The following is a 288,358-nucleotide window of genomic DNA, read 5'->3' on the forward strand; positions in this document are numbered from 1 at the left end:
TCGAGTTTGCAAGTAACAGTGGGCTGAAAAGTATGTTTGACATAACATCTCTGCTGGCATTCTGGATCAAAGTCAAGGCTAAATATCCTGAGATAGCCACGAAATCACTGAAAACGTTGCTTCCATTTCCAACATATCTCTGCAATGAATGCAACGGAAACTAAATTGCAGAATAGACTGGACGTAAGGAACCCCCTTCGAGTATCGCTGTCTCCCATCACCCCTCGATGGCACCGTGTTGTTGCAGGAAAACAAGCCCAGGGCTCCCACTGATTCAGCAATATTGGTGTGTTGCAATGATTTTATATGTTCATACGGGAAAATATGTGCTGTGTGTTTAATATCCAAACGTTACTTAAAATGTTATGATGCTACTGACTTATATAACCAAATAACGATTACAGCACAGAAACAGGCCATCTCTGCCCTCCTAGTCCGTGCCGAACGCTACTCTCACCTAGTCCCACCGACCTGCACTCAGCCCATAACCCTCCAGTCCTTTCCTGTCTATATACCTATCCAATTTTTCTTATCGAACCTGCCTATACCACTTCTACTGGAAGTTCGTTCAACACTTACTTCAAGCTCCCCTGTCCTCCCCTGATAATTGACCTATCACTATATTCATGCGAGGAAAATATGTGCTGTGTTTTTAATATTAAATTCGTTAGGTAAACCCTTTTAGAAACGAAATTGAGTGTATTAACCACTTATCACCTATATTCCGGTCGAGATTAACCCCACCTCAAACAGAATCGCCAAAAACGATTTGTGGAAAAGAATCGGCAGGTGCACGCATGCGCTCTGGTGCCCACGCAAGGATTCATGGTCATTGTAGTCTATTGGGGTAAACCCAACGTATTTGACTGCTACTCTTGTCCATTGTCAACCCTACCAGCCCTCCCCCACCCCCGGCTCGGCCGGTCCGCAAGACTATTGTCAATATTAAACCGGTCCACAGTACAAAAAAGGTTGGTGACCCCTGCTTTATACAACCTTGCAACTTGTCTCCTTACAGGCAGCCACGAAACAAAGAACCCCGATCAAACCCATTAAAAACAAAAAAAAAAGATTGTCAAACACCCAGTATGCAGAGAGAAAAAAACAAATCATACAAACAATACAGCAAGCAAACAGCATTCAGAACTGAAGCTGACAATGCCCGGCACCACTGCAACAATCCAAAAGCCCACTCGTTGCAGGCCACAGCCTCAGTCCAGCACAGAGACAAGCAAACCCCACAGAGCAGCAAGCTGAACTGGCCCATCTCTCGCTTCCAGCCCCAACACCCTGACCACTTCAATCTGGTCTGGTGCTTAAATCGTCCAAACCTCAGGACGTTCCTTGACCTCAGACACGGGCTCTGCCATCTCGAATTGGCCAGGACCCAACCTTTACAATTCAGCTCAGCTTTTAAATCAATTAATCCTCTGATATTTTATCGATTCTACTGCATTGAAGTTCTTGGCAAAGCAAAGAAATGGCAGTAAAACACAGTGCTTTAGCCAAAAGCAGGAATACTTTATACTTTATACCTTATTGTCACCAAATAATTGATATTAGAGCATATGATCATCACAGCATTATTTGGTTCTGCGCTTTGTGCTCCCTGGAGTACAAATCAATAGTAAATATTAAAAATTTAGATTATAAATCATAAATAGAAATTAGAAAGTGGAAAGTAAGGTAGTGCACAAAACCGAGAGGTAGATCCGGATATTTGGAGGGTGCGGCCCAGATCCGGGTCAGGATCCGTTCAGCAGTCTTATCACAGTTGGAAAGAAGTTGTTCCCAAATCTGGCCGTACGAGTCTTCAAGCTCCTGACCCTTCTCCCGGAGGGAAGAGGGACGAAAAGTATGTTGGCTGGGAGGGTCGTGTCCTTGATTATCCTGGTCGTGTCCTTGAATATCTGTGTCCTTACAAAGAGTGCAGCCTTTTACCAGGGTGTTTAGCACAGCTTAACCTGCAGTGCTGTTATGGTGCTTTCCAATTCAATATTATAAACATTAATATCCTAAACAATAGCTCATACCTTGGGAATACCTTGAAGTCAGCAAATTACTCTTTCACGTATACATGGGTGGGACAAAACCTCTGGTCTGTTTCCTTTCACATGTTTTGCTTTTCCTTGGGACGTGTCAGACAGCCATAAGACTCTCCATTATTTTCAAGCAACACACATCAAAGTTGCTGGTGAACGCAGCAGGCCAGGCAGCATCTCTAGGAAGAGGTACAGTCGACGTTTCAGGCCGAGACCCTTCGTCAGGACATCTTCAATACATCTTTAGGTTGAATGTTCAAAGCTGTTTAAAACCTACTTCTACCTTTCTGCACGATGGTATTAACAGGACATTGCAGGCCTTTACTTTGCAATGTGCACCTACACAACACAAATTTCATGTGAATGAGATGAACTAGCACTGGGTAAATAATGTCTAACTTCTTGAGGACATCTTAAACTTCCAATGAATCCTGATTTTGATCCAGTCGTCATCTTCCATCTTCCAGGTGTGAAGCCACTTGATAATCTGTATCTGTACTTCAAGAGCAGAATATTGTGACGCTGGAAATCAGAAACATAAAATAAATTATTGGAAGTTTTCAGCTTCCCTGGCAGCACCTATTGAGGGAGAGAAACAACCAAGTTCTGATTACTTTGTCCTGACATAGTGTGCACTTCCAGCATTTTTCAAGTTCAAATTTCTAAGTAAACTTATTATCAAAGTACACATATGTCAGCATATACAACTCTGAGGTTCATTTTCTTTACCCGCAATTTGGTGCCTTAAACACTATGACAGCTCAATTTTAAGAGTTAATCGACATAAAGGAGTTTATTCTGCATACTTACCGAATGGAGAAACAAAATTGTTAAGCCTTTGATTCACTTGCGGTTAATTTCATAATCATAGTCTGCGATTAGAGTTTTAGGAGGTAAAACAAGGAAAAAATAATCTTGCATGCATAGCATATTTTCCTTTTTAACACATAAAAGCCTGCTTCATGTTCTGTCTGAATCCTATTTAATCCTCAAAGGAAAATCTAATTATATTAGTTTATCCTAATGAAACGTTGATTGGATTCGGGAATCATATTTTCCTTCTGCAATTTGAAATTTTTACAGTGCAGTAATGATCATTTGAACATAATAGCTTCAAATTTTGAAGAGATAGCGTTTATAGCCCAGGTGAAAAGGAGGATCCAATTTGGTATCTGAGAAAAGACTCAATACATACCAGCCATGTATTATCCACATTTCAGATTGCACATGCAGGCTACATGGGAAACTCACTTGACCATAAATAAGATTCTATGTTTGTAATAAGACACTGCAAGATTAGGTAGTTCCATGTGGTAGACTTTCAAACCTGGGCTGATCTACCAAACAGTTGTCCCTTGTAATCTGATGAAGAATTAGAATAATTTTGGATTTCACATGCATTTCTGGAGAACCAAGGCAGCACAGTAACTTTGTGGTTAGCACAGCACTTTACAGTTCAGGTGACCTGGGTTCAATTCCCTCTACCGCCTGTAAGGGGTTTGTATGTTCTCCCTGTGACCACATGGGTTTCCTCCAGGTGTTCTGGTTTCCTCCCACAGTTTGAAGACCTGTATTGCAATGAACTGGTGCAGCAAAGTTAACAAATCTCAGGATACTTAACTATCTTCTGATTCTTAGTGACTGATGATGTCCTTGTAATTTAAACATGTACAGAGAGTGCAGTTGAAGTCCAGAGTTAGGCTAATTGATCATTGCAAATTGTCCTGTGATTAGGCTAGGATTAAGATCAGAGTATTGTTGGGCAGTGTGGCTCAGAGGGCTGATAGGGTCTGTTCCATGCTGTATTTCAATAAAATGTCAGCAGGCAAGAAGAACTTTCAATAATACAAAAGATCCCAGGCCGATTATGGTAACCACTTAAGGTGATGTGGGACCAGTGAGTAACATCTTAACACTTGGACAGAGTGCTCTCTTACGTTGTTTTATTTTGTCACTGGAGAAAGAAACAATGAAGTACTGGAGAGTCGACAGTGCTTGCTGCTGGACAGAATATCAGCATATACTGTACCACCGGATTCTTTTTGTTTGATCAGGGCCCACAGACCCCTTGCTTAATGGTATTGGTCCTTGGCATAAAAAAGTTTGGGAAAATTTAGATGGTTCAATAAACAAGGATGCAAAACAATTCTGTGAAAGTGAAAAGTTATTTTCTTGCTTATAAACTAGCACCAGCAAATGTGGTAGAGTGCTGTCAACTCTTGATTACCCAGGCTAATGGAGGAGAGCAACTCCACACATAGTGCAAAACCTAGACAATACTGAACAGATTAAAAGGCATCAAACATGTTGCATAGAACTTATGTTGTAGTTTATTGTTTTTTTTCTTAACAGCAGCTTCTTTTGGAGTCTCTAAAACACTATCAAATTTCTGTTCAATAGTGAAAGCCACTCATTTCCATTTACAGACGTAATTGTACAAGTTTCCTGCATAGAATACAGTACTGCTGTGTAAGTAATGTTCCATAAACTTGAAAGATTTTATCAATGTTAATGTAATCTTACTGTAAAACTTGTATTTTTAATGTTCTAGTTGTAGTTAATTCACTGTAACAGTAATTAATGTACTAACTATACTCATTGTAATTATCATACAGTTACAATATTCTGAGTGTAGCTAATTTTCTCTTTCTCTAACTGATAAACTACTATCATATGAGACAGGCATGTCCTGTTGAGGCTGTTTAGTCAAACAGAACAACTCAACCTTGTTTTAATTTTTAATTGGAACATTGAGGTAATACTTTATGCCAAATGGCATGCTGTAAAGACTTGCTTTGAATAAGTAATTCCACTCAGCAAACATGACATGGTCCAGTAGGCGGTGCACCAGACCTCTCCCTACGAAGTTAGGCTTGAGAAACTGAATGTTTTTCTTCTTGGAGCAGAGAACATTGGAAGGAGCTTTGATGAAGCTGCACAAGATCATAACTCATTTAGAAATACATTCAGATTAGCACAACGATTTACATTACAAGCAACCTGGCTTCAATTCCTACCACAGCCTGTTAGAGGTTTGTACGTTCTCTCTGTGAGTGTGTGGGTTTCCTCTGGGTGCTCTGGTCTCTTCCCACAGTCCAAAGGCATACCGGTTGGTCATTGTAAATTGTCCTGTGATTAGGCTAGGATTAAATCAGGGGATTGCTGGGTAGTGTGGCTTGAAGGGCCAGAAGGGCCTATTCTGCATTGTATCACAATAAATAAATAAATTAATTAATAAACAAGTTTATCACATGTACATTGAAACATACAGTGAAATGTGTCATTTGTGTTCACAATCAGCACAACCTAAGGAGGTGCTGGGGACAGCTCGCGAGTGGTGTCACACATTCTGGCACCAATATAGCATACCCACAATGCTTGGCAGAACGACACAGAGCACATCAAGCAACAAAACAACAGGAAAAGGATGAGGGCTGTAGCCCACTGGGTCAGCAAGTCCCACCATTCGTTGGTTTCCGGGATTTGATGTCTGTGCCGGGGACCTGAGAGCTGGTGGCTCCCTAGGTACACAAGTTGGCAAGCCCTGGTACTTAGGGTCACGTCATTGGCGAGTTGAGTGTTCAAGGCCTGGAGTTTGGGGTCTCATCATTGGCTAATCCAGGGGTCAGTACCACAGACTGAAGCTCAAAGGTGGATCGGAAGTCTGGAAGTCAATGCCCAATTGGTGAAACCCTCAGTGTACGAATCTGAAATCCACTGGAAAAGGCCCATTGTTCCTATGTCTGCTGGAGACCCAGTGTAAATAAAAAGAGTCCATTCCTATTTGTGAGTAGTTTAAGAACTGGGACATAGGTTTACATATTTGAGGAGAAAATATAAGTGGGAAGTGAGGAAAATGTTTTTTACACAGAGGTGAGATATGAGCTGGAGTTCACTGTTTTTAGGGATAGTGGAAACAAAATCATTCAGGGCTTTTACAAAGGGATGGGTAGGTACTTAGTAGAAAATCAATTGTAGGGCTATGGAGAAAAGATTGAGACTCTTGGAACTACCCTTCAGGAACTGGGATAGATTTAATAAGCCATATGTTTCATGGAATCTCTAAAGGGCCCTTTAGGGATCAGCAATTTGGTTCCCAGATTCCTGAAGAAATTATCTGCAGCACATGTTGTGATAAATTTTATTGAAGGATGTTCAACAACTATTGTGACATAACGTTATTTGCATGTCCAAAAGGAAAGCATGAAAGGAAAATCATGTAGGACCTCTCACTGAAATGGCAGGCAGCCCACTTCTGGCGTAAAATGAGCAACAACACATCACTCTTCATTTCATTTCCTTAAAAACTGATGGATTAATTCAGAGGCTTGCAGGGCTTGACTTGGCCTAGCCTCCCTACCAATTGGGTGTCCAACAGGAAATTGGCAGAACCGCTGGGGGTGTGGCCTCCTCCCAGGTACATTAAATTAAATTAAAGGCATCCGTTAGTCTTGCGAGACCATGGATCTGCGCCTGGAAAGTCTTCATTCTCCAGGGCACAGGCCTGGGCAAAGTTGTATGGAAGACCAGCAGATGCCCTCTCCACGATACCAATGTTGTCCAAGGGAAGGGCATTAGGACCCATACAGCTTGGCACCAGCGTCGTCGCAGAGCAATGTGTGATTAAGTGCCTTGCTCAAGGACACAACACATGTTGCCTTGGCAGGGGCTCGAACTCACAAACCTTCAGGTCGCTAGTCCAATGCCTTAACCACTTGGCCATGTGCCCACACAGGTACAACCAATAGGAAAGCAATATTGCTTGTTCTGTATCTCTTTGATCCAGGTCCAATTTTCCCATATCATAACGACTGGGGAAGGAGGAGAGGGCTCGGAACCTCAAGATAATCTGATCTCCAGACAAGGAGTTGTAAAATTAGTCAGCTCCATCATGGGCCTTAGCCTCCATAGTATCCAAGACATCTTCGAGGAGCGGTGCCTCAAAGAGGCGGCATCCATCATTGAGGACCACCACCACCTGGAACATAGTTTTGTCTCACTCCCATCAGGACGGAGGTACAGGAACCTGAAGGCACACGCTCAGCGATTCAGGAACAGGTCCTTCCTCTCTGACATCCGATTTTTGATGGACATTGAAATCATGAACACCACCTCGTTACTTTTTTATTTCTGGTTTTCCACTACTCATTTAATTTAACTATTTGATATACATTTAAAGTTAAATTGGATAGCTATATGGACAGGAAAGGAATGGAGGGTTATGGGCTGAGTGCAGGTCAGTGGGACTAGGTGAGAGTAAGAGTTCAGCACGGACTAGAAGGGCTGAGATGGCCTGTTTCCGTGCTGTAATTGTTATATGGTTATGTATATACTTACTGTAATCCACAATTTTTTTCCCCTTATTTTAGCATGTATTGCTGCAGCAAAGTTTCACGACTTATGCTGGTGATATTAAAGCAGATTCTGATTCTTAGTGACTGATGATGTCTTTGTAATTTAAACATGTACAGAGAGCGCAGCTGAAGTCCAGAGGTAGACATGATTTCTGTGTTGCCACCCCTCCCACTCTCTCTGGCTGAACCCCAGGGACCACCCAATGGAAGGGTTCATTCCTGGGATTCACTGAACATTGGCTTAGGCCAGGACACTGGGGAACAGAGATACAATATACATGGTACAGTGCTGGTGGGATACAAGTTTGTCACAGTAAGGGGGATACAGTACTGGTTGGCACACATCTGTTAATGGAAAGCAGGCTGCGGTCCCAGTGTGCACACGTCTCGAACTGGCACTCACTGCACTTCGGAAAGATCCTATAATCATTCAATGGAGAATGGGCTGAATGATGCTCCCTGCTTCTGCCCCCCTCCCAGATTGTTAGGGACAGGCACGTGTATGAGAACAATAGTTATTGACGGGGGTGGGGTGGTACAGGGAGGAAGCGTGTCTGACATTGTAATTTGGGGTAAGGTAATAGGAAGGTGCAAACGCTAACTAAAAAAAATCCCTTCGCTGTAATCCATTGGTTTCTGAATGCCCAGGAGAGTTACCTTCAGATTGGTTATCACATATATCTTTTCACTTTGAGACCTATAGGGCTTTCACCGAGTGGTAAGTTTTCAGAAACAGGCAACTGGCGTATTCTGTGTTATATATTCTTTTCCCTCTTTCAGGTGGTATCATTTCCTTCAATATCCACTATTGCAGGAGCTGGATTTCACCATGGAGCCTCAGATGCTCCGGTATAGGGTGTCAATGGCTGTTGCCTCAGCCACAAGTCCTACCCAGGATTAACTTCACGTATAAATTCCTTCTTGTACAAGCACCAGTGGTGTGCAAAGGAAGGCCAATTTTTTATCTTGTCCTGGAAGCCAGGAGTTCCTAAAACACCCCTGTCCTTAGCCATCTGCTGTTTGCCTATGAAACAACTCATGTTCTCAATATTATTTATTATTGTTTGAAGAGTTTGTCTTTTGCACATTGGTGTTTATCAATCTTTAACTGTATATGTATAGTTCTTTTTTGTAAATTCTATTGTATTTTTCCTGTAAATGCCTGCAAGAAAATTCATCTTAAGACAGGATATAGTAACATATACATACTTTGATAATAAATTTATTTTGGACTTTCAAACAACACCAAAATGCTGGAGGAACTCAGCAGATCAAGCAGTGTCTATGCAAAAGAATAAGCCATCAACATTTTGGTCCGGGACCCTTCTTCCGGACTGAGAAGGAAGGGGGAAAGATGCCAGAATAAAAAGGCGGGGGGAAAGAAGCTAGCTGGGAGGTGATAAGTGAAACCAGGTGGGTGGAAAAGGGCAAGAGCTGGAGAAGGAGGAATGTGATAGGAGAGGAGTGGACCACAGGAGAAAGGGAAGGAGGAGGGGACTCAGGAGGATGTAATAGGCAGGTGAGAAGAAGTAAAGGAACAGTGGTGTGGTGGGGTGGAGGAAATTTGTTTACAGGAAGGAGAAATCAATGTTTCTGCCATCGGGTTGGAGGGGACCCAGATGGAATCCAAGGTGTTGCTCCTCCACCATGAGGGTGGCCTCATCTTGGCACAAGAGGATCGAGATGTCAGAATGGGAATGGAAATTAAAGTGTGATATTTAATTGCAAGACACAAATTTGTTGAAGCATCTAAATTGCATTTATTTTAAAACTCATCTTCTTCCCTCATGACTTGTCCACTGTGCAGCAGATGTTCTCAGTACCATCCTGAATACTGATTCCCCACTTCAACTGGTCAAAGGCTAATCATTCTCTGTTGCCAGTGGGAATGCTGCTTTTCTTCAGAGAGCCTTTGAGCACATCCTTGAATTTTTTTCCTGTTTATTTTTCCTGGTAATTTCTTCCCACTACACAATTTGGAAAAAAAACTAAACAAGCACACACAAAATGCTGGAGGAACTTCAGCAGGTCAGGCAACATCGATGGAAAAGAGCAAACAGTCAATGTTTTGGGCTGAGACCCTTCATCTGTTTTGGGAATCTGTTATTGGGTTTGTAAATGATGTGACCTGCCCAATAAGGCTGACTGTTATCGAGGCTTGAATGCCAGGAACGTGGCCTGAGAAAGGACACTTATCTATCCATCTAATGACCTCAGAGGAGTTTATGAAGGCAGAGTTGATATTTCTCCCCCAGTAAACACCAGGAATTCCGCAGATGCTGGAAATTCAATCAACACACATCAAAGTTGCTGGTGAACGCAGCAGGCCAGGCAGCATCTCTAGGAAGAGGTACAGTCCACGTTTCGGGTCCTGAGGAAGGGTCTCGGCCTGAAACGTCGACTGTACCTCTTCCTAGAGATGCTGCCTGGCCTGCTGCGTTCACCAGCAACTTTGATGTGTGTTGCTTATTTTTCCCCCAGTGCCTTGAAATGCCTGCTGCAGGTAGTTCAGGTCTATAGTGACAACACAAGCACTTAGGAAATTCTATAAATAAGTAGTTAGATCAAAAACAGACTGCAGATTTACATCATTACACTTTAATAGTATGAAGCAAAACAGTGCAGTCCTGGTATAAGTAAAGTATCAAGAAATCACTTGTTTGTGTAGAATCTGATTTATTTCCTCTGCTGTGTACAACAGGTAACTCACTCATGTTAATTTGTTGCAGTTAATTTTCCAGCTCAAATACGTCACCCACCCAGACAATATATTGAAAACCTGGGAGAATAACCATGGGATTTGAATGTGAATGAGAATCAGGTTTAACATCACTGACATAATGTTGTGAAATTTGTGTGTGTGTATATATATATATATATATATATATATACACACATACACACACATACATATATATATATACACACACACACACACACACACACACACACACACACACACACACATACACACGCATAAAAGGTTGGGAACATTATAATATAGGCATCCTTTAGTCTCGTGAGACCACGGATTTGTGCCTTGGAAGGTTTCCAGGGCACAGGCCTGGGCAAGGTTGTATGCTGCAAGTCTCTCCTCTCCACGCCACCAATGTTGTCCAAGGGAAGGACACTAGGGCCGATACAGCTTGGCACCAGTGTCATTGCAGGGCAGTGTGTGGTTAAGTGCCTTGCTCAAGGACACAACATGCTGCCTCAGCCAAGGCTCGAACTAGCGACCTTCAGATCAGTAGACGAACGGCACTTTTTAAAATATATAACTAATTTATATAGATAGTTCAAAAAAAAAGTGAGGTGGTGTTCAATGTCTATTCAGATATCTGATGGTGGATCAGTATTTTAAATAGGAACCCTGATGTATGCTCTGGCAACTGAGACTACTTACCAAGGGAAAAAACAGTAACCAATTTGTTGAAATGCTACTGGTATACCTGTTGTTCAAGGCCATTATAAGCGAGATGAAAATTGTTTTCCTCTGATATGATTGCACAGTAGGACTCTGGTCATTGCAAGCCAAACGAGCTAAGAAGCTTTGGGATCAGTTTTCTCTCAATTACCCAGGAAATACAAAGAATTATTTTGTCCCATTTCCTGCCCTGACTGAGGTCATCCATCTGAGTATAATCAAAGATTACAGTGGAAATTTCCTGAGCAAGAATTAGTGCTAAAATCAGTACAGGATAGAAATATCCTATTTCTAGCCGACGTATAATGGTTAGCACAGTTCAGGAATACAACTATTATCTAAACAGATCTTCCAGCAAACTCCCAAGCAGTGGCCAGCTCCTGCACTGACACAAGCTTGCTCCTGAATCACCAATGATAATTTTGGATAACTTTTGCAATCTGTTAAAAGGGCAGCAGTTGCCAATTTTCGAGTAGCTCCTGTACCCAAAGTCAGCACTGAATCCATTCACGAAACCATGGATTTGGACATACAAAAAGATTTCCGATTTCATTTTAGCAATTTATGCACCATCAAGGAAAATGAGTGGATGCCAAAAAGTAATAGATCTCGAGGGCCCAAACCATTTTGTATTGCAAGAATGCTGTGATTAACACTTCTCAGTTAATGTATGCCCCTATTGTTCCAGTATGTCACTAACCATAAAGGCATTAATTTCTTCTGTTGGCTAAGTTTTAATCAATGTTTCTATTAAAAAGATAAATTGCATGCAATAATAAAATACATTCATCAACTTTGAACCAGTCGAACACAATTTACATGGTCATAGATTTGAATACCTTGTTTATACATTCTCTTTATAAAAGCAAGAAAAAGCAAACAAAATTCTCAATGTTTCTCATGAGTTCAGAATTGATCAAGGAAATGATATGAACATTACTTGTCGGGGCAATTTCCTTCCCGTGCTAATATTTACATCATCGCGGGTTGTTGTTCCTTTTCCCACATTGGGTGGCATTTTTGCCATTTACGTAGCATTTGGCTGTTTTTCTTATGAGGCTGAGTAGCTGGCTCAACCCTCAACCCAGCACAGATGGAAAGCGTGCAAGGAGCCGCCTGGATTCGAACTCGCGACCATTCACCTTGAAGTCCAGTGCCAATGCCACTACAGCACTGGCTGGCATATTACCTCTGTTGGAGCAGGAGAAATCTTCAAAGTTCAAAGTACATTTTATTATCAATTTATGTATACTTCATACAACCGTGATATTCGCCTCCTTACAGGCAGCCGTGAAACGAAGAACAGTTTCCTTTGTTTCATTGACCACTGGCTGGTTGCCGCTCAAGCCAGTAAGCAGCAGAAAGAGCCATTTTACACCATCTTGTTTAATAGGCTGAACCTTGTGATTATTTTTATGTATTCATTGTGTTGATGGTCTACAGCCCTGATCTGCAACACATTATTTTTTCCATTTAATTTAATTACCACACCATTAAGTGTTTTTCTTAACTGCTTGTGTTAAAAATATGGTTCACATATCTATCTTCATGTAAGGAAAATTTCTACTATGCAGATTTTCTGAAGGTTTGCCAGTGCACTTCCGTTCCTCCAGCACACTTCAAAAACATTGTGACTGCAAGCCAGATGAGAGCTAGAATACGCAATAGCTCTGTTACACAACAGGCAGCTGGAAACAAAGCAACAAAGAGGATAAGAATGTCCAGATGCTGATTTTTTTTCCCATACTAATTGTTTGGGTTTGGACAGAGAATGTGATTGGGGCCCACGTCCCTGGTTCACACACAGATGGAACTCATGGTGCATTTCGCATTTTAGCCAAGAACATCTCCTCCATACTGACCCTCAGTACAGGTGCATCTCGAGAAAGCACGCTGAGCCCACTGCTCTAGTCTCTACGCATGTGGCTGGGCACAGCTGAAATGCCATCTACAAGTTCACCATTATTGCTTGTAGAATCTCAGACGGCGATGAGGGTGTTTACAGAAGCAAGGTAGATTAGCTGGTTGAGTGGTGTTGCAACATCAACAACCTCGTACTCACTGTCTTCAAGACTAAGGAACTGATGGTGGATTTCAGGAAGGGGGAGTAGAGAGAACGCATGCCATTTGTCACTGAGGGGTCAGCAGTGGAAAGGGTGAGCAGCTTCAGGTTTACAGGCACCAACATCTCAGATGACCTATCCTGGCTGCAACACTAATCAAGGCACGCCAGTGGCTCTATTTCATTAAGAGATGACAGATTTGATACATCAGCAAAGACTTTCCAAATATCTCTAAATGCACAGTGGAGAACATTTTGACTTGTAGGATCACTGCCTGGTGTGGAGGCTCCAATGTAGAGGATTGCAAGAGGCTGCAGAGGATTATAGGCGAAACCCTTCCCACCATCATCTTCAAGAAATGGTGTCTCAAGAAGGCATCCAACATTAAGGGCCTTTACCATCAAGACATTCAGTTATCTTGTTACTACCATCAGGGAGGGGGCACAGGAGCCTGAAGAACTACCGTCAATGATTTAGGAATGGCTTCTTCCCCTCTGTCTTTGAGCTTAGAAAAGTAGACGGCTATGCACTAGGAAAACTGTAGACAGTTTCTAGAATAGGTTACCTGGTTGGCACAACATTGTGGGCTGAAGAGCTGTAATGTGCTGTAGATTCCTATGTTCTATGTTCTGTCATCAAATTTCTGAATGGGCATTGAGCATTACTTTGTTATTCCATTTCCTTTTGCCCCATTTATTTTTGTATGTTACAGTAATGTTATGTCTCTGCAAAGTTCCTCTGCCACTAAGCAACAAGTTTCATGTCACATGGCAAGTGATAATAAATCTCAGATCTGAAGTACAAGATGTTGCCCTGTTATTTCTGGAGATTATTGTGTTTTATTTACAACATGCTTAGAATACAAAATATCAGATGAATTGATAATGAAAGAGTTTTAAAAAAAGGCTTAATGTGATTCTTTCTTGTAATAGAGAGTGGAAAATTTTCTTTGTAATGGAAGTTATTCACAGAATATCACTAAATATCAATCGCCAAATTTTAAACATATTTCATCCAGCAGAGCTCTTTTGAGCGTATCTTAACACTACACACACAAGATGCTGGAGGATCTCAGCAGCTCAGGCAGCATCTACGGAAATAAACAAACAGTCAACGTTTCGTGCCGAGACTCTCTGTCAGGACTGGAAAGGAAAGGGGAAGACGCCAGAATGAAAAATGGTGGAGAGAGGGGGAAGGAGGATAGCTAGGTGATAGGTGAAACCGAGTGAGTGGGAAAGATACAAGGTTGGAGATGAAAGAATCTGACAGGAGAGAGGAGAAATCCGACAGGAGAGCAGAGAGGACCATAGGAAAAAGGAAGGAGGAGGGGCACCTGCTAAAAGTGATAGGCAGGTGAGAAGAGACAAGAGGCCAGAGTGCAGGATAGAAGAGGAGCGGGGGGAGGGAAATTATTTCTTACTGGAAGGAGAAATTGATATTCATGCCATCAGGTTGGAGGCTACTCAAATGGAGTACAAGGTGTTGCTCCTCCACCTTAATGGTGGCGTCATGAGGACTGACATGCCAGAACAGGAATAGGAAAAGGAATCTAAGTGTTTGGTCACCAGGAAGTTCCGCTTTTGCCAGATGGAGTGGAGGTCCTCAATGAAGTAACCGCACCCCCCCCCTTCCCCCCTCCCCAATTTATGATGCGTCTCACTAATGTAAAGGAGGCTGCATCGGGAGCACTGGACACAATAGACAACCCCAGCAGATTCGCAGGTGAAGTGTTGCCTTGCCTGAAAGGACTATCCGAGGCCCTAAATGGGGGTGAGGGAGGTGGTGTTTGTAGAGATAAATACTGGGAGGTACAAATGGACAAGGAAATCATGGAAGGAGCCATCTCTGTGGAAACCAGAGAGTGGGGTGGTGGGGGAAGGTACCCACTTGGGTTTCCTCCCACAGTCTAAAGGCTTACTGGTTGGTAAGTTAATTGGTGATTGTAAATTGTCTTGAGATTAGGACAGGGTTAAATAGATGGATTGCTGGGCAGCATGGCTCGAAGGGCTGGAAGGCACTATTCATGCTGTATCGCAATAAATAAAAATAAAACAGAAATAAATAAAGATATCTTTAGAGGTAGGATCTCTGTGGAGATGGCGAAAGATGCAGAGAATAATGTTAGTTTAATGATGTTCTTTATGTTAATATGAATATTAATACACTTTAATGGAATTGAATCAGGGTGTTGGGGTCCGGGCTGATATTTGGCCATTCCTGGAACAAATGTGGAGGCAATTCAAGTCGGCTGAGCTGCGTCAAGACAGCAGGGCCTGGGAGTGAGGAAAGACCCAAGGTTTGATAGATTTAAGCGCCGAGCCGAATTGGAAAGGTTGGGTACAGGCCGAATTGAGGTGGTTGGACACCGACCCAGGAGCATATTGAAGCGGCGGGGTTCGGGTCTGAGAGCAGGGTCAGGCCAGATTAAAAAAGACAGGGTTTCGTGGTTGGAGGCGAGGCATGGGCCAGTTCAAATCGCTATTCCACGAAGCTTACTGGTCTCGGCACTGAATTTCAACCGGTTACTCTACGAGGTTCACTCACCTCTGCACCGAACAGCGGCTGTGGCCTGCAACTACCAGTGTGAACTCAAACCAGCGAAAATCTGCAGACGCTGGAAATCCGAGCAACACACCAAATGCTGGAGGAACTCGGCAGGCCAGGCAGCATCTATGGAAAAGAGTACAGTCGACGTTTTGGGCCAAAACCCTTCATCAAGTGTGAACTCACTTTTGTAAGCTTCAGTTCTGAATGCTTTTTACTGACTTTTAATGTTTGCAAATTGGGTGTTTGATGGCCTTCTTCTGTTTTATTGGGTTTCTTTGTTTTGTGGCTGCCTGTAAGGAGACCATTTTCAAGGTTGTATTAAGTATACATACTTCGATAATAAATGCACTTTGACTTTTTTTAAATTGAAGGTCAGAAATGCTTCCACAATAGATGCTCTTTCATAATAGGACACAATCCCATTTAGAGTTGGGGTTTTGCTTAATTCCATCAACTTAATTAAAGAAAACCAGAGAATGAGAAATGAGAGTAATAGTTAGTGTTTGGGGACTGAAGAGACTGCGGGTACTGGAAATCTGGAACAACATGCAATACACTGAAGGTCTGTGAAGGGAAAGAGACAGCTGATGTTTAAAGTTGAGACCCTTCATCTGAGTTGGGATAAGTAATTGTTGTTTACCACATTATCCAGGCCATTGAATAAACATCTGAGGACATTGAACCCAGCAGATCTGAGGAAGAGCCTTCTAAAGCACAGCTTAGAAAACGACCCTTCAGCTCATCTGGTCCATGCCAAACTGTTTTCTGCCTAGATACATGGACCAGAGCCTTTATACTTTTCCAATCCATGTACTTATCCAATGATGCAATCAAACCCATATCCACTACTTCCGCTAGCAGCTCGTTCAACACTCCCAGCAAGGAAGCTCCCCCTCAGATTCCACTGAAATATTTCACCTTTCACCTTTAACCCATGCAGACATTGATCTTTTCACGCAGTGTTGTATCTGCCCATGGTTCTCTTTGTGGTGTGCTGGTGACTGATCTGCCTACTGCATCAGGGAATCTCAGGCTATTGCTACATGCTGCCATTGTTCAGCCCTCTCCTGACTGACACCCTGCCCTGTGTCACTGTATGTGACCAGAAACAGGGAAGAAATGAAAAGGAATACTCTTTGATGTGAAGCACGCCTGATTAGTAGAGAAGTTCGGGAGGCAGGAGATTGCACTATTTACTTATGACTCCGCAGATTCTTGGAACGGGTGGAAGAGGGTGATTTGATAAAGTAGCTTTTTTTTAAATTTTCTGTCATCACTCTTCCATTTTTCTTCATCCAAATTCTTATTGTCTCAACTCTTTAGGTTTCTCCTGTAACAGATGGCAAAAAGAAAGGGGAACATGGAAGTGTGAATGACGTACACCAGAACGACTCTGCAATTCCTAAAGCAGAATGAAAAAATGTCACAGATCTAGGTTAAATAATAATCTCAAAATCCATTGCCTTCCCTTTCACAGATTTCCTATATTTTTCTATATGTTTGTGTCAAGTGCTAAACCAGAGAGGCTTTGAGAGAAACTGCTCACAATTCTAGTGTATGTTTGTACACTAGAACAATTATTGTTCATTAGGGACATTTAAGGGATTCTTAAATGGATGACAGAAAAATGAAGGGTCACGTGGGAGGAAAGGGTTAGATTGAGCATAATCATTAGCACAACGCTTTACAATACCAGCAACATTGGTTCAGTTCCGGCTGCTGCCTGTAAGGAATATGTTCTCCCTTTGATCGCGTGGGTTTCCTCCGGGTGCTCCGGTTTCCTTCCACAGTCCCAGATGTGCCATTTGGTAGGTTAATTGGTCATTATCATCAACGTGGTTCTTTTCAGAGCTTCTTTAGTCTGTACGTGTTTGTTTTTCTCCCTCTATGTCATTTCTACTTCCAACTCCTCTTTCTCCTTTTGAAATACTTTTGCTCTCTGATGTTGTTTGTTTCCCTCGTGCTTTCTTTCTTCCTCTTGGTGTCGACAAAATCGCTTGGTTTTATTCCCTCCCCCCCCCACCCAATTTCTATATGCAATGTTCTCCTTTTGATGGTTCTTGTGTCTTTGCCAGTGCCTGGGTCTTCCTGATGCATGAAGCTCTCAGTTCACATGGAAGAATTTTGTTTAATGCATTCCACCCCTTTGGCTGTCCGGTCACTAGTCTGTAAGCAAAATGAATGCTGCTGCCACTTGTTTTTGATGTTTTCCTCATTACTCCCTGCACACCCTGCAACATGCTCTGCAGAGCATACATTTGAAGGGTCATTGTGGTGGGAAACTCAGGAAATGTGGGAATGCACATTATAGATGGGAGCTCAGCACTCAGCACCTCCCCTGCTGTGACCATTTCCCTCCTGCTGTGCATGAAGCGGAAGTATTTACTTGTTCAAATTGCCATGTGTTTGTCTTAATAAACTGCTGGGTTTCAGTTACAAAGGGCCCCTGCAATGTAACTGCAGTATGGGGAACGAAAGCTGTGGTAGGCAGTAGCACTGAGGTTGTGAGAAAGGCATTTCATTTCAGTTATATCACTTTCTTCTCCTATAGTTTCCTGCTTTCTTTCTTATGATTCCCTTCTTGAATTGGTTTATTATCAAAACTTGATGGAGAAAGAGTTCCGAGGGAAATTTGGGATCTTTTCTCCTTTGTCTGGGGAGGAGTGTATGCCAGGGGATCTCGGAGACAGCGTAATTATGACCATCTTCGTGAAAGGAGACGGCTCCAATTACAGTATTTACAGAGTGGTTTCTTTGCAGTTGGCCGCAGGGAAGTCAATGCAAGAATCTTCTGCAATTATCCCCTTTCCAGTGTACAGAGATCCTCCCAGCAACACAATGCATCTACTGTCTGTTAAGATGTAAAAATGCCCATAGTGTTCACTACGTAACAAATCCAAGAAAATTGAAGAGAGCAGAATCAACTACTTTTTGATTGTGAAACTCTAAGTTATAATGAATACCTCTCATCTCTCAAGCAGAGAGAGGCCCAAGGACAAGGATGACTTTCTTCTGCTCCAGTTGCTGCCAGTTTCAACGTCACAAAAGCCTTCAACTCCTTCAAGTAAGCATTGCAGAAAACCTTCAAGTTTTTGTCTCCTCAGAATACACTACCATTCTACATTCCCTCCATAATTACTTTGTCCATTCTTCCCTTCCCACTAATCTCCCTCCTGGCACTTATCCCTGCAAATGATCTAAGTGCTACACCTGCCCATTCACCTCCTCCCTCACCTACATTCAGTGCCCCAAACATTCCTTCCAGGTGTGGCAACACTTTGCCTTTGAACCTACTGGGTCATCTATTGTGTCCAATGCAGCCTCCTCTGCATTGGAGAGATGCCTCGTAAATTGGGGAACCGCTTTGTCAATGCCTCCACTCCATCCACCAAAAATGAAACTTCTAGTGGCCAAACATTTTAATTCTGATTCCCATTCCGACAGGTCATACATGGTCTCCTCTGGTGCCAAGTTGAGACCATGCTTAAGGTGGAGGACTAGTGCCTTATATTCTGTATGGGTAGCTTCCAACCTGATGGAATGAATCTTGATTCCACCTTCAGGTGAAACATTATCTCCATTCCCTTCCTCTCTTCTATTCCCCACTCTGGCCTTTTACCTCTTCTCACCTGCCTACCACTTCCCCCTGGGACCCCTCCTCCTTCCCTTTCTCCTGTGGCCCACTCTCCTCTCTTATCAGATTTCTTCTCCAGCCTTTTACCTTTCCCATCCACTTGGCTTCACCTATCACCTTCTAGGTAGCCTCCTCCCCCCACACCCACTCTTTTTTATTTTGTCGTCTTCTCCCTTCCATTCCAGTCCCGATGAAGGGCCTCATCCGGAAACGTCGACTGTTTATTCATTTCCATAGATGCTGCCTGACTTGCTGAGTCCCTCCAGCATTTTTGTGTGTGTTACAATTCAACTCTGCTACTCAAAGACATGCATAGCCATGATCATAACCAAGGGTAAACCATTGAGGCAATCCCAATGCAAACTGGTATAAAGTAAGGTTGTGTCATTGTATCAGTTTTTGGCATCTCCAGTCCAGTAACAAGATTGCCCCAACCTCCGTAGATGATTTACAATATGCAGACAATATTGATACATACAGTATGTACATCTGAGAAGTACGAGATGACCCTAACACCAAAAGCAAAAGTCCTCTATCTCCCTGCCCCCTGGCGCACAACTGCACTCTCTACCAATCAAGATCCACCAAATCACCCTGGAAACTGTGGGTCACTTACCACCATTTGTGGAGTTGTCTCTCGACAAACAACAGTCACAACATTCACCATGATCCCCAATACCCCAGTACAGCTTGGACCAATTGAGGAAAAGGATTTTCAAAATTCAGGCTTAAACTGACAACAAGGTTATTGTCTACCAAGCAGCAGAAAGCTTATCCCACTCTATGCATTAGAGATGTGGAACTAGCAACAACACTAAAGATTGACCCCCAGTGCTGTCTTCACAATATCCCACAAGTTATAAGCATAGAATATAGAATAGTACAGCACAGTACAGGCCATTTGGCCCACAATGTTGTGCCAACCCTCAAACCCTGCCTCCCATGTAAGCCCCCACCTTAAATTCCTCCATATACCTGTCTAGTAGTCTCTTAAACTTCACAAGTGTAGCTGCCTCCACCACTGACTCAGGCAGTGCATTCCATGCACCAACCACTCTCTGAGTAAAAAACCTTCCTCTAATATCCCCCTTGAACTTCCCACCCCTTACCTTAAAGCCAGGTCCTCTTGTATTGAGCAGTGGTGCCCTGGGGAAGAGGCGCTGGCTATCCACTCTATCTATTCCTCTTATTATCTTGTACACCTCTATCATGTCTCCTCTCATCCTACTTCTCTCCAAAGAGTAAAGCCCTAGCTCCCTTAATCTCTGATCCTAATGCACACTCTCTAAACCAGGCAGCATCCTGGTAAATCTCCTCTGTACCCTTTCCAATGCTTCCACATCCTTCCTATAGTGAGGTGACCAGAACTGGACACAGTATTCCAAGTGTGGCCTAACCAGAGTTTTATAGAGCTGCATCATTATATCAGGAATCTTAAACTCTATCCCTCGACTTATGAAAGCTAACACCCTATAAGCTTTCTTAACTACTCTATCCACCTGTGAGGCAACTTTCAGGGATCTGTGGACATGTACCCCGAGATCCCTCTGCTCCTCCGCACTACCAAGTATCCTGCCATTTACTTTGTACTCTGCCTTGGGGTTTGTCCTTCCAAAAGGTACCACCTCACACTTCTCCAGGTAGAACTCCATCTGCCACTTCTCAGCCCACTTCTGCATCCTATCAATGTCTCTCTGCAATCTTTGACAATCCTCTACACTATCCACAACATCACCAACCTTTGTGTCGTCTGCAAACTTGCCAACCCACCCTTCTACCCCCACATCCAGGTCGTTAGTAAAAATCACGAAAAGTAGAGGTCCCAGAACAGATCCTTGTGGGACACCACTAGCCACAATTCTCCAATCTGAATATACTCCCTCCACCACGACCCTCTGCCTTCTGCGGGCAAGCCAAATCTGAATCCACCTGGCCAAACTTCCCTGGATCCCATGCCTTCTGACTTTCTGAATAAGCCTAACCTGTCCTTACGTACTGTCCTTACACATCTGGAACATGAAGCATTGTCCATGCATTGTCTGTAACTTTTTAAGTAGCGATTGCCTTTGTGTTTAGCATATAAATATCGAGCCCACATTGAGCTAGCGGACCTTTCTGCGGAAAGCGTCTCCATCCGTATGATGCCTGCTGTACATTGTTGTGTTGAATAAAGAAGCTGCTTTGTATCTACCAGTGACTCTGTCTCTCTGGTGATTTCATCCATGCTACAACATTTGGTATCAGGAGTGGGATAACTCACTCTAACAGTGTAACAACTCGGCAAATGCTGTAAGGGTTATAGTTCAATGTGGTTGTTAAATTTGAGAGGCAAGGCAACAGGGCTGTACGGTAGCGTAGTGGTTAGCACAGCACTTTACAGTACAGGCAACCCAGGTTCAATTCTTGCCAAAGCCTGCAAGGAGTTTGTACATTCTCCCCCTGAGCGCATGGGTTTCCTTCTGGTGCATTAGTTTCCTCCCACAGTCCAAAGCCGTACCAGTTGATAGGTTAATTGGTCATTGTAAATTGTCCCATGATTAAGCCAAGATTAAATCGGGGGAGTGCTGGGTGGCATGGTTCAGAGGGCCAGAAGAACCTATTCCATGCTGTATCTCAATAAATAAAATATATATAATTCTAGTGAGGGAAGTATATTAAGGTATAACGACTAAAGTAATGAATTGTGTTTCATTATTTTCCAGACGCCCGCCACACAGAAGGAAAAGTAATCAACTGAGTTCTCTCTTCAGTGTCTGGCCCTGCATTAGTGTTTGAAGTTCTCCTCCTGAACGATAAGCTCACACTCAATAAAAGTCCCAACCATGAGTAAAATGCTCTACTAGAACCTATCTCAGCTGGGAGAGAAGAGACCCAAAATTCCTTTTAAAATTCCAGCAGAGTTTTAGAAATCTTTGCCAGCTTTGAGAAATTCCAGATGGATTATCCCAAGCTTTGATCTTTGTGAAATTCTCCCCTCTGATCTTCTTACTTGTTTATACAGTAGATGGAGACAAGGGGCAGGTGGCTTTAGTCACCTGCTATATGGCAACCCTTGATAGCAGATATCCCTCTTAACAAACATATTGTAAAAAAAATTGTCACTGACTGGATACGTTGTACATCGTCTTGTGCTTTTTTTTCAAAAAAGAAATTACGTTTTTTTGAAAACTGTTGCTTTGACTGGTTTCGGGCCAGTTTAAATTCTATGGTCTCCACAGGAAATGACCTTCACCTGCTGATTGAAACCTCTCCAAAGTCACTGGAGCTTTTCCAAGAGTGCTTGTAAACACATTCCTTCAATCAAATGAATGGATGAACGTTTTTGTCTTCTTGACACTAAAAGCAACAGATAGAAATGTTGACACAGGAAAGTGCATCAGATAGCTGCCTTAAACAATGTTGGGGGGGGGGGAATCTCCATTCAGCCTTTCAATAAGCTTAGTTGTTTTAAAAGCTTTACATTCATGAATTGAACAAAGCATTAAACGTTTATTGCTTTGTATGAAGTATACAATTTTGAAACAAATATTTCAAGATGGAGAAAGGCAGGCAGCTGTGTTATTCAAAATAAATTAACAAATACCTTGCTTAAAGGCATTCAATTTTCATCAGTGAAATTCTTTTAATCTAAAATCTGTCTCTGAAATGCTTACACAATTACAAGTAAATTTGATAATCAAAACCAGAGATGTTGCAATTTCTGTTTTAAATACTAAAAGGTATGATACAGATGCTTGTCAAAACATATTCATATCTTTTCATTTTCATATATTTTTGAAGTATATTTAAACAAGATGGACAGGTGATGGCCTGACTTAAGGCAATGGCTTCTGTGATCATATTTCATATTTTCCTTCCACTCTCCAACTTTCTCCACTCCTGTCCTGCAAATACGCTGGGGGACAGTCCCAAATATCTTTGTTGCTAATGATACCTCACCCAAGTGAATGCTCTACCCAAACGAATCACGTTCAGCAGGTTATTCCAGTGTAACCACAAGCTGACTCCAGCTCTCCCTCACAAAGGAAGTGAGAATGTGGGTTGATTTTTTTTCCTTTGCCCCAGTAAACTGTGGCCAATTGCAGGGCCCCTGCTGTTAGCCCATCTGAAACCAGTTAACTCTTACAGAACAAAATTGGACCAAAAATGCTGGGAACCTGCCACAACCAAACCAGACAGCATATTCATCAGAGAGAAATCCTTAATCACTTTAAAACACAACATGAAAATATAATTAGGTTCTTCTGTTTTGTTTCTGTGTAGAGTTTATATGACAACATATCAAGCTTCAAGAGTGAGTAAATTACAAAGTTCTTGGTGTTGTAATGTTGCAGGAACTGTTATATTTATTACATTCCAACAGGCGTTGAACATGGGCTCAGTTAAATCAGGTTTTCAATCCTCCCTAGTATAACTGTCCTGCTGAAATTATTCCATACAATCGCAGTCAAACCCCTGTTGAAATTAGGCGTTTGCCATTAAATTTGCATGAGATTGGCAACTATTGTGGACTCACTGCAAGGTGGAGCAAAAAAGAAGCGATCTTATTTTGTCACAGCTATGGTGCCCTGAACCAGTGATACCTGATGTTCTACTCCATGCCTGAAAGAAAAGCATATTTTTCCACAGTACCATCATCTATATTTTTGATTAGCACAAAGATTAAATAACAAACTGAATACAAGTCCATAAGACTACAAGATATAGGAACAGAAATAGGCCATTTGGCCCATCGAATGTGCTCCATCATTCCATCATGGCTGATTTATTTTCCCTCTCAACCCCATTCTCCTGCCTTCTCCCCATAACCTTTGACACCTTCAATTTAATAATACTTGAGATAGATTGGATGGAAATTTTATTGGGGGATTGCTTAATCCTAAAACAATTGCTCAGTAATAAATCATCCCTGAAAATACAGTGCACAAATAAATTTAGAAACTCTTGAGTTTCTGGTATAGAAAAAGTGTTCTATTATATTCAGCAGTACCTTAGGTTTGTTACAGTCGGGGCTAGTAACGGGAATAAGTTCCTTCTACCAATGGCGTGCACCTCAAATAGCCTCTGACAACCAAGTTCAGCTCCTGGTTTTCACGTGTGGCTTAGCTACTAAGCCCAGAGGAACCACTTCTACTGACAGGAGAAGCGGCAAAGATGGGTTACTGGCATCTTAAAATCAGCCACCTTGATTAGACAGGGCTCGTCAGCCATGGCTGGCAGCTCATCTGGAAGGAAAGCTCTGACCCCAGACCTCTGCCACCTTGTGGCTGTACCCACTCACAGGGGAGGCTTTGGGGATAAATCCTAAGAGAAAAAATCTGCACCCGGAGTCCCTAAGGCAGTCCTACATTGAGTTCAATGCTACCTGGTGATTTCCGTAATGCTGCTGGTGCCAAACTGTATTGGTCTCTGCCGTTCCTGTGGGTTCATCAGGTGTGTGGAGAGGGGAGCCTGCTACGTGGGAACAGCTTGCTCTCCATATAGCCCTGGCTTGCGTATCTAGGCAACTAGAATGCAACATCCATGGTCGACTCGAACCAGCGGAGGCCCATGATTTAATTATATTCAGTGTATCTTAGCAAAAGCAACAGTATTCACGTAACAATCTTTTTGACTCTCACCATATGTTTCCACAGAGGGTAACTATACTTAAGAAAAGAATGCACCATTCTCGCCTTTTTTCACTCGCTTGATTCGATGTCGCCAACGCTGAGCCCCCTCAGGAGAGCCCCCAAAGAGACCTGCAGCTTGGTCATCTCTGAGGCCGAAGTACACAGGTGTTTCCAATGAGTGGACAGTCACAAGGCCACGGGACCGGACGGCATCCCAGGGCGGGTACTCAGCATGTGCACGGCACAACTGGCAGGTGTGTTTACAGACATTTTTAATCTCACCCTCTCCCAATGCTTTAGGAGTCTGGTCAGGGACTACACCTGCAGCGTGCTGCCATCCACACTGGACCCCCTACAATTCGCCTACCGACACGACCGATCAACAGATGACACAATGGCCACAGCTCTACATGTCATCCTTGCACATCTGGAGAAGAAGGACACTTATCTGAGAATACTGCTCTTGGACTACAGTTCGGCATTCAACACCATAACACCATCCAGGCTTGACAAGAAGTTCAGAGACCTCGGCCTTCACCCTGCCTTGTGTAGCTGGATTCTGGACTTCCTGTCAAATCGCCGGCAGGTGGTAAGAGTGGGCTCCCTCACCTCTGCCCCTCTGACCCTCAGGGCTGTGTCCTAAGCCCCCTCCTTTACTCTCTGTATAACCATCACTGTGTCGTCACCCACAGCTCCAATCTGCTAATCAAATTTGCTGAAAATACTACACTGATTGGCCTAATCTCAAATAATAACGAGGCAGCCTACAGAGAAGAAGTCATCACCCTGACACAGTGGTGTCAAGAAATCAACCTCTCCCTCAATGTTGCAAAAACAAAGGAGCTGGTTGTGGACTACAGGAGGAATGGAGACAGGCTAATCCCTATTGACATCAATGGATCTGGTGTGGAGAGGGTGAACAGCTTTAAGTTCCTCGGCATAAACATCACCAAGGATCTCACTTGGTCTGTACGTACCAGCTGTGTTGTGTAAAAGGCACAACAACGCCTCTTTCACTTCAGATGGTTGAAGTAGTTTGGTATGGGCCCCCAAATCCTAAGAACTTTTCACAGGGGCATGATTGAGAGCATCCTGACTGGCTGCATCACTGCCTGGTATGGGAACTGTATTTCCCTCAATCGTAGGACTCTGCAGAGAGTGGTGCGGACAGCCCAGCGCATCTGTAGATATGAACTTCCCACTATTCAGGACATTTACAAGGACAGGTGTGTAAAAAGGGCCCGTAGGATCACTGGGGACCCGAATCACCCCAACTACAAACTATTCCAGCTGTTACCATCTGGGAAATGGCACCACAGTATAAAAGCCAGGACCAACAGGCTCCGGGACAGCTTCTTCCACCAGGCCATCAGACTGATTAATTCATGCTGATACAATTGTATTTCTATGTTATATTGACTATCCTGTTGTACATACTATTTATTATAAATGACTATAAATTGCACATTTAGACAGAGACGTAACGTAAAGATTTTTACTCGTGTTATGAAGGATGTAAGTAATAAAGATAGTTCAATATCTGAGTGATATCATAGCACCTATGCATTTCCTGTGTATTTTTCCAGGTGTAAGAGCAGATTTGGGATTAGCAGAGTGACGTCTCTGCAGTAGGAGACGTATATGAAACAGTCCAACAAAGAAAGAGATAATAAATATCTGGAATTATTAATGCACAAATCAAAAAATACTTGAGGTCTTAAGGAATTTTGTTTTGCCTGAAATTAGGTTGCTAGGTTAATGACAAATAATGAACAAAAGTAATATGGTGACTTGTTCAACAGAAAAGTGCCTCCTCAATAATTTGCTCAATACATGTTACTCAGGAAGAAAAAAAAAATGGGGAAGGATGAGGAAAAGAGAAAGAAAATCTGGAATTCATTGTCACAGACAGCTGAGGAAACCAAGTCATTGGATATATTGAAAGTGGGGTTTGATAGGTTTTTGATTAGTCGGGGCATCAAAGGTTACATGGAGAACAAGACTGAGAGGGATAATAAATCAGCCATGATGGAATGGCAGGGCAGACTCGATGGGCTGAGTAGTCTAATGCAGCTTCTATATCTTAAGGCATTATATTCATTTTTGTATAATAGAAATAGTCACGTCATTTTTGCAGCAACTGCCAACACCCATTTTCCAAGGTTGAATGTTCGGGCTGAACAACCTTGTTGTCTGAACTAACCACAGTGTGATTTTCAGCTTTAGTGCAAGTGAGTGCTTGATAGTCGGTGCAGACTTCATGGATTTGAAGGATCTGTATGACTCCAGGATTTAGCTGATTCCAGAAACTGAGGTGCTTTTGGCCATTTCAATCTCAAGATGTAGATTACAGCCTTGAAGTAACTTGCAATTAATACTGGAGGATACTTTTATTCCGCCTGACGGGCAGAAGCAGCGCAGGAAAACAAAAGCTAAACTTGGTAAGTCACATTTAATCATTATCACATTTTTGCTCGTGGCACTTGGGTTGTTTAGTTCATCTGCCACTCCTCTCAGATTGTTACAATGACTGGACTTGAAGATGAAAAAAAAGCACTTATTTGTCTGCAAAACATTTTGGCACCTTGTGGCGTGAAATGCATGCCTGCCAGTTACGCCACTGGTGTTTAGGACAGCAATGAAAATCCTCCATTTCTATCAGTGTTCATGGCTTCCTTCATCGTGTCAGTAACTTCCCCTCGGTTTTCACTGCTGTTAGTCTTGCAAGTCCCAGGTGGAGATTCAGGAATACCGTCACACTCAGATGTAGAAGGATTCATTATTTCTGTTTACATAACAATTTTGTTTTTAATCAGTCAGGGTTGTTAAACCTGAACTGAACCCCCAATCGGTGGACCACTCTTAGTCTGGCCTCTACCCTTTGACCTGTTTGGCATGGGTGACCGTTCCAAGAGCTAAAGCCCAAAGCCCTGACTCCAGCCAGCATAGCTCTCTGGGTCGCTGAAGCACGCAAGCCTCCAAACCACGACAAAGTTGTGGTCCTCCTGGAGGTGAGGTGTGAAAGGCGTTACATAAATACAAGCCTTCAGCCTCTTACAGCATGTTTATTCTGCTCTATTTGCATTCAAGTTGGCAACTACCTCTGATGTGGAGGCCAGCTGTCAGTAGATTCCACGTCCTTGATGTCTATATGCATTCAAGCTCATTGGGAAATAATCTAAAGTTTATTATTAGCATTGATGTCCATCATGCATGCTTTGAAACTGACAATTTTGGTCATGCATTTATGATTTAGCTTCAAAGGGATCATTTTAAATGGATACAGATTTTTTATTCCTCCATACAAGAATAATTCCATTTATTTTTAAGTACACATTCCAAAGTTACAAGTATTTTGTCTTGTTAATTTAAAAGTACTGTTCCTTTAATTAAAATTGCAGATGCTGCTAAGTATTTAAAACACTTTAATTAGCATCTGACCCATCCTTGACTGTATTATTTATTTCTGAATTAAAAGTTATACAGTAAATACACTTCATTGCAATAATTCTAAATGTTGCATGTCATAGTTTAGCCATGTCATAAGAAATAACACATGTTACTGGTAGCTAAAGAATTCTGGAATAATATTAGCAGTTATACTGTGGATCAGAGAAACTTCTGGAATAGAAGGAAGCCATTTGACCTATTGTGTCAAACTGCACATCTCTCTTCCTGCTGTATTATAGTGTAAGCCGGGGGTGCCCAGTCTTTTTCATGCCATGGACCAACGTCATTAAGCAAGACGTCTGTGGACCCCAGTTAGCAAACTCCTGGTCTAAGGGAAACCTTCCAAATAACATTGTAGGGGTGAATTCTGGTAGTAGTATACCTGTTGGCTGCTTGAATGCATAGGTGCTGATTTTTTGTTGTTGATTTATTGATATATGGTGATACAACAGGGAATAGACCCTTTCGGCCCTCAACTGTTGTGGGAAATCTGATTTGGATGGTCTGGGATCCAAACTCTAGAATCTAAATAGTCAAGAACTAAAGCAACACACACAAAATGCGGGAGGAACTCAGCAGGTCAGTCAGTATTCATGGAAGTGAATAAACAGGCAATGTTTCGGGCCGAGACCCTTCTTCAGGACTGGAAAAGAGGGGGGAAGCAGCCAGAATAAAAAGGTGGCAGAAGGGGAAAGGAGGATAGCTAGAAGGTGATAGGCGAAGCCAGGTACATGGGTAAGGTAAAGGGCTGGAGTGGAAGGAATCTGAGAGAAGAGGAGAGAGGACCATAGGAGAAAGGGAAGGAAGAGGGGACCCAGGGGGAGGCAATAGGCTAGTGGGAAGAGGCAGAGATCAAATTGAGAAATAGAAGAAGAGCGGAAGTGGAGGGGACCCAGAGGGGAAGTAATAGGCAGGTGAGAAGTAATAAGAGACCAGAGTGGGGAATAGAAGAGGTGGAGGGATTTTTTTTTTTAAACTGGAAGGTGAAGTCTATATTCATACCATTAAGTTGGAGGCTACTCAAATGGAATACAAGGACTAGTCAAAAACTAGCCTCTACACTGATAGAAAACTTGAAAGAAAAAAAGAATATGGTTAAAATGAGAAACTTTTATTAAAATATAGTAAACTAAATGGAGGCTTACGTGTATAGTCAACTGAAATTAAAACAGAATGATATCAATGGCAGACAATTGGTTTCTCTTTCTCAAACAAGCAGTGATGCCTCCACATCTTTCCTTTCACCAGGAGTACCATTGTTTCCTCCAACTTCCCAAAGGTGTGCAAACAGGTAAAAGTTAGATTTTTCTCAACCTTTCATCTCATCTCTCATTCTCACTTTTTATTTTTATTATTACACAGTCAACATTTCAGCCTCCCTTTAAGCTTGGCGGAAGACTGATGTATTATTACAATCTGAACTCTCCAGCCGACAAGAAAAGCATTGCAAATACTTTTGCAGTCTTTTGATCATCGAACCACGTTGTTATCTGTTGGAAGATAAATCATGGCTTCAAAATCAGAACTGGCTGTTCTATCCAAAGGAACTTCAGCTGTGGAAAGCAATCACAACATCTTATTTTACTCTGTAAATTGTCAGATATTTGATTTACTTTACCTTGCTTTAGCAAGCAAAGAGAAACTGCTAGAAACTAATGGAAAGTTAGCTTTGTAAACATCACCACGGTGGGTCCTACTGTTGTCAATTAGCATAGGTCACCCATTATTACATTTCCATAAATACAGATAAATCACGTCTTAAACCCAAGAAAGTCTGCAGACGCTGGAAATCCAAAGCAACTCGCACAAAATGCTGGAGGTCAGACGGCATCTATGGAAATAAATAAACAGTCGAAGTTTCGGGCAGAGGCCCATCTTCAGGACTGAGAAGGAAGAGGGAAGATTCCAGAATAAAAAGGTGGGAAGAGGGGAAGGGGGCTAGCTAAAAGGTGATAGGTGAAGCCAGGAGGGTGGGAAAGGTCAAAGGCTTGAGAAGAAGGCATCTGATGGGAGAGTAGAGTGGACCATAGGAGAAAGGGAAGGTGGGGGGGGGCGGGGTTTGTCCAGGGGGAAGTGATAGGCAGCTCAGAAGAGGTAAAAACTCAGAGTGGGAAATAGTGGAAGTGGGCGGGGGTAGTTGGTGGCATTCACATGTCATGCTGCCTAGTACAAATATCAGAGTTTATCACAGTTAAACAACCAGCATCAGTTTATGGTCAATCACTCCCATAAGCATATCCCACGTCTCTTCCAATCAGCAGAGGTCTCTGGGTCCTAGTGTCTTCCTGTATGTGAATGGAATCAAAGTAACAGAACTGTGCATCATTCAGGTGCAACAAAATGGAACAAGAAAACTACTGGGAGAAGCAGGCCTCACAGCTCTGGGATGTGTCTCATGGTTTCATGGTCACAAGTTCCATCCTGACCTTGGCAGTGCTGTCCATGTGGAATTGAGTTTACCAGGAGTACCATTGTTTCCTCCAACTTCCCAAGGTGTGCAAACAGATTTATTAACTGTAAATGACTTTACAGTATGTGGTTGTCAGGAGAATTGGATGGGTGGTGGGGAGACTTGATGGGAACAGGCTGCAGTGATTCAATTGAATGCCTACTTCGTGTGTTTTCAACATTTCCTTTCTCTGGACCAGAGTCCTGGACCTAGTAAACTTATTTTGTTAATTATCTGACAATTGTAATACATGGACCCCACAAAGCACTGACTTCTGAAAGGAAATATTCCAGGTTTCTTCTAAAAAGAGGTATTCAACAAAACTTACTGCAGCACAAGGAAAAGCAGTTTGAAATCTTTTCCATATTAATATGCAATTTAGCTGGTTAATTTAAAATTTTCTGATCCACCTTATTCCAGAGAAAATTAAAAACAATCAGAAAGCAAAAACCTCTCAAAAAGCTCAGAAATTATGATATGGAAGGGAACTTGTATGGAGTGACGTTGAGTGAAATGAGGTATACTCCCCAATTTGCGTTAGAAAGTGAACATCGCACTATACAGATCTATCCAACAAAAAGCTGTGGGCGTAATGTCCCCCGTGGATGCATTATTGACTTGTGTTTATTTCCATCTTTCTTAATGTCCAACATTTCGTTTTGGAGCCGTTCTTGAAGCCAAATAGAGCCTCTATTTCATTAGGAGTTTGAGAAGATTTAGTATGTCACCAGAAACACTCACAAATTTCTACAGATGTACCATGAAGAGCATTCTAACTGGCTGCATCACCGTCTGGTATGGGGGGAGATGGGGGGGGGGGGGAGCTACTGCACAGGATCAAAGCAAACCACAGAGAGTTTTAAACTCAGTCAGCTCCATCATAGGTACTAGCCTTCATAGTATCCAGGACAACGTCAAGGAGCAATGCCACAAAAAGGCTGCGTTCATCATTAAGGAGCCACATTATATATATTTAATGATAATTATATATTACTCAATGTAATTCACAGTTTTTTCTCTATTATTACGTATTGCATTGTGCTGCTGCAGCATAGTTAGCAAATTTCTCAACATATGCCAGTGATTTTAAACCCAATTCTTATTTTACTTTGACTTTAAAATCCCTTTGCAAATAGTTTGGATTCCATGTAAGCACTTCTGCAATGAGGGAAAGGGCTCTCTTTTGAAAAGAACATATCTTCCAGCCCTATGCTAAAATGATGAGGGGTATATATAGGGGTAATGCAAGCAGGCTTTTCCCACCGAGGTTGGGTGGGACTACAACCAGAGGTCATGGGTCAAGGGTGAAAAGTGAAAAGTTTAAGGGGAACACGAAGGGAAATTTCCTTACTCAGAGGGTCATAAGAGTGTGGAGTGAGCTGTCAGCACAAGTACTGAATGAAAGCTCGATTTCAACATTTCAGAGAAGTTTGGATAGGCACTTCAATGGCAGGGGTATGGAGGGCTATGGTCCCAGTGCAGGCAGTTTAAGTGGTTTCGACATGGACTAGATGGGCCGCAGAGCCTGTTTCTGTGCTGTACTTCTCTATGACTCTATGCAGTACAGCCCTGACCACCTTCACCCTCTCCAAAAGAATGGATTACGGTGAACAACAGCTTACTCCAGCTAATCAGATCTCTTCAATAAACAATTTACAAGCTAGCCAGGGAAAAATGAACAATTTCAGAGATGCTGTACATTTCCCTTCAACTATTTTCCACATCTACCATCCTGATTGCTCAAATGTTGTATTCGGTGTGAGTGTTTGAATTCCTTTCCAATTTGGGCTCCTCCTATTAGCAGCCAACATGTTAGCTCAGGAAACACACATAAAAGTTGCCGGTGAATGCAGCAGGCCAGGCAGCATCTATTGGAAGAGGTACAGTCAACGTTTCAGGCCGAGACCCTCCTGACGAAGGGTCTCGGCCCAAAATGTTGACTGTACCTCTTCCAATAGATGCTGCCTGGCCTGCTGCGTTCACCAGCAACTTTTAAGTGTGTTGCTTGAAATTCCAGCATCTGCAGATTTCCTCGTGTTTATGTTAGCTCAGGAAATGATCTCATTGCAGGAAACCTTATCCTCATTGGATTTCCTTGGATACAAAGAACTTGGGGACAACTTATTGTTGTGGAAAGTGTTTTAAAGATTTAAAAGTGTCCTTTTGTGTCATCTTTATAACTGGACGTAGAATAAAGTTCTTACTAACCCTCTTCAATAAACACAGTCAAACTCAAGTATGAGATAAGTACAACAGCTACTGCTTAGAGTAAAATCTCTGTCAATTTACCAACAAGTTTCACAGGAGGAGGCTTCACCATTTTACAGACTGAAAATAACTATAATTCTGTGCAACATTTTGACATCTCATAGTCCATAAATGTTGAAAACCCTATCAGCACAGTGTGCCCCGCCAGTGTTGTACATATGAGGGTTTTTTTAAAAAAAACGCTAATCAAGTCACCTGACCCTGCTAAGAAGTAGCCTAAAGTTTTTTTTTATGCACAATAACCTGGAATTTGAAATAAAACCAATATACATTTTAGATCCCTACTAGAAATAATTTCTTAAGGTCACCTCCGAGGAGACGAAACTTATCAACCATTCCAAACAATTAACCAGTCAATAGACTATGCCATTAGCATGGTTTCCAAGTATGGTAGTCTTAATCATTTTTGTTAATTCAGAAGGGTGCTTACATGTTAAAGTTAATGGCTGGTAGTTTCTTGCTGTTTAGTGTACATTCCTAGACTTAGACCACAAGATATAGGAGGAGAATAAGGCCTTTTGGCCCATCGAGTCTGCTCTGCCATTTCATCATGGCCGATCCAGTTCCCTCTCAGTCCCCATCTCCCATCTTCCCCCAGTAAAACTTTATGCCCTGACTGATCAGAGATACATCAACGTCTGCCTTAAATATACCCAATGACTTGCCTCCTCTGAAACAAATTCCACAGATTCACCACTCTCCGGCTAACGAAATTCCTCTTCACCTCCGTCCTATATGGATGTCCCCCTATTCTGAGGCTCTGCCCTCTGGTCTTAGGCTCCAGCACCGTATGAGACTTCTGCCAATGCATAATCAATGCTTAAATCAAGTCAAGTTTATTGTTATGTGCACAAGTATGATGAGGTCTAGTACAATGAAAACAGCTTGCTTGCAACAGTACAGACCTGAGGGTACAGACAACACACAGAATATACAATGCCAATAGAAAGTATTCATCGCCCTTGGAAGTTTTTATGTTTACTACATTGATTCACAATGTCTTTTTATTGACACTGATCAACAGAAAATACTCTTGTGTCAAAGTGAAAACAGATCTCTACAAATTGCTCTAAATTTGTTGCGATTATTAAACACAATATAATTGATTGCATAATTACTCACCCCCTTCAAGTCAGTATTCAGTAGGTACACCTTTGGTAGCAATTACAGCCTTGAGTCCGTGTGGATGGGTCTGTCAGATTGCATAGTGATCATGAGTGAACAGACTTTTTCAAGTCCAGCCACAAATTCTCAATTGGATTAAGGTCTGGATTCTGATTTGCTCACTCCAGAATATTAACTGTGTTGTTTTTAAGCCATTTCTGTGTGACTTTGGCTTTCTTCACTGTCTTGCTGGAAAACAACTTTTCTCCCAAGTCACAGTTCTCTTGCAGACTGCATCAGGTTTACCTCCAGCATTTCCCTGCATTTTGCTGCATTCATTTTACCCTCTACCTTCACAAGCCTTCCAGGGTCTGCTAGAGCGAAGCATCCCCAACACATGATGCAGCCACCACCGTGCTTCACAGTAGGGGTGGGGTGCTTTTGATGATGTGCAGTGTTTGGCTTATGCCATACGTAGCGTTTGTCTGATAGCCAAAAAGCTCAATTTTTGTTTCATCAGACCGTAGAACCTTCTTCCAGATGACTTCAGAGACTTCCACATGCCTCTAGCAAACTCTAGCCAGTATTTCATGTGTTTTTATTTCCAACAGTGGCTTTCTCTTTACCACTTTCCCATAAAGCCACAACTAGTGAAGTACCCAGGTAACAGTTGTTGTATGCGCAATCTCTCCCATCTCAGCCACTGAAGCTTGTAACTCCTCCATAGTTGTCATAGTTCTCTTGCTGGCCTCCCTCACTAGTCCCCTTCTTGCACAGTCTCTCAGTCTTTGAAGATGGCCTGCTCTAGGCAGACTTACAGCTGTGCCATATTCTTTCCATTTCTTGATGATTGACTTAACTTTACTCCCAGGGTTATTCAGTGAATTGGAAATTTTCTTGTATCCAACTCCTGGCTTGCGCTTTTCAATAACCTTTTCACAGAGTTGCTTGGAGTATTCTTTTGTCTTCATGGTGTAGTTCTTGCCAGGATACTGACTCTCCAGCAGTTGGACCTTCCAGCTACAAGTGTACGTTTACCACAATCAGTTGAAACACCTTGACTGCACACAGGTGATCTCCATTTAGCTAATTATGTGACTTCTAAAACCAATTGGCTGCACTGTGATACTACAATGTCTATAAACTACAGTGCCTATATACTTTTTATAGGCACTGTAAATTATAGGTAAAATTGTTCTATCTGGTGATAAAAAAAGACTGTGCAAAAAACAAGACATTAGTTCAAAACTGACAAAGACTCAATCAAAGGCAAGACTAGTTAAGAGCAGGAGGTAGCCTGTGGTGTTCCATTGCCAAGGGAAGAACAGGGATGCGGCAGATGGTTCACAAATCTGCTGACCGTCAGAAAGAAGCTGTTCCTAAATGTGATGGTTCGGGTACCTCCTGGATGAAAGTAGCAGCAAGAAGAGAGCGTGATCTGGATGATGGGGATCCTTAATAGTCGATGCCACCCTCTTAAGGCAGCAACACCTATAGATGGTGTCAGCGGTAGGGAGGGATACGCCCATTACTCTCTGCAGCCCCTTGCATTCCTGCGTGTTGCAATTGTCCTCCCAGGTAACTCCAGAACCTACCTGGCAGCAACAGGCAACACATAAGCCAAGGTATTTTTGTTGAACTGGACTCACGATGGTGATTCCCAAGCACTTACACCTGGGAATCAGCTCTAGAATCCACACAGCCATAGATTTCCCCGGGAATTGTAGGACAAAGGAAATAAAGAGGCTTATCTTGCTTAATATTACATGATTTAGGTAGTGGGGTGGAGATACGTCGCTACCATAGGAGGTGTAAGGTACTCGTTCCCTCCGCTAGCCTGCAGACAGGTCACCCTTGGGCAAGGTGTAGCACCTGCTTAGTGACGCACCCCCCACCCCCCGATCAGCATCACGTGAAACCATGGGAGCAGGTGGTGGATGGTCGTATGAGCATCTGGTGCATATTGCAAGTCCTGGATATGTGACCACTGATGTCAGGTAGACAGTCTCTGAAGAGTATTGAGAATGACTGGGGTCTCCCATTTTGTAAAGACACTGCCCAGAAGAAGGCCACTTCTGCAGAAATATTTGCCAAAGCCAATCACGGTCATGGAAAGATCATGATTGCCTATGAAATATGACATAGAACATGAGACTGATGCTTATGTAATGATTTATGGCCATTTAAAATTCCTTTTGTTTTTTTAAATCTTTTAATAATTGCTTAATTTCTCATGGTTTTTAATACTTCAAAGACTCCCAGTACCTTTGTAACCAGCATACGATTACGTGGCTGGACCTTCCTCAGGCACTGCAATCACTCAGATCCAGGCCCAGTTTGAGCCCTCTCAGTATGAATCAAGTACAGGGCATTGGGAAGCTGTGGGAAATTATGTTGGCTCCTGTCAACATAACATGGCCCCATATCCTGGCGGTAATATCACCAAAGTATGTTACAGTGTATAGAGAGGACTTGAAGAGGAATTAGCATCTGTCTTCAGTTAGAAATGGAAAATAAGAAGCCTGAAGAGAATGAGAGATCCAACTGCCCTGAATTATGTGGACCCTAGACAACTAAATGTTTTGTCAGAAGAAGCAAGCATTGGATTGCTTCCTGAGATACCCTGCGTTACTGCAATGATCAATGCCAGAAGCAGTAGTCATGTAGAATGTTGTGAGCAGGCCACACTGAAAGGTTAGACTAGAGACATAACACAGAAGAAGAATTAAAATCCAAATACTACAAATGATTGAAAACAAAATGCTTCTGGGAATTGTAGCATTCAGAAACTCCCAAGTGACAATACCTAATTACCTTCACTCTTACCATCTTATGACTAGAGTAAGTGGTTCCCAAAAAAAAAAGCACTGCAGGATGAGAGGTTACCCAAAGGTTCTACATCTGTATCTGTGTTGTTTAAAGGAGCCAGTCCTTACCTGAAAGCCATTCATAGGATGGCCCTGAGGTTGTCCATCTTCAAGATATACTTTCCATCTTTTCTTTACTAGATGATCTCAACCATCACCATCCCACCCCAGATGCTAACTCACATGGCCCAAATACTTACTCAATTACTCATCCCCCTGACAGTTAAGAGCTAATCTGCTATAACAGATGTACCAGTCTAATAGGAACTATCTGTGTAAGAGCTCCTATCATACTGGGCCTTGTGTATGATCTGATCTCAGACAATGACCTGGCAATGACATACTTCTGAAGCTCAGAAAAGCTCGTACACCCCACACCTTTACAAGATGGTAGAGCTCGCTTGCTAAAGAAAAACATAGAAATTTGTCCATGATTTTACATGCAGCAGAAATGATACCAGATAAATCAGGAAAATCTGAGGTAATATCTCTGTTCTATATCAAGACAGCTTTTAGCAGTTACAGGATTAAAAGCTCATACTTCCCTCAAGATGGGGATGGTAAACAATCGAAATGTTTCCTTATCCTGATTTCTTTTTAAAAAATCTCATCTGATTGAAAGAGTCGATATATACAGACCAAATTATGTCTGTATATGGTCTTATTGAATGCCATTAATTTCAACAAAAATTCAAAATCACACTATTTTTAATTTAAAATATATTCATCCAACAAAGAAATATTTAATTAAGTAATTTCTTGATATACCATATAAACTCCTTTTTTCTTTGAAGCCATTCCTTTTCTAAAAATAGATTTATGAAGATCAATCACTTGCAGATTAGACCTTTCACAATTGTTTGATCAGCTAAATAGTGAAAAATATTTGTGCAAAATAGTAAGCCTAATGCAAACTATTATAATGATAAGAAGCTAATTTTTTCTCAGTTTTTACTCATCACAACAATATTTGTTAATGTTGAGTAAATTGAGAACTTGTTAGTTTAAACTTTGTTTGTCGTTTTAACAACATGGTCCTAAAGTGTCACTCACAGCTAAGAGCTTTCAGCAAAGTTCTTTAATCTCTCATTGTTTGAAGTAGTTCCAGCAGCTTCAAACATTTAGGCAGTTCAATCTCCCTAATTCTTAAAAGGGAATAGTCAGAGTCAGATAAGTTATTATCTTGTAATCTATTATCACAACAAAAAGAAAGTTTGTGGGTAAATAGGTTAGTGGATTCATATTGGGAATACCAGTTGGGGACCAGTATATTTTTTACAGTTAAATATCAGTGAGGCATCATTTTCAATTACTAGGTACTTGTAAAAAGACTGAAGAATTAAAGTAATACAAAGTGATTAAATTTGGTTAAATTATCTTTAGTAGAAATCATAATTTGTTTGCTTCTTCAGTTTAACATTGGCTCCTGATGTGGAATGTTTTAATACTTAGTGGCAAAACCAGTTTACACTCATGACATGTACCAATCACACCCCTAGAACACACAGCAAAACAACTGATCAGTTCGCTGTTCACAGAGAAGCTGCAGGTTAACGTTGGGCTTGATACTATTTGGGCATTACGAACTGATATGGCAATTTAGCAATTTAAGATGGTAAATTCTGATACAGTAAAAAAGATTCAAAGACCCAAAGTGTGTATGCAGAATGAAACCCTGAGATTCACCTTCCCATAGACAGTCTCGAAACAAAGAAAACTGAGGAACCTGTTCAAAGAAGAACATCGAACCCCCAACGGGCAAAGAAAAAAAAATCGTGCAAATGGCGCAAAGAAAGAGTGAAAAACACCAAACATAAAACATCAAACCGCAAGTCATTGAAAAATCTCGGAATATTCAGTTCAGCTCAGTTTAGTTCAATCCAGTGTTGCACTGTTCATTGACTGCAGGCTACAGAGGCAGTCTGCCCCGATCAAACCCGCACAGAAAAGCAACAAAAAGGGGGCAACCAGAAACCAGAATCACGCCAGAACATGAGTGCAATTTACATACCGTGCCGATTAAACCTTGTCCAAGACCCAAGGCTCTTGGGAGGGAGAGGGAGAGAGAGAGAGACTGCACAAAAACAAACTCCTTCCTCCAGGAGCTGCAAGTAAGAGAGAGAGAGAGAGATCGGTCACCCGCAGGCAGACGCTGCTGAACACCTGCTCGCCTTGCGCTCTAGTCCTCGTTGATTTCAATCTTCCTCGGCAGAGCCTCACTTAATCTAACCTAAGAACATAAACGCAGCTAATGGTGTGTAAGGTTTTAGGTTTTCTTTTTGCCCATTAATTTCTGATCCTATATCATCAGAATCACGTTTAATATCACTGATATATATCACGAAATTTGTTATTTGGCAGCAGCTGTACAGTGCAATACATAAAAACTATAAATTACAATCAAAATATATTTAAAACATTAAATTAAGCAATAATAGTGAGATACTGTTCATGGGTTCAGAAGTTTGATGATGGAGGGGGAGAAACTGTTCCAAAAATGTTGAGTGTGTGTCTTCAGGCTTTTTCACTTCTTTTCTGATGGTAGTATTAAGAACCCACCACAGCCCGTAAGGAGCTTGTATGTTCTCTCTGTGACTGTGTGGGTTTCCTCCGGGTGCTCTGGTTTCCTCCCACAGTCCAAAGCCGTACCGATTGGTAGGGTGATTGATCATTGTAAATTGCCCTGCGATTAGGCTAGGATTAAAACCGGGGATTGCCGGACGGCACGTCTCGAAGGGCTGCGAGGGCCTTTTCTGCGTCGTGTCTCAACAACAAACATATTTTGAAAAGAGAGTAATTCCTGCATGATGGGGACCCCTAATGTCGGATGCCATCTTTTTGAGGCATAGTCTTTTGAAGATGTCCTCGATACTGGGGAGGCTAGTGCCCATGGTGGAGCTGGCTGTGTTTACAGTCCTCTGCAGCTTTTTCCTCAGGCTACACTATAGTAGACTTCCAGTAAACATCCCTTTGTGGTCATAGCTTGAGGCTAGTTCTTTAAGTACTATCTATGGAAACGTCACAGTAAGTTTGTTCTGTTCTCACCTGAGCACCTTTCCGCAAAAGTCACTGCCTAGAGATCAGAGGCAGGAAATATGGCTGATTTTTATCCTCCATTTAATTCTGGTTCATCAAAGAGATTTCTAGTGCTGGCCTGACTCAAGTTGCATAATTGATTACACTCGCTCTTTCCTGGACACAGGTGGTCCATTCATCAGAGTCACTGTTTGTAATGCTTTACGCAAATATACAGAGTCCTGCAATATGACTAATTTCATAATCATTGCACCGTGTAGTCTCAAGTATCCAGAAAGAGAAGTTTTAAATTAACAAGTACGGTACATGTGGGTCATAATACTTAGAAGATATTTATCTAATGCAAGTGTTTTACGGTAAACATTAGTTTCATAGTTTAAAATTTTGCACAATGCTGGATCAGCAGATAAGGACCACAACTTTCTGAAACTATTTTTGTGTCTCTTCCGTAAAACTGGCTGGGAAGTATGATGGAAACCACTCACCCTCTCAAATTCTCTGTAATCTTGCCAACATGTTTCAAACACTGGCTATCCTCACTTCAATCTCTTTCAGATGGTTTGGACTGTACAGTGAAAGGTTTACAAACTCTGACAGGCACACGATTGTGCATTAACGTTTGGGTATGCTAAACCACAGTATTGACTTTACTCACTTCTAAGGCAATTTGGTAATAATATGCTTTTCATCTCGAGTACTTTCATAATAAACAGCGTACGTCTGATGATTTCACCAAATGAAGAGAACACTTGTGTGGGGGAGTTTAATTAAATGCCCAGCCTTTTCAGTGAATTGCAGGATTGCTGTCCACTTCCTGATTGTGATTATTTGTCTTCACATTCTTTAATTAACAGACAGGCAGGTCAAGCTTGCAATAGCATTAAGTTCACTGGCAGTGATGTTTAAGTAAACATTGTATTGACGATTGTTGTTATTGGCTCTCTTTTTCAAAAGCCTCATTTTTCATCTTGCTGTAGCTGTCATTTCAGTTAATATACAATAGATTCAGAGAAAACATTTCTTTAACATTATCAAAAGAATCTTCCTTTAACATAACGGTCAAATTGTGTGATTCACATTGTTTGGAATGTTTTATTTTGAAAGGCATTATGTCATCTTCCAAATTGATGAACTGGATAATGAGGCTATTGGAAATATATATTAAATTTGAAAACATTGACAGGTTTTAGACCCTGTTGGTTGTGTTTTATTTACATTTTAAGTTATTTTCTTCCTTTTTAAAAAATACCTTTGGACTACATATCCTTGGCGAAGGACAAGCTAGCTTTGCCAAATCTATTTTGATCATATTTGAAGCAACCAACATTAGACAAAATGCCATGTCCTCTCATTATCTCTTAGTCTTCACTTGATACTATTACATTTTGTAACTTCAAAACATTAAACGAATCCAAAGAAAGACATTCGAGTCTGGGAATGCAGGTGTAATTTTGCCTTTACTTTAAGCAAGGAGCACACATATCACAGGATAGAGTGATGATGTATGCAATTAGCATACTTTTACATATAACCCATAATTAATTATTTAAATGAACAAGAATGTTTTAATTAAGCAATATATATGCAACATTACTCAAATACACAACAGATACCCTCCTTGGTACTAGTGTCAGCATTTAACTATTAGAAAGAATTCCTTTGTTGTTTTGTGTGGTGACAGTGTAAACATTCTAAGAAAGACATGAATATAATTTTGTCTTCACTCTCTGTCTGCCTGAGTTTCCTCTGGGTGCTCTGGTTTCTTCCCCCAGTCCAAAAACATACCAGCTGGTAGGTTAACTGGTCATTGTAAATTGTCCCATGATTAGACTAAGGATGAATTGGGGGTTTGCTGGGAGTTATGGCTCAAAGGGCTGGAAGGTTTATTCTGTGCTGTATCTCAATTAATTAATTAATTAAGTACTGGGTCACTAAGCAACAGAGCAGCCACTTCAGGAATCTTGTGTGCATGGTGGTGCAGATCACTTATCCAGCTAAACAATAACTCGGCCTCCCTGTGACAGATCTTCAGGGTACTGCTAACATTTTCCAAGCAACCCTCAGATATTCCTTCTCTCCATAGTTCAAGTACTTAACATTACGATTGATCTATGCACTCAAAGTAAATTAAAAAGGAACATAAAATTTCACCTCTGTGAGGAATTTTAAGTACAGTACCATGTAAAAGTCTTAGGCACTGTAGATTTTTTATATAGTTTCAGATAGTATGGCCTCCACAGAGCCCTGATCTCAACTTCATTGAGGCTCTCTGCGATTACCTGGAAAGACAGAAGTTGAGACAGCCAGCGTCTGTAGAAGAACTGTGGCAAGTTCTCCAAGATGCTTGGAACAACCTACCAGCCAATTTTCTTGTAAAACTACACGACGGTATACCTAAGAGAATTAATGCAGTTTGAAAGGCAAAGGGTGCTCATGCCAGATATCGATTTGGCAGAGAAATGTATACAATGTACATCCTGAAATTCTTTTTCTTCGCAGACATCCACAAAAACAGAGGAGTGCCCCAAAGAATGAGTGACAGTTAAATGTTAGAACCCCAAAGCCCCCCCCCAGCTTCCCCACCCCCCCAGGCATAAGCAGCAGCAATCAATGACCCCTTCCCTCACCAGCCAAAAAGCATCGGCACCCCCCCTACGAGCACTCAAGCATGGAGCAAAGCACTAATAAAGACACAGACTTGCAGTGCCCCAAAGACTACTCATTCACCCGGTATTTGACATACCACAGGCTCTCTCTCTCCCTAATAAGAGTAAAAGAGGTGTCCCCACTTAGTATTTTTTTAGTTTTCTGCTCCTTGCACTAATTCTTTTGATATTTAGAAACTTTTTGTTTCATTATTTAGAAAGGATGTAGCTAAGACATTTGCGCAACACTGTAAGTCAATCAAAAAGTGCAAAATCTAAAGAGCAACCATGCACAGGGCTAACCCTTGGAGTTTTCTATAAATATTGTTCCAATTGTGACTCTTGTGCTTCTTCAGATTACACCAAAACAAGATCAAATGACGATGTTTCTAACTTTCTTTTTGTTTATTGCAGAAGGTGGTTCCTTTCCATTTATGGAGATCTTCAAAGATAATCATCAATATAACAATAACACTCTCACACCGATTCTAGCAGTAGACATCTTGGCCAGTGTATGGCCGATCGCTAGGACAAAGACTTCATTTTCTGCTCAAGCAAATTCTTAACCCCAGCCATAAACGCAAGGACTTGTCAGACAGGGGTGAGGTAGCACCCTATAAATGGTGAGGTGGAAATAGAAGATGGTAATATTTGCTAGACTGCGTTTGCAGGTTTCCTGGAGCCTAAGTAAGGATTGGAAGGGAGCTGCCTGTGAGCAGAACACATGACCGGGCTATAAAACAGCAGGGAATGTGTTGCCTGAGGAAGAAACACTGAATGAAATAAATAAGGCAATAAAATGATAAAAGGTATTCAATAAATTATCAATATTTAAGGCGAGCAACACAAACAAGTTAGATTGAAAGTCTAGATGAATAATTTTTGGCTTCAGATTTAACTCTTTGTGGTACATGGATGTTCTTCATTAAAAACTTGTAACGAACCAGATGTTTTTTTAAAGAATCTCCATGTTTATTGCAAGGTGAGATTCATACATTTTCCTTTGATGCTGTAGAATTATTTGGACCGTAGAAGCTGCCTCATTATAAAATAAAAAGGAACCATGCAATATTGATCCAATACTCAACCCATAAAAGCAAACGAGTTACACACATGCACGCATGCACACACACACACACAAAATGATGGGCACATAAGTTTGTCCCTACACACGCACACACACAGACTTGTACACAGACACACCCATAAGTAAACACACACACACACACACACACACACACACTCACATAGAGTGGCCACATTATTAGGTACCTCCTGTACCTAATAAAGGAGAAGAGATTGAACCATGGGAGAAAGGGAAGTGATGAGGAAGATGGGAGGAGCGAATGGGAGATGGTATTGAGTGATAGGAGTTGCATGGAGGAAGGCAAATGGCAGGTTTCTGGGAAACGGAAAAATAGGCGGATAATTGAGGATTGTAGTAGCTTATAAGATCGTAAGAAACAGGAGCAGAATTAGGCCACTCAGTTCATTCAGCTTCACCATTTGAGCAAGGCCGATCCAGTTTCCTCTCAACCACATTCTCCTGCCTTCTCCCAGTCATTCTCTGACCAATCAAGAACTTATCAACCTTCACCTGAAATACACTCAATAACTTGGCCTCTGCACCGCCTGTAGCAAAGAATTCCACAGATTCACCTCCCTCTGGGTAAAGAAATTCCTTCTCATCACTGTTCTAAATGGATATCCCTCTATTCTGTGCCTCTGGTCCTAGACTCTCCCATTATCGGAAACATCCTCTCCATACCCACTCAATCTGGGCCTTCCAACATATGATATGTTTCGATGAGATCCCTCCTCATTCTTCTAAATTCCAGTGAATACAGTCCCAGAGCCATAAAACGCTTCTCATATGATTGGCCTGTCATTCCCGGAATCATTTTCGTGAACCTCCTTTGAACCCTCTCCACTGTCAGCACACATTTCCTTATATAAAGGGCCCAGAACTACTCACAACATTCCAAGTGATGCCTCACCTGCGCCTTACAAAGCCTCAGCATTACATCCTTGTTTTTATATTCTAGTCCTCTCGAAATGAATGCTAATATTGCATTTGACTTCCTTACCACCAACTCAACCTGCAAGTTAACCTTGCGAGAATCCTGCACAAGGACTCCAAAGTCTCTTTGCGCCTCTGATTTTTGAATTTTCTCCCATTTAGAAATAGACCACGCTTTTATTCCTTCTACCAAATTGCATGACCATACATTATATACCATTTGCCACTTTTTTGCCCATTTTCCTAATCTGCCTAAGTCTTTCTGCAGACTCCCTGCTTCCTCAACACTACCTGCCCCTCCACCTATCTTTGTATCATCCGCAAACCTGGCCACAAAGACATTGATACATTCATCCAAATCATTGACATAATAACGTAAAGAGAATCGGTCCCAACACTGACCCCTGCGGAACACCTCGAGTCACCAGCAGCTGATCAGAGAAGGCTTCCTTTATTCCCACCACTTGCCTCCTGTCAATCAGCCAACACTCTATCCATGCTAGTATCTTTCCTGTAATACCATAGCCTCTTATCTTACTAAACAGAGTCATGTGCGGCACCTTGTCAAAGGCCTTCTTCAAATCCAAGTACAACAACTTCCACCAATTCCTCTTTGTCTATTCTGCTTCTTACTTCTTCAAAGAATTCCAACAGATTAGTCAGGCAAGTTTTTCCCTTAAGGAAACCATGCTGACTTCAGCATATTTTATCATGTGCCTCCAAGTACCCTGAAACCTTATCCTTAATAATCGACTCCAACATCTTCCCAACTACTGAAGTCAGTCTATCTGGCCTTTAATTTCCATTTTTCTGCCTCCCTTCCTTCTTGAAGAATGGAGTGACTTTTGCAATTAGCATTCCAGAAACATGCCAGAATCTATTGATTCTTGAAAGATCATTACTAATGCTTCCACAGTCTCTTCAGCTACCTCTTTCAGAACCCTAGGGTGTACACCATCAGCACCAAGTGCTTTATCTACCATCAGAACTTTTAGTTTCCCAAGCACCTTCTCCCTAGTAATGGCAACTCCACTCACTTCTGCCCCCTGCCACTCTCGAACTTCCGGCATATTGCTATTTGTTTTTGAAAGCTTCCCAATCCTCTAACTTCCCATTGATTTTTGCTCCATTATATGCCCTCTCTTTTGCTTTTATGTTGGCTTTGACTTCCCTTGTCAGACATGGTTGCTCCATTCTGCCTTTAGAATACTTCTTCTTTGAGATATGTCTATACTCTGACTCACGAATTGCTCCAAGAAACTCCAGCCATTCTTGTTCTGCCATCATCCCTGCTTGTGTCCCGTTCCAATCTTCTTGGGTCAGCTGCTCTCTCATGCCTCTGTAATTCCTTTCACTCCACTATAACTTTGATAGATTTGACTTAGATTCTCCCTCTCAAGATGCAGAGTGAATTCTATCATATTATGATCACTGTCTCCTCAGGATTCCTGTACCTTAAGCTCCCTAATCAAATCCAGTTCATTACATTACACCCAATCTAGAATAGCTCATCCCCTTGTGGGCTCAACCACAAGCTGCTCTAAGAACCTACAAAATCTCTTTCTTGGGATCCAAACTCAGCACAAACCTGATTTTCCCCAATTTACCTGCATAGTGAAATCCCCCATGATTCTCGCAACATTGCCCTTTTGACATGCATTTTCTACCTCCCATTGTAATTTGTAGTCCACAACTTGGCTAATGTACTGAGGTCTGCATATAACTTCCATCAAGATCTTTTTAGCCTTGCAGTTTCTTAACTCTACCCACAATGATTCTACACTTTCTGATCTATATCATCTCCTTCTAAGGATTTGATTTCATTTTTTACCGACAGACCCACGTCAACACCGTTGCCAACCTGCCTGTCCTTTTGATACAATGTGTATCCTGGATGTTAAGCTCCCAACTATAATCTTCTTTCAGCCACAGCTCAGTGATGCCCATAACACAATACCTGCCAACCTCTACTTGTGCTACAAGATCACCTACCTTATTCCGTATACTGCGTGCTTTCAAATAAAACACTTTTAGTCCTGTATTTGTCACCCCTGTTGTATTGTAACTCATCCCACTGACTACAATTTTGCTCTATAATCTGCCTGTCCTTCCTGACAGTCTCACTACACGCTGCCTCTGCTTGTGTACCAACTACAGTATTCTCAGCCCTATCACCCAGTTTCCCGACCCCCTGTCAAATTAGTTTAAATCCTCACCAACAGTTCTAGCAAGGATGTTGGTCCCCCTCAAGTTCAGGTGTAACCTGCCCCTTTTGTGCAGATCATACTCCCCAAAAGAGACTCCAATGATCCAGAAATCTGAAACCCTGCGCCTGGCACCAGTTCCTCAGCCACATATTCATCTGCCATATATACTATTCTTACCTTCACAGGAACTGGGTACAGGCAGCAATCCAGAGATTACTAGCCTAGAGGCCCTGCTTTTCAGCTTTCTACCTAGCTCCTGAAATTCTCTCTTCAGGAATCCTCCTTTTTCCTACTATGTACTTTTCATCTAGTGAAGAATACAGCAGGCAGGACTTAAATAAAAGAAGGAAGAAAGTGTCTGATGTATTGCTGAGTTTTGAATGTGTCCCTGGTTCAGATATTTATCCAATTAAATTAACTAAGGATCTGAAAAAAGCATTAGGAGATATTGTGGGCACAAGACCTTGAAGGAATGGGGCATTCTTGGTGTTTTGTCAGGATAGTAACCGACATGAGAAAGCTTTAGGGTTAAAGCTGTGGAAGGACGCAAAGTAACACCAAGGAATTATATTGAAGGACAGTGACTTTGGGGAATAATCACAGGAGCACCTGTAGACGTATCCACAGGCCAAGTTAAAAATAACTTGGTCAGGTGAAAAGCTGAAGATGCTAAATATCTAAAAAGGTTATCTGGTGGAGTAAGAATGGATAGTTTATCAGTGTTGATTAAATTTGATGGGGAAAGGTTGCCAGATAGAAATTATTTAGGCTATATGAGTGATACGTGTCACCCCCTCTGAGATGTTCACAGTGCCAGAGATTAGTCATGTGTGTAGGGGTAAAAAGTGGTGTGGTAGGTTTGGTGAAGAACATGATCATGGTAATTGTGGAGAACACATGGACATTTGAAATAAACATTTCATATGCAGAAGCTCTTCGGAGAGTACAGAAGACAGTATCATTGGGACCTATTAATATCAGAATACAGATAGATTTAAGTATGTGTGTAAAGTGCATGATTGCATAACAAAAGATTCATTGATTGTTAAAAAACTAAAATTTGTTACTTTCATGGCAGGTGCAGTCGATTTTGCAATACAAACTAAAAATAGGACAAACTAAAAAAATAAAATTATATTAAAAGCTGCAGAAAAACATCTAGTGATAAAAGGCATTTCCAGAAGTTATTAATGGTGCTTTACAAGAGGGACTAAATAATATTCAGACTTGAAAGAAGAGTTTTTTCTTTTTTATTTCCTTTTTTTCTTTTTTTTACAAAATGCCAGACATTTGTTAGCTAATTGTCAGACAAGGGTTGTTAATGTGTCTTTTTCCCACTTCACAATGGAATGCTAGAAGTCTGTTAGCTGATGCTCATAGCACTATATGGAGTTGTAGTGGCAAAAATATGAAAGGGATGGTGGTAGAAGACTATCTGGAAGAGAAGTATTTGGTGTGCTTGAATAATGCTCAGTAGGTGGCAGTAATGCACCTTAAAATTGGTCTGCCCATCGCCATTAAACCTTATGAGAAGAAGAAGATGGGAGAAAGGGAAGGACAAGGAGCAGCTGGGGGAAGTGCTGGGCAGGTGAGGAGAAGGGGTAAGAGGCCATAGTGGGAAATGGAAGAAGAAGGAAGGGAGAAGGGAACAAAATTACCGAAAGGAAAAATCGATGTTTATACCATCACATTGGAGGCTAACTAGATGAAATATTAGGTAGTGTTCCTCCACCCTGAGGATGGTCTCAACATGGCAGAAGAGGACTGTCATGTCGGAATGGGAATGGGGATAGCAATTAAAACGTTTAACCACTGTGAAATTCCACTTTTTGCAGACGGAGCAGAGGTGCTCAGCAAAGCGGTCCCCCAATTATATCGGGCCTCACCAATGTAGAGAAGGCTGCATCGGGAGAACTGGATGCAATAGACAATCCCAAAATATTCACAGGTGAAGTGTTGCCTCACCTGTTTAGGGCCCTGAATTGACAAGTGTAACATCTCTGCAACTTGCAGGAATATGTGCAGGAGGAAGATTATTGGGGAGAGAACAAATGGACAAGGGAATCACAGAGGGAACAGTCCCTGCAGAAAGAAGAGAGAAAGTGGGGGAGGGAGAGGTAAAGATATGTTTGGTGATAGGATCCCATTGAAGATGGCGAAAGTTGTGGAGAATGGTGTGCTGGGTGCAGAGTTTCATGGGTAGGTTAGGACACGGTAAGGGCGTGGAAAGATGGGGGGAGCGCAGATGTCTGGGGAATGGAAGAGGCAGAAGTGAGAGCAGCACCAATGGTGGAGGAAGGGAAACCCTGTTCTTTGAAGAAAGAATACATCTCTGATGTCCCGGAAAGGAAAACCCCATCCTGGGAACAGTTGCTGTGGAGATGAAGGAACTGAGAACTGGGAATAGCAGTTTTACAGGAGATAGGGTGGGAAAAAGTACAGTCAAGATAGCTGTGGGAATCGGTATTATCAAAGACATCAGTAGAGAATTTGTCTCCAGAGAGATCAGGAAAGGTCTCAATTGAAACGAGAAATAAAAAATTATTGGGAAATAAATTTTCCTTAGTAAGTTCAATTAACGGCCCTTCTCTTAGACTGGCAATTTATTTCATTCTCTTTTGCTTTGCATTCTCATCTCTTTTTGCCACTTAATCTTTCTATCCTTTCATCCTATTATAGGCCTTGTTCACTGCTCCCCTTCCCCATTTCTGTCCCTCATAAAGCATGTTATGATGAAAGAACTTTGAACCTTTATTTCTCTACAGATGTTATCCAGCCACTTAAGTATTTCTAGTATCAAAACTACATGGTCCAGATTTCGTTTTTCTTCTTTGCTGCATTTAGTGCTGTGGCAGATGATTTACACCTGCCCTCTCAGATATCTAAGATCATAAACTTCAACAAACTTGAAATTCCAATAGTGTTCTAGATTTCCATCCCAGTTCCAACCCCTGCTTTATTTTCAGTGTCTCTTCTCATCTAGCATGCTCTTATCCCAGATGATTAATCCCCAGCAGAGGTCTCAGATTTATCTCCCCATATCTACATCTTAATCCAAAGACATTTGAACAGGTAAACAGATAGGAATGTTTTAGTGGGAAATACAGACATGTGAGACCATCCTAGATGGGCATTCTGGTTGACATGGAGGAGTTGGATTGAAGAACCTGTTTTGGTGCTGTGATCTCTATGATTCTAATGATTTCCAAGCTTGATCTATTGTCGGATTTTACTTCTGCTGCCTCTGCCTTCCCTGTTCCAAACTCTTTCTCCTGATCCATCATTACCCCTCCTCAGCCCTCATGCCATCACAAAATTGTGATCTTTCCATTGCCCTGATTCTCCCCAGCCTACCCCCTTTTTGAATGCACTGTACTCCATTCACTCAGAATCATACCTGGTTCCTTATCAAACTGACATACATGATCTTGCAAACTGACCTTTATCAGCTCTCAAACACTTCCTCATTCCTCCCTCCAAATCATGACTTCCACATTGAACATCAAACTACTGTCTTCCATGCAGTTGTGGACCTCATTTCTTTGGGATTTCTTCTCGCCACACCTTCCAGTCTTTTAGTCTTCAAGTCCACAAAATCCACTTCCACCTCCTTCCTAAGACTGACTTGGGCCAGTTGTCTCTTGCCCCATTAAAATTAATTCTTATGATCTTGATTCCATCCTTTCTTTCCGTTCAGATCTGTGATGGATAGTTTCCATTTCGCTGACCTCAGCCAGCTCCTCTTCACCATGTATGCACAATCCCTCTACACCTCCTGCCAGGTTGGTCTGACAGACCTCCATCTCTTCCCTGAACAGAGAGGCTCATCCAATTCCCATCGACCAACCCACTCACTCACCTGAGTGAACTTGTCCTCACACCGAAAAGCTCCTTCACTTCTACTCACTTCCTCCAAACCAAAGTTGCATGTATCAGTTGGACCCAAGCACGGTTTCACTTTGTAGGATACAGGAAACTCCCTTTGTTTCAGCTCAAATCTAGTCGACTCCCTCGGCTCTGTTCTTGACATATTATTGCTTGTATTGGAACTGCTACTTCCTGCACTCATACAGAGCTCAAATATTTAATTAGATTATTAAATTAGATTAGATTATGAGGACACACAGTCCTCTTTTATTGTCATTTAGTAATGCATGCATTAAGAAATGATGCAATGTTCCTCCAGAATGATACCACAGAAACACAAGACAAACCAAGGCTAAAAAAACTGACAAAAACCACATAATTATAGCATATAGTTACAACAGGTCAAAGCAATACCGTAATTTGATAAAGAACAGACCATGGGCACAGTAAAAAAAAGTCTCAAAGTCTCTCGAAAGTCCCATCATCTCACGCAGACGGTAGAAGGAAGAGAAACTCTCTTCCTGCCATGAGCTTCCAGCGCCGCAAACTTGCCGATGCAGCACCCTGGAAGCACCAGACCGCAGCCCACTCTTGAGTCCGTCCAAAAACTTCAAGCCTCCGACCAGCCCTCCGATACCGAGCACCATCTCTGCCGAGTGCTTCGACCCCGGCCCCAGCAACGAGCAATAGGCAAAGCCGAGGATTTGGGGCTTTCCCCTCCGGAGATTCTCGATTGCACAGTAGCAGCAGGAGCGAAGCGGGCATTTCAGAAGTTTCTCCAGATGTTCCTCTGTGCTTCTCACATCTGTGTCCATCAAATCAGGATTGTGCACGGCATCCTACTTACAAATACGATATCATTTCGGAGCGGCCATGCACGCTGCATCACACTGCCATCTTCTCCTCCCCTCCGTGGAGGGGAGGAGAAATTTCCTTTGCTCCCAATTTCTACCCCGCTCTCTTGTCTTCACATGGTATATCTCTGTCACTTTCATTCCCTTTCCTTCTAGTGCAGGGGTTCCCAACATTTTTACGCCATCAATTGAGGGGTCTGTGGACTTCAGGGTGGGAATCCCTGATCTGGAGTGTATACTCCTTTAGTATTATTGAGGAGAGAATTTCAAGGACAAGCCCCAGAGTTTATGAAGGAACGGCATACATTTCTAAACCAATGGTATAGAAGGGAACCTTCAGGTGGTGCGATCTCCATCAACTTGCTGACCTGTTTATAAAGGTTGTTGTCTGAGTTGTCTAGGCGAGTAAAAGGAGTTTATTTTGTAAATGGTCCAACATTGCTGTCATGGTGTTCAGGTGGAGAGAATGAATGCTTAGGGTAGTGAATGCATGACAAATCACATGAGGTTCTTTGTCATGGATAGTGTCATTTAGTTTGAGAATTAGAGTTCCATCTATCCAGTCAATGGGAGAGTATTCTATTACACTTGACTTGACCTTTGTCAGTGGTAGAAGGTCTGTAGGGTGGTAGAAGTGAGTGACTCATAAAGGATACATCCTTTGTTCTGCTTTCATGGTATTTATCTGGATGGTGAAGGTAAGCCTTTTTTTGTAAGTAAAGATTACATTTCTGGAAGCGTAAAGTACAAAGTACATTTATTTTCAAAGTATGTATGCAGTATACAACCCTGGGATTCATCTTTCCACAGACAGCAACAAACAAAGAAACAGCATGGGATCCATTCAAAGAAAACATCAAACACCCAACGTGCAAAAAAGCAGAACAATTCATGCAGACGGCAAAACTTGAGCAAAAAGCACAGAACAGAAATCATCAAAGTGCAGAGTTATCGAAGCAAACTTTTACGAAGTACTACTCTCAACCATTATAAGCACACAACTCCGATGTCTATGGATCCTCTCTCCCTGCATGTGTAGTCTCCATTCTATTCTCCACTCTCTCTGGTTTTATTATATCAGTTCTAATGATGTTAAAATGAAGCTCAGTGGAAACTTCATCTTCCACCTGACCATATTACAGCCTTTTGGACTAGGAGAGAAAGTATAGAATCAAAGTGAAACAAATAATTTCGGTGGAACAATAATAAGTTGAAAAATTCAGTGATTTCTTAGAAAGGATGTATTGAAACTGGAGAGGATTCAAAGGAGGTTGACAAAAATGATTCCAGGATTGAATGACTTGTCATATGAAGAGCATTTGACAGCTCTGGGTCTGTATTCAATAGAATTCAGAAGAATGAGGGGTGACCTCATTGAAACCTATTGAATGGTGGAAGGCCTTGAAAGTGTGGATGTGGAGAGGACGTTCCATCTGGTGGGAGACTCTAAGACCAGAGGACATAGCCTCAGAATGGAGGAACTTCCTTTTAGAACAGAGATGAGGAAGAATTTCTTTAGTCAGGGGGTGGTGAATCTGTGGAATCCTTTGCCACAGGCAGCTGTGTATTTATGTATATTTAAGGCAGATTTTGATAGATTCTTGATTGGTCAGGGCATGAAGGGATACGGGAAGTAGGCAGGTATTGGAGCTGAGAGGAAAACTGAATTAGCCATGATGAAATGGCAGAGCAGACTCAATGGGCCAAATGGCCTAATTCTGCTCCTGTATCTTATAGTCTTATTTCAAATAACTCACTTCCTTTGCTTGCATCAGAATGAACCAGTTCTGTGATAGTTTTTCATCTGCTATATCAGCTCACTGCTTCCTCTCTCCATTGGCAAGATTCAACCTGCTTGATGATATATGCTTTTACATTTAATTGTTTGCAGTCTATCTCTTTAATGCCCTAGTTTCATGGGTTCTACATACTATCATTCATGTCTTCCATCCCTAACTCCCTACACTAACCTAACAACCAGATGACTTTATTTATAGTTTACATCCATAGCAACCTCAGCCTCCCCTTATCAGACATTTCCTTTGTTCTACCCATTCATCTCTTGTCATTTGCTGCAACTAATTTACTTTGCTCTTTTCCAGATCTGATGAAAGGTTTTCAGTCTAAAACATTAACTCTGTTTCTCTTTCCTAAGTTACTACCTGACCTACTGAGTGTTTCCAGCATTTCCTGTTTTTAATTCCATTTTCCAGCATCTGCAGTTACTTTTGGTTTTTGAATATAGCATTCACTGATTTTATTTCAATATTCTACAAGCTACTGTAAAGGTCTTAATATGGCATCAGCGAACAACACGACCAAGAGCGACATCTTCCAAGCGGTTCACTTCTTTAGCATTTTCTTTTTCTTTTAAATGTAGTTCTGCTCCTGTTTGAGCCTGTGACCTTCATTTTGGTGGTGCATTTTCAGGCCAATTGAGCGACCTGGTGCTTTGCTGTCTCCAAGACAATTCTGTGATGCTTTGAGTGAAATGAGCAGACTCAAGGCCAAGAAGCTTGGAGATGGGGTGCGACCCCATAATCGTCTCCATTTCTCACTGATCGATTCGCCAAGGAAGATTGAAATCATGGGACGTTCAGCACCGTCTACCAGCCCCTGGCTAGCTGTTGCCAGAGGAAAATGTCTGTGTATGACAATCTCTCTCCTTCTTCCTCTTGCCCAACGCTCCTGAAGGAAGGTCCCTGCATTTGAATGGTCTCTCTCCCTCAATGTGGTCGGAGATGGTGCCGGATTTCCGGGTCTTGGGCAAGATTTAACCCATGCCGTTTGTGGACTGGACTCTGTAGTTCATGTTACGATGTGTTTCTTGTTTCTTTTCACTTCTCTTTTTGTTGTTATTTTGTGTGATTTTGATCAGGGTGGACTGCAGATAACGAATTGAGTAGAACTGAATATGTCTGGACCTTTTTGATTTTGTGTTTTATATTATGTGTTTTATGCTCTTTTTTTGTTGCCATTTGTATGATTTGTACGTTTTTTTGCACATGGGAGTGGGTTTGACGTTTTTCTTTGAACAGGTTCCATGCTTTTTTTTGTTTCATGGCTGCCTGTGGAGAAGACAAATCTTAGGGTTGTATACTGCATACATACGCTGATTATAAATGTACTTTGAATCTTTGAATTATTCTTTAATTCCACTCTATTTCAGTTTCCCTTAATAACATAGTTTAATACATTTTACCAATGGAGGCCAGTAACAATACACAAATCTTTCTGTACTTTGCATAATGGTAACATGAATTCGATTATCCCTATAAAGACTAATGTTCCATTAACATTTTGATTAATTTTGCACCTGTTCACGGCATTTAATGACTTCAGTCTTTTTGAGTATCAGTTGTGTCTTGCTTTTCACTTTACAAAAAGATCTCTGCGACTGCCGGCAAGAAATCTCAGGGCTATATACGGTAGCATATATGTATTTTGATAATAAATTTACTTTGAACTTTGGGATCTCTGCTCCATCTTTTCCCAACCCAAAATGTATGTCTTCCTACTTTCTTGTATTCAGTAGTCTGTGGCCTCCCTACTCACTGTACTTGTAACCTACTGCTTTCATCCATATAGCTTATACTATCGGTAAGCTTGAGTACATGGCTTTCTGCTTGGCCATCTAAGTTACTGATAAATACCAACAATATAACTAGTCAACTCTTACCAATCTGAGTCCCTGCCCATTCTCCCAACTCTCTTATTTCATGTTGTTTCCTTGCACCTGCTGATTTTGCTCTGCGACGAATTTGCAGGATTAGGAGATGCTGACAGGGAAGTTTTGACGAGTTAATGTAGTGCATCCTGCAGCTGGAACACACTGGACCTACTTATACAGCTGGAGTGGAAAGGGTAGGTTTTTAAACTGGTGACTGAAGAGATTATCAAACAGCTTTGACCTACCTAGATCAGGACTTTCAAATGTTGTTGCAGCTGCTTTGTGCTAATGAATATTTCCTCAGATTCTTGACTCAGAATTACATCTGCAAGAACATAGGAATGAATAGACATCTGGAACCATTCTGCCTTTCAATCAGATAATGGTTGATCAGTATCACTATTCCATTTACCTAACTTTGCTCCTTATCCCTAAGTAACATTAATCTATCAATCTTATGCTTACAGATTTCAATTAAGCAGGCATCCCAAAGCTTTGAGGATTTGAAATGCATTTTTCCAACACTTTATGGAAAAATTGCTTCCTGACTTCAGTTGCAAATGGCCAAGATTTAATCTTAACTTTGAACTCCATATTCTGGATGATCTAAACAGAGCAAATAGCTTCCCTGTACTTTTTTTTTGAGCTCCTTTCTCATCTTACATAACTCAGTTCAATCACTTCACAATCTTCTATGCCCAAGCAAATGAAAGCCAGATTTATACAACTCCATATAATTCAGGCGAATCTACTCTTTCATGTCTAAGGTCTCTTGCTTTTTATAGATGGCAGCAAAGTTCTGGGAAGTTATATATACATTGCAAAATAGTCAGTCTTACTATTCAAGACGTGGAAAAAATTCATAGCTTTTCAACATTGCTCAGAGGCGTAATAAGGAAGTAAAACAATTTAGGACAAATGAAAACCTCACTTTATATAGGAATCAATAAAATTAAGACCTATCTACAGAAAGTTGTTACTAAGATCTACTGTATTTTGAAAATAGTTATCAAATCCACTCTGTTTGTTATGGTCTTAGACATCAAACCAAGCCAAAAATTTCATCATAGTGGCATCTATCTGCTGTTGTAAAGGTGCCAAGAGTATGGAGAAAATCACAGATTTATTGCAATGGGAGCAGACTGAGGAAATTCTGAATCCTTTTGGTACACAGGAATACTGGACCAAGTAATGACCATTTTCTTGCAAGGAAGCAATAGTGATGAGCTGTTATATTAGCATTTCAGTGATATTGAAAGGTAATGAGACAATTAACATGTCTGCAAAGCAAAAATAATATTAGCATTATTTCAGGCATATTTTAACTTTGAACTCCATATTCTGGTCAGATAATAATGTACAATCATTATAATGGTAGATGCATATAGATGCAAAATTAAGGTGCTTTTCTAAAAGGCCAGTCTTGTTGCTTATTCCTGATTGTCTTATTTGTCAGCTTTTCTTATTCTTTCTATGCATTTTCTCTCTTCCTTTATTTCATTATTTTCTCTCCAGGTGCACATACCTCCAAGTGATCTTTGGTTAACCTTCTTCCTGATCTCATCCATCTTTTTTTGTTAAGACCTTTTTACTTACCTTTAATCACTTACTTTTCTCTGGTAAGCTCTGTAGCCTTAATCCAGGTCACTAGCTTTCTGTTCTATTTGTATTTCACCCTTAAATTGACCTTTGTCAAGCTGTTTGCTTGTTTTAACTGTTTCTTGATTCTATGCCTCCTGTGAGATTGCTCCACCCTTCCCCCGGTTATTTCATCCTGTGTCATGTTAGCACCATCAATTCATCAGTGCCTCTCTGGTATCTCATTTGTCAATTCTCCTTTAAGACAACCTAACATTTGTCTTGGTGGTAAGGTGCACACTTACAAATTGGCAGCTTCCTCAGTAGGAAGAACTTCAAATGGGCCGATCAAAGAAAAGGAAGCTAATTCAGTGCAGAGAAAAGTATGTCGACTGGAGGCTGACATCAGAGCCACTTTCGCTGGCGTTGTGTTGATTCATAACTACTTCCTCACTTCAGGAGCTATTTTAATTCTACTTCCCATTTCCACACTGACAAGTCTGTCCATGGCCTCCTCTACTGTCAAATTGATTAGAGGAGCAACACCTCATATTCCGTTTTGGTAATCTCCAACCTGATGACATCAATATCAATCTAGCTTCCAGTAAACATTCCCATCTGTTTCCCTCTCCCCACCACCACCTGTTTGTTATTCATTATTCCTCTTGTTCTTTCACCTTCCCCTCCCCCAATCTCATCACCTGCTCATCACTCACACCTTCCTCCCTCTTATTCTCCTCTTCTTCCTCTTTAATCCATGGACTACTGTCCTTTCCATCTTGCTCAGCTCATTGCCTATTCTATTCTACCTCACGGCTTTTCACATCATTCTCACTTCTCTCTGCTCTGCCCCACTACCTCCTCCCCTCACCTGGATTTACGTATCACCCACCAGCTCTTGCTTCTCTCCCTTCCCTCACCCACAGCCATTCAGTTTGACTCCTGCCCTCTTTCTTTCCAGCCCTGATGAAGAGTCTCAGCCTGAAACATCAATTGTTCAGTTCCATCCATAGATGTTGCCTGACCTGCTGAGTTCCTCTGGTATTTTGGGTGTGTTGAACAACAAGTGCCAGTTTTATCAGTGCTGTCAAAGTCTTATGAAAAAATAAGGAACGACACCTCAGGAGGCCTGTATTTCTAAGGAAAGTGAATTTGCATATTGAGTACAGTCCCTTCAGATTACTCAGTTACAAAATCTGTAGAAGCTAAATTGTTTCAGAAGATAAATGTGACAATCACTACATATGGATATTAATCTGAAAACATATTTATTATACCTATGTTTAGTAGATAACCATCTTCCATCATCAAATGTCTAACCTTAGCAAGAATTTTCAGTATTAAAATATCTTCACTGATCTCCAGTGCCAAGCACTAGATGGCACTGTAACAAAGATTCAGACAGTAAGCTACAACATCAAATAATGATTATTGACTTGTTAGGTAGAAGTAAGCCCTTTCCTCCACTAGTCGTTATGAATTCTGTAAATAATTCTTTTATTTTCCTCTTAGAAATTGTCAATGTCAATAAAAGATGGCTTTGAAGAAGAATGCTTGAAATTAAGTAGGATTTGCTTCATAATTATTGAGCAAAACACTTGAAAGCCTTTATTTAAGGACAAGCACGAGAAAGTCTGCAGATGCTAGAAATCCAAAGCAACACACACAAAATGCTGGAGGAACTCCGCAGGTCAGGCAGCTTCTGTGGAAAAGAGGAAATAGTTGACGTTTCGAGCTGAGATCCTTCTTCAGGTCTGAAAAAGGAAGGGGGAAGATGCCAGAGTAAAAAAGGTGGGGGGGAGGGGAAAGAGAATAGCTGATAGATGATAGGTGAAGCCAGGTGGTTGGGAAAGGTCAGGTGCTGGAGAAGAAAGAATCTGATAGGTAAGGATAGTGGACCTTAGGAGAAAGGGAAGGAGGAGGAGGACACAGGGAGGTGTGACAGACAGGTGAGAAGTAGTACAAGATCAGAGTGGGGAATTGAGGAAGGGTGGCAGAGAAATATGTTACCAAGAAGGAGGAATTGATATTCAGGCCATCAAGTTGGAGGTTACCCAAACAGGATATAAGGTGTTGCTCCATCACCCTGAGGGTGGCCTCATTATGGCACATGAACCGACCTGTTGGAATGGAAATGGAAATGAAGATCAGAATTAAAGTGTCCGACCACTGGGAAGTCCCGCTTGTGGCAGATGGTGTTGAAGTGCTCAACGAAGTGATCCCCTAATTTACAACGAGTCTCAACAGTGTAGAGGAGGCTGTATCAGCAACACCGGACTTCTAGCACATTCCAGTGGAAGCGATCGCAACGTATTCTTTGCCTAGGTCCTTAGATGTACACCTCTTAACTTGCAAGCATCACTGCAATTATCCCTTTAATATGACTCAAAGTTAGAATGCTTCTGAGACGTGAGGCACCTTCATCGTTGCTTTCCTCAATGTATCCCTGCGCATTCTCCAAATTGACAGGCACTCCAAACATAAGGTACACAAACAAGGTAAGAAGCACTGAAATGGAACAAAAAAAAACAAGAACACAGCAAGCCAAGCAGCATCTGCAGAGGCAGAAGGTGAAAGCCAATGTTTGGAATCGAGATGCTGCAACTGGATCCGCTTACAATTTCGCTGCTAAGTACAAACATTGAAGAACCTCTGATTGAATGTAACTCACTGTCACAAGATTGTAGGCTAATGTTCTTGCATGTTGCAAAGACATTTCATATGAAAAATATAATTTCATATGTCATTTAAGACATGCTGAATCTCTATTTTAAAGACACAACTCTATGAATTATGGTCTTTATTTTTATGCAATTGCAGATAGCATTTTCTGAAATTGCCTTGAAAATTGAACTAAGATCATTTTACAACTGAAAATCATTAAGCATCTAATAAAAGGTGAAGAAATATGGTCTGTTAACAACATTGCTCTGGTGAAAATTGTATGTGTACCAACATACACATTCTAACATCAATAAAGAATATTTTGTGGTTATATTCTGTTGGTATTCAAACCAAAATTTGCATTATACTTTCATGTAACGGCTTTATTTATGAGACTTCAGTTACACATTTTGTCTACATTTGCTACAAAGAATTCCACTGAAATATATTTGCATGAATTATAACAGAAAGTGAAAAGCATGACAGAAGAATTTATTTGTTTTGAATCCTATTAAATTGCAGAAGGAAGTATAAAATGGGTCCATTTATTGGAAGATTTACAGCAACAAACTGATTAAAATTGCCCTACAGCTGGAGTTAAGTGACCACTTACTTGATCTCTAGGCAACTTTAATGCTGATGCAAATCAAAGATATTCTGAATATTTAAATCATTCAATATGTATTTCGTGTACATGAGTATATACATACTTAAATATATAAACTGACCCCTTGTTGGGTGGTATGCCAACAAGTGGTAGATGACATGTATAAATAATTTTTCTTTGATATTTATTGTTGCATGAAATATAACTATTGAGTAAAAGTTTATTAATTTAAATTCATGATGCATTACATATTAAAATAATTGGGCTAAAATTATTTAGTAATTCTGTTAAAATGCAGAAGATAAAAGGGATATTCTCAAGTAATTAGAGAGCTACTCCAACATTAGCATTCTGAAGATAACATGGCAAAACAGACGAGTGGTTTTTCCATTACAGACTTTGCTTTTTTGAACTTAGTACTCATTTGGGTTGGTGGAGTTGTAAACTGTATATACAGTAAAAGGTTTCAGATGTTTTTCTTTTACCAAATGTAATTAGATTCGGGTGGTATGTGACTCTCAACATTCTCTTTAGGTAAAGGCGTACGCTGTCTGTGCTTGAAGCCTGCTGACCTCAGGGTGTTCATTAGACTGGCTCCATATCCTTAAAAAAAATCAACAAAAAGATTCTGAAAACAATGGATTGATAGATCTCCAGCATCCGTACACTTCGTACGATTTTGGAACAGTTGCAAAGCAGACCTGCTGGAAGAATTTTCTTACAGTAAACAGCAGGAATATGTCAACAAAGCTACACTAAACTGACAGGATTTCAAAAGATCTGTTCTGCATTCAATTTACAGCAATTAGCTGCACTCTCCATATAATGAATAATTGATGTTGCACTGAAATTTGGTTTGCAAGGGAAATCAAATACAGCATTAAAGTGTTAACTTTATTCTGGTGTAGGTATATTGATTGGATGCATCTCTATAAAACACAGACAAATAAACTACAGTAGTAGTGTAGAGAGATGTCTCAGTGCGCTGCAATTCTCCACCTCAGAGAGTTGTGGACGTCCCTGAATTGAGTACATTTAAGACAGAGACTGATAATTTTAAGGATGCTAACAAGATATGGGAATCTGGTGGGAAAATGAACAAGGAGCATGATTAGTCAAGATTTTATGGAATGGCAAAGCCAACACAGAGGGCTGTATTGTGTTCTCCTGTTTCCATTCCTTTTCTTAAAATTAGTTAAAAGGTATCAAATTGCCTTGGATTTTATACACTCTTAAGATCAAATACATTGTCTGGATTATTTGGCACAAAAAGGGCTGTGAAATAGATCAGAAGTGCTGCATACCCTTCTGTTCCCACTTACTCTTGTTACAATGTCTTCCGTGCCAGCCTTCCCTGCATTCACACTTGTTGGGCTCGATACAGGATCCATGTGGTCCACAGTGAGGTTCACAAACAGCTGCAAAGGAGCAAAGCATGAAATTAGAATTTCTCTCCTTTTTCTTGCACGACTTAAGATACACTCAGTTTCTCCAAGTATATTAAAGCCTGTTAAAATTGCAGTTGATATGGCAATAAAAGTTTCGTCTGGCAAATAATTATTTTTACTGTTAAAAATCCTCTCATCTTCACCCAGACAGTTAATGTTAAATTTGCTCTTTAGGCTGATGTTAAGATAGGAATATTTTACATGTTTTATAACTGGTAATTTTTTTAAGTAAACTGTGACAATTGTTCTGAATGATCGTTTGGACTTGGGTGCTTAATGTAGATCATTATTATATCTTATCCATTTAGCTAGATTAGATTAGATTCATTTTTCCTTCTCTCCCCACCTCCCTTCATGACAGATAAGACTCCTTTGCTAAAGCCAAATTAATTCAAAATTCAAAGTACATTTATTATTGAAGTATGTATACATTATACAACACACAGAAAATGCTGGAGGAACTCAGCAGGCCAGACAGCATATAGGAAAAGAGTACAGATGATGCTTTGGGCTGAAATATTGACTGTACTCTTTTCCTAGATGCTGCTTGGCCTGCTGAGTTCCTCCAGCATTTTGCATGCGCTGCTTGGATTTCCGGCATCGGCAGGTTTTCTCTTGTTTGTGATTGGAATACATTATACAACCTTGAGAGTCATCTCCTTACACAAAACAAAGAAACCTCAAAAGGACCCATTAATAAAAAGACCATCAAACACCCAATGCACAGAGAGAGGGACAAAAAAAAAACAAATCATGCAAACAGTAAAAGTAAGCAAATAGCTTCAGAACTGAAGCTTTATGAAAGACGTCAAGTCAGGCATCACTACAGCTGGAGCAGGCCAGAGCTTCAGTTCATCACAAAGCCCAGTAAATGTTGCAAGACCAAAGTAGTTATGGTGCATGTGTGAGTTTGAATAGTAAGGTGCGTTATTTACCCCCTTCATTTAATTTTTCTTTGCTAATGATACTGAAATTTTGCTGAAGTAATTCAGACAGTATTTGCATCAGTACCATAACAATGTTGAATTAAATCAACTTCTCATCTTTCACAAAACTAACTCCAGATTTTCTCTTCTTCCCCAGTGTCACAGAAATCAAAAGCACAACAGATGTTGGAAATTGTAAGTACAAACAGGAAAAGACTCAGCAATTCCAGGAATTCTCAGCAAAACAGGAAAAGACTCAATGATTCTGGGAATGAAGGGGTTAACATATGAGGAGCATTTGGCAGCTTTAGGCCTGTACTCACTGGAACTTAGAAGAATGCTGGGGGATCTCATTGAAACCTACCAAATGTTGAAAGGACTAGGCAGGGTGGATGTGGAGAGGATGTTTCCTGTGGTGGGGGTATCCAGAACTAGAGGGCACAGCCTCAAAATTGAGGGGTGACCTTTTAGAACGGAGGTGAGGAAGAATTGTTTGAGCCAGTGAGTAGTGAATCTGTGGAATGCTCCGCCACAGATTGCAGTGGAGGCCAAGTCTGTGCATATATTTAAGGTGGAAGTTGATCACTTCCTGATAGGTGTATGGGTTTGAGTGGGATCCAGAATCAGCCATGATGAAATGGTGGAGCAGACTCGATGGACAGAATGGCCTAATTCTGCTTCTATGTCTTATGGTCTTAAGTCAGGCAGCATCTGCAGAAAGAGAAACAGAGTTGAAAGTTCAGATCTGATAAAGGGCAACACACAGTTTCTGCAGAATCTGTTGTATTTAAGATCTGATAACAGGTCTGCTGAGTGTTTCCAGCATTTTCTGCTTTAATTGCTCATCATGCGATATTGTTTCAGAATTCCAGCAAACCCTTCAGAATCCCTGGTGACCTTCCTATGCAAACAATAGCTGGTGGCACGCTATCCTGTAAATATTATTGCCAAGCATAATTCCCCAGCAACTCCGAAGCCAGGAGTAACTGGAATTCAACCTGAACATAGAACAGTACAGAACAGGAACTGGCCATTTGGTCTACAAAGCTGTGCCAAACCAGCTAAAAAGCAAATCAAAAACACCCAAGCACTATGTACCACCCCACCACCGCATACATTATGTTCTTATCACTCCATCTTCCTTAATCCATGTGCCCATCCAAACGTCACTTAAAATCCTCTACCACCATTCCAGGCATCCACCACTCTCTGAGTAAAAAACCTACCCCTCGCATCCCCTTTGAACCTATCCCTTTTCAATGCATGCCGTTTGGTATTAGACACTTCAGCTCTGGGAAACAGATACTCTCTGTCCACTCCATCTATGCCTCTCTTGTAAACTTCGATCAGATCTTCCCTCACCCTCGGACACTCCAGAGAAAACAACCCAGGTTTATCCAGCCTCTCATGATAGCACATGCCCTCGAAATCTGCTTTGAGAAAAGAACGGGGAATGGCTTGATCAACTTTCCACCCAAGTGATGAAGCTGAAAATAGAAAACATGATACAAAGCGACTTTATCCAGATCACATTTATTCACTTTAAGTATCACAGTGGCCAAAAAGGGTGAAAGTGGCTTTAATCAGAAAAAAATGTATTGTACGATATCAAATAAGCATTCCTTTTCTGCTGCACTCCGTTTTCTTTTCCATTGCATTCAATTCTGCTGATTCATTCCCCCCAGCTGTAGCCCCAGAGTGTGTTAGAAGCAGAACACGTTTTAAAATACAGTACTGAATGAAGCCAATGTTAGGTTCACCTCTGATGTCCAAAGATCACTGATCATAATCTCTATGACCATTTTGCAACTTCTGGATACCAATGTACTCCAGAAGCTACTATGGTTTAACATTGCCGAAACAATTGGAGAGTTAGAACACTCAGAATGTTAAAGGGAGCTTTGAGATTAAAAGTAGCTAAATGCTGGGAAAGTCATCACAATTACACATTTTATTAATTTCCTTTAGAGAATTCTTTCAATAAAACACAATAATAATTGGCCTTTAAAGCCCACCCGGCTTCACCAATCACCTTCTAGCTTGTCCTCCATCTCCTCCCCACACCTTTTGCTGAGTTCTTCCAGCATTTTGTGTGTGTTGTTATAGTTTGCACGTGGCCGTCGTTTCATTTTTATTCAGTGCATTCATATCTGGGCATTGGAGAGTAACATTTAATCGTTACTTTGGAGCTGATAAGCAATCCTTGCAGAATCCTAAAACAAATCAAACCCCTCCCCCCCACCACCACCACCACCTTTTATTCTGGCTTCCTCCCCCTTCCTTGCCAGTCCTGATGAAGGGTCTCGGCCCGAAATGTCAACGATTTATTCCTCTCCATGGATGCTGCCTAACTTGCTGAGTTCCTCCAACATTTCCGCCAGTGAAAGCGGGATCTCCCAGTGGCCACCCATTTCAATTCCACTTCCTATTCCCATTCCGATATGTCTATCCACCGCCTCCTCCACTGTCGTGAGCACACTCAGGTTGGAGGAATGTGGTAAGCAATATATATATATATATATATGTTGTAACTGGGTTACCTGTCTGGACACGCCCCTCTGCTGACTGCCCCTGTGGCTCCTCCCACAGATCCCTGAATAAAGGCGTTTTCGCCCTGCTCCTCCCCCTCAGACCAGGGGCAGACACTCAGCATGGAGGTAACGTCTTACTGCGAATAAAAGCCTTTCAGTATTTACCCTACTTCAGTCTTTTGGAATTACTGAAGGAGCTTCAAGGAACAACACCTTATATTCCGCATGAATAGCCTCCAACCTGATGGCATGAATATAGATCTCGCGAACTTCTGGTAAAGCCGGCCACCCCTTCACCATTCCCCATCCCCTTTTCCCTCTCTCATGGTATCTCCTTGCCTGCCCATCACTCCCGCTGGTGCTCGTCCCCCCTTTTCTTTCTTCCATGGCCTTCGGTTCTATCAGACTCCCCTTCTCCTGCTCTGTATCTCTTTCACCAATCAACTTCCCAGCTCTTTACTTCATCCCTCCCCCTTCAGGTTTCACTTATCACCTTGTGTTTCTCTCTCCCCTCCCTCCACCTTTTAATCCTACTCCTCAGCTTTTTTTCTCCAGTTCTGCCGAAAGGCCTCGGCCCAGAACGTTGACTGTACTTTTTCCATAAACGCTGCCTGGCCTGCTGAGTTCCTCCAGCATTTTGTGTGTGCTCCTGGGATTTCCAGCATCTGCAGATTTTCTCGTTTCCTTCAACGTTTTGTGTGTTGCTTTGGATTTTGAGCATCTGCAGAATTCTGTGTGTTTATAACAATAATGGGCCTTTATTTAAAAAAAAGAGCAAGGTACTCACGTTTAGAACACAGGTCACCGTGGTAACCTTTAACACATTTGCATTTGTTTCTCCCAGTGCATTTCCCTCCATTTCTGCAAGGCTGTCGACATTTACCTGCATCAAAGAAAGATCTACATGTGAGTTTCAACTCTTATCAACCTCATACCCCGCAGTGAATCCAAAAAATAAACTTACATTTGATATAACCAAAATCCTATTGAAACCTATTGAAATAAGTTTATGAAAAGTATTTTATATACAGATGCAATATGGGAGCAGACACTGAACTATATTTCACACAAACAGTTCAGGACGAAACAGCTGATAGTTATGTACAAGTAATGGATTCGTTCATAAATACATCAAATGCCTGAACTAGAGGGCACGTCTTATGAAAATAAGTTGAGCTAAGCTTTGCCAAAAAGAAAGGCTTACAGTGAAATGAATTAGAATGCAGTGCGAGTTTAATTGAGGGTCAGAGTAAAGGGTTGAACTATTAGTTGAAAAATTAAAGTGCATATTCGTTTTTTTCGCTTTAAAAAAAGATTTGGCTCAAAAGTTTGAAGTGGAAGCAAGAAACTACTGAGAGGCAGTGAGAAAGAAATTGGCAGGAGTGGGAGAGGTGAAGGGGCTAAGTTTACAACATAGCAGCAGATACACAATACTGTTAGGAAGTCCCCTGGTGCTGAGCAAGCTGGTGGGTGGAAGGAACAGACCACGGGACTTGGAAGGGAGAACCACAATACTGCAACACGGTGAGTGTTCAGAAGTGTGAGTTTAATTGAGGGTCAGAGGAATAGAGGAATTACCATGCGGAAGAGCATGCACCAAGGTTCAGTCATGTCAAGATGCTCATGGATTCATTCAAAATAAACTCCTGGATGAGGCATAGACACTTTGCAAATAAAGAAATTCACACAGAGCAGAAAAATGGAGAAGCAGCAACATACAGCTAAACATAATCAGGATTGGGAAAGAAGCTGAGTGCCATATCCACTCAATGATGGCATAGAGGATCCCTGTGCTGGAAAACCCCCAGTGAAGTTCAGATCCAGGGAGATTCCAGGGCAAGTCAGCAAAGTAAAAGCTACCAACATGGAGATGCAGCTGAACAGAGTTTTAATGTTTAAATATCAAAGGTTTGGGAAGCATATAGCATAAATACGAGAAAGTCTACAGATGCTGGAAATCCCAAGCAACACACGCACAAAATGCTGCAGGAACCGAGCAGGTCAGGCAGCATCTATGGAAGTGTATAAACAGTCAATGTTTTAGGCCAAGACCCTTCTTCAGGACTGGAAAGGAAGGGGGAAGATGCCAGAATGAATAGGTGGATGGAGGGGAAGGAGGATATAGAAGGTCATGGGTGAAGCCAGGTGGATAGAGAAGATAAAGTGTGGGAAAGGAAGGAATTTGGTAGTAGAGGAGAGTGACCACAGGAGAAAGAGAAGGAGGAGGGGAAGATGAAGGTTATTTATGCTTCAGAGGAATTGCCAGACTAAGGGCCATCAGTAGACAGTTGTCATCTAGGAACTGATAAGAGGGAATCAAAAGGATTTTTATTTATTGGCTGAGGAAAATGGGGTGGCATAGTAGTGTAGTGGTTAGCACAACACTTTACAGTACCAGCGACCCAGGTTCAATTCTCAGCTCTGTCTGTATGGGGTTTGTCTGCTCTCCCCGTGACTGCATGGGCTTCCTCCCACAGTCCAAAGATGTACCAGCGGGAGGTTAATTGGTCATTGTCAATTATTCTGTGATTAGCCTAGGGTTGAATCGGGGGTTGCTGGGCAGCATGGCTCGAAGGGCTGGGAGAACCTATTCTGCACTGTATCTCAGTAAATAAATATGAACTCTTTTGCCATAGGAAGTGACTGAGACAACTGCCGTGGATGCATTTAAGCGGACAATAGAGGCATGTGAGAGAGAAGGGAATAGATGAGTAAAGGTTGATACTGACTGTTCTCACACAGATCCCCTTCATATCCCGGAGGACAAATGCATTTGTTAGGATGGAAGCAGGTTCCACCATTGTAACAGATTGAGGTACAGTTTGCTGAAATAAAACAAAAAAAAATTAAGAATAAGATGAATGAATTAATTCCTAATGTAAAATATTAGACCATTTAAAAAGATCACATTTCAGAACATTGTCCATGAGATAACTTACAAAATTGTGAAGGTCCACTCAGGCACAAAATTCAAACACCGTCCAACACAACAAATCTAAATCTGGCTCAGGACAGATCAACTCCCTCCTCCTCTGCCACACCCCCCCCCCCCACCCCGGCCTTACCTAATTTAACCATTGCTGGAACTAGAAGAATCTCAAACTGGCTACTCATCTGCTGTAATACTAATTAAATCATCCTGACTTGTGTAAAGTATTGAGCTAGACCAACAGCCCCAACTGTTTTATGAGGTTATATACCCAATTCAACCAGAATCTAACGAATGTAAATATGTAAATGCATATGATTAGGTTGGTTTGGGCACCTCGGATCTAAAATGTTGTCCTTTTTGTAAAAAGAAAGGTTCAGTCAATTACTGCTTGAAAATTATTCCCCTTTGCTTTGGTATTAATATTAGCCCAAGGGACAGGAATATGCAAGGCCGACAATTCCAAAAATGGCTGTCCCCTGCTCAAGTACAAGCATGTTCTAAAATCAGTAACTGTTTGGGCTTCCATTTATGAACTACTTAATTCTATCCTTCTTAGACCTAAATTGGATAGCCAATATTGAAATTCATTTGGTACAATTTTGCCCACTTCTATAATGTTTCCAACTTCCTTATTCACAATGACATCTCTCTTTGGAGACGTGGTTTTCTGTTTTATCACCTATGTAATTTGTAAGCATGGTCAAGCAAAGTCCCTGTGGAATGCCATTTGGCATGGTCTGCCAGTGTAAGTAGTTCTCAATTATCCCTGAAAGCCTGCCCCCTTCCTGCTGCTCAGTTTTCTTGTCAGCTCAACAAAAATTTGTAATTTGAAAAAAAAAATCAAGCTCAGCTATGATTTAATCCAATACCTCCTGAAGATAAATAATAAATATACACGTTCCTCTGTGCAGTACTTTCACAACTCCTCGAAAAATTGGGCTCATTGGATATGCTCCCGAACCAGTGTGGATAACTTCACTCACTACAACACTGGATTGATCACTGAACACAAGCTAAGACATCCTGGTACGAGAGGAAAAACAACCAGAAGTCATGATACGTGTTGGCACCAACGACATAGGTGGGAAGAGGGATGAGGTCCTGAAGTGTGAGTTTCGGGAACTAGGCAGAAGGCTGAAGAACAGGACCTCAAGGGTGGCGTTCTCAGGATTGCTGCCAGTGCTACGTGACAGTGATGGTAAGAATTGGAGGAGATGGCAGTTGAATGCGTGGCTGAGGAGTTGGTGCAGGGAGCAGGGTTTTAGATTTTTAGATCATTGGGATCTCTTCTGGGGAATGTGGGACCTGTACAGATTGCATGGGTTGCACCTGAACTCGAGGGGGAGCAATATTCTTGCAGGTAGGTTTGCTAGCATGGCTCGGGAGGGTTTAAACTAATTTGCAAGGGGGATGGGATCCAGAGCGATAGAGCAGTGAAAGAAGTGCATGGAGTAAAGTCAGATCTAACATATAGAGAGGCCTTGAGGAAAGAGAAGCAGGATAAAGGGTGTAAAGGTAGGAAGGTAGGGGAGCTAAAGTGCGTGTACTTCAATGCAAGAAAAATCAGGTACAAAGGTGATGAACTGAGAGCTTGGATACATACGTGGAATTATGATGTACTGGCCATTACAGAGACTTGGCTGGCACCAGGGCAGGAATGGATTTTCAATATCCTGGATTTCAGTGCTTTAAAAGGGATAGAGCGGAGGGAAAAAGGGGAGGAGGGGTGGCATTACTGGTCAGGGATACTATTACAACTACAGAAAGGGTGGGTAATGTAGTAGGATCTTCTTTTGAGTCAGTATGGGTGGAAGTCAGGAACAGGAAAGGAGCAGTTACTCTATTGGGAGTATTCTATAGGCATCCCCGTAGCAGCAGAGATACCGAGGAGCAGATTGGGAGGCAGATTTTGGAAAGGTACAAAAATAACAAGATTGTTATCATGGGTGACTTTAACTTCCCTAATATTAATTTGCATCTGATTAGTTCCAAGGGTTTGGACTGGGCAGAGTTTGTTAAGTGTGTCCAGGACAGATACCTGTCACAGTATGTTGACAGGCCGACTAGGGGGAATGCCATAATAGATCTAGTATTAGGTAACAAACCGGGTCAGGTCACAGATCTCTCAGTGGGTGAGCATCTGGGGGACAGCAACTACTGCTCCCTGGCCTTTAGCATTATTACGGAAAAGGATAGAATCAGAGAGGCCAAGAAAATTTTTAATTGGGGAAGGGAAATTATGTGGCTATAAGGCTAGAACTTGCGGGTGTGAATTGGGATGATGTTTTTGCAGGGAAATGTACAATGGACATGTGGTCGATATTTAGGGATCTCTTGCAGGATGTTAGGGATAAATTTGTCCCGGTAAGGAAGGTAAAGAATGGTAGGGTGAAGGAACCATGGGTGACAAGTGAAGTGGAAAGTCTAGTCAGGTGCAAGAAGGCAGCATACATGAGGTTTAGGAAGCAAGGATCAGATGCGTCTATTGAGGAATATAGGGTAGCAAGAAAGGAGCTTAAGAAGGGGCTGAGGAGAGCAAGAAGGGGGCATGAGAAGGCCTTGGCGAGTAGGGTAAAGGAAATCCCAAGGCATTCTTCAATTATGTGAAGAACAAAAGGATGACAGGAGTGAAGGTAGGACCGATTAGAGATAAAGGTGGGAAGATGTGCCTCGATGCTGTGGAAGTGAGCGAGGTCCTCAATGAATACTTCTCTTTGGTATTCACCAATGAGAGGGAACGATGACAGTGAAGACAATATGAGTGAGGTTGATGTTCTGGAACATGTTGATATTAAGGGAGAGGAGGTGTTGGAGTTGTTAAAATACATTAGGACAGATAAGTCCCCGGGGCCTGACAGAATATTCCCCAGAATATGCTCCTCCTCTGGCTAGGATCCTTACGTCCTCGTTGTCCACAGGAATGGTACCGGAGGATTGGATGAAGGCAAATGTTGTCCCCTTGTTCAAAAAAGGTAGTAGGGATAGTCTGGGTAATTATAGACCAGTGAGTCTTATGTCTGTGATGGGAAAACTGTTGGAAAAGATTCTTAGAGATAGGATCTATGGACATTTAGAGAATCATGGTCTGATCAGGGACAGTCAGCATGGCTTTGTGAAGGGCAGATCGTGTTTAACAAGCCTGATAGAGTTCTTTGAGGAGGTGACCAGGCATATAGAGGAGGGTAGTGCAGTGGATGTGATCTATATGGATTTTAGTAAGGCATTTGACAAGTTTCCACACGGTAGGCTTATTCAGAAAGTCAGAAAGCATGGGATCCAGGGAAGTTTGGCCAGGTGGATTCAGAATTGGCTTGCCTGCAGAAGGCAGAGAGTCATGGTGGAGGGAGTACATTCAGATTGGAGGATTGTGACTAGTGGTGTCCCACAAGGATCTGTTGTGGGACCTCTACTTTTCGTGATTTTTATTAACGACCTGGATATTGGGGCAGAAGGGTGGGTTGGCAAGTTTGCAGACGACACAAAGGTTGGTGGTGTTGTAGATAGTGTAGAGGATTGTCAAAGATTGCAGAGAGACATTGATAGGATGTAGAAGTGAGCTGAGAAGTGGCAGATGGAGTTCAACCCAGAGAAGTGTGAGGTGGTACACTTTGGAAGGACAAACTCCAAGGCAGAGTACAAAGTAAATGGCAGGATACTTGGTAGTGTGGAGGAGCAGAAGGATCTGGGGGTACATGTCCACAGATCCCTGAAAGTTGCCTCACAGGTGGATAGGGTAGTTAAGAAAGCTTATGAGGTGTTAGCTTTCATAAGTCGAGGGCTAGAGTTTAAGAGTTGCGATGAAATGATGCAGCTCTATAAAACTCTGGTTAGGCCACACTTGGAGTACTGTGTCCAGTTCTGGTCACCTCACTATAGGAAGGATGTGGAAGCATTGGAAAGGGTACAGAGGAGATTTACCAGGATGCTGCCTGGTTTAGAGAGTATGGATTATGATCAGAGATTAAGAGAGCTGAGGCTTTACTCTTTGGTGAGAAGAAGGATGAGAGGAGACATGATAGAGTTGTACAAGATAATAAGAGACATGATAGAGGTGTACAAGATAATAAGAGGAATAGATAGAGTAGATAGCCAGCGCCTCTTCCCCAGGGCACCACTGCTCAATACAAGAGGACATGGCTTTAAGGTAAGGGGTGGGAAGTTCAAGGGGGATTTTAGAGGAAGGTTTTTTACTCAGAGAGTGGTTGGTGCGTGGAATGCACTGCCTGAGTCAGTGGTGGAAGCAGATACACTCGTGAAGTTTAAGAGACTACTAGACCGGTACTGTATATGGAGGAATTTAAGGTGGGGGGTTATATGGGGGGCAGGATTTGAGGGTCAGCACAACATTGTGGGCTGAAGGGCCTGTACTGTGCTGTACTATTCTATGTTCTATGTTTGTTAAGGACTCTACAACTCATGTTCACAATATTATTTATTTTTATTATTTATTTCTTTGTATTTGCACAGTTTGTCTTCTTTTGCACATTGCTTGCTGGTCAGTCTGTGTGTAGCTTTTCATTGATCCTGTTGTATTTTTTGCCCTACTGTGAATGCCTGTAAGAAAATAAATCTTGGGGTAATATTTGGTGACATATACAAATTTTAATCATAAATTTACTTTGAACTTTGACCTATCCTGTACATATCCATGCTAGCTCTTTTTGATCAACTGGAAATGTTCAAGATGTTCAGTCACTGCCCTTGATCAGACGTAAGTAATATCTGAACATTTGATGCTTGTTTCTTTCAATGTCCCAGTTTTATAGTTTGTATGGTTTGCTTTTCTTATAATACTTCCCAGTGGTATTTAAATCTTTATAAGTTTATTTTTTCTTCTTGTTTCTTATTGCTCCTTCCTCTTTTCTGGCTGCTCTTTAGCATCTGGAGCCTTTGCTTCTCTGAGTTACAAACTGTTCTGTATATATTTTAAAACATGCACCACGAGCATAATCTACAAACACATACGTCCATATTGCTGCACTCAGTGTTTGCTCCATTGCCTTGCCCATGTGTAGAATCTTTGTGGCCATTTTGTGCTGTTCTTCTTTAGTACACAATGCTGAATTTGTTCACATTTTCATTGCTATTAGTTTCACTTGCATTCATAGTTATTCATCAACCAGAACTGCCTCAATTTAAATCTCATAATCTCCTGCCCCCACAGAAGTTCTAGGAAATATTGCTACAATAAATTGGATATCACAATACAAAAATATGCTACCTTCCAGTGATGAACTAATTCCTTTATGTCAATATGGAAGTTAAAATTCCCATATTAAAACTGCCCTACCTTCATAAAATTATGAAGCATGATAAGCCTCTCAGTTTACTTTTAACAAGCTCCAAAAAGGAATAGAAAAACATCTTATTGGAACTTGCTTGGCTTCTCCAGCACGCTTAGACTTTATGCCAAACTTTTCTATCTGACTCCAATCCAGGCCCGCGCTACTGACTTTAAATCTCCTCTCCCTATATCAATCCTGTTGAAGCAGCTGCCAACTTTAAATCATAAGTCTGGACTGAAACTAAGGGCGGGAGGGAAAGTTGTTACTTAAGTGTCAGGCTGCTGGAAGAGACGAGTAACAACTGGAAGGAGAGCACTGATTTTCAACAGATGTAAGTGTCACTTTTTCGACTGCAACTGTTCACCAGATTTTGTGCGTGTGAGTCCTTGGTGTTAAATTTGACCTGGTGGTGTTCAGTGATTACATGTCAATAGCATTCTGTAGCAGAGATATCTATGATTGTGCACAAAGGAAATCACCAACTAAGTGTGAGTGTTCATCTCCTACCTTTATCACAGTTAATACCGAAGTATCCAGGAGGACAGATGCACAATCCTGGACTGACACACAGTCCTCCATTCAGACATCTGGGGATGCACAGAGCTAAAAGAAAGAGGGAGGTTAAATGTACTTGGAGAATATATGGAGTTGGAGTTTAGCATGTCGTAAAATTCAGTGGTTGAAAGGTTCATTCTATTGTCAATTTATGCATGTACAATGCAACTCCGATATTTGACTTCTCCAGATAGCCATGAAATACAGAAAAACAGCTAAAACAGCTAGAACATCAAAAACCCCAAACACCCAACCCCCTCCCTCGCAAAAAAAGCAACAATAACATCAGATCTCCAGCCCCTCCTCACAAAAAAACAGCAACAATTGCATCTAAACCCCAACCCCTCTCTCACACACAAAAAAAACTAACAGATCGCTCAGACAGGAAAAAAAAACAAGAACATCACACTCCAAATTCCCAACCCTCCCTCGCACATTTCATTACTTAAATGTATTTTTCCCTCAAGAAGTTCTTTTTTAGAACTACACACTCACGTATCCCTTTGCTGGTTCCAAATACTTATGCTCCCTGTCCTAACTTTTAGGTCATTCAGATGAGATGTTAAACTGGGGCCCCATCACTTCTTTCGGCTGAGAACTAAAGATCCCATGGCGCTATTTTGAGAGAAGTCAGAGCAGCATCACCAGCATTCTGGACAATACTTAGCCTCTCTGAACATTACTGAAACTGGTTGTCACATTGCTGTTCCTGGCTGTTTACTCTGTGTGAACTGGCTGCTACCTCCTTCCATTGCAGCTGTGTCTACATTTCAAAAAAGAATCTCATTGATTATAAAGGTATTTAGGAGATCCCAAAAGATGAAAGCCTCCAAGAGGACCACAACCTTGCCGTAGGGTATGGAGGCTTGCGTGCCTCAATGACCCAGAGACCTATTTTGGCTGGTCAGGATCGTGTGCTTTGGCTTTTGATAGAGGTCACCTATGCCAAGCAGGTCAGAGGGTAGAGGTCACGCTAAGAGTGGTCCACTGGTCCTCCAGGTTCGGGGTTTCAGCTCAGAGCCAACAACGCTGACTGGGCAAAAAAATTGTTACTGAAACAGCGATGAAGAATCCTCCTACATCTCTGTGCAACTGTATGGACAGATAGAGATAGAAGACTTTCATTGCAGCCCTAAACACCAGCGGCATAACAGGCAGTAAGTAAAAGATGAAAGTTTCTATTTAAATGCAGGTCTTTTTACTAAACGAGGCAGCAGGTAAGTTGCTCTCAGGATACTGCCAATAATGATGAGTGAGCTGCCAAACTAATCACATATTCAATGTTCCAAATAAAGGACCAAAAGCAGCTTTAAACTGGCCAATCTTTAGCCTGTCTGTGCACACTCTGAGTGAAAAAAATGGGAAGCCAACACCAGATGGAATTGTTCAAATTAAGAAACATAGAAAATAGGTGCAGGAGTAGGCTATTCGGTCCTTCGAGCCTGCACCGCCATTCACTATGATCATGGCTGATCATCCAACTCAGAACCCTGTACCTGCTTTCTCTCCATACCCCCTGATCCCTTTAGCCACAAGGGCCATATCTAACTCCCTCTTAAGTATAGCCAATGAACTGGCCTCAACTGTTTCCTGTGGCAGAGAATTCCACAGATTCACCACTCTCTGTGTAAAGAAGTTTTCCTCATCTCGGTCCTAAAAGGCTTCCCCTTTATCCTCAAACTGTGACCCCTCGTTCTGGACTTCCCCAACATCGGGAACAATCTTCCTACATCTAGCCTGTCCAATTCTTTTAGAATTTCATACATTTCAATAAGATCCCCCCTCAATCTTCTAAATTCCAGAGGGTATAAGCCAGTCGATCCAGTCTTTCATCATATGAAAGTCCTGCCATCCCAGGAATCAATCTGGTGAACCTTCCTTGTACCCCCTCTATGGTAAGAGTCTTTCCTCAGATTAGGGGACCAAAACTGCACACAATACTCCAAGTGTGGTCTCACCAAGGCCTCGTACAACTGCAGTAGTGCCTCCCTGCTCCTGTACTCGAATCCTCTTGCTATGAATGCCAGCATACCATTCGCCTTTTTCACCACCTGCTGTACCTGCATGCCCACTTTCAATGACTGGTGTACAATCACACCCAGGTCTCATTGCACCTCCCCTTTTCCTAATCGGCCACCATTCAGATAATAATCTGTTTTCCTGTTCTTGCCACCAAAGTGGATAACCTCACATTCATCCACATTAAATTGCATCTGCCATGAATTTGCCCACTCACCTAACCTATCCAAGTCACCCTGCATCCTCTTAGCATCCTCCTCACAGCTAACACTGCCGCCCACCTTCGTGTCATCTGCAAACTTGGAGATGCTGCATTTAATTCCCTCATCTAAGTCATTAATATATATTGTAAACAACTGGGGTCCCAGCACTGAGCCTTGTGGTACCCCACTAGTCACTGCCTGCCATTCTGAAAAGGTCTCGTTTATTCCCACTCTTTGCTTCCTGTCTGCCAACCAATTCTGTCTCCACATCAATACCATACCCCCAATACCGTGTGCTTTAAGTTTGCACACTAATCTCCTGTGTGGGACCTTGTCAAAAACCTTTTGAAAATCCAAATTTACCACATCCACTGGTTCTCTCCTATCCACTCTACTAGTTACATCCTCAAAAAATTCTATGAGATTCGTCAGACATGATTTTCCTTTCACAAATCCATGCTGACTTTGTCCGATGATTTCACCGCTTTCCAAATGTGCTGTTATCACATCTTTGGTAACTGACTCTAGCATTTTCCCCACCAACGATATCAGGCTTAGCAGTCTATAATTCCCCCGTTTCTCTCTTCCTCCTTTTTTAAAAAGCAGGGTTACATTAGCCACCCTCCAATCCTCAGGAACTAATCCAGAATCTAAAGAGTTTTGAAAATTTATCACTAATGCATCCACTGTTTCTTGGGCTACTTCCTTAAGCACTCTGGGATGCAGACCATCTGGCCCTGGGGATTTATCTGCCTTTAATCCCTTCAATTTACTTAACACTACTTCCCTACTAACATGTATTTCCCTCAGTTCCTCCATCTCACTGGACCCTCTGTCCCCTACTATTTCTGGAAGATTATTTATGTCCTCCTTAGTGAAGAAAGAACCAAGGTAGTTATTCAATTGGTCTGCCATGTCCTTGTTCCCCAAGGTCAATTCACCTGTTTCTGACTGTAAGGGACCTACATTTGCCTTAACCAATCTTTTTCTTTTCACATATCTATAAAAGCTTTTACAGTCAGCTTTTATGTTCCCTGCCAGCTTTCTCTCATAATCTTTATTCCCTTTCCTAATTAAGCCCTTTGTCCTCCTCTGCTGGACTCTAAATTTCTCCGAAATATGTTACTTCTGTTCGTGTGATTCATCATATTCATTCTTTTTTCTATCTTTACCAAGTGCACAAACCCTCCCTGACAAGTCCCTGGCAGCCCACATTCCTCCTAGTCTCCAGCCAAAGATGACAGTGATGCTCCTGATGTATAGTGTTGCTGTCCGAGTCTAGGATACCATAAAACCATAAAACATAGGAGCAGAACTGGGCAATTCAGGCCATTGGGTCCAGTGGTGCAGTGGTAGCTGGAGCACTTTGAAATGCCTTCGGCACCTCTTTAAGAAAAAAGCCAAAATAAACAAGCTAATTAATTTGCCAATCACCTGTCCAGCTCTTGGCTCCATCCCTCCCCCTCCTGTCTTCTCCTATCATTTTGTATCTCCCCCTCCCCCTCCCACTTTCAAATCTCTTACTAACCCTTCCTTCAGTTAGTCCTGACGAAGGGTCTCGGCCCGAAACGTCGACTGTACCCCTTCCTAGAGATGCTGCATGGCCTGCTGCGTTCACCAGCAACTTTGATGTGTGTTGCGTTAATTGATTAGGTGCCGCCCAGGGTGATTTGAGTCTCTCGGAAACTGCTGATCTCCTGGGATTTTTATGCACAACATACTCTGGAGTTTACAAAGGATGGTGCCAAAAACAAAACAAAATCCAGCGAGTGGATTTAACACGATGTTTTTGCTCATGGAACAGCCACTCACTGGATTTCTTTTTTTGTTTTTGGCACCATCCTTTGTAAACTCCAGAGTATGTTGTGCGTAAAAATACTAGGAGATCAGCAGTTTCTGAGAGACTCAAATCACCCTGGGCGGCACCTAATTAATTAGCTTGTTTATTTTGGCTTTTTTCTTGAAGAGGTGCCGATCGCGTTTCAGAGCGCTGCAGCTACCCCTGCACCCCTGACTGGGTCTGCTCTGCCACACCATCATGGCTGATTTATTATCCCCTTCAACCCCTTTCTTAGCCGGCCGGTGGTGTAATGGCACCCACACCGGACTTCGAGGCGAGTGGTCCTGGATTCGAATCCAGCCGACTGCTTACACACTTTCCATCCAGGCTGGGTTGAGTGTCGAGCTAGCAAGTTGGCCTCATTAAAAAAAAACAGATAAAAATGCTAAAGAAATGGCAAGGTTTGCCACCTGATACACCAGAAGGCATGGAAAGGAACTACAACAACAACCCCATTCTCCTGCCTTCCCATCGTAACCTTTGACACCCTGACTAATAAAGAACCCATCAACCTCTGCTTTAAATATACCAAATGGCTTGGCCTCCACAGCCACCTGCGGCAATAATTTCCACAGATTCACCACCCTCCGGCTAAAGAAATTCCTCATCTCTATTCTAGAGGGACACCTTCTATTATAAAGGGACACCCTTCGATTTCGAGGCTGCCTTCTAGTCCTAGACCCCCCAACATAAGGAAACTACAGGATATGTAACATTTCAGGGCCTGCTCAAGCCCTGAGCATGGTCCATTTTTATGCTGTACATTTAAAAGGAATACTTTATAATGTACTGATAATTCAGAAACCTGAACAATTACCATCTTGTTAGGAGGTGGTGTCCAAGATGATTAGAGGCACAGAATTCTCAGCATCAAATTCCCTGTACGTGTCCACATACTTGGCGATAATAAAGGATTCTGATTCTGACAGAATGGACAACCGAGACCGAGGGCAGAAATGACTAATACAAAGGGGTACAATTTTAAGGATATTGGAGTAAAGCATAGCAGGGGATGACAGAGGTAAGTTCTTCACACAGAGAGTAGTGGCTGAATGGAATGCCCTGCCAGGGTGGTGACAGAGGCCAATACATCAGGGGCATTTAAGAAACTCTTAGATAGACACATGGGTGACAGAGAAACAGAGGGTGATTTAGAAGGGAAGAGTTAGATTGATCTTAGAGTAAGTTAAAAGGTTGGGACAAAGAGCTTATACTGGGCTGCAATGCTCAATGATCTAATTTTTCCTGTTGTAAACGTCAGAAAACTGAGGCAGGACATAAACAGCAGGAGGAAGTGCCTTTGTGGGCTGAAGAACCTGTTCCTGGACTGTCCTGTTGTATAGGAAATGTGTGGGAGGCAAGATGGGAGGCAGGGGAAGGAACAACCTTAAAATACAATATGAAATATCTACATTGCCACACATAAAGTAAATTAATACAACATATTTCACTCTTTGAGCTCTGTGCACTTATACCAGAAAAGAATAGAAAGACCAAATATAATGATCAAGGTGAGCATAATTGCCAAAATAAATTTCATGCTTTAATTTAAATTATCGGATTTCAAAACTTAAACTTGCATGACATTTAAACTTTACATATCCGAGAAGTTTTATTTTTTGAGTCAATGAACGTCTTTCTCCCAGAAATGTGGATGAGGGCAAAACGTGCCCAAATGATCATTGTTTCCTTGCAGAAATCTACTCGTGCTCCCAATGTGAAACATTGGTTAAGTACCCAAGGCCACCAGGATAGGCATCGCTGAGTTAGCTGCTGTTCATTCAGAGTAAGAGGACTGCTTATTTTTCCTTACAGGATATTGCTGAAATTGAAATATTTTCTTAACATAATACTTCATTTTAATTCCCTCTTTTTGGCTTACGAAATAGCTCAAATAGTTTTAGTTTAATTTGTTTATTTTTTTCCATAAATTTATTCTCCTGTTCCTTTAATCTTCTCACTTCTTGAGGCTCTCTACATCACATCCCTGCCAAGAGGCCAAACAAAGCAGCTCTTTGACCGGCTGCTAGAAAGTGTGCAAGAGCTGCCAGGTGAATTGCCTGCCAACTTTCCCTGCCTTCCCTGGATAGCTTGAAGCAACAACTCGAGGGAAAAAAAAACACTGTCTCCATGTAGAGGAGGCAATGTATTAGTTACAGAACTGATCAATCTTTGACATTTACAAAAAAAAATCATTCATCTTATTACAGCGTTTTTTCAAAATCACAATTAAATGATAGCCTGTGGTCTTATTTCTGTTAAATGTTACCTTTTTCACAATGAGGTCCATAGAAGCCATCAGGGCACTCACAAACCTGTCTCTCTGTACAATAACCTCCATTGCGACATCCCCCCGGACATTTGGCTTGGCACATAAAGAGATTTGTAAATATTTAATATATTATGCAGATATAATTATTGTTATAATATATAATGTTAAGAAGGTAGTAGATATGTAGCAATAACAGTAAACTCTCTACAATTTATATAAACATAGATTTAAGTAAAACAGCATTTTTCCAAAAATTGCCACCGGGCAAGATGGTTCTCTGTACTTAAAGCATGTTTTCATAAGTTGTAGTGTTTTCTTTTTCACCATATGTCTTCTTGTGCTGAATTACCAGAAATTTAATTTTAAATTTGTAGTACCAACATACCATTAACTTTTGTCATCTGTCTGTAACAATTCTCTGTTCAAAACATCCACAACTTAATACAAATTCCAATTCAGTAGAAAAAAATACAAGCCATCCCATTACAGGAAAGTTTATACATTTCCCGGGGTATTTTGGGACGGAGTAGTGGGGAAGGATAGTGAGAGAAGCCCGGATCCAAACGTATCCACTGTTACCTAAAACTGTAAAGGTAGAATTGAAGCGGAATCCAGTGATGGCAAACTGGGCCCAGTTTTTGTGTATTTAACAGGGGGCCTCACTCTGTTCCTGTGGGCTTCTTACAGGAGTGCTCAAAGGAATGGGTTAAGTTCAGGAAAATAGTGAAAAGCAGTAGGATCAAATGGGTAGAGTAACATGCCTTAATTATTCACCTCAACCCTAAGTGGCTGGGCAGTAGAGTTTGGCTTAGGCCCAAGTTTCAGTAAGAATCCTCCATTTACAGTGAATATAAATTAAAATTGTCATTCAAAACTAAAATTTTAGCAAAGTTAGATCATGAATTGTTTAACGAGGCACTGGTGTTATGATGCTCAAATTACATTTCCCTTTGAAGTATTTGGTTTCTATGGTGAATGTATTTTTTTTAAGTTTTATCAAATGTTGCACTTGCTTTACTAATTTTATGCAGCCAAATTTCTAGCAAGATTATGTTACCACTAATATAAATTTGAATGTCACCTCCAATCCATATTTGAAAAGATCAAAATTTAAGCCCACTGGTTTCTGATACATCAAAATGACGGGGACAAGCAGTATAATATTCAGGAAAAGATCAGCTTACCTCTTTGGCAAGTTTTGAAGAATATTGCATTGTGAGGGGTTCTAAGTATAACATTCCCTTCAGCATCCATAATGACCACAGTGACCTCAAAAGCTGCTACTCCATCCTGGCCACCAAGACAAGGGAATCCAATCTGCACAACTAAATTGGCACAATGGCAGGACAACAAAAAAAACAAAGAAAAAATCTGCACTTAACATTTGAAAAATATCAAAAATTTACTTTATTGTTGCCAAACAATTGATACTAGAACGTACGATCATCACAGCGATATTTGATTCTGCGCTTCCTGCTCCCTGGATTACAAATATTAAATATTAAAAATAGTAAAAAATTAGTAAATATTAAAAATTTAAATTAAAAATCATAAATAGAAAATAGAAAAATGGAAAGTAAGGTACTGCAAAAAGACCAAGAGGCAGGTCCGGATATTTGGAGGGTACGGCTCAGATCCGGGTCAGGATCTGTTCAGCAGTCTTATCACAGTTGGAAAGAAGCTGTTCCCAAATCTGGCCATACGAGTCTTCAAGCTCCTGAACCTTCTCCCGGAGGGAAGAGGGACAAAAAGTCTGTTGGCTGGGTGGGTCGTGTCCTTGATTATCCTGGCAGCACTGCTCTGACAGCGTGCGATGTAAAGTGAGTCCACGGACAGAAGATTGGTTTGTGTGATGTGCTGCGCCGTGTTCATGATCTTCTGCAGCTTCTTTCGGTCTTGAACAGGACAACTTCCATACCAGGTTGTGATGCACCCTAGAAGAATGCTTTCTACGGTGCATCTATAAAAATTAGTGAGGGTTTTAGGGGACAGGCCAAATTTCTTTAGTTTTCTCAGGAAGTAATGGCGCTGGTTAAAATTAAATCATTTAATTGTAATTAAATCATGAGTTGCAGACTGATGAGACCTCATACTTTCTTTAATACACATTACAGAGGACGTACATTCCTAGAAAACCCTCAATATCATGATTTTCTTTAACATGAGCCCTTGACAAAAATCAACAAACTTTGTTGTCTCTTTCTCTTTGTGTTCAGTTATCATTTCCTCACAACTCTAACTACTCATTCGTAAGGCCAGTGATGTTGTGGGGATGGAACTGGACTCTCTGACGGTGGTGTCTGAAAAGAGGATGCTGTCCAAGTTGCATGCCATCTTGGACAATGTCTCCCATCCACTACATAATGTACTGGTTGGGCACAGGAGTACATTCAGCCAGAGACTCATTCCACCGAGATGCAACACAGAGCGTCATAGGAAGTCATTCCTGCCTGTGGCCATCAAACTTTACAACTCCTCCCTTGGAGGGTCAGACACCCTGAGCCAATAGGCTGGTCCTGGACTTATTTCCTGGCATATTTTACATATTACTATTTACCTATTTATGGTTTTATTACTATTTAATCATTTATGGTGCAACTGTAACAAAAACCAATTTCCTCCGGGATCAATAAAGTATGACTATGACTATCAAGAGTTAATTTTTATTCTATATCTCAAAATTTTTGGTAGTGATTCCTCAGTTTTGTAAGGATAAATTTCCATGACCCAAACAACCACTTTACCAGAAACTAATTTGATTTTTAGACTGGATGTAAGTCAATCCATGAACATGAATCCATGAAACCTTCCGTGAATCCGTCAAGCTCAGCGAGGCCAGAGATGGCCTTATGATTGGGGTCTACCACGTGTATTGTCATTCTCACTGTAGAGAAGAGACTAGTTACTAGATAGTAGAGTTGAAGGCTGGGGAAGTGCTCCCTCCCTACCTAAATTGACAAAGCACCTTCAAAAGTGAACGAGATGCCATTTTTAAGTGTTTAATCATCGGAGCCTGTGAGACAACATGAGCCACTCCTCAGGAAGAAGGCTTTCAATAGGCTTTAGAGGCTACTGATTTATTTCAGGATTGAATACTTGCCTTTGATACTTGCTCGTTACACTTAAGAAATAGTCTCCAGAAAACTACCGATGAGTTAAGACTACAACACCGTACACACAAAAGCAGAATTAGGTCATTTGGCCCATAAAGACTCCTCTATTTCATCACAGCTGATCCATTAGACCATAAGACATAGGAGCAGAATTAGGCCATTTGGCCCATCAGTCTGCTCTGCCATTCAATCACACCTGATCCTTTTTTAACCCCTCCTCAGCCCCACTCCCAGCCTTCTCCCCATTGCCTTTGATGCCGTTGCCAATCAAGAAACTGTCAATTTCTGCCTTAAATACACCAAACGACCTGACCTCCACAGCTGCCTGAGGTAACAAATTCCACCAATTCACCATCCTCAGGCTAAAGCAATTTCTTTCCAACCCCATTTTAAATAGACACCCCTCTCTCCTGAGGCTGTGCCCTCTTGTCCTAGACTCCCCCACCATGGAAAACATCCTTTCCTATCTACTCTGTCTAGTTCTTTCAACATTCGAAAGGTTTTGATGAGATACCCACTTCATCCTTCTAAATTCCAGCGAGTACAGGCCCAGAGCCATCAAATATTCCTCATATGATAACCCTTTCATTTCCGGAATCATCCTTGTTAACCTCCTCTGAACCCCCTCCAATGCCAGCACATCTTTTCTGAGACGAGGAGCCCATAACTATTCAGAATACTCAAGGTGAGGCCTCACCAGTGCCTTACAAAGCCTTTACATCACATCCCTGCTCTTGTATTCAAGACCTCTTGAAATGAATGCTAACAATGCACTTGCCTTCCTCACCAACAACTCAACCCTCAAGTTAACCTTTAGGACGTTCTGCATAAGGACCCCCCAAGTCCCTTTGCATCTCAGATTGTTGATATTTTTCTCCTCATTTAGAAAATAGACTGCACATTTATTTCTTCTACCAAGGTGCATGACCATGCATTTTCCAACATTATGTTTCATTTACCTCTTTCTTGCCCATTCTCCTAATCTGTTTAAGTCCTTCTGCAGCCTTCCTGTTTCCTCAACACTACCTGCCCTTTCACCAGAAAACTTGCCAACAAAGCCATCTATTCCATCATCTAAATCATTGATATACAGCATAAAAAGAAGCGGTCCCAACACTGACCCCTGCAGAACACCACTAGTCACTGGCAGCCAACCAGAAAAGGATCCTCTTATTCCCACTCATTGCCTCCTACCAATCAACTAATGTTCTAACCATATTAGTAACTATCCTGTAATACCATGGGCTCTTAACTTGGTAAGGAGCCTCATGTGTGACACCCTGTCAAAGGCCTTCTTAAAGTCCAAATAAACAACATCCTCTTTATCTATCCTACTTGTAATCTCCTCAAAGAATTCCAACAGGTTCATCAGGCAAGATTTTTCTCTAAGGAAACCATGCTGATTTTGTCCTATCTTGTCCTGTGTTACCAAGGAGTCCATAACCTCATCCTTAACAATTGACTATTACATCTTCCCAACCACTGAGGTTGGGCTAACTGGTCTATAATTTCCTTTCTGCTGCCTTCCTCCTTTGCAATTTTCCAGTCCTCCGGAACCATGCCAGAGTCGAATGATTCTTGAAAGATCATTACTAACACCTCCACAATCTCTACCGCTACCTCTTTCAGAACCATAGGATGCAGTTCATTTGGTCCAGGTGACTTATGTACCTTTAGGTCTTTCAGCTTTTTGAGCACCTTCTCCCATGTAAGAGTAACTACACTCACTTCTCTTCCCTCACACCCTTCAACACCTGGCACACTGCTAGTGCCTTCCACAGTGAAGACTGATACAAAATACTCATTTAGTTCATCTGCTATCTCCTTGTCCCCTGTTATTATTTCTCTGGCCTCATTTCCTAGTGGTCCTATATCCACTCTCATTTCTCTTTTACTTTTTATATACTTGAAAAAGCTTTTTCTATGCACCTTGATATTGTTTACTAGCTTGCTTTCACATTTCACCTTTTCCCTCCTAATGATTATTTTAGTTGCTTTCTGTAGGTTTTTAAAGGCTTCCCAATCTTCCATCTTCCTGCTAATTTTTGCTTTGTTGTATGCCCTCTCTTTTGGTTTTACATTAGATTTGACTTCCCTTGTCAGCCACCATGGTACTATTTTGCCTTTTGAGTATTTCTTTGTTTTTGAAATACATCTATCCTGCAACTTCCTCATTTTTCCCAGAAACTCAAGCCATTGCTGCTCTGCTGTCATCCCTGTCAGCATTTCCTTCCAATTTACTTTGGCCAACTCCTCTCTCATACCTCTGTAGTCTCATTACTCCACTGAAATACTGCTATATCAGACTTTACTTTCTCCCTCTCAAATTTCAAGTTGAACTCAACCATATTGTGATTACTGCCTCTGAAGAGTTCCTTTACCTTAAGCTCCCTAATCATCTCCACTTCCTTACATAACACCCAATCCAGTATAGTTGATCACCTCATAAGCTCAGCAACAAACTGTTCTAAAAAGCCATCTCAGCAGTCAATAAATTCACTCTCTTGAGAATCCATTACCAACCTAATTTTCCCAATCTACCTGCATGTTAAAATCTCCTATGTCTATCATAACATTGCCATTTTAACATGCCTTTTCTATTTCCTAATCCATTTCCCTTGCAACTCCATTCTCCTGCCTTCTCCCTGTAACCTTTCATGCCCTAATTAAGAACCCATCAACTTCCATCTTTAATACACCTAATGACCTGGCCTCCACAGCAGTCTGAGACAACAAATTCCACAGATTTACCACCCTCTGGCTAAAGAAATCCCTCCTCATCTCCATTCTAAATAGATTCCCCTCTATTCTGAGATTATGCCCTCTGGTCCTATAGCCCCCACTGGAGAAAACATCCTCTCCACATCCACCCTGTCTGTGCCTTTCAACATTCAATAGGCTTCAAAGTGTATGGGGTGAAGGCAGGGGAGTGGGGATGACTGGAAGAATTGGATCGGCCCATGATTGAATATTGGAGCAGACTCAATGGGTTGAATGGCCTACTTCTAATTGGGGATATTGCATTGTCTTCACTAACTCATTTTCATGAACCTCCTTTGAACCCTCTCCAATGCCAGAGGGTTCAAAAGAGGTTCATGAAAATGAGTTAGTGAAGACAATGCAATATCCCCAATTACTATTGGGAATTCCTGTCTCATGACCACTCAAGGTGGAGAAGGAGTATTTGAGATGGCATTCAGAAGTTCAGGTCCATGAATCAGGAGCATTCGGACCCATCCACATGTGAGAGCAGTGGAAGGAGCGCACCACCTTCCAAACTATCCAGCCAAGGCGTGGTAATGTCTGTGGTTACCACTTTTAACCTCAATTACCTGCTACAGAACCCACAAAATCAGAATGGAAGTATGCCTTATGAAGGGGAGGACAGGATATTCTACATAATCTGATGTGCTTTAAACTTTGAAATCAGGCACAAAGTAAACTATTTCAAATCCTCCCACCAGTGGGCCAGTCAAGCTGTTCTAAAGTCATGATCTCATAAAGTTTAGGCAGTTGATTACATTACCATTATCACTTCAGCAACCTTGCTAAAGGGCCTCCATGCCATTAACTAAATGAATTCTAAAAGAGGTTTCAGGTACTTATTCAGACCTGATGCAAGATTTTCACCTGACTCTTTTTCTCCCACAGATGCTGCTCAGCCTGCTGAGTTCCTCCAGCAGATTTCAGGAGGAGTTAGATGCTGTTCATAGGGCTAGATGGATCAGGGATGGAAAGAAAGCTGGAATAGGGTATTGAATTTGAATGGTTAACTACATGAGACTGAATGTTGGAACAGGCTCAAAGGTTTGAAGGGTAGGCTCTGGAAATCTAGAGCAATGCACAAGAGTTGGTGGAACTCAGAGGGTCAGGTAGAGCCTGTGGAGGGAAATAGATAGTCAAAGTTTTGGGCTGAGAACCTGTCAGGACTGAAAAGACTATAGGCCAGTATAAAAAGCTGGGTGGAAGGGGTAGAGCAAGAGATGGCAGACATGTTGGGGGAGGGTTTGGTGAGAGACGCATGGGAAGGAGGAGAGTAGGAATAATTCAAGAAGCTTTGAAGTGATAAGTGGAAGTGAAAGGGGGCAGAAAAAGAAGGAATCTGATTGGAGGGAACAGTGGACCGTGGAATAAGGGGAAGGAGGTGAGGGAGGAATAGGTGAGTGACGGGGAGAGTGAGATGGTAGGGGAGGGAAAATAGAAATAGAATGGATGATTGGGGGGCTGGTGTGATAATGAAAAAAAATGGGGGAAAGAAGGAGAGGCTACCTTAGTTAATAGATATCAATGTTCATGCTGTAGAGCTGAAGACCACCAAGGTGGAATACGAGGTCCTGTTCCTCTAATCTGGGTCTAGCCTCAACTTTGCTGTAGAGGAGGCCACGGAGAGACAGGTCAGTGTGAGAATAGGGAGTGAAATTAAAATGGCTGGCCTTTGGGAGATCCTGGCTGTCACAGAGGATGGAGCAAAAGTGCTCGACAAAGCGGCCCACCAGTCTGCACCAGGTTTCACCGATGTAGAGCAGGGCCGCAATGGGAATACCAGATGTTATAAATGACACTGATATATATTCATGCGTGAAGGACTGCCTCACTGGGAAGGACTATTTAGAGCACTTAACACAGTGAACGGGGTGGTGGTCTGGGGGCAAATGTGACACTAGCATGGTTGCGCCTGGAGGGGGATTGATGGGGAAGGGCGAGTGGATAGGTGATTCATGGGGAGAGTGACCTCTACGGAAAGCAGAGTTGGGAGGGGCAGATGTTCCTGGTGATTGGTTCCTGCAGGAGACGAGGGAAGTTGTGGAAATGATACTTGGGATGCATAAGTTCATGGGCTAGCATTGAGGAGTGGGGGACTTCTCTTTCTACCATGCCTGGGTAGGAGGGAGGTGGGGATGAAGAGGGGGCAGGTGTGTGGGAAATAGAAGAGCTGCAGGCGAGCCTCCTCACAAGAGCAATGGTTGAGGAACTGAGAAAAGAGAATTGTATCCTTGGAAGTGAAATGGTAGGAAAAGGTGTAATTGAGGTAATGTGGGAGTCAGTGGGTTTGTGTATTGCTGTTAACTAAACTGTTGTTACCCTGCCCCAACCCACATACTTACATGGATTCATGTCACCCCAATAAACTGAGCTAATTATAAAAGTGATTTTGCCAGAAATAATACATATCCACCAATATTACTGAAGTAACTTCATTACTGGGTGCTTTAAAAAGGTCTGTCTAAATTGATTGGGATTTAATTTCATCAATAAGCAAAGAAAATGCATTAGAATAAATTGTCCTACTAATGCTGAATCTCACTGGTATTTCTTTAAAAAGTGTATTTTAAAAACTTGTACCAAAAAAAAAAATGCAGCCATCTTTTAAGGAAGTGCTAAGCCTCAATGCTTTGCTTGATGGCAAAACGCTGAAACAAAACTTCTTTCCCCATAGCAGTCCTTCGTGGCTTTGTCCATCTCCTTGTAAATGAATGTGACAGGGTGCTGCCACAGTGGGGCATCAGAGACCAGGCCTGTCCTGACCTGACTTATACCGTGATCAATATTTGAGCATCAAGAGCTACTCTATTTATTCCTTTCCTCAGCTGGGGCCAGTGATGTTCAGCTGTTATGGGAATCATATTCATTGTAAATTACGGACCAGGAAGTGTTTAGTAAGCCCCACTCAGATACTTGGCAGGACAAGAACCATGTTTGTTATTCACTTATTTAGAAGTGTTCAGCTTTTTGTGTCACTGTCAGTGGTATTAACAGCTGATCTTTGTATTCTCCCTGTGACCACGTGGGTTTCCTCCGGGTGATCAGGTTTTCTCCCACAGACCACTGACCAAAGTAGGTCAACTGGTCATTGTAAATTGTCCCCTGATTAGGCCAGGGTTAAATAGGTGGGCTGCTAGGTGGTGTGGCTCAAAGAGCCAGATGGAAGAGAGAGGCAGAGAGGCAGAGAGTGATAAAAGCTGTCTCAAAATTTTACTTTTCTTTATGGTAGGCAGGTGGTAGCTCAAAAGCGCAGGCATTTAAAAACAAAATAGCTAACATGGAAAGGAAGTTAGGGACATTAGATTTACTAACCTGTGGCCTTGTGTGAGATGGTTGCTCGCAATGGAATGTTCACTGTAGGATCTCCCATCACATCTTTATCCAGTGACCGAAGAGATTGGAATTCATAAAAATACACAGCCTGTAAGGGGCAGTTGCAAAGATTACATTAGTTTCCCAGTTTTTAATTTCCTTTTGTGCACTTCCACAAGATAACTTTTTCCAAAGCATTGCTGGAAAGCTTGGCAATAATTTTCAAATCTGAAAAAGAACTAGAACTGAGAACGTTGAAATAACTAAAAATGTTTGTCATATTTCAGGTTATGAATGCCACGTGTTTCTTCAAATAGATGCAGTTTTGTGATTATGCACATGCTTGGACCTTACAGAACAGAGGATCCATTGAGAGACCGATACTGCTTGACTGAGTACTGTATGAGCTTGAAACACCAAACTGTGCTAAACTTATTCATCTCAGCGCGTGTAATATTACTGCTAAAAAGGAGGGAAAATTAGCTGTGTCTCACCCCTAATTGCTGTTGTGTAACTCTTACCAGAACTCTTATGTGTGTAGACTATATCAACCTCTACAAATAATCAGCTTATCAAAATCCATTCTCTATGCTGCATTTTGAGAAGACACATGAGGGTAGGACTTCCCAATGAATTTCCCAACCAATTTCCCCCAGGATCAATAAAGTATGACTATGACTATGAATGGTAGGGCCCTGGGCAGAGTCATAGAACAGAGGGACCTAGGGATACTGTACAAGTACATGCTCTGCTGAAAATGGCATCTCAGCTGGACAGGGTGGTAAAGGTGGCTTTTGGCATGCTGATCTTCATCAGTCAGGGCACTGAGCAGGGAGTTGAGATGTTATGTTGCAATTGTACAAGACATTGGTGAGACAATATTGGAACGTCGACTGTACCTCTTTCTAGAGATGCTGCCTGGCCTGCTGCGTTCACCAGCAACTTTGATGTGTGTTGCTTGAATTTCCAGCATCTGCAGAATTCCTCGTGTTTGCGTTTTTAAATTCACTACTGCGATGCCTCTTCCGGTGACGCCTACACTGAAGAAGTTTAAAGCTTCTCTTCGACGGGAGTTTAATGAAACCATCTCTCACTGTTCCCCATCTGTAATTTCATTTTGGATCTCCCCCTCCCCCTTTTAAATCTCTTACTAGCTCTTTCTTCAGTTAGTCCTGACGAAGGGTCTCGGCCTGAAACGTCGACTGTACCTCTTTCTAGAGATGCTGCCTGGCCTGCTGTGTTCACCAGCAACTTTGATGTGTGTTGATTGGAACATTGTGTTCAGTTTTGCCTTGGTGAGCTGTTGCTGAGTTGGGAAACGTGTGGAGGAGATATACAAAGATGTGGCCAGGGCTCCAGTGAATGGGTCATGGAGAGAGGACTTTATTGACTGGAGTGTAGGAGAAGAGGGTGATGTTATTGAGTTGTATTAAGTCATGAGAGGCATAGATGAGGTCAATGCACAGAGGCTTTTCACCAGGGCTGGGGCATAACTTAGGGTGAGAGGGGAAGATTTAACAGGAACCTAAGGGGCAAATTTTTCACCTGGGGGTATTCCATATAAGGAATGAGCTATCAGAGGACGTATTTGAGGCAGATACATTAACAATGAAAATACACAAGGACAGATGCATGGGGAGGAAAGGTTTAGAGCAGGGGTCCCCAATCTGGAGTCCACAGACCCCTCAGTTAATGGTAAGGGTCCATGGCATAAAAAAGGTTGGGAAACCCTGGTTTAGAGTGATCTGGACAGACTCAAGTAAATGGGACCAGTTTAGTGGGTGTCTTGGTTGCCATGATCCAATTACCTCAAAGGACCTGCTTCCATGTTCTATGATCCCTTATACTGTAGATATAGTATTAGGCATACCATACTTGTGATACTGTACCCAAAGCAAGCAGCTCAACGCACTGGATAGGCATCAACACTGTCTCTGCAAAATCCGCCGAATCTACGTACATGTATGATAAACACATCAACATCAGTGGCCCCTCACAGGTAAGCAAGACTCTGGTCACACGCTCTCATGGACGGGACATGTGATGCACACGTCCTACACCCCACTCCATAAAACACATGCTCCATTCAGAGTTCCACTCTGGCAAGAGATCACCAGAAGGAAAAAGAGAACACTTCAAGGGATTTTTTTCAAAGTCTCTTTGGGAAAAAGTTGTAACGACTCCAGCGGCTCACGAGCACATCCTATCCGAATGATGGAACAGCACCCAGGAAGAGAATGGGAACTTGTCTCTTCATTGAAAGCACAGAGAAGCCCAGCGTTAGCAATGAAAACTGGATATGAGACATTTGCTGACCAGAGGCAGAGTGTGCAGACCTCACAGATCAGATCATTTGTGTTTGGAAATTGAAATATTAAATTCTTAATCAAAGGAATATGTTGTGAAATACTAAAGCAAGTGTTGGGTTGAATAATATTTTAAAATTAACAATACCATATTAAAGGTTTATTACAATCTACGATGTTTGTGTCAATGTTAACAAAAACTGCAACATTTAATTTCAATATGCATTTCAAACTTGTTAAATTAGATTGACTTTTTTAAAAAGAAACATGAAAGGATGTTAGCACACACCTGCATTACCAGCTATGGAAGAGGTGTGACTTTTGATCTAATCACTTAATATTAATTAAAGCTATTGCTTGATATGAAAAAAAACTGAATTGTTCTGTGCTGCCACATACTGGCCAACTGGAAGACTGCACTTTCATTCACAGAGAAAAATAAAAATATTTTGCAAAGCGTTTACTTACTTTGTACGCCCCACGATGAGAATGATTAATTCTGGACGTGAGCAGGTCATACAGTCATAGAGTGATAGAAAACTACAGCACAGAAACAGGCCTTTAAACCCATTTAATCCATGCCAAACCATTTAAACTGACTACTCCCATCAGCCTGCACCCAAGCCATAGCCTTCCATACCTCTGCCACCCATGTACTAATCCAACACTCTCTTAAGCAACAAAATTGAGCTTGTGTGCACAGTTGTGCTGGCAGCTTGTTCCACACTCTCACGACCCTCTGAATGAAGACATTTCCCCTCATGTTCCCCTTAAACTTTTCACCTTTCACCCTTAACCCATGACCTCTAGTTGTGTTCCCACCCAATCTCAGTGGAAAAAGCCTGCTTGCATTTACTCTATCTATACCCCTCATAATTTTGTTTACCTCTAGCAAATCTCCCCTCAATCTTCTACATTCCAAAGAATAAACTCCTAACCTATTAAATCTTTCCCTATAACTCAAGTCCTCTAGTCCTGGCAACATCCTTGTATATTTTCTATCTAATCTTTCAATCTTATTGACATCTTTCCTGTAGGTAGGTAACCAAAATCACAAACAATACTCCAGATTAGACTCCACTAATGTCTTATACAGCTTCAACATAACATCCTATCTCCTGTACTCAATACATTGATATATGAAGGCCGATGTGCCAAAAGCTTTCTTTATGACATCTACCTGTGATGCCACTTTCAATGAATTATGGACCTGAATTCCCAGAATACTTTTCACTCCTCAGTGCTCTACAGCTCACTGTGTAAGGCCTACCCTAGTTGGTCCTACCAAAGTGCAGCACCTAGCACTTGTCTGCATTAAATTCCATCTACCATTTTACAGCCCACTTTTCCAGATGGTCTAGATCCCGCTGCAAGCTTCCTCACTATCCACCACACCCCAAATCTTGGTGACATCCACAAGTTTGCAGATCTGGTTAACCACATTACCCTCCGATCCTCCAGTACCTTACCTGATGCTAAGGATGATTTAAATATCTCTGCTCGGGCACCAGCAATTTCTGCACTTGCTTCCCACAGGGTCTGTGGGAACACTTTGTCAAGCCCTGCGGATTTATCCACTCAAATTTGCCTCAAGACAGCAGACACAATAGCTGATCCTCCTCTGCGATCTGTATAGGGTCCATGTCCTCACTAATGCTTTGCCTCCCTTCTGTGAGACTTTGTGCCAATCTCCTGGGTAAACACTATTGCAAAAAATCCATTTAAGATGTCCCCATCTCTTTTGGCTTCATGCATAGATTACAATTCTGATCATCCAGAGGTCCAGTTTTGTCCCTTGCAGTCCTTCAGCTCTTAACATATTTGTAAAATCCTTTAGGGTTCTCCTTCATCTTGTCTGCTGGGGAAACTACATAGCTTCTTTTAGCCCTCCTTACTTCTTGGAAGCACTTCTCTGTTTCCCTAAAAACAAACACAGAAATTGTGTTGGGCGCAGCCCCTTAACACCCACCCAAAATCGTTACTGAAGTACCATCATATTCCTTCAATTCCCACACTTTTTGCCAACAGAAAACTTGAACTCCATCTTTACTCTCAATACTTCCACCAGGTGGTCACTGAGGGAAGATAATTTTAATTCAATGGAATTGTGGCTTGTCTCTCACTCCATCAGTAGTGTGACTATCAACATTCCCTCAAATTCTTCTTTAAACAGCTGCGTGGACCAATCATTGCCGTCAGCAGGATATTTTTACACGACCTGAAAACCGTGTGGCACTTCATATTACCATTATATAAAAGGAAATTCCATCTGCGTGACAAGAAGGGCTATGTGCATGGAGCGTTTCAGTTACTGCGCAGCCGTGCATCCACATAACTTGGGGAGAACACTGCCTACTGCTCTAGATGATTCACAGGCCAGGGAAAGCAGCCATTGGAAGCATCAAGGAAGCAAAGACAGACACAAGAATATTATCATACAGAAGGAAAGAATGTGTGAAGGAAGAAAGCAATATTGGCGAGGTTGTGGGAGCAGGTGCAGAAAAGGAAACCCTATCCTGTCAGCATAATGGCACAATCTTTTCTGTTTAATGTGTTTGGGAAGAAGAGGGCAGTGGGCAGTCAGCAGCTACTGGCCATTTCCCCAATCTATGCTTGACTACTGACCTTCACTCCAGTATCAGACTGAAGTCAAGGGCTGACTAAACATTTTTCAGTTTGCCATGATAGGGTCTGAACTCAGGATCTTTGGGCAGTTGAGAAAGCAAGAATAGAATAGGAGAGTGAGAGAGTGGTATGGATGGACTGAGAAGGAGGCTGGTGTGAAATCAGTGAGCCAGTGGGGGGTGGGGTGCAGGCATTTTATAGAAACAGATACCATGGTCCAACAGGGACAGTGTAGCAGATTGCAGTAAAAATCAAACAAACTGACAGATTATCATATGACTCACAGGGTGCAAGAAAAATATGGATGTGACCTAAGACATCATTACATGAGACAGAGATTATAGACACCAGCTCTCTTGAAATCACATGAATTTAGGATCAGTTTCCCACACATGGAGGCAAGTATGATGGAAGAAACATCAGGGATAAATTTTTATAATTACATATTTATTCACCTTTGGCACACCTTTTTTGACTACTTTCCATCAGTAATTAAAATACTATGTTTGAAAAAGAATGCTTTCCTGTGATGTGAAGACCCGTACAATCAGGTTCTGAGAGCCTGTCTGTTTCAGCACAGGGTGGGAAGCCAGTGGGTCTCAAGGAAAGATTGCGGGTGGAAGCTTCGGGGCTGGGCTATATGGTCACGTGGATCCAACTTGGAAAACAACATCAGAATGGTAACTCCGACAAGGGCAACATGAGGGTGATTCCCATTTCATGATAAAACACTTTAAGAATCAGCTCATCTTCAAGAACTGCAAAGGGAGCAAACACAATGAGCTCACAGCAAAGAAGGTAAGCAGAGGACTTGGTATGAAAACATCACAACATATAATAAATTCATGGGATATCTCACTGTGTTCTTGATCCTGCCAGTGATTGGTCTCTGATATCTCCTTATGTTCATATGCTCTACAGAGAAGTAAGCCATATGACTCCTTAGCTCTCTTTCCCCAATTAGAATCATAACAGATCCTGTACCTCAGCATGAGCTTTATTTGTGATCACTGATCCTGCACCTCATCAACCTCACTGCCTATCCCATACACCCCATGAATCCCTCCTTCTCTCCAAATGTCTCTCGACCTCAGGTATGACTATATCAAAACATGAATGGAGAAAGTGATCAGGAAAAGCAGCGTAAAAGTAATTGCAGCACTTCGAGCATTTGAGCAAGATACTAAAGAATAACATAATTTCTATAGCGTTGAAACTCAGAGTGTTGCAGTGCTATGTCCATTCCACACTAGCATACGAATGTGAATGCTGGACAATATCAAAGCAAAATGAGGAAAGTCTGAAAGCTGCAGAAAGGTGGTTTTTGAGAACCACATTTCCAAGTTTGAGAAGAATCATGAACATATTGTGGAGGAACAGAGTAACAAATGAAGAAGTGTTGCAAAAAGTCGGAATAAGAAGAGAGCTGGTATCATCAATTGGAGAACGACAACTGGAGTTTCTGGGACATGCTGAGGAATGAGAAGCTTGAACATCTTGCAGTGATGGGAAAAAGTGATGAAGAAGAAGCACAGTCAACAGTGCATGACATTCATGAGTTATATCAAGGGACGGGCAAGCAAAAGTTTGCTTTAGAACTTCTCAAATTAAAGACAGATGGAAGACCATGATTGTCCACATCATACGACACGACACATAAAGGCTAAGGAGCTGATGGTAGACCTGAGGAAAGCAAAGGTACCGGTGACCCCTGTTTCCATCCAGGGGGTCAGTGTGGACATGGTGGAGGATTACGAATACCTGGGGATACAAATTGACAATAAACTGGACTGGTCAAAGAACACTGAGGCTGTCTTTAAGAAGGGACAGATCTGTCTTTATTTCCTGAGGAGACTGAGGTCCTTTAACATCTGCTGGACGATGCTGAGGATGTTCTATGAATCTGTGGTGGCCAGTGCTATCATGTTTGCCGTTGTGTGCTGGGGCAGCAGGCTGAGGGTAGCAGACACCAACAAAATCAACAAGCTCATTTGTAAGGCCAGTGATGTTGTGGGGATGGAACTGGACTCTCTCACGGTGGTATCTGAAAAGAGGATGTTGTCCAAGTTGCATGCTATCTTGGTCAATGTTTCCCATCCACTACATAATGTACTGGGTGGGCACAGGAGCACATTCAGCCAGAGACTCATTCCACCGAGATGCAACACAGAGCGTCATAGGAAGCCATTCCTGCCTGTGGCCATCAAACTTTACAACTCCTCCCTTGGAGGGTCAGACACCCTGAGCCAATAGGCTGGTCCTGGACTTATTTCATAATTTACTGGCACAATTTAAATATTACTATTTAACTATTTATGGTTCTATTCCTATTTATTATTTATGGTGCAACTGTAACGAAAACCAATTTCCCCCAGGATCAATAAAGTATGACTTTGACTATGACTATGATGATGACTGTCATTGCTGGTTTATCAATTAACAATCACTATTAACTTTCACAGCTACTTTATATCATAAGATTTATAAAATAGTGGGGGTGAACTTCTGAGATCCATGACACGTATCAAACCGTCCAACCAAACATAGAGCATCTGCTACATCAACAGATGCAGAAGGGCTGGAGAGTGCAACCGCCTTATAGATGCAGCAACCAGTTCAATGCTAACCTCTGATGCCCACACTGGACTTCTGCACATTCACTTTATGATCACCTGGCTTTCCTCCACATCCCATAGACATGTCAGTTAGTAAGTTAATTGCTACTACTAATAAGACATGGTGGGAGAATCAGGAATAGTTCTCCTTGTGACATGTGATTCTCCCCATGATTGCATGCTTCTTCCTTTGACCAAGTGGGTTTCCTCCAGGTGCTCTAGCTTCCTCCCACACCTTCCAAAGATGTACGGTTAGTAAGGGTTAGTCAGCTGTGGGCTTGCTCATGTTGGTGCCAGAATCGTGGTAACACTTGCAGGTCATCGCAGCACCCCCTCGGATTGTGCTGGGCGTTGACGCAAACAATATATTTCACTGTATGGTTCGATGTATATGTGACAAATAAAGCTGATCTTTAAAGTTGATGGAAAGGAGATACTTGGTTACAAGGAAATAAGTGAAGATGTGGAATTGATGGCATTGCTCTGAGAGACAGAATGAGCCAAATGAGAAAAATTAAATTCTAAAATTTTCTCCATGCAGAGAACATCAGGGCACAATCATCAGTCATTTAGATAATAATATAGCCCTTATTACTGAAAATATTCCTTGGAAAATAATTTCATACACTCTTTTAAAAAATATGCACTTATGAAGCTGAAATGGGCCATTTTTCAAATCGAAAAGTCTCTGTTCTTATGCCCTTGAAGATAGCTTTGAAGTTCAGGATGAATTTCTGTTAATATGCCAAGCAGCGTTTTTTTTCTGATTATGATCATATGAAGAAATAATCCATCATTATGTATTTAGCTGGGAGATAAACAAAATTTTCACAATAAATCTTCAGCCATTTGATGCTTACAAATGCTACAGAATTAAACACACATTATTGAATACTTATTAATTTAACTGCATTCTATTACAATAAAAAAGACATCAATATTATTTTGTTTCCAGGAAGTAGGTGGACATGAAGTTCCAGAAAATAATTGCCCACCTCTTAACCAGGATCATTTCTTCCTTCTGTGATGTGCACATCCAATTAATAGGTAAAGGTACAGATCACTGCCTTTTTCTGTTGAAATCGATGATTCCAAACATTTGCAACTTAATCATCAACACAAGAAAGTCTGCAGATGCTGGAAATCCAAAGCAACACATACAAAATGCTGGAGAAACTCAGGTCAGGCAACATCCTGCATCTTGCAGCTTAATGCATTGCTTGAGCAAAGATAGGAAGGATTAAAAACCCAGACCAGAAAATAAGAAAAATAGTGATAGGGTGTAACTACTAACGGTTTATAACACTGCACACCCTGAAGGAGTATAAAGGTTAGAAAAACAACAATTTTTGAGTTTTATGTTGGAAACCCAAAGTAGCATTTTCTGTAACTTCTGCTAAAGTAAACATTAGACGGAATACAGTATTTATTTCGAGACTGGCAGCAAAACACTTTCATGCTCAGTAGCTGTAGTAAAATAGAATTTAAAAGAAAAAAATTACCAATGATTTCTGTGCAGTTTCCATGCTGTAATTGTTATATGGTTATATGGTTAATGTTTAATGAATTTTACCTTTGAGGTTATTGGACTGTTTCATTAATTTTCTAAAACATTCTTCCATATTACAATTACACTAAGATTTTGCAAACATCCTTACTCCATTGACGAGGCAGGTGGCAGAGAAAACCATTGATTTTTCAAACAAATGGCACTGAATACTTGTGAGTAGTGCCAAAAACCAACCCCACCAAGAAATTTACAACCACGTATTCCAAAAATACATTATGCCCTTTAAATATGCATATGGGTGTGTTTGCAGCGATTTTACTTGGCCGTCAGTCGTCTTATTTCCAGCAGAGCTATTTTGACGAAGGTCGCCCGTCTTCCTGACTTTAAGTCAAGGTTCTCTCCACATTGAAGAAATAATGATTCCTTTGCAGTTACAGAAATTTTACCAAGTGTTAAATTAGGTGATAAATTATTATATGTTATTTCTAAAATCCAACACTGTATCTCATTCCATTAAACTGAAGTGTTATAAAGGTTTGACTGCTACATAAACAGTAGCAGGCTTAAGTGGAATTTTAATTCTTTGCCACTTAATTTTCTCTTTAGAGATGCTCGTTTTTTTTTTCCTTTTTTGATACCCCATACTGCAACGACAGTATTTGCCACATAAACACCAAGTTTGTGTCCAAATGATGTACAATCTCAGTTAAACCAGATGTAGACCACAAGATAACTATCAAACCTTCTTCTGTAGGCAATAAACTCTTAAGTTTGGCAGAAGTCTGAGAAGTTTATCACTGTTATTTTCTGCTAATAGGTGGAACAGCTGGCTGCCACATGCATATTGTACGGTATAAAGTGGTATCTCCTGGCCCCTTTGCTTTAATCTTGGTTCGCATGCACAGCACTAGGATGCAAAATACCACATTGGAACATAATAAAAATATTAAGACTTCAAAGCAGATCATTTTAAACAAGAGCCACTTTCTGTAATACAAAGCTTACAAGCTACAGACAAAATTCACATCCACCTTCAAGCTCCACTGGATATAAGCCACAAACAAGGCATTTTTTATGTATGGTGAAACTTTAGCTAGGTCTAGGTAATATTGGGATGAGGAGATAGAAATGATTAAAATTACATGACAGGGTTGGGTTAAATTGCATCCCAGAATAAAACACTAGCCATATAAGACCAGAGGACACAGCCTCAGAATAGAGGACCATCCTTGTAGAATGGAGATGAGGAGGAATTTCTTTGGCCAGAGAGTGGTGAATCCGTGGAATTATTTGCCACAGGCAGCTATGGAGGCCAAGTTTTTAATGTACATTTAAGGCAGAGGTTGGTAGATTCTTGATTGGTCGGGGCAAGATGGGATATGGGGAGAAGGCAGGAGATTGGTGTTGAGAGGAAATTGGATCAGCCATGATGAAATGACAGAACAGACTCAATGGGCCAAATGGCCTAATTCTGTGCTTATGGTCTTATATGAATAGAGTTGGGCACAGGAAACAAAAACAAAATTTATATTTTAACCTGCTTAGGCATAAGTAACAAAGTATGTTAAGCATCATTGCATTTTTAACTACACATATACAGTAAGTAATTTCACCTGTAGCACACATACTTCAAAATAAACTGTCAGAAGCACCAAATTCCTGGGAATTTTACTGCACTTTCTTTGTAGCTGTGTTGTTTTATCTTATACCACCTCACTACATTGTATAATGACTGATCTGTATGCATAGTAAGATTTCCGCAGTACCTCAGTAAATGTGACACTAATAAACCAATTCTAACTTATCAATAACAATACAAGGAAATCTGTAAGTACCTGTACTTCCGAAAATGCTATATAAAAGTCAGTGTCAGAACACAATCTCCCAAAATGTAGAATACAATTGATGTACAAATGTTACTGGTTTAAAGACTCTGCAAGCTTTTAACAGTGCATTCAGTCTGTCTCAAGGAATGTGTTGCCACTTCGAGCATAGTCGAATATAATTATTTTCAAAAGACGATTTGAATGAAACCATAAATTTCCTCCCACTTGCAGACAAAACTTTCAGACAAAATGGAGCATTTAATTGAAGGTCTGTTGGCTCCTATCCTTACCTGTCCTGTAGCCTGCCAGGTGAAGTTGACGGATTGGATATTGACTGGAATCGCGGGCATTCTCTGCTGTGCCTTCCTGAAATCGTGAGTGAACGGAGCCATTTTACCGTCGGAAACGATTAGAATATCCTCTTCAAAACCTGAAAGGTGATCATTTCAGAACCATTAAGACCAGTTCGACAAGTTCTTACTCCCAAAAATGTCGTTTGAACACATCATGAAATTTATATGTCAATTCAATAAATCTCTCAATTTTCAACATTGCTGTTTTCATAACCGAATAATAGGTCTAGATTCTTCACAGAAAATATGTTTGATTTTATTTTACTAGGTCATTACTCCGTTCTCATTAGACTGTGAGGGTGCACAAATCTCTCATTGTAAATGTCATTCAGTTTGTTTAGTAATCTTCCCAGATATCAGATGCATTAATTTTAGCCTTGTAGTCGATAGCTATATACTCCAAGAATCTCAAATGGTTGGTAGGTTTTATTAACAGGGTGGATGTTGTAAACACCATGAAGCGAACAAATCGGGGAAGAGAAGAAAACTGTCAGCGAAAGGGAGCGCCAGGAGACGGGCTGGAGAGGGTTCGGGGAGTAAACCGCAGTTCCCATTCATTTAGCATTAATGGTCCCCAACAGTTTAGTGGAGTTATCAGGTCACATCCTTGGACGCTGGCTAACCTGTTTGCCCGAACCAACAACAAACGCTACCAAACACAGCGCTGCCACTTCTAGTGGATTTTGGCTGGGGCGGGGGAGATGCAATGAAAATATATCATATTCTTCCAGTAAACTTTAAAATGCGCCCTCTTCCAATGGAGGGGATATAGCTGAAGCCCTACACAGGAGGAACTGGTCAGGGTGGTGCTCACCTATGAGAACTCTGGCTTGATGAGCATCTATCCACATGTTGAGGCTGCCTTCAGCCGGGCTGGCTTCACTCAGCAGAATGAGCAGTTTCACAGAAACGCACAGGTTCACCAGCCGCGCCAGTGCCCGGGAGCTCCCCATTCTCAAGCCTTCCACTTGCAATCCCGCTCCTCTTTCTCTTAACTTTGCCGCTCCGAGCTCGCGAATGTGATGCACTTCTGTCCCACTTCCCCGATTGAGTTATTCCGCGGCCACCCGAGTGAACGTGTGCGTGGGCACGAGGGCCGAGCGCGCCCCCGCCTGGCGAGGAACGCATCGCGCCTCGCGTTCCCACAGGCTCGTGCGTGCCCGCCAAGTCCAGAAACCGACTTACAACATAGGTGGTTTATTCAAAGGGGGATAAATGTGAGTTAATCAGTTCAAAAGCTCCTGTAAAATGTTGTAGTTTTCGAAAGTATAAATTCAATATGGACCTGCCACATCAAGGGAAGGAATGAGGGCGGGAAAGAGAGAGAGATAAAATGCTGGAAATACTCACGAGGTTAGACAGCATCAGCAGAGAGTGAATCAGATTTATAACCTAGAACTTATTAAGAGGGTATTGCCCAATTAAAAAATTTTAAAACTGTACATGCTTTCCTCACTGCTTGACAATACATATTTACAATGTCATGAAGTCATTAAATGAGTACTTACTGTGGAACAAAACTAGCAAACCTACAATTGTCATGGTCCGGTCTGTGAAGTCTGCATTCCAGTCCATGGTCTGGTCTATGGATACAGGACTCCGGGTCTTCCAGTTGTCCCTTGTTTGGTTGAGTTAATCATAGACACCTGATTCCCATCTTGGGGCTTGGAACATAAGTGGCCTTGGGGTCGAGTGTGGGCTGCTGGTTTGTCTTGTCAAGATTCCCTGGGAGCAACTTGCAGGTGGAAGGCTAGAGTGGCCACTTGTCATCTTTAGGCCGTGTTTAGAGAACCATCACTTCATGGAGCCTTGCTGTTGGTAGTTGGAGCAGTCTTTGTGGTATGGATTTGGCTGTTTCCTGGGCCAGTTGAATGACTGTCAGCCACTCCAAGCTAGGTAGGGATCTGGCTGTTTCCATAGCCAGCCTAGGTTACTGGCCGAACTGTGATTCGGAGCAACCCTGATGCAGAAATGGAACTGTCTGTTGTTCTTTGGTGTTTGTCTCTTCTTGCCCTTGCCTCTGTGGAGTAAGTCAGGCTGTTCTACTGTTGCCCTGCGGGGGGATCTGTCTTGTCTTGTCTTGTCTTGTCTTTGCCTCTGTTGGGTAAGTCTGGCTGTTCTGCCTTTACCTGATGGATGGACCTGTCCCACCTTGGTGTGGAGATAAAGTTGAATCCTGGCTTGTCTTAGGATAAGTCCTGGCTCCATCTCTATGTTCTGTCCAGTCTCATGTTGGTGTCGTGTTAAAGATGAGTCCTGGCTCTATGTTGATGTACAGTTCCTAGTCTGTCTCTGAATTCCAGCCTCTGAGTTATCAGCCTCTGCATCTCAAGAGCCAAGACCCCAGCCTCAAGAGCCAAGACTCTAGATCCCAGCCATGTCCTGTCCTGTAGTCATGTCCTTGCCTGGTTCTATGGCCTGAGCCCAAGGCAAGACCCAGGTTCTGGGTCCTTGTCCAGTCTCTGGCTCAGAGCCCAAGTCCAGACTCCTAGTGCATAGTTCCTTGCCCGGGTTCCCTTTCTTGTCCATGTCCTTGCCTAAGTCTGTGTTCTTGTCCCTGCTCCTTCTCTGTATCCTGTCACGTCCCTACTCTAGTCATGTCCTGTTCCTAGTACTTCAGTGTCTGTGTCTTGCATTTGGGTCTGCCACCAATGCCCCCCATGTGACAACAATATTTCGAAAAGACTACGACTTTTCCTGATTCCCAGATTTAAAAATAGTTTCTCCTTTTTAATATTTTTGTGAAAAAAGGGGATCTTTTTCAAAGCATATTGCAAATTAGGTAAGTTGCTTCAGGTGGGACATGGGAAACAGAATGTCATAAAAGATATAACCCGTAAAGTTGGCCTGATAAATCTTATCTTTTTTTGTCTTTATTGTGTCCATGGAATCTTGTGTCATAAGTGAGGAGGTAATGTGGCCTCTCAGCAGTTTGAACCCGCAGCAGTTTGCATTGCCTATGTGGATACAATATAAATCAGAAATGAATCAAACAGACAGCTTCTTGGCTTACTGCTTCAGCCCAAGGCAAAGGGTCTATAGAGTTATACTGTGCCCAACATTGTTTCTATAGTACTGTTATGTACATTGGTAGAGTTGCCAATAGAATAATCATAATCTTTTCATCTTGTGAGGGGAATATGCTGCCTGTCCATTATTTTTATTTTATCACTGTTTCTTCCTGACCCTTCCCTTAACCAAAATTGCTTCCTTCCTCATCCCTACTCCTTAAATTCAGCCCTTTCCTGCTCTCAAGGGCTTTTTAAAAAATGTAAGCCATCCTTGAAGTTCTATCAATCCAAGTTAAATATGCCATTTCATTTGTTCCAAACTCTTTTAATCTTCCAAAAATCCTTGGGGCAATGTTCATCTAACATCTAGTAAGCAATAGATTTCAGAATCAGAATTTTCCTGCAGTACCAACCAGCATTGCCTATTACAAGGACACAAATAAATAGTCAGGTTTAAGGAGGCTACGTGGCTTATTATCATTGTTCATAACTGACTCAACTCTTCTATGCCAATCCCGCAAAATTCCCTCAACCCTCAATCTTTTTAAAAAAAAAGGCCAAATGCTATCGTAAATATTTTGAATAATCTGCATGAGTTGTGTGTATATATGATCATGAACCCATGAACAGTACCTCTGTATTCTCCCCTCTCTTTTTGCACTAGTTATTTCATTTAATTTTCATTTTTATATATACTTGATAAGACAATAAGATATAGGAGCTGAATTAGGCCATTTGGCCCCATCAAGTCTGCTCCGCCATTTCATCATGGCTGATCAATTTTTCCTTTCAGCCCCAATCTCCTGCCATCTCCCCATAACCCTTCATGCAATGACCAATCAAGAATCTATCAACCTCTGCCTTAATTATACATTTAGTTTTGGCCTCCACAGCTGCCTATGGTGACAGATTCACCACTCTCTGGCTAAAGAAAGTCCTCTGCATCTCCATTATAAAAGGACGTCCCTCTATTCAGAGGCTATGTCCTCTGGTCTTAGACTCTCCCACCATAGGAAACATCCTCTCCACATCCACTCCATGAAGGCCTTTCACCATTTGATATGTTTCAATTAAGCCACACCTCATCCTTCTGCATTCTGGTGAATACAGGCCCAGTGCCATCAAATGGTCTTCGTATGACAAGATGTTCAATCCTGGAATCATTTTCATGAACCTCCTTTGAATACTTACTGTAATTTATTATATAAATTATGTATTGCACTGAACTGCTGCTGCAAAACAACAATTTTCATGACATATGCCAGTGATATTAAACCAGATTTTGATTCTGTTCAAATGTTATAATGGATCAGTTAACTGTTGTGATCAGTTTGCTTAACCAAAAGTAACTTGCTGCTCTCGTCACTTCCTATAACAGCCTAAAATTTGAATAAAATAAATTTAAGTAACTTGATTGCAAATGTGAAATTCTATGTGACACCTTGACTTAATGGCACTGTAACAGAAAAGGCTTGTGTTTTTGGAAGGGCCTTCCACAACCCAGGATATCCCAAAGTACTTCAGTCAATCAATGCCTCTGAAGTGCATTCACATTGATAGTACTGATGTCCTATAGATAGCAATGAAATAAGTCAGTTAGAAAATCTTTCATTTATGATCTTGGTAAATAGATGAAATTTGTCCATGAGACCTATTCTTTAAAAGATTATTTTCTCCTTATGGTATAAATGAGGCCATTCAGCCCATCAAATCTAAGCCAGTTCCCAGACAATCCCACTTATGTGGAGTGTTGCCCTGTAATGTACTTTCACTCTGGATCCAGATGGGAATTGGGAAGAGAGAGTGAGGCTGATGCTGCGTAACTCTCCCTCACTTAAATCCAAATCAAGCGTTAGTCTCAACACCATCATCGATGTTAACGATGGACGAACAACTTTCACTCACATACCAATCAACTTCATCCTGATTCTCCATCCACAGTCAGAGTAATTCATAGAAGCCAATTAATCGATCAGCCAGCACATCTTTCTGACATGGGAGGAAAATGGAGTAGCCAAGAAAAAATCCAAGAGGTCACAGTGAGTGTGTACAGACGCAGACAGCACTGGGAGCTAATAGTAAACCTGGGCTGCTGAAGCAGGGAGGCAACAGCACTACTTCATGCATTTGCAAAGAACTAGATGATTGATGGGTATTCAATCATATCGCTGAATTGGCCCCGGAAAACAATGGAGTGCTCGAATATCAGGCAGAAAGTTGTCTATCAAAGATTACCCACCTTTCTCTCTTATAATGTGGATATAGCATGCTTAGTTACATTGCTGGATAAGAGTTTAGTGATTAAAGTTCAAAGTAAATATATTATCAACGTCTGTATATGTGACCATATACTACCCTGAGATTCATTTTCTTGCAGACATTCACAGTAGAATAAAGAAATACAATTGAATCAGAGGAAAAACTACACACAAAGACTGTCAAGCAACTGTAAAAGAAGACAAACTTGTGAATACAATAATAATAATGATGATAATAAATAAGTAATGCTGAGAACAGGAGTTGCAGAGTTCTTGAAAGTGAGTCCATAGGTTGCATTCAATCACAAAGAAGGGAAAATCTGCAGAAGCTGGAAATCCAAGCAATGCACACAAAATGCTGGAGGAACTCAACAGGCCAGGCAGCAACTATTGAAAAGAGTGAACAGTCAACGTTTCAGGCCAAAACCCTTCATCAGGACAGGAGAAAAAAGATGAGAAGTCAGAATAAGAAGGTGGGGGGAGGGGGATGTCTCCTTAGTTCAGGAATGAAAAGCCTCATCAGAGAGCAGATGCAGTGGAGCTGGAGGAATTGAGTAAAGGGGATGATGTTTTTACAAGTCTGGAATGAGAAAGTTGATTTTCACAGCTACCTGGACTATACTTCTTCCCATCCTCTTACTTGTAAAAATGCTGTCCTCTTCTCTCAAATCCTCTGTCTCTATCACATCTGTTCTCAGGATGAGGCTTTTCATTCCAGAACTAAGGAGATGATCTCCTTCTTCAAAGAAAGCAGCTTCCCTTCCTCCATTAATGCTGCCTTCACCCGCATCTCTTCCATTTCACGCACGTCGGCTCTTACCCCATCCTCCCACCACTTCACTAAGGATCAGGTTCCTCTTGTCCTCACCTACCACCCTACCCGCCTCTGCGTCCAGCACATAATTCACTGTAACTTACACACTCTCCAACGGGATCCCACCCCCAAGCACATCTTTCCCTCCAGCCCCCCTCCCCACCACTTTCTGCTTTCCGCAGGGATCATTCCCTACAAGACTCCCTTGTCCAGTCGTCCTTCCCCACTGATCTCCCTTCTGGCACATCCTTGCAAGCAGAACAAGTGCTACACCTGCCCCTACACCTTCTCTGTCACTACGATTCGAGCCCCCAAACAGTCCTTCCAGGTGAGGTGACACTTCACCTGTGAGTAGGTTGGGGTCATCTACTGTATTTGGTGTTCCCGCTGTGGCCTCCTGTAGATCAGTCAGACCCAATGTCGACTAGGAGACCTCTTCATCGAGCACCTACACTCCGTCCACCAGAAAAAGCGGGATCTCCACTGGTTTTCCATTTTAATTCTACTTCCCATGCCCATTTCAACATGGCAGTCCATGACCTCCTCTACTGCCATGATGAGGCCACAATCAGGTTTGAGGAAGAACACCTTGTATTCCGTCTGGGTGCCACCACCTCCCTCTGGGTGTTCCTCTATCTTCCCTTTCTTCCATGCCCTTCTGTCTTCTGCCAGATTAACCCTTCTCCAGCCCTATATCTCTTTCACCAACTTCCCAGTCTTTACTTCACCTCTCCCCCCCTCCCAGTTTCGCCTATTACTTACTACCCTGTATTTCTTCTTCCCCTCCCCCTCCTTACTATGACTTCTCATCTTTTTTCTCCAGTTCTGATGAAGGGTCTTGGTCTGAAACTTCAACTGTTTACTCTTTTCCATAGATGCTGCCTGGCCTGCTGAGTTCCTCTAGGTTGTGTTCAATGATCATTTCAGTGTTCATAAGTGAAGTTACCCACACAGGTTTAGGAAGGAGCCTGATGGTTGTAGGGTAAAAGACCATTTCTGAACCTGGTTGTGTGGGACCTAAGGCTCCTGAACTTCCTTTCCAATGGCAGCAGTGAGAAGAGAGCATGGCCTGGATGGTGAGTTAGGGGAGGCACTGTTCTGAAGTAGATTCAAAGAATTATCAACATTGATAAGGTCAGTGTCTATCATATCACCATCACCGCACATTATTTGGTAATTGACACATTGTGGTTCATAAAAGCTTATTCTGCACAACTTTACTGCTGTATTCTCTACTCTACAACAGCAGTGGCACTTCAGGAACAAATGCAAAGGAACATATTATCCAGATTGCTTCCTTTAAAGAAAACTGTGTGTAGTAATGAGACAGTGTGGCAAGAGTGGGGTATTCCATTGTCAACCAAAGCTACAGCAGAATAGATTGAAGCATCTAATTCTTGTGCAATTATCTTGTACCCCTTGCACTACTGGTCAAAATATCCTGCACAGGCTGAAGAAAGTGTCACGTAGTTTCTTTCATAAGACCAGGCTCCACTCTTTAGATCTGGGCTCCCCAACGTTTTTTATGCCATGGACCCCTACCATTAACCGAAGGGTCCACGGACCGCAGATTGGAAACCCCTGCTTTAGATAGACTGCTTTCTGAGGAGATTAACATAGTGAGCAGTATATCGGTCATCATTAGAGACTGTTTAAAGAAATTTGAGTCCATTATTTTTCGCACAAGTGCAATGCGAGAAGATTAAATTCCGTCAAGTAATTCAATATCAAACAGACACTGCATTTGTCAGCATCCAATAACTGAATGTTTTATGTGGACTTTATTCAAACCACATGGGAGTACTTAGCTTACCACACAACTTTAGTTTAATATTGACAATGTTCCTGAAAAATTACATCAACACATCAAAATCTTTACATTTATAATAAAATCAATTGAGATGTTACCGATAGAATTAACAGCCTTGCATAATGTTTAATTTAAAATGCATAGATCAAAGTATGAAATAAAAATAGCTTGGAATCGCATTGATAGGGAGCAGAGATGGAACATGAATATGCTTCTGGTCTGAGGGAGCCCTCTGCAGGACATCAGTGTTTTCAGAGTTACAGCTAACTGTTGTGGTATTTAAAAATTGCTTTAAAGTTCAAAATAAATTTATTATCAAAGTATGTGTATATTACCATATACTATGCTGAGATCCATTTTCTTGCAGGCATTTACCGGGAAAGATAAATACAAAAGAATTTTACAAAATGATTCTTAAACAGGCAAAACAGACAAAAAGTTGTGCAGAAGAAGACAATCTGTGGAAATAAAAATAATACTGAGAACTTGAGTGGTAAAGAGTCCTTGAAAATGAGTCTGAAAGTGGTAGAATCAGTTCAGGGTAGTGGTGAATGAAGGTAACCATGCCATTTCAGGAGCCTGATGGTCGTAGTGTAATAACTCTCTTGAACCTGGTGATGTGGGACCCAAGGCTTCTGTACGTTGTGCTTGATGGTTGTAGTGAGCAGGCGACATGGCCTGGATGGTAGGGGTCTTTGATGATGGACGCTGATTTCTTGTGACAGTGCTCCCTGTAAGTGTACTCAATGATGGAGTCTGCTTTGCCTGTGATGTACTGCACTGTCTCCGCCACTGTCATGTAGCCATTTCTGTTCCTGGGCATTGGTGTTTCCATACCAGGCAGGGATGCAACCCTTCAGTTTAAGTTAATCAAATTTCTGTCAAATAATAATTTTTGGTATGAACATAGAATTCTCCAACTTCCGGTAATTCCCTCCCCCTCCCTTCCTCTATCCCTATTTAACTCTGCCCCCTCCCCCAGCTTCCTATCACCTTCCTCGTGGTTCTGCCTCCTTCTACTACCCATTGTGTTTTCCCCTATTCCTTCTTCACCTTTCCTGCCTATCACCTCCCTGCTTCCCCTCTCCCACCCCTTTATCTTTCCCTTTACTGGTTTTTCACCTGGAACCTACCAGCCTTCTTCTTCCCACCCTCCCCCACCTTCTTTATAGGGCCTCTGCCCCTTCCCTCCACAGTCCTGATGAAGGGTTCTGGCCCGAAACATCGACTCATCGTTCCCACGGATGCTGCCCGACCTGCTGAGCTCCTCCAGTGTGTTGTGAGTGTTGCTTTGACCCCAGCATCTGCAGAGTATTTTGTATTAATAATTTTTGGCAGCTTATCAAGTAAATCACATGTCAGCATTTTGAATCCAAACAAAGGAGAAACTCACAGAAAATGTTGGAGAAACTCAGAAGGTCAGGCAGCATCTGCGGAAAGTTTGACCTTTCATCGGGACTGGAAAGGAAGGAGGAAGAAGCCAGAACAAGAAGGTGGGGGTAGGGGAAGAGTACATGCTGGAAGCTACAAGCTCTGAAGTTTGGCAGTCTGACTCAGAGGTTCAGGTAAACATTTTTACCAATATTTGTTTGGAGGGTGGTGTTACTGAACAGAACATCATACAGAAATGTGTGACATGAAATAACTAATATGCTCACATTCATTGGATCAAATGATCCCACTTATCAAGCAATCACCTGCATGTTACCAGTAGTTGGGGATGAGGGGATGAGTTACTGGTTGAGACAATCTTCCCAGGGTCTAGGAATTGAAGGTGACTGTGCTACTGCAAGTGGTTTTGCAATCAATGAGAGGGGCATGAAAGAAGAGAAATATGTATATGTGTATGCACTAACCTTGCCTAATATTAAATTTAATCGAAAGGAATCATTCATTTTATTACAGAAGTAGAATTATTTCATGTTACTAATGCACGCTGTTTCAATTTGCCTGTTCTAATTATTACCCAATTAAATTGAAAACAGGGCTTGAAATGGAATTAATACTTCTGTTATCTTTTCCCTTGGTTTGTCTGATTCCCTAATTAATCTATTCAAAGTCCTCAATATTGTGACAAGATTCCTGAAGAAAAATGTGGCTTTAAATATCTGTAGATTTTATCTTGTTCTGTTTGTTGAATAGCTGTCATTGCTCCAAATTCATCACTGAGATCGGAGGTTTCCTTTTAATTAGTCATATATCCATACATTGCTATGTAATCGAAAATCTAGCTGAATATGAGGACAACGGCAGCTATATTTTTGAAAATACTTCTGCACACATTTAGCATTCTGATTGAAGGGCTTTATACCAATCTACCATTTGAACTCCACTCCCTCTCAATACTCTTGCAGAGTGCAGCAAATCAAAACCACAAGAGATTCTGTAGATGCCAGAAATCCTGAGTGCACACAGAATATGCTGGAGGAACTCAACAAGTCAGGCAGCATCTATGGTGAAGAGTAAACAGTTATGTTTCAGACCAAGACCCTTCATTGGGAGCTGTGTGAAAGGTAAACAGTCTTGGCTCGAAAAATCAACTGTTTCTTCCCCTCCTTTGATGCTGCCTGACCTGCTTATTTCTTCCAGCAATATGTGTGTGTGTTGTTCAAACAGATGGCCTCAAGGGGACAACGTTTCTACCAGTACTCTCTTCTAATTTTGGCCTCTTGCTGAGCTGCAGCAAATAAATTTCCTGACTAGGAAATCATTACTTCCACCTTCCTAGTCACACGTTCCCCTACATGCAAATTAAGAATTAGCCCTTAGTCAACTAAGGTCATAGCTGATCGGATTGTAATGTTAATTCCACATTCCGTGTCCACCTGTGGTAACCTTTCATTTCTTTTCTTATCAGATATATATCAACCTTTCCCTTAAAAATATTCAAAGATTCTGTTTCAACTGCCTTTGAGAAGGAAAGTTTCAAAGACTCAGAACTGTTGAGGGATAAAAAGTCAGCTCATATCTGTTTAAATGGCCAACCCTATATTTCTAGTTAGGGACACCAATTTCTCAATTTTGAGGAGCTGGCCAAAGTTGATTGGAAGGGGACACCTGCAGGGATGACGGCAGAATGGCGAATGCTGGTGTTTCTGGGAGCAATTCGGAAGATGCAGGATAAATATATCCCAATGAAGAAGAAATATTCTAAAAGGAGGATAAGGCGACCGTGGCTGACAAGGAAAGTCAAAGACAACATAAAAACAAAAAGAGAGCGATACAATATCGCAAAAATTTGTGGGAAGCTAGCTGAATGTGAAGATTTTAAAAACTAACAGAAGGCAACAAAAAACACTAAGGAGAGGAAAGACGAAATATAAAGGTAAGCTAGCCAATAATATAAAAGAGGATATCAAAAGCTTTTTCAGATATATAAATAGTAATACAGAGATACGAATAGCTATCAGACTACTGGAAAATAGTACTGGCGAGGTGGTAATGTGGGACAAAGAAATGATGGACAATTTTAATATGTATTTTCAATCTATCTGTCTTCACTGTGGAAGACACCAGCAGCATGCCAGAAATTCAAGAGTGTCAGGGGATAGAAGTGACTGTAGTTGCTATTACTAAGGAGAGGGCGCTTTGGAAGCCGAAAGGTCTTAAGGTAGATAAGTCACCTGGACCAGATAAACTACACCCCAGAGTCCCGAAAGAGGTAGCTGAAGAGATTGTGGAGGCATTAGTAGTGATCTTTCAAGAACCACATGATTCTGAAATGGTTCCAGGGGACTGAAAAAAATGCAAATTTCATGCCACTCTTTAAGAAGAATGGAGGCAAAGACAGGAGATTACAGTATACTCCAATTACCCTGTCTTCAGTGGTTGGTAAGATGTTGGGGTCCATTATTAAGGATGACATTTAGGAGTACTTGGAGCAACATGATAAAATAAGCCAAAGTCAGCATGGTTTCCTTAAGGGGAAATCTTGCCTGACAAATCTGTTGGAATTCTTTGAGGAAATATCAGGCAGAATGGACAAAGGAGAGTCAGTGAATGTTGTTTATTTGGATTTTCAGAAGTCCTTTGATAAGATGCCACATATGCGACTGCTAAACAAGATAGGACTCCATGGCATTACAAGAAAGATACTAACATGGATGGAAGATTGTTTAACTGTAATGAGTGGGAACAAAAGGGATCTTTTCTGATTGGCTACTGGTGACTAGTGGTGTTCCACAGTGGTCAATGTTTCAACCACTTCTTTCATGTTGTGTCAATGATTTGGATGATGGAATTGATTATTTTGTAACCAAGTTTGTGGACAACACAAAGAAAGGTGAAGGGACAAGAAGTGTTGGTGAAGCAGTGAGTTTACAGAAGGACAGATAAGGAGAATGGGTAAATATGTGGCTGATGGAATATAGTGTAGAGAAGTGTATTGTCATGCTTTTAGTAGAAGGAATAAAGACTCGATGGATTGAATATCCTAATTCTGCTCCTATGTCTTCTAGTCTTATGCTCCATGTGACGTAATGGTTTTGTATGAAATTATGATGATTAAATCAGATAAGGTAACAAAAAAATACCTGCACCATTAGTTCTTGGGTCATTTAAATGCTGCTTGGCAAAACAAAATGCTCATCGCTGCCTCCTCCCAAAATTCATTTGGTTCACTTCATCTTTTTCCCAGACAGGGCCCTACCTTGGACTGACAAGAAACATCAAGTATCTGCAAATTCATCTGTGGAATAAGACATAATGGGACTTGTAAAGTTTCTTACGGTCATCTGTAACTTGCACAAAACCATTCATAATGACATTTCACTTGCAGATTATATACGCGTTAGACTATTGTAGGTGTTTAACCTTTGCAGTGGCACTAAACCACTCAACAATAAACTCTCAATAACAAATGTTATTCGGGTCTAGAACTTACTGAGGATATTATAACTGTCTTCATAAGTAGTGGTGGAATTCCCTACCCATAGCTAAGAGCTGCCCAATTCTGGTTTATGTCTGAACAAGAAATATATTTATTTCTTTAGCAATATAGCATGGAGTCACACTGTCCCAGCAACCCCCGACAAACCCAATTAACCTTAACCAAATCATGGGACAATTTACAAAGGCCAATTAACCCACCTGGTACGTCTTCAGACTGTGGGAGGAAACCAGAGCACCCGGGGGAAACCCTTGTTCTCCATGGGGAGGACATACAGAGTCCTTGGAGAACAGGGCCAGAATTGAACTTGAACTGCAGACTGTGGAATGCCCCAAACTGGAATAGCATTATGCCAACTGCTACACAATCATGATGCCCTATCGCATTGAATATTGTTCCGCTCTAAATTGATGTGACAGATTATAATTTGGAAGGTTTTGTGCTGCTACGTTTCCAAGCACCTAATTTTTATTTCAACCAAATCAATTACCCAAAAATGAATTAATGATTTGCAGGTTTTTATAAATATAATTTATTAAATTAGATATGATTTTACACAGACTGTGAATTGTAAGAAACAATGAGAATTAATAATCCCAAATCCTATCCTATATTAGCGCTGAGGACACAGAAAGATGAAGAAAATTTTTTAACTCTTCTGAAAAATGAAATAATTATTTTCCAGATACTGTGCTAACATAATGTTGTTTTCATGTTATTAAGGACATAGAAACAAAGTTATGTTGGCACATTCTACACACATAAAAATTGCTGGTGAATGCAGCAGGCCAGGCAGCATCTATTGGAAGAGGTACAGTCGACTTTTTGGGCCGAGACCCTTCATCAGGACCTCTTCCTATAGATGCTGCCTGGCCTGCTGCGTTCACCAGCAATTTTTATGTGTGTTGCTTGAAATTCCAGCATCTGCAGGTTTCCTCGTGTTTATGTTGGCACATTGATTGAAATATTAGCCTTTAGTTTTTCAAAAGTGTCTAAAGCATTTCTTCACCTTTTATTAATGAACACCTGAAATTTGATGATGTATTTTGTTCAGTTTAGATTATCAGGTTTGATTTTACATTCTCTCAGAAGATAGTTTTTTATAGTTTAATAAATTGTATGAATATCTTGCGAGGTTTTCAAAAAAGTTTGTAAGACAGTTCAGTAATGGTGAAGTGAGTGCTGACTGATTCAACACAAGAAGAGTGGGCTCTATTTGTTCACTTCTTCCAGCACAATCGGAATGTATCTCTGACACCTTCCAAAGGAATCAAAACCACGAAAGCCAGGAAATAGTCAGGCTTGGAAAAGGATTAAACTACTTTGCTTACTTCATTATTACCTAAAATATTTGCAGAAGAAACTGTCTCCAAAACTCCCATTATAATTTTTTGGTATTTTTTCCAAAAGAAAAACAATCCATTTAATGCTACCAACTCTCTTCTCCCCGCTCCCAACCCCCTGATCCCAGCTCTCATCCATGCTGGATCTTCACAATTTCTTCTGACGTTCCCTTCTCAGAGGCAGAACATTCTGTCCTCAGCTCCTGCACGCACACCTCAGTGAGTTCCACGCCTGCCATGACGCTGAGCTCTTCTTCTGCCGCCTCTGTCTCCTTTCCTACTTTGGCAGGGACTTTCCTGCCCACACTGATGACCTCCTCTCCCGTCTGCAATCCTCCTCCTCTTCCTGGACACCTCATTCTGGTCTTCTACCTGCTCTGGATCTTTTCATTGCGAACTGCCAAGGAGACTGCCAACTGTCTCGATTTTTCTATCCCTCGCTCCAATTCAAACCTCACTCCTTCCGCACTGCTCGCCCCTCTCTGCATTAATCCTAACCCACCATCAAACCCACAGATAAGGGGGGGGTGCTATAGTAGTCTGGTGGACTGACCTCTACCTTGCTGAGGCCAAGCAACAACTCTCAGACACTTCCTCTTACTTACCCCTTGAACAAGACCCCACTAAGCAGCACCATGCCATTGTCTCCCACACCATCACTGACTTTATTAACTCTGGGGATCTCCCATCCACTGCCACCAACCTGATACTTCCCTTACTCCACACCTCCTGATTCTACCTCCTTCCTAAGATCCATAAACCTGCCTATCCAGGTAGACCCATTGTTTCAGCTTGTTCCTGTCCCACTGAACTTATATCCGCATACCATGACTCCGTTTTATCCTCCCTGGTTCAGTCCCTTCCCACATACATCCATGACACTTAACACATTCTTGATCTTTTCAATGACTACAAGTTCCCTGGACCTGGTTGAATGATTTTCCCTATGGATGTCCAGTCCCCGTACACCTCCATCCCCCAGCAGGAAGGCCTCAAAGCCTTTTGCTTCTTTCTGGACACCAAACCCAACCAGTTCCCCTGCACAACCACTCTCCTCTGTTTGGCAGAACTGGTCCTCGCTCTCAATAACTTCTCCCTTGGCTCCTCCTACTTCCTTCAAACAAAAGGTGTAGCCATGGGCACTCGCATGGGTCCCAGGTACGCCTGCTTTTTGTCGGTTATGTGAAACAATATACGTTCCAAGCCATCACTGGTATCGCTCCCCAGCTATTCCTAAGCTACATCGATGACTGCATTGGTGCTGCTTCCTACACCTATGCCGAGCTCGTCAACTTCATCAAGTTTACCTCCAACTTCCACTCTGCTCAAAATTTACCTGGTCCATTTTGAACACATCCCTCCCCTGTCTTAATCTCTCTCTCTATCGTTGGAGTTAGTTTATTCACTGATATCTTATAAGCCCACTGATTTTCACAGCTACTTGGACTATACCTCTTCCCACTCTGTTACTTGTAAAATGCCATCCCCTTCTCCTCTGTCTCTGCCACATCTGCTCTCAGGATGACGCTTTTCATTCCAGAACTAAGGAGGTGTCCTCCTTCTTCAAAGAAAGTGGCTTACCTTCCTCCACCATTAACACTGCCCTTTCATGCACATCTGCCCTCACCCCATTCATATGTCACCCCACTAGGGATAGGATCCCTATTGTCCTCACTTACCACCCCATCAGCCTCCACATCCAGCACATAAGTGTACATAACTTCCACCACCTCCAACGGAATCCTACCACCAAGCACATCGTCCCTCCGCCTCCACTTTCCACAGGGATCACTCCCTATGTGACTCCCTTGTCCATTCATTCCTAATGTGTGACACAGGATGTAGATTGAAAGTCTACTTCACCAAACACCTATGTTCCATCCACCAGAATTAGCCATCCATCTCAATTCCACGTCCCATTCCCATTCTGATATGTCAGTCCATGGCCTCCTCTACTGTCCGATGAGGCCACACTCAGGTTGGAGGAGCAACACCTTGTAGTCTGTGCGGGTAGCTTCCAACCTTTTGGCATGAACATTGATTTCTTGAACTTATGATAATTGATTCCCCCCCCTTCACCCTTCCCATTTCCTTCTGTCACCTTATCTCCTTAACTGCCCATCCCCTCCCTCAGGGGCTCTTCCCCCTCCCAGTTTCACCCATCACCTACTACCTTGTACACAAACAAAATAAGATAAAGAACTCAATAGTTAAAAGAAAAACATAATAAATATAAATACATAAGATAGCTTATATAGACAGATTCATTGTATGTCCATAAAGCGATGCTAGGTACAGGAGTATCTGTACATAAGGTGACTCTGACAGAAAACGATAAGTACTGGTGGTGACGGGTGCACTGGGGTTGAGGTATTGATCAGCTTTACTGGGTGAGGAAAGTAACTTCGTTTAGGTCTGGAAGTCCTGGCATGGAATCTACATAGCCTCCTCCCTAATGGGAGTGGGACACATAGTCCATGAGCAGGGTGGTTGGGACCCTTCATATTATTGTTGGCCTTTTTCCGTCACCTTTCTGTTTATATGTCCTTGTTGGCAGGTAGTCTGGTGTCGGTGATGCATTGGGCAGTTTTGATGACCCATTGTAGAGCCTTCCTGTCCGCCACAGTGCAGTTTCTGTACAATGCAATGATGCAGCTTGTTAGGATGCTCTCTACTGTGCATGATGTGTATTTATAAATGTGGTTATGCCACACTTGGTACAATGTATGCAATTCTAGTTGCCCCATTATAGGAAGGATGAATAGGCTTTGGAAAGGGAACAGAACAGGTTTATCAGGATACTGACTGGATTAGAAGGTATCAGCTAGAAAGGGAGTTTGGACAAACTTTGGTCAATTTCTCTAGAGTGTCGGAACCTGAGGGGTTTAATGGAAGTTTATAAAATTAGGGAAGGTATTGATAGGGTAGACCATCGGAAGATTTCCCAGGGTAGAAATGTCAAATACTCGAGGATATGTATTTCAGATGAAAGGTGGATAGTTTAAAGAAGGTGTGCGGGGCAAACTGTTTTTTACAGAGAATGGTAGGTACCTGGAACATACTGCCATGGTTAGTGGTAGAAGTAGATACAATAGTGGTACTTAAGAGGTTTTGGTGATAGCCACTTATTTGGGACAACTTTTAAAGAACAAAAGCTAATCGAGAAAATAGTCTGGATTCCCTTTGTTCCTTCGTTTATTTGGGACAATATGCCACTTAATTGGGCCAGGAGACTGTTGCCAAACAGTTTCTAACTAGCGTCAGTTGCGTGCACTTGTGTGGCCATTAGACATTTACAGTGTTTAGAGTAAACATTTCAAATAAAGTCAGTTGCGTGTGTTTGTGTTCAATAAGCAGTGATTTTTGTCACTGATATTCAGCAATAAGTAAGCAGTAAAACCATTCCAAACTGCTTTGCTTACTGCAATTTCAGGCATTCAGGTTTGGAGATGCTAGAAATGGTCAGGAGTAAAGATGAAACGATTTCACTACTTCAACAAGTTAGGAACTACGAAGAATTTGAAGGTATCAACAATCATGTTGAATGTTACAATGAAAATGAAGGTTTGGAGGGTGCAATAGTTGAAAGAATTGTATGAAGGCTGCCCATTATCTGCACTAGGTGATACACTGATTTTGTTCATTACAGTCAATCAAAAGAACACAGCAGCATACACTGGATGACTTCATCCATTGATAACTATTAGGAACTACTGGAGAATTTTATGGTACTGTAGTAGTACTGGTAGTGTTCTAATTTGTTCTGTTTTTCATTTAAGTGTAAAATTTGTTACTCAGTTAAATGATAATTTGTCTTTTTTATGCATTTAACAATTTCCATGAAACTTCAACTAATTAGGGCAGCCACTTAATTGGGCCAAGATGTAGCGGTCCTAATGTGTCCCAATTAACTGGAATGTCCTCTGTCAGAAGTCTGTACATCCTCCCCATGGAATGTGTGAGATTTCCCTGGGTGCTGTAGTTTCCTCCCACAGTCCATAGATTTACAATGATCAATTAACCTAATAATAGGTACATTGTCCTGTGATTAGGCTAGGGTTAAATCAGGGGTTGAAGGGCGGCATGGCTCGCAGTGCCAGAAGAGCCTATTCCATGCTGTATCACTAAATAAACAAACAAACAAATAAATAAATATGAAGTTTGTAAGTGTGGATTAGAAACCTGGCTAGTGTGGTAGTTTAGTCCTGGAGCATTGTTCTGGGAACATAAGTTCGAAGTTTACCAAAACAATTGAGGAATTAAATTCCAGTAATGCAGTAACAGCCAGGTAATTCTCAGTAAATGGAACAACTTGATCTCTGTCTGGTCTGACCTACAGTCTGTATGACTCAGGCTCCGGTGATTTAGTTGTTTCTCAATTGCCTCACTTCAGGACATTTAAGGTTGGACAATGAGTTCCAACATTACCAGCAATGGCTATGTTCCTTGAATAAATATGAAGCAAAAAAAAGAGATCCAGTAAAATCAATATAGGAAGGATAAACATAGAGATAAATAAATGTTGTATTATCATCATTCAACAGTTAAGATATTAGACTTGATCTGTTTGCTCATTAGTTCAGAAGTGTAGCATGTAACCCCCACATCTGGCATAAGACGTAGGTTCACAATACATCCAAGCTATTGAATTCATAATACTGTAAATGTTACTTACTTGGGCTCTTATCTCCCAGTGGAGCATAGTCCATCGATGACCTCCCATCTCCATTATCCTCTAAAATCAGTGGTGGAGGCAGATACACTGGTGAAGTTTAAGAGACTACTAGACAGGTATATGGAGGAATTTAAGGTGGGGGCTTATATGGGAGGCAGGGTTTGAGGGTCGGCACAACATTGTGGGCCGAAGGGCCTGTAATGTGCTGTACTATTCTATGTTCTAAAGTTGATGGTCTGGTTGGAGTTCATCAATGCCTCTGGAATCCACTGTATCCACTGTACAGGGGATTGGCCTCTACAGCTTCACCAGAGCCCTGTGGGCCGGCCTTACCCGTTTCCACCTCTCACGACGGGGACATAGGGTTGCACGGTTGGGAAATATGTAGTAAAATTTAGGAACAAGTAGCCCACTGCTGGTGGTAATTAGGCAATTAGCCAATTTAAATCAACAAAACTGTGTGGGTTTCCTCCAGACACCCCAGCTTCCTCCCTCCCTCCAAAGACGTACAAGTTAGGGTGAGGGCTAGTAAGCTGTGTGCATGCTACATTGGCGCCAGAAGCATGGCAACACTAGAGGGTAACCCCAGCATGTCCTTGAGCTGTGGTGGTTATTGATGCAAACTGCATGCTTCAAAGAACATATTACAAATAAAGCAAATCTTAAATCTTTAATCTTTCAAAGTCACTCATCTGAAGTAACTGGATTCTCCCTTCTGGTTTAAGAGGTCGCTGCTGAAGGCAAGTGACTGTTTACTGGCGGTTAATAAAACAAGGAATACTACTAAATACTTTATTAATAATGCTTTTTCTGTAAATGATCACCGCAAACAATGAAGAGGTGAGCAAAGGTGAGGCTGAGTCGAGGGTTGAAGCATGGGGGTGTGAGGCGAAGTCAGGGCTAAGTCGAGGTAAAGTCAAGGCATAGTTGAGGCAAAGTCGAGGTGAGTGGAGGGGAGCAAAGTCAGAGCGGAGGAGAGGCAGATTTGAGCCCGTTTGCCTGAACTGAGGGTGAGGTTTGATTGATCTAAGTGCCAGGCCACTTTAGAAAGGTTGACTAGAGGCCCAAAGTGTGGTGGCGGGTCCCAGGCCCAGAGTGTGTCGATGCGACGGGGCCCGGATCTTACAGCGAGGAGCAACCTGACGTTTGGACCATTTAAACGCCAGGCCAGATGGACTGAAAAGGCAGGTGCCAGGGCAAAAGGCGAGGGTTGGGCAGTTATGCCTGCTGCTCCACAACACGTTGCACTGAGGCTGAAGCTGTGGCCTGCTCTGGGTGTTCCAGATTTCGTGTCATTTTCTCCGCTATTCACTGAACTGAGGCTCCGGCTTCATGTCTGAGCACTCACTTTCAGTTTCAATGATACTTACTTACTTTTATTGCTTGTACGATTTGTTTTGATTCTTCTCTGTAATCGAGTGTTTGTTGGTCTTCTTTATAATGGTTTCTTTTGGGTTTCTTTGTTTTTTGGCAGCCTGTAAGGAGACAAATCTCAAGGTTGTATAACGTAGACATACTTTGATAATAAATATACTTCTAACTTTTAAACTTTCATTTTATTTTCTATACAAGCAGAAAAGGCAATCCCCTTAGACTGGTAGATATGTGGATGAGGAATGCTCTTTTCACTATTTTTAGCGCGCCATGATTCTGGAAGTTTTTGTGACTTTCCCACCATATACACAAAAGGTGGAAGTGGTCGGGGGTAAAAAAGGATAGGCTTTAGAAGTGAGTGTTTCACTTACCTTTTGAAGTCAATGAAAAGGAGAAGCATTGTCAGCATGTGGCTTTGGAAAGTTGAAAGCACATAAGGGGCTCTTCAATTCACTCTTGTAAAATTCCACAATAAATCTTGCAAGTGGGTCATGCAATTAAAGGTTAACCATTTGAACGGAATGGGGACCGAAACTGAAAATGCTGAAAGTACTCTGCAGATCAGACAGTATCTGTAGTTTTTTGTAGTTTTACTTGATATGAATAGAAATAGGCTCTGTGCTGTGAAAGAGTTGAGGGATCAGAGGATGTGGCTTCATAGAACATTAAAGCCAGTCTCTTAGGCTGGCAAAAAAAAACACTTTTGGAATTGTGGGTTTTATTGCAGAAACTGTGAAAACAAATAGTAATAATGATCCTATTTATAATTATATAAAGACTTCTATTAAAGTGCTTGTGTGGTGGAAGGCTTTACATTATTGGAAGTACACTAAGAATTTAGAGAGAGTACAACACAAATTCACTAACATTCTGCCTAAGGAAATGCAACCACAAATACTGGGAGAGAGTTTTCTTTTGGTTAATTTGAATTCATCTGAAGAGGAACCAATCACTTTTGCTAAGTGGCCTACTTACTCCATTTTGGGAAGGTTAGAAGATGTCACAGCCTCTGGTAACAGAACAGCATCGTGCTACTCCAACTTGCTGCAGAGACTTCAAGAGAAACACCACAGAAGTCTTGTCTGCAGGTGTGAATAGAAACTGTGCTCTTGCAGATAATCCATCTCCAGGAGCTGGAGGGGGGAGGGTGGTGTCCTATTTGGATCCATATTGAATGGCATTTCCCCTGTAGAACAACAGTGACAGTGGATTAAATATCTAAGAATTTAAGTCTGCTTATGATTCATGACTAAAAGAACCTCCACAGAATTAAAATAACATTGGTTAATTGTTGTCACTAACGCCATACACAGTCATCTTGGTTGGCAAATTCTCAGTGAGTGTACATTGAAATACATCTCCAATTCAAAGTGTGTCTTTAATATCTGCTTCCATGATGAAAGGCTGTGGGACACGGTATTCATTTTGCCATGGGAGCTACCCGTTGGTTCAGCCAGGATTCCCCCATCCATAAAGTGAATTCTTCCAGAGTTAATGAAACTTGTGGTTTATCAATGAAGAGTGCATTTCTGGTTGCTGGTCCAAGTGACATCACATTTCATTGGTAACACTTGGGCTAACCCCCAGCAAAAAAAAATCAGTCCCTCAAAACTAGGGTTGCTGCAAATTCTATTGCTTAACACATTGTCTTGTGGATAGTAATATAGAATTTTACTGAAATCTAATTAGCAGCTGCATTTGGCAATTTCATGCATCCTTTAGTACACTTCATGAAATCACTTCATTTCTAGCTGGCAGTGATGAAACACTGAACCATGAATATCTACCTATCCAAAGGGGTGAAGGTTTTCTCCTGCGTTACTTAAAAGTCCCACCTAACAGGGCTGCTGTTGGACAGGCCGGAATGAAACAGTAACTTGATTTACATTGGTGCACTCTATGCAGAAGCACGTAAGCCAACAGCAACGTTGAGGAGAGTACTGTGTAGACCAAAAGAATGAACCAAGTTATTGGTCAAGACCAATGTGGTCTACAAAGTCAAATGCGGGGACTGCAGGAAATATTACGTCAGCCAAACTGGGAGAAAAATATCCACAAGGATCCAGGAACATCAACTGGCTGTCAAGTGGCATGACCAACTCTCCCTAGTCTCTACCTGTGAAGATCTAGAGTAGCGCAAAATCAACTGGGCATCAGTGAAAGTCATGGCGTACGCAAACACACAGCATGCAAGAGAATTCCTGGAAGCATGGTTTTCCAAGAACAATTTTGTAAACATGACACATAGACCTCGATCCTTTTTATGACCTAATGCGGGCAAAATTCCAGACCACAGCGCACAGAGTTCACCATGCAACCAGTCAGCAATGAGATCTCCTCCCCACATCACAGATGAGTTTCCATCATGGCAACCAATCAGCTGATTGATAAACATATAAAGGCCAAGCGTACGGAGGACACACCACATATTAACAGTGCACTGATGATATCTCCTCATATGGTGATGAAACATTTGCAAATGAATTGCCAAGATCGGAGAATAACTCAACCCAGCTACAAACAGTATGATCTCTGTAGAGTCTTACATCTAACAGAGTCCGTTTGCAAAATGTGCAGACAAGTACACAAGGCAGAAAGACCTCAGAATAAGGTGTGTCCACTTTATTCCATGATACCGACAGAACTATTTTCTGAAACTATTGTCCCAGCCTGAGGACAATTTGTCACAAGGCATGGTACTTGAAGAAGTTACTGCACTAAAGCAACAACTACTGTCAAGGCCAGCATTGCATATTAACTACAGTTGGATGATCCTGAAATTACTAGGGCGGGGCCTCCAACTATCCCCAAACATTGTGAATTTGCTGATTAAGTGGACTTTGTTTAAACAGGCACAGTAGACTTAGGTTTGTGGTTCTAACACATGTGATGCACTACATATAATGCATTTTAATATGTCACTTCCCAGTGGACTCACACAAAATTGTTGCAGGTTCGCCGCTTAAAGTCCTTTTATACGCAGAAATATTTGGGCCTTTGCATTTTTTTGAGGTGTTTATGTTATCACAGCCAGTGTGTGTCTGTACACATGTAAACTGTTCGAAAAAAAAACTTTGGAATAAATTCAGTTATGATGAGATATTCAGCCCAAGGAGCCATAGCAAATTACGCATAGTGCAAAGCCATTTGACTCATCATGCCCATACTGGCCTAATTTTCATACTGGTCTGTTCTTATTAAATGATGGTATTGCTTTGCACTGTTGTAACTATATGTTATAATTATGTGTTTTTTGTCAGTTTTTAAGTCGGTTTGTCATGTGTTTCTGTGATATTCTGGAAAACCATTGTATCATTTCTTAATGCATACATTACTAAATGATAATAAAAGAGGACTGCGTGTCCTCATAATCTTAAAAAAAAATTGAATAACCTAGCACTAATTGCACACTTTTGCACACCACGGAAAGTATTGCCATGCACTATGTCCCAAAGGCGATTTTCCCAAGATTGTATTAACAGCTATCATAAGCACTCTGAGGCAATTCCCTCCCTTTGGTGCAACTGATAGCTTTAGTATAAGCTCATATTGAGAACTTAGGATCTCACTGACTTAAAATCTTTGGCAAGAGATTTTCCTGAGTAGCCCGAGGATTTTGTGCATACATAAATGAACTTTAACCAGAATCAGAATCAGAATCAGGTTTAATATCACCAGCATATGTTGTGAAATTTGTTGTTATGTGGCAGTAGTACATTGCAATACATATTAATAAGAACTTAAGTACAGTAAGTGTGTGTATATGTTTGTATGTATAAAAGTTAAGTTGCATAAAAGTAGTGAGGTAGTGTTCGTGAGTTCAATGTCCATTCAGAAATCTGAAGGCAGATTGGAAGAAGCTGTTCCTGATTTGTTGAGTGGGGACCTTCAGGCTCCTGTACCTCCTTCCTGATGGTAGCAATGAGAACTGGGCATGTCCTGGGTGACAGGGGTCCTTAATGATGGATGCAGCCTTTTTGAGGCATCGCTCCTTAAAGATGTCCAGAATGCTGGGGAGGCTGGTGTCCATGATGAAGCTGACTAAATTTACAACTTTCAGCAGCACATTTTAATCCTGTGCAGAGACCACCCCTCCCACCATACCAGATGGTGATGCACCATCCAGCATCTGCAGATTTTCTCTTGTTTGTGATGATGTGCCCAGTGAAAATGCTCTCCACAATGTACTTACACAGATTTGCGAGTGTTTCTGGTGACATCCCAAATCTCCTCAAACTCCTAATGAAATATTGCTGCTGTCATGCCTTCTCTGTAATTGCAAGCACACTTATATTCAAAAAAAACCAAATAAACTGAGAGTGGAAATGAAATGAATAAATGTGTTCCAATAGCTGTTACGGAGGAATGGCAACAGGGTGATGTAGAATAGGATCAGAATAATGAAGGACAGAAAGAGGGGAGAATAGCTTTGTTAATGATGGTCTTAGCATAGTAGAAAGGACACAGGGAAGAGGGTGTAGAACCAGGTTGGGTGGAGATGAGAAACAAGAAAGGAAAGAAGGCAATTGAACGAGTGGTATATTTGCCTCCAAAAGTGATCATATGGTAGGAAAGAGAACAAAAGAAGAAATGTTGAGAGCTTATTAGAAAAGACTGGAAAAATCATATGGGCAAAGGGAATGGGAAAAGATGAGGAATTCATGGAGAGTGTTTTCAGGCCAGTTTCAGTACATTCTGGAGACAGAGATCAGACAATATGAACCCCAGTATTCTGCAATGAAATGAGAGTAATCAATGGGTTCATTTATGAAAGCGTCGCTAGGAAGTAGCAATCATATGCAATATACAGTAGATATATTTGAATGCTATACTAATTTAGAAAGCAAAATGGCTCCTAGATTAGTATTTTAAACTTACATAAGGGCACTATCTCATCAATTATATTCTCCTTCTTATTTCCCATCAACCAATTATGTCTCAATGCACATCACCTTACTTTGATTTTCCTATCCACCTACCTACAAAGTTCAAAGTTAAAAGTAAGTTTATTATGGTGACATATATGTACTTTGATAGACAACACTGAGATTCATTGTCTTGGGAGCATACATAACCATAACAGAATCAATGAAAGACGGCTCCAACTTGAGTGTTCAACCTCTGTGCAAAAGGCAACATGCTTTGCAAATACAATAGTACTTGAAAGTGAGTCCTATGGTTGTGGGAACATTTCAATGATGGGGCAAGTGAAGTTATCCTCTTTGGTTCAAGAGCCTAATGGTTGAGGGGTAACAACTGTTCCTAAACCTGGTGGTGTGAGTCCTGAGACTCCTGTAACTTTATCCTGATGGCAACAGCAATAAAAGAGTATGTCCTGGGTGGTCAAGTTCCCTGGTGATGGATGCTGCTTTCCTGCGACAGCGTTTCATGTTGATATGTTCAATTGTGGAGAGGGCTTTACCCGTGATGGACTGGGCCATATCCAGTACTTTTTGTAAGATTTTCCATCCAAAGGTATTGGAGTTTCCCTACTAGTCTGTGATGCAGCTGGTCAATATACTCTCCACTAGACATCTATAAAAGTATCTATAGGGGTAATTTACAGTAAACAACTTTGGGGTGGATGAGAAATCTTGACTCAAAGAAGATGTGCAAATTACACATGGATGGTGCTGCAGGTCAGGACTGAACCAGTGTCATTGGAGAAATGAGGCAACAGCAATACCTCAGTGGCACCATGCCACAGGTGGACATTCAATGAGATCTTTCAGAATACATTCAGGCAAAATTCTAAGGGGAGGACACATACCATGTGTGGTTTTCTAATAAAGTTAAATATAGTTTTAAACTTGAGGGAAAAGCATATAATCATGCAAGACGGGTGACAGATGGGACAATTTGATAGAATATAAAGAAAACAGCAACAATTAATTAAAAGATCAATAAAAAAGGAAAAATTTGATAAAGGTAAATCCAAAGAATCATGCAACACACAAAAAATGCTGGAAAATGCAGCAGGCCAGGCAGCACCTATAGGAAGAGGTACAGTCGACCTTTCGGGCTGAGACCCTTTGTCAGGACTAACTGAAAGAAGAGATAGTAAGAGATTTGAAATTGTGATGGGAAGGGGGAGATCCAAAATGATAGGAGAGGTCAGGAGAAGGAGGGATGAAGCTAAGAGCCGGAAAGGTGATAGGCAAAAGGGATACAAGGCTGGAGAAGGGAGAGCATCATGGGACAGGAAGAAAATATTTCACCTCATATCTGTTTTAAGTAGTCATCAATTTATTTTAGACAGTGAACGCCCTGGCTCTAGATTCTCTCACAAAAAAAAATACACTCTCACCATTATGACCCCCAAGGAACTTGCGTGTTTCAATGAAGTTCCTATTAACTTTCAAAACAACAGTGGTTAAAGGTCTAGCCCATCCACTTTTCCCTCACATGGCAACATGCACATTTCAAGTTCCAGTTCAAGGTCTAGTAAACCTTATTGGAATTGCTTTTAACACATTTACATCATTTCTTAAATAAGGAAACCAATATTGTACGCAGGACTTGAGATGTGATCTCAGTAGCGCCACAAATAACTGAAGCATAACATGAAAGGGCCTTATCATGGCCCAATTATAGAACATACTGTAAGTTAAAGTGAACCAACTTTATCTGCATCCATCATCAGAGATCCCCACCACCAGGCTATACTCTTTTCTTCCCATTGCCATCAGGTAGAAGGTACAAGAGCCCTGGGACTTGCACCATCAGGTTCAGGAACAGTTGCTGCCCAACAACGATCAGGCGCTTGAACAAAAGGAGATAACTACGTTCACTTGCACATCCATTGAGATGTTCCCACAACCAATTATCTCACTTTAAGGACTCTTTATCTTCTTAGCTCATGTTTTTGTTATTTATTGCTATTTATTTATATTTGCATTTGCACAGTTTGTTGTCTTCTGCACTGGTTGATCTTTCATTGATATCTATTCTATAATCTATTACTATTCTATAGATTTGCTGATTATGCCTGCAGAAAAATGAACCTCGGGGTTGTATATGGTGATATATATGTGCTTTGATAATGAAATGGCTTACAAGACTCCTTGGGCATTCCGGATGAAGAAAAGTCATTGCCAGAAGGTTTTACATAAACTGATGAGTTCCTAGAGAATTCTCCCCTTATCCTGCCTTCCCCGCGACAGGAAAAAAATTCTCATTCATAACTTCAAGAAATGCATAATCATTTCATCATAGAAGAGTTGGTATTTTAATCAAGGAATATCTGCTATAAGTAATGAGAAAAAGTCTCAATTATTTGACATTTCATACAACAATAGCTCTCAACATATTAACTTCCCAGGATTATCACCTTTGAGAATTGAACTTTTATTTTTATCCAGCTTTAACAGCAGAGATATGTAACCTAAAAGTAATGTTACATAGAAACTTAGAAAATAGTTGCAGGAGCAGGCCATTCGGCCCTTTGAGCCTGCACCGCCATTCAGTATGATCATGGCTAATCATTCAGCTCAGAACCCTGTACCTGCCTTCTCTCCATACCCCCTGATCCCTTTAGCCACAAGGGCCAGAAATATCTAACTCCCTCTTAAATATAGCCAATGAACCGACCTCAACTGTTTCCTGTGGCAGAGAATCCCACAGATTCACCACTCTCTGTGTGAAGAAGTTTTTCCTCATCTCATGTTGATGGGGCAGCAAGGTAGGATAGTGATTCACACAACTCTACAGTACAGGCGACCCAGGTTCAATTCCAGCCACTCCCTGTGAGGAGTTCGTACATTCTCCCTGTGACCACCTGGGTTTCCTCCAGGTACACTGGTTTCTACCCAAAGTCCAAAGAGGTATCAGTTGGTAGGTTAATTGGATATTGTAAATTGCCCCATGAGTAGGCTCAAGTTAAATCAGGGGATTGCTGGGTGGCGTGGGTCAGAGCCGCGATAGTCTATTCTGTGCTGTATCTCAATAAATAAATAAATATCCCTTATAAAATTCAACCCAATGAAAAAAGACATTTATACTTTGTTTTGTTCTTATAAGTGTATATCATCTACCACAAATCAAGACAATATTAGACAAAACAGGTGTCATACCTGTGCAGCGACATGCATTCCGAACTAAAAATCTCTGCAGTTTAAGATTGAAGGATTACCAGACATTATGTTTAGACTGGTCCCCATAAGAAGAATTCTACATGTAACAGATTAAAGGTGATTTGACAAGGATTCATTAGACATAAGTATATTTGCAAAGTACGGTGATGAAATGTGGCGGAATGGGGATCATTTGATGCTCCTTAAGACAAATCAAGAATTAAGGATTAAGTTCCTTTCTAAATCAGCATGAAATTTAGTTAATTTTAAATAAACTTTAATTGTCTTTTATCAAGTAAGGCATTACATTATATTATTGCAGTATCTCGGTACAAAGTAAATAAAACCATTCACTGCAGAATTACATGTGGCAGCTGCAACTGCATGATAATTTTCTGAAACACCTGATTGCATACAAGGACACTTCTAAAAGAATCGTGGAATTGTAGAATCATGGGAGAATCTTATAGAGGAGGAGGCCCTTTGGCCAAATGAATCTGCTCTGGCTGTTTCAAAAAAAGAACTGGTTCTTTTTTAATATTCACATTAATAACTTTTTTTTCATTCATGTTCCCAATCACCTTTTAGAAGCTAATACTGAAAGCATATCCACCAAACCCAAATCATAATCAACTCTTGCATTTAAAGAAACATACTTTCATGTTAACTCAGGTTCTTTTGCAAAGCACTTTTGATTAATGACAACATCTTTTTTATTTTGTAAATACTCTTTATTCATTAAAAATACATGTACAGTAAGCACAAATTTTCTTTTCATTCATAGTATCAGCAAACCAATGCACACAATTTTCAAAGCACCAATGCCAATTATGTAGCCTTTTTGAACAATACATCCATGTTACACAGAACCCTGTCCATTTGTGTTCAGTAAAGGCAGGTCATCAGATTGCAGTCCTCCCCAACAAAACTTTTGTGTTGGCTGCATCACTACCGCAGCCTGAAGCATACCTGTTGGCAGCATCCTGTTGCCCTGGAAAACTAACATATGCATTTTTCACCTTATTTATGATCTTGCAGCAGAAATTGATGTTTGTCTCAAAATGTGCCTTCTTGTTACTAACCTTCACAATTTAACTCCTTCAAGATGTTGAAAAGCCCTTGCATTATCCATCTACATAGCACTGCTTTCTCACCTGGCATTCATTCTCCAAAGCCTTTATATCTGTTTACCCAGAATTGGACACAAAACTTTAGCTGACTTGAACTAGTGTTTCATACAGACTTTATTTATTCTATTTTTTATTTGTAAAAGGAAAGTCTGAAACAAAAACATAACCTTCGCACCATATTTGTTCAGTTAATTTGTTTGTTATGTGCCATGTCATTTTATGTGGTGGAGTGGAAATATGTCTCTACCAAAGGAGGGGTAAGGTGCACCTTCCATCTGCTACCCAGCAGGTCACCCTTGGGCAAGGTGTAGCCACACCCCCCCCCACCCACCCCAAATCAGGGTCATGTGAAGCCATGGGAGCAGGTGGTGGATGGTCATATGAGCAGCTGGTGCATATCACAAGTCCTGGTTATGTGATGCCAGTCAGACAATCTCTGAAGAGTATTGTTAATGGCTGGGGTCACCCATCTTCTAAAGACACTGCCTAGAAGAAGGCAACAGCAAACCACTACTGTAGACAAATTTGCCAAGAACAATCAATGTCATGGATTGACTATGATCGCCTATGTCATTCAGTGTCACACATTAAAAAACAGTCCCAGAATGCAACATAACTCTGATGATTTGTGGGTGGAATTGGGCCATCCTGGAAACTTGATCATGGACTTCAGATTGCAAATTACATTCATGCCGCTAATGTGAAGTCTTTGTCATGGAATTCCGCATTTAGCACAGGAAACGGCAACCATTGTTCTGAGATGCATTCTTAGGATAATCATGTTTTTTATTGTATGGTTCTCTGAAATGATCCCTAAAGGAGATTGGAGTTTGGATTTTTTTAGTCACCTCTTAGTCTTACCACTTAAACATTGCTCCTCCCTGTTATGTCAATCATCTCCTGATTCCACCAGCCGTCCATCCTCACCTCCACTCCTTGACTATGGCCCTGACTCCAGATTCTGGATTGCATCCATCACAACTATCCTACCTCTGCCTCGAGGATCCTGAGCCAACTGATCAAACCCTTTTTTCTCCATGATCCTCAGAACCTGATTTAAGTCCAGGGCTTTTCTAAGATTTTCCATCAGGCCCATGAATGTATGTAAAGGACATGTTTTGCCACAGAAAGTTATGGTGCTCACACAATACTAATTTTGATACATAGGCCCATACTGCTATTATCACACATCACAATAGCCATTTAATGCACCTCCTCTTGAGTTACTGAACTTCTAGGCTTTGATCCATTTTGCTTTACTAACTGCCTTGTTAACTTGTGATATCAGGTTCTCTGGACTCACTTCAAATATTTGCTGTTGTCTAGATTCATTCTTCATTCTGAGATGTACCACCTCACATTTTCACCTCGAATTGAAATTATTGTATGTTCCCCTGTTCTAGGAGCTGTTCTGTGTCATTTGTCTCACTGCTAATCTCATGGTCTACACAAATTTCAAAGAGTGTCTTGTATGTCTAAGGCAATGCCATCAATGTACCTAAAGACAGCTTCTTGTTTGTACCATGAGACACATAATTGCATTCATTTTTAAAACACTAACACAGTAATTAGAAGCTGGAGAGGGTCATCGGGTCCTTCGAGAATGTTCCAGTATATATCAAGTGTAGGGCTTGTGTGGTATTGGGTTTGCTGACTGTGAAGTTCTAAACTCAAAGATCTTAAGCCCTGTCCAACATAGACAACTATGGGTACACCCACTAACGAGAGATTATATTATACTGTAGCTACCTACACTTCAAAGATGAGTTCACTTCCCTGCTTATCCTCCACGGTAAGTTTATCTGCCAATACCCACTATTTGAGCAGTGGGTGACCCCTCTCTATCAAGGAGATACTTCGAGCTAACACAGATAAAACAGAGTTAATTTATTTTTAGTGAAATGAAATAACATTCTAAAAACACGTTTAAAACTCATAGACATTTTCAATCATATAAAAGATTACCAAATTACAAACAATTACTGAAACACAAAGGATTTCCAAAACATAGGTTCATTTCCTATAAGTTAAAAAGACATACTAACAAGTTGCAGACAAATGAGTCAACTGTTACAGAAATCAAGGGCAGAGAAATGGATTCTAGTTAACCCGACTGTCATTCTTGTTGTTGTTCTTTGACCATTCCTTAAAAACCTGATTGCCTTCTTACATTTATACTTTTGTTTTGCCACTTCAGTGACTTCACATGCAAGTCCAGATACCTTTTCACACAGATGGTCTAAGAGCTGCTGGGGACAGAGTTCCCAATTGCAACAATTAATGCTTGAATTTTTGATTACACAAATCTTCCAACTTTTGATAGATCAGCTATTTGATGTGCTAAGTGATAGTGTCAATCTGGTCTGCAAGCTTCTTTGACTGAAATAACTTAGCCAGCATTGTCTGGTTTGATGCGAGCCAAATTAACACAAATCCATTGTCTTACACTGCATCTCCTGAGTAGCCAGCCTTGTGTTGTGGAACATCAGTCTGTACTCTAAAGACAGTGATCTTGTTTGCAAAGCTACCCTTTTAACTTCAGACTGATTATTACTTGTAATTAACATTAAAAACCAAAGACATGCTCCTGTTTACAACAAGAAGCTGAACAAAGAATACTGGTTAGAAATTTAATTTACTCAAGAGGAACTCTTTGATCTCTGGAAGAGCCACCTGCTGTGTTAGAAAGTTGAGCCTGGTGAAAAGCTCCCCCCACCCTCCATTGCCATGGACAGTGAATATCGATCATAAGCTGATCTTCTACCCTGGTCTATTTTCATACATTATAATCCTTTCCCTTGATCTTCATCTCCAGAAATCTCTCAAGCTCTGTTTTAAATGAAGTCAACAACCAAGTCTCTGCAGCTTAAGGGAAAAGAAATTCCAAAGATTTGCCATCCTCTGAATAAGAAAACTTCTCTTCAGCTTAGTCCTAAACCTTTATTCTGAGTGACTCCTGATTGAAGAATTCTCAAAGCAAGGGCAACATCTTCCCTGAATCCATCTCGTCAAGTCTTGTAAGAACTGTCTTTCAGTTCCAGCACTATCTCTAAGGAGTTTGTATGTTCTCCCAATGACCAGAAGATTTTCCTCCAGGTGCTCTGGTTCCTCCCACATTCCAAGGATGCACAAGTTAGCAGGATTCCCAGATGGCCAACCATTTTAATTCCAACGCTCAATCCCATTCTGACATGTCAGTCCATGACCTCTTCTACTGCCATGAGGCCACTCTTGGGTTAGAAAAGCAGTATCTCATATTATATCTGGGCAGCCTCCAGCCTGATGGCATGAACATTGATTTCTCTAACCTGCAGTAATTTCTCCCTCCTCCCTTTTTCCATTCCTCATTCTGGGTTCCCTCTTACCCCTTCTCTTCTCTTCACTTGTCTTCCATCAAGTTGGAAGCCTAGGCTAACCAAAGGGATGCCAGTAGACTATGGCAGGGTCTAAATGAGATGACTGGGCGCAAAGAAAAGGCTGGGAATATCAATAACTGTGGCGCTTCTCTTCCTGACGAACTTAACGTATTCTACGCAAGATTCAAACAGAAGAGGAGCATCCCGCTCCCTCCGGATGAACCGGACCTGGTGGCATCGAGAGTCATCATCACCAAGGAGGATGTCAGAAGGGCCTTCCTGAAGATAAATCCAAGGAAGGCGACGGGCCCATATGGTGTCCCAGGATGGGTTCTCCGGGCCTGTGCAAGCGAGCTAGCTGGAATGTTTGCTGACAGCTTCAACTGCTTCTTTCTTCAGTCTAAGATCCCCTCGTGTTTTAAGAAGGCAACGATAATCCCAGTGCCGAAGAAGAGCAAGGTGGCATGCCTGAATGACTATCGACCTGTGGCTCTGACATCAATTGCTATGATGTGCTTCGAGAGATTGGTTATGGCACACATCAACCACAGCCTACCAGTCTGATGCCATCTCCCTGGCCCTACATTCCTCCTTAGAACACCTGGAGAATAAAGACGCATACGTAAGGCTCCTTTTCATTGACTACAGCTCTGCCTTTAATACCATTATTCCAAATAAACTGATTCCTAAGCTCTGGAACCAGGGCCTTAGCACTCAGATCTGCAGCTGGATCTTCAACTTCCTCACAGACAGGACCAAGGCTGTAAAAATAGGGGACAAGTTCTCATCTACAATCACTCTGAGCACCGGTGCCCCACAAGGCTGTGTACTCAGCCCCCTGCTGTACTCACTGTACACCCATGATTCTGTAGCAAAGTTTCCATCAAACTCAATATATAAGTTTGCTGATGACACAACAATTGTAGGCCGTATCTCAGGTAATGATGAGTTTGAGTACAGAGAGGAAATTAAGAACCTGGTGGGATGGTGCGAAGACAATAACCTATCCCTCAACGTCAGCAAGACGAAGAAATTGGTTGTTGACCTCAGAAGGAGTAGCAGATCGCATGATCCAATTTACATCGGTGCTGCGCAAGTGGAACAGGCCAAAAGCTTTAAGTTCCTCAGGGTCAATATCACAAATGACCTGACTCGGTCCAACCAAGCAGCGTTCACTGCCAAGGAGGCCCACCAGCGCCTTTACTTCCTGAGAAAACTAAAGAAATTTGGCCTGTCCCCTAAAACCCTCACTAATTTTTATACATGCACCGTAGAAAGCATTCTTCTAGGGTGCATCACAACCTGGTATGGAAGTTGTCCTGTCCAAGACCGAAAGAAGCTGCAGAAGATCGTGAACACGGCGCAGCACATCACACAAACCAATCTTCCGTCCGTGGACTCACTTTACACCGCACGCTGTCAGAGCAGTGCTGCCGGGATAATCAAGGACACGACCCACCCAGCCAACAGACTTTTCCTCCCTCTTCGCTCTGGGAGAAGGCTCAGGAACTTGAAGACTTGTATGGCCAGATTTGGGAACAGCTTCTTTCCAACTGTGATAAGACTGCTGAACAGATCCTGACCCGGATCTGGGCAGTACCCTCCAAATATCCGGACCTGCCTCTCCGTTTTTTTGCACTACCTTACTTTCCATTTTTCTATTTTATAGTTATGATTTATAATTTAAATTTTTAATATTTACTATTTTTTACTATTTTTAATATTTAATATTTGTAATCCAGGGAGTGGGAAGTACAGAAACAAATATTGCTGTGATGATTGTACGTTCTAGTACTAATTGTTTGGTGACAATAAGTATAAAGTATCTCCCTCTGGTGCCCCTCCTTGTTCCTTTTCCCATGCTCTATTCTCCTCTAGTATCAGATTCCTTCTTCTTCTGTTCTTTATCTTTCCCACCTATCACCTCACAGTTTCACTTCTCACCCCTCCCCTACCCCACCTACCAACCCCCTCACCTTATTCTGATTTCTTCCCCCTTCCTTTGCAATCCTGATGAAGTGCCATGGCCTGAAACATCAGCTCTTTATTCCTCTGCATAGTTGGTGCCTGATCTGCTGAGCTCCTCCAGCATTTTGTGTGTGTTATTCCAGTTACTAGGTTAATTGGTCTCATGGGTATAACTGGGCAGTGCAGGCTCTTTGGGATTAAGGGCCTGCTACATACTGTGTCTCTAAATAAAAATCTGCTACACTATAGATTAGTTGCCTGGCCTACACAATCACCCCTTGTATAGCAAACTTGCCATCTCATGAATTAGTCTGGTGATTTTTCTTTGCTCTCCTTCTAGAGCAGGTATATCCATTTTAGGCAAGGCGACTAAAACTATATACATTCTCCAGATGTGATCTCACCAAGGCCTAATATAATTGCTCTGTTCATTCCTGAACTCAAATTCTCTTGTATTAAACGTATAATTTGCCTCTCTAATTGATTGCTGTACCTGAATGTTGGCTTTCAGAAGCTTGCATACAAGTACCGCGAGGTCCCTTCGAACTCAAACACTGCTCAGTCTGACATTATCTTTTAAATATTCGGTGTTTTTCTGTTTTGTGCACAAACTGGGTGACCTCACATTTTGTCATGTTATATTCCATTTCAAAGTCTCTTTCCCACGCATTCAAATTTATCAACATACCCTTCAAGCCTCTTCCATGGAGTGTTGAAGGCCTCAATGGAGTGGATGTGGAGAGGAGGTTTCCTGTGGTGTGGGAGTCGAGGACCAGTGGACGCAGCCTCAGAATAGAGGAACGTACTTTTAGAATAGATATGAGGAAGAATTTCTTTAGCCAAAGAGTAGTGAATTTGTAGAATTCATGGCCATGGAGGCCAAGTCAGTACGTGCATTTAAGGCAGAGGTTGATAGAATCTTGATTAATCAGGGCATGAAGGGAAATGGGAAGAAGGCAGGAGATTGGGGCTGAGAGGGAAATGGATCAGCCATGATGAAATGGTGGAGCAAACTTGATGGATCAAATGGCCGAATTCTATTCCTATATCTTATGGTCCTAAATTCCCTCCCTACTCACAATCCACTCTAGCTGTCTTGTCTCCCTTTCTCTTCACCATTTACACCTTGGACTTCAACTACTGCACAGAGTCTTGTCATCTTCAGAAGTTTTCTGATGACTCTGCCATAGTTGGATGCATCAGCAAGGGAGATGAGGCTGAGTACAGGGCTACGGTATGAAACTTCGTCACATGGTGTGAGCAGAATTATCTGCAGCTTAATGTGAAAAAGACTAAGGAGCTGGTGGTAGACCTGAGGAGAGCTAAGGTATTGGTGACCCCTATTTCCATCCAGGGGGTCAGTGTGGACATGGTGGAGGATTACAAATACCTGGGGATACGAATTGACGATAAACTGGACTGGTCAAAGAACACTGAGGCTGTCTACAAGAAGGGTCAGAACCGTCTCTATTTCCTGAGGAGACTGAGGTCCTTTAACATCTGCCGGATGATGCTGAGGATGTTCTACCAGTCTGTGGTGGCCAGTGCTATCATGTTTGCCGTTGTGTGCTGGGGCAGCAGGCTGAGGGTAGCAGACACTAACAGAATCAACAGACTCATTCGTAAGGCCAGTGATGTTGTGGGGATGGAACTGGACTCTCTCACGGTGGTGACTGAAAAGGGGATGCTGTCTAAGTTGCATGCCATCTTAGTCAATGTCTCCCATCCACTACATAATGTACTGGGTGGGCACAGGAGTACATTCAGCCAGAGACTCATTCCACCGAGATGCAGCACAGAGCATCATAGGAAGTCACTCCTGCCTGTGGCCATCAAACTTTACAACTCCTCCCTTGGAGGGTCAGACACCCTGAGCCAATAGGCTGGTCCTGGACTTATTTCATAATTTACTGGCATAATTTACATATTACTATTTAACTATTTATGGTTCTATTACTATTTATTATTTATGGTGCAACTGTAACGAAAACCAATTTCCCCCGGGATCAATAAAGTATGACTATGACTATGAATTTTTATCATCTGAAACTTGGAAATATTATACTTTGTCCCCTCAGCCAAATCATTGATCAAGATTGTGAAAGCTGAGGCTCAATCCCTGCACTGCTCCACTGATCACAGTCTGCAACTTGAGAAAGGCCTGTTTATGTCCACGGCAAACCAATTCTTAATACATGCCAATATATTACCCCAAATTCTATGTGCTCTAACCTTGTTGACTGACCTATTGTGCACACTGAACTAAAGAGATATTAAATAAGAACAGAAAATACTGGCGATACTCAGAAGGTCAGACATTCTCAGTGGACAGAGCAATAGAGCAAACATTTCACTTTGTCACCTTTCCAATAAAAATGAAGCTGACCCCAACATTACAGCCATACAGTTCATGGAAACTACTACACTAAGAGTTGCGATATGGAGTCACATTCACTCTTATGGAATTTGTGTGTAGGGAAAAATAAACTCAAAATACTAAAGCAACAAAATTTGTCAAATTTCTCAAGATCAAAAAATGCTGGCAATACTCAATAGTCAGACATGCTCAGTGTCAGCAGACAGAGCAAACATTTCATTTTGTCACCTTTCCAATAAAAATGAAGGTGACCCCCCCCAACATTATAGTGATCAACTCATGGAAATTTACCCTTACAAAAGTGACAAACTGCTACAGAAAAATCTGAGATATGGAGTCAAATTCACTCTTATGGAACTTGCGTCGGGAAAAAATAAGCTCAAAATGTTAAAACAACAAAATTTGTCATGTATTAGTTTTACTCACTCAATACTGTGTAGCAATAAGATTTGGACATGATGTCACCATGTCTGTTGGATTGGCAATCACAGCCTAGTCTCCCCTTTGCCATTTGAAGACACATGAAAAGACATCTCAGGGTGCTACTACACTCGTCATCTGTGAGGCATTTTGTCTGATACACTGTATAGTGGGGAGCTGCAAAAGTGCTGGCATTTGAAAGTGTTCCTTCTGCCTTTACTCCACATCCAATAAGTCATAGCACTTTAATCCATTACCACTCTTCAATATCATCTTTTTCCCATGAAGCCCAATCCTTGAATTTCATCCCTTTTCCTCATCACTTCCTAAATCCTATTCTAATACACAAGCTTTGCATATCAGAGAAAATGCCTCGCAGATGAATTGCACTCACTTGAACTTACTGTTGGCCTCAGCTGTTAAATAATTGTAGTGGGTTATTGTGTCACTGTCAATAAAATATATTAATATGGGAGAAAAACATCCTGTAGGATAAATCTCCCCTTATAAAATATGGTTCAATAGGAAAAGGAGGTTTGGGTATCAAAAAAATCACAATACACACACAAGTGGAACTTCCTGGTGGCCAAACATTTTAAATTCTGATTCCATTCCCATTCTGACATGTTGGTTCATGGCCTCCTCTCATGCTAAGATGAGGCCACCCTCAGGGTGGAGAAGCAACACCTTATATTCCATCTGGGTAGCCTCCAACCTGATGGCATGAATATCAATTTCTTCTTCCAGCTAAAAAAAATTCCTCCTCCTCCCCACCCCCCCATTCTGGCCTTTTACCTCTTCTGAACTGCCTATCACTTCTCATGGGGTCCCCTCCTTCCTTTTCTTCCACTGTCCACTCTCCTCTCCTACCGGATTCCTTCTTCTCCAGCCCTTTAATTTTTCCATCACCTATCATCTTCCAGCTAGCCTTCTTCCCCTCCCACCATGTTTTTATTCTGGCATCATCCCCCTTCATCTTCAGTCCTGAAGAAGTGTCCTGGCCTGAAGCGTTGACTGTTTATTCATTTGCATAGATGCTGCCTGACTTGTTGAGCTCCTTCAGCATTGTGTGTGTGTGTGTGTGTTGCTTTGGATTTCCAGCATCTGCAGACTTGTACAATACAGACAGTTGTTTTTAGGAACACAATCACTCTTTTATGCAGGGTTGCCTCTACAGGTCTTCCTTGGGTTACAAATGCTCCTCTTATAGGCAGCCTGTGCATTCAAAATGAGCAATTGGGAAACTGGCAGGATAGATGTACTGACTGCTGCTTGCACCATCTGCTGGGTGGGAACAGGACATTTCCATGTGTCTCCTCTCCCCAAGTTACAACAATTGAGGAGCTGGGTCAAGGCAAGCAAAGCTGGGAGCACTGAGCAGACTCACTCATTCACTCTATTCATTCATTCATTAAGGCTGACTGGCAGATGAATGCCTGTTCTCCTCCAGTCTCATAATAAATTCTCTTAAGACCACTAACATGCTCGAGCCCGTTCTGACTATCCCTATTTCACTGCCACATTTCATTAGCCATGGAAACCCTCGCTAAGTTTAGCGAAGTTAAATTTAGGTTCCCCACATCACTGCAAAATACTGACAAGAGATTCTGCAGATGCTGGAAGTCCAGAGTAACAGACGCAAAATGCTGCAGGAACACAGAAGGTTAGGCAGCATCTTTGAAGAAGAACAGGGAGTCATTATTTTGGGCCGAGACCATTCTCAGTTTGAAATGTCAACTCTTTATTCCTCTCCACAGATGCTGCCTGACCTATTGAGTTCCTGCAGCATTTTATGTGTGTTATTGCTAAGTACTGTCAATTTATAAGCAAAAACTAGACTGAAATGTTTCTTCCCTCTAAGAAGTGATGCAAATATGTGTCACTATTGCCAGCTGGTACTGTAAAAATAACAGCAGGTGTGTATGCATAGAGATAGATCCTAAAATTAATCATTTTTAAATCCACTCTTTCCTATTGTTGGAGGAATGGGGCATAGGGCACCACTTATGTCGAGACAGGAGATTTAATTTGTCACTAGTCTTGGCATTGACGACGTATATTACGTTAGATTAGCCCATTTGTGGAATGCTGTGGTTCATTGTCTGCTTCAGATTGAGGCAACGCGAGCCGATTGACTCATTCTTGATTTAGTAAGCCATGACAGAGCTTATTCATTTTAAGAATATCAAGAGTAGGTTTAGTGAGACCCAAACCTCCAGGGGAAGGAAAGGTAGACACATCTATTGAAATCACATACTGCTGAATCACTAAACAAGGAGAAAAATCACAGGCACAGCCCTGTAACTCATAGTCTAGGCAGACAGAACAGGAGAAAATAGACATATGGGCAGTCAGCCAGCTCTTAAAACAGGAGACAGTTTGGTGCATGCATGGTTCTGGAGCTTCAAGATAAAATGAAAGAGGTAATATTTTGAATCTAACATTAAGAAACAAACAAAAGTACTGTAATGTCAAAATTAAGCTAGCTGAACAATGAATGAGGCTAATGTGCTTCATTATCTTTTCCCATTTTCCAAAGACAGAAGTGGATATAAACATAATTTAATCCTTACTGTTGATCTATATACTTATCCTTAATTTGTCATATCGTTACAAGCAATATTTCCCCAATGGCTACTTTTATTGCTTGTGTGGAATAAGCTGTTTGTTTTTTTTTCTCTTTTCTTGACCCTTCCTGAGTCTTTCCCTCCTCCTCCTTCATGCTGCCTTATATTTCTCTCCATTGATGTAGTTTTTACAATAGTACGGCTCTCCCACTACTGTCATTATCCGTACTGTCACCCTTTATAGTACTGCCCCAGCTTCTGCCTCATGCTTCCATGTTAATCACGAAACCCATTTTCACTAAGCCCATGGAAATCTTCAATCAGCTAAAGGACCCATCAGGATATTGATAGTTTATGAGCAGAAACTCTAATTGCCCTTTTCTCCTCTACCACACAGTTTACCACCAGAAGGACCAAATGGAGATATTACCACCAATATGCTTTTCACCAACTGCCTACATCTGGTCAGCAACCACCGCTCCTTCATCTATGAACAAGACCTTGTCCTCTTTTGTTCTACCGCCTTTTTTTTTTGTCTTTTTAAACCTACCATTATCTCTTAGGCATAAAGCAGTATTAGCACTGATATTGGATTACTTCTGAAATCTCTAGGGCTGTCTCTCGCTCCTGCTACCACCCAATTGGCAATTTTCATCAACCAATGGCATCAACGCATTCAACCAAAGGAAAGTTGTAGATAGAGAGAGGTTGGATGCTATGGTATGTACCTCACCCCTACTAGTTTTTTCTTTGGCTTGCTATTAATTCTGAATACATTTAAATAAAGTGCCTTTGGAAACCTCTCTATTAACTCTCTGTTACAGTAATATAAATGCATTTAAAATAGTGTTCAGTTATTAGCTATAAAATTGAAGCTTGACTATTTAAATACTAGGCCCCAACTCTGAATGGTTGCTGTGAGTTTGTATAAAAATGTATTCACACAATAGCTTAGACATTCATCTCTATTTGGTAGCACTGAATGTGCTGTGCAGAAACAACAGTGTATTTTACCCTGCCCCCAAAATTCTTTCTGTTGAGGTCAATACGATAAAGTTACAGGTGATTATTAAGAAGTACTGATACTACTATGCTGTGTTCCAACAGAAAAATTAACCCCTAGAGAACAATATCCAATTCAGATCATAATAAAATTTCAGTTACACTGAGTTATATTCCATAATATTAGAATGGATGAATCAGAAGCAGAATCAGATTTATTATCACTGGCATGTGACGTGAAATTTGTTAACTTAGCAGCAGCAGTTCGATGCAATACATAACCTAGCAGAGAGAAAAATAAATAAATAAAATAAAACATAATAATAAATAAATAAATAAATCAATTACGTATATTGAATCGATTTTTAAAAATGTGCAAAAACAGCAATACTGTATATTAAAAGAAGTGTGAGGTAGTGTCCAAAGCTTCAATGTCCATTAAGGAATCGGATGGCAGAGGGGAAGAAGCTGTTCCTGAATCGCTGAGTGTGTGCCTTCAGACTTCTGTATCTCCTACCTGATGGTAACTGTGAGAAAAGGGCATGCCCTGGGTGCTGAAGGTCCTTAATGATGGACGCTGCCTTTCTGAGACACCGCTCCCTAAAGATGTCCTGGGTACTTTGTAGGCTAGCGCCCAAGATGGAGCTGACTGGATTTATAACCTTCTGCAGCTTCTTTCAGTCCTGTGCAGTAGCCCCTCCATAGCAGACAGTGATGCAGCCTGTCAGAATGCTCTCCATGGTACAAATATAGAAGTTCTTGAGTGTATTTGTTGACATGCCAAATCGCTTCAAACTCCTAATGAAGTATAGCCACTGTCTTGCCTTCTTTATGACTACATCCATATGTTGGGACCAGGTTAGATCCTCAGAGATCTTGACACCCAGAAACTTGAAGCTGCTCACTCTCTCCACGTCTGATCCCTCTATGAGGATTGGCATGTGCTTCTTCGTCTTACCCTTCTTGAAGCAAGAACACCCCTTTTTTGAGAATTTCCTTTACCAATTTGTCAAGGGAGTTTCTAAAGTGGACTGAGATTTTGACTTTAACTCCTGCTTCAAATGCTCCTTACTTCAGCAAAATGCTACACGGAGCATTATCATCTTTTCACTAGGATCTCCCAAGTGGCTACAGTCGTGTTAACAAATCTAGCTGAGAGTTAGGATGGAAAATCTTTGAAATCTGTTGACCTCCACTGGGCTCGAATTCCTGATACGTGTTTCCGGTGAGCAAAGCTATTTTCCAAGAATATGCATTTGTATATTATCCACAGGAGCCGCAGTGCCAGGATTATGGTCATTGTTGATGTAGATCAGGACTTCCTGTTGCTGCTACAGTTTTCCTTTTGTGAAATTCTGGACTAAGACAGATGAATTGGATGTGCCTTTGTCAGTATCTGTTCCACAAACTATCCCCTTGTAACTAATGTTACCATTTCAAAATTCCATCGAACTAAAATTTGTAAAGTGATCCTGAATCATTTTTCTAGTATGTAATAACAATCACTCTAGATGGTATTACAACCTTTCTGTGCTCTTGTCTGGAATACTTCCTTATGGTTCTCAAAAGTCCAAACACTGAATGCCCAAGCGCCATTATTTCTTTGTGTACAATCTTGGATTGAAGATAAGTTATCTAAAGCTATTGTTAGTTAATAACAATGTTATACTGCAAAGCTATTCATTGTTTTTACATGCTGTGTTTCAATCCATTTTTTTTGAATTATGCAAGAAATGTATTTAAACTAGTTAAACAAAAATTATGGTTTTGTTTGCTTGTCCCTTCCTTATCTCTTCCCACCACAACAAAAGACTAAAGAAAATCAGTGTAATTGTAGCAGAATGCAGAAGATTCTGGAAGCAATCATATAAAACCACAACAATGCAAACATCTATGGCACAGTGAAAGTATAACCTAGAATGTGATTAATTGCTTTGTGCATATGTGCATACGCTTTGTGGAAATATGTTCCCAGTCTTTCAAGCATATGACATAGATGGAACAGAGAAAATAGTGCAAACACATAACAGTGTTCAACTTATGCTTTGATGCCCCTTACACAAGTACATCACATGAGGTAGTACTGTATTAACCAGACCTGTGGCTTGTCTAAGCATTCATTAAAGGGATCTACACTGCAGAGGAGTCTGAGGTGTCAGAACAGAAAATATCGAACCTGAAAGCCCTCAGACCAGTTTTTTTTTAAAAGGGGTCTGGTGTAGTAAGTTTGGTTTTAAAATACAGCTATAAGACAGAACACTGACAGAGCAAAAGATAGTATTTTAAATCTAATCATTTTCTATGGAAGAGTAAAAGCAGAAAATTCAAAACTACAACATCATGGATGATAAAAATAGATAAAAGTTGCCATAAAAGCAGAAAGAGGAAGCTTGTGACAAATGTTAGAAGGCAGATTTAGTTAATAACCAGAAAGTACACGAGGGAATTGAAAAAAAAAGTTAATATGGAAAGCAAAGCAGTTATGGAAAAGATTAGAAGGTAACATTTTAACTGAACCATGAAGCTTTTTGTCAAACATATACTGTATAGTGCGAGTGGCCAGTGAAGAAAAAGACAAAGAGGAAAATGTTCTATGCTCTCTTTTCACACTACTTATTTAAATAAATATATATATTATTGTATCATACAGTATATTTTATGCAATGCCCTGTACTGTTATCATAAGACAATAAATTTCATTATATATATCAGCGATAATAAACTTGATTCACATTTGGAAGGTATTGACTATAGTAGTAACTAAGTTACATATATAGATAGATATTTATCACTTACAGCAGTTTTACCTGTATTCATCTATTTTTTTTCTCTTGTCCTCTGCTTCTTTGCACTTTCTTTATTTACCTCTAAACATTTCCCATTCTTTTGAAAGGTCACTGATCTGAATGTCTAACACTATGTCTTACTTCAGGATAGCTGTCAATCATGTATTTTCTGATTCTTTGATGTATTATTTGAATATTATGGGTCTAATTTTATTTTTTTTTAACTTAACAGATCTCGTTAATATTTTAATTGTAATGTTGTTGTATGTCAATGTTTCACAAACATGCTATAATAAATATTCATATTACTTGGCTATCAGATAACATCCGATGGGAGTGTTGGCTCAATGCCTTGCTGGGCTGTTTGCAACAATCTTTATACTGTATTTCATCAGCATGAACTGTTCAGAATTAACCAAACTGAAACTGCTGCTACATCAAAGAGAAACCCTGGATGTAAACATTTCAGAGCTGTCTCATTCCTTGCTTCGTTCTATACTTCAATGTGAAATCTGGTGGATCAATTTAAAATTCTGGGCACTTATGCTCACATAATGCCTTCATTGACTAAGTACCAAAGAGTACAGCTTTTATTTCCTTGATTAAGTATTTCATTAGCTGGTTCCAGTCAGGAGGATACTGTCTAACTAACTTGTCTGCTTAGTTTTTTTGTGAAATTATTCCAGATTTGATGCATTTTAACTGGTTCTATATTGTGCCTTTGTTACTACTTCTGAAACTACCTCTGTTTACAAATCAAGGTGAAAATGCTGAAAATACACATCAGACCACCATATCTATGGGAAGATGGGGTGTATGGGGTGTCAGGGAGGGGTAGCACCTCTGGTGGGGGAACATGTCGCGTCCTTTTCAGGGCGGTTAGTCCACCTTTGGTCCCCACCTGGCACTCAGCACTCAATAATGGCTCCCCGTAGCTGTTTGTATGCGACAGCGGCCACACCCCGGGCAACCGCTTCGACAAGCCAGCTAAACCAGGTGAGGGTAGCCGACGGGTCTCAAACCCTCGGTGAGCTAGGGAGTTGTCTATCCCAGCATGTGAAGACAGATTCCGGCAGAATGAGCGGACGAGACCTATGGAAGGTCCAACGGTCAAGAAGGCGGTCTCTGCAAGCGTCGTGGAACGTGTAGAGCAGGACAAGACACAGAAGACGTCCCAGTCATCCACTGCACCTAGTCCCATCTCCAGCCGTCTAGACTCTGTCTTGCCACTGGATCCAGATGGGAATTGGGAAGAGAGAGTGAGGCTGACGCTGCGCAACTCTCCCTCACTCAAGTCCAAATCACGCGCTAGTCTTGACACCATCATAATGGTGTCAAGGTCCTCATCGACGTCAACGATGGACGAACAACCATGGGAAGATAAACAATTAACACTTCTGATCAAAGATCCCTCGTCAGAACTGTGTAGGATAAAAAGGAAAGTGTGATAGGGAAAGGCAAAACCCAGGTGAAATGGAAATACTGAAAACAAGGTCAATGGGTGAATGAGCGCAGCTATAGTGAGAACACTGAAAAAAGAGAACGTACACGTTGCAAAATTCGAGCACAAAGACATGCCTGACAGATCAATCTGGGTATCTCCTCCATTTCCATAGGAAGAAAAAGAACAAAACTGGAGGAGAAAAATAAGATGAGGGAATATCACAGATTGATGACTGATACAGATCAAGAAATCAAGTTAGCTGAAGTTATAGAATTCACTATCCGCTAATCAGATACCACTTTTTAAGATTTCCAGTATCTGCAGTTTTTTTTCCACAAATAGACAGATTTAGCCTGTGGTAAATAACCTTTGGATGACTAACAAATTTATATTGGAAATAACAAGGTATATCCACCAAAAAGACAAGAGCTTGTTGACATTTTTGACAAATTTTGTTGATTGCAATGTTATCTCCTAAACAATTAAAATGCTTTTTTTCTGAAAAAGACATTAACTTTTGAAATGATGTGGCAAAGTAAATCTACAGAGAGCATGATTCTTTGATTTACATGCATTGTTTTAGTAACTAGGTGTTTGAGTTAATTTCTAATGTCACCCTTACAAGAGCTATGATGTAATACATGCAGACACAACAGGATGAAATAGTTACCCAGTGCATTTTCCTACCTAATTACACATTGCAGGCACCCTCCTAAGTGTATACTGGCAATGTATCAAGAATTCTTTCCAACAACATGTAAATACTCCTTAGATCAGATAAGTCCAGGTAACCCACTTTTAAATGAAACATGTGCTGACATGATTTAGATCGATGAGATAGTGCAGCCCATAATATATGAGCAAGCAGCAATTGGCTGTGCTGGAAGTGCAAATTTCTAGGATATTTTTGTTTCCATTCAAGATTTATGAGTTATAATTTCAGGATTTGTTTTAGCTTAGCAAGTTTTTGAGAGCTATATGAAAGCAAAATAATGCTATGAAAAGCTAATCTATCCCAGATAAAATCTCACAGACTATGTCTGCCTCTGAACTGTTCATCAAGTCATAAGGAAGAAAATAACATGCAAAATGTAGTATTGTAACAATTTAACTGCTGCACATGTGGTACAGCAGCAGTAAAAGCAGTGAAGTCCACAATACCATTTTTATATTGCTACATTCCTTGGCTGTACTTTGCTAGTCTGTGTCCACAATAGTTAAAAAAAGAGAGAATATGCTTAAATGGAATTCAAAATTGTACATTTGGGCTAATCCATGAAAAAGTGTTCATTAAAGCATTAAAACGCATAACCAAGTTGGGTTATATTTAATCTCAACAACATAATCATTAAAATTAATTAAAAAGAAACAAACATTAGACTGAAAGAATGCAGCAGGCCAGGCAGCATCTCTAGGAAGATGTGCAGTCGACGTTTCAGGCTGAGGCCCTTCGTCAGGACTAACTGAAGGAAGAGTGAGTAAGGGATTTGAAAGTGGGAGGGGGAGGGGGAGATCCAAAATGATAAGAGAAGACAGGAGGGGGAGGGATGGAGCCAAGAGCTGTACAGGTGATTGGCAAAAGGGATATGAGAGGATCATGGGACAGGACGTCCGGGAAGAAAGACAGTGGGGGGGGGAGGGGACCCAGAGGATGGGCAAGGGGTATATTCAGTGGGACAGAGGGAGAAAAAGGACAGTGAGAGAAAGAATGTGTGTATAAAAGTAAGTAACAGATGGGGTACGAGGGGGAGGTGGGGCATTAGCGGAAGTTAGAGAAGTCGATGTTCATGCCATCAGGTTGGAGGCTACCCAGATGGAATATAAGGTGTTGTTCCTCCAACCTGAGTGTGGCTTCATCTTTACAGTAGAGGAGGCCGTGGATAGACATGTCAGAATGGGAATGGGATGTGGAATTAAAATGTGTGGCCACTGGGAGATCCTGCTTTCTCTGGCGGACAGAGCGTAGGTGTTCAGCAAAGCGGTCTCCCAGTCTGCGTCGGGTCTCGCCAATATATAAAAGGCCACATCGGGAGCACCGGACACAGTATATCACCCCAGCCGACTCACAGGTGAAGTGTCGCCTCACCTGGAAGGACTGTTTGGGTCCCTGAATGGTGATAAGGGAGGAAGTGTAAGGGCATGTGTAGCACTTGTTCCACTTACACGGATAAGTGCCAGGAGGGAGATCAGTGGGGAGGGATGGGAGGGACGAATGGACAAGGGAGTCGCGTAGGGAGCGATCCCTGCGGAATGCAGAGAGAGGTGGGGAGGGAAAGATGTGCTTCGTGGTGGGATCCAGTTGAAGGTGGCGGAAGTTACAGAGAATAATATGTTGGACCCGGAGGCTGGTGGGGTGGTAGGTGAGGACCAGGGGAACCCTATTAACACTTCACCTGTGAGTCCGCTGGGGTGATATACTGCGTCCGGTGCTCCCGATGTGGCCTTCTATATATTGGCGAGACCTGACGCAGACTGGGAGACCGCTTTGCTGAACACCTACGCTCTGTCCGCCAGAGAAAGCAGGATCTCCCAGTGGCCACACATTTTAATTCCACATCCCATTCTCATTCTGACATGTCTATCCACGGCCTCCTCTACTGTAAAGATGAAGCCACACTCAGGTTGGAGGAACAACACCTTATATTCCATCTGGGTAGCCTCCAACCTGATGGCATGAACATGGACTTCTCTAACTTCCGCTAATGCCCCACCTCCCCCTCGTACCCCATCTGTTACTTATTTTTATACACACATTCTTTCTCTCACTCTCCTTTTTCTCCTTCTGTCCCTCTGAATGTCCCTTGCCCATCCTCTGGGTCCCCTCCCCCCCCCTTGTCTTTCTTCCCGGACCTCCTGTCCCATGATCCTCTCGTATCCCTTTTGCCAATCACCTGTCCAGCTCTTGGCTCCATCCCTCCCACTCCTGTCTTCTCCTATCATTTTGGATCTCCCCCTCCCCCTCCCACTTTCAAATCCCTTACTCACTCTTCCTTCAGTTAGTCCTGACGAAGGGTCTCGGCCTGAAACGTCGACTGTACCTCTTCCTAGAGATGCTGCCTGGCCTACTGCGTTCACCAGCAACTTTTTTGTGTGTTGCTTGAATTTCCAGCATCTGCAGAATTCCTGTTATTAGACTGAAAGATTTTGGATTGAAATAGATGTGACAATATATCAACCACTTCCTTTGGTAGCTCACTTAACTTACCCGTCATACTCAGTGGAAAATGTTAACATAGAAACAGAAAGCCTACAGCACAATACAGGCTCTTCGGCCCACAATGGGAGCATATACTTACTTTAGAAATTACCTAGGGTTACCCATAGCCCTCTATGTTGCCCCTCATGGCCCCCTTAAATCTTTCCCCTCCCACCCTAAATCTATGTTGTTTAGTTTTAGACTCCACTATTGTGAGAAAAATACTGACAATGCCCTTCGTGGTTTTATATATCATTATATGATCACTGCTCAGCTTCTTATGCTCCAGGCAAAACTCTCGCAACATATCCAGTCTATCCTTATAACTCAACCTTTCAGTCATAGTAGCACCCTTAGCAATCTTTCCTTCACCCTTTCCAACTTAATGACATCCTTCTTAGTGCTAGGCAGCCAAAATTTCACAGAATATTACAAATGTGGTCTCACCTCCGCTGCGTTGCAGCTATACCCACTCCTGGGGAAGGCTTCAGGAGCAAACTCCAAGGGAAAAATCCAGAGCAGGAGTCCCTAAGGTAGTTCTACGTTGAGTTCAACGTTGACTGACAACTCCTGCGACACCGCAGATGCTTCATCAGATGCGTGGAGAGGAAGAGCTTGCTACTTGGGTAACAGCTTGCTCCATATTGTACTGTTCAAGCTTGCATATCTAGACAGCTAGCTTGCAACATATATGGTCAACCTGACCAACAGAGGCCTCATTAGTTCTCACCAACATCTTGTACAGTTGTAACACAGAATCTTAACTCTTGTACTCATTGCTTTGAAGGATGGATGCAAATATGCCAAATGCCTTCTTTGCCACCCTATCTGCCTACGTCACCATTTCAAGGAATCCCTAGGTGTTTCTGTTTTAGCAAACCCCCTAGAGCCTTGCCATTTACTGTCATAGTCATAGGACACTACTGCAGAGAAAAATGCCCCTCAGCCCACCTAGTCCATGTCAAATTAAAAATCCCATCAACCTCCACCCGCACCAAAACCCTCCATTCTCCTCCCACCCATGTACCCACCACATTTATCTTAAATGTTGAAATCATACCCACTTTGTTTTGGTTCCTCACCCCTCTTCTGCTCTGAGCAGTCTTCTGCCTCCTCCTCTATCCCAATGAAGTTCAGATTGTTTCTGAAACAACATCTCAACTTTCAATGAGGAAACTTCTGCCCTTTTAGAATCATTATCAAATTTATCAATTTTAATGGGCCGCTTTTGCCTTGTATCTCACATTTCCAGCATTTGCAACCCTTTTTCCCTCAATCTTTTCCTGGCATTTAAAATCTGACAAATCTTGTGTATTTCTGTCAACTCCAGGCACAAACTTTGTTAACCACTAGGCTTTATAGTCCTTTTCCAACAGATTCCATTACTATTTTTACAATCTTTCCATCCTTGGGAATCGTATTTGCATTCTTTCTAGCTCCATGACTCCCATAGCTAATCACCCCGGTCCTACACCCCAACTTTTCTCTAAAATTTACTGCGTTTACTGCTCTTGAATGGAAAATCCTATAAATAGCAGTGGATACAGCCTAGTCCATGACAGGTAAAGCCCTCCAAACCACTGAGCCCATCTAGATGGAATGCTGTCACAGGAAAGCAGAGTCCATCGTCAGGGACTTCCACCACCTTTGACATGTTCTCCTCTCACTGCCGCCATCAGGAAGAAGGTACAAGAGCCTCAAGACTCACACGATCAGGTTCAGAAACAGTTAGTACCACTCAACCATCAGGCTCTTAAACAAAAGGGGATAACTTCACTCAACTTCACTTGCCCTATCATCGAAGTGCTCCCACAACCAATGGATTCACTTTCAAGGACTCCTCATCTCATGCTCTTGATATTTAATGCTTATTTGTTCATATATTTGTTTCCTCTTTTTGTATTTGCACAATTTTTTGTCGTCTGGTTGAACGTCCCAGTTGGGTGTTCTTTCCTTGATTCTCTTACTGTTATTATCAATAGATCTGTTGAGTATGCCCACAATAAAATGAATCTCAGGGTTGTATATGGTGACATAAATGTACTTTGATAATAAAATTTCCTTCAAATTTTGAAATTCTACCTTGCATTGGCTCTAAATGTTCCCACTTCTACTGAAATCCACAACTTGAAATGTTATCTCTGTTTTTCTTTTTTAGATCGGCTCACTGACTACTGTGCACTATTCAAACTGAAGAAAACATATTGGAGCATTATACAATGCTAGAGGAACTCATCAGATCTGACAGCACCTATAGAGAGGAATAAATGTTATCAGGAGTGTTATATAAATTGTGCTTAATTTTCATTCAATTATAAGGAATTTGGATTTAAATGTAGGTGGATAAAAGATGAATAAATTATCTGATGAAGCTTCTGGAATACATCACCTAGTTTTGATATTCTGACTTGCATTTATCTCTGTCATTCTTGCTTGCTGCATCTGAAAAATATTTCAATGTAGATTTGATAACTGGAGAAAACATTAAAATAGCATACCTTTAGTAAGGCAAAACATAATGAGAGAATACAAAGTTAACATTTTGTTTTGTCTGTCATTATGCTTCCAAACATCATTGAGTCACTTCTAAAAGTAACAAAGAGACTTGCATTCCATGTGTGTTCCAAGTCGGCAAGAAACCCCTTCTTAAGTAAAACCCATAAAATAACAGAATCAATTCATGCTGAATAACTTTCCACAAACTGCAGTGTGATAATTACTTTGTTTTAGTCATGTTGACTAAGGGCTAACTATTAGCCAGCAAGCCTTGAAATACTCTCTTGTTCGTTAACTAATGCATTTTTTTCCACATTCACCTAAGAGGATAAACAAGGCATCCGTTAATCATCTCCTCTGAAAGACCACACTTCTGTCGGTGTGTCAGACAAGATGTTAGTGCTCAGATTTCCAGACTGGGACCTGAACCCACAACTTTCTGGCTCTGAAGCAAGAGTGTGACCAACTGAACCACAACCGGCAATTTAGTCATGAATACCCTCCAGGATGTCTCATTTTGAATGGATGCAAGCCAAATTCAGCCTCGATGTTGCAGCTAAATTATCTTTAGGTTTTAACTTAAAGTTCTGCTCTTATGTGCTGATACAGATGCAAAGAGGTATTAGTATGACCATCCTTTCCCATTTTCTTGAGCCTATTTTGAATGATACATTTCTCAGGCAGAAATTGACCCAGGGATATACCAGGTTAACCAAATTTGGCTTTTTATTGACCAGTATGAGACTCTCATCAGGGCAACTTTTCATTCATTCAAGTTGCTAAAAAATCTATTTTGGTTGGTATTAAATTTCCACCAAGTCCTTTATCTGGGGACTGTTTCTGGAAAACAGGGCATGTGGTCAGCCTAGTAAAATGAATTGGAGTCCCGTTGTTTCAAGTTCAAGTGTCAAGTTTGTTTACTGCCATTTTCACTACACAACTGTAAAGAAGAATGAAATGATTGTTATTCCTGATCTGATACAACACAAAAGATAAAGAGCACAACAATAAATGTAAATACATAAGATAGCTTATATGCATAGTTTGATTGTATGTCCATAAAGTGACGCTGAGCACAGGAGTGTTTGTACATCAGGTGACTCTGACAGGAAATGATAAAGTAGTGGTGGGGTGGGTTAGTGGGTGGAGGTGTTGGTCAGCCTTACAGGTTGCGCAAAGCAACTGGTTTTTAATCTGGTGGTCCTGGTGTGGATGCTATGTAGCCTCCTCCCTGATGGGATTGGGGCAAACACTCCTTGAGCAGGGTAGGTGGAATCCTTCCTGGTGTTGCTGGCCTTTTTCCAACACTGTTGGTATATATATCCTTGATAGTGTGTGGGCTGGTGTCGATGATGTGTCAGGCAGTTTTGACTACCTGTTAAAGAGACTTCTAGTCCGATACAGTGCAGTTTCTGGACCACGCAGTGATGCAGCATGTTAGGATGCTCTCTACTGTGCATCTGTAGAAGGGAGTGAGTATTGATATAAATAGTCCAGCTCTCTTCAGCCTCCTCAGAAAGAAGAGGCATTCGTGAGCTTTCTTGATTGTGTAGGATGTATTCTGGGATCACATGCACTTGCAGCAGTTTGAAACCGCTCACAGTTTCCACTGCTGTGCCGCCAATTTAAACTGTGAGCAGTTTCAAACTTTGGGAAATGATTTGTGTTAGGGCGTATTCTGGAGATAAGTTATGTAGCAAAATATTAACCTGCATCTAAATTCAGCAACCAATCTTTAGACCTGTACGTGTATTGTATATTAAGTTTAAAATGCAGGCCTGGACAAGTTTCCTGGAGCAATGGATGCCAGTTAATTGAATGCTGATTAACATTATTTTTGGGTGTCTGGAGCGTGGGTGTAAAGGAGTGGTGAAAATTATATGTAAATCAAAGGAAGCATTGTAGATACATTGTAACTATAGAATTGTTCCTTGATCTTTAGCATATGAAACGTCATGATATTGGGTCGAAGAGGCCTCTTCCTCCGAAAGGGTCTCAATATGATGCCTGTTGCTTGTTTTTGTTGAATAAACCACTTCTGTATCCACCAGCCTCAGTCTCTCTCCAACGACTTTGTTCATGTTACAACAGTTTATAGCTGTGGATGACTTAACTTACTACAATTTCCGAAGTGTTCTTTGACCGATTTAATTAATTTTAATTATATTTCTTATAGCTTAAGTTAATCTGCGTCCACTAGTCTGAGCTGTCTCCAACATGCTGGTATACAAAATGCCACTTAAAGTATAAAGCATAAAAAAGATACATAAATTCACCATAAACAACAGGAATTCTGCAGATGCTGGAAATTCAAGCAACACACATCAAAGTTGCTGGTGAACGCAGCAGGCCAGGCAGCATCTCTAGGAAGAGGTACAGTCGACGTTTCAGGCCGAGACCCTTCGTCAGGACTCCTGATGAAGGGTCTCGGCCTGAAACGTCGACTGTACCTCTTCCTAGAGATGCTGCCTGGCCTGCTGCGTTCACCAGCAACTTTGATGTATGTTGCATAAATTCACCATGTTCATCTATGACAGTTGAGCGGTTAGCGTGCAAGCCATTTACTGAAATATAAACCACTACTGTAAAGCCCCAAAAATTATAATATGTTGAAATGAAGAACAGATGGAAAGACAATTGAAATGAATCAAAGAAATATACAGACATCTGGTAGGACTTCTCAGAAAATGTATCCGGGGAAGCAGGCATCCCATAATACTCATGGAGAATGGGGCAAATATTATACTGGGACAAGCAGTGATGCTTACAATTCTGGACATTGTCAGTGCTCAGATAAATGGTGTCTGAATCCCTTTCAATTTTTTAACATCACATTGATGGCAATGGTATCTATGTCACATATGTGTTTAATAATACAAAACAGGTAATGCATAAAATAACAGGGCAGGCAGCATCTGTGAAGTGAAAATGCTTCAGGTAAATAACATTTAAGTCTTACATACAGTAAATGAAATATTTTATTTTTAATATTTTTTCATTTGCTGCATTAGAGACTTTAAGAGATGTTTAGATGAACACATGGATGTATGCCATCTCTCTGTCCCTACATTCCTCCTTCGAACACCTGGAGAATAAAGACGCATACGTAAGACTCCTTTTCATTGACTACAGCTCTGCCTTTAATACCATCATTCCAAATAAACTGATTCCTAAGCTCCGGAACCTGGGCCTTAGCACTCAGATCTGCGGCTGGATCTTCAACTTCCTCACAGACAGGGCCCAGGCTGTAAAAATAGGGGACAAGCTCTCCTCTACAATCACTCTGAGCACCGGTGCCCCACAAGGCTGTGTACTCAGCCCCCTGCTGTACTCACTGTACACTCATGATTGTGTAGCCAAGTTTCCATCAAACTCAATAGATAAGTTTGCTGATGACACAATTGTAGGCTGTATCGCGGGTAATGATGAGTTTGAGTACAGAGAGGAAATTAAGAACCTGGTGGGATGGTGCGAAGACAATAACCTATCCCTCAATGTCAGCAAGACGAAGGAATTGGTTGTTGACTTCAGAAGGAGTAGCAGACTGCACGACCCAACTTTACATCGGTGGTGTGCAAGTGGAACAGGTCAAAAGCTTTAAGCTCCTCGAGGTCAATATCACAAATGACCTGACTTGGTGCAATCAAGAATTAAATGCAGCATCTCCAAGTTTGCGGATGACATGAAGCTGGGCGGCAGTGTTAGCTGTGAGGAGGTTGCTAAGAGGATGCAGGGTGACTTGGATAGGTTAGGTGAGTGGGCAAATTCATGGCAGATGCAATTTACTGTGGATAAATGTGAGGTTATCCACTTTGGTGGCAAGAACAGGAAAACAGATTATTGTCTGAATGGTGGCCAGTTAGGAAAAGGGGAGGTGCAACGAGACCTGGGTGTCATTGAAAGTTGGCATGCAGGTACAGCAGGCGGTGAAAAAGGCAAATGGTATGCTGGCATTCTTAGCAAGAGGATTCGAGTACAGGAGCAGGGAGGTTCTACTGCAGTTGTACAAGGCCTTGGTGAGACCACACCTGGAGTATTGTGTGCAGTTTTGGTCCCCTAATCTGAGGAAAGACATTCTTGCCATAGAGGGAGTACAAAGAAGGTTCACCAGATTGATTCCTGGGATGGCAGGACTTTCATATGATGAAAGACTGGATCGACTAGGTTTATACTCTCTGGAATTTAGAAGATTGAGTGGGGATCTGATTGAAATGTATAAAATTCTAAAGGGATTGGACAGGCTAGATGTAGGATGATTGTTCCCGATGTTGGGGAAGTACAGAACGAGGGGTCACAGTTTGAGGATAAAAGGGAAGCCTTTTAGGACCGAGATGAGGAAAAACTTCTTCACAGAGAGAGTGGTGAATCTGTGGAATTCTCTGCCACAGGAAACAGTTGAGGCCAGTTCATTGGCTATATTTAAGAGGGAGTTAGATAAGGCCCTTGTGGCTAAAGGGATCAGGGGGTATGGAGAGAAGGCTGGTATAGGGTTCTGAGTTGGATGATCAGCCATGATCGTAATGAATGGCGGTGCAGGCTCGAAGGGCCAAAAGGCCTACTCCTGCACCTATTTTCTATGTTTCTAACCAAGCAGAGTCCACTGCCAAGAAGGCCCACCAGCTCCTTTACTTCCTGAGAAAATTAAAGAAATTTGGCCTGTCCCCTAAAACCCTCACTAATTTTTATAGATGCACCATAGAAAGCATTCTTCTAGGGTGCATCACAACCTGGTATGGAAGTTGTCCTGTCCAAGACCGAAAGCTGCTGCAGAAGATCGTGAACATGGCGCAGCACATCACAGAAACCAATCTTCCGTCCGTGGACTCACTTTATACCGCACGCTGTCGGAGCAGTGCTGCCAGGAAAATCAAGGCCACGACCCACCCAGCCAACACACTTTTCCTCCCTCTTCCCTCCGGGAGAAGGCTCAGGAGCTTGAAGACTCGTACAGCCAGATTTGGGAACAGCTTCTTTCCAACAGTGTTAAGACTGCTGAAAGGATCCTGACCCGGATCTGGGCCGTACCCTCCAAATATCCAGACCTGCCTCTCCATTTTTTTTGCAACACCTTACTTTCCATTTTTCTATTTATGATTTATAATTTATTTTTTTAATATTTACTATCAATTTGTAATCCAGGGAGCAGGAAGCGCAGAATCAAATATCGCTGTGATGATTGTACGTTCTAGTATCAATTGTTTGGCGACAATGAAGTATGAAGTGTGGAAGATGGAGGGATACGGAAATGGTGCAGATAGGAGGGATTAGTGTTTGGGTGTTCTGATTTTCTTTTTAGCTTGTTTGGTGCAACATTATGGGCCGAGTGGTCTGTTCTTGTGCTGTTCTGTTCTACGTACAACATAGAACCTTAATTTCCCTTTCTAATTGTTTTGCACCCTCAGTACCCCTGGGTTCAGTACGGTCACTGAAGCCACAATTGGAGGATACATGATACAAGGTTTAAAAATAATAATGATCATGACCAAATCCTCTACAATACTGAAAATGTGGCTTCAAGAGCAGGTCAGAGGCTAGGAATCCTGTGATGAGTAACCTCCCAACTCCCCAAAGCGAGCACTCTTCAACAAGCTTAAGTCAGGAACATGATAAGATCAGGAACTGCTCGCCTGGATGAGTTCAGCTTCAACACATTCAAGAAGCTGAGATTCAGATTTATTTATCACAAGTACATCAAAGCACTCTGGATAATAAGAGCCTGCTTGATAAGTACCCCGTTTACAACCATTCCCTCACCTCACCACTTATATACAGTAGCAAGAGTTTGTACCATCCAGGTCCTCACCAAGGCTCTTTCCAAACCTACAATCTCTAGCAGTTTAAAGGACAAAGGCAGAAAAAGCATGGGAATGCCACCATGTGGAAGTTGCTTCCATGCCACACACTGTCCTGAGTTTGAAATAATACACCATTCTGGGGCAAATTCCCAGAACAATCTACCTGTAAGAATAACCCATACCTCAAAGACGGCAACAGTTCAAGAAGGCACCTTCACAAGGATAATTAAGTGCTGCCTCAGCCTGCAAAACCAACATAACTTAAATAAATGTTGAAAAAAAAACAAGTTATAATAAGAAGTGGACCGGGGAGAATATCTGAAGGGCAATAACTATAATAGTGTCGAATATTTGCGTGATATACAAGACACATGTGCTTTGCGCTGCTGTGACAGTTGGTACTGTGTTTTGCACCTTCCCCCCCAGAGGACCACTGTTTCGTTTGGCTGTATGCATGTGTATGGCTGAATGACAATTAAACCTGAACATAACTGGACTACGGCGGAGTGGTCTATGTTTCCAAACGAGAGAGAAAGAAGCCATTTGACTCATCGAATCGATGGCCTGCGCCCACCCCTGTACTCTCACATACCATTCAGCTGGGCCAGAGGCCGGTGACTCTTCCCCTTTAAGGACTCCTTCGACCAGAGGGTTGTGTGTGTGTGTGAGATTGTGCGAGTGTGTGTGATTGTGTGTATGTAATTGCGTGAGAGAGAGAGAGAGATTGTCTGCGATAGTGTGTGCGTGTGTAGGGGGGCGCGCCAGACTGGGTGACGTCAGTTCCGGTAGTCTCACGCCTTGCGCGGTAAAATGGCGGCGCAGTTAACGGACGCGGAATTGTGTTCGGAACTGAGAAGACTCGGTGTGGTGCCGGGCCCGGTCACCGAGAACACCCGGCCCGTCTACATAAAGAAGCTCAAGAAGCTGCGCGAGGAGCGTGGCGCGCGGCCCAAGACCAGGAACGGCGGCGGGGCAGGCCAGGGCTCGGGCCTCAGCGGATCTAGCGCCAGCGTCACTGCTCCCCCCGTATCCCCGAGCAAGCTGCTGGGCTTCAGCTCGGACGAGTCGGACGCCGAAGCCAACGGGCGGAGCGAGGCGAGCCGGCGAGCGGGCAGAATGGAGAGAGCTTCTGGTGACTACCCCCGTCCGCGGCCTAGCAACAGCCGAGCGAGGAGCACACCGCAGAGAATGGTGAGCAGCAACAATAACGGCGACGCGGGGGCCTCGGCCGGCAGAAACAACTCCACCCCCTGGTGGAGGCCGAGTCCGAGCCGAGGCTCCCAGCAGCAGCCAGAGGAAGAGGAACAGCCACCGGGAACCGAGCTGCATGCTAACAACAACAGCGGTGGCAGCACCGGCAGAGTCTCCTACTTTAGGGACGGCAATTACTCCGACTCCGAGGATGAACGAGCGGAGCGGGGCCGGAGGACGAACTCCAGACGGAGCCAGTCTAAGAAGTTGCTGGCCATGTCAGGCACGGTTAATAGCAGTGATTCGGCGGAGGAAAGCGGCGCTGGGAGGAGAGGCGGCGCCAGGCGGATCTACGACGTCGCCGACGGTTCTGGCTGTCTAGACACAAGAAGCCAGCTGGAGGTGGAGGATCAGAGGCAGGAAGACGCCAAAGAAGAGCCCACCATGTTATTGCGGTTCCGTGGTTCCACTTCCAACAAGACTAGCCCTGGAATATTGGCAGCAGAGAGGGAGAGTCTTTATAACAGCACCCGAAACGACAATCACATCGGTCCGACTGGTCCATCCATCCACAACAGTAATGTTCTCACCAGTAAAAGCGGTCCCTCGCCATCTCTTCTCCTCGATGCCAATCACTCAAACCACACAGGCATTAACCAAACCTACAGTACTTATAACCGTAAAAGCCCTAGAGAACCTGAGGAGGAACTGTTGCAGCAGTTTAAACGGGAGGGCGGTTCGGCGAACGGTGGATTCAGTGCACACTACCTATCCATGTTTCTTTTGACTGCTGCTTGTCTGTTTTTCCTTGTTTTGGGACTTACATATATAAGAATGAGGGGTTCAGGAGGACCAGAGGAAGGAATTCTTGATGGTAAGTTTTGCGGCAAGACGATTAATCATTCCATTGTTAATTGTGACAGACATCACCTGACCATGCTGAACTAGTTATTTCATGGTGATGAAACCATAATTTGTAGCAATATCTTGCTCAGTGTACCCAAGAAGGAATATGTTGTAATGTTAGATTAAAATGTGGTATAATATACAAATTCCTCTGTTTTGCATAATTCTTTTTACTACCAGGCTGAAGAATAGTCATTTCCCCAAGCGGTAAGGCTGATTAACAACTTCACCCGTTAACCCACCCCCCACCGTCATTACTTTATCGTTTCCTGTCAGTCAACATGTATACTGACACTCCTGTACCTAGTACATAGAATTAATCTATGTATGTAAACTATCTTGCATATTTTTACTGTATCCTATATCTTGTGTTGTATCAGATACACAGTAAATTATTTTTTCTCCTTTACACTTGTGGGAATGACATTAAACAGTCTTGCATCTTGAATTCAAGAATTGCAACCTATGTCTTATGGGCTGAAATTGCCATAAAATAGCAATTTGTTTTAGTGTGTTTGTATCATCATGGTAAGTTCCAGTGACCATTTCTCGTTTGCTTCTAAAATTAATTTATGGTTTTTCATGCAACAAGGACAAATCATCTCCATGGTAAACATTGTGTACCATAATTGTCCAGTTCATATTAAAGGTATAGGGAGAAACTGCTAAGGCATAATGTGACAAGATTAGGAAATTTGTGGGGAAAATACGAGTATAAATCCTTTAATAATACATTTATCTATTTTAGCCATTCAGGTTATTGCAACTTGTGGTTAATTTGGCTTCCATATTAAAGCCATGACAACTGTGATGTTTACGTTATATACAAAATGTCTTTTTTAAGACAGTTGCTGTGAAATTTGTAATGACTAGATACAGAGGAAATTTCAGACTTTGCTCCTGAAGCATTTTGTCAAATTAGAGCTAAGAATGTAGTCTGTGTGCTGAATGTTAGCAGACTGCTGCTTGACATTTCTTCGGTGGTTTTCCATCAGCATATCATAAATTGGATCTACTTCATTTACTGCTGGCTGTGATGTATTTGATGGCTGTGCTAGCAGACAGTTCTGAAATTTGTCAGCTTCTCAGAATGTCTACAACAATTTGCACCTTTATACGTGTTTCATAAATACATGGCCAATAATGCCTTCATTATTGTTCAGTATTTGATGGAAGATGATGTTTTCTGGTGAGTGCCAGTTGACGCTAGCACGATTCTTGATTTTAAAAAATAGTTTCCAAAACAATTGAACATTTAACTAGACACTAGTACATCAGAGATCTAAGTGGACAAGACAAACTGTCTCCTCAGCCAATGAAACTGAAGGAGGGGCTGAGGATAGGTGAATTTATTGGCAATTTGGGAAAGGGATCGAATTGATGAAGTATTAAAAAAAAATCTACAAAAGTAGGTTAATAAGTGTGATATACATTTTTAATCAATTTTTAGAACAAGTACAGAACTTGGATTAGCGAGAATGCGCATTTGCAGTAGTTAACCTTAGTCATAGAGTATGACGTACAGCCAAACTTAATAAATGTAGTGAAAGTTTTTCTGTGGTAGCATTGATGGGCAAATATAACCAGATTATTTATTACAGTGGGGAGGCTAAAGATAAGTTTCAAAATTTGCAAGAAATAACACTTTGGGTATTGATATTTAACCGTGCATCTACTCCTTGATTGCAGTTTCTGCGCCACAGGTTTGCATTTCAAGTTTACATGTGTTTAAAAATGCTGTCACCTCCTCCTCTTCCTATTCCTAATTGTGGTTTTACATAGAAAATAGGTGCAGGAGTAGGCCATTCGGCCCTTCAAGCCTGCACCACCATTCAGTATGATCATGGCTGATCATCCAACTCAGAACCCTGTACCTGCCTTCCCTCCATACCCCCGATCCCTTTAGCCACAAGGGCCATATCTAACTCCCTCTTAAATATAGCCAATGAACTGGCCTCAACTGTTTCCTGTGGCAGAGAATTCCACAGATTCACCACTCTCTGTGTGAAGAAATTTTTCCTAATCTCAGTCCTAAAAGGCTTCCCCTTTATCCTCAAACTGTGACCCCTCATTCTGGACTTCCCCAACATCGGAAACAATCTTCCTGCATCTAGCCTGTCCAATCCCTTTAGGATTTTGTACTTTTCAATAAGATCCCCCCTCAATCTTCTAAATTCCAACAAGTATAAACCTAGCCGATCCAGTCTTTTATCATATGAAAGTCCTGCCATCCCAGGAATCAAATCTGGTGAGTCATCTTTGTTCTCCCTCTATGGCAAGAATGTCTTTCCTCAGATTAGGGGACCAAAACTGAACACAATACTCCAGGTGTGGTCTCACCAAGGCCTTGTACAACTGCAGTAGTACCTCCCTGCTCCTTTACTCGAATCATCTCGCTATGAATGCCTTTATGACGGATAAGTCCCCGGGGCCTGACGGAATATTCCCCAGGCTGCTCCTTGAGGCGAGGGGGTGGCTAGGATCTTTATGTTCTCGTTGTCCATGGGAATGGTACTGAAGGATTGGAGGGAGGAGAGTGTTGTCCCCTTGTTCAAAAAAGGTAGTAGGGATAGTCCGCGTAATTATAAACCAGTGAGCCTTACGTCTGTGGTGGGAAAGCTGTTGGGAAAGATTCTTAGAGATAGGATCTGTGGGCATTTAGAGAATCATGGTCTAATCAGGGACAGTCAGCATGGCTTAGTGAAGGGCAGATTGTGTCTAACAAGCCTGATAGAGTTCTTTGAGGAGGTGACCAGGCATATAGATGAGTGTAGTGTAGTGGATGTGATCTGCATGGATTTTAGTAAGGCATTTGACAAGGTTCCACACGGTAGGCTTATTCAGAAAGTCAGAAGGCATGGGATCCAGGGAAGTTTGGCCAGGTGGATTCAGAATTGGCTTGCCTGCAGAAGGCAGAGGGTTGTGGTGGAGGGGGTACATACAGATTGGAAGGTTGTGACTAGTGGTGTCCCACAAGGATCTGTTGTGGGACCTCTACTTTTCGTGATTTTTATTAACGACCTGGATGTTGGGGTAGAAAGGTGAATTGGCAAGTTTGCAGACAACACAAAGGTTGGTGGTGTTGTAGGTAGTGTAGAGGATTGTTGAAGCTTGCAGAGAGACATTGATAGGATGCAGAAGTGGCAGATGGAGTTCAACCCAGAGAAGTGTGAGGTGGTACACTTTGGAAGGACAAACTCCAAGGCAGAGTACAAAGTAAATGGCAGGATACTTGGTAGTGTGGAGGAGCAGAAGGATCTGGGGGTACATGTCCACAGATCCCTGAAAGTTGCTTTACAGGTAGATAGGGTAGTTAAGAAAGCTTATGGGGTGTTAGCTTTCATCAGTCGAGGGATAGAGTTTAAGAGTTGCAATGTAATGATGCAGCTCTATAAAACTCTGGTTAGGCCACACTTGGAGTACTGTGTCCAGTTCTGGTTGCCTCACTATAGGAAGGATGTGGAAGCATTGGAAAGGGTACAGAGGAGATTTACCAGGATGCTGCCTGGTTTAGAGAGTACGGATTATGATCAGAGATTAAGGGAGCTAGGGCTTTACTCTTTGGAGAGAAGGAGGATGAGAGGAGACACGATAGAGGTGTACAAGATAGTGAGAGGAATAGATAGAGTGGATAGCCAGCGCCTCTTCGCCAGGGCACCACTGCTCAATACAAGAGGACATGGCTTTAAGGTAAGGGGTGGGAAGTTCAAGGGGGATATTAGAGGGGGATATTTTACTCAGAGAGTGGTTGGTGCATGGAATGCACTGCCTGAGTCAGTGGTGGAAGCAGATACACTCTTGAAGTTTGAGACTACTAGACAGGTATATGGAGGAATTTAAGGTGGAGGGTTATATGGGAGGCAGGGTTTGAGGGTTGGCACAACATTGTGGGCCGAAGGGCTTGTACTGTGCTATACTGTTCTATGTTCTTCTAAAGTGTCTCCTTGGGGGAAACCTTTCCCAATATAATCTTTGGCTAACTACCGATACGTTTGTTTATAGTGTCGGAACATCTTTGAGTGTCACAATGCAGCAAAGAAGTAGAAATGCAAGTTGCTCTTGTTAACCATGTGTTGTGCCATAAGCTTTTCATTTTAAACTATTGAATGAACAATATGGTCTTTGCAGTGTCCCAAGTGTGTATATTTACAATACCGATGAGTGTAGATGTCCAAGTGACATGGCTTTGTAGTCTATGTTTAAAATAATTGCTAAAAATATTTTGGTGACACTGAACTAATTTTCCTCATTATTTTCCCATCTCTCCCAAGTTATGTCATGAATCTCATTCCTCTTATAATTAACATTTGTTTATTTCTTCTGTTTCAGTGGAGGGAGAAATTAGAGAATGTGATATGCTATTTTAGTCCTGTCCCTGTCATGACTACAGACTAGTTTCAGGAAATGGTAACAATTGTATGTTGCTCAATTCCTTTTGTCATGAGGCATTAAATTGATGCCCTATTCTGTTCTGTTATGTGGATAGAACAAATTTTAAAAGTTCAAAGTAAGTTTATTGAAGTGTGGACTGTCTATGGCACCACATACTACTTTGAGATTCATTTTCTTGTAGGTATTCATAGTAGAACAAAGGAATACAATAGAATCAATGGAAAAACTGAGAAAATAACCATTGTGCCGAAGAGTATTGTTAGAATATGGAGTTTTTCAGTGTCTTAGCAAATATTTATCTGGAAACGGTGTAGAGCAATTTTATTTTGACTGGATTGACTACTTGGAAAAGTAAAAAATTAGATGCAATATTTGACATTATTGCAGGTGCTGTCAACAGTCTGCAACTTTGTCAATGGTGCCTACATTCTTTGAACCGTACGATGCTGTTGTTTTATTCCCCTGAACTGAATGGACATCTGTGTACAGTTTGGAGTTGATTGCTTGTACAGTAGGTAGTGATATCCAGGTATCCAGGTACGCAGGTGACCTGAAGACCTTCAGAAAACCAGGTGTATTGAGAACTGTCTTTTTAAGGTTATAATTTCTGATAGCTTATTGATTTTTTTTTTCTGCTGAGTTGGTTTGTGAGTCTTTATCTGTTTGGTTCGCTAATCTAAGCCATCTATTGAATATCCATCCAATTTATAATACTAAAATTCAGTGTAATGTAATCGAACCAATTTTTGTGACCTGTCCCTGCCCATTCCCAATTGGTTACTATGCATCTTGATGCCATCGGTTACTCTATAATCCAAATCTAGCTATAATTTACAATTATATTCTTGACAGACATGGCCCAGATAATGGTGTGACTATCCCTTCAAAAGGCCTCTTACTGACAAGCCTGACGAAGTAGAACCTAACTTACTGATTGTGTAAATGTATGTGCTTCCAGGTATGTAATATCTTAACATTCAAGGCCAAATGTGTATTCTTTGTGTCAGAAGTATTTACTAGATCAGGGGTCCCCAACCTTCTTTGCACTGCGGACCGGTTTAATATTGACAATATTCTTGCGGACCGGCTGACCCGGGGGGGGGGGGGGGGGTAGGGTTGCCAACGGACAAGAGTAGCAGTCAAATATGTTGTGTTTACCCCGAAAAAGACTACAATGACCATGAAGCCTTGCACGGGCACCATTGCGCATGCGTGTCGTGACCTGCCGATTTTTTTCCCCCCGCAAATCCTTTTTGGCGATTCTGTTCGGGGGGGTGGGGGGGTTGTTAATCACGACCGGAATATAGGTGATAAGTGGCTAATACACTCAATTTCGTTTCTAAAAGGGTTTATCTAATGAATTTAATATTAAACACACAGTGCATATTTTCCTCGCATGAATATAGTGATAAGTCAATTATCAGGGGAGCTTGAAGTAAGTATTGAATGAACTTCCAGTAGAAGTGGTATAGGCAGGTTCGATATTATCATTTAAAGAAAAATTGGATAGGTATATAGACAGGAAAGGAATGGAGGGTTATGGGCTGAGTGCAGGTCAGCGGGACTAGGTGAGAGTAGCATTCGGCACGGACTAGAAGGGCAGAGATAGCCTGTTTCCATGCTGCAATTGTTATATGGTTATATAAGTAAGTCAATAGCATCATAACATTTTAAGTAACGTTTGGATATTAAACACACAGCGCATATTTTCCCCATATGAACATATAAAATCAGTGCAACACACCAATATCGCTGAATCAGTGGGAGCCCTGGGCTTGTTTCCCTGCAACAACACGGTCCTATCGAGGGGTGATGGGAGACAGCGATACTCGAAGGGGTTTCTTTATGTCCAGTCTATTCTGCAATTTAGTTTTCCTTGCATTCATTGCAGAAAACTCCGCTTCGCAGAAAAATGTTGGAAATGGAAGCAATGTTTTTAGTGCTTTCGTGGCTATCTCAGGATATTTAGCCTTGACTTTGATCCAGAATGCCGACGGAGAAGTTAAGTCAAACATACTTTTCAGCCTGCAGTCATTTGCAAGCTTGAGGAGTTGATCTCTTTCCCGCGCTGACATGGATGACGCGTGGGTGGTGACTTCGCATGCGTAATGGCTCAACAGTGGCCGTGACCGGGAATGAGGAAAGGTCCAGCTGACTCCTATCGCCAAATCATATCATTTCCTCGCGGCCCGGTAGCACATGCGTTGCGGCCCGGTGGTTGGGGACCACTGTACTAGATGGTTCAAGTTAACAATTGGTGTGACTATTTGATATCTGTGGTGTCTGGCATGTGGAATTTAATTCTTTTAGCATGCAATTCAGCATTAGGCTGGGATTCCAGTAATGTATTAAATACTTGTGCTTGTATGAAGAGTTGGGCTTATTTAGGTGAACTGTAAAAATGAGTATAGTCCTTCAAAAATTTTAGTGTGCTTTGACAAGTTTCAGTTGGATTGTGATCACTTCTGGTGATAAATTGAACAACTGAGTGAATTAAGTACATTTACAGAATGTTAAAGTATATACAGCAGGTATCCAAACATTTAGACATTGAAAGCCAGGTTCAACCTGCTGAAATTGTCACACATTCTGCTTTGTGTATTGACTTCTGGTAGATGAAAGCCTATGCAAAACTCTACCACAAATAGTCATAGTCATACTTACATTTTATTGATCCCGGGGGAAATTGGTTTTCATTACAGTTGCACCATAAGTAATTAAATAGTAATAAAACCATAAATAGTTAAATAGTAATATGTAAATTATGCCAGGAAATAAGTCCAGGACCAGCCTATTAGCTCAGGGTGTCTGACCCTCCAAGGGAGGAGTCGTAAAGTTTGATGGCCACAGGCAGGAATGACTTCCTATGTCGCTCTGTGCTGCATCTCGGTGGAATGAGTCTCTGGCTGAATGTACTCCTGTGCCCACCCAGTACATTATGTAGTGGATGGGAGACATTGACCAAGATGGCATGCTACTTAGACAGCATCCTCTTTTCAGACATCACCGTCAGAGAGTCCAGTTCCATCCCCACAACATCACTGGCCTTCTGAATGAGAAGGCTTTAGTTTGTCGACTGAGGCCTGCTTGGGCTTTGGTTGAAATGTTCCAAGCAGCCTGTCACATTGTAGCCGAATCCAGCCCATGCTTGATCTTGCAGGTGATTGCTTCCTTTGATTTATTATATTGCATATCACTTCTTCCATCACCACTGGAGTTTTCTGCAATAAATCCACATTTTCCTCCTTTACTGCCATCTCTCTTGTAAAAGGAACAAAGACCATGAATTTTTTAAAGTGCTATCCAATAGATAAATGAAAGAAAATCTTATTAATACTGGAGATTCTGCAGATGTTGCGAACCTTGAGCAATACCAACAAAATGCTAGAGGAATTAATCGTCACACAGCATCTATAGAGGGGAATAAACAGCTGATGTTCTGGGCTGAGACCCTACATTCTGTCTGGAAAGAAGGGTGGGGGAGTGAAGGACTACAAACTGGCAGGTGATGGTTTGATAAGGTTAGAAAACCCAATGTTTGGATGTGAATGATACTTGTATCTTTTCAAATGAAGCACTGGTTTGTCGTTTTCTGTATTTTCTGAACATAGCCTTAGTTGTAAGAGTGATTGTCACTGTAGTCCTGGTCCACCATTCATCCTAGACTTTTGACAACTTGATTACAAAGTGGCACTGACCGCATTTTAGTGAGTGAATGACTTTTTTTGAAGTAGTTTGTCAAGTTGAGTGTAGAAAAGTGCTTCATAAATGTAAAAGTTTTAGATGTGTAGAACTGAAAATGCTTAACATATTTGAGGGGATGGATTGTATGAGATAAGAGATTTAAAGTCTTGTGCCATCTTTGGTTTTTGTATCAGGCTTCATATATTTTTGTAAAGATGTTCAAGTACACATAGATTAGCTTTGATATTTGTAACACATACAAAGTGCTGAAGGGTCTCTGCCCAGAATGTTGACTGTTTATTCCTTTTCAGAGATGCTGCCTGACCTGCTGAGTTTTCCTCCAGCATTTCATTTGTGTTGCTCTAGATTTCCAGCATCTGCAGAATCTCTTGTTTTTGATATTATTTGTGCCTGTTAAATTGAACTACACTCAATTCCTGGTAACAGACAACATGGAACATTACCTTGCAGCAATTGAGGGTACTCTGTATTTGGAGAGTTTCTATGTGAGCTTGATTATTATAAATGATAGATTTACCTAACTGAAAATCTTGTTATGAAAATAATGACATACATTTTAAATATGATAAATTTTCCTTCATTGTACTGTTACTACTTTAGGTAGAGGGGGCTAGCTCAGGCTTCATAACATTATAAGTCTCCTTTGCAGTTTACACATACCCAATACAGGTGTGGCCTCTTATCAGAGTTCTTCCTTCCCTGTCGCCAATAAGTCTAGACAAAGAATCCCTTCAAGACTACCCAGAAAAATTGCTCACTCTTTGGTTTCATACCTATTTCCTCTTTCCTGAGAAGTTAAGCCACAGACCAGTTCATAGTCTTAACTGTGTAAGTTAATTTTCACTGATATGAAAATAACTTGTTTATGTTTAATAAACTGTTCAGACCTGCCTGGCTGCACTGACTTTTTTTATTGATGGGGCAACTGAAATAATCGTAAATATGCAAAACTCATCCTGCAGCGTAGAGCTGGTTCTGAACAATGACTAAGCTTTAAGTGATGTATGCAGAGAACCTACCCTGATGACCTTTTGACAGTTTGCTCATGCCAAAAGGTTTTGGTACTGTTTTTCAAATCTCTGACTTGTTAGGAGACAGTGAAGTCATTCTGCACACCACATCATGCTGGCTCGCAGCAGAACATTCGTATCAATCCTTTTGCGTACTATCTTTAGTTACATATATGTCTGCAACTTCTCTTTTGTGTACTTAACACTCTCCAGATTCTCTTTATCGCTTACGATGTTTCAATAAATGGAATTTTAAAATGATTCTAATAACCTTAATTTTTAAAATTATTTATGTAAAAATGCCTCAAAATACTAGAAATTAAACCATTACTTAAAGTAAAATGTAAGGCACTTTTCTCCTCAGTTGGGAAAACTAGCGCTGTCTTCTGCCCTCCTCACCATTACCACTCCCCGTGCCCCCGCCACGAGCTGGCATTGCCTTCTTCCTGAAGTGTGGTCCATTGGACACCTTCCTTCTTCCTACTAAATGTCACTAAAAGTAACAGTATCCCAAGTAGCCAACCAGATATTATCAAAATTGTTCAGAGCATTTTCACTTAAGACAGTACAGCAGAAGAACAGGTTCTTTGGCCTATGATGCCAGTCTATACCAATCCCATCTGCCAGTGCTTCTCTCACTGTATGTGACCATGATGAAAATAAGTTTGCCTGTCAATTTGTCGGCAGTCTTTTTGTCAATTTATTAAACCTACTCTTACAGCATTACTCATTTGTCCAGTTAGACTGCACTTGTGTGGTTCCATTTTCATACATCGAGCTGCAATCAGAGAATTGCCTGCAGTGGATTCTCTGCCTCACAGTACAATCCCTAGGATCTTTACTGCATAAATTGGAGAGTTGATTTTAAAAGAAATTGTGGAACTGGAAAGGAAATTGCGTGGCACCCATGAAGAGAGGAAAAACTAATTTTTTACAAAAATTTGGAAAAAAAAAATAGAAAAATGTGACACATCTTAAATTTGTAGAGAAGCAGGGGAATTTAAAAAAAAAAAAATGTCTGTGACCATGGTAGAACTTGGGAAAGTTGGTGGCCTTACTAGTCACAAGGAAGTGAATGGGAACAGAGGGAAATCACAAGGAAATGAATGGGAACAGAGGGAAAACAGTGGTAAAATTGGGAGATACCAGCCATTACACTTGCTGGTATTCCAAATTAATGAAGTTGCCTTTTAATTTTTTTTTTTGGTTGATATGCTCCTTTGCTAACATAATTTGAAAATGCAATGCTAGTTTCCATTTGTAATCTGACAATGTTCTTGTTTGCCTGATCACCTCGCTTGGCCCATTCACCATCTCTAAATTTCTGACTGACAACCTGTAATGACGGAGCAGAAACTTCCTTTGACTGAAACCATTGTCTTTGGCACTTATGCCACACTCTCTGCGGTATATATCCAACTTGTTGCTAAGATTTTATTTTTATTACCTTGCAAAATGCTGTCTGTTCTTTCATACTTTTCCATCTATTTATTAAGTGTATGCTTTCAAACCTCCTTCATTCTATTCTCTGAAATTAAGGCCATAAAATTTCTGGTGTGGAATCCTGATTCACTCCAACTCCCAGTGTCATCCATAATCCCAGTGTTAACCCAATAAAGCAATGTCTTGATTTTAAAACACTCACCTTGGGTTTTAGACCCCATCTTAGCTTCTCTTCCTCCCCCAGGTGGGATTCATCCAAAGTAGAAGATTGTAGTATTGAAGGAGACTGATCTGAGGCATGCCTTTCCCATTCAGTAAGAAAATGGCTTACTGAACTCCACCCAATATGAAAACCAATTCCCATCCTACTGGTGTCTTGTTGCAGTCAATAGAATCAGAATCGGGTTTATTATCACTGAATGTGTTGTGAAATTAGTTAACTTAGAAGCAGCCATACAATGCAATACTGGTTTCCCCCACCATCTGAAGGTAGAGCGTTCCTATGAAACGGTTCGTAAGCCAGAATGTCGTAAAGTGAAGAAGTAATTACCATTTATTTATATGGGAAAAATTTATGAGCGTTCGCAGACCCAAAAATAACCCACCAAATCATGCCAAATAACACAAAACCTAAAATAACAGTAACATATAGTAAAAACAGGAATGATATGATAAATACACAGCCTATATAAAGTAGAAATACTTTTCTACAACCATTGCCGAACTATCCACCACAGCCGAACTATCCACCACAGCAAAAATCTCACAAGTGCTCTCAGCAGAAACACTCTGTCCAGTAACCTTTAAGCTATGAAGCTGCCAAATCATACCAAATAACAAAAATACGCAGCCTATATAAAGTAGAAATAATGTATATGCAGTGTAGTATCACCAGAATCGGAAAGGCAGGGCCGAGCACACTGATGATGGTGTGTTAGGCTGAGTTGTCGGAGGTTGGGGTGCTGCAGTGGCCCCCGCCCTCCAGGCCACCGACCGATACCGATCCGCGAAGTATGCTGCGGTGCAGCGGTGGCCAGGACGCACACAACACATCTTTAAGAAGAAAGCTGAAATAAACAAGCTAATTAGGTGCCGCCCGGCACGTAAATGTCGGCGAACATTTATGTGCTGGGCAGCACCTAATTAATTAACTTACTTATTTCAGCTTTTTTCTTAAAGATGTGCTGGGTGCATCCCGGCTACTGCTGCATGCTTTGCAGATCGGTATTGGACTGCGCCCCGGAGGTTGGGGTGGTGGGACACTGGGGTGTCATCTCATCGTTGTCTGTTTCCATCAGGGCAGGCAGGTCATCTTCTATGTCTGCCTGCCTCGATATCGAAGGTTGAGGTTCGTCGTCTGCTGTGGCTGATGTGGAAGGCTTGAAAAACAACAGTATGCTTGACTACTTAGCCTCGCGCATTTTTCTATCACACAGTTCTTTATAAGCACTCAAACCATCCTGCAAATATGCCCTAAACCTACGTACCCTTTCAAAATTGAAGTTGTACTTTTCTGCAATCATTGCAGCGAAAATCTCTCACATTTGCTTCATGTTCAGTTCCTGGACAACTTCACTTTCGGTTCGTTCGCTACTGCATTCGGTTTCGATTATTATCCTTTCCTCTTCCAATTGCATCAGCTCTTCATCTGTCAGTTCTTGGTCATGGGATGCCAAAACCTCTTCAACACCATCTTTGTCAACTTTCACAAGCCAAGCTCACCTTGTCCTTACTTCATTCACCACGACCGAAATGCTTAATTATGTCTAGTTTTACGCTAAGTGTAACACCCTTACGAGCTCTTTTGGGCTTTTCCAATACCCTAGAACTTATTTTGCTAACGGATGCTCAAAATAAATCGACATAATGCACAGGTGCTCACAGGCACGTGTTTAAGCAATGCCGGCTAGCATGCAGTTCCGGGGGAGGAGCTTGGCTGCTCAGGGCGCACGCTGTCTTTTTTTTTTTGTAATAGTGAAAACACTTTCTGTTAGCGAAAACAGGTCACTAATGTAGGTCTTTCGTAACAGCGAGGTTTCGTAAAGTGAATGTTCAGAAACTGAGGGACACCTGTATATGATATAGAAAGAAAACAAGTAAACCAATTACAGTAAGTGTGTATATGTACATATTAAATAGATTAAAAGTAGCACCAAGCAAATAACTTGTATATTTTTTTAAAAAGTGATGTAGTGTCCAAAGATTAAATGTCCATTTAGGAATCCTATGGCAGAGGGGAAGAAGCTGTTCCTGAATTGCTGAGTGTGTGCTTTCAGGCTTCTGTACCTCTTTCCTGATGGTAACAATGAGAAGAGGGCATGTCTTGGGTGATGGGGATCCTTAAAATTGGACGCCACCTTTCTGAGGCACAGTTCTTTGAATATGTCTTGGATACTACGGAGGCTAATACCCAAGATGGAGCTGATTAATTTTACAACCTCCTGTATCTTTCAGTTCTGTGCAGTAGCCCCCTTCCCGCCCCCGTTCCAGACAGTGATGCAGCCTGTCAGAATGCTCTCCATGGTACATCGAGAGAAGTTTAAGTGTTTTAGGTGACAAACCAAATCTTTTCAAACTCCTAATGTAATATAGCTGCTGTCTTGCTGTATCGGTATATGTTGGGACCAGGGTAGATCGTGACATATCTTAAAGTTTAATCAGTGAAGTTAATAAAGCAACCAATTTGGATATTAAGCGAGGAATAAATATTGGCTGTAATAACGTGTGCACTTATTAGTTTGAGGTGTTTTGCATTGGTTTTATGCTCATCTTAAATTGACAATGTATGACTCAGTACTGCACCTAGATTTCTGTTAATTTCTATCGCGTGGCACGTGAACTCAGACAAAACTGGCAAGAATACAGTTAACAAAAATATTGATTGTCAAATGGGTCAATTACTATATATAGGTATTGTTTTTTAAAAAAAAACCTTGTTATGACATTTCAACCTTCAACTTTTTCATTTTCAGACGAGCACATCCTCAGCCTCTAATCCCTTTTTGTTGCAACATTTTTCTTAATTCAATCATACACCCATGAAGCATCAGAAATGCAGTATTAATTGAAGATGTGTGGTTGCAAGTTTCGCAACTGATGTTGATTAAAAGGGACAAGGAATCTCATTTCACATGAGAGGTGGTTAGAATAGTTAAATTGTTACAGATTTAGTATGGAAAGTAGTGAGAATTTCAAGAATGTAGAGAATATTGAACAAATGTATTTAGCTGATAAACGTGCTCACCAGCTAAATAATAAATGTGCAGTATAGGCATGTATATCAAGCATTAGCAATGTAGGGTATGATGGATGCTTGTGGTTTTTCATAAGAATCATTAAATTTTGCAGTTGTCAAATGGAGACATCTGTGTTTAATGTAAACTGGAGTTCCATAAGATCTACTGTCCTAGAATATAGTGCCTTCCTCATAATTTGCTTTTAATTATCCCAGTAGTTGGGTGATATTTTATAGGACAAAATTGAAAAGTTGTATTGCCATTATAAAACTTGGACACAAGACTATATTGTTAAGGAGGTGATTAAATTATGTTTTAATCATTTGTGGTACATTTATGTGCTAGTAATATGAGGAAACTTGAAGATTTTTTGATTTGCATGCATTACTATCATTCCAGCAGTTTAAAAGCATCTGAAGGTGCAAACCCAATGGAAAGCTGGTTACCTGAATATAGGACAATAGGTGAAGAAAATAGAAGATCCAACGATTGTAATCAGGAACTGCATGGATGTATTCAAAAACTTTAAAGAGTCATTTCAAATTCCCCTACACAAAGCTATGCCAACTGTAGGTGATAACTCCTTAGCTTATAAATACACAAGCCTTATTCCTGAGGATTTTCTCCAATAATTTCCCTGCCAATGACATAAAGGCTTATTCCTGCTATCCTTCTCTAATTAACAATCGTTTAGTTTTTGGCACCTCACCTATGGCTAATGAAGATACAAAGTACTTCTGTTGCAGTGCCCCACCTCTTGTCTCTTGCTTTCTGTAGTAACCTAGGATGGATCTCATGGACCTGGGTATTTATTAACACTTGTGTATTCCGTGACATTTAACTTGTCCTCAGTTGTGAGAAAGCCACCCAGTGGTGTAGTGACATCAGCACTGGACTTCGATGTGAATGTTCCTGGGTTCGAATCCAGCTGGCTCTTCACATGCTTTCCATCCGTGCTGGGTTGAGCGTCAAGCTAGCAACTTGGCCTTGTAAAAATAAAAAAGCAGACTAAATGCTAAAGAAATGACAAGATTGCCACCCAATTCACCACTAGGTGTAGAGAAGAATAACATAACAATTGTGACCAGTTAATACTGAGCTGCTTCAGATTATTCATGGACCCCTCACTGAATTCAGAGTGTTCCGTCCTTGGTGAATACAGAGGAGAAGTATTCATTTACGACCTTGCCCACATCACCTGACTTTACGTATAGATTCCCCTATGGTCCTTCAGAAGAACCATGTTTTCGTTCATGACCTCATTCTACAAGTACATTAGGGGCAGTGTCTTGAAATTCTTTTTAATCTTACTTGTCAAGGATATTTCAAGAGTAATTGCTGAGAAATCACTAAATATTTTTGAGGTCCATTTGCAGGTAGGGAAAAGAGCTACTTCAGATTGAACTTATTTTCTTATTCAATGGATCATTTGGAGTAAAGAACTTTTTCCTGAGAATTTAAAAAGCTTATTATGCCTGAGAAACTGACTAGAGTACCCCAGTGAATCTATTGAATTATTTATTTTAGTTTTAAAATTTGATATGCTTGTTGAGTTACACACAGGTATCCATATCAAAATTCTTTTTGATCATTTCACAAATGTTTAAATAAAATTGCATGTAAATACATGAATACGTTTTAGTGGGAAACTAAAATATTATCACTCAGATTACATTGGTTTGAGGATTTAGATATTTGTTATTTGTGATAATGGAAGTGAATTGTATCCTAATCTGTAAAATGGGTGTAGCATCCACAAGAAGTAGGCACTTAAAAGTTCACGCTCAAAGCCTGCCAGCTGTGGAATCCTATTTTGCCAGTCCTTTCCCCAATTTTTTTGTCTTTAATGAGAATTTCTCTAGACTTTCCTTGCAAACCAAGTCCCTTGTTTTTGGTGGCAGTGAAGCCCTTGTGAAATTAATTATCCAAAACTGGGCAGTTAACAAAACATGTCTATATTTGGGCATATAACTACCGTTTAACTTAAGATTTTTAATAAAAGGCAAGTTTACTCTGTCATAAGTAGACTTCTTTCTGCAACTTTTTTGATTAGTTGCATCACTCTGAGGAAATACTGGTATTGGGTTAGATTGAGAATGGGCACGGTGGTATCCTGATAAAAGGAATAAAAATAACATGAAATGAAGGCAATCACAGAATGGGAACTCTTGTGTTTAGTACATTTTCCTACTCTTGGGGTACTCCAAAATGCTTTAAAAGCTGATAATGTTGCTTTTTGTATGATGGTCCATTTGTAATAGACAATTGCATATTTTTACACTGATATTTCAGACAAATGGTGAGGTAAGTAACTAATTGGTTCAGGAATATGTTTTTGTGATTCCTTGGAGTGCAGTGAGCAAGTATTCCTGTACCTTGGCATAATTTTTTTTTACGAGTACAGCAATTGTTGATCCTGCAGTTTTGCTTGCGTGTTAGAAGAGTAAATCTAGATTGAGCTGAGACAAAAGTGGAGCCCCTGCACTTGACGTTCTGATTGAAAAGAAAGAATGCTACCACAAACCCAGATAATCGAATACTAACAATCTGATCAGATATTTCTGCAAGGCAGATGTTGCAATCAGTAGTGATAACAGACTCTGATATAAAAACAGAATGGATTTAACATGAAGCAATAATCTTTTTGGGAAATTTGCAGGCTACTGGTGGAACCTTTCATGACATGGCTCACTTCATGGAATGCCATGGGGATGCAAGCAAATGATCATGTGAGCTAGCCGTGTTACAAAAAGGAAAATTTTGACAGCTAAATCAAATTAACTTGGACTTTTAAATGCTTCTGCAAAATCATTCAGAAAATTTGTTTTTTTGTAAACAAAATCATTTAAACAAGATAAGCTTGTGCTTGTGTATTTAATGTCAAATCCAAATGATTAAGTACCCAAATCCTCAGTGTTCCACATACCTCATACCCTATCTTTTTCAAATTGATGCAGAAACATATTTGGATCTGCAGACCAATTTCTCATGGTTGATGGTAGAAAAACCACCAAATCTTTTCCATCACCTGTGAACCTGAATATTGTACTGCAGAATGCTGCCCAGCAGTGAAATTTGGACAGCAACACTGAGATATTTGTGTATAGTTATTGAAGTTCACGGATCGCAGTGATTTCCAATGGTAATGACAGCATTGTTCCTTCCAGCAAAATCTCACCAAGTATAGATTTAAATGTATATTGTGTAGAAGTGTGTAGTAAGGAGCTAGAAAGACATTAATTGTCTTTTAAAACCAATTTCCCGGGGGATCAATAAAGTATGACTATGACTAGTACTTTTAAAGAGCTGAGCTAGTTTAAGCAGTGATTTTATTTTGGCCAGTCATTTTGTTTGACTCCAGTTTCATCAGATTGCCAGGTTTAGGTATTTGCTATTACTCCATGGTGAGATGGATATACTCAGTCGTCTTGCCTGCTTAGCTGTGATTTCATAGACTTCAAATTTAATTTAGAATTTGCTGCAAACTGTTTCCATAATCAGCATTTTTAAAAGGGAGATAAGCTAAGGAACAATGGTAAATGCATCCAGTGCATATTTTACATTGAACTTTGTGTAATACTTGACAACTTATTAAAAATTAAGGCTGGGTATGAAGTATAAGGGCATCCTTGATAACTATCCTTAAAGTGTCAGAAGTTTTGAGTACAGTTAAGATCAGTAAATTTATTATCCTTTATTATCAAAGTGCCATATAACTAAAGATTTTTTTGCAGACGTTTATGGGGAAAAATAAGGAAGTTATGGGAGATAAATTCTATACATAAAGACTCACAAACAACCAATGTGTAAAAGACATTGTGCAAATTTTCAAAAATCAATAAATAGTACAGAAAACATGATTTGTAGAGTGCTTGAAAGTGTAGATTCATTTTAGACTACGGTCAGTTAAATTATCCGTATCAGTTCAGGAGCCTGGTGCTTGTTAGGTAATAACTGTTCCTGAACTTGATGATTTGGGACATGAGGCTTCTGTAACTCTTAACCAGTGGTAATAGTGAGATGAGAGCATGACCTGGATGGTGGATGTCTTTGACGCTGGGTATTGCTTTCGTGTGGCAGCACTCTTTCTAAATATATTCAGTGGTGCAGAGTGTTTGTCTCTGCACTGGTCTGAATCCACTATTTTCTGTACACTTTTCTGTTCCTGGCCATTCGTGTTTCCATACCAGGCTATGATGCAACTGGTCACTTTCTACTGTGCATCAATAAAATTTTAGATGACATGCTGAATCTAAAGCAAACTTCTAGGAAAGTAGAGGTGCTGTCATGCCACCTTTGTGGTGGTACTTGCGTGCTGGACCCAGAACAGATCCTCTAATATGACAAATGCAAAGAAATTCAAATTTATTGACCCCCTCTGCCTCAACTCCCCTCGGACTGGCTCATGGACCTCTGGCTACTTACCCCTGCAGATGATAATCAACTCTTTAGTTTCACGGATTCAGCATGTCATCTCAACTTTGATAAATCTACAAATGCATGGTGTAGAGCAGCGGTCCCCAACCATGTGCATGTGCTACCGGGCCGCGAGGAAACAATATGATTTGGTGATACGAAACGATATCAGTCAGCTGCACCTTTCCTCATTCCCTGTCACACCCACTGTTGAACTTGAACGCACGTGAGGTCATCAGTTGGTATAACCTACAACTACTTGATGAGTAAAAAAACAAATGTCGCTTGAGAGTTTCTTTGAAAGCAGTGGTAGGGGACATAAAAGGCCTAACGCAGAGACAGCTGAGACCGAGACTGCAAAAAAAAAAGCTTCCTTCAACAGAAAATACGACAAGTCATACATAAAATATGGCTTATTGCGACCAATGACTCGCACGCTCCAAGCCCACTGTGTGTGATATGTGGAGACAAGCTGTCTAATGAGGCAATGAAGCCCTCAAAACTGCTTCGGCACCTTGAGTCCAAGCACCCTGCACTTAAAGACAAACCTGTTGAGTTTTTTGAGCGGAAAAAATGTGAGCAAGTGGAACAGAAGCAAGTGCTGAGAGCCACCACCTCCACAAATGATGCTGCTCTGAGAGCATCGTACTAAGTGGCTAGCCGTATTGCTAAGGCTAAGAAGCCTTTCACTGGTGAAGAATTGATTCTGCCTGCTGCTAAGGACATGTGCCATGAACTGTTGGGAGAAGCTGCAGCTACCAAGATAGCACGGGTTTCTCTTCCAGCTACCACAGTTTCAAGGAGAATCGATGACATAGCAGAGGACATCGAAGCACAGTTGTTCGAATGGCTTAATGAGTCACCATGGTATGCTATCCAGGTCGACGAGTCCACCGATGTCGACAACAAGGCAATACTGCTGGTTTATGTGCGATATATATTTCAAGATGATGTGCACGAGGATATGTTGTGTGCACTGCTGCTGCCAACTAACACAACTGGGGCAGAACTATTCAAGTCTTTGAATGACTACATGTCAGGCAAACACTGGTCATTTTATTTTGGAATATGCATAGACGGGGCTGCAACTATGACTGGACGGCTGTCTGGTTTCACTACCTGAGTCAAAGAGGTTGCTCCTGAATGCCAGTCTACATACTGTCATACACAGGGAAATGCTGGCTAGCGGAAAAATGTCACCTGATCTTAACAGTGTATTGAGTGACATTGTTGAAGTCATCAATCACATCAGAGCAAAAGCCCTTAACTAGTATCTGTTTGAGCAGCTTTGCGAGGAAATGGATGCAGAGCACAAACGCCTTCTCTTACACACTAAAGTCAGGTGGCTATCAAGGGGGAGAGCCCTGGCCAGGGTTTTTGAGTTAAGAGAGCGGCTACAGAGATTTCTTTCAGGAAAAAAGTCACCACTGGCAACACACTTCAGCGACGAGGAGTGGATAGCAAAACTCACTTATCTGTGTGACATCTTCAACCTGCTCAATGAACTCAATTTGTCACTTCAGGGGAGTATGACAACTGTCTTCAAATTGGCAGATAAAGTGTCTGCTTTCAAAGCCAAACTGGAACTTTGGAGACAGTGAGTGGACAGGGGCATATTTGACATGTTCCCAACATTAGCTGGGATTTTGGGAGAGACTGAGGCTGTGCCGTCCTTCTTACAGCTGGTGTGCGATCATCTAACTTCGCTGTTGACAGGATTCGGGCATTACTTCTGTCACGTACCCCGTAGAAATAGAAAACACTTTGGAGTCCAGTATTGCTATTAACTAATGATATTTATTAGTAATACACAATACAGTAATATAAATGCAGATAAATCAAGCAGGTCAGCAATGATTATATATAAGTGTGGAAATATATGAAAACCAAGCTTCAAGTCTAGGGGTAAATAGATACAGTCTTACGATGATGAGTAAAGTTCAGTTCAGTTCGTGGTATTGAGTTGAGTAGTGATAGGGAGGGAGAGATTTGAGTCTTCAGATGAGCTGACGCCGTCGATCTTCGCGTTGTCCTCCGAAATCCTTTACAGTCACCGACTGTGACTTCAACAAAGGGGACCGTTCTTCTGTGGTGGAATCATCAACCCAGGCAAGGGTTGGACATATGGAGAACTCCCCACCGGTCACTCCCTTTTCTCACTGCAAGAGCCACTGATTGATCTGCCTGATCAATCCTCCAAAAACCAACTTTTTCTGTGGGCACAAAGCTCATTCATTGTCCAGAAACATGTTGGAGGTCTATCATCTGACCTGTTTATCTCACCATACTGAGTACCAACTGTCATCCAAACAGCTCCTCCCCTTGCTGTCTGTGTAAGAATGTACAAGCAGGCAATGTCCTTGGAGAAGGTATAAACATGCTCCAGAGAAACCATAACATCGATTGTCCATCAAATAATGCTGCCCTGGATCACCATAGCGACTTAGGAGCTATTTGGTGCCCTCTCTCTCTGAACTCAGCAGAAATCCAAAAGTTAGTCTCAGTTCTTCCTTGTGCCTTAAAGTGCCGGTCCGCAGCAAATATGAACCATCTCGAAGCAGTCGTTCTCTCTCTCTCTCTCTCTCCCTCTCTCTCTCTCTCTCTCTCTCTCTCTCCATTGTTAAGTAACTCTCTCTTTTCAAACGCACAGTTCATAGGGGTAATTTAGAACCCCATCACACTTCCCAACCGCTAGTGACTCAAGACGTGCAAAGAAATGGGTCCGTGACCCATTTGTGAATGTCCCCGGTGAATCATCCATGTCCCAGGAAGATGATCAACTCCTTGAGCTTGCAAATGACAGTGGGCTGAAAAGTATGTTTGACTTAACATCTCTCCCAGCATTCTGGATCAAAGTCAAGGCTGAATATCCTGAGATAGCCACAAAAGCAGTGAAAACGTTGCTTCCATTTCCAACATCATATCGCTGCGAAGCAGGGTTTTCTGCATTGAATGCAATGAAGACCAAATTACAGAATAGACTGGACCTAAGGAACCCCCTTCGAGCATCGCTGTCTCCCATCACCCCTCGATGGGACCGTCTTGTTGCAGGGAAATAAGCCCAGGGCTCCCACTGATTCAGCGATAGTGGTGTGTTGTAATGATTTTATATGTTCATATGAGGAAAATATGTGTTGTGTGTATAATATCTAAACGTTACTTAAAATGTTATGATGCTATTGACTTAAAGTGACTTATAATTGACTTGTCACTATATTCATGGGAGGAAAATATGCGCTGTTTAATATCAAATTCGTTAGATAAACCCTTTTAGAAACGAAATTGAGTGTATTAGCCACTTATAAGTAACTTACAGTTGATTTATCACCTGTATTCCGGTCGTGATTAACACCACCCCCCCCCACCACCACCACCAAGTTTGCAAGAATATTGCCAATATTAAACTGGTCCGCAGTGCAAAACAAGTTGGGGACCCCTGGTGTAGAGCATCCTGAAAGGGTGCATCAAGGTCTGGTATTGAAGCACCACTGCCCAAGAACAGAAATGTCTACAAAAATGTGGAGGATATAACCCAGTTCATCACTGGCAAAGCCTGACACACCAACGGGTTTCGGAAGAGTCATTACCATTCAACCATCAGGCTGCTGAACCAGAATGGATATTGTCACTGAACTGATCATTGGACACAACCTGTGGACCCACTTTTAAGGCATTTACAGCTCATGTTCTCATTTATTTTATTATCATTATTACTAGTTTCTTTTTTGTAATTGTACTGTTTGTCATCTATTGTATTTTGTTCTGCTATGAATGCAAGAAGATGAATATCAGGTTGTACTTTAGTAATAAATTTAATTTGAAGTGATTGAATTTTGAGGTTGTTGTAGTGGTGCCATTCAATTGGATTCTAATATCCTTCCAATATGCTGATTTGTCACCATCTTTGTTGTTAACCAAATCAAAGTTAAGTATGTATTGGAGCTGTACTTAAGCACACACTTGTAGGTGTAAACTGAGTGGAGCAGGGGGCGAAGTACATGACCTGTGGTGCCCTTATGCTGATTGTGAAGATGTTGTCACCTGTCTGTACTGACTAAGATCTACAAGTGAGGAAATTGAGGATCCAGTTGCACAGGAAGGTATTGAGGTAGACGGTCTTAGAGCTTATTAGTGGTTAATTTTGAAGATCATAATGAATTAAGAACTTGTTAAATTTGCCATGCTTGCATAAACAGAACTGTCATTGGTAAAAGATGAGTAAGATGCATTGAGATGGATGTTCTAAAAATCAATTAATGAGGTCATTTTTAATGAATCTTTAAGAAGTGGAGAGACTTTGGATATGAAATTCAAGGCCATGGTCCCTGATGCAGTTGACAATGAAGCAGTGACAATGTAGTGATGCTCGGGTGGCCATAATTGAGCACTTTGGAGATGTGGTTATGTGATGGGGTAATTAGGGTAAGAAAGAGCAACAGTAGTAAGAGGGGAAAACAAGGATGGAAATTTCATTTTCCATGCTGGTGCCTTAACTAGGAGCTAGAGTGTAAAATAAATAACCAAAATTATTCAGAAACATTCACTAAAGCTTAAAAGAATATTATGGGAGCAAGTTATCTAGTAGTTTTCAAATAACAAAATTAGAGATGTTGAACTTATTGCTTTTATAGAAGTTAATTTATTATGATCCTTTGTATTTACAATTTGATACAAGACTGGGAATGTATTTTCCCAGTTCTGCTCTTTGCATTGTAACAAAGATGGAAATAGGCGGTCCCAATAAACCACTCTTTTGAGGCTGAGCTCAACTCTATGACACTGTTTTGCGAATAGTTTAGAACAATTTCAGTTACTGAGAGAAGGCACACTGATAGACTTTAATTTGTGTTATGGACCAAAGATTTCCCAGTATTGAAATGGAGGAAATTTATGTTAATCTAAGACTATCAGCTGGTTTAGAGACTATGGGGTCAAGACAGGGGCGCTAGAAAACTTGTGATCCCTGTAGAATTTACTCTTTCTGCATAAAGGTAACCTTAAATGTGATCAGATCTTCACACAAGTCCTGAAACTAGATTGAGAACCTAATTAAGTAAAACAAAAGAACATTATACTTGTTCATTTATTTATTGAGAAAATTGATCCAATATTATATGTCAAAGTTGCTGGTGAAGGCAGCAGGTCAGGCAGCATCTCTAGGAAGAGGTACAGTCAACGTTTCAGGCCAGTCTCTGCCTGAAACGTCCACTGTACCCCTTCCTAGAGATGCTGCCTGGCCTGCTGTGTTCACCAGCAACTTTGATGTGTGTTGCTTGAATTTCCGGCATCTGCAGAATTCCTTGTGTTTGCAATATTATATGTATTGTTTTGGGGAAAAGTGTATGAACCTCTAGTGTAATGCCTTCTCCAAAAGCTATTTGGAGTCAGGTGTTCCAGTTAATGAGATGAGATTGGAGGTGTGGGTTGTAGAGGTGCCCTGCCATTTAAAAGACACACAGTTGGGCTACTGACAGAGCCTGCTCTTCTCGAAAAAGATTTGTTTATGTGCACCATGCCATGATTAAAACAGCTTTCAGAGGACCTTAGAACTGTAGAGATGTATGAAGCTGGAAAAGACTACAAAAGCATTTCTAAAGACCTGAGTGTTCATCTGTCTACAGTAAGAGAAATTGTCTACGAACGAATGAAACTCTACTGTTGCTGCTGTCCCTAGGAGTGGGCATCCTGGAAAGATCACACCAAGATCATAACGTGCAATACTGAAGGAGTTGAAAAAGAGCCCAAGGGTAACAGCAAAAGACCTGCAGAAATCTCTAGAACTGCTAAAGTCTGCATTCATGTTTCCACTATAAGAAAAAGATTGCACAACAATGGTGTTCATGGAAGGTCACCACAGAGGAAACAACTGCTCTCCAAAAAAAAAAAGTTGTTACATGTCTCAAGTTTGCAAAAGTCCACCGGGATGCTCTACAACACTTCTGGGACAATGTTCTGTGGACAGATGAGACAAAAGTTGAACTCTTTGGCAGAAATGTGCAGCACCCTTTTTCCTCCAACATTTTAAAAACCTCATCCCAACTGTGAAGCATGGAAGAAGGAATATCATGGGTCTGGATAACTTTCAATCGTTGAGGGAACAATGAATTCAAAATTGTATCAGACAATTTATAGGAGAATCTCCAGGTAGCAGTCCGTCACCTGAAGCTTAATAAGAGTTGGATAATGCAACAATATAATGATCCGAAAGACCAGAGTAAATCAACAAAATGTTTTTAAAAAGAAGAAAATTAGTGTTTTGGAATGGCTGAGTCAAAATCCTGAGCTTAATCTTATAGAAATGTTGTGAAAAGACCTGAAGCAGGCAGTTCATGCAAGGAAGCCCACCAACATCCCAGAGTTTAAGCAGTTTTGTAAGGAGGAATGGCCTAAAATTACAGGACTGAGCAACCGTTACTGGAAATACTTGGTTGAAGCTATTGCTCTACAAGGGGGTCACACCTGTTACTGAAAGCAAAGGTTCACATACATTTTCCAACAAATACATGAAATATTGGAGCATTTTACTCAACAAGCAAATGAACAAGTATAATTGTTCTCCAGCATTTTGTGTGTTGCTCAGATTTCCAGCATCTGCATATTTACTCTTGTTTGTAGTGTTTTTGTTAATTGGGTTCTCTTTATCTAGTTTTAGGGTTTGCGTCAGGATCTGATCACGTTTTAGGTTATTTATGCAGAAATACAAATATTTCTACAGGGTTCATAAACTTTCTAGCACCATTGTATGTTAAGGTAAAGCTGGATATTATTAGCATACATCTGGAAGCTGATTCTATCCTATGGGTGACATTGCCAAGGAGCGGTATGTGGCAGATGGGGCTTATTAGCCTTGGATGGCCCAGGAGAAGCAAAACTCTGATTTTTAAACCTCCACTTCCTTGCGGCCATACCCACCCATGGGAAAGGCTTCGGGAGTAAACCCCGAGGAAGAAATCAGGAGCCAGGATCCCTAAGGCAGTTTGACGATGTTTACAACTTCACTCTAGCAACCTCTGTGACGACACTGGTGCCAGGCTGTTACTGTGTTACCTTTCCCTGGGACTACATTGGTGATGTGGAGAGAGGGAACCCGCTGCATGGGCAACAGCCAGTTCTTCAAATCTTTCCACCCAGGCTTGCGCCTTAGGACACAGTCCACAAGAGGTGCAAACCCATGATCTGCTGGGATGGGCAGGTGCCTACATTGGTATATGGATGAGAAATGTGTGGAGGTGCATGGGAACACCAGGGAGTATTTATTGTCCTTGTGAATGTTATGCATTAATAGATCTGGAAGGTATTGGATTTAATCCTGTGCTAATTTGCAGGGGTAACAGCAAGAAAGATACATTTGGGTTTGGGATCCTTAATATCAGTATGGAAAAAAAGTTTCTGTAATTGCTGTTGCATAATTGGATGGAAAATGTTTCCCAAACTTTACTCTCTTTTTTGCAAATACAATTTTGCTATGGGTGAAATGCCTGATGACAGCTGGAGTGGGTGAAGAGCTACTTGGATTTATATAACATGAGATTACATACTGTTAAAACATGTTAATTGTATTTAAATTATAACTTGCAAAATTGTTTTGAAAAAGTTAATGAAATTAAACCAAATGTAATTAATCCGAGGAAAACTTTGAATGTTACATAGTAAATAAAAAGTGGGACATAATCTAAGTTTCTCTTTATAGCCATATTACAGGCATTAAAATTCTCATTAATTTGCCAACATTTTCTCTCCTCTCATAATCAAACACTTTGGTTTAAAAAAAACACCTTGGCTAACAACCATTCAGCTTTGGAAGAATAAAGGGAAATGGCAGACTGTTGGGGGAGAAACATTTAACGTTTCAATGAACATGGATAAATTTTAAATGTTCAGCTAAAATTTAAACTGTAATATGAAATTGAATGTTTAGTTTGATAGTTTAACATGTTAGTGCATTATGCATTCTGTTGATATGGTAGGCCTTGCATTTTAAGTTCTTCCCTTGACCAACTGGGAGTTGGTAAACAAAGCTACAAGGCTGCGTTCTTCCAAAAATAAATACCCCCTAATTACCTACTCCCCTTTAAAACTCAGGAAAACAGTACAAATCAACTTGATTTCTTTAGCCTTGGGAACTGGCATTATGGTATCTAACACTAAAGTTGATTATAAATATTTGTATAATTTTTAAAAATTTGGATTTTATTTCTGAAAAAATTGCTAAAAGCATTTGCTTATTGCTTACTGTTTAATTATTATTTTTCCTTTACAGACAAACCACAGCCATTTGGAAAGGATAATGAGGTGAGTGTTGCTTGTATTTATAGTTACAGAATTCACAACGTACCTTACAACTCAAGTGAAATGGTAATCTAACATTTCAAAAACTCATTGTTTGACCTTTAAGTTGTCAGTTTTGAGATGCTGAATAGATGTCAGTTATTATTTACTGAGCAAATCAATATGCAGACAAATGGTTTAAAAGAGCTGTTTGTAATGGAGTAACACTTTAGTACTTAGAGGGGGGAACAAAGCTTAAATTTTGAAAAAAAAATTTGCTCTAGAATTGGTACATTTGTTCTTTTTGTACGTTTGTGTCTGGTAGCAATGTGGAGGTTATTATATTCCATAGAACCAAGTAGTGAGTAATTGAAACGGCTGAATCATGTGTCCATCATGGTATAATAGTTGAAATAAACTTTTTTTCCTTTCCATCATTATCAGTGTCCCCTTAATGTATTACTACGGGGATAAAAATTGCATCTAATTATTTCAGTCGTGGCCCAAGTTGCACCTTCATCTTCTAATCAGATACCTTTCATTCAAGTTCCACACAGAGACTTTACAAAATGTCTAGGTTCCCACTCTAGATCCATGGAGAAGAAGTGCTTCACTGAGTGTTCTATTGGAAGTGATTATTATAGACAATATCTTCTCACCCTCCTGCATATGGATGGTAAAAGTCCCATTTATTGTGTAGAATGCAGAAATATCTGACATTTTGTAATCAGCATTGTGAAAACCGGATTATCTAGTATTTATACGATAGTTTTTTTTTGGAAAATAGCTCTGAATTTAAAATTAGAACAGTTACTACATTCCAAAGTTCATTGTCCGAGAAGTGGTGTTATGGAAAAAGTTATAAATACAAGTTTTAAACAAAAATTCAATTGTTTAATATGAATGCTATGTTTATTTGGGGTACTTGAAGTTTAATTTTAAAAATCTGTTATTAAGAAATATACTATTTATGCATTTTTAAATTTTATAAGAACATGTATGAATATGAAGTACTTTAATTTTAGTTTTATGGGTAAATTATTGTAAATAATATATACTTATTAATTCTCTGGGAAGGGGAAATAAATTTAAACTTTTAGACTCTGACTTCGTGTAGAACAGAGGCTCCATTGATTAGTTTTCTGTAAAGAAATCACAATGTGGAATGGTTGGGTTTATTTTGCAAGCTACAGATAACATCCAGGTAATTGAACTGTATTTCATTTAGGCTGAAGAAAAAAAGATAATTTTGATTATTCTTCATCGATTGCATAGTCATCTTGCAAAAATAGCAGGTAAGATCAATTTCTAACTTTTGATGCAATCGCATTTGTCACAGTGGGATATTTTTGTTCATAGCAAACTAAAAAGGCTACCCTTCCAGGTGATGTACATATGTGAAGAACTTAAAGTTATAAAGTACATAAGATTTTAATATTTGATAGCTTGAAAGTTTTGGGAGAAGGTTTGGTTATAAATACTTGGCAGTATTTTATTGTATAGCATCTTTGAGTGTTCATCTGAAGTTTACATTAGAACTTTGTTTCCCAGCACTGCTGCACACTCCAAATATTAAATTACCATGCCTATAATACAACAATATTCAGTTTCTTTTTAATTTTCCCTGATTAGTTTGATTTGGAATCTGTCAAGAAAATGCTAGAAAGTTAAAGTTAACCCTTCAGGTTAAATTTGTGCATTATGCAACTGATCGGAGGTTCTAAGTAGAGTATTTTGTCTTGTGAGTGCCAACATTGTGATATATCACTTGGAAATACCTTCATGTCACAATATCCATCTTCTTCTGGAAGGAAGCACTATGAAATCACCAGCATAGTAAATTCACCATAAAACAATTGCCCTCCAAGGGTTTGGCCCTTTTGAATTGTAGTCTTGTCCTTTTTTTCAGCTGCAGGAATGAATTCACTATATTTGTACAATGTAAATGAATCTAGACAAAAATAGTCCAAGTTATAGTACCACAAGTTACAAGAATGTAGAATTATGGATTTCTTGTAATTTCCTTGCAATTTAACAGTTATTATTTGGAGGATACTTAAGTCTATAAAATTAAGAAGAATGCAACCAACTAGTAACATTGCTACCTTTTTTAATTTGCACCATGGTGATGAACTTGATTGACCATCTCCATTATTTGTATCATCCAATTTTAAACCAAAATCTATCATTACATCTTACTATGGCATGCTTGTTCCATGTAATTTGATGTTAAAATCTACATGGCTGGACTACTTTTACATTAATATCTTCCATGTAGTGGGGATTGATTTGATAGCCACCAAAGTGAAATAGAAAGGATTATTCCTTCTAACAGTTTGGATGTGGAAGAAAACGTCCTCCATACTTTACAGTAGGAAGATTGGCATCTGGAGTGTCTGATTTCTGTAGCTTGAAGTTTTTAAAGTTAACGGAGCAGAATCAGATTTGGGTGTATTATCAGAAGTATTGTGAAATTTGTTTTGTGGTAGCAATACAGTGTAATTTTTTTTTAGTGCTATTACCATAAAGTGTAAAGAGCAATAGTAAGTTGGGGTTTATTGATTCACAGATTGTTCAGAACTATGGAGACAGAAGAGCTGTACCCAAGAAATTGAGTGTCTTTTTAGGCTCCTGTACCACCTCCCTGATCTTAGTAATCAGAAGAGGGCATGTCCCAGAAGCTTAGTCCTTAGTGATGGGTGCCACTTTCTCAAGGCATTGTCTTTTGAAGATGTCCTCTGGTGGGGTGACTTGTGTCTATGATGGAGCTGGCTGAGTCTACAACCCTTTGCAGCCTCTTTCAATGCTGTGCATTGGAGCCACCTTACAAGATGGTGATGCAACCAGTCAGAATGCTCTCCATGGTACATCTGTAGAAATTTGCTAGTGTCTTTGGTGACATACCAAATCTCTTCAAAATCTAATGAAGTATAGCTGCTTGTGTGCTACCTTCTGATTGCATGATTGCATCAGTATGTTGGTCCCAGCATAGATATCTGAGATATTGATGAAGATACAGATATTTTTGTCACCATACAATTACTTGGGCACCTAAGCTACTCTGTCTCCTCTAAGTAACTTATAACCTACAACCTCTTTTTCCATGTAGATAGCCACCCATATGTCAGATAACAACATAAACATTTAATAACTAGGAAATTGGAGCAACACCTTTTCCACCCAGCAGTTCCATTTTATGTGAAAGATGACAAAAAGCGAAATGTAATACTTGATTTGACCAAAATAATAAACAAAGGATTCAGAAGTATTTGGTCACTATTTATATTGAGGAAATGACTTGGAGTAACAGTTTGGCTACCATTCATCCAAGTAGGATGCTAGAAGTTTCAAGAAAGAAGGGAAGATAAAAAGGAAAGCCAGTTTAAGATGGGATGAAATGTATGAGAGGTTAAAAGGAAAAAGGTGAAATGTCTTGGTTATGGAATCACTGATGCCAGGCAGACAGCATCTGAAGAGTGTTGAGAACCTCTGGGGTCACCCGTCTTGTAAAAGTACTGCCTAGAAGAAGGCAAATCACTTTTGTAGAAAAATTGGTCAAGATCAATCATTGTCTTAAGCCAGTGATCACCTATGTCATACAACATGGCACATCATGATGATGAACACAGCGAGTCCAGAAAGCTGTAATTTTTTTTTGGGCTCTATTGATCCCAAGTACTTTATTGGAACTCCTGATCCACGTGCTTAAATTGAGTTGCTGTGGAATATTACAGGATGTTGAGGTTGTCTTGGATATAAGGCAGTGAAGACAATCAAAGCCGAAATTATCAGTGGTGTTGGTGGAAAAATGGAGCTTGTGATTTTGAAAGGTGGGAGGGGCCCTTCTTGTGGCTTTTTCCTGGATGGCTTTTGATTGAAGCTTGGGGAAAGTGCTGATAGGCATTTTTTTTTTGTATCTGATAAAGCTCCATATAAGCAAGCATGCATGCAGACTGAGGAGTTTCTCTGCATGGTGGCTCTTAATCTGTTTCCCTTTGCAGATGCTGCCTAACCTGAATATTGCAGCATGTTGGTTTTGTGTATGGGATTGTTGCTCTGAGGTTAATATGGAACAATATTTAAACGTCAAACCCCTGTATGTCTTATTTGAATAACAATTCTGAATTTAAACACGAAGAAAGTACAAAAATATGGCATTAAATTCTGACTAGTATCAGCTCTGATTCAGTTTTGGCAAGTTAACATTTAATTCAGTATGTAAAAGATTTGGTAATTAGTGTCATCTGTCTATCAAATACTTTACAAATCCATTTAGCTTGGCATTGAGATTCCTACACAAGCCCATTGATTTCTTGCAGGCCCAGATAAAATCAGAGGACTGCAGATAGTATCCGGGGTGCAGCTTATGAAATGGATGTAAAATTTGGCACTGGCTGATTGCATTTGGCTATTTGATGGATTTGGTTTGGAATCTTAAGTTATGATATATAGAATTATTTAAAAAGCTAGGCCACAAACTTGAATGGAATGACATGAAGCAGAGTGGAAAAACCAAGCAACTGTTAATAGATTTTTCAAAAGTGGCACCAAAATATTTGGATAATCAAATACATGTCTGGGCTAATATCGATGAATGGAAGGCTGAATTTGCTACTCTTGTGGTTTTTGTTCTGGAGAAGTCTGGAACTTTTTTTAAACTGATGACTGCCTAATTAAAAGCAATATGCTGATATGGGTATTGGAATTTAAAATCTGGCAGTTTTTGCCACACATTTTACTGCTACTGTATCTATATTAAGGGAGATTTTTATCCTAATTGTATTTTTTTCCCTCTAATTCCAGGAGAATATGATTGTGGCGACCATGTTCATTATAAAAACAGAAGTCTATCTATCCAAGGTGCTGCTGAATATGTAACTGTAAGTTATTTCAGGGTTGGTTTGGCTTGCATAAGAACATAAAGAAATAGGAGTAGGCCATCTGGTCCGTTGAGCCTGCTCTGCCATTCAATAAGTTCATGGTTGATCTGGCCATGGACTCATCTCCACCTGCCTGCTGTTTTCCCCAGAACCCTTGATTTCCCTACTATGCAAAAATCTATCTAAACTTGTCTTAGATATATTTACTGAGGTAGCCTCCACTGCTTCATTGGGCAGTGAATTCCACAGTTTCACCACTCTGGGAGAAGTAGTTTCTCCTCATCTCCGTCCTAAATCTACTCCCCCAAATCTTGAGGCTATGTCCCCTAGTTCTAGTCTCACCTACCAGTGGAAACAACTTTCCTGCCTCTATCTTATCTATCCCTTTCATAATTTTATGTTTCTATAAGATTTCCTCTCTTTCTTCTGAATTGCAGTGAGTACAGTACCAGGCAACTCTATCTCTCCTCACAGTCCAACTCACTCATCTCTGGAGTCAACCTGGTGAACCTCCTGTCCAAAGTCCCTCCAGTATATTCTTCCTCAAGTAAGGAGACCAGAACTGTGCGCAGTACTCCAGGTGTAGCCTCACCAGTATCCCGTGCAGTTGCAGCATAACCTCTGTTTTTAAATTCAATCCCTTTAGCAATGAAGGCCAACATTCCATTTCCCTTGTTAGCCTGCTGCACCTGCAAACCAAGCTTTTGTGATTCATGCACAAGCACTCCCAAGTCCCTCTGCACAGCAGCATGCTGCGATTTATTTACTTATTTTTTTAACAATTTAAATAATAATCTGCTCTTTCATTTTCCCTTCTGAAGTAGATGGCCTCGCATTTACCTACATTGTACTCCATCTTCTGCACCCTTGCCCACTCACTTAACCTATCCATATCTCTCTGAAGACTCCATATTTTCTGCACAATTTGCTTTTCCACTCAATTTACTATCATCAGCAAATTTAGATACACTCTACTCGGTCCCCTCTTCCAGATTGTGAACAGTGGTGGGCTGAGCACTGACCCCTTCTGTTAATTAACCAATCCTTTATCCATGCTAATACATTACCCCTAACTATGCATCCTTATCTTCTGGATGTCTTTTATGCAGCACCTTATCGAACACCTTCTGGAAATTTAAGTAAATAACATCCATCTGTTCCCCTGTATTGGCTGCGCTCGTTATATCCTCAAAGAACTCCATTAAGTTTGTTTATTGCCTGTGACACTGTAATGTTATTATTCGGTGGCTGATAGACAGCTCCCACCAGTGATGATTTTTTCCCCTTTACTATTCCTAATCTCTACCCAGATTGATTCAACATTCTGCTCCTTAGATCTTACATTGCCTCTCACTATCACCCTGATCTCATCTATAATTAAGAGTGCTATCCCACCTCTCTTACCTTTCTGCCTATCCTTCTGTATTACCTGTTATCCTTAGATATTAATTCCTAATCCCCTCCACCTGGCAACCATGTCTCTGTAATGGCCACTAAATCATACCCTTTGTACTGATCTTTGCCACAGGCTTTTGTAATCTGCTTGAACCTGTTGCTAGCTATAGAATTTTTCATGTGTCTAAGACTCTAGAGCAGGGGTTTCCAACCTTTTTTTAATGCCATGGAGTTTTACCATTAACCAAGGGGTCTGTGAGCCCCAGCTTAGGAACCCCTGCTCTAGAGACTACAGATGCTAGAATCTGGAGAAACTCAGCAGGTCAAGCAGCATTTGTCAAGGTAAATGGACGGTTGACATTTTTGGGTTACAACCTTTTCTTGGGATGGGTTCTGTATCATTTGGGTCCTGATGCTAGGTCTCAACCCAAAGCATCAACCATTTATTTGTCTCCATAGCTGCTACCAGCTTGCTGAGTTTCTCTGGCAATTTGTTCTTTGCTTCATATTTCTAGAATTATGAAACCGCTTGAATGATCAAGATGTTTTCTTTCTCCCACTTACTGTTGTTCTCATTCCTGCTATCACATTTGCACACCCTGGTTTGAATTATTAATGTAGAGCTTAGATTCCACTGAGGTCAAATATTGAGGAATCTAAACTTTTGAACATTGGTTGAGTGCAAGAAGACACAGTTGAATAACTTTGAATCATGTGGTGACGTGACTTACTATATGAAAACTTGAAAAAAGGCATTTTGTTAATTGTTAATAGATAATAAAAAATATATTTGTTTTATATAGGGCCCATCTAGAGAACTGAGAACTTGACCAGTCTCCCTTTTTGAAGATGTTAGTGTGGTGGAAGCACTTCAGGAGTTATTTACTTAACTGTTGCTAATAGATGGATTATCTTCTAAAGTAAAGTTGGGACAGGTGCTGTTTGTATCTGTTGGAGTTTAGAAGAATGAGCAGTGAATTGATTGAGACTGATACTGAGTCCTTCTGGTGTATGTGGAGACGTTGTTTCCTCTTATGAGGGATCTAGAACTAGAGATAACAAAATAAGAGTTCATTCTTTTTTAAGATCATCGAAGTGTTTTATTTTCCTGTGTAGGTTATGAATCTTCAGAACTCTTATTCTCAAAGGCCAGTGCAAGCAGAATCATTTTTAGGATAGCTTCTTGCTAAGCAAGGGGTGAGAAGTCACTGAAAGTCAGGAATTTTGTATTGAGATAGCAACCAGAATGAATGGTAGGTTAGGATCAAGTTGTCTATTCTACTCCTAATTTGTGGTAGGTGACAGTGGTTGGGATAAATAATTGAATTGTCACTGGTGTTTGTGAATAATATAACTTGTGATTTTGAAAGGCTGGGAGGAGTCCTTCCTGTGACTTTTCCTAGATGGCTTTTGGCTGAAGCTTGAGGAAAGTGTTGACGGGCATCTTTCCTGGTATCTAATAAAGGTCCATATAAGCAAGGCATTTCAGTTTCCATCAAGTGGCCACCAATAATGTTGTGCTCCACATTGACATCATCTTTGAAGATGGCCATCACCTTGATGTGGCAAAACACCTCAACGGCTCTTCATGTTGGAACTTCTTGCTGCTTCTTTGCCTTCTGTTGCTCAAGTTTTAACAAATGCTCGTGAGCTGTTGGCTTTGTAATTCCAGTAACTGGCAACTTGATAGTGTCTAAGAAAGTTTTTCAGTTTCATAAACATGGGAGTTTACACTTTTTTTGAGGAAATGACAATAAACCTTCCTCTTGATATTGTGGCTCTTCCAAATTTACTAACTGGTGAATTTATGATTGTCACCTAACTCTAAAATGACATGCCTTATTGAATGCGGCAAGTTGAGAGCCTTGAGCATAGCAAAAACATCCTAGTCTGTGGCTGTAACAATGGTCTGGCGTTAAGGAACTGTATCAGGGACATTGACAATCAGCTGGAATTTTCTTGGACAATATCTTTTAACGATGAGACAATAAAAGACGTGATATAATCTTAGAAGAATAATATTGTCATTTAGCCTTTTTTTTATTAGATCATACCACTGGAAGATTGGCCTTTGACTATCCATTAGGAGCCTTTGAGTTCAGTGGTAGATTAAGATCTATTTAAGTTGGGAGTCAGACTTGGCATTGCCTCTAAGGAGATGAGTAATGTGATCTTTGGCTGCCTTTAAGCCTGAGTGGTTTTGTTATCCCATTGTCTTATTCGCCTCAAACACTCATTCAAGAGAGCAGCAAAATTTTTTGATGATTTATTTCAGTACCTTTTGGAAATTTTCTGCTGCCACTTCCTGCCCCTTGCATGCAGGTGAAATTTTCTTAAACCAGCTGTGGTTGGTCTTGAACCAGTGAATGTTTTCAGAAGATCCATGTACTACCACAAGTTGTTCAGGTCTTTCCATGACTATTCCTGCATTTTCCTGGATCATTGTCAAGCTTGGGGACAATCAATCCTTTAATATCACTGCCTTTTGTACGACACCACACTTAACAGAGGCAATATTCTGCCACAACCAATTAAGTATTTTCAGTAGCCAATTGTATGAACAGTTATTGCATTTAAGTAGTCTGAAGTGTGTTTGAGTGCATAGTGGCATTTGAATTGCCTGTTATTTCACACACTGGTTTAAGTTGGAAAAAATTATACATTGAAGCATTTTATAATTCTGCAATTTTCTGTGTTTGATAATTAGCCATAATTCCTTTTTTAATTTGTAAAATATAGTTATATGATGGTGTTGCTTTGCTTTTAAAAATCTAAATATTTGTATAATTAAGTCATTTATTTTATTAGGCTTTGATTAGGCTAGTGGTTTTTCATGTCAAATTTTTGCCTTCAAGTACTTACTAGTAGTAGTAACTTTTTAGAATTGTTAGGCAATCAAAAAATTTTTAGTGCTGTAGTAAGTTAGTACAGACTTGGATGTTTAGAAAGCTTGATTTCTGAAATTTTAAGATGAGCTTTAATTTTTTTTTACTATTGATTTATGCAGGATCTTGATCCCAATTATGGAGATAAATTTAATGGTTCACTCCAGTGGATTTTACAAAGTACTGATGACTTGGGCATAAAGTGAGTGAATTTGTTCATTGATGGTGGACTTTAAGCCCAAAATCTATGTCATTGCAACTCAGAGCAACAGAATATAGTAATAATCAGTTATTGTCTTTAATGCATAGGTTACTTGGCAATGACTCAGAAGTAAAGGTAAATAATGTGAGTGAAGTACTGTACCTGGAATCTACCCATCCACAGATGTCTTTCATTTGCCGTTTCCGCCGTGCATTCTTAACAGTACTTCACAGAATGTTTATCTTCCTTGTTGGTGAGTTCCTCATTTGTAATACTTTATCCAGTGATGTAATACTGTACAATTTCAAAACTACTGAGACTTGCAGGATTATAGAAATCAATGATAGGAAGTTTCTTGATTATTTCCTTTCAGCAACGAGCTTGTGTCCAAAGCTCCTTCAGAAAATTTAGAAGTAATCAACAATATTCACTGTCACATATATTGACTATTTTTCCCATTTTTTTTCTCTTCCATGCATTGTGGTTCCACATATCCTGGTTGCACCAAATCTTGCATAACGGCCCAAACTTAATATCATCAGTCTTATTTTTCTTTGTGTGGACAGATCTTTCCCACTTTCCGGAAGGGACTGTGGGAGTTGTTGCATATTTCCTCAGTCTAGCCCGCAGTCTGCAGAGGTTGATTATTATTTTGCTAACTTAGATTAATGTGATGTAGAAATCAAATGTTTTCTTGTTATTCTGGTGACCCTCTGTCTTCCAAACTTTTCATCTTTTTAATTAGCCCTCAACAGAGGAGTTGAAAATGTTACTCGACTTCTTGATTTCTGAAATGTCCATTCCCAGTACTGACTTTAGTACTTCAGGATATAAAGCTGGGATAACAATTTCCTCCCATCACATTCCTATCCAGTAAAGTTTATTGCAAGAGCACATGAGAGTGGGTGCTATTTAGGAGGCCATGAATGGGGTGAATATAATGTAGGAAAGGAATTCATCCCCAGCAGTTTTGTTGCCAGCCACTACTGCATGTCCCTACTTAGAGTGAAGGAATATTCCACTGAATTGTCACTTATTGCAAAACTGCAGTACAAATTATTGTACAATTGCAGATTGGCTATATTTAGAAGTTTCCAGCCATTGTTGTTGTAAAAAGAGAATATTTAGTCAGTAAAACTAGGTTTATGAGAAGTCTAAAGCAGCAACCCAGGAAACTTGTCCCAAAGTATGGAAATCGTGAGAAGCTGGAGTGGATCCCTTTTGACATTTTGAGCTTTGAGTTTAATCTACCAATCATAGCTGATCTGATAACAGCTTCAGCTTCACATTCTTGTCCTCCATGGTAACTTACACTCCCTTTGTTCATCAAGAATTCAGTTTCCATCATTAACTAAAAGAGATCCATGACTAACAATTCTTCCAAAGGGGAAAAAGGTCCTAGTCTCAAATATGTGACCCCTTGGTTTCAAGTTCTCTCACAAGAGGAAGTATCTTTTCTACATACATCCTGTGAAACTGCTTCACAATTTTGTATAAATGAAGTCACCACTTATTTTCTAAATTCCAGCAGATAGAAACCTAACCTGTTCAGCCTTGAGATAATCTCTCCGTTCCACATGCAGTCTAGTCGATCTTCTTTGACTGCTTCAATGTATTAAAATATTTGAATATGGAGACAAGTACTGTACACGGAACTGTAGATGTCTCATTGCTGTCTTTATAATTACTGCCTTTTATTGTAGTTCCATACTTTTCTATTCCTTGTGGAAAATGGGTTAACATTGTAACTTTCCTAATTTTTGCTATTAGTTATGCATCTCAGACACCCAGATTCCTCAGCATCTGACAGCTGCACTCATAATGTGCCTTTTCATTGTTCTTGTCAAAATGGACAGTTGATAGTTTCCCACATTAAGTCTTTGCCACTCACTTTATCTGTGTCTCTTTGTAGGCCTCTTGTGCTACCTTCACATGTTCCTTGTGTCATCAGCAAATTAGCAATCACGCCTTTGGTGCCTTTATCCAGACTATTTTTATACTACAAAATATTCTGGACACAGCATTGATCACAATAGCACACCATTCTTTACTTCTTGCTGACCAGATAAATACCTGTTTTTGTCTTTAAGTTTCCTACCAATTTTGTTACCTAGCAGTATCATTTCTCCACTCCACACTCTGTGATTTCCATTGGAACTTTGAATTCTTTCACCTTGGTGAAATATCCTGGACAAAACTTTCCAGATCCTGGCCAACTGCCTTTTTCATGGCATGTAATTGACTGACTTGGTGCTGTATATTTGATACTTCTAGGTGTTGGAATAGTTTGGGGAGTGCTTCATTACATGAAATATCGTTGGAGAAAGGAAGAATCAGAGACCAAACAGATGTATGACATGGTGGAAAGAATTATAGGTACTCGGTGTTTGTTTTGAAAATGTAGTCTGATTGACGGCTAATGAAATCTATTAACAAATTGAGGCTGAGGCCTTTTATAATTTCAAAAATTTCCATGTAAATTGATAGACCCTTGTTTTACAGTTTCAATTACTGTTCACTCTTTTAATATGACAAATGTTTCTACTTTTGCAACATGCTGTATCATGTTAATGCAGTATGCAAAGGCTTTCAGCCACCATGTTTGTGAACATTGCATTGAAGAAATCTTGTGACACTGTGAGCAAAAAACATGCAAATCTATTGCCCCAGCCAAAAAATAGAAATCCTTAAGTTAAAAGATTGTGCCAGTTTCACACCTGTAAATTTTAAATTGACTGTGCACCATTTGGGGGGAAATAAATTAGCATCTGGGAGCCCTTGACATTAAAGTCCTGACAGTGAGAATGTCCAAGCAGCTAGGAAGATGTCTAAGATGGGGAGATAGCTGAGCAAATTAGTTTCCCATTAAAAGGAGTTAACAATAGGTGATATGGACATGAAGAAGTTTGTCTAAGGTTACAACAGGTTAGTGATCAACTGGAAAGTAGACAAATGAATGGCAGATGGAACTTAACTTGGACAAGTGTAAAGTGATGCTTTTTGGGAAATTAATCCAGGGCATTACTTAGTAAAGGACAGGGCCCTAGTATCCTCTGTATTTGTGGCAACACAGGTAGACAGTGATGAAGAATGTATTTATCATGCTTGCCTACATCAACCAAAACAGTGAGTACAAGAATTTCAAGGGCATGTTACAGTAATGATTGGTTAGATGGCTCTTAGAGCATCGCATGCAGTTTTAGTTGCCACACTATAGAAAAGACATGATTCATCTACAGAGGATGCAGAAAAGATTCACAAGGAAGTTGCTTGAATTGGAGATCTTGAGTTCTAAGGAAAAATTGGAAGAGCTGGGTTTGTTTTCCCTCAATTCAAGTACCCTTTCACTTATAATATTATGCGATAGGGTAGGTAATCAGTCTTTCCATAGTCGACTATCTAAAACTAAAGGTCATTGGTTTAAGTTGAGAGGGATGAAGGTCTGGAGGGTAAATTTTCAAATTCAAGTTTAATTTCATTCAACCATGCATATGTACAGAGCTAAATGAAACATTGTTTCTTTGGGGCCAAGGTGCAAACCTCAATACATAGAGTTGAATGCAGCACATATAATTACGATAGTGTATACTATCATAAAATATTAGCATAAGTAAATAATATTAGTGCTATATAATCTTATACAAGTCCACACAAAAAGTAGTTGGTGTCTGAGGAGGTGATGAAAGTGGGTAATTATTAGACCCCTGTCTGCTATCCTCAAATTACAGACTTGCTGTCTCAAGTTGATTTAGTTGATATTTTATAGGAATGTATTGAAGTAGTTACCAATTAAATGATGGCTGACACTGGTTGGTTTGTTTTCTTGCTTTTAGATGTTTTAAAAAGCCATAATGAAGCCTGCCAAGAAAATAAGGATTTGCAGCCCTATTTACCTATTCCCCACGTACGTGATTCTTTAATACCACCTCAGAATAGGTAAGGCATTAATATTAAAGAACCAAAATAGAACCTTCCATTCACACCAAAGTATTTATGTTCTATGGTTCTATATTAATATTTTTGGGTTGAAAATTTTCAGGAAAAAAATGAAGAAGGCATGGCAAAGAGCTGTGGATTTTGTAGAAACCAATGAGTCCCGTATTCGGAAAGAAACTCAAAGAATAGGAGGAGGAGATATCTTAGTATGGAGGTGGATGCAGCCGTCTTCAACTTGTGATAAGGTTACAGTTGTGCCATCAAAAGTATGGCAAGGAAAAGGTATGAATTTGATTTACAAATCTCTGCATTTTTAAATGTATTGAATAAATTAACATTTACAGAAAACTAAGTTGAATACTGATCTTTCACAAGTCACCTTGATGTGATTTATGCAAACTAATCAATCACTTGGTGTATCACTCATTAGTGCAGTAAAGATGTTCTCAATGATAACAGCATATTAGAACGCTTTTGAGCTGTATGTAAATGTAATACATTCCTTCCTTTCTCTCCCAGACCTTTGATATTTAAAAGGAAAAATTAGCAAGTATTTATCCAGCTCCTTTCTGAATACTGCAATAGAAACTGCCTTCATCAATAGCCCCAGCACTTCACTCCAGTCCCAAATGTTTTTTTTTAGTTTTGACAGTTATATCTTATGTCCTTAGTTTTGTGACCCTTCAACCAGTGGAAGGAGGAGCTAAATATCCATTTTGTCTGCAGCATTCATGATTTCAGATACTTCTGTCAGATCTGCTTTCAGTTGCTCTGGAGGCAATCTGTGTGCTCTTTTGCAAGCTTCAATATTTTTATCATAAAGTAGTTCAATTTGCCATAATATGTATGTTCTGCCCTATATTTACCACTCTAAAACATTTAAAATACTAACTTAAAAAACTGCATTTTTTCCTCCCTGGTTTGCTAGCAATGCTTTGATTGGGTGGCTGTTCACTTTGGGTTTGCAGCTGCTGGGCATTTCAAGTCCCTTTGCATCAGTTAGGGTAATCAATTTCAGTTTAAAGTCAAAAGAATTTTGGCGGTCCAGATGTAGGTGGTGTGCATCTGGCTTTGTTTAACTACAGTGTCCTACAGAGTACGCTGCAAGGACTAGACTCTGAAATGACTTTTATTTAACACCGAGGAAGCAACCATTGGATTGAAATTCCAGGAATTATATACTGTAGTATTTATTGTTTTATTTGCACCAGAATTTGGTTGACAACAGGCATCACTGCCATCTTGATTTGTGGGCATTCCTCAGCTTCATTACCAGAAGCTGCATTGTGAAGTAATTTTGCATGTAAATACTAATAACAAGTGGCTGCAGATATTCTGCTAATGAGGTGGGAAGAGTAGTACAGGAATAATTAACTGTATTTGAAGCTGCAAACAAATATGAATTTAATATCTTTTGCTATTCAGGAGTAGAAATCCTCAAATCCCTTGTTGACTGAGACAGGACTGCTCTCAAGTCAACATTAGTTGTCACAATGATGGTAAACTGTAAACTTAGGATCACTAGAGGGAGTGCATTCACTCAGTCACTGACACATGCATTCCTAGCAAAAGTTCAATCTACCCCCAACCCCACCCCCCCCCAAGCAAAATGAACTTCCACCTTGATGCTTCAGTTTAAATAGTTTTTAATACTGGATGGATATGGTCTTGTAGAAAAATATTTTAAGAACCCATGTACAGTACAGCATTATGTTCTGATTTTTTTCTCGTGTAGCTTTCCACCTTGATGGTAGAAATTCGCCACCTAATAGTTTGACACCCTGTTTAAAGATCCGCAACATGTTTGACCCAGTCATGTAAGTATTACTGTGGCCAGAGTTGTACTTGTACATTAAAATATACATAACTAGATTTGTATAATTAAAAATAAAGGGTTGCAAATCATAACTCAAAAGCTTTGCTTTTTAATTTGTTTTTTTGTAATTATTGAAATGTGTTCAGCTACTGTGGTTTACCTAAATATCTAAGTCATGCTTCTGTTGTTTTATTAGCTATTTCATATTGGAATCAACTGCCAAATTATAAAGTAATATTCACTTAACAGACTTGTTCTTTCACCTTAGAAAGGTACCAAGTTAAATGTAGAATAATAATGCTGCCTAAATTGTCTTTCGATGTGCTAACAAAGTATCTATAGGTAGAAATATACAAATTGGGAAAGATATTAGTAATGGAGTAATTGTGTAAAGGAAGCTTTTGGTGGTGAAAATTAACACAACTGGTGTAAAAGACATAATAAAATTGAGATGCTTACACCAAACACTGCACAATCTACAGTTAAACGTAGATTTGCAAATGTCAGTTTACATGAATTGGTTACGTTTTATTGTACTAGAATTTTCCATTTATGTACCACCTTTCTGTTTAATTTCTGTATTTTATAGGGAGATTGGGGATGACTGGCATGTTGCAATCCAAGAAGCAATTCTAGAAAAATGCAGTGACAATGAAGGAATTGTTCATATTGCAGTAGATAAAAACTCACGTGAGGTAGGTCTACTATCTTTTTAAGACATATTCTGATTTCATTTTGATGTCTGAATGTGCAGCTTATTAGCTTGCTTAGTCTTTTTTTTTCTGTAATTGATGTGGTTTCCTTGTTTTTGTTCATGTACTGTAATTTCCTCTTCTCTGCTGCAGGGTTGTGTCTATGTAAAGTGTCTCTCTCCAGAATATGCTGGCAAGGCTTTTAAAGCACTTCATGGCTCATGGTTTGATGGTAAGATATTTTGAAATGCTCTTTCTTGTTTAAGTTTCACTTTGGTAGAATAATGTGCTGAATTTAAAAACAAAGTGAACAATCAGGGACATTGAAATCAAGAAGTACATATTAGCAGGAAAATTAATAATGCTAGTACTCTGTCTGCCTGAAACCATAAATGTCTTGCGTAGTAGTGGATGGAGTTATGTCATACATTAGAATCCAATGCTGTATTTGCCTTTTACATTCCCATTTGTAGTATTTCAGCCATATTGGTTGTGTGGAAGTGTTGTGCAAAGTCCCAGCTTTCTCAAATAAAATGTAGGCTATTGTAAAGTGGGACAAATATTACTTATAAATTTTGCTTAACTCTCCTTCCTGTCTCACTCACAACTTCACAAACATCTTCAACACTTCATTCATCCAGGCTGTTATCTGCGCATGCTTCAAATCAGTCGCCACCACCCTTGTACCAAAGAACTCTACACCTTCAGAACTAAATGACTACTGTCCAGTGGCACTGACACCAGTCCTCATGAAGTACTTTGAATTGCTGATAACAGCACATACCAAAAACTCCGTTCCTGCCATGTTGAACACACACCAATATGCTTTCTGACAGAAACACTCTATGACAGATGCTATAGCACCTGTCATGCACCTGGCCTTGACACACTTTGAAAACAAGGACATGTCTAAGAGTGCTGTTTCTGGATTTCAGTTCAGCATTGAACACTATTATCCCACAGATCTTGGTGAATAAACTCCTATTCTTTGGTCTAAATGCACCCCTGTGGAACTGGCTGCTGGACTTCCTAACAAACAGACCTCGCAGTCAGGGTACGCAACTGCTCCTCCCTACCCATCATCTTCAACATGGGTGCTTCCCATAACTGTGCTGAGTCCATTGCTGCACACTCTGCTCAAACATGACTGCATGACCAAACACCCAAGCGATCACATCGTCAAGTTCACCAATGACTCAACAGTGGTGGGACTCGTTAGCAACAATGATGAGACAGCCTTTCGGGAGGTGGTGGAAGAGCTTGAGGGCTGGTGCCAGACAATAACCACTTGCTGTAAACAAGACAAAGGAGATGGTTACTAATTTTAGGAGAACTTGCACCGCTCATACCGCCCCACCCTTGCAGCAGTGGAAATTGCTGTTAAAACTCCTGGGACTACACATCACTGACAACCTCTCATGGTCCCAGAACACATCCTGCACAGGCAAGAAAGCTCACCAGTGCCTTTACTTTGAGGTGACTGAAGAGAGCTGGACTTTGCACATCCATACTTTGGTCATTCTGCGCATGTGCAGTAGAGAGCATCCTAACAAGCTGCACCACTGCATGGTATGGAAACTGCACTATGGCAGACAGGAAGGCTCTACAAGTAGTCAAAGCTGCCCAATGCATCACTGGCACCAAAATACCCGCCATCTAGGACCTACGTACAGAAAGATGGTGGAAAAGAGTCAGTACCGTAATGAAGCTGCATTGCATCCATACAAGGACCACCAGACTCAACAGTTACGTCCCCAAGCAGTAGGGCTGATCAACTCCTCCCCCCCCGCCCCTCCACTAACTCCACCACTACTTTATTATTTCCCATCTGTCATTAAATGTACAGCCTAGCGTAACTTTATAAACATGCAATCACTTGTGTATATAAACTATCTCATGTATTTACTGTGTGTGTTTTTTTAATTATTGTGTTCTTTATCTTTTTGTGCTGCATTGGACTTGGAGTAACAATTAATTTCATTCTCCTAACACTTGTGTACAGAAAATGATATTAAACAATCTTGATTTGCAGTTTAATTTAAAAAAAATATTGGCATTTGATACTAAAGCTTAGTTATGTTTGTTTTGGATTGTGGCTTTTTTTCAAAGCATAAATAACATTTTGCAGTGATTTATTGCTCATGCAGAATATCACTTGTGAATATTAAGTTTTTGAATGCTTGTTTGAATTTTTATTTAATTAACTTCTTTTCATGTTTCAGGAAAGCTAGTGACTGTAAAATATCTGAGACTAGACCGCTACCATTATCGTTTCCCTCAGGCTGTCCATTGCAACACTCCCTTGAAACCATCAAATAGGTACATGAATTCAATGTCACATCTGCGTCTTCTAACCAACACAGCAAACTCTCAAGGAGCCTCATGAGACCTCTGCTACTCCTGCCAGTACTGTTATACTGCAGCAGGAGAAGTCCTGCTTGAATGCTCTGTCTTCCTTTTTACTGCTTTTATATGTACACTTTTTGTATTATAAGGACTGCATCTTTTGTGTAAGATGCCAGGAAGCTGAAGAAAATTTCCAAAGGAGCTATCTGTAGCATTGGTGTATTGGGATTATAAAATAGTTGTCTAGAAGTGAAAAAATGAGGCATGGCTTCCATGCAGTTGTTAATTCGTGGATAGGACATGAACTGTTTTGTTTACTGAAAGTTAAGAATGATATTTTTAGGTACATTAGACATTAATCATGTAGATTAAGTTCAAGTAGTATTTGACAATGGCTACATGAAAGGGCACCAACGGTTTTAACTTGACTGCTCAAAACCAATTTTCCATTTTTGGAGTCGTGATTTGCAGTGGGTCAGAAGTAAATGTATACAAGTAGTTTGGCACAGGACAGGGCAACCAGCTGAAAGCTACAGATAGCATAGTAGGAAGACTAGCTGAGTACTAACAGTACACAAAATATACAAGTGCATTTCAACTGTCTTGAATAAATTCAAACACTACTCAGAACAACTTTATAATGTAGCTGTCTGCTTACCAATAAGATCTGATTTTATTTTTGTGCACTTGGCATGTGTGGATTAAAATGGTACCATCTACAGAAAGGAGAAAACCAGCAGTGTTGCGTAATGCACCAAAATTTATAAAATGACCAAGTGCAGATTATTACAAAATGCAATTAAAGCTACTTATGTATTTTAATTCGCAACTTTATCTGTCCCTCAGTATATAAATAAAAGCAACCTATTTGACGGAACCATTTGTAAAATGAGTATAGTTTGGCATATAATCCTACTTTTATTGATTTTTATTCTGAATTTGGATCATATTCTGCAGTTTCAGACAGTGTTTCAGCATGGTATTGCACAAATGCACAATTTACTTAATAAACATGATGCACACTGCCTGCAGCAGAGCCTTACTGTGCCTTACCTCTGTGTGCTTGATACTGGCACTGTTTCGAACAGGAATGTAGTTTAATCCCAGTTTTAAAATGTTCCATTTACAAATCTGAAGAGCTTCTGTACAGCCTTTGTTGCACTTTGGTTTAAACAGTAGTACTAAAAGTAAAGTGAGGAAACTCACTGTTCCTTGAGTGCATTGTGTAATGGTATTGATATTGTTCATGTTGGGCCAATCCCTCGTGCACCTGACTGATCTGTTGTAAGAGTGGAAGTATGTGGATGTGGCATTTTTTTTTAAAAGGGCACCGCTTGATGCAGATGCATCTTTGAATTTTCCAGCTTCTCTGATGTATTTCATTTTATGTAAACATTGTACATTTATATATTGTAATATGTACCATTATCCAGCTTATTTTGCTTATAACTGTTAAGATTGACAATATCCCAACCTGCAAGACAGATGGGAAGGTGTATAATATCCAGAAGTTCAAAGTTCAGATGTTTAATGTAATTTGTCATTTGTCTTGTACAAAACAACTCTAATTAAAGGTTTACTAGGGGTTTTTAAAATACTGGTATTTGTGTATATTACTTGCAATCTTTATTAAGATTTGTATTATCTTGCCATAAGCACCTTCGAAGTAAAACATTTTCTAAGTTATTGTACAGTGACTGTTGAACAACTTGTTTTTATAACAAAATATTCCAGCAGGGGAATTGCGTTTCAATGTCACTTCAAAGCATTTCACAATTGGTATATTTACTTTGAAAACTTCTGTTTAACTATAAGTAACAGGCAGCTTGTACAGCCATGCCTCTTACACCAGATATATTTCTGGAGGTGAGTGGGTCAGATACATTGATCAAACAAATTTTGATGTTTTGCATTATCCCTGAATTAAACAACTTGGCATTAGTTATCTTACAATAAGATGACAGCTATTCTTAACTCCAATGGATATAGTCAAGTTTTACTCATAAGACAGCCCCCATCGTCCTAGGATTCAACATAGTGAACGTCAAGAATTGCACTGGATATCCCTCCTTGAATAAGGAGACAAACTGTTTAGTTCTCCAAATGTAGTTATACCATTGCCTTGTACAGTGCTAACAATGTTTTCTGTATGTTATCCCCCTTTGACAAAAATCAATGCCAAGAACTCTTCAAAAAGCTGATGGGAGACACCATATAGAACATATTTTGGAAATTTTGTTTTACCCTAAGTCATGTAATAAGTCTTTATCTTCACCATCTGTATGTGACTGGTAATACTGACATTTATTATCCATAGTAATTTCTCCTACCTGGTAGTTGAGCATCAACCACATTGGGTTGCAGGTAAGTGTAACGTGATGGTCCAATGGCTTCTTGGCTACCATTGCTGAGATTGTGTGTTTTTTTTTTTATTATTATTATTTAATTAAATTAAATTCCCCTTTGAGATTTCAACTAGTGTCTTTTGATCAGTGGTATTAACCTAGTGTACAAGGCACTTGGTCTGGATCAAGTGTGGTTAAGAAGTAGGAGCTAAGATAGAAGAAGTGGTCAGATTAGTTCTGAAAGATTTTTGGAGGGAATGTAATAGCTTAAGAGATTCATGGATGCAGAGTGATGGCTTTGTACAACAGGGAGCATGAAGTGAACTGCAAAATCCCTGTTTCAGTTTAGATATATTTGTATTACAGAATTGTAAATTCAGGTCTACATTTTGCATAAAGACTGCATTCTCCTCTCTGGAAGTGAAATTTAATTATGCAGCTTATCAGTGAAATACCATAGATGGAAAAATATGCAGGGAATTTCATTTGCAATGTGTGCATACAAATTTCATGTGTGTGTTAAGAATGCCAATGAAGTGACCTCATTCTACAAAATGTGTTTAGAATGTTATCTGGTGACCTGGAGTGGTATTTACTACTTCAGATGAATTATTGATTCCACACAAAATTAGCAAGATTTTCACAGCTCTCCAATGATGCTATGTTATTTAAAGGTGCACTCATTTTATATACGCCCCTGAATTCTACTACAGAGCTCTCAGCAGGCTGATTTGATTGAAAGCATTTCTCTAATCACTACTGTGACTCAATGGGTGACACCTCTGCATCCAAAACTTTTTTCTAGCTTGTGTATTTCGGTAATGATTCAGTGATGATCCCATGGGTGTGTTGCAGAGCAGAAATGCCAAGGCACCAAGGAACAGGTGCAAGAAGAGCTCAGATCTACCCTTCTGTTTCATCCTGTTCAAGGGACATGTTCACTGAGGTCAAGATTTTCTAAATGGAGCTTCCTAGCCTCTAGATCATTTTAGGTGGCCATGGCGGACCTGTGTTACATTTCAGAGATTATTATCCACTACTTCAGTAGGTGTTCAAAGAAATACAACTTTTACCATCAGTGGAGTGCATGAGATTATGGAGGTAGATGGATTTATGCACTTTTTGGACATTGAACTGGATGATGTTTGTGTCAAAGCATGTCATGGTATTACAGGAAAGATGTTAGCATGGATAGAGCATTGGCTGATTAGCAGGAGGCAAAGAGTGGGAATAAAGAGGGCTTTTTCTGGGTGCACACACAATGCTGGTGGAACGCAGCAGGCCAGGCAGCATCCATAGGAAGAAGCACAGTTGAAGTTTCAGGCTGGGACTCTTCGTCAGGACTAACTGAAAGAAGAGATAGTAAAAGATTTGAAAAGGGGAGGGGGAGATCCAAAATGACAGGAAGGGAAGGGATAGAGCTAGGAGCTGGAAAGTTGATTGGCAAAAGGAACAAAAGTTGACTTTCCGCCAGAGAAAGCAGGATCTCCCAGTGGCCACACATTGTAATTCCACGTCCCATTCCCATTCTGATATGTATCCACGGCCTCCTCTACTGTCAAGATGAAGCCACACTCAGATTAGAGGAACAATGCCTTGTATTCCATCTGGGTAGCCTCCAACCTGATGGCATGAACATTGACTTCTCTAACTGCCCCTCCTCCCATTCTCACCCATCCCTTATTTATTTATTACTTTTTTTTTCCTTTTTTTTTCTCTCTCCCTCTCAATTACTACTTGCCTGCTCACCATCTTCCTCTGGCACTCCCCTCCTCCTTTCTTTCTCCTAGGCCTCCCGTCCCATGATCCTCTCCCTTCTCCAGCCTTGTATCCCTTTTGCCAATCAACTTTCCAGCTCCTAGCTCTAACCCTCCCCTCCTGTCTTCTATCATTTTGGGTCTCCCCCTCCCACTTTCAAATCTCTTACTATCTCTTCTTCCAGTTAGTCCTGATGAAGGATCCTGACCTGAAACGTCAACTGTGCTTCTTCCTGTGGATGCTGCTTGGCCCGCTGCATTCACCAGCATTTTGTGTGTGTTGCTTGAATTTCCAGCATCTGCTGATTTCCTCGTGTTTGCCTTTTCTGGCTGGCTGCTGGTTCCACAGGGGGTCTCTATTGGGACCACTTATTTCTCTATTATGTCAATGATTTGCATTACAGAATTGATGGCTTTGTGGCCAAGTTTGTGTACAATATGAAAATAGGTGGAGGGGCAGGTAGTGGTAGGGAAGCAGAGAGGCTACAGAAGGACCTGGGAGTCCTTGCACAGGATTCCCTAAAGTTGAACTTGCAGGTTGAGTTGGTGAAGCGGAAGGAAATTGCAATGTTGGCATTTCAAGAGGACTACAAAATAAAAGCAAGAATGTAATATTGAGTCTTTATAAATGCTCAGATGAGGACTTGGAGTATTGCAAGCAGTTATGAGCCCCTTATCTAAGAAAGGATGTGCTGACATTGAAGAGGGTTCAAAGGAGGTTCACAAAAATGATTCCAGGATTGAAATGCCTATATGAGGAGCATTTGATGGCTTTGGCCCTGTACTCGAATTCAGAATGAGGGTGGATCTCATTGAAACTATCAAATGTTGAAAGGCCTCAATAGAGTGGATGTGGAGAGCATGTTTCCTATGGTGGGGGAGACTAAGGCCAGAGAACACATCCTCGGAATAAAGGGGCATTCATTTAGAACAAAGATGAGTTTCTTTAGCCAGAGTGCTAAAGAGTGGATCTGTGGAATGTTGTCACGGCACTGTGGAGGCCAAGTCATTGGATGTATTTGAAGCAAGGGTTGATAGATTCTTGATTAGTCAGGGCATGAAGGGATATGGGGAGAAGGCAGGAGATTGGGGCTGAAGGGGAAATGAATCAGCCATGAAGAAGTGGTAGAGCAGACTCAATGGACTAATTCTGAGCCTACATCTTAAGTTCTCATGTGTTCAGTCTTAATTGTAAATATTAATGCAACCTGAATGTATAAAATGTGATTAAACATGAAGGGGAATTTCTTATGATCAATGTCTTATTATTTGTAGAGGTTAATAGTCTCTATGGTGCTTCCCGTCTTTTAGTTTGTCAAGCAGGAGAAACAATAAGCATTTGAAAAACATTAGCATTCCCTCATACACTTCCCTGTAATTATCCACGTCCCTCCTTCCCAATACATGGCAGATTGCTTGTACTGAGCGAGCTTCTGTATGAAGTACAGGTGGTCCCTGGATAATGAAGTAGTGCAGGTTCTTAAGTATGCATATTATGCCTGTAACTCAACAAAAATCACTGGCAATCATATTCCTGTAGAATTTTAATGATTGTATTGAATGTACGTAAGACTAACAACAATAATTGTTGTGGAGAGTAATGAAATTAGTTCTCCATATATGGAAATTAGTGTTGAATTTAATAATATGAGAGCTACCTTTACATAGAGGGGTTACCCATCATCTGGACATTCTTGGTCTGATGTTGGCCTGTATTCCCCTCTAATCTAAAAGTTCATTTTATTGTCAATGTATGCATGTACAATACAACTCTTGATATTTGTCTATTCCAGATAGTTATGGGTATTGACAGAAAGAAGTCATCAACTCCCCATCCCCACCACTCAAAAGAATATAAAACTCACAGACCCCAAAATCCCCCTCCACCATAGAAAAAAACAGCAGTAACAGTCCTGACCCTGGGGGGGGGGGGGGGGGTAGATAACAAAACACTGAGAAACCAATATGAAATACAGTCCAATAATCACACAAATCTCAGAATATCAGAAACTTTTGTCAACATATGAGGAGAGCAGCTGAGTGCCAAAGCTGAAACAGCACGTAACAAGCAGTTACAAGTGATAGTTTTTGTCATGGAATTTCATGTAACTTGGAATACAAATGGAATAAACTATTGCTGTAAATGAGACAGTAGCTGTCTCCTACCATTCCCTCTTCATTTTGGACAACTGCCATAAAGGATCCCTCCTCTTCTCCATGCCTTCCTGTATTGAGATCAGGTTTGAGGTGGGGTGCATCATCCCTTTGCTCCATTGCCCCTCTATCCTAACAACAAAGTGAGCAGTTCACAACACTTGTAGCAATGCTCTGCTCTGGTGTATGATGTGTGCCTTTAGACATCTGGAACCTTCACACTTTTCAACATTGCAACAGCCAGTAGCTGTGCTGTTTTAAATCTAAGGTTATCTTAGTGGATCTACATCCCCATCTTGCCAGCTTGTTTGGCTTCATGTGAATTCTGCAGAAGTGGAGATGTGTGCCAATTTAGGAATAAAAGTATTTCTCGGCACCAGTGCTTTCTGGCATCCTATTAAATACATGAAAAGCAAGAAAGCATTTCAATTAAAATATCAATGGACTGCATTAGTTAAATACCTTTTAACGCGATTCATAGTGTGTTATTTACAAATTTGTGTGCCTTGGCATACCAGCACATACTACATTTGAGAAGGTAATGGTGAACTACCTTTTTGAACTGTTGTAGTCCTTCTGATGAAAGTAGCCCTATTGGGTAAAGTTTCTGGATCTAGCCATCATTAGTCCAGACATTGAATGTCATGTCTGAATACTGTGTGAACTGGAGAGGTTAACATGGGTAATTGCATTCCCACACACCTGTTCATGCCCCCTTTGGTGATAGAAGTTGCAATCAGAGTAGTCTGTGAATAACTACAAAACGTAGTTTTGATGCCTATTGGCTAGTTGTTGCCTTTGTTTCAATATGTACATATAACGTCACAGAAATGCATACAATGTACATCCTGAAATTCTTTTTCTTTGCAAACATCCATGAAAACTGAGGAGTGCCCCAAAGAATGAGTGACAGTTAAATATTAGAACCCCAAAGACACCCCCAGCTCCCCTCCCCACCTGCACAAACAGCAGCAAAGCAACGACTCCCCTCCCTTCCCCACCAGCAAAAAAAGCATCGGCGCCCTCCAATCACTGAAGTATGCTGCAAAACATCAATAAGACACAGACTTGCAGTACCCCAAATGCTACTCGTTCACCCAGTAATTTGACATACCACAAGCTTTCTCTTTCTCCCTAACAAGGGAAAAAGAGATGTCCCGGTTTCACAGTGAGAGGGGGGATGTAACAAACAACTCGCTGATTTATGGTATTGAAAGTTTGTTGCATCATTTTTTCCGAGCAAGGGGTGGAAGAAATGAGTGATTGGGGTACTATAAAAGATGATGGCATAAGAAAGTGGCATCCATCATTAATGAAACTCAGTACCCAAGACATACTCTCTTATTACTACCGTCAGGGAAGAGGTATAAAAGCCTAAAGAGATACACACAAACATTTTAAGTTCAGCTTCTTCCCTTCCATCAGATTTCTGAACAAGTTCACTTTTTGCTAGAGTACCTGTTATAAAATGCTGGAGGAAATCATCAGGTCAGGCAAGGAATAAAGAGTTGACCTTTAAGGCCGGGACCATTGATCAGGACTGGAAAGAAGCCAGGGTAAGAAGGTGGGGGAGAGGGGAAAGAGCACAAGCTACAGTAGAAGGTGATGGGTAAAGCCAGGTTGAGGTGGGAGGTGTAATGAAAGGAGAAGATATGTGATAGGTGGAAAAGTTAAAGGGTTGAAGAAGGAGGGATCTGATGGGAGAGGAGAGTGTACCATGGGAGAAAAGAAGAGATGAGGGGAGCCGGAATGGAAAAGAGAGAAGAGGGGTGAAATTGATGTTCATGCTGTTAGGTTGGAGAGGCTGCCCAGATGGAATATGAGGTGTGGCTCCTCCAACCTGAGAGCGGCCTCATCATGGCAGTTGAAGAAACCATGGACTGACTCACCTTCTGCTCTCTTCTTGCACTAATTTTTGTAACTTATAGGAATATTTTTCTGAATTACATCATACTGCTGCCACAGAGCAAAAAAGTCTCACCGCATGTCAGTGCTAATAAACCCCATTCTGGTGTCTTGAGAGTTGTTGACGTTGCATTCATCCAGCGTTAGAAGTATTCCATCACACTTCTGACCTGAGCCTTGTTGAAACTGAGAAGATCCTGTGGTGGCAGGTCATCCTTGTGTAGGAGAATGTTTGAGCTCCTAGTTCATGAAGACCCTCTGGATAATGATGGGGTGGGGTGGTCAGCATTGGTAAAGTTGTTGAGTGTCAAGAGCTGGTAGTTAGATTCTCTTGCAGCAGAGGATCATTGCCTGATAACCTTGTGGTGTGAATGCCACATGACAATTATTGGTCCATGCCTGAATGTTGTCTAAGTTGTAGTGCATGCAGACATAGGCTGCTTCATTTGCCGAGGAGTCATGAATGGGACTGAAAATCGTGCAAGCATAAGCAAATATTCTTTGAAAACTGTAAATTATTTGACATTATTAAGGCAATATTTTGCCTGCAGTGTTAGTGCTATCTTAATGTTCTGAAAAAGGCATTTCATGCTGTAACGGGTGGCGCAGTGATTTACGCTCTGATTTAGGATCAGGGTTCAATTCCCACCATTATCCATAAGGAATTTGTACATTCTCCAATTGACCATGTGGGTTTCTTCCGGGTATTCTGATTTCCTCCCACATTCTAAAGACGTATGGTATGGGGTAGTGGGTTGTGTGTATGCCAAGTTGAACCAGAGGCATGGTGATACTTGTGGGCTACCTCCAGCACATCCTTGGACTATGTGGGTTGTAGGCACAAAATGACATATTTAACTGTATGTTTCTATGTATGCATAACAAATAAAGCTAATCCTTTTTTTAAAAAAAAAGAACTGGCTCATGATTCTTCCCAAGCATTGCACTACTCTAGTCATTATACATTATATAAATAGGATTTAGCTTATTTAATTGAATGGTGAATTTTGTTTCCTTATTTGCTGAATCAGGAATTTTAGGATGGGACAGGAACAAGAGAATTTGTTTGCTCTTACTCTGTTTAATGTACTTTGGAGCTGTTAAGGATATTTGTCTCTGCATTTTAAAAGATTTCTTGCTATGAGCTTGATCCAAAAAAATAGTTTGCCACAGTTTTCTGTTACATGATATCCCACTGCTCAGTTTAGTTTAATACGAGTTTGACTGTCTTGGTAAAAAGACTACATAAAGTAATCAAATATTAAAATCCAACTTTCTCCAGTGTTATGTACTTATGTGTCTGATTTTATAGAAAGCAACACATACAAAGTGCTGGAGGAACTCTGCAGGTCGGGCAGTATTTATGGATAAGAATAAACAGGTAACATTTCAGGTCGAGACCCTTCTTCAGGACTGAGAAGGAAGGGGGAAAACACCAGAAGAAAGTGTGGGGGGAGGGGAATGAGGCTAGCTGGAAGGTGATTGGTAAAGCCAAGTGGGTGGAAAGGTAAAGGACTAGAGAAGAAGGAATCTGAGAGGAGAGAAGAGTGGACCATAGGAGAAGGGGAAGGAGGAAGGGACTGAGGGGAACGTGATTGGCAAGTGAGAAAAGGTAAAAGGCTAGGGTGGGAAATAGAAGAAGAGGTGAGTGTTTTTTTAATATCAGATGGACAAATTGATATTCATGCCATCAAGTTCAAAGCTACCCAAATGGAATATAAGGTGTTACTCCTCTACCCAGAGCGTGGCCTCATTCTGGCACAAGAGGAGGCCAGGGGCTGACATGTCAGAATGGGAATTCGAATTAAAATGTTTGGCCACTGAAAAGTTCCACTTCTGGTGAATGGAGCAGAGGTGCTCGGCAAAGTGGTCCCACAATTTACAACGAGTCTCACCCAATATAGAGGAGGCCGTATTGGCCGTAACAGACACAATAGGCGACTCTAGCAGATTTGAGGGTGAAGTGATTTTATAGAAGTCTTGCAAACCCTGGCTTTAAATTCAGAATTGGTTTAGTAGGATAATTGAGTTATCCAATGGCTGATGGCCATCATTTGTGCTTTATTTGCCATTTCCTTCCCCCCATCGCCAACATTTTTGTCTGCCCCTAATTTTCCACAAACCGTGTAGCTTGCTGCTGCAGTTAAAAGAAGAGAGCATTCCTGTGGATTCACTCCACACTGGTTAAGAATAGTCGACTAAAGGGAGGACATTAATGAACCAGATGGGTTTTTCGTAAGAACTTAGTGGTTTTACTAACGCAGCGACTGATATCAGCTTTTTATTTCCAGATGTATTTAGTTGAAATGTAAAATAAAATAAAATGAAACTCCTTGTGATGATATTTGAACTGGTCTTTCTAGAATCAGACCTGTAGTGACTAAATCACCATAAGGCATTGGAACAGAATTAGGTTATTCAACACATCAAGTCTGCTCTGCCTTTTGTGGCCATCAAATTCCACAGATTCACCACTTTCTGTCAAAAGAAATTCCTCCTCATCTCTGTTCTAAAGACTCATCTTTCTATCTGAGGCTGCACCCTCTGCTCCTAGACACACCGACTTTTGGAAACATCCACTGCATGTCCACTGTCTGGGGCTCCCAAACAGCTATGGATTTTACCATGTCAACTCTTTTTTTAATGGCTGTTACCATTACGTGCCATGTTGTTTGATGTAGGCAATCATAGTGACCATGATTGTTCTACCAAATTTTTCCACAGAAATTCTTTGCCATTGCCTTCTTCTGCACAGTGTCTTTACAAGGTATGTGACCCCACCTGCTCATCTGCTCATACATACAACCATCCACCACCTGCTCCCATGGCTTCATGTGACCCTGATCCAGTGGGGAGAAAGCAGGTCATAGAACTGCAGTCCTCAGTCTGGCAGAGGGAAAGAGTGCCTTACACCTCCTTTAGTAGAGCCATATCTCCAACCCCCTCCCACATTTTAATAGTAATTTGTCGTATTTCAAATGTTGATATGTAAGGCAGTTATGTTATAAGACGGCGGGAGGAGAAGATGGCAGCACGCTGCGCTTGCGCAGCCCTCCGGTGAAAAATGATATTGTATCTGTTAAATAGGGGCCGTGGACAATTCTGATTTGATGGAGAATGGACGTGAAAGCACAGAGGAACATCTGGAGAAATTTCTGAAATGCCTGTCCGCTGCTGTCATTACTGTGTGGTTCGGAATCTTTCGGAGGATAGGCCTCAAAATCCCCGGCCTTGCCTGCTTTTGGCGACCGAGAAGGAGGTCGAATCATTCAGACAGAGATGGCGCTCAGTACTCGATGTCGGAGAGCTGATCAGAGTTCGAAGTTTTCTGATGACTCAGAGTTGGATTGTGGTCGGCATTGCAGGGAGAGTTTTTTTTCCTTCTCCCGTCTGTGTGAGATGTGGGACATTTGAGAAACTTTGAACTTTACTGTGCTCACGGACTTCTTCATCAAGTTATGGTATTGTTGCACTGTTGTAACTATATGTTATAATTATGTGGTTTTGTCAGTTTTTTCAGTCTCGGTTTGTCCTGTGTTTTGTGATATCACACCAGAGGAAATAATGTATAATTTCTTAATGCATGCAATACTAAATGACAATAAAAGAGGACTACGTGTCTTCATAATCATATGCAGAGTATATTGTGATTGAGAATTAGTCCACCTTTGACTATTATATCACATTGTCAAGTGATGCTTCTGTTCCCCCCCCCCCCCACCTTGTCAAGTGAGACACATCATACTGTGGGTACTTGGAACATTTTTACCTTTAATACCCAGAGCCAAATTCAACCTGATCAAACGTGGTTACAACACAAAACAGCTGCAGGAGAAATTGCCCTCCATCATATTGCACCCACAGACAAGGTACAATTGGAGAATTAGCCATTCCAAGCTGCCTCATGGATAAACGATTTGAATAATTTTCTGCCATCTGACTTGTTTCATTGTATTTTTAAAAATAATTTTGATCCAATCTATCACGAACAAGAGAAAATCTGTAGGTGTTGGAAATTCAAGCAACACACACAAAATGCTGCCTGACCTGCTGAGTTCCTTCAGCATTTTGTGTGTGTTGCTTCATCCAATCTATGTTTGTAATTAATGTTATTTGGTTTGGTTGTTCGTCCATTGTCATTGGTGAAGACCTCGACACCATTATGATGATGATAATGGTGTCGAGACTAGCACTTGATTTGGATTTAAGTGAGGGAGAGTTGCACAGTGTCAGCCTCACTCTCTCTTCCCAATTCCCATCTGGATCCAGTGGCAAGACAACAGTCGAGACGGCTGGAGATGAGACTAGGCGCAGTGGATGACCAGGACGTCTTCTGTGTCTTGTCCTGCTCTACACGTTCCACAACGCTTGCAGAGACCGCCTTCTTGACCGTTGGACCTTCCATTGGTCTCGTCCGCTCAATCCGCCGGAGTCTGTTTTCACATGCTGGGATAGACAACTCCCTATCTCACCGAGGGTTTGAGACCCGTCGGATACCCTCACCTGGTTTAGCCGGCTTGTCGAAGCCATTGCCCGGGTTGTGGACACTGTCGTGTGCAAACAGCTACGGGGAGCCACAGGTGAGAGCTGAGTGCCAGGTGGGGACCAAAGGTGGACTAACCGCCTTGAAAAAACATAGAAACATAGAAAATAGGTGCAGGAGTAGGCCATTCGGCCCTTCGAGCCTGCACCGCCATTTATTATGATCATGGCTGATCATCCAACTCAGAACACCGCCCCAGCCTTCCCTCCATACCCCCTGACCCCCGTAGCCACAAGGGCCATATCTATGCTCCCCCACCAGAGATGCTACCCCTCCCTGACACCCCATACACCTCAATTAATGTTAGTTATTTATACAGTGTGGAACAGGCTCTTCTGGCCCTTCAAGCCACACTGCCCAGCAACCCCTGACAACCCCGATATAACCCTAACCTAATCTTGGGTCAATATACGGTGACCAACTAACCTATCCAGTAGGTCTTTTGACTGTGAGAGGAAATCAGAGCACCTGGAGAAAGCCCACTCATTCCACAGGGAGGATGTACAAACTCCTTATGGAAAATGTCAGGGATTGAACTCCAAACTCCGAATACCCAAGCTGTAATAGCATTGTGCTAACCGTCACACTACCGCAGCACCCTTCTTCGGGATTCAAATACGTCCTTGTAGGTTTTAGTCTGTAACCTTTATATGCAACCCTTGGGTAGATAATTTTGGCTTTACTTGGCAGTCACAACCTTTGGACCTCACTGCATGTTCCATCAGGTCTGAGTGCCGTGGCCAAGATCTGCTGGCATCTTGGACCAGGAAAAGTTCTTAGATTCCTCCAATGTATATGCACACTGTATATTTTGGCCAGTTATATTTAACTACCAGGAATTATCACAGTGGTTTTTGTGCCTGTGTGTTATAAAATGTAGAACAGTACATCACAGAAACAGGCCCTTCAGCCCACAATGTTGTGCCAAACCAATTAAATTAGTAATCAAATGGTCAATGAACCTAACCTTTCTGCCTACTCAATGCCCATATCCTTCCATTACCCTCACAGTCATGTGCCTATCTTCGTCTCTTGAAAGCCCCTCATGTGGGGTTTTCAAGATGGCGGCGCAGTGAAAGGTCTGTATGCTGACCCCAGCACCGCAACACTGATAATTTCACATGTAAACCTATCAGTTCCAACTTTTTTTTAAAATGCCCAAGTGTCGGATTTAATAACATGAACATTGATGAATATTTTTCTTTTGGAGTTGCTTCAGTACCATACCATCGAAAAGTACCGGAAAGGCAGCCAGGATGGACTGCACAGAGCGCTCGCCCAGGGCTGAGGAGCTAGTTGCTGCTCGCTAAGCTAACACGTTGGATCCTGCTTTTCGTCAAGTAAATCAGGAAGCTACGGAGAATATATCCAAAATGATGGACGAGAAGCTGGGTCCACTCTCTCTAATGCTCCAGAACTACACACTGGAGCTTAAAAATCTTGATGCAAGAACGACCGAGGCCAAGGGCCTAGTTTCCGCGGTAGAAACTGTAGCTGATCAAGCCCAAAGCCGCATCTGGGTGTTAGAAAAGCAAGTTCAAAGTGTTACATACCTCATGGATATCTTGTGACTGTCTTATGACCATGATGTAATTGAGTAGCTGATGAGCATGATGTAATGGTCTTTTGGAGGTCACCTGATGTAATTTTCCCGCCGATGTGAGGTCACTTGATGACATGTTCACCTCGGGTATAAAAGGAGACCCCTGGGGTGACACAGCTAGTTTTCCAGTTAGAACGTCAACCAGATACTCTGCTCTGTTGCGTCTCTGCCTTACGACGCAGTTTTGATTTAAAACGGAGTTTTAAGTTCTATTGTAAGGTACAAAAGTGTTGGGCCGGCAGTTTAATCAATCACTGCCAGGTTTGTTGATGTATCTTTTCAGTAGTATTGGAGATTGAAGACAGGACCCTGAAGGAGTCATTGGATAGGACCGACCATTATTGAATTCATTCAAGAAAGAGTGATCTGCATGAGATAGCCTCTGCTAAAAGCAGCAGAAAAGGCTGTGCAGTATCTAGCATCCAGAGGGAAAGGTCAGTGCCTTTAAATCGTTTTATTTCCATCGTCGTGAATCCTGCGGACAAGGCAGGATCCGGCTGGGATTGGCAGTGACGTTGTGTCTTCGAGGAATTCTTTACTTCAGGAAAGTCTCTCCTAATTGACTGTATAAATCTCTTGGACTTTCATATTTACCATTCTAAGAACCGTTTTTGAATTCACCACTTTAAGAACTGTTTTCTCATTTATTGCTTTAAGAACTAGTACTGAGTGGCGATTTGTTAAATGGCCGCATAGCAGTTTATTTCCAGTTAAGATTTTTGTTTGTTTATTTTTTTTATGTTGAGCAGAGTTTAATAAATGTTTGATTGTTTTTTTAAAACCTGATTCGTTTGATATATTCATTGTTGCCGATCACGTGACATAAATTTGGGGGCTTGACCAGATATGTTCCAATTTTGAGCTTAAGTGCTTGTTTAAGTATCAACCCAATGTGGAAAAGGGAAATACCCGATTCTCCTGTTTGATTGGTGTGTGAGTGCTATTCGACAGCAATGAATGTTGACGGCTTTATGGAAACGCCAGACCCGGAGTTTTTAGCAACGGTGAGAAAGGGTGTTGTATCCAAGATTGCTAGAAGGTTGGATCTTAAAGGAATTACGAAGGTTACAACAAAGCCCGTAAATCAGAGAAAAATCACTGAGCATTATATAAGCTTGGGAATGTTTGATGAAGAAGTGTTAGATAAGTTTCCAATGAGTAATCTGGAAATACAGTTACATATTGAACAAATAAAGTTAAAGCAATTAGAAGCTGATTTGGAAAGAAGTTGGTTAGACGCTGAAAATAAACAGAAGGAATTCGAGGCTAGAGAAGCCCATAGGAAAAGGGAATTTGAAGAAAGAGAAACAAATAAGAGGAGGGTTTGAGCTAGAGATGGAGAAATTAAGGTCCAAAAATCAGTCCTCTGGTTCTAGGAAACAGTTTGTAGCTAGTCAAGAGGTTATTTTGGCTCCTCCATTTAATGAGACAGAAGTGGACAAATATTTCCAACATTTCGAAATTGTTGCTCTGAGTTTAAAGTGGCCGAAAGAGCAATGACCAGTGATGTTACAAAGTGTAGTAAAATAGAAAGCACAACAAGTTTATACAGCCTTAAATGCTGAGCAAGCACTGGATTATGATATTGTCAAACAACATATATTGAAGGCATATGGGTTGGTTCTGGAAGCATATAGAGAACGATTAAGAAATTTGAAGAAATCTGTGGAAAAAGCTTATGTGGAATTTGCCTATGAGAAATCTGTGTGTTTTGAGAAATGGGTTTCCTCTAAAAATGTGAATGGGGAGTATAATAAATTAAAAGAGTTGATTTTGCTGGAGGAATTTAAAAGAAGCATTCCTGTTGAAGTAAGGACATACTTAAATGAAAGAGACACTGCTACGTTGCAGGAGTCTGCTAAATTAGCTGATGAGTATGCTTTAATTCATAAGAATGAATTTTCTCCAGGTAGGACTTTTAAAAGGAACAATAGCACAGAGAGTCAAGGTAAACCAGAAATTAAATCTGAAGTTAGTGAGAAAGGTAAGGATGAAGGGAGACATGTGAAGGAAAGACATTTTGATCTTATTTGTAATTATTGTAAGAAACCTGGACATCTAATAGCTAACTGTTTTTGATTGAAAAAGAAAGAGAAGGAGGCAGTCCCAGATGCTTGTGTGCAGCATATCGAAATACCTGTAAATCCACAGACTTTGATAAATACCAATGAAGCGTTGTCAGAGTTTGACCAAGATAAGAGGGGAGATGAACATTTTATAACGGAAGGATTTGTACCCTTGAAAGATGGATCCAATCCAGCACCAATAAAAATATTTAGAGATACTGGAGCTTCTCAATCACTAATGTTATACAGTGTTCCAAGTTTAGTGATGAGTCTGACATTGGTGAGGTAAACTATATAAGAGGAGTTGGGAGTGCCCTTATGCCGGTACATTTACATAGAGTAAATTTAAGGTCAGGGTTAATTATACGGCTTGTTAAAGTAGGACTACAACACAGTTTACCTGTAAATGATTTTTCTCTTTTGTTAGGGAATGACTTAGCAGATGGACTAGTTTTTCCTGATGTACATTTGACAATAAAGCCTATTTCTGAGGAACCACAGAGGGATTCTAACACAGATTCTTCCTGTGTTGTAACCCGAGCTATGGCTAAAAAGACTGATGTGCAGGATAAGGTTGTTACCCATGACTGTTCAACTCAAGATTGGAATTTTGACGATGTGTCAGAAATTTTCTTACCTTCATTATTTGATGAAGATTATTGTAGTAAGTCTGACCATGAAGATTTGTCTTTGTCTCGGAAGGAGATGACAGCAGAGCAGGGTAGAGATCCTGAGAGAGTTAAATTAAAGGAACAAGCTCTTCCAGATAGTGAAATTGGGAAGGTGCCAGTAGGATATTATTTTGAAAAGGGAGTATTAATGAGGAAGTGGAGATCTCCTACAGTTTGTGCAAGTGAGGAATGGGAAGTTAATCACCAGGTAGTAGTTCCTAAAGTTTATCAAAATGAGATTTTAACTATGGCTCATAGTATACCTTTGAAGCAGTTTGATGAAAATGTTAACCAAATTCTGGAGGCAACAGCAAAGGGAGGGATTGATAGGAAGTTGCAAGCCATGACAACAATTATTGTCAGTATCGCAGAAGGAAGCTCTCCAAGTACGCAGGACTGGTCAGCAACTGTCAGCAGGCTGGATAGAGAGCGAGGTGTCTCCCAGTGGAGGTTGGTTGTAGGGGATTCGTAGCCCGTTCTTTGGTTAGGGCCTTCAGCATTTTGGGCATCGAGGGAGAGAGGAAGAGGAGAGCCATCCGCAGTACCACCGATGCGGCAGAGAGGGCCTCAAGTTGGCTGTGGTTCAAAAGAGGGGAGCCATGGAGTCATAAGTAGCTAGCCATCTGGACACAAGCTGGGGTCTGATCAGCCCCAGCAGGGTCACCTGGAGGAGGCTGTATGATGTTGAAAGACCCGAAACACCTGATGATTCCAGGAACATCACTGAAGATGTGTCCAGAAGCATCAGTGGATGTATGTTCACAGTGGGTGGCCATCTAGGTGTAAAGAAAACTATGAACAAGGTTTTTAAACATTTTTACTGGCCTAGTTTAAGAAAAGATGTAGCGGCATTTTGCAGAACATGTCATACATGCCAAATTGTGGGTAAACCTGATCAAGTTACTCCAGTGGCCCCACTGCAACCAATTCCAGCATTTGGTGAGCTATTCTCAAAGATCATTGTAGTAGGCCCACTGCCAAAAACTAAAACTGGACATCAATATTTGTTAACTATTATGTGTACAGCGTCTAGGTTTCCAGAGGCAGTACCTCTTGGGAATATAACAGCCAAAACTGTGACAAAGGCTCTTATAAAATTCTTTACTTATTTTGGGTTGCCTAAGGAAATACAATCAGAACAGGTAGTAATTTTATGTCTAGATTGTTTCAGCAGATAGTTTATAAACTGGGAGCAAAATGGATTACCTCATCTGCATATCATGCAGAATCACAAGGAGCCTTGGAGAGATTCCATTCTACCCTCAAAACTATGATTAGGATGTATTGTGTTGAAAATGAAATGGACTGGGATGAAGGCGTACATTTACTTCTTTTTGCAGTAAGGGAGGCAGTACAGGAATCATTAGGTTTTAGCCCTTTTGAACTTGTGGTTGGTCATAGAGTTCGAGGGCCTCTGGCCGTGTTGAAAAAACAGTGGATTAATAAAGAGGTACACACTAATTTGCTGGATCATGTTTTGAAATTTAAAGAAAGATTATATAAAGCTTGTAGCTTGGCCAAGGAAAATTTAAAATTGGCTCAGGAGAAGGTGAAAACTTGGTATGATAAGGAAGCTAGAATGAAGTCATTTAAGCCTGGAGATAAGGTGTTGGTTCTTTTCCCAGTGCAAACGAACCCATTACAAACTAAATTTCATGGTCCTTATGAGATTAAATCTAAAATTAAATAATGTGGATTACGTGATTAAAACCCCAGATCGAAGAAAGGCAACACAACTGTGTCATATAAATATGATAAAACCATATTATGAGAAAGAGGCTGCTACTATGACTGTTGTGGTCGATAATGAGTCTGATCTTTCTAAAAATTTAATGGATGATTCATCTCAAACTCATTTTAAGCCCAGCGTTATTTCATCCAGATTACCAAACTCAACAATTCTGGAAAATATTGATGAGAAATTAGCTCACTTACAGCCAGAGCAGAGAGAACAGATGAAAAAGTTAATTTTTAAATATAGAAATTTATTTCCCAAAGTTCTTAGAAGAACCACTGTAGCTTCACATAATGTAGATGTTGGAGATGCAAGGCCTATAAAACAACATCCATATCAGATGAATAGGGAAAAATGTGAACTTGCTGAACAAGAAATTAAGTATATGTTAGAGAATATTATTAGACCTTCAAATTCGAATTGGAGTTCACCATGTGTTATGGTGCCTAAGCCAGACAATAGTATTAGGTTTTGTACAGATTACAGGAAGGTGAATGCTGTGACAAAAACTGATGCATATCCAGTCCCTAGGGTAGATGATTGTGTGGATAAAGTTGGACAATCCAAGTTCCTTACAAAGATTGATTTGTTAAAAGGTTATTGGTGTGTTCCATTGACAGATAGAGGTAGAGAGATTTCTGCATTTGTAACCCCATCCGGGATATACGAATATAATGTTCTTCCATTTGGGATGAAGAATGCACCAGGTACTTTTGAAAGGATGATTAATAGTGTGATTCATGTGTTAAAAGATACAGATGCCTATATTGATGATTTAGTTACAGGAAATAATACTTGGAAAGCACATATTACGGCAGTGGAGAAACTATTTGAAAGACTTTCAAAAGCTGACTTAACTATTAACTTAGCTAGAAGTGAATTTGGCCATGCCACAGTGACCTACCCTGGTTATGTTGTAGGTCCGGGCTCGGTTAAAGAAAATGGTTAAGGAAATAAATCAAACTCCAATTTAGCAACAAAGTTTGAAGAATATAATATTTTGATAACTCATATTAAAGGTAAAGATGCAAACACGAGGAAATCTGCAGATGCTGGAAATTCAAGCAACACACATCAAAGTTGCTGATGAACGCAGCAGACCAGGCAGCATCTCTAGGAAGAGTTACAGACTGTACATCTTCCTAGAGATGCTGACTGGCCTGCTGCATTCACCAGCAACTTTGATGTGTGTTGCTTGAAGGTAAAGATAATGTGATCGCTGATTGTCTATCTAGATGTTAAATGTACAATGTAAATTTTTTTATGGAATGGTATTTTAACATTTGTAACACTCCTACTGTATATTAGTTTGTAAGGTGCTGTATGATGATACTGTGTATATTGTGTATGTTGTAAATTTTATACATTTATATTTGTTTTTTTTTCTAAATGTTTAATTGTTAAAATTTTGCTCCTAAAAACACCAAAAATTTTTTTTGGAGGGAGGTGTTACATACCTGATGGATATCTTGTGACTGTCTTATGGCCATGATGTAATTGTGTAGCTGATGAGCATGATGTAATGGTCTTTTGGAGGTCATCTGATGTAATTTTCCCACCGATGTGAGGTCACGTGATAACATGTTCACCTCGGGTATAAAAGGAGACCCCTGGGGTGACGTAGTTGGTTTTCCAGTTAGAACATCAGCCAGATACTCCGCTCCACTGCGTATTTTCCTTATGACGCAGTTTTGATTTAAAACAGAGTTTTACATTCCATTGTAAGGTACAAAAGTGTTGGGCCGGCAGTTTAACCAATCGCTGCCAGGTTCATTGATGTATCTTTTCAGTAGTATTGGAGAGTGAAGACGGGACCCTGAAGGAGGTAAAGAAGCGGCTGAGGAAATTCGCAATCCAGTACTTTATGCTGTACCCAATGGCACTGAAAATCATCTACAATGGGTCCACCAAGATATTTGATTCTCCTGGCAAAGCTAAAACTTTTGTAGACACATTGGGCTAAAGAATGTATGTATTGTGTAGCCCTGGTTATGGACGATAACATGCTCGATGGTCACTTTATTTTACCTTTCCATTACTCGACAGCAAGATATCTTATAGGATGGGTAACGTAATTGTTTTGCTTAATATAATTTCATTATTTGTTTAAATTAGGGTGCTGCTCCAGCCTGAAGGAGTTTAAACGTGACGGTAACAAATTGTGGATGGATAAATTTCATTTTTCATGTTTTCATTTTTGACTATGTTAAGTGCCATATTGGCAGTAGGGTAGAATATGGGGTGCTATTAGGTTCAGATATCCCCCTTAAGCGTGGCGTAAGTCCTCTTGTTCAGCGCTGTTGGCGGTTTGTTTTTTTGTGTTTTTTTATTCACTTATTGCTCAGCTGATCTTAAGTCAGGTTTCTTCTCCTCCAGAGTCAAATGATTGTTATAAAGGGTTATGACCAGTAATATATTAAAATTGTGCACTTGGAACATTAAGGGGAGACATTCATCAATCAAGAGAAAGAAAATCCTATTAAACCTGAAAAAGGAAAGGGTGGACATAGCCTTATTGCAGGAGACACATTTAAATGATAAAGAACATCTAAAACTGCAACAGAGTGGATTTGATCAAGTCTGTTTTTCATCTTTTAATACCAGGAGTGGGGGGGGGGTGGCCATTTTAATTAGGAAGAACCTACCTTTTAAGTTATTAGACTGTATTAAGGATAACTATGGGAGATTTGTGATTGTTAAGGCTTCAATATATGGAGAGGAATATGGTATTCTCAATGTTTACTGCCCTCCAGCTCATCCTCTCAAATTCCTAATAGATGCTTTTTGTAAACTTACAGGCATTTCAATACAAAACATTATTGTAGATGGGGATTTTAATTGTCTCATGGACCCATTGATGGACAGAGTGCCTAGTGGTCCCCCATTGCTCTCCTCACTGTCCAAACAAATCATGCGCTTACGTGGAGAACTAGGACTTGTGGATGTCTGAAGGTTGTTATATCCATCAGACAAAGACTTAACATTTTTTTTCTAATCCACACAAGTGTTATACCAAAATAGATTTTTTCTAAACCCCAAGACGCTCCTAGATTTAGTTGTATCCTGCACAATTGGAAATATCGCTATTTCTGACCATGCAGCAGTATATTTAAATATTAAGCCCAAAGATAACTCAGCACGATCTAGACATTGGAGGCTGAATCCTTTTATTCTAAAAGATAATAAATTTATAGACTACTTTACTTCTGAATTTAAAACTTTCTTATCTATTAATTCCTAATCACCTAGTAGTCCATCGATGCTCTGGGAAATCCCTAAGGCCTATGCAAGGGGATTAATTATCTCCTTCTCTGCTAGTAAGAAGTGAACAGCTGTGGAACAGCAGTGCCTAGTGGAAGCAAGGCTTGCGGCAGCTGAGGAGGATTATATTAATAAGCCTTCTGCAGCCAAGTTGCAGAATATAACAGCCCTACGCTGTACACTAAACTATTTACTTACACAAGCAGCCAAAAGAAAATTGACATTTGCTAAACAACGATTGTTTGAACATGGTGAAAAACCAGGTAGGTATTTGGCTTATTTAGCTAGAAAGAAAAATACCTCTCAGACTATTGCTTCAATTAGGGATGGGACAGGAGACCTCACCAGTAATTCTAAAATGATTACTGATGTGTTTAAGAATTTTTATTCTAAATTGTATTAACCTGAGCAACGTAATGATGGGCAATCTAGGATGGAGTCCTTTTTCAGGAATTTAGATCTCCTAGGCATTTCTTCTGAACAAGAGTCCCTCCTCAATGCTCCGTTATCTATACATGAGATACAAGAAGCTGTGAGACAGCTCCAAAGTGGGAAGGCCCCTGGTCCTGATGGACTCACTAGTGAATTCTATAAAGAATTCACAGGGTTATTATCAGAGCCTATGCTAAACATGTTCAATCATGCATTTAATTGTGATCTCCTCCCACCATCATTGAGAGAAGCTAATATCTCCCTAATTCTTAAAAAAGGAAAGAGCCCTGAAGATTGTGCCTCCTACAGGCCTATTTCATTGTTAAATGTTGACTTCAAAATCTTATCTAAAACCTTAGCGTCGTGATTAGAAACTGTGTTATTTTTTATCATAAAAGAGGATCAAACGGGTTTTGTAAAAGGCCGTAGATCATCTAACAATATCAGAAGATTACTTAATGTAATTACTTAATTACTACATGAGTTCAGAATCTCTATGTTCCTGTTAGGTTGAAAGGAAAGGTTAAAAGTTTGAGAGAGCCATGGTTTTCAAGAGATATTGAAAACTTGGTTCAGAAAAAGAGAGGGATCTTCAATAAATATAGGCAGCTTGGAGTTAATGAGGTACTCGAGGAATATAAAGAATGTAAAAAGAATCTTAAGAAAGAAATTAGAAAGGTTAAAAGAAAATACGAGGCTGCTTTGGCAAGTAAGGTGAAAATAAATCCAAAGGGTATCTACAGTTATATGAGTGGCAAAAGGATAATGAGGGATAAAATTGGTGCCTTGGAGAATCAGAGTGGACGGCTATTTGCGGAGCCAAAAGAGATGGGGGAGATTTTGAACAATTTCTTTTCTTCAGTATTCACTAAGGAGAAGGATATTGAATTGTGTAAGGTAAAGGAAACAAGAAGGGTGGTTATGGAAAGTATAACAATTAAAGAAGAGGAAGTACTGGCGCTTTTAAGGAATATAAATGTGGATAAGTCTCTGGGTCTGGACAAGATATTCCCTAGGACCTTGAGGGAAGTTAGTGTAGAAATAGCAGGGGCTCTGACAGAAATATTTCAAATGTCATTAGATACGGGGATGGTGCCGGAGGATTGGCGTATTGCTCATGTGGTTTCATTGTTAAAAAAGGGTTCTAAGAGTAAACCTGGCAATTATTGGCCTGTGAGTTTGACATCAGTGGTGGGCAAATTGATGGAAAGTATTCTTAGAGATGGTATATATAATTATCAATGGTAGGGCATTGAAGAATGCTGTAGAACAGAGGGATCTAGGAATAATGGTGCATAGTTCCCTGAAGGTGGAATCTCACGTGGATAGGGTGGTGAAGAAAGCTTTTGGTATGCTGGCCTTTATTAATCAGACCATTGAGTATAGGAGTTGGGATGTAATGTTGGAATTGCAAGGCCAAATTTAGAGTATTGTGTACAGTTCTGGTCACCGAATTATAGGAAAGATCTCAATAAAATTGAGAGAGTACCAAGGAGGTTTATTAAATTGTTGCCTGGGTTTCATCTCCTAAGTTACAGAGAAAGGTTGAACAAGTTAGGTCTTTATTCTTTGGAGCGTAGAAGGTTGAGGGGTGACTTGATAGAGGTGTTTAAAATTATGAAGGGGATTGATAGAGTTGACGTGGATAGGCTTTTTCTATTGAGAGTGGGGAAGATTCAAACAAGAGGACATGAGTTGAGAGTTAAAGGACAAAAGTTTAGGGGTAAAATGAAAGGGAACTTCTTTACTCAGAGAATGGTAGCTGTGTGGAACGAGCTTCCAGCAGAAGTGGTTGAGGCAGGTTTGATGTTGTCGTTTAAAGTTAAATTGGATAGATATATGGACAGGAAAGGAATGGAAGGTTATGGACTTAGTGCAGGTCAGTGGGACTAGGTGAGAGTAAGAGTTTGGCACAGACTAGAAGGGCCGAGATGGCCTGTTTCCGTGCTGTAATTGTTATATGGTTATATGGTTAATGTGATTCAGGCATGTCAGCAACAGTCAGTGGATGGCTTGGTGTTTCCTTAGATGCAGAAAAGGCCATTGATTGTGTCGAATGGCTGTATCTTTTTTTTCACTTTAGAACGATTTGGTTTCGGCAATAATTTTATTAAGTGAGTGAAGGTTCTTTATAATGACCCTTTGGCTGCGATTCTCACTAATGGTATTAGGTCAGATAATTTTAGTATTCCGAGGGGCAGCCGGCAGGGCTGCCCTTTATCACCACTACTTTTCACACTAGTGATTGAGCCATTGGCTAAGGCTATTTGGCAAGAACCCAAAATATCTGCTCCAGACATAGGACTAAAGTCACATAAAATTACATTGTATGCGGATGATGTTCTAATTTTCTTATCAAACCTTGCTATATCAGTGCACCACCTTATACAGTGCATCAATTCATTTAGCGCCTTTTCAGGTTATAAAATCAACTTTACTAAATCAGAGGCTATGCCTCTGGGAAATCTGCAGCAGGTACCTGACACACAGGGTGTTTTCCCCTTTAAATGATCACAGACAGGTTTTGTTTACTTTGTCATATTTATCACACCTACGTTTGATCAATTGTTCAAAGCTAACTTTACACAGTTATCTGACAAAATCAAACAGGATCTTGAGCGATGGAGCACTCTTCCCATTTCTTGGCTTGGCCGAATATCTTTGCTCAAAATGAACGTTCTTCCTCGTCTGCTCTATCCAATACGAATGTTCCAGTCATTTTTACCCAACAAATACTTAAAAAAATAAATGGCTGGTTTGTTTCTTCCATCTGGAACAAAAAAAGATCCTGTATTAAAATGTCTAAGTTACAGTTTCCCAGTCGTCTAGGGGGTCTGGATTTTCCAGACATCAAAAAATATCAATTAAGTTCCTTTTTATCTTATGTGGTTGACTGGGTTTACAGGGACCCCTCCTCAATTTGGCTAGACATTGAAGCTTCACAAGCAAAATGCCCTCTTATTAATTTGCTTTTCCTCAATAAGATGAAACTAGTTAAGGAATATCGTCGCAATCCAATAACAATTAATACAGTCAGAGCTTGGAGGGTGGTGCGACAAATTGAGGGCAACGCTGCAAAAATATCACCCTTCACTCCAATAACCGGCAGTCCAGATTTTCATTTTGGCATAATGGATTCTGGATTTAAACTTTGGATTTCTGAGGGTATTTTCCATCTAGGAGATTTGTTTGATGAAGGAGCGATGATGTCTTTTAAGTCAAATAGTACAGAAATTTAACATACCTAACAAGGATCTTTTTCGTTTCTTTCTGATAAGAGATTATATACAGAAAAAAAACATCATTGTTAACTGATTTCTATAGTTCTGACATAGAAAAGAGGGTTTTTTGTTCTACAGGTGAAGTCTCCATTAGTACTTTTTACTGCATCCTGAGGGAATGTTCTTGTGGAGAGGCTGAGCAGCTGGGAAAGGTCTGGGAGGAAGAGCTGGGAGCAGACATTGCAGTTGAAACTTGGGAAGACATCTGTGATAATGCAAAGAAAATTTCAGTTTGTAATAGAACTAAAGCACTGCAACTCAAAATTCTGCATAGAGCCCATTTGACTCCAGAACGTCTCTTGAAATTTAAGACTGGATTTTCTCCGATGTGTTCTAAAAGTAAAGTAAATACTGGAACTTTCACCCACTGTTTTTGGACTTGTCCCAAACTTCAGGCATACTGGAATGATATTTTGGGTGAAATGGAAAAGATTCTGAAGATAGCGCTTGAACTGGACAGTGTCTTTACTCTTAGGCCTACCCAGCAGTCGTATTATTAATGCACATCAGGAAAAACTTTTTAACATCCTGACTTTTTGTGCAAGGAAGAACATTTTACTTTGTTTGATATCCAATAAGGCACCTGGACTTTTTGGTTGGCATAAATTAATCATGGAATACATTCCTTTGGACTTTTTGACATGTATGGTACACTCAAAAACAAATAGTTTTCATAAAACATGGCAACCTTTTCTGCAGTATGTAGATGTAAACCTATCTGCTATACTAATAAGGGCTTTTGTATAGGATGTTGGGGTGATGTCTATATTTTGATGGAAGTGTTGTGATAGCTGATATCTGTGAGGGGAAGAAATGTAAAAGTATCTGTAAATTGAAAGTTTTGTTATGCTGAGCAAAAAAAAAGTCCGTCATGTAACTGCTCCTACCAACACCCCTGCTAGCGCATTCCAGGCACTCACTATTCATTGTGTAAAAAATCTTGCCCCCCACATCTCCTTTGGACTTGCCATCCTCTCACCTTAAATGCATACCCTCTAGAATTAGACATTTCAACCCTGGGAAAAAGATGCTGTCTGTCTGCTCTATCTATGCCTCTCATAATCTTATAAACCTCTATCAGGTCTCCGCTCAGTCTCCACTGCTCTAGAGAAAATAACCCCAGTTCGTCCAACCTCTCATTATAGCACACACCCTCTAATCCAAGGAGCATCCTGGTAAACCTCTTCTGTGCACTCTCCAAAGCCTCGACATCTTTCATAAAATGGAGTGACCAGAGCTGTATACAATTCCCCAGATCTGGTCTATCTAGAGTTTTATAAAGCTGCAACATAACTTGTTGACTTGAACCCAATGCCTCAACTAATAAAGGTAAACATGCCATATGCCTTATAAAGCATCCTATCAACCCGCGCAGTCACTTTCAGAGAGCTATGAACATGGACCCCAAGATCTCTCTGCTCATCAATACTGTTAAGGGTCTTGCCCTTTTCACTGTGTACTGTCTCTTTATATTTGACCTACCAAGGTGTAGCTCTTGGCTGGGTTAAACTCCATCTGTCATTTCTACAACTGATCTACATCGGCTGTGTTCTTTGCCATTGTTCTACGCTATCCACAACACCACCAATCTTTGTATCATCTGCAAACTTACTAACCACCCATCTACATTTTCATCCAGGTCATTTATATACATCACAAATGGCAGAAGTCCCAGTACAGATCCCTGCAGAACATGACTAATCACAAACCCCAGTTAGAATCAGTCCCAAACCCCTTGTCAAATACATAACTAAAATCCATATAGACAACATCCACAGCTCTACCTTCATCAATCACCCTAGTCCAGTTGTGAAAAAACTGAATCAAGTTAGTAAGACATGACTTGCCCCATGCAAAGCCGGGTTGGCTTTCCCTAATTAGTCTCTAGTTTTCCAAACGCTCATAAATCCTATCCATAAGAATTCTCTCCAGTAACTTCCCTACCCACTGATATGAGACTCACCAGTCTATACCTTCCAGGATTACCCCTGGGTTTTCTTGAATAATGGAACAACATTGGCTACTTGCCAATCCTCTAGGACCTCAACTGTGACTAGAGAGGACATGTATATATGAGCAATTTAAATTTCAGAGATTTGAAATTGCATTGAGAAATGAAAAAGAAAAAAAATCCGTAATTGCATTACAGAGAATAAGCAGAGTAAAAAAGGGACTGGAGAAAAGTAAACTAAGGGTTTGATGGGAAATATTGTCATTTTTATTCTGCTGCTCAGACAAGTGTGAAAAATGTTTGTGATCCTTACCGACAAGGTGCTGGACAGTTCAGTTTTGTACACTTGGATTATGCATAGAGAAAAAAATAGCATAGAACCATAGAACATTACAGCACAGAAACAGGCCTTTTGGCCCTTCTTGGCTGTGCCGAACCATTTTTCTGCCTAGTCCCACCGACCTGCACCTGGACCATATCCTTCCATACACCTCCCATCCACGTACCTGTCCAAGTTTTTCTTAAATGTTAAAAGTGAGCCCGCATTTACCACTTCATCTGGCAGCTGATTCCACACTCCCACCACTCTCTGTGTGAAGAAGCCCCCACTAATGTTCCCTTTAAACTTTTCTCCCTTCACCCTTAACTCATGTCCTCTGGTTTTTTTCTCCCCTAGCCTCGGTGGAAAAAACCTGCTTGCATTCACTCTATCTATACCCATCATAATTTTATATACCTCTATCAAATCTCCCCTCATTCTTCTACGCTCCAGGGAATAAAGTCCTAACCTATTCAACCTTTCTCTGTAACTCAGCTTCTCAAAGTCCCGGCAACATCCTTGTAAACCTTCTCTGCACTCTTTCAACCTTATTAATATCCTTCCTGCAATTTGGTGACCAAAACTGTACACAATACTCCAAATTCGGCCTCACCATTGCCTTATACAACCTCACCATAACATTCCAATTCTTATACTCAATACTTTGATTTATAAAGGCCAATGTACCAAAAGCTCTTTACGACCCTATCTAACTGTGACGCCACTTTTAGGGAATTTTGTATCTGTATTCCCAGATCCCTCTGTTCTACTGCACTCCTCAGTGCCTTACCATTTACCTTGTATGTTCTACCTTGGTTTGTCCTTCCAAAGGCAAATACCTCACACTTGTCTGTATTAAGCTCCATCTGCCATTTTTCAGCCCATTTTTCCAGTTGGTCCAAATCCCTCTGCAAGCTTTGAAAACCTTCCTCACTGTCCACTACACCTCCAATCTTTGTATCATCAGCAAATTTGCTGATCCAATTTACCACATTATCATCCAGTTCATTGATATAGATGACAAATAACAATGGACCCAGCACTGATCCCTGTGGCACACCACTAGTCACAGGCCTCCACTCAGAGAAGCAAAACTCTACTACCACTCTCTGGCTTCTTCCATTTAGCCAATGTCTAATCCAATTTACTACCTCTCCATGTATATCTAGCAAATGAATCTTCCTAACTAACCTCCCATGCGGGACCTTGTCAAAGGCCTTACCAAAATCCATGTAGACAACATCCACTGCCTTCCCTTCATCCACTTTCCTGGTAACCTCCTCGAAAAACTCTAATAGATTGGTTAAACATGACCTACCACGCACAAAGCCATGTTGACTCTCCCTAATAAGTCCCTGTCTGTCCAAATACTTGTAGATCCTATCTCTTAGTACTCCTTCCAATAACTTACCTACTACCGATGTCAAACTTACCGGCCTATAATTTCCCGGATTACTTTTAGAGCCTTTTTTAAACAACGGAACAACATGAGCTATCCTCCAATCCTCCGGTACCTCACCCATAGATACCAACATTTTAAATATATCTGCCAGGGCCCCTGCAATTTCCACACTAGTCTCCTTCAAGGTCCGAGGGTATACCCTGTCATGTCCTGGGGATTTATCTACTCTGATATGCCTCAAGATAGCAAGCACCTCCTCCTCTTCAATCTGTATAGGTTCCATGACCTCACTACTTGCTTGTTTTTTTCCCACTGACTCCATGCCAGTTTCCTTAGTAAATACAGACGCAAAAAACCCATTTAAGATCTCCCCCATTTCTTTTGGTTCCATACATAGCCGACCACTCTGATCTTCAAGAGGACCAATTTTATCCCTTACTATCCTTTTGCTCTTAATATACCTGTAGAAGCTCTTTGGATTATCCTTCACCTTGACTGCCAAAGCAACCTCATGTCTTCCTTTAGCCCTCCTGATTTCTTTCTTAAGTATTTTTTGCACTTTTTTGTACTCCTCAAGCACCTTATTTGCTCCCTGTTTCCTATACATGTCATACATCTCTCTCTTCTTCTGTATCAGAGTTCCAATATCCCTTGAGAACCAAGGTTCCTTATTCTTATTCACTTTGCCTTTAATCCTGACAGGAAGATACAAACTCTGCGCTCTCAAAATTTCTCCTATGAAGGTCTCCCACTTACCAATCACATCCTTGCCAGAGAACAACCCGTCCCAATCCACGGTATTTAGATCCTTTCTCACTTCTTCAAATTTGGCCTTTTTCCAGTTTAGAATCTCAACCCGAGGACCAGATCTATCTTTATCCATGATCGAGTTGAAACTAATGGTGTTATAATCACTGGAACCATAGTGTTCCCCTACACACACTTCCATCACCTGTCTTAACTCGTTTCCTAATAAGAGATCTAATATTGCATCCTCTCTAGTTGGTACCTCTATATATTGATTTAGAAAACCTTCCTGAACATATTTTACAAACTCTAATCTGTCTAGACCTTTAACAGTATGGGAATCCCAATCAATATGTGGAAAATTAAAATCCCCTATCACAACTTTATGTTTCCTGCAGTCGTCTGCTATCTCTCTGCAGATTTGCTCCTCCAATTCTCACTGACTATTTGGTGGTCTATAATACAACCCCATTAATGTGATCATACCTTTCCTGTTTCTCAGCTCCATCCATATGGCCTCGGTAGACAAGCCCTCTAATCTGTCCTGCCTGAGCACTGCTGTAACATTTTCCATGACTAGCAATGCCACACCCCCATCCTTCATTCCTCTGCCTCTATCACGTCTGAAACATCGAAACCCTGGAACATTAAGCTGCCAGTCCTGCCCCACCTGCAGCCAAGTTTCACCAATGGCTATAATGTTGTAATTCCATGTGTCAATCTATGCCCTCAGCTCATCAGCCTTCCCCACAATACTCCTTGCATTGAAATAGACACACCTCAGAAGATTATTACCACCACACACAACCCTTCTATTTGAGACTTTGCATGAACTTTTAACATCATTTATTTTCACCCCCGCTCCACAATCTGCTCCAGCGCTCTGGTTCCCATCCCTTTGCAAATCTAGTTTAAACCCTCCCCAAAAGCACTAACAAACCTCCCTGCAAGGATATTGGTCCCCTTGTAGTTTTAGGAGGCTATCATAAAAACAGAGCTGTGGAGGTGATGAGAGATCATGAAATCAATATTATAAATAACAGGAAATAATTAAAGATGTATAATAGTTGAACTTGGTTAGACAGAAAAGAGATTTAGAAACACTATTGAAAATCTAAGAACTACAGGTACTGTAAATTTAAATTAGAAACAATAAACGCTGTAAATATGGTGGTTCTGTGGAAACAGAAGCAGAATTAAGGTTTCAGGATAAAATTGGGAAAGTGAGGAATTTAGCTTCAATTTGCAGAGACGGAGAGGAGGTGAGAGATGGGAGGAATGCCATATTTGCATAAGTGATTCAAATATTTACAGAACTTTGTTAATAGATTATAAGTGTGGAGACAAAGTTATTGAGTATATTTACAATAGAATTTGATATGTTCTTAATTTAGATTATGAGGACACACAGTCCTCTTTTATTGTCATTTAGTAATGCATGCATTAAGAAATGATACAATTTGTTCCTCCAGAATGATATCACAGAAACACAAGACAAACCAAGACTAAAAAAACTGACAAAAACCACATAATTATAAGAAACAGTTACAACAGTGCAAAGCAATACCGTAATTTGATGAAGAACAGACCATGGGCAGGTTAAAAAAAAGACTCAAAGTCTCTCGAAAGTCCCATCATCTCACGCAGACGGTTGAAGGGAAGAACTCTCCCGGCCATGAGCTTTCAGCGCCGCAAACTTGCCGATGCAACATCCTGGAAGCACCCGATCACAGTCCGACTCTGAGTCTGTCTGAAAACTTCGAGCCTTCGACCAGCCCTCCAACACCGAGCACCAAGCACCATCTCTGCCAAGTGCTTTGACCCCGGCCCCGGCAACAGGCAATAGGCAAAGCCGAGGATTTGGAGCCTTCCCCTCTGGAGATTCTCGATCACACAGTAGCAGCGGCAGCGAAGCAGGCATTTCAGAAGTTCCTCCAGGTGTTCCTCTGTGCTTCTCACGTCCATCTCCATCAAATCAGGATTGTGCATGGCCCCTATTTAACAAAGACGATATCAATTCGGAGCAGCCGCACACGCTGCGTCGCGCCATCTTCTCTTCCCTCCTCCTTTAGTTTAAAGCAGCGATTAATAGATTCTCGATTAGTAAGGGTGCCAAAAGTTACGGGGAGAAAGTAATAGAATGGGGTTGAGAGGAAAAATAAATCAGTCGTGATGAAATGGCAGTGCAGATTCAATGAGCTGAATGGCCTAAATCAAGTTCAGGTTTAAAGTCATTCAACTGGACATGAAAACCCATGAATACAGCCAAATGAAACAGTATTCCTCCAGGGCCAAGGTGCAGAGCACAGTACCAACAGTCATACACAGCTCAAGGCACATCTAACACATATAAAATAGCAGTAAAATACAGTCACACGAAAAAGATATAGTCCGAGTCCCTGAGTCTGTGAATGTTGCCGCAGTCTGCAAGCGAAGACAATCCAGCTTGTCTTCTACAGGGCAAGCACTGGATGGCAGCACCAATTCCAGTATGGATGCCATGCCACACCGTCTTCGTCACACCGGTGGTGCGACTGACACTGACACCTCACCCGGGGCGACTGCAAACAGGTGACGTCGCGGCTTCAATCACAAACAAGAGAAAATCTGCAGATTCTGGAAATCCAAGCAACACACAGAAAATGCTGGAGGAACTCAGCAGGCCGGGCAGCATCTATGGAAAAGAGTACAGTTGATCTTCCAGTTCTGGTCGCCTCACTACAGGAAGGATGTGGAAACCATAGAAAGGGTGCAGAGGTGATTTACAAGGATGTTGCCTGGATTGGGGAGCATGCCTTAGGAAAACAGGTTGAGTGAACTCGGCCTTTTCTCCTTGGAGCGACAGAGAATGAGAGGTGACCTGATGGAGATGTATAAGATGATGAGAGGCATTGATCATGTGGATAGTCAGAGGCTTTTTCCCAGGGCTGAAATGGTTGCCACAAGAGGACACAGGTTTAAGGTGCTGGGGAGTAGGTACAGAGATGTCAGGATTACTCAGAGAGCGGTGAGTGCGTGGAATGGGCTGCCAGCAACGGTGGTGGAGGCTGATACAATAGGGTCTTTTAAGAGACTTTTGGATAGGTACATGGAGCTTAGAAAAATAGAGGACTGTGGGTAACCCTAGGTAATTTCTAAGGTAGGGACATGTTCGGCACAACTTTGGGAGCCAAAGGGCCTGTATTGTGCTGTAGGTTTTCTCTATAACTTACTGATGGGGTAGACTTCAGTCATTTAAATTCATAATGTCCAGCAGGGACATTATAAAAACTACATTTAGAAAAGACAATAATACCTTTGGTTGACCCCGTAGAAGTTGCATTGTCTTACCTGGAATTCTGCTCCTATGTCTTATAGTGCCTTGATAAAAGTATTCAGCTCCCAACCCTTTGCCCATATAAATGAGTATTACAACCAGGGATTTCAATCAAATTATCTGAGAATTTTTATTTGTGAGTTCTATACTTCACTGTGGGGTGGCATTACCTGGCTGATGTGCAGTATTAGATTTACACCACACATACCACTAGAAAAAAAACATATTCTTGCCCATAAAGACTTTACAAAGCATCACTTAGAAGATACTGTAAAGATGTGGAAGGTCTGGTGGTTGGATGAGACTAAAGTGAAACATTTTGGCTCATCACTATGTGACATGTGTAGTGTAAATCTAATACTGCGCATCAGTCAGGTAACACCATCCCTACTGTAAAGTATGGTAGAAGTAATATCATAATATAGGGATACTTTTCAGCAGCAGGAACTGGAAAACTTGTCAAGATTGATGGGAAGACGAAGGCTGCTGAACACAGAGAAATCCTGGATAAAAACCTGCTGGCCTCTCTCTGCCAGAAAGCATCAACCGGCGAGGAAGTTCAGCTTTCAGCAGGACAATGACCCAAAGCACACTGCCAGAGCAACTATGGAGTGGCTTCAAATGAAGAAAATTGATATCCTTGAGTGGCCTGGTCAGAGTTCTGACCTTAAGTGGATCGAACCTCTCAAGATCGTTGCCATCACCACTCCTCAACTGACCTGGCACAGCTTGAGCAATTTTGCAGGGAGGAATGGGCAAATCTTGCTTCGTCACGTTGTGCAAAGTTAATAAAGACCTATCCAGAAAGACTACTGGCTATAATAGCTGCAAGAGATGGTTTAACTAAGTATTGATCAAAGGCGGTGGATACTTTTGAACTACTGACATTTCAGTACCTGAATTTTTAATTTTTCCTGTTTTACAATTTTCCCTGTTTTTTGGGCTCTGGCGTGTAAAAAAAAAGGAGCATGTGGTTCACAATTACGAAATCTCAGTTAAATTGATCATAATCACTGGTTGTAATAGTCATTTCTGTAAACAAAGTGTTGGGGCTGAACTCAAGGCACTGCATATCTTATGTCTACTGGGGAGAAGGCAGAAGAATGGGGTTGAGAAAGAAAATAAATCAGCCATGGTCGAATGGCAGAGCAGATTCAATGGGCCAAATAGCCTAATTCTGCTCCTATGTCATATGTCTTCTTTGGGAGTTTGGGAAATTGAGGTGACAAATGAGGACGTGATCTGAAGGAAGGTTCAAAATGGAAGGTCAGTATCATCAGCAAAAATAGATACACTTTGATGTGGTGAAGAGAGGAGGATAAAAGAAAGGGATGTGCGGGTATTAAATTAATGGAAAATAAGTCACAGGCCATATTGTCAACTACAGAACAAGCAAGAAATTTAAGAAGGAATTTAAAATCTAAACTGATATGAATATAATTTTGTAGAGGAACGTATGATTTCAAGTCAAGTCAAGTCGCTTTTTATTGTCATTTCAACCATAACTGCTGGTACAGAACATAGTGAAAATGAGACAACGTTTTCCAGGACCATGGTGCTACATGAAACAATACAAAAACTACACTGAATTACATAAGAAAAAACACAAAAACTACACTAGACTACAGACCTATCCAGGACTGCATAAAGTGCACAAAACAGTGCAGGCACTGCAATAAATAATAAACAAGACAGTAGGCACAGTAGAGGGCAGTAGGTTGGTGTCAAGCCAGGCTCTGGGTATTGAGGAGCCTGATGGCTTGAGGGTAGAAACTGTTACATAGTCTGGTCGTGAGAGCCCGAATGCTTCAGTGCCTTTTTCCAGATGGCAGGAGGGAGAAGAGTTTATATGAGGGGTGTGTGGGGTCCTTCATAATGCTGTTTGCTTTGCGGATGCAGCATGTGGTGTAAATGTCTGTAATGGCGGGAAGAGAGACTCCGATGATCATCTCAGCTGACCTCACCATCTGCTGCAGGGTCTTTCGATATGAGATGGTACAATTCCTGAACCAGGCAGTGATGCAGCTGCTCAGGATGCTCTCAATACAACCTCTGTAGAATGTGGTGAGGATGGGGTGTGAGAGATGGACTTTTCTCAGTCTTTGCAGAAAGTAGAGACACTGCTGGGCTTTCTTTACTATGGAGCTGGTGTTGAGGGACCAGGTGAGATCCTTTGCTTTGATTTGCTTTGGATGTGAATGTTGTAAGAACTTGTTAAAGACTTTGAGATAAACAAAGTATTCATCAGAATGCTTAAGAGCAGAATCTGTGTTGCATAATAGAAACCAAAGTTGACCAGTACAGTGAGATCACCAAAGAGCATGTAGCTCTTTTGTAGATTAAGCTCTGGCAATTGGATAAATAAAATAGTTTCAATTGGAGTGTGAAATCATGACTCACATTACAAAATTAGAGAAGTTCACATTTCAGAACATGAACTCTTTGTCCCAAAGAGATTTTACAGAAAAGGAAACAAAGTTTGGTTTCCAAACCAAATTTTAGTGGTTGCAGAACTAGTCCTATTCGTTGCAATTGCAAATATTACCACTATGGGGCAATAAAGGGCTATATTTAAATAACAAGTGTTACTGTCCAGTAAAGAGTTTAAATCAAACAGTTTAAATCATAATTTCTTCCACTTCCTCTTCTTAAGTTATGGAGGTGAAGTGCCACATGTACCAGTGAACCTACTGCATCTTTTGAAGATATCTTTAATGCTGGGGAGATTTGTACCCATAATAAAGCTGGCTGAGTTTGCAACTTCCTGCAGCATTTTCCAATCCTATGTAGTGGCCCTTCCATATCAGACGTATATACTATATATATATTATATACTATAAAATATAACTAATTTATAAACATCCACAGCATAGTAAATATTAAATTGGCCATTCAGCTCTAAAGATTTAATCAGTGTGCAGGATTCCTTACTCTTGTGGGGTAGCATCTTTCCTTACAAGGGTGATCACTCTGATTGGCAATCTTAGGTTCTGGGGCCTCCTGGCTCTGATAGCCTCAGACGCCTTTATTCTGGATGTTTTGGCATCCTGAACAATGCATGGCAAGCTGCTTGGTTTGCTGACAGGCCAACAGACAAAGCTTGTTGTGCTGTGCTCTGATCCCATAATCTTCTAATCTTTTTAACAGACTTGAGATTTTGGAGATGTTGCCTGTCATCCTCACTGGTAACAATAAGGTCATCCAGGTAACACTTAGTGCCTGGGCAGCCTTGCAGCACCTGGTGCATAGCTTTCTGCCAAAGTGCTGGTGTAGATGTTACTGCAAAAATAAACCTATTGTATTGATAAAGCCCTTTGTGAGTGTTTATGGTGAGAAACATCTTGGACTCTGCTTCCATCTCCATCTGTGGGTAGGCCTCAGCTAAGTCCACTTTGCTGAAGTACTTCCCTCTAGAAAGGTTTGCAAAGATTTCCTCTATCTTGGGCAGAAGGTATTGATCTACTTTCAGTCCTGGGTTGATGGTGACCTTAAATTACCATGGATCCTGACAGACCCATTCTTCTTGGGGCCACTGGTGTTGTCCATTGGCACCACTCAACCTCAGAAAGAATTCCTTCAGCCTCCATGCAATTAAGCTCACTAGCTGCTTAATCACAGATGATACATTAAACTGGACGGGCTTTATAAAATTTGGGTGTGGCATTTTCTTTTGATACTATTCTACTCTTGTTTGAGTTTTCCAATGCCATCATTAAACACTGCTGTGACAGCATCCAGTACCTTTCTTAATTCACATTCCGTCGACTCTGTTGTAGGGGATGTGTCATGCAAATCGTGGATGGATCTTCAATCAAGCTGTAGTTGTCTCAGCCAATCTCAGCCACACAATGCTGGCCCTCTGGTTTTAACCAAATACAAACCCAAAATGGCTTGTTGGCTATTGTATTGTCATGCCCACAGGAGTTGTCTTTCGCACTCTGGTTGAGCATCCAAGTTGGTCTGGTCTTTCATTGGTTCTGTTATGGTTATTATTCTATGCATTTATTGAGTATTCCCATAAGACAATGAATCACAGGGTTGTATATGGTGACATATATGTACTTTGATAATAAATTTAATTTGAACTTTGAGTTATCCTTTCTCCAGTATGTTCTTTTTGGATATCTGCAGGCCTCAGTTCAGAACTTTGAAATATCATTCACACATTTTGTGTAATGACTGAAGCAGATGAGCCAGTGTCCAATTATATTTTAATTAATTTACTGTTCACGTCTAGTGTCGGCCACGTTGCTTGTCTGTTGTTAGTTTTCACATTTTAAATCTCAATGGTCTTAGTACTATGTCACTCCTATCATCATCAGATTTTTCAGCAACAGCATGCTTTTGAAAGTGCAACTTCACTGTTCATCTTTTTCTCTTCCCTGTGCAGTCCATTTATTTTTGTCTGCCTGAACTGCTTTTTTGTACGTGTCCTACATTGTTGCATTTTCTGCACGTTTCACCTGGTCTTGTGGATGTGAGCCCCTGCCGCAATGGTAACACAATTTGTTCAGCCAGGCAGGTTTCTGTTTGGACATTGCAAATTTGTTCATGCTCACTTTCATTCCTGATTGCAACTCATTTGTGTCTCTGGCTGCTGTTTCCATTGATAAGGTGATTTCAACTGCTCTTTTGAATGTGAGTTGTGCTTCAGTTAGGAGCCATTTTTGAATGCTTTCTTGTAAGAATCCACAAACTAAATAATCTGTCAGTGCACCTTTAAGCTCATTACTGAACTAACAATGCTCAATTTCTTCAATTCAACTTCATAAACTGAAATGAACTCCCTTTCCTTTTGATTCTGCTTGTGAAACATAAAGCATTCTGCAATCAACAATGGTTTCAGTTCTGAGTGTTCCTGCATTACTTTCACAATATCAGCAAAGCTCATTCCAGGTGGTTTGGTTGGAGCATTTAAGCTTCCAAGCAAACTTTATGCTTTTCCATCAATTGCACTCAGCAAAACTAGCACTTGCTTCTCATCTGCTATTCCATTTGCTTTAAAAAGCTGCTCAATTCAGTATACATCAACCAGTGATCTATTGTGCAATTAAACACATCTATCTTTCCTGTGTAGTCTGCCATTTCTGCTTTTCTTTTATCTTTTACAATTATGACATGGTACTCACCATTTATGAACCTCTGCATTTCATCCATTTTCTGCCTTTTTTTATCTTGGCTGCTTTTCTCCCCTTGTGAGGAAACAGTTGCTTTTTTCTTCAACTCACCCGTCTCTCCCCTTGTGAAGAAAAATCATGCTGCACTTCAACAGGTAAGTGGTCATCTCGGGTTCATTTTAAACCTTACTCATTGCCCCTGTTATGTTTTGTAACTGAAGGGACCATAGTGAGGCGTGCACATATGAGGTGAAGGTGTAATGACATATGCCATTCATGTACTTTTATATATAACCTGTAATGAATTATTTAAACAAAGAATGTTTAATCAAACAATATATTATTATAGTACTCAAATATTACTAAAATATTAAATACGCAACAAATTGCAGTGCTTTGACTGCCTTCATAATTGAAATCAACAAACAATCTTCTATGAATCGAACTCTATGAGTTTCTGATCTAACATATTTGTGGTCACGTTAATAAACAGTTCTGCTAAGCATTTAAATACCAACATAAGAATAGTGTAAGGATGTTTTCAGTGCAATACTTTTCTATAGTTGATCATTTATAGTACCTCACAGAATATACTTTGACTTAAGTGCATTTGTAATTTACAATTATTAAATCATTGCTTTATTTATAAAGAATTCTTGTTAACAGACATTCATAGTATTGAACATTTGCTATATTCCTAGATATAGGAGAAGTGAACTATCCGTCAATGTTCTACAATAAACCATGTTACTGTTTATGACAGATTTGTTTTCCCTATATGTTTCATAGTAGAAGAAGAAGAAGAATAGCCCTTAACTCAGCAGTGGAGTAATCGGGGCACTGTCATTATGGTGCCTCCATAGCAAGCTATTCTTGTTTTTACGAGGCCGAGTTGCTAGCTCGACGCTCAACCCGACTTGAATTCGAACTCGGGAACCTTTGCTCTGGAGTCCAGCGCTGATATTATTGCGCCTCCAAGCGGGACTATATGTTTCATAATTGAGGACCTGTTATGGAAGTTATATTATTCTAATATGCATAATATAATCTTAATTAATTATGATAATCAAATTTTCAATCAATGCTGGGAAAATTGAAGACAGTTTAAATAGATACCAAGAAATTGTGTGAGCAGAAATAAAATTGGATGGTGATAGTATAACATAACAAAATAAAAGATAATCACAGAAAAACATTAGCTGTGTATCAAGACACAAAATAATCTGCAAATGCTGGGGTCAAAACAACACTCACAACTTGCTGGAGGAACTCAGCAGGTCGGATAGCATCCATGGAAAAGATCGGTCAACGTGTCGGGCCGGAACCCTTCGTCTGATCTTTTCCACAGATGCTGCCTGACCTGCTGGGTTCCTCCAGCGTGTTGCGCGTGTAACTGTGTATCAAGTCTGCCTCTACCACCATCTAGAATCAGTATCAGGTGTAATATTGGAGGAGGAGACAATGGCACCTAACAGCAAATCCTTTGCTTGCATCTTCGGAAACAGTTATATTTCCATCTTTAACATCTCCTATTTTTCCCTTTCAGGGTACTTTTGAAGACCCTGACCTGGAGTTACACGCTGACTTCGGTTCTTTGCGGGAATGGGATCTGCTCTCACGGTTTCACAACTGGCCATTATTTGATATGCCAAGGGCTTGCCTTCGGAGGGCTGAGGTTTTGTGGTTCTGGAGATGGGCGGATCAAAGGTCGGTGTCCCGGCAGGAGATCGGTGTGTTGTGGGAGTTGGAAGATCTATGGCGGTGTGCCCAGATACCTGAGATCTTTGGACACAGAGCTTGGAAAAAGCGGCGTAACGGACTTTTAACATCGAAATCCAGTGAGTTGTTTATTAAGTCTCCCCTCTCACTGTGAAACGGAGACACCTCTTTCTCCCTTATTAGGGGGAGAGAGAGAGCCTGTGGTATGTCGAATACCAGGTGACGAGTAGTCTTTGGGGTACTGCAGGTCTGTGTCTTTGTTGTTGCTTTGCTGCACACTTGAGTGCTCAAAGTGATGGATGCCAATGCTTTTTTTTTTGCTGGTGGAGGGAGGGGGAAATTGTTGCTTGCTGCCACTTATGCGCGAGAGGGAGGAGAACTGGAGGGGGAACTTTGGGGTTCTAACACTTAACTGTCATTCATTCTTTGGGGCACTCCTCTGTTTTGGTGGATGGTTGCAAAGAAAAAGCATTTCAGGATGTATATTGTATACGCTTCCCTGACATTAAATGTACTTTTGAAACCTTTGAAAATCACCGGCATATGTCATGAAATTTGTTAACTTTGTGGCAGCACTACAATGCAATACATTATAAATATAGAATGAATTACAGTAAGCATATATAGGCATATTAAATAGTTAAATTAAAATATGTAGTGCAAAGACAAATAGAAAAATTAGTGAGGTTGTGTTCACGGTTTCAATGTCCATTTAGGAATCTGATTGCAGAGGAGAAGAAGCTGTTCCTGAATTGCTGAGTGTGTGCCTTCAGGCTTCTGTACCTCCTTCCTGATGGTAACAATGAGAAGAGGGCATGTCCTGGGTGGTGGGGGTCCTCAATGATGGACGTTGCCTGTCTGAGACACCACTCCTTGAAGGTGTCTTGGATACCACAGAGGCTAGTGGCCATGATGGAGCTGACTAATTTTACCATTCTCTGCAGCTTACTTCAGACCTATGCAGTTGCTCCCTCCATACCAGACAATGACACAGCCAGTCAGAATGCTCTCCACGTTACATCTGTAGAAGTTTTTGAGACACGAGTGACTGATGATGTTTGAGTTGGGAGCGAAAAACAATCTACTGTAAGAAGTTAGCGGTTGAGTAGCATCTGAGGGAGAATCCGTTTCCAGATTTTGACCTGAAATATTGACATCTCCGTTCTTCCAACAGATACAGCTCAATATGTTGAGTTCTTCTGGCAGATCATTTGTTGCTCCACTATCATCTAATCCATTTATCCCCAATGCAGTCTTTCTCTTTACAGTGTCCTTTGTTCCTCATTTTCTCCTCATTAATTGAAGCTACCATCCACTAACAGGAATTCATCCAACTCTCTACTGAAAGTATTCTGCATTGGTCATCTGTGTTGGTAACTTGTCCAGAAAGCCATGAAAAGAAAAGATAAGCTCACTGCTATCTAACCAAACTGTGCCACTGTAGAGAGTAATCTCTTCTTTGGAAAGATTTTTGTTTGATTCATGAGTTCAAAAAGTGTCTCAACACTTTTGAGCTTTTCCTGATAACTAGGAGCTTACCAAATGCCCCATGTCCTCTCTCCCACTCACTTCAAATTTCCCAGCATTTGAGGTAGCAAACATTGGCAGATCATATACAACCATGGTAGCATAGCGGTGAGCGCAACAGTATTACAGCTCAGGGTGGTCCAGAGTTCATAGTTCAATTCCATAAGGCCATAAGACCATAAGACCATAAGACAAAGGAGCAGAAGTCGGCCATTTGGCCCATCGAGTCTGCTCCGCCATTTTATCATGAGCTGATCCATTCTCCCATTTAGTCCCACTCCCCCGCCTTCTCACCATAACCTTTGATGCCCTGGCTACTCAGATACCTATCAATCTCTGCCTTAAATACACCCAATGACTTGGCCCCCACTGCTGCCCGTGGCAACAAATTCCATAGATTCACCACCCTCTGACTAAAAATATTTCTTTGCATTTCTGTTCTGAAAGGGCGCCCTTCAATCCTTAAGTCATGCCCTCTCGTACTAGACTCCCCCATCATGGGAAACAACTTTGCCACATCCACTCTGTCCATGCCTTTCAACATTCGAAATGTTTCTATGAGGTCTCCCCTCATTCTTCTAAACTCCAAGGAATACAATCCAAGAGCGGACAAACGTTCCTCATATGTTAAACTTCTCGTTCCCGGAATCATTCTAGTGAATCTTCTCTGTACCCTCTCCAACATCAGCATATCCTTTCTTAAATAAGGAGACCAGAGCTGCCCACAGTACTCCAAGTGAGGTCTCACCAGCGCCTTATAGAGCCTCAACATCACATCCCTGCTCCTATACTCTATTCCTCTAGAAGTGAATGCCAACATTGCATTTGCCTTCTTCACTACTGACTCAACCTGGAGGTTAACTTTAAAGGTATCCTGTACGAGGACTCCCAAGTCCTGTTGCATCTCAGAACTTTGAATTCTTTTCCCATTTAAATAATAATATTCTGCCCGTTTATTTTTTCTCCAAAGTGCATAACCATACACTTTCCAACATTGTACTTCATTTGCCACTTCTCTGCCCATTCTTCCAATCTATCCAAGTCTCTCTGCAGACTCTCCGTTTCCTCAGCACTACTGGCCCCTCCACCTATCTTCATATCGTCAGCAAACTTAGCCACAAAGCCATCTATTCCATAATCCAAATCGTTGATGTACAATGTAAAAAGAAGCGGCCCCAACACTGATCCCTTTGGAACACCACTGGTAACCGGCAGCCAACCAGAATAGGATCCCTTTATTCCCACTCTCTGTTTCCTGCCAATCAGCCAATGCTCTATCCACGTATGTAACTTCCAGTGCCATTCTGCAAGGGGTCTTTGTATATCCTCCCCGTGCAATGCATTGGTTTTCCCTGGGCACTCTGGTTTCCTTCCAAAGTCTGAAGACTGACTGAGTAGGTTAATTTGTCATTATTAATTTCCTGGTTAAGATTAACTGGATTTGACAGGGGTTGGGGAGGGGGTGCCATGGCCAGAAGGGCCAGAACGGCCTACTCCACACATTTAGTGTCGCTCAAATAAAATAAATAAAAATGGAATTGTTTAGAGTTACAATTCTAGTCTGGCATTTAATTGCTTTTAAGACTTTTTCAATTTCACAACATCAACCATGAAGTGCCTATCTACATAACTCTCTTCTACCAGCACTTAGTCCATAGCCTTTGGTAACTGGGCAATTCAAGAGTTTGTCTAGATATTCTTAAATGTTGTGAGAGTGCCTCCCTACATCAAATATTTTGGAGAAAAAAACTAAAGAGGTTCATTCTTACATTGACAGGATCTAATTTTTACATATTTAGCGCATGTGTACAGATTCTGCATGCATTTCATTAATAGAGGCTCATGGTCAGTTAACATCTTGCTGTATAATTACAGTAAGACCATAACCCATCCCTGCAAAATATTCATATTCATATGATTTTTGAGCAGATTAAGTAGACACTATTAAAACCTGGGAAAGTAGAACCCTCCCTTTCTGAAGGATGTCACGGTAAACAATATCTCACTCCTGCCTCACTGTTCAATTTAGCTTGGATTTTTTTAGTATCAAAAAAGATTTGATTAAACTTTATGGACTATCACTAAGTTTTGAGTGAAGTACCATGGCACAGCTACAGAGACAAATACAATCAAAACTAAAATATTCTCCAACCCTCGTGTTTTTTTTGAATAGAAGAACATCAAATTTCCAAGAATATGTTGCCACGTATGACATACAGCATCCATTATAATATTATCTAAACATATATAATTTTTCCATTGGAAAATTAAGTCAGCATATATCCTTCACTTTAAACAATCATATTCACATAACAATTACATCTATGCTATATATTTTATTGAAGAAAAACTGTTTTTGTGAGTTTGTAGCCTATAAATTCAGGTTATTTTGGAATTCTAGTCCACTGGACTGAAACTTTTCAACGAATGATTCTCCTTGGAAAATAACTTCTGATTATCCTTGTGCCAACTGATCATATTGAATCAGTAAACATAACCTGAAACTGAGAATACTTTTTGTGTCTAATAAACTGTAAAGACTAAAGACAAAAATGCTTTTTGCATTGGTAATAAAATCAAAGACAAATTCTGGGCCACGTGGACACATTGATCTAGTAAGCAAGCAGTTTGTGATAGTAGACATTATCAAAGGTACAAAACAAACAACGACATGAAAGGGAGTACACTGACCTCATGATTTCTGAACTCATACCAGATTGCTGAAAAAGTCTAACTTTTACAACAATACCAGCCCTTGCTCACTGAAGCACTGTTCTTGCATGTTTAGTAGCGCCACTGAAAATAAATGTATTTGCCTTCCTGAATAACTTTAAGTTCTGCTGAATAACTTGTTCTGCTGTATTGTTCTGTCAGCATTGCATCTGAGCCTGGAGGAGGATCAATGTCGGTATAAAAACAGTTGCAGCAGTACCACAAATGCCAACAATACAATGATAGCTGGAGGAGCAGGTAGCGTTGAGGAAGTAGTGATCCTGCAGAAGGACTTCAAAGTTCAGAGTATTTTTATTATCAAAGTACATATATGTCAGTATATACAACCCTGAGATTCATTTTCTTGTGGGCATACTCAATAATCCATGATAGAATAATAACCATAATTGAATCAATGAAAGACCACACCATCTTTATACTTTATACTTTATTGTTGCTAAACAATTGATACTAGAATGTACAATCATCACAGCGATATTTGATTCTGCGCTTCCCACTCTCTGGATTGCAAATATTAAATATTAAAAATAGTAAAAAATAGTAAATATTAAAATTTTAAATTATAAATCATAAATAGAAAATAGAAAAATGGAAAGTAAAGTAGTGCAAAAAAACGAGAGGCAGGTCCAGATATTTGGAGGGTACGGCCCAGATCCGGGTCAGGATCTGTTCAGCAGTCTTATCACAGTTGGAAAGAAGCTGTTCCCAAATCTGGCCATACAAGTCTTCAAGCTCCTGAGCCTTCTCCCGGAGGGAAGAGGGACGAAAAGTGTGTTGGCTGTGTGGGTCGTGTCCTTGATTATCCTGGCAGCATTGCTCCGACAGCGTGCGGTTTAAAGTGAGTCCAAGGACGGAAGATTGGTTTGTGTGATGTGCTGCGCCATGTTCACGATCTTCTGCAGCTTCTTTCGGTCTTGGACAGGACAACTTCCATACCAGGTTGTGATGCACCCTAGAAGAATGCTTTCTATGGTGCATCTATAAAAATTAGTGAGGGTTTTAGGGGACAGGCCAAATTTCTCAGGGAGTAAAGGTGCTGGTGGGCATTCTTGGCAGTGAACTCTGCTTGGTTGGACCAAGTCAGATCATTTGTGATATTGACCCTGAGGAACTTAAAGCTTTTGACCTGTTCCACTTGCGCACCACTGATGTAAATCGGGTCGTGCGGTCTGCTACTCCTTCTGAAGTCAACAACCAATTCCTTCATCTTGCTGACGTTGAGGGATAGGTTATTGTCTTCGCACCATGCCACCAGGTTCTTAATTTCCTCTCTGTACTCAAACTCATCATTACCCGAGATATGGCCTACAATTGTTGTGTCATCTGAGTGTTCAATCAGTGTGCAAAAGACAACAAACTGTGCAAACACCAAAAGAAAGAAATAATAATAATAATAATAAATAAATTGATAATAAATATTGAGAATATGAGATGAAGTGTCTGTGGTAAACCATGTATATATGTTGTAACTCGGTTGCCTGTCTGGACACACCCCTCTGCTGACTGCCCCTGTGGCTCCTCCCACAGAGTCCTGTATAAAGGTGTTCGCCTTGCCCCTCCCCCTCATTCCGGGGGCAGACACTCACTGTGGAGGTCGTATTGTCCAGCGAATAAAAGCCTTTCAGTATTTTACCAAACCTCAGTCTTTTGGAGTAATTGAAGGTGCTTCAATTTTATTCGCTGTACAATATGACCTCCACAGTGAGTGTCTGCCCCTGGACTGAGGGGGAGGGGCAAGGCGAACACCTTTATACAGGACTCTGTGGGAGGAGCTACAGGGGCAGTCAGCAGAGGGGTGTGTCCAGACAGGCAACCGAGTTACAACATATATACATGGTTTACCACATTCATGCAGACAAGGCCCGCCCCCTGGTCAAGTCCACCACATTCCCCCTCTCTGCTGAGGCCCACACGGCCTTCAACCGCATAAAAGGGGACATTGCCAAAGCAGCAATGCATGCGGTGGATGAGGCCATTCCCTTCCAAGTAGAGAGTGACGCCTCCGACTTTGCGCTGGCTACTACCCTCAACCAGGCAGGAAGACCAGTGGCGTTCTTCTCCCGTACCCTTCAAGGCCCTGAAATTCGGCACTCTGCGGTACAGAAAGAGGCCCAGGCCATAGTGGAAGCTATAAGGCACTGGAGGCACTATCTTGCCGGCAAAAGGTTCACCCTGCTAACTGACCAGCGCTCAGTCGCTTTCATGTTTAATAATCAGCAGCAGAGCAAAATCAAAAATGATAAAATTCTGAGGTGGAGAATTGAACTCTCCACCTACAACTATGACATCATGTACAGGCCTGGGAAGCTCAACGAGCCCTCCGATGCCCTACCCCGAGGAACATGTGCCAGCGCATAGATCGACCGGCTATACGCCCTACATGTAGACCTTTGCCACCCGGGAGTCACCCGGCTTTTCCACTTTGTGAAAGCCCGGATCCTGCCTTACTCCCTTGAGGAGATCAGGATGATGACCAGGGACTGCCAAGTCTGCGCAGAGTGCAAACCGCACTTCTACCGACCCGAAAAGGCACCACTCATCAAGGCCACCCGCCCCTTTGAGCGACTGAGTTTGACTTTAAGGGCCCCCTTCCCTCCACTGACCGCAATGTGTACTTTCTTGACGTAATTGACGAGTACTCGCGGTTCCCCTTCGCCATCCCCTGCCCCGACACCACTACCACGTCAGTTATAAAAGCCCTGCGCAAGCTCTTTACTCTGTTCGGATACCCATGCTATATCCACAGTGACAGAGGGTCCTCGTTTATGAGTGACAAGCTGCGCCAATATCTACTGGCTAGGGGAATTGCAACCAGTAGGACCACGAGCTATAATCCCCGAGGGAATGGACAGGTAGAGAAGGAGAATGGCACAGTGTGGAAAGCCACACTCTTAGCCCTCAGGTCAAAGGGACTGCCGGTCTCCCGCTGGCAGGAGGTCCTTCCCGAGGCACTCCACTCCATCCGCTCCCTGTTATGCACAGCCACCAATGCCACCCCTCATGAGCGGCTCTTTTCTTTTCCCAGAAAATCGACCACTGGAACCACCCTACCAACTTGGCTGACATCCCCGGGGCCAGTGCTGCTTCGGAAACATGCGAGGAGCAATAAATACTCCCCGATAGTCGAGAGGGTTCACTTACTTCATGCGAACCCCCAGTACGCCTACGTGGTTTTACCTGATGGGCGGGAGGACACGGTCTCCATCCGGCAATGTATGTACCTACGAGATACCATGCACCCCAAACCCTATACAGACACCACACGACACTCCCATACCGGGCATGATGCACACGGACGAGGGATTACCAACGCCTAACGTGCTGGCACCTGAAGTCAGGCCGGAGCCAGCACAACCGCCATCGCCGGTGCAATCACCGCCGGTGCTACGTAGATCACAGCGACGGACTCGACCGCCTGATAGACTTAACCTGTAAATATACTTCTTGTAAATATTGTCAGTCACTTCACCCCACGGGACTCTTTTTTAAAAAAGGAGGGGTGAATGTGGTAAACCATGTATATATGTTGTAACTAGGTTATCTGTCTGGACACACCCCTCTGCTGACTGCCCCTGTGGCTCCTCCCACAGAGTCCTGTATAAAGGTGTTCGCCTTGCCCCTCCCCCTCAGTCCGGGGGCAGACGCTCACTGTGGAGGTCGTATTGTCCAGCGAATAAAAGCCTTTCAGTATTTTACCAAACCTCAGTCTTTTGGAGTAATTGAAGGTGCTTCAGTGTCCTCGAAAGTGAGTCCATAGATTGTGGGAACATTTCAATGATGGGGCAAGTGAAGTTGACTGAAGTTATCTCTTTTGGTTCAAGAACCTGATGGTTGAGAGGTAATAACTGTTCCTGAACCTGGTGGTGTGGGTCTCTGATGCTACCTTCTAATGACAACTCTGCATGTAGATGTGCTCAGTGGTGGGGGCTTTACCCATGAAGAATTGGGCTGTGTCCGCTACATTTTGCAAGATTTTCCATTGAAGGGCATTGGTGGTCAATACACTCTCCACCACACATCTATAGAAGTTTGTCAAAGTTTTAAATATCATGCTGAATCTTCACAAATTCCTAAGGAAGTAGAGGCAGTGCTGTGCTCAAAGGTTGTTGTTGTGACACCACTCAGCCCGAATTTCAATCTCCCTCCTATATGTTGATTCATCACCACCTTTGATTCAGCAATAGTGGTGTCATCAGCAAACTTGAAAATGGCTTTGAGCTGTGCTTAGCCAAACAATCACAAGTGTAAAGTGAGAAGAACAAGGGGCAAGGCACACAGCCTTCTGATGTGCTTGTACTGATGGAGATTGTGGAGGAGATGTTGCTGCCAATCTGAACTGACTGGGGTCTGCAAGTGAAAATTTGAGGATCCAATTGCACAAGGAGGTATTCAGGCCTAGGTCTTTAATCTTATTGATTAGTTTTGACGGGATGACAGCATTGAATGCTGAGCTGTAATCAATGAAGAAAATCCTGATCTATGCGCTTTTGCTGTCCAGATATTCCAGAATTGGGTGATGGCATCTGCTGTGGACCTGTTGTGCCAGTAGGCAAAATGGAATGGATCCAAGTCACTTCTCAGGCAAAAGTTGATATGTTTCATCACCAGCCTCTCAAAGCACTTCATCAGTGGATGTAGGTGCTACTGGATGATAGTCATTGAGACAGGTTACCACGTTCTTCTTAGGCATTGATACAAATGAAGGTTGCTTGAAGCAGGTGGGTAGCTCAGAGTGCGGAAGTGAGATGTTAAAGATTTCAGTGAGCACTCCAGCCAGTTGGTGACCACGGCTCTTTAGTACTTGGCCAGGTACCCTGCCTGGGCTGGATGCTTTTCATGGGTTCACCCTCCTGAAGGATGCTTGCACATCACCCTCAGAGACTGAAATCGCAGGATCATTAGGGGGCTTCATGATGGTTCATGTTTAGACAGTCAAACGGAGCAAGAAGGCATTGCACTCATCTGGAAGGGAAGCCCTTTAGTTACCTATGTCCCTTGATTTTACTTTATAAGAGGTGGTAGGACTCAAGCCCATCAGATTAGGAGAATGGGGAAAGGCGTAGAGAATGGAATACAGTGTAGGGAAGTGTATGATCATGCACTTTGGTAGAAGGAATAAAGGCATAGACAATTTTATCAATGGGGAGAAAATTCAGAAATCAGAGGTGCAAAGGGACTTGGAAGTCCTTGTTCAGGATTCCTTAAAGATTAATTTGCAGGTTGAGTTGGTAAGGAAGGCAAAGGGAATATTAGCATTCATTTTGAAAGGAATAAAATATAAAAGCAAGTCTTTATATAGCATTGATCAAACCACACTTGGAGTGTTGTGAGCAATTTTGGACCCTTTATCTAAGAAACGATGTGTAGGTACTGAAGAGGGTCCAAAGGAGGCTCACGAGAGTGATTCTAGGAATGAAAGGGTATGAGAACTGTTTGATGGTTCTGGGTCTGTACTCGCTGGAGTTTCAAAGTTCAGAGTATAAAGTAAATTTATCAAGAAAGACCTGGGAGTCTGAAATGCAGGTCTAACTTTGAATTTACTTTAAGCGAGGCACGCAAATATCATGCAGTAGCATGATGACCTATGCAATTCACGTATTTTTACATATAACCCATGATGAGTTATCTAAATAACAAGAATGCTTACTCAAACTATATATTTTCAATATTATTCAAATACTACTGAAATATTAAATAAAGAACAGATACCACTGCTTGCATGAAGAATACAAGAGCCAGTACAATCCAGTTTGTCTGCTGTATGCTAAAAACAAACCAACTAAGTTTTGTAATTAGAATAGATTAGATTCAACTTTATTGTCATTGTGCCGAGTACAGATATAAGGCCAATGAAATGCAGTTAGCATCTGACCAGAAATGCAAAGAATACTGTTACTTATAAAATAACTGTGAATAAAAAGTGCTACAGCACACAAATATAAAAGTACTGAGACAGTACAATATGGGTGCAATACTGCTTAGCGCTGTGATGTGAGGTTCAGCAGGGTCACAGCTTCAGGAAGAAGCTCTTTCTGTGCCTGCTGGTGAGGGAGCGGAGGCTCCTGTAGTGCCTACCGGATGGGAGGAGAGTAAAAAAGTCCATGGTTAGGGTGAGATGCATCAAAGAAATCTTTGATAGAGTTATGATTCAAATATACTGAAGATAATTGAATCTTACTCCTTCTAGAAGTCTCGTAGACACCGACCAATCAAAATAATCCTGAGGGCAGTGTAGTGGACATTGTCTGTCGAGACCTTAGCAAGGCCTTTGACGTGTTTTGCACAGAAAATTAGATTGCTTCTGATCCAGGGAGAGCTAGTTAAGCAGGTGCAAAAATTAGGTTGTTGATAGGAAGTAAAGAGCAGTGATAAAAGTTTTATTTGGACCAGAGGCCTATGACTAGTGATGTGCCCTGGGACCGGTGTTGGGTCCATTATTGTTTGTCATTAACCTAAAAGATTTAGATGAGAATGTAAAAGCAAGTTTATAGATCATACTAAAATAGGTCATATTGTAAACAGTGAAGAATGTCATCAAAAATTACAAGAAGATCTTGATCAACCAGGTAAGCAAGCGAAGGACTAGCAAATAGACCACAATCAGTGAGATGAACAAATGGGACTACTTTAGATGGGCATCTGGGTTTGCATGAATGAGTTGGGCTGAATGGCCTGTTTCCCTGCTGTATTGCTCTTGACTCTATAATTTCACAATCTTTGCTTTTTGACATTGAGCAAATCTCATACGTATTGACATAAAAAGGCACCAGTTTCCATTTCTGTAATATATTCATCTCAAACCATGTCTAAGCTTAACAATAACTGGAACCCTGAGTATAACTTTAACTTGGTGCTAACAAAATGCTTAAGGCCTCCTACTGGGGAGGATAATCAATTAGCTGGATAGCCTAAAAGCTCAAGTCAATGGGTTTTTAATCAGATCTTTTGCAGAGCAGTGAATATTCCCTCTTACTCTTCCAGAATTAGTTTCGGAATTGCTAATCCAATGACTTCTGGCAAACCTGAAAGCTTCTCTTCTGTAGAAACCTCAAATCATCCAACTCTCTGCTACTTGTATTCTATCTTATATCAGTTCCCAATCATCAAAAATCTTTAACTTCTTTGGTTGCTAGTTCCCTAAAAATCATAATCCACATTTTCAAATACTTTGTCACACTCATTTCATTTCTCTCAGATTTTATGCTTCTGCCTCTGAAATGGTCCATTTTTCTAACATGAGTCTCTTGTGCCATTTGTCACAATGCTGTCAGTCTTCATTGACTTTGCCACACCTCAGGTGTTTTTATTTTGATTATGTCTCTGAAGTGTTTCAGGATATTATGTGTTAGTTTTGGCCGCTCTATTCCAAAAAGATAACGAAAATGGTAAACATTTACAGATCTTTTTGATGCAAATAAGGGAAGCAATCATGCATCATTTCAAGAATGGGCTTTTCAAAGGTTTCGCAGGAAATGCAAAATACTTTCCTTCTAAAAGAAAAATGTAATTTAGTGATTCTCAATATTAGACTACGGTTCCAACATTCTAAAACTTTTTAGACGTTATGAAAGGGCTAATAAAATTTTACTCTGTTTAAACTACTCGAGATTTAAAGCTTGGAGTGGATTTTTTCTTGCAGTTTAATCCTCGTTGTTTTTCCCTCATCCTTATCTACACAAGAAATTATTTGAATCTGGCCTTGCTTCAGAGATCTCCAACTCAAACCTTCATTGATGCCAAAGTTGCCTTTAACTTGACTACCCTAGTGAACTCCAGGCTGGCTTCCCATTCCCTATGCGTAAGATTGAACTCATCCAAGTTTCTACTTCCTGTGTCCTTACTGGGGCCATCACCAACGTGTTCATTGATCAGCATTGTATCTCCAATCAGCCACAGCTCAATTTTAAATTTCTCATTTGCCTTCAGATCTCTGCCACTGTGATCTTCCACCCTACAATTTCTTGAGATTCCTGCTCCACTAAAATTTTAATCTAGTACATATCCTGAAATTTAATTATGGTAAATACCCTGGAGTTCAGTGTAATAACAATCAAATTAATACCCTCTCAAACATCTACCTCCAACCCCCTCTCCCTACCATTCCCTTGTTGTCAGCTGGTTACTCAGCGTTTTGCTTGGTGTTTGATAGTTTTGTTTCAGATTTGAGCAAATAGAAATTTTGTTCACTCACTTTCATTTAGAAAACATTTCCGACCCTGACCTGGATCTAAAATTCAATCATAGCTTTTAATACAGTTGTTTTCTAACACTGAACTCTCTCTAATAAACATCTGTATAAATAGTAACAGAATGGGAGTGATCTTCACAATATCTAAAATGCTACGCTACATTTTTGTTACTTACCTAATTTTATATTTTAATGCATCTTGATGCCACAAGAGTAGAAATACTCCAATGTTTCGGTGGGGACAATCACTGGAATGAAACACATTTTATTCCTTGATACCTATGTTAATCAGTAGTTCTGAGGTACTGGCATCAACTAGCACCAGAACTGACCTAAGTGTTCTTAAAAGAAATCTGTGTCATGGTTATAGCTATTTTTTAATGATGTGACAATAATTCAATAAAACAAAAATGTCAACAATATTTGTATTATCTAATCTGTGCAAAATTATTGCTTCTGCAGTAATAACTTGTTATTGAAGTCAAATATCAACAGTTCTTTGTAGTAAAGATTAATTTTGCTAGTTCCGGATTTCTAGGTAAAGGGTCACTTTGTGGTTTTCCATTTTCCATTTTGTTTCCTCCAAATGAAAGGTTTGGGTTGACACATAAAAATAAAGTTTGGATATACTCCTTAAATGAGGTCATTGGATGTTACATAAACAAAATCAGTACCACATTGTTAACATCAATCTTATTTGTTTAAAAAGCTTAAAACTCTTTCGAACATTGACATTGGTAAAGTTGAACAAGAGAAAAAAAACCTGAAGTATCAAATTGCAAGTAAATCTAGTTTCATTAGTTTCACCCAAGTTTTCAGACTTCTTCCTCCTATAATTAAAAATCTCAATCATACTACTAGTGACATCAGTAACATGATTAACCACACAACATCAAGTTTGTTAATGCCAATATTATTGAATAAACTAGAGATCTAGATAGTAATTGCAACATCAGTCAAAACTGAATGCAATTCTTTTAATGAGGACATCTCACCCCCTCACATTTTACTCTGTGAAATGGATTAGATCTTTAAATTTTCATTGTCAGTTGTTCCCTAGATCCACATACCAGATGCTACACTACTGTGGATAGCTATTAGTTGTACACAGCTTTTATATGTTATACAGACCCAAGACTCCATAAATGTGAAAATCACTGTCCCACTCTGTTTATACAAAATCAAGAACTTCATGGGTGAACTAGCAATGTTTAGAGGCCTTGTAGGAATCTTGTCATAAAGCACCCCATAGAATCTTTGCATAAATGAAACCCAAAATATTTATTTTCAGTCTATCGAGATTAGACTTAAAAATCATCAAAATCCAACCAGTCAAATATTCACTTTAGTTTTATTCATTAAGTGTACAAATTAATAACATTTATTATAGACAGCAGCATTCAGGTTACTTGCTAAAATGCTTTAGAAGTTTGCAGATTACAGGAATCACAAGCTTAAAGAGCTTCAAAGTTTTAAGAACTATTATCTCTTGATTAACTTAATCTACAATATGGATGTCAAAAAAGTAAAAACTTATTTTTGTAAACTTTCAAAGTTCAAAGTAAAATTTATTATCAAAGTACATATGTATCACCATATATAATTCTGAGGTTCATTTTCCTGTGGGTATACTCAGCAAATCTATAGAATAGTAAGTGTAACAGGATCAATGAAAGATCAACTAGAGTTCAGAAGACAAGAAACCGCAAATGCAAATATAAATAAATAGCAATAACTAACATAAGATAATTGGATAAAGAGTCCTTAAAGTGAGATCATTGGTTGTGGAAACATATCAATGGATGGGCAAGTGAATGTAGTTATCTCTCTTTTATTCAAGAGCCTGATGGTTGAGGGGTAGTAACTGTTCTTGAACCTAGTAGTGTGAGTCCTGAGGCTCTTCTACCTGATGGTGACAGTGAGAAAGGAGGACGGCCGGGGTGGTGAGGATCTCTGATGATGGATGCTGCTTTCCTACGACAGCATTTCATGTAGATGTGCTCAGTGGTTGGGAGGGTTTTACCTGTGATATACTGGGCCGAATCCACTACCTTTTGTAGGATTTTCCATTCAAAGGCATTGGTGTTTCCATACCCAGACCATGATGCGGTCCAGCCAGACAATACACTCTCCACTACACATCTGTAGAAGTTTGTCGAAGTTTTAGATGTCATGCCAAATTTCCGCAAACTCCTAAAGAAGTAGAAGCGCTGTTGTGCTTTCTTGGAAACTGCACTTACAGATCTTCTGAAATAGTAACAACCAGGAAATTAAAGATATTGACCCTCTGCACCCCCGATCCTCCAATGAGGACTGGCTCATGAACCTTTGGTTTCCCTCTCCTGAAGTCTACAATCAGTTCAAGATGTGATCTTGCATAATTTTATTTTAGGAATTGTAAAATTGTGAAGTAAAAAACAACAAGTAATCTCTGTTTAATTTCTTAATGTGATATTTCATGTAGGATCAATTAATTTCATTGTTATATTTTCAAGAATTCAGAGTTACTGATTAGGACTCAATTAATTTACATTTCTAGTCAATTTTGATCAGACTAACTCTAATTTTCCAAGTCAAGTAGGGCAGAGAATTGGGAACAACAGAATCCATTGGACAATAGAGAGCAAGAAGAGGCAGATGTGTATAGGAGGGAATAGGGAGAGTAGGAATGTGGATAAGAGAAGGATGGAAAATAGGAGAAAAGAGAACAGGGCCGGAAGATGGGAAGATGAAAAGAAAAGTAAGCTTGGAGTAAAATAGGAAAGAAAGAGCAGACAAAGTGAATAATGAGATGTGAGCAGAGAACGAAGGGAAGAGACAAGACGGAGAGGGAGAGAGAGATGCAAGCAAAGGATGAAGAGATGAAAAGGAAAGCATGCAGCAGAAAGAGGTTCATGATAGAGGAAAATGTGAAACAAGCAAAACAATGTGTGTTAGACAATATGTACTTTATTGCTTCCAGATTGAAAATATGACTTGGACAGAAATGTTAATGTGCTCATTAGATGTTTTATCATCATAATTGTCAATCACAAGCTTCACTCCTGTGTTTTATCCATGCAGATGTTGTTCATTTTCTTCAGAATGAGAGGAATAATGCATATTAACATGGCAAAATGAGTGTCTTTGTTTCTTTGTTGTAGTACGAATGTGCTATAAATTGCATGTTGAATAGTGTGAATATATTTCATGACATAATTCACATTTACACCAGCCATGAAACATAGCAATGGGGAGTCATCGTTACTTCTATTTTAAGAGTTGGAAATGTATTTAGTTTTAAAGAATGTGTCAATATTTATAACAGGCGTATGGCCATTACAAGGTACAAATTTAAAACTCCTATTGGAAGTAGGTCTTCAGGTCTTCATCTACAGTGTTTTATATACTTTATTGTCACCAAACAATTGGTACTAGAACGTAGAATCATCACAGCGATATTTGATTCTGCGCTTCACACTCCCTGGATTACAAATATTAAATATTAAAAATATTTAAAATAGTTAAAATTAGTAAATATTAAAAATTTAAGTTCTAAATCATAAATAGAAAATAGAAAAATGGAATAGAATACCATAATTCTAAGAAAAAAAACACAAGTGTCTGACTTTGACCATTCTAACAAAGCTACAGAATGTGCATCTGAAGGGAACGTGCAATGGGTAACAAAGTTAAGTTGATTTTATATTTCAGGCGGCTGATGACTTCTGGACATAGTTTGGAGTGACATAGCGCAAAGTTTACTTGGTATAGACAGAGACCGATTTTACTCATGTTGTACTGACCTTCCCTGCCCCATAAATAGTCATCCCACGATCATGGATAGTCTCTTAGAATGAGGAGCTACATGGAGGAAAAAACCACCAGGGGAGCAGCAGCAGTTGCCACAAGAGGTAGACACAGTGCAGGAGAGAAAACTAAAGGTAGGCATTTAGGGAATACTTTGCCCACATTTAAGTAACCTGCAAACTGCCTTTTCCAAATGCTCCCTTCTGGAAAGCCCTATTTCTTTAAAATCACACCACCTTACACATCTAACTTCATTATTTGCATAATTCTTTATTCTTTAGGTTTTTTTTTGCATGTCGTGCCCTGATCACAAGAAATTCCAAATACATTTTAATGTATAGAGTGAAAAGAGTTGATCCTTGATCCTTTATCAATGATTTTCTTTCAGGCAAATCCCGAGTACAATGTTTTAGACATGCTTGATAACTTCTTCCCACTCCCTCCTGAAATGACCCCTGGATGGCTTTCTTGAACTTCAGAGTAAAGGAACTTCCAGGAAAAAAGATGCCTGCCATTTTCTTTGTGTTTCTCCATCCAGAGCATTTGTTATTTCAGACATGATCAGATTTCTGGGAAAAAAAGAAATCTGATGAGATCACTAATTGCAGAAAAAAATATACCACCTTTGTTTTTCCTTTTGGAGACATACACTCAGTGTCTACTTTATTAGATTCCTCCTGTACCTAATAAAGTGACAACTGAGTGTATGCTCATGATCTTCTGCTGCTGTAGCCCATCCACTTCAAGCTTCGATGTGTTGTGCCTTCAGAGATGTTTCTCTGCACATCACTGTTCTAAAGTATGATTATTTGAGTTCCTGGCCTTCCTGGCATTTTGAACCAGTCTGGCTATTCTCCTCCACGCTCCCTCATTAACAAGGCAATTTCACCCACAGAACTGCCTCTCACTGAACGTTTTTCTCACCGTTCTCTGTAAACTGTACTCCGCAATAATACGAATATCTAATCTGCCAATCGTGACAGCAACTCAATGCATAAAAGCATGCAGACATGGTCAAGAGGATGTAAAGTGGCCCCTGAATGTATTTCACTTCATTATTTTTATTGGGACCATTTATTCATAATAGTAGTAATCTAGTAGCTGCTGCAATTCACATGAATAAACTGTTTTCATCACCCACTGCCTCATCTCTTCAGCTTGCCTCACCACTTCGACAGATGACAGATCTGCAGTTTCCTGCTTTTGTTATCTGTACTTTGATAATAAATTTACTTCGAACTTTGAATCATCTTGAGCATTTGTCACTTTGTATTTTGGAATGCATAGATGGTCATTATCTTTGATGAACCTTGGTGCGACACCTGTTTTAGACGCTTTTTAAAGCACTATCAGCATTATGGAGCACTCTGTATATCTTGCAGTGTTTTAAAAATTGATTTGAGTATGTTCTTTCACTACCTTGTAAAAAATGAAAAACATTTTCATTTGATGATGAAGGGTCTTGGCCCAAAATGTAAACTGTATATTCCCATCCGCAGATGCTTCCTGACCTGCTGTGCTCCTCCAGCACGTTGTGTGTATTGTTCTTGATTTCCAGCATCTGCAGTACCTCTTGTGTCTATGAAAAACATTTGCTTTTAAGGTAATTACCTAAAGTTGACAGGACAGCCATTCCTCATGTGTAAGCTCAGACAGGAAGTGTTGGCATTTGTTTTACCATGGGGACAAATCATATCTCAGATCACTCCTGTTCTCATCTGATATCCATATATGTCATCTGTCCCTGAATGATCAGACACCATTCTAGGTACTATACTGTGCTTCCGGACACCATGATTGGGAGAACAATTGGGAGTCGTTTAACAGTAAAGCAAAGCATTTCAAAATGCTGAAGAAAAATTGAAATGTAATAACCAGGGAAAAAAAGAGCTATTCTGTTTTTGCATGAATCTTACTCACATTTTGAATGTCCCATTTGTTGTTGAAATCCCAAAGGGTACGCTCATAAAACTGGGCATCCAGAATGTCTGGAAGTGACTGTAGGAGATACAAATCTAGAGATACATTTCTGTTGAATATTAAACCCCAGAGAGCTCCTTACCTTTGACCCTTTAAGAAGGGGGAGAAAAAGCTTAGTGAGTGTATTCCAACAGAGTTGCAAACATGTAGAACAGTTTAATGTTATATTACTTACTACCACTTTCAGACTGATATCATTACACACCAACAGGTCACTTTGAAACCAGCACAAAGAAGCACTGTGCCAATACGATGCAAGGCTTGATGAGAACTTGAGGAAACGTGTCACTATTAGAGGAGTACACTTGTTTGCTTTCCCCATTGCTATAAATTTTAAAAGAATGAGAACTATTAAAATATAATAAGGCTGAACTAGATTTACTCTACATCTAAGATGAATCTGATGTGAGACAGTCATTAAGCATCCCTTCAAATTTATTATGTTCTTAAGATCTTGATCAAAACTTAACTACCAAGTTACATTGTTGTTTTCAGATGGTGCCCATGAAATATTGCTTCACACCATAATAAGCACCAGAAGATCATCTGGCTCCACTGCTATTTAGTGAGATCATAGATAGTAACAATACCTCTGACTATCAAAAATAACTATCAATCTATATTTAAATTTACAATTGTCCTGACATCAGTTGCTATTAATGAATGGAAATTATAAACTGCATCCTTTGCGGGTAAATGTGCTCCATTCACTTCAGAAATACCTGCCTTACAGAAACAGTTTCACTCTATCTATCCTTGTAAATGTCCAATCAATTACAAACGTGTTGTAACTCCACGTGTGCACCATTTTTCCTTTCCTCTTTATGCAGTACTTACCAACCAGAAGAATCTTCCAGAACATTGTTTACATTGATATCATACTCACCATTGTAATGTAATCTGAAACAAAGAGTTTGCCTCTTTCAAGAAAACTCCCACACAACAAGACCATCAAATGTGTGAAAAAGAACAAATCATGCAAACAACAGAAAGTGAACAAATAACACACAGAACATTTAAAATCAAACCGCAGAATCCCTAAAAGTGAGTCCACAGGCACAAGGCACTGAGGCGGGTGATGCCAACCCAGGAGCCAATGGCCACGGCCGCAGCCACCAAATCAGTGCTGTGTCGATGGGGGCAGGCCACAGCCGCAGATCCAGTTCCATGCCGAAGCACCTTGATCAAATCGCACAAACAGCAAAGTACATGGAGGACATGAAACATGATTGTTATCAGGAATAAAGGTCATTGGTGTATTACTTTCCTGAACAGAATGCCAAAAAAAAATTGCTTTACCCATTCAGTTCTGTGTATTGTTCAAATTGTTTCCAGCATGCCAGGCAATTCATGCACCTCAATTAATAACATAATTTAACACGGCGCAGCACATCACACAAACCAATCTTCCGTCCTTGGACTCACTTTACACTGTACGCTGTCGGAGCAGTGCTGCCAGGATAATCAAGGACACGACCCACCCAGCCAACACACTTTTTGTCCCTCTTCCCTCCGGGAGAAGGCTCAGGAGCTTGAAGACTCGTAAGGCCAGATTTGGGAACAGCTTCTCTCCAACTGTGATGAGACTGCTGAACGGATCCTGACCCGGATCTGGGCCGTATCCTCCAAATATCCGGACCTGCCTCTCAGTTTTTTTTGCACTACCTTACTTTCCATTTTTCTATTTTCTATTTATGATTTATAATTTAAATTTTTAATATTGACTAATTTTTACTATTTTTAATATTTTTAATATTTAATATTTGTAATCCAGGGAGTGGGAAGTGCAGAATCAAATATCGCTGTGATGATTGTACATTCTAGTATCAATTGTTTGGCGACAATAAAGTATAAAGTATAAACTGAAAAGTATAATTTTGTTGATTCCAGTCTTATGATAACTTCATTTCAATTTGAGAATGAACCAAAGTCAAGAATTCTCATAAGAACCTGTGAGCACTATTGTTACAATCTCTCTCCAAACAGTGGTTTTTGTAATTGGCTTACAAAATTCTATAAAGACAATTAATAATTTATTTTGTATACGTAGCGGGCTATGGGTGACCCCAGATAATTTCTAAGGTAAGGACATGTTCGGCACAGCTTTGCGGGCTGAAGGGCCTGTATTGTGCTGTAGGTTTTCTATGTCTCTATGTAATTTACTTTTTTCTACTTTTTCATACTCAGTTATATGCTTCCATAATTTTATCATCAAAGAAATCTTGTGCCTAGGTATTAAATTATGCCTGGATAGGGCAGCATTGTGGGGCAACATTGAGGGCTATTGCTTCATAGTTCCAGGAACATAGATTCAATCCTGAACAAGGGGCGCTTGGGTATGGAGTTTTCATGTACACTCCATAAATTACTGGGATTTCTACCACATCTTACAAACATACTTGTAAATTCATTGGCTACTATAAATTACCCCTTCATAAAGAAACAAAGGAGCACTGTTGTGTGACTGTGAAAGAGAATAGGTTTTCAGTGGTACAGAGAAATTAGAAGATGGGAAATGGGACTGCTCTTCTGGGCACTCAGATGGACCTGATGGCTGAATAGCCTTCTTCTGTGTCAAGGTTAGAGAGTATGATAATGAACAGAATGTGAACCAGTTGTGAATAAAATAAATCGAACTGTTATTGCCTATCACTCTTTAAAGGCTTATACAAACTCTATGAAAATGTATATATATAAAGCAAAAATAGTTCTGGTTTATAAATTTTTGTTCATTCATTATGTGCCATGTCGAATGACATCATAATTATGTGTTGTGTCGTCACATGTGATTATGGTCTTTCCATGACTATGATGTAAATGTTTCTGCAGAAGTGGTTTACCGTTTCCTTCTTCTGGGCAGCGTCGTTACAAGATGGGTGATTCCAGCCATTATCAATGTTCTTCAGAGACTGTCTGCCTAGTGTCAGTGGTGGCATAACCAGGACTTGTGATATGCGCCAGCTGTTCATTATGACCATCCACCACCTGCTCCCATGGCTTCACGTGACCCTGATCGGGGGACAAGCAGATGCCACATCTTGCCCAAGGATGACCTGCAAACTAGGGAGGGAAGGAATGCATTACACCTCCTTTGGTAGAGATATATCTCCTCTCTGCCACCCTACTAACTTACAGAATGTAAAAGTGAACTGAGTGAGTGAATGAGCTCAAAAGTCCTTTCAAAGGCCCAAAATACTATAAATTATTCCAAGCAGAAGAAATGATAATTTATACTGTATTTCTCACCATTTTCAATATATTCTCCATTCTTAAAATGACATTTAAGTCCTTTTAAATAGTTGTAAGAGTTTTAATAAAGATGATTTTAAGTATCCCATTTATGTCTCTATTAGAATTGAAACACCATTTAATAACATTATTTTCATAGCATTTTTATTTACCCAGGTAAGAAATTTATTCTGAATATTATATGTGTATTTTTTGAATAACCAGTAATTTTTCTTGCAGTGCTAACTTCAGAAGGAGGAAACTAGAGGCCCATGAACCAGTGCTTATTGAAGTATCAGAGGTGGAGAGGGTCAGCAAATTTAAATTCCTTGGTGTCATCATTTTGGAGGATTTGTCCTGGGACCAGCATGCAAGTGCAATTATGAAGAAAGCACAGCAGAACCTCTACTTCCTTAGGAGTTTGGGAAGACATCTAAAATTTTGACAAACTTCTATAGATGTGTAGTGGAGAGCATATTGACTGGCTACGTCATAGCCTGGTATGGAAACACCAATGCCCTTGAACTGAAAATCCTACAGAAAGTAATGGATATGGCCCACTCCATCTAGGGTGAAGCCCTTCCAACCATTGAGCACATCTATGCTATCACATAAAAGCAGCATCTATCATCAGGGTCCCCACCACCCAGGTCATGCTCTCTTCTCACTGCTGCCATCAGGAAGAAGGTACAGGAGCCTCAGGACTCACACCACCAGGTTCAGGAACAGTTATTACCTCTCAACCATCAGGCTCTTGAACCAGAGGGGATAACATCCCTCAACTTCACTTGCTCCATCACTGAAATGTTCCCACAACCAATGGACTCACTCTCAAGGACTCTTCATCTCATGTTCTTGATATTTATTATTATTACTATTATTTCTTTTGTATTTGCACGGTTTGTTGTCTTCTGCACTATGGTTGAACACCTTAGTTGGGCAGTCTTTCATTAATTCTGTTATGGTTACTATTCTACAGATTTATTGAATATGCCTACAAGAAAATTAATCTCAGGGTTGTATATGGTTGTATATTTGATAATAAATATCAAAGTCCTAATTATGCAAGGGAAGCTTCTGACCTTTTCTCGTTGTCAGGCCAAAACAGTGAGAGTTCAACTGCTGTATGAGATTGGACCCAAACATGCCCTTATCTAATATTCAGACACTTGAACTTTCAAACAAGAACCCATGGAGAGTAACTTCATTTACCCTATCTTCTGCCAAGGTACACAGATAACAATTAATGGTTTCTTTCTCTATATAAGTTGAGCTAATTTAGAACTAATTTTGTTCTATTTTAATGGATTTTTAACAAACTGAATGAGGATTTTTCTTTAATGCTCATGCTGCGTGCACTTTAGTACATTTGCAATGCGTTACCATCGGCAATAATGCAATCATTACTGCTGCCGTCCTCTTTCTACAAACAAATCTTACTGTAATAAAATGCCATACATTGACTAAAAGAAAATTAAGCCAATTATTGAATGCTGGAACTGACTAAACTGGTATTTCCTCCCAACATCTAAGATTGATCAGTTCCTTCGCACCTGAAAATACTGTGTTTGAACTGGTAATAGTGATGCTTTTAGAAGACAGGTGGCATATTCATTGTACTTTTTCCTGACTGGTTGCTTAAGGTTGTTATAGCCAGGAGTGGTAATAGGGATAAGTTCCCACTACCTATTAAGTACCCTTAATGGCATACGGCTCGAATAGACTCTGACAACCAAGTCCAGCTCCTGGCCTTCATGTGTGGCTTAGCTACTAAGCCTGGCAGAACCATTTCTACAGACAGGAGAAGGGGTAAAGGTGGGTCACTGGCATCTGAAAACCAGTTGCTTCAGCCATTTGGGACTCATCAGCCTTGGTTGGCAGCTCTTCTAGGAGAAGGAAAACTCAGATCTCAAATCTCCGCTGCCTTGCAGCTACACCCACTCATGGGGGAAGGCTTCAGGAGAAAACCCTGAGGAAAAATCCACAGCTGAGTCCCTAAGGCAGTCCTACATTGAGTTCAATGCTGACTGGCAACTCCTGCGACGCCGCTGATGCCAAACTGTATCGGTCTCTGCCACTCCTTAGGTTCATCAGCTGCCTGGAGAGGGGGAGCTTGCTAGTGGGCAACAGCTTGCACTCCATATCGTACTGCCCTGGCCTGTGTCTCATGTAGACAGCTGGGATGCAACATCCATGGCCTCCTCCTGCCTGATTTATTGCTTCTCAGCTTGTACTCTCCATACCTAACTTCAAGCTCCTCCTGTTGTCTGAACTATTCAAATTATGACTTTTATGAGACATTGTAATTTAGTTTCTGAACGCTATTGCAAATATTCCTGCACATTAAATAAAGAATTCTGAACTAGAAATTTCTGCAATGTATCATTTGTTTTTTGCGGGCAAAAACACTGCATAAACATTTGCATTTGAAATTTGTTTTTAAAAATCTTTCATAATCGCTGAACAAAGTCTTCCATACAAAGGACATTGTTTTATATAGCCCTTCAGCCCACCAAAACCATTATCATCATCATCATCATCATCATCATCATGTGCAATGTCGTATGACGAGGGCGACCATGGTCTTTGACTATGATTGTTTTTGGCAAATTTTTCCTCAGAAGTGGTTTGCCATTGCCTACTTCTAAGCAGTGTCTTTACAAGACAGGTGACCCCAGTCATTATCAATACTCTTCAGAGATTGTCTATCTGGTGTCAGTGCTCACTTAACCAGGACTTGTGATCTGCTCCAGCTGCTCCCATGGCTTCATGGCATCACGTGACCCTGATTGGGTGGGGGAGGGGGGCTAAGCAGGTGCTTCACCTTGCCCAAGGGTAACCTGCAGGCTTGCGTAGGGAAGGAGCGCCTTACTCCTCCTCTGGCAGAGACATATCTCCACCCCACCAGCAAAATCACATCGATTACTAAACACACACTTATACTAATCCTACATTAATCCCATTGTTTCCTTTTCTCCTAAAACTTTCACTAACTCTCAATAAATGCAGATTCAAAATTCCTCAAAAGTGACATCACAGGTAGATAGGGTTGTAAAGAGAGCTTTTGGCACATTGGCCCTTCATAAGTCAATGTACTGAGTACAGGAGTTGGACTGTAATGTTGAAGTTGTAAAAGATGGTGGTGGGCCTAATTTGGAGTATTGCGTGCAGTTCTGGTCACCTACCTGCAGGAAAGATATAAATAAGTTTGAAAGAGAGCAGAGAAAATTTACGAGGATGTTGACAGGACTTGAGAATCTGAATTATAGGGGACGACTGAATAAGTTAGGACTTCTTTCTCTGGAGTGTAGGAGAATGAAAAGAGACTTGAAAGAGGCATACAAAATTATGAGGGGTATAAATAGGGTATGTGCAAGCAGGCAATTTCCACTGAGGTGGGGTGAGACATAGAACTGGAGGTTGAAAGGTGAAATGTTTAGGAGGAGCCTCTTCACTCAGAGGGTGGTGAGAGGGTAGAACAAGCTGCCCAGCGGAAGTGGTGGAAGCAGATTCAATTTCAACATTTAAGAGCAATTTGGATACGTACGTAGATGGGAGGGGTGTGGAGGTCTATGGTCCAGGTGCAAGTCGATGGGACTAGGTGACATTGGATAGAAAATTACTTCTGATTACCACCATTAGGGAGGAGGTACAGTAGCCTGCAGACCCACACTCAAAATTTTGGACAAAGCTTCTTCCCCTCTGACAGCAGATTTCTGAATTGTCCTTGAACCATTATTTAAGACAAGGTTTATATCTAAGACAATGTTGGATAGATCTTTACATAGTAGAGGAATTAAGGGTTATGGGGAAAAGGCAGCCAGGTGGAAGTGAGTCCATGGCCAGGTCAACCATGATCTTATTGAAAGGCGGAGCAGGCTCAATGGGCCAGATGGCCTACTCCTGCTCCTGTTTCTTATGTTCTCATGTAACCCATGAACTTTACCTCACTATACCTCATTTGTACTATTTATTTATTTATCTATTGATCTATTTATTTATTATTTATATTGTAACTTTTACTTATTTTTAAAGCTTGCACTGTACTGCTGCCACAAAACAACAAATTTCACAAATATATTAGTGACAATAAAGCTTATTTTGATTCCCACATGGTCAGCGGGAGAACGTGCAAACTCCACACAGACAATACAGGAGGTCAGGATTAAACCTGGATCTCGAGCACTGTAAGGCAGTGCCTCTACTCTATGCATTACTGCGCTACCCTTATTGTGTTAAATTAATCGACCTTATAATTACCCTTATTCCATTATCTTATGCTTATCATACATAAGTTTTGAAATTATCTGTATGGATTGGAGGTAAATTCAAGGGGGTTGTGAGGGATAAGTTTTTTACTCAGAGAGTGGTGGATGTCTGGTATGGAGGTAAAGGCAAAGACATTAGAGGTTTTGAAGAGTCGTTTGGATAGGCACATGAATGTGAGGAAGATGGAGGGATATGGACATGGTGTAGGTAGGAGTGATTAGTGTTCAGGTGTTTTTGATTTGCCTTTTAGCTGGTTTGGCAAAACATTGTAGGCTGAATGGCCTATTCCTATGCTGTACTGTTCTATGTTCTATGTTCTATGGCATGAAATAGAGACGTTTTCCATTGTATCTCAATACATGTGACAATAATAAACCAATTACTTTTGATTTCTACTTCTCCCAAGATATTTTATAAAATGATTAGCATTTCTGTATAAAGTGTAACATGTCATAAAACTTACAGAATCATATTTCAGTTACAGGACTGAAGAAGGTCATTAGACCAATTATTCTTCAATTCTTCCCCTCCTTTCCTACCTCCACTAATGTCATCGTATATCAATCCAAAAGTATACTGACTCTTATTTTTTGCATGCTTTTATCGTGGACATTGTTAATATTGCTATTGTACAAACTTCCTCAACAATGTTTACTTTCAGCATTGGGAGCAATATCTGTTACTCCTTCCTTTTTTAACTATTACCAGAATTTCAACATAGAGTTAATTGGGATGGGGGGGTGGGGGGGTGCTGGATTTCAAGACCTTCCTTTTTCAATAAATTGCAGTTCCTTTTCCCATTAAACAAAATACTTCGAAACCTTCATACAATATTCCCACTCTGTGTGCAACCATGTTCCAAATAAATTCAATGCTGCTAATCTCTAGCAGTCAAGGGTAAATTTATATATTTTAATGTATTTCTTTTATGGGTGGTTAATCTACTGTTGATGATACTTAGCACATGGCAAGCCTTTTTCAAAGATAAATATGTGCACATTGCAAATATTTACTGCCTAAGCACTTTAACGCCAATGTGGAGGGAAAGCACATTGTTAATTTGTTAGTAGCAGCTGGCATGATGCAATAAAAGTATCATCCACTGCAGTCTGATACTCTTCATATGCCCAATTAACCTCCTTAACAGGCAATCACAAAGGAAAAAAAAATCTCTATTGAATCTTTCTTCCTGGATATTTTTGGAAGGGATTAAGAATTGTAGCGGGGGGACACATATTTAGACCATGATAATTATAGACTATAAGATATAGGAGCAGAATTACGGTATAGGTCAATTGTCTCATTGAGTCTGCTCTGCCATTTCATCATGGCTGATCCAATTTTCCTCTCAGCCCCAATCTCCTGCCTTCTCCCCGTATCCCTTTGTACCCTGACTAATCAAGAATCTATCAGCCTCTGCCTTAAATAGACCCAATGGCTTGGCCTCCACAGCCACCTGAGGCAACGAATTCCACAGATGCACCACTCTCTGGCTAAAGAAATTACTGTTCATCTCTGTTCAAAATGGATGTTTCTCTATTCTGAGGCTGTGCCCCCTGGTTTTAGACTTCCCCCACTATAGAAAACATCCTCTCCACATCCACTCTATCGAGGCCTTTCAACATTCGATAGGGTTCAATGAGATCATCCCTCATTTGTGGGATTTACACAGCAGTGTGTTTGTCTAATAAAATTCAGCTTGGAAGAAGTCAGTGTATATTTTTCAAAAGACTGCTTATTGACATCTATATTTTCAAGTTGTTCATATTTTACTGAAGTTAGTGAAGCAACAACTTTCTAAGTTACAATATAATAGTATTGAAGGAATTAAACATTTCAAAATATATTTTTTCATAATTGTCTTAAAATATACACGGAAAGATCCAAATCTATTGGAAACCTAAGTGTTTAACCATAAGGTTCCAAAGAGCAACTCAGACACAAGCATGTTTTATACATCAGTTTTATGGTATTATTTGTTAATGTTCGTGCATGGGATTATTGCAATGTGTACTTATGGATTCAATCAAAATAAATGTTAATGCATTGAAAAAGAAGAAAAGATTTTAGTCTGCATGAAAGGGTTTTTTTTTATTGTCACAGGTGCTGAGGTCGGGTACAGGCCAAATTATGGTGGTGGGTCTAGGCCCCAGTGCATACGGAAGCGACTGAAGCCGATGTCTGGACGATGATTTAGGTGGCGAGCCAGATTGAAAAGATCAGGGTGCTGGGGCCTAAGGCAAGGGACAGGATGGTTCAGCTCACTGCTCCCCTCTGTGCAGAACTAAGGGCCTGTAGATGGACTCTCTTTTTGGACTTGAGTTGAAAATGCTATTTGCTTGCGTTTGTTGTTTGCATGATTTGTTTTTTTTTCCTGCACAGTGGGTGTATGATAGTCTTGCTTTTTAACCTGTTCTTCTGAGTTTCTTTGTTTCATGGCTGCCTGTTAGGAGACAAATCTCAAGGTTATGCACACTCGATAATAAATGCACTTTGAACGTTGAGTGGAAAATTTGCATACTGTTCATACAGATCATTTATTTCAACAGCCAATGCAATGAGAAACAATAACAGAGTGCAGAATAGAATGTTGTATTTACAGAGAAAGTGCAGTGCAGTCAGACAATAAGTTTATAACAAGGTGGACCGTGAGGTCAAGAGTCCATTTATCATATTGGGAACAGTTCAATGGTCTCTTAACAGCTGGATTGAGGCTGTCCTTGAACCTTTCAATCTTCTGTATCCTCTGTCTGATGGGATCAGGGAGGAGTGGATGAGGTCTTTAAGGTGGCTGCTTTACCAAGGCAGCAAGTGGTGCAGACAGAGTCCACAGGAGGGAGGCTGGTTTCCATAATGTGTTGAGCTGTCTCCACAAATCCCTGCCATTTCTTTTACAGGCAAGACAGTTGCCATATCAAGCCATGATGCATCCAAATAATATGCTTTCAATGGTGCATCAATAAAAATTGGTGGGAAGATGCCAAATTTCTTTCAGTCTCTTGAGGAAGTAGAGGTGCTGGTGAACTTTCTTGACTGTGCTGTCAATGTGGTTGTACCAGGATAGGCCATTGGTAATGTTCACTCCTAGGTATTTGAAGCTTGTAAGCCACTTGACCTTTGTACCACAGATGCAAGTAGGAGCATATGCACCACCCTCCTTCTTTAAGTCAATGACCAGCCCTTTTGTTTTACTGGTATTGACTGTTAGGGCGTATTCTGGAAATATGCAATATAACAAATATTAATTTCAACAGAAACCATATTCAGATCTGAAGACTGGTTGCTGTTGAAATTAATATTTGCTATATTGCACATCGCCAGAATACATGCAATTTTTTGAATACTGTACCTGATCTTCCCACCAACACATCCAAAATAATTGTTAATTACCATGATCTCTGAGTCATATTCATGCAATGGGGTGTTGATTGCATTCATGCATATGCAGACATCTCAGGTCAGTTGGATGGTTGCTACTCTACAATGTACTCTAAAATGCAGTTGCAGGAAGACCATTGATCCGAGCTGCATTTTAAGTTCAATCTACAGTCCATATTCAGATCTGAAGACTAGTTGCTGTTGAAATTAATATTTGCTATATTCCCTAACTGCAGAATATGTTCTAAAATTGGCCATGTCATTAGGCTCTCTATCTCCTTCCTGTACTCTGTTGAGATATGATCCACCACAGTGTAGGTGGAATTAAAGTAGAATCTGACCATGCAGACGGGATTAGAGTGAGGGGCTAAGGATGCAGTCTTATAGATCACTAGTGTTAAGGATAATCATAGTAGAGGCATTGCAACCTATCCTATCTGATTGCAGTCTGTTGAGCAGAAAGTCAAGGATCCAGTGGCAAAAACAGGTATTGAGTCCCAGGTCTAGGAAAACTACTGTTTTAAACTACATAAAAGGTATTTTTGTTATGGAGGGCAGATAATAAGTTTAAGATGTCAATCTGCAGCAATGAACAAGACACTTTGATAAGATAGGCATTGGGATGGTTGAAGTAAACATGGTGTACATTATAAACTGAGACGCATCATGAAATATTCCTTTATTAGATGAACACCATGATTAAACAGAGAAATATTACTATTTAAATGCTTTAACTGAATATATAAGTTTGCTGATGACACAACAATTGTAGGCTGTATCTCGGGTAATGATGAGTTTGAGTACAGAGAGGAAATTAAGAACTTGGTGGCATGGTGCGAAGACAATAACCTATCCCTCAATGTCAGCAAGATGAAGGAATTGGTTGTTAACCTCAGAAGGAGTAGCGGACCGCATGACCCAATTTACATCCGTGGTGCGCAAGTGGAACCGGTCAAAAGCTTTAACTTCCTCGGGGTCAATATCACAAATAACCTGACTTGGTCCAACCAAGCAGAGTTCACTGCCAAGAAGGCTACCAGCTCCTTTACTTCCTGAGAAGACTAAAGAAATTTGGCCTGTCCCCTAAAACCCTCACTAATTTTTATACATGCACCTTAGAAAGCATTCTTCTAGGGTGCATCACAACCTGGTATGGAAGTTGTCCTGTCCAAGACCAGAAGAAGCTGCAGAAGATCGTGAACATGGCGCAGCACATCACACAAACCAATCTTCCGTCCTTGGACTCACTTTACACCGCACGTTGTCGGAGCAGTGCTGCCAGGATAATCAAGGACACGACCCACCCAGCCAATACACTTTTCGTCCCTCTTCCCTCCGGGAGAAGGCTCAGAAGCTTGAAGACTCGAACGACCAGATTTCGGAGTAGCTTCTTTCCAACTGTGATAAGACTGCTGAACGGATCCTGACCCGGATCTGGGCCGTACCCTCCAAATATCTGGACCTGCCTCTCAGCTTTTTTTTGCACTACCTTACTTTCCATTTTTCTACTTTCTATTTATGATTTATAATTTAAATTTTTAATATTTACTAATTTTTACTATTTTTAATATTTAATATTTGTAATCCAGGGAGCAGGAAACGCAGAATCAAATATCGCTGTGATGATTGTACATTCTAGTATCAATTGTTTGGCGACAATAAAGTATAAAGTATACTTAAGATTTTGTTTTTAAATTGAGCCTTTACATGGGCTATATAGATCATAATCATTAGTTATGCTATGGCAACATAATTGGAAATAGAAAGTTGCAAAATTGCTCATTTCTTAATTCTGAAGTGTGAAAGAAACAATGCTGCTACTGCAAAGTTCATGCTGTATGCAATATGTGGTTTACAATACAGAGCTGAAAAATTTGAGCCCATATACTCACACGTTCACAACTCATTTTAATAGTGTTTGTCTCAGGCACAGAGAGTAAGTTTTACTTCACATGTGGGGCATTATAAGCAATTGCTGGGACACAATCCAGATGCAAAGATTCAAAATTAAATATTTCCGACCATAACATAGCTTGGAAAAAGAGAAAGAAAAGAAGTACATTATAGAATGAAAAGTTTTTTTCTTAAACAGACTGTGGCCTTTTAGACAGAATTTTCTGCATTGGATTAAATTAAAATGAGGGATCCATTGGAAATACATTGTTATGCTGGGCTGAAGAAAACTGCAAGAAGAAATCAATAATAAAACTTAATGGTTCTTAAAAGAGGTTTGGGAGTTCCCAAGATCAATAAAGTTAAAAGCAGTCAAGGGAGTCCATTCAACTTATCTGTCTCATTCTTCCATAATATTTTACAGTCTCACAGTCATTCCCTGTGTTATGTAGAGACATACAGTTCATCATTCTTTGATCACTTAAGTATCATTACTTACCAATGAAGCAATCTGTCATGTAAAGACTATAATACAATTATGGCCACTCCATCTTGTTATATTATCTGGATTAAGTTAATCAACAAAATTTGTTGATTGAAACACATAAATTAGGGCAATTCTTTGTTGGGAATGTAAGTTACATATATTTTTCCTGCTAAAATTCTTGGCATTCTTACCTACTAATTGAATCATCCATTTATCAAGATTACTTTTGAGCTGCAGTTAGGGACAGAGCCGTGGGCAAATTTGAAAACAAGGATGAATATTTGACATAGGTGTTGGTCAGGCAAAAGCAAGTGTATGTAAACAAGCACTGTGATGATGGTGGACGGATCAGGGTGGGGGATTTTGGGAGAGCTCATTGGTAGAAAATGAGAGAGGGTTTTGTGAAATAAGGGCTTTGTGGAAATTCCTTTCAAGTGTCAGAGATTATTCCTGTAACTTCACTGATTTGGGGAGAATATATACACAGGGCTGAAACTGCACAAAAATGGTACACATTGGAGATAGAAAATTCACAGAGGGCAAATGCTAACAAGGAGAAATTATCATTCTGACCTTGAAAACAGGAAACTGAGTTAAGAAGTCTCATTAAGAAAAACTGAGAGGCCCATGCAAGGAACTACTGATAATTTTGTTACTATGAATTTTATAGGAGTGAGCACATAAAGATTTGAGTGATTATTTACTTTAAAATATTTAAATGCATTAAATGTTGTTTAATGTGTTTCTTCTAAATCATTAAAGATACAAAATCAAATGTGAAGTAAGGTAAATGTTCAAAGTAAATTTATTACCAAAGTACATACATATGTCACCATATACCACCTGAGATTCATTTTCCTGTGGACATTCACAGTAGAACCAGGAAATACAACAGAATCATTGAAAAGCTACACACACACAGACAGACAAATAGCCAATGGACAAACTCTGCAAATACAAAGAAAATAATAAATAAGTAATGCTCTGCTATATCGGCTCGTATTTACCTAGGGGAAACCCCGTCCGCCGCCCAACCGCGTCTCCCGGTTGCGTCGGTTGCTGTGCAATGCCACCTGGTACGACCTCCAACATCAAATATCAGACAGCACACAATGAACACTTTACGGATTACACTTTATAAATCTTACTGGGACTATGAGATTAATAGAGATACAACATAAAAGAAAAAGGCGCCAGACTTATCAAAGTTCAATTTCTTCGTGCACACAGTTGGAGCTCAAATACCCGGGGTCTTCTCTCTTCACCTTGCGATCCACTCCGACCCCCTCAACCCGCTGCTCGGGACCCAAGGTGATCGATCAGAGCACTTCCAGCATGTCCGTCTTCTCCTGGTCTCTCCTGAAAAGCCCGCAAAACACCCCAGTTCCCAGCCATATGAGACAGAATATCACCCCAAAAGAAGAATAACATGGACACCCATTGGTTCATTCTCTCCTTATCATTATTGATAACCCAAACAAGTTGCTAGAGAAAGAATCACTGCCTCAGAGGTTAACATCACAGAGAAACCATTTTAATTATAACATAACAAAGAAGCCATTTTGATTAACATACGCAGTAACATAAAAGAAGATGAAAGGATGAGTTGTGGCGTAGTTGAAAGTGAGTCCATAGATTGTGGAACCAGTTCAGTGTTGAGATGAGTGAAGTTATCCACCCTAGTTCAAGAGCCTGGGAGCCAAATTGCTCCTGACTCCGGTGGTGTGGGTCTATGGCTCCTGTACCTCCTTCCTGATGGCAGCAGCAAGAACTGAGCATGGCCTGGGTGGTGGGGGTCCTTGATAATGGACGCTGCTTTCTTGTGGAGGCACTCCTTGTAGGTATGCTGAATGGTGGAGTATTTTTTTTCCTGTGATGGACTGGGCTGTATCCCCTACATTTTTTTTTGGAGGATTTTCCATGCATAGGCATTGATGCTCCCACACCAGGCCGTGACGCAACCAGTCAATATACTCTCCATTGTGTATCTATAGAGGTCTGTCAAAGTTTTAGAATTTCAGAATTGTATTAAAGCAACCATGTGGAGCACAGATTTGCCATGTTGGATGCAGTAAACAAAGATAAGCTTCCTCTAGTTACTGATTTTATCTTTCTCTCTGTCTTGTAATGAAACTGATTGTTTACATGTTTGCCGGCATGCTTCTTCCTTAATTAGGCTTTCAATCCTGTGCCCACTGCATTAAAAAGACCATGTTTCCACCTCCATAATAAAGACCACATTTATCTTGTACTTTGAACAGAGAAAATGAGACATTTATTACCCAAGTATATACAGCCTTGAGATTTGTTTCCTTACAGGCAGCCACAAAACAGAGAAACCACAAAGATCCCATTAAAAAAGGAAGACCATCAAACACTCAATGTGCAGGGGAAAAAAAACGAATAGTGCAAACAACAAAAACAAGCAAACAATGAAATTCACGGAAGTGAGTCCACAGCCATGAAGCTACTCACCACTGCTGCCAATCCAGTAGCCCGTTAGGTACAGGCCACAGCCTCAGTAAACCTTGTGGAGCAGCATGCTGACCAAGCTTGTCCCTCACTTCCAGCTCTATCACCCTGATCATTTCAATCTAGCCCGGCACTTAAACTGTCCACACCTCGGGTTGTTCCTCGCTCTAGGAGCTGGGCCCTGAAGATTTACTACACACTCAGGCCCGAGCCCTCACTGCCACGATTCGACCTGTAGACGCCACGCTGCAACTGTCCTATACCTTCAAGGCTTCAATTCACACCACAAAAATGCCAGGTTGTGCAGGTGGTTCAAAAGCTCATCTCTGAAAGGGAAGTCACAGGCAGTAACTGTTTACCAGAAAACATGTGATTAATGAAGTAGTGAACATTGACTTCTCAAACTTCCACTAATGCCCCACCTCCCCCTCGTACTCCATCCGGTATTTATTTATATACACACATTCTTTTTCTCTCTCTCTCCTTTTTCTCCCTCTGTCCCTCTCACTGTACCCCTCGCCCATCCTCTGGGCTTTTTCCCCCTCCCCCTTTTCTTTCTCCCTGGGTCTCCTGTCCCATGATCCTCTCATATCCCTTTTGCCAATCAACTGTCCAGCTCTTGGCTCCATCCCTCCCCCTCCTGTCTTCTCCTATCATTTCGGATCTCCCCTTCCCCCTCCCACTTTCAAATCTCTTACTAGCTCTTCTTTCAGTTAGTCCTGATGAAGGGTCTTGGCCCAAAACTTCGACTGTACCTCTTCCAATAGATGCTGCCTGGCCTGCTGCGTTCACCAGCAACTTTTATGTGTATTAGTTTTGCTTGAAACTTTGTTACCACAGATTTTACCTATTCCAATGCCTTTCTTGCAGTTCCCTCATCTTCTGCCAATGTGCCTATTCAAAACTCAATCCTAATCCACAATGATCAATTTAACGTTCTCCCTCTGCCTAGCTGAAGAGTCTGATTCCAAATTGTGAACAGGCCTATTCCCTCCGCAAATGCTGTCTGATCTGCTGAGGTTCTCCAGCAGCTTGTTTTTTTGCACCAAATTCCAACATCTGCAGTCTCGGCTGTCTCAGGTCTCTCTGTTCATAAACACATATTTGCTTTTAATTAACCAAAACTTCACCTTGGTGTTCAAATTGTTCCCTGTCCTTGTCCCCACTACTGTGAGCTGCTTTAGCTCTAAGACCCTCTGAGAATGTTGCAAACCTCAAACTGTGGCTTTTTGTATCTCATTTGCCACTAGTGTTCATACCATTTGATATTCATATACTAACATATGGAAATTCCTCCTGGAACATAGACCTCTCCTCCTTCTAAAATTCCTGGATCAGACTTTTAGTTCACTTGCCCAAATGGATCCTTTGGCTCAGAGTCAGTTCTTGGCTTGATCATGAAGTTTCTTGGAACATTAAATAGCAATGGCTGTGTAATCTATTACATCATTTTCATAACATTATCCTTTAGAAGCATATTTTCATGGGATCCGCTGCAATGCCTCAACACGGCACCTCAAGTCAGCTGTTCCCGGAACCAGGAATTGTACTAAAAATATTCTCTTTGTTTTGCTTGCATTTAGATTGAAAAGACACGATAATTAGTGTGATTTAAAATTAAAAAGGCACATACAAACAGAAACAAAAACAAACCAGGTGGGTCAGAGAAGAACTTTAAACATACCTACAGCCTGTCTGCTTGCATTAAAGTGAGGGAGGTCAGTTTAAATTATACCAAAGACTTTTCTTCAGCAAAATAGGACAAGCAAACTTTGTTCCCCCTCTGAGCGCACTTTAGCAAAAACCTTGGCAAATGAGAGGGATATTCACGGTGGCTTGTGGCCAATGGTCATATTTGGAGTTGTTGGGCAGAGGAATTTCCCACAGTGCTTCTCGATGGATTATCTAACCCACTGAGAAGCCGAGAGGTGGAATCCAATGAATCGGAGAGAGGCCGGTCGTCTTGATCCATTTGTCATTACTTTCCTGCTTTTGACCTTGTTTGCACGACAGGCGCCAGGTAAGGGCCCCCGAGATAAACACTCAGAGCAAAACGGATCTGCGCCGCGAGGGCGGGCGGCTCCTGCACAGCGTTAGTGCGAGGGCTGCCCGGGTCTTGGAGAGAGATAAACAACACACACTCACACACAACGAGACCGACGTTTTAAGCGTGGGAATCAATCTGCTGGCGGAATGATTTTTTTTTATTACAGGAAAAGTTTTCTTTTACTGTTCCTTCTAACTTTCAGAGGGGTATTTGCGGCGTGTTTGCTCAGTGTTGTGAGGAGTTGCAGCAGGCCCGGTACTGGAGCTGATCACTCCCCCCCTCCCCATCCCACACTGGCAGCAACTCGGATGCTGCCACTGCCCGGGCTGAGCTGCGCATGTTTAGCCCGACCTGTAAGGTTGCTTCACTGGCGTGTTTAACAAAAAATAAGGTACTGCAGGGGGGAAAAAACCCCTGCAAAACTGTTCCCTTTAAGCAGCTATTAACACTTACTTTTACAGACCCCTTTGTGTCCACACTCGCCTAAATCCAGACATGAATTCTAGTCTTCATTAACACCAGACCTATCAGATAGATATTCCCGTTGGTTCAATGGTGCCACCTCACGTATAGATGTCACACTGTTTAAATAATAATTGGGGTCAACGCTGACTTGCGGGCAAGAATTTTTTGAGCTTCGTTAAAAGCTTGGTCAGTACTCCTTAAATATATGCATTTATAACTAAGGTATATAAAGTTCCTTCTGTCTTAAGCATAAAGAAGTGTATAAGCTGCTGATAACGTTTTGGAATTATTAACGATTTTGGATTCCATGTTTAAGAATGTTGTTTGAGCTAACTTAAAAAGGACGTGGAAATGTTGATAGTTGCCACTGATGCACATCTGACACAGCAGTCCCAAATTACTTAAACCTGCCTCTGCTCATGTAAGATTACTTAACAGCATAATACCACCAAGAGAGTCTAAAGAGTGAGACCACACAGATGGGCTGTTTAGTCCAAGCTCAATTCAATTATTAATAAAAGGGTGCACCTGCGTTTTTAATTTACAAAGTTTAGTCTACTGTCAGTAATTTTATTTTAAAAGATAATAGGCCTGTATTTTGCAGTCGGTATTGAAGCAACACTACTTGGCACTGAGTTCTAGGAAAGCTACTTATAACATTTTGGCAAGCTCAGTGATGTGCATTTTTCTTTCTTATTGGCAATTTAATTATTTGCCAACAATGGGAGATCTCTGATGTCCAGCAACAATAATGTCGTCAAGCAGGCAGAACAGCCAATTAACTGCATTTAAGAATTAAGCAAACCAGGAAAGATCAAGCTGTTTTATCGCACATTTGCTTTTAAAAAGATATGCATTGGAGACTGTACTGAGCGGGATTCCCGAAAGGTAACTTGCAGGTTGAGTTTGCAGTAAGGAAGGCAAATCCAATGTTAGCATTCATTTTGAGAGGACTAGAATTTAAAAGCAGTGATGTGATAACGGAGACTTTATAAGGCATTGGTCAGAACGCACTTGGGCTGTGAGCAACTTTGAGCCCCTTATCGAAGAAAGAACGTGCTGGCTTTGGAGAGGGTCCAGAGCAGGTTCACGAGAATGATGCTGTTAATGGAAGGGTGAATGTATGATGAGTGTTTGATGTCACTGAGCTTGTACTTGCTGGAGTTTAGAGGAATGAGGGGCAAGATTTTCATTGAAACCTATTGAATATTGCATGGCCTAGAGGGAACAGATGTGGAGAGGATGTTTCCTATAGTGGGAGAAGTCAGAGACCATAGGGCATAGGCTGGCAATAGGACAGAGAAGAGGAATTTCTTTAGCCAGAGGGTGGTGAATCTGTGGCATTGTTTGCCACAGATGACTATGGAGGCCAAGTGATTGGGTATATTTAAAGGTGAGTTTGATAGGTTCTTGATTAGTAAGGATGTTCAAAGGTTATGGGGAGAAGGCAGGAGAATGGGAATGAGAGGGATAATAAATCAGCTATGATGGAATGATGGAGCATTCTCGATGGGCAGAATGGCCTAATTCTGCTCTTGTGTCTTGTGGTCTTACGGACAATCATAAGATCATAAGAAATAGGAGCAGGAGTAGGCCATCTGGCCCATCGAGCCTGCCCCACCATTCAATAAGATCATGGCTGATCTGTCCGTAAACTCAGCTGCATCTACCTGCCTTTTCCCCATAACCCTTAATTCCCTTACAATGTAAAAGCCTATCTAACTGTTTCTTAAATATATTTAGTGAGGAAACCTCAACTGCTTGAGGCTCATATAGGTGGAGACGGAAGTGGGGGTACATGAACGAACTTTTTGAACGCGTTGTTAACTTTTATCATGGAAAGTATAACCTGACATCCCACAAATATGAAATTGGTTTCTCGGGCCCACAGAGTTCAATCTTTCATGAATGATAATTAGCATATGCTAGCACCTCTGTTTCACAAAGAGAATAATATATTAAAAAGCTCTTGTATGTTCAGTTGGCTTTAAAATAATTTTGCTATAATGAGAATTTCAATGGAAGAGTTGGATATCAATGAGAAATCTTTTGGATTCTCACATACAACCAGCCTTGTTGAGAATCTAGAGTTGCAACATAACAAACATAACAACTACAAAGCTGAGCTGTGAGTATTTGGGTGTGATATTTCTCTATAAATATCTGTTATAAGATCCGATATTTTGACATCTTTATGATAGCAGGCAAGTGGCAAATATTTATGCCTTTGATTTCTGTTTTTACAATTATGGAAGGACTTTATTATCAAGTCAAGTTGTGCACAAATATGTACAGATACAATGAAAAATGTAGCGGTATCTCATGCATGTAAGTATAGGCAACACAGAACATTTAAAGTGAAGAGAGAGGAGAAATAAAGTTCACGCAAAACAAAACATTAGTGCGAAAGAAGACAGATAGGTTCATAGTAGTGTCAGAGGTGGTGCATAATGCTGTGTTGCAGAGTTAGGATTAGGTTGTGCATATTTTCTCATGTTAGGGTTGTGTAGGTCTGTTCAAGAAACTGATGATGGTAAGAAAGTAACAATTCTAGAACCAGACCAGACGGTGGGGCTTCAGGCTTCTGTGCAGGTGAGTCACCCATCCAGGATATCCAGCATTTGACCACCATTTTTTCTCATTGTATTCATGTGGCTGGTTCAGTTGAGTTTCTGGTAAATGGTGTATGTGTGGAGTTCATCTACTCTCCCTGTGACTGCGTAGGTTGCTTTCCAGCGTTGTGCTGGATGTTTTGCTAAATTCCAATTTGTATGAAAATTTCCATCCCAGTGATTTAACACCGTACAGTAGTACTGAGGTCATTCTTCAACAGCTTGCTCCCAGTAGGACACCTCAGTAGAGTGGGACAAGCTGATTCTTTCACTTGTGTGCAATACAGTGAGACTCTATGCCAAAAGTCTTGGCTTGCAAAATCACCCTTTAATTCATCAAATTTATTTGAAACTTTTTCAAAAGAAAATGAGAGACCAGTGTCAATCTTGAGTACTTTAAAAAGAGAATACAAAATATTTTCTCCACTTTTAGTGGATTTTAAGTCCATTTATGATATTAAGAACATAGCAGGGGAACAAAATCCAGTGGACTGAGAAAACATTAGTAAATACACTTGCATCTGGAACATCATCAATGATCCTTACCAACCAGGCCATGCTCTTTTTTCACTGCTGCCATCAGGTAAAAGGTACAAGAGCCTCAGGACTCACACCACCAAGTTCAAGAACAATTACTACCCCTCAACCATCAGGCTCTTGAACAAAAGGGAATAGCTGCACTCATCTGTTGAGATATTCCCACAAGCAAATATCTCACTTTAAGCACTGTTTATCTTGTGCTGTCATTATTTATTGCTATTTATTTATATTTGCACAGTTTGTTGTCTACACTCTGGTTGATCTTTCATTGATCCTGTTGTGGTGACTATTCTGTAGATTTTGCTAACCATGTGTGGCTAGGCATAGCTCAAATTCCATCTATAAATTTGCTGACGATACAGCCATTGTTGGTAGAATCTCAGGTGGTGACGAGAGGGCGTACAGAAATGAGATATGCCAGCTAGTGGAGTGGTGCCGCAGCAACATCCTGGCGCTCAACGTCAGTAAGACAAAAGAGCTGATTGTGGACTTCAGGAAGGGTAAGATGAAGGAACACATACCAATCCTAATACAGGGATCAGAAGTGGAGAGGGTGAGCTGCTTCAAGTTCCTGGGTGTCAAGATCTCTGAGAATCTAACCTGGTCCCAACATGTCGATGTAGTTAGACATATCGATGTAGTTGTAAAGGAGGCAAGACAGCAGCTATACTTTATTAGGAGTTTTGAAGATATTTGGCATGTCAACAAATACACTCAAAAACTTCTATAGTTGTTTCGTGGAGAGCATTTTGACAGGCTACATCACTGTCTGGTATGGAGGGGCTACTGCACAGGACCGAAAGAAGCTGCGGAAGGTTGTAAATCTAGTCAGTTCCATCTTGGGTACTAGCCTACAAAGTACCCAGGACATCTTCAGGGAACAGTGTCTCAGAAAGGCAGCGTCCATTATTAAGGGCCTCCAGCACCCAGGGCATGCCCTTTTCTCACTGTTACCATCTGGTAGGAGGTACAGAAGGCTGAAGGCACACACTCAGCGATTCAGGAACAGCTTTTTCCCCTCTGCCATCTGATTCCTAAATGGACATTAAATCTTTGGACACTAACTCACTTTTTTTTAAATATACATGATTTCTGTTTTTAAAAAATCTATTTATTATTATTTTTATTTTTATTTTTTTTCTCTCTGCTAGATTATGTATTGCATTGAACTGCTGCTGCTGCTGAGTTAAAGCATTTCACGTCACATGCCAGTGATAATAATTCTGATTCTATACCCACAGAAAATAGAATCTCAGGATTGTATATGGTGATATACAGTACGTACTCTGATAATAAATTTTACTTTAACCTTAATTCCACATGCGGCAGATATCCAGTTTCTGCCTGTTCTCTTCAGAAACGGAAGCAGTCAGGCCTGCATGCAGCAAGACCTCAACAGCATTCAGGCTTGGGCTGCTTCATGGCAAATAATGCTGTAGTGCCAAACAGTGGCCGTCTTTTATCAGTGAGTCAACCCACCTAACCGTGACATTCACTGGCATTACAAGGGCAGCAGCATATGTTCTGCTTGTGTACTGTTTGTTGGTAAATTCCGTTGAGCACAAGGCCCAGAGTGTCCTGTACTACCTAGCAGGCTTTGTGCAGCAGATTTTGCAGAAGTAGTTGTGAAATTTCGATATGCGAAAGACTACAGGTTACGGGTCCTGAAGGATATTGGCAAGAATGTAATTGAAAGGGCTGGGAGGAAAGTCACTTAAAGAGGGTTCTGCTTTTATTCAGTGACTGATGCTGATGAATGGCCATGGAACACATTTGTTGAAGGAAAGTGTTGACCTTTCGGCCTATAAATTCTGTAAAATGACAAAACATTTTTCTGTGCCCTACAATAGAATTTTATCAAAAGCCTGATCAGGTACTTTATTGTGAAGTTCTTGCGAGACTTCAAATTGCTTCCGGGGCCTTTATATCTATTATGTATTTGCATACAAAGCTACTTTGCCATGTGCCGTGGCATCCAATGATATTCAGTGAACCTTTTGACATCGAGGAGCCAAAAACTCTGGGGCAATCAAACTGACATTATCCTGGGGTTCCCAAATAGGAATCTTCCTGATTTGAGTGACCAATATATGAATTTAGTGGCATAATGATAAGTATTGCAACAAGCAAATTGTTTTAGTTAAAAAAAAGAGGCAGTTTAAATGTCATAGCAAATTCCATCATGCTAAAGAAAGTAAAAATCTTGTACTCTCCCCTAAAAGCTGGCTATGCTCCATTTTGAAAAATTCAAATGACCAATTTTGATTTTGGGATTCAGAATCAAGGTAGGTAAGTACATTTAAGATGTGGGTGAATCATAATCGAAACAGAATTGTGGAAATAGACATTCAAGAGCCTGATTGCTTTATCTTTTTTTTGATCAAAATTTGACTTGTGTGGGACAGAAATGTTGGATGTGAAAGGGTAATTACTGCTTTAAGGCTTTTACCTCTTTCAAGTTCAGTGTCAAATGGTTGACAGCTCACTGGGTTGTAACATTGTTTGTAGAAACTTTCCGAATCAGTCTGGAGAAGCTGTTCGAGTAAACTATCACGGTTAATGGAGTCTTTGAATGAGTTTATTTAATAATTCAAACAGCCATCAAACAATAAGCTGTGATACTATCTGAGGTATCATTTTACAAAAGTCTGGATTAATCCCTGAGTTGCTTGCCATATAAAATGGGTTTTTCATATAAAAAATGTAAATATTACTGAAGAAATACACTCCTATTTTGATTTACTCTGCTCCTTAAGAGAATAAATAAATGATAAATAGTGTTGCTCTGAAAGGAAAGGGAATTTGATGTTGTCTGCAAGTTAGGTTTGACACCCTCAGATGGTCAGGGTCGACTGTGGAGGCTGCTTCCCAGCTGTCTAGGTACACAAGCCAGGACAGCACGATACAGAGAGCAAGCTGTTGTCCATGTAACCGGTTCTCCTGTGTTACATGCACAGCTAATGAACCCAAAGGATCGGCAGTGACCAATACAGTTTGGTACCAGCGGCATTGCAGGAGTTGCCAGTCAGTGTTGTGCTCAATGTAGGACTGCCTTAGGGACTCCAGCTCGGTACTTCTCCTCGGGGTTTACTCCCAAAGCCCTCCCCGTGAGTGGGTATAGCTGCAAGGCAGCGGAGGTCTTTGACCAAGAGTTTTCCCCTTAGGTGAGCTGCCAACCAATGTTGATGAATCCCATCTGCCCGAAGCAACGGTTTTTAAGGCAAAAATAACCCACCTTTGTTCCTCCTCCTGTCAATAGTAACGGTTCTGCCAGGTTTAGTAGCTAAGCCACACAAGAAGGCAAGGAGCTGGACTTGGGTGTCAGAGGCTATTTGAGATGCACGCCATTGGGAGTAATTAATATTGTCAATAGTGAGAGCTTCTCCCCACTACCACCCCGTGCCCCGTCAGCTACAACAACCTTTAGGAACCAAGTTTATAGCAAAAGAACAACAATTAAATTTGGTATTTCTTGTCCTTTGACTGCAGCTTCCCAGTTCTGAACTGTTTTCCTGTTGACAACTGGAAATTTGCTTTGTAATGAGAAGGAATTCCTGAAATAATTTCACTACATATGATTCATATTGGGTGGGCCAGGTTACACCTACATCACAGCCGGAACTGTCATGCCCTGTCTAGTTCTGCTGCAGGATTTTCACCAGAAGAACAATGGTAAATTAAAAGTGCTTCTTAACGATTGTGGTGGTGGAAGCGCTATTGAGGACTTACTGTGTACTTGCTGAAATACAGCCGATGATAATTCCAGTGATAATCGGGTAGAAGAATAGGCAAGACACAGAAGTCATACGGACCTAATACAACCAAATGGATTAGTGTAGTATGGCAAAATGTTTGACCATGAAATTGATAGGCCAAAAGGCCTGCAGATTTGCTGTGAAAACTCCATTACTTATTTATTTGTTCTTCAGTAAGTTTTAGTGTAAAGCAGATGTGTACAAGACCAGATAATATAGAACTGAATGGATGTAGTTATTTCAGATAGATTCACTGTTTTCTTAAAAGACAGCTGAGGTTGAGTTGTAAGTATAAGACCATAAGATATGAGAGCAGAATTAGGCTATTTGGCCCATTGAGTGCTTTGCCATTTCATCATGACTGGTTTATTATCCCTCTTAACCCCATTCTCTTACCTTTTCCCCGTAACCTTTGAACACCCTTACTAATCAAGAACCTATCAACCACTCCTGATTTTCCCAATCTATCTGAATATTGAAATCACCCATGTCTATTGTAACCTTGCCCTTATTACATGCCTTTTCTATTTCCTGTGTAAGTTATATCCTGCATCCTAGCTACTATTTGGGAGCCTGTATACTGTACAACTCTCACCAGGGTTTCTTTACCCTTGCAGTTTCTTAACTCTATCCACAAGGATTCTACATCTTCTGGTTCCATGTCACCTCTTTCTAAGAATTTGATTTCATTTTTTAACTAACAGAGCCAACTCATCCCCTCTGCCTACTTGCTTGTTCTTTTGATACAAGGTATGTCCTTGGATGTTAAGTTCC

At 40.8% G+C, this 288,358-nt stretch overlaps 3 protein-coding genes across 7 annotated transcripts in view; 2 read left to right on the forward strand and 1 right to left on the reverse strand.

The window, feature by feature from the left end:
* Nucleotides 1-59,739: 59,739 nt before the first annotated feature.
* Nucleotides 59,740-157,842, reverse strand: wif1 (wnt inhibitory factor 1). 4 transcript variants are annotated; one of them, XM_072269337.1, is made up of 12 exons: nt 157,771-157,842; nt 121,545-121,755; nt 120,570-120,670; nt 100,334-100,473; nt 89,162-89,270; nt 81,158-81,298; nt 79,971-80,066; nt 73,592-73,687; nt 67,597-67,692; nt 65,655-65,750; nt 61,285-61,380; nt 59,740-60,565 (listed from the first exon to the last, which is right to left on the reverse strand). In XM_072269337.1, the coding sequence occupies exons 4-12, from the start codon at nt 100,433-100,435 to the stop codon at nt 60,444-60,446; spliced, it is 954 nt and encodes a 317-aa protein (XP_072125438.1). In that variant the 5' UTR covers nt 100,436-100,473; nt 120,570-120,670; nt 121,545-121,755; nt 157,771-157,842; the 3' UTR covers nt 59,740-60,443. The 4 variants fall into 4 exon arrangements, with proteins under 4 accessions (XP_072125438.1, XP_072125439.1, XP_072125436.1 ...); XM_072269338.1 differs by lacking the exons at nt 121,545-121,755; nt 157,771-157,842 and adding an exon at nt 120,941-120,973; XM_072269335.1 differs by lacking the exons at nt 120,570-120,670; nt 121,545-121,755; nt 157,771-157,842 and adding an exon at nt 101,211-101,452.
* Nucleotides 157,843-157,945: 103 nt separating this feature from the next.
* Nucleotides 157,946-205,492, forward strand: lemd3 (LEM domain containing 3). Its single transcript, XM_072267517.1, has 13 exons — nt 157,946-159,243; nt 185,738-185,769; nt 186,974-187,040; nt 190,549-190,625; nt 195,028-195,107; nt 195,215-195,360; nt 197,382-197,483; nt 198,941-199,043; nt 199,147-199,325; nt 200,779-200,860; nt 201,449-201,554; nt 201,705-201,783; nt 203,774-205,492. The coding sequence occupies exons 1-13, from the start codon at nt 157,989-157,991 to the stop codon at nt 203,935-203,937; spliced, it is 2,472 nt and encodes an 823-aa protein (XP_072123618.1). The 5' UTR covers nt 157,946-157,988; the 3' UTR covers nt 203,938-205,492.
* Nucleotides 205,493-280,068: 74,576 nt separating this feature from the next.
* Nucleotides 280,069-288,358, forward strand: part of msrb3 (methionine sulfoxide reductase B3) — a 116,064-nt gene continuing 107,774 nt past the window's right edge. Inside the window, exon 1 of one of the 2 annotated variants that reach the window (XM_072269339.1) lies at nt 280,069-280,185. In XM_072269339.1, coding sequence (XP_072125440.1) covers nt 280,104-280,185 — 82 coding nt within the window. In that variant the 5' untranslated portion in view covers nt 280,069-280,103. The remainder of the gene's footprint in view (nt 280,186-288,358) is intronic. The other variant, XM_072269340.1, reaches the window with a different exon arrangement.

This window comes from Mobula birostris, chromosome 9 (genome assembly GCF_030028105.1).
Source record: "Mobula birostris isolate sMobBir1 chromosome 9, sMobBir1.hap1, whole genome shotgun sequence".
In the NCBI taxonomy this organism is placed as follows: domain Eukaryota; kingdom Metazoa; phylum Chordata; class Chondrichthyes; order Myliobatiformes; family Myliobatidae; genus Mobula; species Mobula birostris.

Coding starts and splice junctions, on each gene's coding strand:
- wif1 (XM_072269335.1), bottom strand. CDS start 101,349: ATGGGGAGCTCCCGGGCACTGGCGCGGCTGGTGAACCTGTGCGTTTCT. Junction 89,271..100,333: donor CCTGGCAGGCTACAGGACAG/GTAAGGATAGGA, acceptor TGCCCCTTACAG/GCTGTGTATTTTTATGAATT. Junction 80,067..81,157: donor CTTCAAAACTTGCCAAAGAG/GTAAGCTGATCT, acceptor TTATGTGCCAAG/CCAAATGTCCGGGGGGATGT.
- lemd3 (XM_072267517.1), top strand. CDS start 157,989: ATGGCGGCGCAGTTAACGGACGCGGAATTGTGTTCGGAACTGAGAAGA. Junction 159,244..185,737: donor AGAGGAAGGAATTCTTGATG/GTAAGTTTTGCG, acceptor TTTCCTTTACAG/ACAAACCACAGCCATTTGGA. Junction 195,361..197,381: donor AATGTTTATCTTCCTTGTTG/GTGAGTTCCTCA, acceptor TGATACTTCTAG/GTGTTGGAATAGTTTGGGGA.